Genomic DNA, 288,358 nt, shown 5'->3' with positions numbered 1-288,358 from the left:
GATCTGGAAGAGAATCGGAGCGGGGGGTCCGTGCCTACCCCTAGACCTAAGCTCACGTATCTCAGATTTTATGATGGATTCATTTTATGATGGACTTCTTAGATATTATTCTTGAAAAAAACTATTTCCGTTTTGACAAGCAATATTTCCTACAAATTAAAGGAATTGCCATGGGCAGCCCAGTTGCTCCCAGCACTGCAAATCTTTACATGTCAGCTTTTGAAAATTCCAATATCCTTAATTCTGCAACCAATCCATACCAACAATACATTGAATATTATGGATGATTCATAGAATCAGAGAACAGCAGAGTTGGAAGGGGCCTACAAGGCCATCGAGTCCAACCCCCTGATCAATGCAGGAATCCACCCTAAAGCATCCCTGACAGATGGTTGTCCAGCTGCCTCCTGAAGGCCTCTAGTGTGGGAGAGCCCACAACCTCCCCAGGTAACTGATTCCATTGTCATACTGCTCTAACAGTCAGGAAGTTTTTCCTGATGTCCAGCCGGAATCTGGCTTCCTTTAACTTGAGCCCGTTATACCGTGTCCTGCAGTCTGGGAGGATCGAGAATAGATCCTGGCCCTCCTCTGTTTGACAACCTAAGTCTTTGAAGAGTGCTATCATGTCTCCCCTCAATCTTCTCTTCTTCAGGCTAAACAGGCCCAGTTCTTTCAGTCTCAGACAAAGCCCTATGAAGAGAGACTGAAAGAACTGGGCCTGTTTAGCCTGAAGAAGAGAAGATTGAGGGGAGACATGATAGCACTCTTCAAAGACTTAGGTTGTCAAACAGAGGAGGGCCAGGATCTATTCTCGATCCTCCCAGACTGCAGGACACGGTATAACGGGCTCAAGTTAAAGGAAGCCAGATTTTTGTCTTCATTAACAGCCTTTGTCTTCATTAACAGCCTGAATATTCTGCCTTGTCATAATTGTTAGCGCTCCTGTATTCTTTTTCACTGCATGATCCCAACCAATCAGGGATCATAGCATTTGAATACATTACAGAGATCAAACAAAGCCATTCTGCCATATTGGGAGGGAGGGAGGAATGTGTTTTCATTGCTCAGAGAACTGGGCAAGTATCCTGTGTTAACTGCTCTTTGCAGGTGATTTTATTGACTTCAGACAGGTATCACCCTAATAGTACAAACGTATTCTTGTGCCTCTGCAGAAGGTTGACACCACCAACAAAAATTGTTCAGCATTTTATTGTTGCGCAGGAATGATTGATACATTTTCAGTAGGGCTGTGCAGCCCCCCCCCCCAATCTGCCTCGGAGGCTAATCCAGAGCCCTTGAAGCAGCCCCGATCCGCCTCGTGGGTGCCCAACCCGCCTTGGCGCTTAAGACATGGAACACAACACCTTTATCAATCCAAACTTTTAAACAGAAGTTTGTTGTTTTTATAATCAAGATTTGATTATATCGATCTTTCTCTCTCTCTCTCTTTCTATCTGTCTATCTTGATTTTTTTGAAATCTGCAGCAAATGTTTTTTGTTTAGGTATTAAACTGAGACTACAGAAATTATCGTATGGAAATTCTTACAAAATGTGAGTTGTGAATCCTCCCAGAGGATTATTTTGTTTAAGTATACATACACAGCAATTTCTACTGGCCTATGCTGGCTGCAAACTCTGTATCAAATACATTATTTGTTTCAGTTTATTGCAGTCAATAGACCATTCCAGTAAAAAAAAAAAAAAAAGTTATTACATACAAGAACTGAGCTGACGCTGGAGACAGGCTACTGAGAAACCTGTTCCTCTGTGTTGGATAGTCCCCGGAGCCCTTTTCTCTTCTGAGCATTCTGCTGCAGAACTACATCCAGTCTAAGAGTTCTGGCTTGTGCTAGCAAGTCTGGGTCACGTGCTCTCTGATAAAGTTAATTAATTATATAGGATTTATTAGCTCTAGCAGAGCGTTTTTAAGAGATTCTGCTCATACTTAGCACAGCTGGCACCCAAAAAAGGCACCCTCACCCCCATCAGTCTCCTTCCCTGCTGCCTCTATCACCACCACCATCTTTCTTCTGGCAACTTCTTGTGCCACAGGCGGAAATAACTGGAAGTAGGCCGTGTGATTTTCAGTAGGGGTGTGATCTGCTTCGTTAGGATTGGAGAAGCAACAGCGAATTGGGCTGATCCGCCTTCGCCTGAGGTGGAGGAGAAGCGAGTCGGGGGGCTGGAGGAGCATGGTGAAGAGGCGCGACCATAGGTGGAGTGCTCCTCTTTTCACAGAGCAATCCACCCGCCATTTTGGATTTTTTCACCCATAGGATTGCATTGCGGAAAAGATTAGTGGATAACTTTTTTGTTTTTCAAGCTATCTATTTGAAACTCGGTGTGCTTAGAGAGTCGTGGGTGGGGGTCATTTTGAGCCTATCTTCATCACTCTGCGTGGTGCGGTTTGCTTGCTATAATTTCCTAAAAATTAGGGTAAAAAAAGCGGGAGGGGGTAAGGGTTTCTTTTTTTTAAGCGATGACAGGCAGATTCAACTCCCAATCCTGTTGAGAAGTGATCACCTCATGAAGCATCCTCAAATCCCAGCATTGAAGGGGGGACTAAGGCAGAGCCACCCTGAGACCTTTCTGCTTTCTGTCTCTTTGTGGGTTGGTGTTCATGGAGAGAGGAGTTAGTTAGTTGCTGCTGTGTTTGGAGTTGGAGGAGATAGATTTAGGATTTAGATTGGGGTGTGTGGGTGTGTGGGTGTGTTTGTTTCTGACTGTTTGTTTAGTTTGCTCTGTGTTTTTCCCTTACTTTGATTTTATATAAACTTTATTTTTCATTTTTGGAGTGGTTGGTTGGTTGGTTGGTTTCCCACTACCCCTACCCCCTTCCCCCTCTCAAAGCCTTGTTCTGTGACTGTTCATCTTCCTTCTTTCTTCTATATAAAAAAAATACAAAAAATTACCAAAAAAAATTATCCTCTCTTTCTTCTTCTTCTCTCTCTCTCTTTCTTCTGTCTGTGTGTGTGTGTGTGTGTGTGTGTGTGTGTGTGTGTGTTACTTGGACTGTGTGTGTATGTGTGTGTGTGTGTGTGTGTGTTACTTGGACTGTGTGTGTGTTATTGTGTGAGTGTGCTGTGTGCACTGCTTGTGAAGTGCAAAAATGCAAATAAAGTTTGAGCATTTCAAATCCAGTTTGGGCAAAGCATACACACTTGTCCCATTTCCCCAAATATATATTAGTATTAGTATTATTAGTAGTATTACATTATTATAATCATCATCCTGAGAAGAGGGAGCAGGCGCACGTCTGTGGCTGGGCGTGCTGAAAGCAGTGGTGATCAAGGGAAGGCTCAGGCTGACACCAGTAAGCAGGCTGCCTCTCCTGCTGTGAAAATCAAACGGGCAAGTGCTTGGCTGGCTGCTCCTCAACAGAAGCAGGACAAGCAGCAGGCAGAGGCACTCTCTTCTCCAACTTGTGCACTCTCTTCTCCAACTTGTTCTCTTTTTGATGGGAAAAGTGCCCCTTTGCAAGAGGCAGGCGGCAGCAATGCCATTAGAGGAGGAGGAGGAGGATCCCCAACTCCTTCATTGTTGTTTGAGGCCATGAGCCCGCTGATGGACCTGTCTCCAGACCTCATAGACGAGGTCCTCAGCACAGTGGAGGGGCAGGAGGAGGAGGAGGAGGAGTTGGTCCTCCAGGATGTGGGTGCTGAGGAGGAGCAGCAGCAGGCCGAAGCTCTCTCCCCAGTCTCATCCCACCCCTCTTCCACTGTAACCCCTGTTTCTGTGGCAACATCAGAGAGCTCAGGCGGGCAATTGGTGTCACCACAGAAGCGAAAGACAAGCATAGTGTGGGACCACTATGAGGTGGGAGCGGATCCCCGCTTTGCTGACTGTCGCCACTGTAAAGTTACCCTAAGCAGGGGTTCAGCTACAGGGCATTATGGAACCAGCAGCCTGAAGATGCATCTTCAGAGGCAGCACTACGCGATCTTGCTGGGGAAAGAGGCGGGCAAGGCGACTGGTTCCAGGGGAAAGCTGAAGGCTGCTGCTGCTGCTGGCACTGCCACTCTAAGCTCTCCATCTCCCATCCCCACGAGGGTTAGGCAGGCAACCCTGGAGGACATGGGGTGGGGGAAGTATGGATCCACAAGATGGCGTTTTCCAACGCCCACCCAGATCACCACCTGCATCAGTGAGATGGTGGCGTTGGACGACCAGCCATTCAGCCTCGTCGACAACGCAGGCTTCAAGAGGCAGATGGCGCTTGTGGTGCCATACTATAAGCTGCCGTGTCGCACCACCCTTAGCAGGCGGGTGGTGCCTTCCCTGTACCGTTCCTGCAGGGAGTTAGTGCTGGGTCGTCTGTGCCAGGCAGAGGCACAGATGGTGCACTTCACCTCGGACATTTGGTCCAGCGAGGGCGGAGTGCACGCTTACCTGTCCCTGACGGCTCACTGGTGGGCAGCCGTTGGGCAGGAAGCATCCAGCACTAGAGGGACTGGCAAGGAGGGCTACTTCTGGGCCCTCCTCCATACGCAAGTGATGGACCAGTCCCACACGGCAGGAGAGATTATGGAGGCCATGAACTGCATGGTGGATGGGTGGCTAGCTGGGCACAAGCTCACCCGCGGTTACATGGTCACGGACGGTGGAGCCAACATGGTGAAGGCGGTGCGCGATGGCGGATTTGATGGCGTCCACTGCATCGTGCACGTCTTGAACCTGGTGGTGAGGGATGGCCTTGGAATGGACAACAAGGCCATCCTCAGTCCCCTGGCCGGTATCCGTAACCTCCTGGAGAGCTGCAGAAAGGTGGCAGGGCATTTCCACCACAGCGTCAAGGGCAGTCGATTGCTGCGGGAGAAGCAGGAGGAGTTGAATCTCCCGCAGCACAGGCTAGTGCAAGACGTGGTGACACGCTGGAACTCCACCTACCTGATGCTGGAGCGGATGGTGGAGCAACAGTGTGGCATCCACGACTTGTTCAGGGTCAGGGACATGGGCGTCCACCCAGCCCTGGGCAAGCAGAAGTGGGATGCCATGTCCCATGTGGTGGTGGTCCGCAAGCCATTCCTTGAGGCCACCGAGACCCTGAGCACTAGCTCTGCCCTCCTCAGCCAGGTGATCCCTGTATGCAGGCATCTCCAGAAACAGATGGGCGACTTTCTGGAGTACAAGGATCCTGTCACCGGCAGGCCCTTCGAGCCCGAGCTACGCGAAGCGGTGACTAGGCTGAGGGACGGCCTGACGCGGAGGCTGGAGCCCATCCAAACAGAGAGGGTCTACATGTGGGCAGCCACGTGTGACCCTCGTGTGAAGGATGGGCTTTGTGGGCCAAATAGCAGGCAGCACTGGGTGGAAATGCTGGTGGGCGAAGTGCGGGCGGCACGGGCCAAGATGGTGGGGCAGAGAGAGGCAGAAGAGCAGGCCACCACTCCCCGCAGCGGCACCAGCACCAGCAGCAGCCTCACCTGCATCTCTCCCAGCAGGAGCACAGGCCAGGGGTTTTGGGCACAGGCTCTGCACGCCATGGTTGGGCAGAGACCCTCCCCAGCCACCAGGAACAGGAGGTAAACTCCAGCTGTCCACTAGTTGCCTTTTGGAGGGTGCTGGCTGAGGATTGATTTTTCCAAGTCATCCGACACTTCCAATTTGCACATTACTGCAATGCTATACACTTACAGGTGGATCATCCAGCAACGTTAATGCTCCAAGCCACAGTGTGGTAGATGCCTGCATCATCTTCCACACTCAAAGTAACTGCTTCAATAAGCTGTGCAAGGTACCAGCTCCTTTGTGCCCACTGGCTCATGCCCGCCTCTCTGCCCGCTTGCCCGCCTGCCCGCCTGCCTGGGAGCCATCCTTGTGAGGTAGCTGGATCTGCCGGGACTGACTCCCCCAGAGATCTATGGCATATCTCTGCCTACCTCTCTGCCCGCCTGGTGCCTGGGAGCTGCACTACATGATGGGCTTTGTGGTTTGTGCCCACCAGCTTCCGGCATGCTTGCTCCCAGTCCTCCTCCTCTGTGCCCGCCTTGCAGGGATGGTTTGCAATGCATTACTGCTGGCTTTGAAACAAACAATCCTTGGCTCACTACCTTGTGTCCCCAGAAATGTCTCCTGCCTGCCTGCCTGCCTTCCCGCCTCCCGCGGGGTGCTGCTGATGTTGGGGTGTCTGCCAGGACTGACTCCCCCAGAGATCTATGGCATATCTCTGCCTGCCTCTCTGCCCGCCTGGTGCTTGGGAGATGGGTTTTGTGGTTTGTGCCCACCAGCTTCCGGAAGGCTTGCTCCCAGTCCTCCTCCTCTGTGCCCACCTCGCAGGGATGGTTTGTGTGTTTCTTTTCTTTGACTCAGGGGATAAGTCCTACCTGCGCTGACTTAGACTTTTTGAAGTTCCAAATAAATTTTTCAAGTGTGGAAGAAGATTCATATTTAGGTTTATCTACTCCTCAATTCATGGCATGTTGGGATTTCCTTTGAAATGGCTATTAATAAAGCCCCTTCAGCTGTCTGCAGCTTTAAAAATTCCTGAGATACTGGGGTGTCCGATTTTCAAAAATTCCCCCCAAATCAGGGGAGGCTTGGGTTTCCTTGAGGCTTAGCATGCATGTGTATACATGCATCAGGTGTCATGGTGCCTAATCTGACGTTCCTAACATGAAAATTGACAGAGTTCTAGCATGGGAATTGATTTGGGGTGAGTTAAAAGGTTAAAGCCCCACCAAAAATCAGGGGCTGATGGGATTTGCTTGAAACTTGCCATGAATGTGGATCGAGATGGCATCTTTACGGGTCCCTGCTTCAAAGTTTTTTATCTGTCAAAATGTTGGAGAAAATCCCATTTCTGAAAATGGGGTGTCTGATTTTCAAAAAATCCCCCAAAATCAGTTGAGGCTTGGATTTGCTTGAGGCTTGGCATACATGTGTTCACATGCATCAGTTGTCATGGTGCCTAATTTTACTTTTCTAACATGAAAATTGATGGAGTTCTAGCATGGGACTTGATTTGGGGTGAGTTAAAAGGTTAAAAAATCAGAGGATGATGGGAATTGCTTGGATCTTGCCAAGAATGTGGATCTTGATGGCATCTGTGAGAGTACCTGTTTCCAAGTTTGTATCATTCAAAATGTTGGAGAAAATCCCATTTCTGAAAATGGGGTGTCCGATTTTCAAAAATTCCCTGAAAATCAGGAGATGCTTGGATTTGCTTGAGGCTTGGCATGCATGTGTATACATGGATAAGCTATCATGGTGCTAACTTGAGGTTACTAACATAAACAGAAAAAAAGTTGTTAGGCTTTTTTAGATTTCAATGCAAGCCTATGGTGGGGAAAAGCGGAGCTCCGATCTGGATCCGGAGCTTGGCAGCATAGCGTACTGTAGGCGGATAAGAGCGGAGCGGAGTGGATTCAATCCAGAAGTTGCAAATCTGGAAGAGAAGCGGATTGGGGTGTCCGTGCACACCCCTACTTTTTATATTGTATTTTGTATTTGTGTTTTTAGATTGTTGGTTGTTTTGTTATGTTCTTCATACTTTTAATTTTTGTGAATGGCCCAGAGAGCTTCAGCTATTGGGCAGTATAAAAATGTAATAAATAAATAAATAAGTAAATATTGTTTTATTGATCTGGACCAAGCTGCTCTGCCGTGGGGCTCCAGAGGGCCCCTTGAAATCCTTCCCCTCTGGCCTCATGCTGCAGCTCAGTGTGTATATTCCAAAACCTCCAACTGACTTCCCACAACAGAAACAAGTGGTGTGTGTGTGTGTGTGTGTGTGTGTGTGTGTGTGTAACCTCATATCTCTCCCAATCCTTGCTGGATTTTGACCTCACCCTGCTAGTTATATTATTATTATTATTATTATTATTATTATTATTATTATTAGTAGTAGTAGTAGTAGTAGTAGTAGTAGTAGTAGTATCCCGCCTTTTGCCAAATGCTGGGCCTCAAGGCGGCCTTACAACATTTAAAACTTTTATAGGGGGGGGAGGGAACCAAAACCTTAAACGTTTAAAATACACAACAAAATTATAAGACATTAACATAGATGGAGGGCCAGATTATTCTCCAAAGTCCTGTTGGAACAAAAAAGTTTTAGCCTGCTTCCGAAAGCCCGTCAAGGAGGGAGCCAGCCTAGCTTCCCTAGGAAGAGAGTTCCAGAGCACTGGAGCCGCCACCGAGAAGGCCCTGTCCCATGTTCCCACCAAGTGCGCCTGTGAAGATGGTGGGACTGAAAGAAGGGCTTCTCCAGAAGATCTCAAAGCACGGGCAGGTTCATAAGGGAAGACACATGCCAGGGGACATGTGATGGATTGACAAGGCTCACCGCCTCTTACTGAGCACCTGAGAAGTTGCTCATGGCCTTGCTCTTTTTCATTGCACATCGCAAGGCTCCCATACCAAAATGTCAGCCAAGGTCAGAGTGACCATGGATGATGATGGCTAATACCGATGATGCCGCGTAAGCATGCACAAGGAGCGTGTCAGGTGTGCCCAGGCACGCCCTAATGTCTCACGCAGTAAGCACCAAATTGAAGGGGCCATTGAGTAGGGATCCAGGTGCAGTGGCAATGGTCCTGCAACTACCCTCCGATCGCTCCACTGCCGCCACCCCCGGCAGCACGAGTGAAAAGGAATCACTCGGCTTTGATTGATTAAGAAACTACATTCTGATATGGGAATCCAAGTATGAAGACATGCCAGCAATCGTACTAAGACAGCAGGCTATGGCAACTGCATCATGAGGAACGTTGCCAACCTCATGAAGACGAATCTTGTTGTGACACCCTCTTTCTGGAAACCAGTAAACATGTTGTTGTTATGTGATTAGTTATTATCAGTTGATCTCTGGGTATCACAATGTCCTTGGCACATTTGCCATTCGCTCAATAGCCAGATAATTTGCCAGGTCAACCACGATGTGACCTGACACCATGAACCTCTTCCAGTTTGCAGAGAAGGGAAACATTTGCATATTTATTTATTTATTACATTTTTATACTACCCAGTAGCCAAGGCTGTGTGGGCAGTTCACAATTTAAACCACAAAATACAACGTCAGAATAAATTTAAAACATTAAAAGTAAAAATAAAAAAGCATAAAAAATCAAAATAACATACAGTTCAGCCTGTATATAAAATAATATGTTTTCAGAAGGCATTTGAGGGATATTTATTTATTTATTTATTTTCATTTATTTTCATTTCTATACCGCCCAATAGCTGAAGCTCTCTGGGCAGTCCACAAAAATTAAAACCATGAAGAGCATAATAAAACAACCAAAAATTTAAAAACAGAAATACAAAATACAATATAAAAAGCACGAACAGGATAAAACCATTTATTTAAAACATTTGTATCCCACCCTATATCACTAAGATCTCAGGGCGGCATACAGATAAAAGCATACAGTATAAAACAATAAATCTCGCAACACAAGGGGTTTTATTAACTGTTAGTCTTAAATAATACATCATATAGGAACTGTATATTGTTTTAAATTGAAAATTTTAATTATTGCCTGTATGTTTTTAACGATGACGTGATCTTTTGAAATGGTCGGGAGACTTATTCAATAAAGTTTCACTCATTCAATAAATATCCAAATTAAACCATGAATCAAGTTAAAACAATATATAATTTAAAAGCAGTAAAAACAATTAAAATAGTTAAAGCAATGTGCCATCTTAGTGAATTTAATTTATTACATTTTCTGCCTCCCGAACTAAACGAGGGGGAGTTTTCCAGAAGGTGACTGCTGCTACAGAGAAGGCCCTGCTCTCTGGGTACTTCGTGGCGACATTGCTTTCTTTGTAGAATGACCAGCAAGACCTCTTCTGAAGGTCATAAATGCCATCTGGGTGTATATAAGGGAAGGCGGTCTGCTAGGTATCCTGGTCCCAAGTTGTTTCGGGCTTTATGTGATAATAACACAACCTTGTATGGGACTCAGCAGCTAATAGGCAGTCAGTGCAGCTCTTTTAACACCATTTTTATGTTAGCATAGCTAGGTGTCCCCATGAACTGAGAGTTGTCAGCATACTGATAACATCTTGCCCCAAATCCCCCGGTGGCCACTCCCAACAGCGCTCCGTCGCTCCAAATGACAGCCCAGATAGATGCGACGGCCAGGAGTGCCTACTATCAGCTTTGGCTGATACGTCAGCTGCGTCCCTTCCTAGAGTCGGAAGACGTAAAGACGGTAGTGCACATGCTGGTAACTTCAAGACTTGACTTCTGCATTGTGCTCTACATAAGGCTACCTTTGTGCCAAGTCCGGAAACTTCAACAAGTTCAAAATATGGCAGCCAGGCTGGTCACCGGTACACCAGTCTTAAAATCTCTTCACTGGCTGCCAATTATTTTCCAGGCGAAGTATAAAGTGTTGTTTATCACTTGCGGGATCGCCTTCTCCCGTATAATCCGTCCTGCATACTTTGGTCCTTTGGGAAGAATTTACTCCAGCCAACAAAAACAAAGCTGACAACTATTACCCCGAGGGCCTTTTCTCCTGCCGCACACCGTTTGTGGAATGGCCTTCTGGGAGAGATTCGTCAACTTAACAGTTCCGGAATTTAAGAAAACTATAAAGACTGACCTCTTCTGGCAGGCCTACCCAGTTGAATTTTAAGATGCCTTTTAATAGGGGTGTGCACGGACCCCCGGCTCCGCCCTGCGGGCCGATCCAAAAATTTCGGATCGGCCCGCTCCACTCCTTGCCGCTCCGCCCAATCGGAGCTCCGCAGTGGAGGGGAGTGGTACCAGGTAAGGCCGGGAGAGGAGGGCGGGGGGTTTACCAGGCCCGGCCTCCGTCGCCGCCTGTGCGGCGACGGCGGCAGAGCCCAGTAAGGGACCAAGGGGGAGGGGGGCCTTACCTGCATCCGTCCGCTGTCCGTTGGCTTCTTCAATTGAGCCCGCGGTTCAGCCAGGAAGTCTGGGCCACAAGTGCTGCCTAGACTTCCTGGTTGAACCACGGGCTCAATTGAAGAAGCCGAGGGACCGCAGACGGAGGCAGGTAAGGGAGAGGAGGGGGGGTTTACCGGGCCCTGCCGCTGTCGCTGCATGGGCGACAGCGAAAGCGGCAGGGCCCGGTAAACCCCACTTACCTTTCCGGCGGAGCTCCGGATCGAGGCGAAGGATCCGCCTTCACCTCGATCCCCTTCACCACGCTCCGCCGGCCCCCCAATCCTCTTCGCCTCCGCGTTAAGGGGAGGCAAAGCACCCCGCTCCGCTTCTAATTTGCCGGTCTGATTAGAAGAGGAGCACATCCCTACCTTTTAATAATGTGCTGCTTTTATTAATATATTAGTTTTAAATGTTTTAATTAGTTATATGTATTTTATGGTGTTTGCATTTGTGTTGTAGCCCGCCTTGATCCAGAGGGAGAGGTGGGTAACAAATTATTATTATTATTATTATTATTATTATTATTATTATTATTTAGGTATTAAATAACATTAGGGACAAGATGGTGCCCTGTGGTACCCCAGAGTTCAACTGCCATTAGGCTGAAGTACATTCCCCCGATGCTGTTTTCTGGAACCAACCCTGCAAGTATGAGCTGAACCACTGCAAAACAGGGCCTCCAACCCCCAACACATGGAGGCATTCCAGGAGGATGACGTGGTCAACGGTATCAAAAGCCACTGAGAGGTCAAGAAGTAGTAACCTAGTAACCAGAAGTAGTCCCCCCTGTCCCTCTCTCAAAGAAGGTCATTTATCAGGGCAACCAAGGCTGATTTCATCCCAAAACCAGGCCTGAACCTAGACTGGAATGGATCCAGATAACCAGTTTCATCCAAGAGTACCTGCTCTTGAGACACCACAACTCTGTCAAGCACCTTAATCAAAAATAGGGTGTTTGCGACCAGACAATATTTAGCAAAGATTTCTGGATCAGGGGAGGATTTTTTTTGTCCCGTGTTTTATCACTTGGCAAGTTTGGTTGGACACTGGCTGATCTCACCTTTTACGGATGCATGTTGTTTCATTTATTTATTTATTTATTTATTTATTACATTTTTAAACCGCCCGATAGCTGAAGCTAGTCAATATTGATTACATCAGTTCCTTTGATGCTCAACCGTACAAAAGGAATGAATATCTGTGCAAGATGTCAGGAAGCGTTAGGCAATCCTAAGAAAATAATAAGCCCTTGCTCATCAATAATTAGACAATTATTTAAGATCAATTATTGTAAGATCAATTGATTGTAAGATCAATTATTTCTGAGCAATGAACAACCGGAAACATCGGCATGGCTAGACCTACTGACGGAAGGGGGGAGGATCTCATGATACGATGATCGCAAGATCCTCCCCCTCAGTCTACATGCTGCGCGTGACGTCCCAGGAGGACGGAGGACGTCGCACCCGCCATTTTTTTTGAAGATGAGCGCTTGAGCGCTCCATCGAAAAGGTAAGTTTTTTTAAAAACAACAACAACAACAATGTACAACTCCCCCTACCCCAACCCCAATGGACCCAGTTCCTGGCTCCTCACATTTACTCGTGAAAAGCTGGGACAAAACCAGGATGGTGGCCCACACCTCCCACAGTCTCAGGATCATCCCGAGACCATGGGAAAAGTTGGGATAGAAGTGTAGGGGCATATCATGGGGGAAAGGAAGGGATCATCCCTCCCTGCTCCTGGAATCCCTTGTGCATCATGTGGACGCACAGGGATGATCCCAGGACAATCCCTGGGATATCGCCCCGTCTAGACATGCCCAGATAGTTGAAGATAAATAATGAAGTATGTGTGTGTGTGTGTGTTTGTGTACATAATGAACTGTGCATTTCCCCCCTTTTATTCTGTTTAAAATGATCTATTGATCAGTGCTTTCTGATTTTACCTGCTTTGTATATGTGTGAATAGAGATGGCCAAATCTAATTATTTCACTTTCCCCCACATTTTTTTAAAAAAATTAAATCTCAAGTTCTTTCTCTCCTAAACATGAAAAAGTTTGCATTTTTTATTTTTATTTTTGAAAAGTTCTCATCAAAACCAAACTGAAATGAAATCTTTACACATACTAGGCAAGTTCAATGCATACAGCTATTACCAGCATGCAGAAGACCATATTTGCTGTGTGCAATATATTTGTTAAGGATATGGAGCCTGTCAGAAAAAAGAAAGAAGCAGAAACCCTAATTAAGCACTAACATAGTTAATGCACAGGGATTTAAACCGAGAGTTTTGTGAGCTTAGCACTCAAAGCTGTGGGCCTGGAATGACATATTTATTTATTTATTTATTTATTTATTTCATTTATATCCTGCCTCTTTCCCTCCAAGGAACCCAAAGCAGCGTGCATAATCCACCTCCTCTCCATTTTTATCCTTACAACAACAACCCTGTGAGGTAGGTCAGGCTGAGAGTCTGTGAGGGGCCCAAGGTCACCCAGGGCCTTGCTAGACCTACCTTTCAATCTCGGCGTGTGGAGGGGCCAGCCCGCGTTAGAAGTAGCGTGGGCTGTCGCTCCTGTCTACATGTGACACGCAATGGGGTAAAGGAAAGCCCTGTCATGTCGGCCATTTTTTAACATTTAAAGGGGCCATGTGCACAGGAGTGCATCAACGATAAGGTAGCTTTTTTTTTTTTTTTAAAAAAAAAGGGTTCCCCTCTCCCCGTGCCCCCTGTTTTCCCCCTATGATGTCTGGTGCCCCCCCACCTGCCTGCCATGTCCGATCACCCACCACCCAATCACCCCACTGCCTGCCCGGCCGCCATGTCCGATCACCCGCCTGACCGCCCCCCTCCCCATCCGCCTGCCATGTCCGATCGCCATGTCCAATCACCTGCCCACCAAGTCTGATGCCCCCTTTGCCCCTCTGGCCAAAATCTCCAATCCCTCTGGCTGCGATCCCTCTTCCCCCAATTTCTCCCACCGGATCCACTCTTCCCCCCCAGCCCCCATCTCTCCCCCTTCACGATTCCCCCCCCAGCCCAACGGGCACAGAGCTCCTGTGGAGCGCTTTGCCCAGTGTGCGGCTTCTCCCAGCTACTCGCAAGTAAGCTGCATAGCTAGGAAAAGCCGTGGAACCAGCTAGACCTTCCGCAGCCCCAGGCTCAGCCCAGGGCTGTGGAAATACCAGGTCACAACCGGTGCCGGTTATCCTGGGCTGAGGGAGGATTTAGCCTGGGCTGACCCCGGGATCGTCTATGTACAGAGGTGAGCCCAGGTATCAGCCTGGGCTAAACCCTCATCTAGCAGTGGGCCATGTGAGCTTCCATGATCAGGCAGGGACTAGCGGCTGGATCTGCCAACTCCCAGTCTGAGACTCAAGACACTATTCCACATTCATTGAATTTTCCCAGACAAAGGAATTCTCCCCATGTGACTATGCTAATCTTGATCTTCCTGTGGGTGTTTATATTATAGGATGAGGCAAAGACAGTTCTAACAGTGGATTATTTTCACGCATATATATCTGTGCCACTTTCGGTATGGGAACAGAGTGCCTCTGCTCCAGGAAGCATCAGACAGAGACACGAAGGCAAACGGGCATTCCGCTTGGAACACTGGGCAAAATCCATCCATTTCGTGATTGTGGTTCTGCTCTCGGAAAAGCACAATGGTGCTCTCTTGCAAGATCATAGCAGCAACTCTCTTGACAGTGTCCATGTTCCCGGTCATGTTTCTGGTGTGTGCTGTCATCCAGTATGCCAAAGTCAGGCTTCCTCCTGGAATGGAGCAGCCATTAAAGATGCGCCTCTACCAAACTATAGTAATCTTTATACTATTTTGGGTAAGTTTTCATTATCTTTAGACCTTGGAAGCCCATTGGGGAAATTTTATATACCAAGGTCCACCGTAGTAGTTTTACCACGGTCAATTAGCACTCGCTGGAACCTCCAGGTCCAGTGACGGTCTACCTGCCTGTCTGTTAATGGGGAGCAAAAGAAGAGAAAAACCATCACCTTTCCACCTCATTGTGGGCTGCTTGGATTATTTCTGAACTTCTTGGGTGATGGAGTGCCTCTTCAGGTATGAACCTTCCCATGCACTATGATCAAGATCTGAGGCCTTCCTCTGAGAGGGTGCTTCTATGAAATTGTGTAGGATGGTAACAAGAGAGAGAGCCTTCTCAGTGGTGACCCCACCAACTGTGGAATGCTCTCCTCAGGGAGGTCTGCCTGGCACCAACACTGTCATCTTTGTTCTAGCTATGTTAAGGCTTCCCTCTACTCCCAGGCCTTTAGTGGAATATGACCAGGACTTTTAATGTTAATTTGTGTATTGTGATCCTGGTAGTTTCACTTTTAATTGTTTTTAACTGTTTCAAACTTTGTATGTGTGTGTGTGTGTGTGTTTGTGTGTGTTTAAAGACGTTAAAGTTTGTAGATTATGTTTTGTCTTGTTGTGAACTGCCCAAAGCGCTTTGGCAATCGGCCAATATGGAAACGTAATGAATTAATTTCTTATAAATCATAGCCACTGTTGGAAGGAGAATACTGAAGTAATCTGATCTAGAAGGAACATTTTCATGTTCTTATAAAGGGTTGGATACATTCACTTCAGTTCACCTCACCCGCTGCTATTTCTTCTGATCCATCAGGGCTCTTAAGTTAAATTGTGCTTAATTCTTCAATGGGGTTTTCCTATCAAAAATGTATGCAAAAATCCACATCCTAGGGAAATAACATTAAAATGCATTATATTATGAAAATTACTTTCCAAAAATGTACATATTAGGAAGCAATGCATACAAAAGGCATGGATTTTGAGCATTGGCGTGCAGACAGGAGGTTCAGGGGGTTCAGCTGAACCCCCTAATATGCTGCCACCGCCATGTTTGCCCCGTCCCTGCCAAGCAACTTCAGGGAGAGAGGACAAGCAAGGAGCCGCTGCTCTAGCCTGCTCCACCTCCGGAAGGCTTTTTTCAGGGTGCAGCCACTGCACACACCCACACACCCACACACACACACAGCTCTCTCACTTGCTTGCTCGCACGCTCGCTCTTTCACTCACTCAGCCGCTCCCAGCTGCTCTGCCTGACCTCTGCGACAGTTGCTGAACAAGGTGGGAGCAGCAGCCACGCTGGAGCCAGGAAGCAGCACGTGGAGGAGCCGAGGAGGGGACTGTTTGTAAGATAGATTGCCCAGAGCTGCGGATTGGGGCCCTCCCCCCTTCGAAGCTGCTGCCCTCCTCTCCCCATCAGCCCTGCAGGTACTGTAATGTTTGGGAGAAAGAGGGAAAGAGAGAAGCTGCATGTTTGCATGCCTTCTCTCCTCATCGCTGCCCCACCGCCCACCCCAGTCTGGTCTCCAGCAAGAGAAAAGAAAGGGGGAAGGGGGGAGAACTGCAATGCCCCCCCAGGACCTCCTGGCTAAGGAGGGTTCATTCAGCAGCACCTTTTTCAGAATACATGCTAAAACAATTCCTATCTGCCCTTGCTTATTTTAGGATGTCCATCCCCCTCTTTTCAAGCCATTCTTTTGGTAAACATTGGATGTGTGCATCTTGTGTCACTTTAAAACAGAGCTGCAGCACAATCCTATGTACGTCTACTCAGAAGTAAGCCCCACTGAGATCAAGCAAACTTACTCTGAGGTAAATGTTCACCGGATGCAGCCTGAAAATGAAGAGAGGATGAAGAAAGGACAGGAGAAAAAGAACTGTAGAAATAGAATAGCTAGGTAACTGTGGGATATTTAACCATATTTAAAGACAATAAGTACATCCCACACTGGGATATTTAACCATATTTAAAGACAATAAGTACAGCAAAATTAGTGCCCCTCTACTTCAGTCCCAATCAAATAATTACAACAGTGAACCAGCCAGGTCTTCCATAGGAAAACTCTGTACCAGGTGATAGTTATTTTTAAATTTTAATTAAAAATATATTATCCTTTCCTATAACAAAATGGTACTTACTCCTAAGTAAGTATGTCCCACTGAAGGAAATCCTATTTGATTCCTGTATTTCTGTTAGTGTGACATGATAAGTTAAAGGCACAATTTTATGCATGTTTAGACAGAAAAAAGTCCTTCAACTCCTAGAATCCCCTAGCTGGCATGGCTGGCTGGGGTATGCTGCAGCAGAAGAAAATGGACGGAGCCGAGCAAGGGAAGTAGCGACCCTTGGGCAGGCGAGAAACATGGCATCAGAGGAGCGAAGAGCACGAGCGGGGCAATAGTGTGAGATGAGAGGAGAGATCAGAAGGAGCTAGACAGTGAAAAGCTTTGTAGGTCAACAGGAGAAGTTTATATTGGATTCTGAAGTGAATTGGAAGCCAATGAAGAGATTTCAGAAGTGGAGTTACATGGTCAGAGCGGCGAGCCAAGAAGATGATCTTAGCAGCAGAGTGGTGAACAGAAACCAACGGACTGATATGAGAAGAAGGAAGGCCAGTGAGAAGAAGGTTGCAGTAGTCCAACCGAGAAATAACCAATGCATGAACACGAGTCTTGGCAGAAGAGACAGACAAAAATGATCGAATCCTGGCAATATTATACAGGAAAAAACGACAGGATTTAGCTACTGCCTCAATATGAGGAATAAAGGAGAGCGAGGAATCAAATATAAAGCCAAGACTACGAGCTTCCTTGACTGGAGTAAGTGTAACATCATTGACAGTAAGAGAGAATGAGAGATGAGGAGAAGGTTTAGGAGGAAAAACAAGCAATTCAGTCTTTGCCATATTAAGTTTCAAACGACGATGAAGCAATCAAGCTGAGATATCTAAAAGACATGCCGAGATACGATCGTGAACATCAGGAGAAAGATCCGGAGATGAAAGATATAATTGTGTATCATCAGCATACAGATGATATTGGAGGCCATGAGATTGAATAAGATTACCCAAGGGCAACATGTATAAAGAAAACAACAACGGACCAAGCACCAAGCCTTGCGGAACCCCTACTGAAAGGGGAAAGGAGGAAGACAAGCTGCCATTAGCCAACACGCTGAAAGAGCGACCCGCTAGATAGGAGGCAAACCAGTTATAGACAGAGCCACAAAATCCAAGGTCATGAAGGGAATCTAAAAGAAGATCATGATCAACCGTGTCAAAGGCTGCAGTTAGATCAAAGAGAATAAGAACGGAATAATGGCCTTTAGACTTAGCAGTAAGAAGATAATTGGTAATCTTAGTAAGGGCTGTTTCAGTGGAATGCAAAGGACGGAATCCAGATTGAAAAGGATCCAGAGCAGAGTTACTAGAAAGAAAGTCAAGACAACGAGAGTAGACCACACGCTCCAGGATCTTTGAAACAAACGGCAACAAAGAGACAGGTTGGTAGTTAGACAGAGATAGCCTATCAAGAGTAGGTTTCTTGAGAATAGGAGAGACTGTAGCATGTTTAAAAGCAGAAGGAAATGAACCAGAGGACAGAGAAAAATTAATAATATGAAGCAAGGAAGGGAGGATAGCAGGGATAATATTAATAAAGATGCGAGAAGGAATCGGATCACGAGAACAAGTGGAGGGCTTCGAAGAGCGCAGTATTGTAGACAGTTCATCAGCTGAGACTGAAGGAAACGCAGAGAAATTTGCAGGAGGAACTGGCAGATGAGGAACAGGAACTGGAAGAGGAGCAGAGCTGGCCCGATCGGAGCGAATAGTTTGGATTTTAGCATTGAAAAAAGAGGCAAAGTTATTAGCAGACAGAGAGGCGAGGAGAGATGGTGGATTAGGCTTCAGAAGAGAATTGAAGGACGCAAAGAGCCGCTGAGGATGCATAGCATTTGACTGGATCAACATTGAGAAATACTGCTGTTTGGCCAATGAAATGGCAGAAGAGAAAGAGGAGAGTACAAATTTGTAATGGACAAAGTCCGCCCAGTCCCTGGTCCTACGCCAAAGGCGTTCAGCTGCCCGGGAACAAGAGCGAAGGTAGCGGAGGAAAGAGGTGAGCCACGGTTGGGGTTGAGAAGGGCGAACTATCCGAGTTGTAGATGGAGCAAGATTATCAAGAGTTGAAGATAAGGAGGAATTAAAGAAGGAGACAGCTGAGTCCAAGGAGACAGCCGAAAAGACAGAAGGAAGAGAGGAGGCTAGAGACTGAGAAAAAGCCTCATAATTGATAGATTGCAAGTCACGACAAGAGCGAGAAGCGGGACGTGAAGGAGGAGGATTATGAGTAATATTGAAAGAAACTAGGTGATGATCTGACAACGGAAAGTGAGCAGTAGAAAAGTCCAAAACAGAGCAATTCCGAGTGAGAACAGATCTACACTCCCCCAAGTTCTCCAAATCTTGCCAGCCAGCCCTCTCTTATGCTAGGCTCACAGCCACCCCTCGTCCTCACTATATTCACCCCAGAAGTCTCTCTCCTGGACCTCATTCCAAATTCTTTGCTCAGCAGCACACAGGGCAATCTTTTAAAATCATTATTAGGGCATTTTATGTATGGTGTATTCTATGTATGGTGCTCGAACTTAAGATGACACTCATTGTTGTTAATGTGATAGAATCTGTTTTAAATGTGAATCTGTTTTAGTAAGTTTGGATTAGGTCATTATCTGATTAAATTTAAAGATGGTGAAAATTGACTGTATCTTTATATATGCCTGGTTATCACTACAGCAAAAAAATAGTATTCAGAGTCTCCATTTTAAAATGTGTATTTTTAAAGTACAGATTACTTGTTAATTAAAAAAATACAGTTTACTTCAGTTTTCATTTATTTTGTTTGTTTGATGAATGAAAAAAAGTCCTTTATTACTGTATATTTAATCAATGTTTACCTTAAAAAAAATCCCTGGCTGAACCCCTTAATGAAATGTGCTGCGCACGCCTATGATTTTAATCCACAAAAATGGATTAAGAATTTTCATGCAGACATTTTTTTTTTAAACACAGTCTTTGGGATGGACTAAAGTTAGGAATAGGGAAAATCTCATCATTCAAGACAAACCAAATGTAATACCGGGAAACTGAGAAACTGACAGCAACCAAAATGGACAGAGTTGCATCTGGTTTGTCTCCATGGGAACAGTGCAGGATCTACACTACTGCTTTAAAATGTATTATTATTATTATTATTATTATTATTATTATTATTATTATTATTATTTACATTTATATACTCGGAGGGAAGCTCGGAGGTTGGCGACAAGAGAGAGGGCCTTCTCTGTGGTGGCCCCCCAACTGTGGAACAATCTCCCTGACAAGGCCTGCCTGGCGCCAACATTGTCATATTTTCGGCACCAGGTCAAGACTTTTCTCTTCGGCCACATATTTAGCAATATGTAATGACCTTGAGACCCTGGGTCTGTTTTTTGAGCTCTTCATTTTTAAAGTTGTTGTACTGGTTTTAAATGTATGTGTATTTTGCTTATTTTTGTTGTTTTTCACTCTTTGTATATTGTTTTCAAATGTTTTTATCTGATGTGAACCACCCAGAGGGCTTTGGCTATGGGGCAGCATACAAATGCAATAAAATAAATAAATAAATAAATAAATAAAATATACCGCCCCATAGCTGAAGCTCTCTGGGCAGTTTACAAAAGTTTATAACAGTATTGGCTACTGCTGGGGCCCAAGACACACGCTATATATAGTTTTCAAACCATTTTCAAAATGTCATATCCTGATTGGTGTAGATCTGGCCCTGGATGCTAGAATAGATGGTTCCATGCCCGGAACCATAAATAAATAAATGAAGATTATTTTAATAATGAATTTGAACTATTCCTGAAAAGGCTAAAATTTGACTGAATTACTATAATGTTTCTAAAGTATGAGAAAAACAGAAAGAAAGAAAGAAAGAAAGAAAGAAAGAAAGAAAGAAAGGATAAGGAATTAAAAAATGCCCAGGACCCCATGAACAATTCACATAAAATGTTACAGAGATGAGGAATGAGAGTGGTGAAATTGACCTCTATGAAAGCTCCAGTTTAGATAGTGATTGTTTTGTGCCTATTGTAAATCCTTATGAGTTTGGGAGATTTTGTCCAATTTATCTGAAATCTGATGCTCAGGTGGGACCACATTTTGAAACTGTATGAATTTTTCATTGTGCACATCCCCCCCCCCAAAAATGTACACACATTGCCGAATGATTATTTGGGGTGTTGGGATACATTAGAAGCTAAAAAAAAAAAATGCATGGCTTTTCGATTGCAAATTGCACTGGAGTCTGTGTTCAGGTCCAAGAGTAGGTGTTGAGTAAATTGTTTCAGAAGGAAAATAATGGAGTGAATTTCTCACACAAATCGTAGTTCTGCCTACGGACGTGAATTGAAGTTGCCCATAACCAATAGTGCACCCAAAGAATGTGTGAGAGGAGTATCCTTCCTTCCTGAAGAAAGTTTAGTAATAAGGATTATGTAATTGCTATGTGGTTCCACTGGTGCTTAGCTAATCCTGCATTGACCCAGCAGAAAGATTTGGGTCAACCATGGTAGTCCTGCAGTCAGGAATTGGTGCTCATGTGAGCATTTAATGCTACTGTAGGGAACGTGATTACTTTAAAAAGGTCTTTGATTGGCTGGAGTCCAAAAAGGACTGCAACTGAAAGCAACCCCCCCCCCAAATAAATAAATAAATAAATGAAAATAAACATGTTAGGATAGAGAGTACTTCAAAGGTTGTCACATGGAACAGAGCCAGGATCTCTTCTCGATCTTCCCAGAATGCAGGATATCATAGAATCATAGAATCATAGAATAGCAGAGTTGGAAGGGGCCTACAAGGCCATCGAGTCCAACCCCCTGCTCAATGCAGGAATCCACCCTAAAGCATCCCTGACAGATGCTTGTCCAGCTGCCTCTTGAATGACTCTAGTGAGGGAGAGCCTACAACCTCCCTAGGTAACTGATTCCATTGTCATACTGCTCTAACAGTCAGGAAGTTTTTCATGATATCCAGCTGGAATCTGGCTTCCTTTAACTTGAGCCCATTATTCCGTGTCCTGCACTCTGGGAGGATCGAGAAGAGATCCTGGCCCTCCTCTGTATGACAACCTTTCAAGTATTTGAAGAGTTCTATCATGTCTCCCCTCAATCTTCTCTTCTCCAGGCTAAACATGCCCAGTTCTTTCAGTCTCTCTTCATAGGGCTTTGTTTCCAGACCCCTGATCATCCTGGTTGCCCTCCTCTGAATATGGAGTAATAGGCTCAAGTGACAGGAAGCCAGATTCAGGCTGGACATCAGGAAAAGCTTCCTGACTGTTAGAGCAGTATGGCAATGGAACCAATGACCTAGGGAGGTAGTGGGCTCTCCCACAATACAGGCATTCTAGAAACAGCTAGACAGCCATCTGTCAGATATGCTTTAAGGTAGATTCCAGCATTGAGCAGGGGGTTGGACTCGATGGCCTTAGAGGCCCCTTCCATCTATACTATTCATTGATTCTGTGATTCTAACATTTGGATGACTGGACCTGCTCTACGGTTGCAAAACCTGTGACCCACCAAGCCACATGCAACTATGGACTGTGATTTGCCATGTGTTTGATGACTCCCCTGTTTGTGTCATTCAAGATAGGCTGTAAAACTAGGAAGGTTACTGAGCCAATGGAAGGTCACTATATAAGCCTGGTGGCTTGCCTTCCATATTTGATGATGATGATGACGATGATGATGATTAGCATTTATATATCACCCCGTAGCTGAAGCTCTTTGGGCAGTTTGCAAAAGTTAAAAACAGTATTAAAAATAAATATACAAAGTTTTAAAACATAAAAAGCATAAAAACAACAATATCCTTATAAAAACAGCTATTCTGGGGTCTGTTAAAAACAAACACACTCAGCATATGTTCTTAAATGCTGTTAAATGCCTGTTAAATGCCTGGGAGGAGAGAAAGGTCTTAACCTGGCCTTTAATGACCTGCTCAAACTAATTTCTCATACATCCCCCTCTCTCTTCCTCCTCCCCTTTTCTCTCTCCCTTTTTTGTTGTGAACAGGGGGATGTTTTAGAGAAACTGGGTCTCTACAGTCGTGTAAATTTTTTACGATTTGCAATGCAAGGATACCCAGCCTTCAGGGATTCATCACTTCTCATTCAGAACAAGACATTTGATGAGGTGCCAGTGAGGATTTATCAGTCTAAAACCCAGACTGCAACAAAACAGAAAGCTGTCGTTTTCTTCCACGGAGGGGCTGGTATTTTTGGATCCATTGGTAAGAAAAACTCCATGTATATGTGATGATTGAGCAAACAATTAGGTACAATGTTTTTCCTAATTTAAATAAAAATGGAAAAAATCATAGACTGAAGGCCTTCCCTGTAACCTCCCTGTTATGCCCTGACATAGAATCATAGAGTCATAGAATAGCAGAGTTGGAAGGGGCCTACAAGGCCATCGAGTCCAACCCCCTGCTCAATGCAGGAATCCACCTTAAAGCAGCCCTGACAGATGGTTGACCAGCTGGCTTTTGAAGGCCTCTAGTGTGGGAGAGCCCTCAACCTAGAGTGTACCCCACTCGTTGCCAGCATGTGAGAAGTTTTGAGGTTCCCAGTTTGAGAAGGTTCCATTGATAAGTACTCTTTGAGTCCGATTCTGTAGCCAGCTGTGAATCCACCTAATAGTTGCTCCATCTAGCCCACTTTTAGCTAGTTTGTTAATCAGAATGTCATGGGGCAGTTTGTCAAAAGCTTTGCTGAAGTCAAGATATATGACACCCACAGCATTCCCACAGTCCACAAGGGAGGTTACCCGATCAAAAAATGAGATCAAATTAGTGTGACAGGATTTGTTCCTGACAAATCCATGTTGGCTTCTAGCAATCACTGCATTGATTTCAAGGTGTTCTTTCTGTACTTTTTATATCTATATGCATTTTATTCCATCCTCCTTTTCCATCTGCTCCATTCCATTCCACCTCCCACTTGGTTTTAATTATTATTATTATTACTATTATTATTATTATTTATTTATATAGCACCATCAATGTACATGGTGCTGTACAGAGTAAAACAGTAAATAGCAAGACTCTGCCGCATAGGCTTACAATCTAATAAAATCATAGTAAAACAATAAGGAGGGGAAGAGAATGCCAACAGGCACAGGGTAGGGTAAGCAGGCGCTGGGTAAGGTATAACTAACAGTATAAAGTCTGCACAACATCAAGTTTTAAAAGCTTTAGGAAAAAGAAAAGTTTTTAGTTGAGCTTTAAAAGCTGCGATTGAACTTGTAGTTCTCAAATGTTCTGGAAGAGCGTTCCAGGCGTAAGGGGCAGCAGAAGAAAATGGACGAAGCCGAGCAAGGGAAGTAGAGGCCCTTGGGCAGGCGAGAAACATGGCATCAGAGGAGCGAAGAGCACGAGCGGGGCAATAGTGTGAGATGAGAGAGGAGAGATAGGAAGGAGCTAGACCGTGAAAAGCTTTGAAGGTTAACAGGAGAAGTTTATATTGGATTCTGAAGTGAATTGGAAGCCAATGAAGAGATTTCAGAAGCGGAGTAACATGGTCAGAGCGGTGAGACAAGAAGATGATCTTTGCGGCAGAGTGGTGAACAGAAACCAACGGACTGATGTGAGAAGAAGGAAGGCCAGAGAGAAGAAGGTTGCAGTAGTCCAACCGTGAAATAACCAGCGCATGAACAAGCGTCTTGGCGGAAGAGACAGACAAAAATGATCGAATCCTGGCAATATTATACAGGAAAAATCGACACGATTTAGCTACTGCCTCAATATGAGGAATAAAGGAGAGCGAGGAGTCAAATATAAAGCCAAGGCTACGAGCTTCTTGACCGGAGTAAGCGTAACATCATTGACAGTAAGAGAGAATGAGAGATGAGAAGAAGGTTTAGGAGGAAAAACGAGCAATTCAGTCTTTGCCATATTGAGTTTCAAACGACGATGAAGCAGCCAAGCTGAGATATCTGAAAGACATGCCGAGATACGATCGTGAACATCAGGAGAAAGTTCCGGAGATGACAGATATAATTGTGTATCATCGGCGTACAGATGATATTGGAGGCCATGAGATTGAATAAGCTTGCCCAAGGGCAACATGTATAAGGAAAACAACAACAGGCCAAGCACTGAGCCTTGCGGAACCCCTACTGAAAGGGGAAAGGAGGAAGACGAGCTGCCATTAGCCAACACGCTGAAAGAGCGACCCGCTAGATAGGAGGCAAACCAGTTGTAGACAGAGCCACAAAATCCAAGGTCATGAAGGGAATCTAAAAGAAGATCATGATCAACCGTGTCAAAGGCTGCAGTTAGATCAAGGAGAATAAGAACGGAATAATGGCCTTTAGACTTGGCAGTAAGGAGATCATTGGTGATCTTAGTAAGGGCTGTTTCGGTGGAATGCAGATGGCGGAATCCAGATTGAAGTGGATCCAAAGCAGAGTTACTAGAAAGAAAGTCAAGTCAGCGAGAGTAGACCGCCCGCTCCAGGATCTTTGAAACAAACGGCAACAAAGAGACAGGTCAGTAGTTAGACAGAGATAGCCTGTCAAGAGTAGGTTTCTTGAGAATGGGAGAGACTGTACCATGTTTAAAAGCAGAAGGAAATGAACCAGAGGACAGAGAAAGATTAATAATATGAAGCAAGGAAGGGAGGATAGCAGGAATAAGATTAATAAAGACACGAGAAGGAATCGGATCACGAGAACAAGTGGAGGGCTTCGAAGAGCGCAGTATTGTAGACAGTTCATCGGCTGAGACTGAAGGAAACGCAGAGAAATTTGCAGGAGGAACTGGCAGAAGAGGAACAGGAACTGGAAGAGGAGCAGAGCTGGCCAGATCAGAGCGGATAGTTTGGATTTTAGCATTGAAAAAAGAGGCAAAGTTATTAGCAGACAGAGAGGCTCCTCCTCCCACAACTGTCAGTCTGCATTCCATGGACACTAACCTCTTTATGCTGCTTTGGGGGTCTCTTCCACCCTATTTTCCCTTTTTGTACTTCTGAAAACACAGAGGTGCTGTCTGCCTGTTGTGCATAGCTATTGTTGTTTTGATTGCATAAATGGTGGCACTCAAAGAATTAAGTTGGAATTTGAATTCAGTACAATTTGTTGGAGACTGGGGCCGTAGCTAGACCTAAAGTTTATCCCAGGATCAGCCCAGGTTCATCCCTGCCTGAGTACTGGATGGCCTAAGTGGCACTTAGAGGAACAGGTTTGACCCCAGATCAATCCTGGGATAAACCTTAGGTCTAGCTACAGCCTGAAACAAAGAAAACTATTCTAATGGTTATAAGAGAAGAGAAGTGGACAGACGGTTACAGCAGCTGGCATTGCTTAGCCTGGAAAAAGGAGGCTGAGGGGAGACATGATAGAGGTGTACGCAATTATTTATGGTGTGGAGAATGTGAATAGGGAGACATTTTTCTCGTTCTCCCATAATGCTAGAACTCAGGGTTAACTCATAAAGCTGATTGGTGGGAGACTCAGGACTGAACAAAGGAAGGACTTCTTCACACAGCACATAGTGAAAGTATGGCATCCGCTATCACAACGGCCACTAATTTGGGTGGCTTTAAAAGGGGGTGGAGAAGTCTATCAATGGCTACTAGCCCCGATGACTATGTGCTGCCTCCAAAATCTGGGGCAGGAAGCCTGTATGCACCAGTTGCTGTAGAACATGGGTGGGAGGGTCCTGTTGCACTCCTGTCCTACTTGTGGGTCCTGGTCAACAGCTGATTGAGCCCTGTGTGACCAGAGTGCTGGACTAGGTGGACCCTCGGACTGATCCAGCATCAGGGCACTTCTTACGTTCTTATGGCTTTGGCAAAGTAACGACAGACATTTTTGGAATTGGAGGAAAGCTGGAGACTGCCCTGTGATGGACGAGATGCTAGCCAGAGCAGTTTCTGCAGGGCCCTATCAGTTGCGCTCCACTACTTGGCAGAGGCTGTAAATTGACCAATCCGGCAACCAGGATATGGCTTGTTTTCTTGTTTGATCTTCCATGCATCCTGACTTGAAAAATGCTCACTTTCAGATTTGTTCGAAAGAATTGTGCGGCACATTGCCAAAGAAGGCGACTCGCTGGTTGTATCTGTTGGGTAAGTGCCATCTCTACACTGCTATTGCTTGTGATAAGTGTTGTGCTGAGATCTATCCACCGGATTCCTGCCGGTTCTCTTCCTCTGCAAAAGCGGCTTTTGTGTTTCTGCCTCTTTCTCAGGGCTCTTTAGGATTTCTTTAACTTTCTCATGATAGTCTTTTGAGGTTCTTTTATCATAGCAATGTAGCCAAGAGTGCCGTTTCGCTTCTGCTTTTTATTACGCATCTTTCCAAAGGTCACAGATTCACCAGGTAGCCAGCTGCACATCCTAAGCTGAAACACTCCCATGGCAGGAGCTGCACCATGACATCTTCCCTTCAGTTTTCATTGAAACATGGGAAGCCAGGGGCCCTGCAGACTGCTGAGGGTTTACTGTACTCACTTGTTTACTGTACAAATTACTCACACACAAACTAAATTACACAGAAGAACCCTGCACTGCTTAAGGCTAGACCTAAACCAAGGAGGTTAAGTTGAAAACTGTATATGGAGTGTGTCATGGGCCCCAACAGTTGTCAATACTATTATTTATAAACCATTTTACAGCAGTAGTGTAGATCCTGTCTCACCCTGAGTACTCCGTCCAGTTCTGGGCTCCACAATTAAAAAGGATGCAGACAAGCTGGAAGGGTTCAAAGGAGGGCAATGAGGATGATCAGGGGCCTGGAAAAAAAGCCCTATGAAGACAGACTAGGGGGGAATCCGCACGTCGTTCCGAGATCGCTTCTAAGCGACCCCAGTGCGGCGTGAAAGCGATCGTGTAACTGGCCTTTGGAAGAGCTGACGAAGAGACGTCGTTCCCACTGCCGCCTCCACCGCTGCTACCCACAGACCTCCTCGCCGACCGGCGAGGAGAGCTCGGCTGACTAAGGCGGGGTTGAGAGCGGAAGAAGCTCTCAACCCCGCCTTCTTCCCCCAAGCTCTCTGTCCCAGCCGGTGAGGAGGTCTGCGGGTGGTGGCGGCGGCAGCGGCGGCAGCGGGAAGGACGTCTCTTCGTCGGCTCTTCCAAAGGCCAGTTACACGATCGCTTTCACGCCACACTGGGGTCGCTTAGAAGCGATCTCGGAACGACGTGCGGATTCCCCCTGAAAGAACTGGGCATGTTTAACCTGGAGAAGAGAAGATTGAGGGGAGATCTCTTCTTGATCTCTTCTTGATCATCCCTGAGTCCAGGCATGGAACCATGGGCTCAAGTGACAAGAAGCCAGATTCCAGCTGGACATCAGGAAAAACTTCCTCCCTGTTAGAGCCAATGTAACCGATGACCTAAGGATTAGTGGGCTCTCCCACACTAGAGTCATTCAAGAGGCAGCTGGACAGCCATCTGTCAAGTATGCTTTAGGGTATGAATTGAGAAGGAGATTGAACTTGATGGCCTTGCAGGCCCTTTCCAACTCTACTATTCTATGATCTTTGAGAATTTCACGTCAATTTCCTTTTCCTTTTATTCTTCTCCCCAAAAGCAATTTTTATTCTATCAAATATAATAAGAATGGTTCACATGTGGAAAATGGGAAAGACGTTTTGGAACCGCACTAGTTGAAATATTTCTGATACTGTTGTTTTCTAGATATTCTAGATATAGACGAAGGCTATCAATGGCTACTAGCCCTGATGGGTGACTTTGGGCCAGTCACAAAGTTGTTGTTGTGAGGATAAAATCGAGAGGAGGAGGAAGTTTATGTACATCGGCATGGGTTCCTTGGAGGAAAAAAGGCAGGATATAAATATAATAAATAATAAACTAATAATAATAATTTCTGCTGCCCAACACCGCAGCCCATCCCTGTGTAAATCATCTCCGAATTAATTTGCAAAATATATTCTGTTTGCAGAAGTTGACTTTTCCTTCATGCCGAATTTAGACCCATTAGTCTGATAGCTGGACGCACACCATTGTTCAGTATCAATGATACCAACATGGCACATCCAGTTTTTGATGCGAAAATAGCAAACTTGGTGATCTCCTTTGTGCCTAAGAAAGCGTAAAGCCCCTGGTTAGCTGTTAATAGCCCAATATTTCACGATGTCTTGGGGGTGAGAAGGAGAGAGAATAAAATCAATAAGTGAGGGGTCAGAGATTCAGGGAAACCATTGGAAAGTGTGCATTTCACTTACCGCTAAAATGTTGTTTCAAAGGCAATGGTCACAGGCCAAGAAAAATGGATGGTTCCAATAAGTATTTTCCCTAGAAAGTTGCACTGTGCACCTTGGGGGTCTTTGCAGGTCTCTGGGACTGTCACCTTGGGAACGCTGTGAAGAGTCATTCTGCATCCACACCTATGCCAACTCATGCTGAGACGTGATAGGTCAGGAAGTTAGAAAGTGCAAAGCAGAGGTTATCCCTGCACTTAGTCCATGTGCAGAGTGTTTGGTATGATCTGGGGCTGAGTAAAGGGAACAAGCTGGAACTCAGTGGGAGATATATGGTTTTCATGAAGAAGGTCCCAGGTAGGGATGCAGGAAAATAGGCATGGAAATATGCACAAGGGTGTTACCTATGATGACTACATTGGATGTCCAGAAGTTGCCTCCCTGTTGCATTCATGTTCCGATAGTAGACTTTACAGAGATATTTGGCTGGCCACCGTTGGAAACAGTATACTGGGCTGATGCATCAGGTTGGATGCACAATAATTCCAGAATGCAAAGAAGATGTTATAATGTTACTTTGAATAGGACTCTATGGCCTTAGCTAGACCGGGTGAAATCCCGGGGCAAAACCCGGGATTGTCCCTGTGTGTCCACATGATGCACAGGGGATCCTGGGATCAGGGAGGGATGATCTCTCCCTTACCCTGGGATCTTGCCCTCCACTTTGGGCCTGCTTTTTCTGTGGTCCAAGGCTGAGCACAAGACTGTGGAACATGTGGCCCTTTGCCACGATTACTCGTGTGGAGCCAGGAGCCATGCATGGGGCGCAGCGTTCCTCAGGAGCACTGTGACCGTTGGTGTAGGAGGGGGGGGGAGCAGGTAGATTAAACTTAAATTTTTAAAAAAACCTTACCTTGGCACACGACCATTCGTGCGCTCCATCGTCTTTAAAAAAAACTAAAAAATGGCGGGCGTGACGCCTCTTCTCCTGAGGTCGTCGCGCCTTACGTGTAAACAGAAGAGGGATCTCACATGAATCACAATGCGAGATCTTCCCTCCTCCATCGTGGGATAGAAGGTAGGTCTAGCTAAGGCCCATATTACATTGGCTTTGCCCAGCATTCTCCAGCCTGGTGTCTTCTATGTATTTTGGACTATGAGCCCCATCACCCTTGACTATCAGCCATGTTGCCCGGAGCTGATGGGAGCTGTAGTCTGAAATAAATGCAGCCCCTCTTAGCCCGTGTTTGCTCCCCTGTCTCACTTGTGCATAAAAGGGGGTTGGATAAATTCCTGGAGGCAAAGGCTATCAATGTCTACTAGCCCTGAAGGGTCTCTGCTATTTCCAGTATTCAAGGCAGTAAGCCTGTGTACACCAGTTGCTGGGGAACATGGGTGGAAGGGTGCTGTTGCACCATGTCCTGTTTGTTCATCCCTGGCCGATGGCTGGTCAGCCACTGGGTGAACAGAGTGCTGGACTAGATGGACCCTTGGTCTGATCCAGATTGGCACTTCTTACGTTCTTATGTTTGCTTGGTGAGTTATTGGGGAAATTCCTCCCAGGAACACATGTGTTGTTACTGAAATTGGTATCTTTTTGAGATCTACTAACCTTTGACTGACTTTTCATCTGAACAGAGGTGGTGTTGAAGAAGCGGTTTTGCTAGTAGGCCCTGCACATCAGCACTTGGCATCCAGTGCTCAGCATCTGGGAACTCAGCACCCCTGCAGAATTCATCACTGGGGCTTCCTGTTTTGCAGCTTTATATCTTGATAAGGAGCTAGTGAAAGAACTCTCAGAACCTTTGTCTATTATCTTTGCAAAATCATGGAAGACGGGTGAGGTGACGGACGACTGGAGGAGGGCTAACGTTGTCCCTATCTTCAAAAAGGGCAAAAAGGAGGAACCTGGGAACTACAGACCAGTCAGTCTGACATCCATCCCTGGGAAAATTCTAGAGCAGATTAGAAAGAAGTCGATCTGTAAACACCTTGAAATAAATGTGGTGATCACTAGAAGCCAACATGGATTTGTCAGGAACAAGTCCTGTCAGACTAATTTGATCTCATTTTTTGATCAGGTAACCTCCCTTGTGGACTGTGGGAATGCTGTGGATGTCATATATCTTGACTTCAGCAAAGCTTTTGACAAAGTGCACCATGACATTCTGATTAACAAACTAGCTAAAAGTGGGCTAGATGGAGCAACTATTAGGTGGATTCACAGCTGGCTACAGAATCAGACTCAAAGAGTACTTATCAATGGAACCTTCTCAAATTGGGAAGAGGCAACGAGTGGGGTATTGCAGGGCTCAGTCCTGAGCCCAGTGCTCTTCAACATTTTTATTAATGATTTGGACGAGGAGGTACAGGGAATGCTTATCAAATTTGCAGATGACACAAAATTGGGTGGGATAGAAGACAGAAACAAACTTCAAAGTGATCTTGATAGGCTGGAATGATAGGCTGAAAACAACAGAATGAAATGTATTAGGGATAAATGCCAAGTTTAGAACGTGTTCAGAGGAGGGCAACCAGGATGATCAGGGGTCTGGAAACAAAGCCCTATGAAGAGAGACTGAAAGAACTGGGCATGTTTAGCCTGGAGAAGAGAAGATTGAGGGGAGACGTGATAGCAGTCTTCAAATACTTAAAAGGTTGTCACACAGAGGAGGGCCAGGATCTCTTCTCGATCCTCCCAGAGTGCAGGACACGAAATAACGGGGCTCAAGTTAAAGGAAGCCAGATTCCAGCTGGACATCAGGAAAAACTTCCGGACTGTTAGAGCAGTACGATAATGGAATCAGTTGCCTGGTGAGGTTGTGGGCTCTCCCACAGTAGAGGCCTTCAAGAGGCAGCTGGACAACCCTCTGTCAGGGATGCTTTAGGGTGGATTCCTGCATTGAGCAGGGGGTTGGACTCGATGGCCTTGTAGGCCCCTTCCAACTCTGCTATTCTATGATTCTATGATCTTAGCAATGACACCGTGGGATGAAGAAAATGGGTTCAGTAGCAAGGGAAATCTGTTATACAAGGGAGACAGAGAAAGAGAAAGAGTTTCTGAGGCTGTGCACAGTGTTGCTGTTATTATTATTATTATTATTATTATTTATTTATATAGCACCATCAATGTACATGGTGCTGTACAGAGTAAAACAGTAAATAGCAAGACTCTGCCACATAGGCTTACTGTGACTTGAAACGTTGCTGTGTTATTGGAACATGAGCACCCAGCCCCAAGTACTGTGCCTCCACCAGCTGTGTATCCACCTCTAAATAGGAATGGGCAAACCACCCCACACCCACTGCGTGAGCTGCTCACTGAATCCCAGCAGCTTATCTGTCCCATTTGATGCACTGGCCAAACCACTGGATCAGCGGTTCTCAACCTGTGGGTCGGGACCCCTTTGGGGGTCGAACGATCCTTTCACAGGGGTCGCCTAAGACCATTGGAAAACACATATTTCCGATGGTCTTAGGAAACTGTATTGACTGAACTATGTCATGTATCATCTTTTGTATTATTAAAGCTATTGTTATGTATTATTTTCATTAGCAAACCATCCCATGACAATGGATCGTGTAGAGAAGAACGAAAATAATTTTATGGTTGGGGGTCACCACAACATGAGGAGCTGTATTAAAGGGTCGCGGCATTAGGAAGGTTGAGAACCACTGCACTGGATGATCTCGGGTGGGGGGTTGTCTCTCTCGCCATCCAGTTATAAGTAGCATGATTTAGGCAAAAGTTACACAAAATTAAACTGTTGACACCTCTAGTTTTGCATAAACAGTGCTATTTATAGCCATTTTGTACAAATGGTGATTTACAAAAATAGCTGATCCAGCATTCTATTCTAAAATGTTGGCTTGCAGACAAGCATTGATTGTCATCCTGGGGGCTGAGCTGGTGAGAAATTGCTAGGCCTCGAACCACGTATTGACTACTCGATGGCCTTGTAGGCCCCTTCCAACTCTGCTATTCTATGATTCTACTGTGATACATCCTTTCAAATGTGTTGGACAATAGGAACAACTCTGCAGGCTTCCAAACACTGGTGGGGGGTGGGCTAGAGAATATGTTGTCCTGTACCTTGATTGCTTCCTTTCTCTTGCTCCTTCCCCTTCCTCCTCCTAGTAAACAAAAGTAACCTAGGGTAGATCTGCAATTGGAGGGATGGTGTGAGCTGAATACACACCTTCTCAAATGGTTCTTTGCTTTGAGTGGCTGCTTTAATTGTTTCCTTGAAAAATCACATTTTTAGCAGTGGATAACAGGAAAACCATTGCACAGATGTGTCTGAAATTTGGCACACATGAGCAACTTCAGGGTATCTGTAAGGTCACCAACTTTCATGATTCTATCTTGAAAAATTAGAAAAGTTATAGGCGTTTGTTTTTTCCAATGCAAGTCTATGAGAAAAAGAAAAATCTGAATAATTTGGACGTCTGAATCTCGATTCGGATTCAGATCCGAGGTGAGGTGGACTGGGTCTGAATCAGGATCCGAAGTGAGTCGGGGGGCGGGTCCCACGCACAGCCCTAGTGGGAAACCCTATCTGGCTGCTGATTCTGGCAGGAGGAGGAGGAGAGGGAGCGAGTTTGTGCTCGGACTCATAGGAGTCAATCATCCACAATTTCATAGTGTGAAAGTGCTGCTGGATGGCATCGTGAGCGAGACAGCTTCTTCACCTGAGTCAGGCACAGGCTGGCCCTTTATTTCAGTGGCTGGGCTTCTAGTGCAAGGGAGGGGTGGGTCTGTCCAATAGATCCAGAGGGCAGCAGCTTGGAAATGGCGGGAGTGGGGTTTTTTTTTTTTAAAAAAAAGTCCTAAATATCAAGGCATGAATTGAAGAACTATCCCTGTGCCAGGTTTTATCTCTTTAACTTTAACATGAGGGATATGGAAGCTTTTCTGTTAATTCCAGTTACCCAAATATTGAATGGTTCTTCGACGGGTAATTCGATGAGGTGGAGAGAGGGGAACTGCTCCAATATAGAGGCAGGGAATCACCTCTATGGAGCTCCAGATGGAATCTCAAGGCAGGAAGGTCCACCTTGCACACTCCTAGTTTCTATAAAATGGTATATCCAGTTGTAAATGTAATTGACCCAAATAACTGGAAATACAAAAGGCCATTTAGATTCATATGAACTTTATTGATGACATACATATGTATTACTGAATTCTTTTACACATTTATTGTTTATTTAATTTTGCACTTATATCCCACCTTTTTTCCTCCAAGGAACCCAAGGCAGCGTGCATAATCCTCCTCCTCTTCTCCATGTTATCCTCACAACAACAACCCTGTGAGGTGGGTTGGACTGAGAGTGTGTGACTGGCCCAAAGTCACCCAGTGGGTTTCCATGGCTGAGTGGGGATGAGAACCTGGATTTCCCGACTCCCAGTCCAACACTTTAGCCACTACGCCACACTGACTCTCAGGACAGCATATCTTTGTAAGGCTTTTTGCCATTCCTGATTATTCTGATTTCTTTTCTTGGTGCTTATTTGTAATAATTTATATACTTTGCCTTGCAGCCAGACATTGCCAGACTTAAAATTCACCCATTGAAATCAATGAGATATTAGTCATGTAAGTTGCTAAAATGTAAGTTAGTCTCAATTGACGGGTAATCAATTATTACCCCTCAATTATTACCCCACCATTATTCTGAATTGTGTCCCACATAAGACTTAATGATTATTTATTTAAAGGTGTTATGAAAAATGTCTAATGACATTTTTTTGAAGGAATAAATTCTTTGGTACTTCACATTTGCTCAAGAGTAACAATCTTTGTTCCCCTTAGATATGGTCTTGGACCAGAAAATCCGTATCCAAACCAGTACGCTGAATGTCTAAAGGCCACCGTCCACTTTCTGAAGCACACTGAAGATTATCATGTAGATGCTTCCCGTGTTATCATTGCAGGCGAGAGCATGGGAGCAAATTTGGCAGCAAGGGTTTGCCAATTGCTGGTGGACAGAAAAGATCTCCCAAAAGTTCATGCTCAGGTTTTGATCTGTCCAGTACTGCAGGGAATGGACTTAGATTTGCCTTCATATCAACAGAATGCCAGAGTTCCATTTTTTTGGCGGGACATGATTGCCTATTTCTGCTGCCTTTTCTTCAACAAGAAGACGTCATTGGTAGGTGAGATTGTGGAAGGTTGCCATGTTCCTCCGGAGATGAGGCTGAAATATCGGAAATGGGTGAATGGAGACCTCATTCCTGAAAAATTCAAGGTCAGAGGCTACAAACCACGAGATCCGGCCTCATATAAATTTAAACCAGAGGTGTACGAAGAAATGAAGCAACAGTTGGAAGTAACAGCTTCACCACTTTTGGCTGAAGATGCCATCATCAGTAAGCTCCCACAGGCATGCATTTTGACCTCCGAGTTTGATGTACTCCGAGATGACGGGCTGTTGTACAAGAAACGACTGGAGGACAATGGCGTGCCAGTCAAGTGGACCCACGTTGAGACTGGCGTGCATGGAGCATTGATCTTATTTGGCTATGGGATATTGTCCCTTCCATCATCAAAACCGATGGTGCACAACTTTGCAAAGTTTGTCAAGAACTTGTGAGGCAAATAACAAACTTGGCAGAATTTTCCCCAAATGTTTTCCACTATGTTTGTTTGGGTTGTGGCTTCTCTCTCTCTCTCTCTCTCTCACACACACACAGGTCCTATACAAAGCTAAATGTGGGCTGTTGTGGAGAATGGTGGCCACGTTGCCAACACCATTTCTATTGCTGCTGTCACTTGCAGCAGCACCTCAAAGAAGAAAAATAAGCCTCAAACTTGGATTGTCTTGAGGCTTGGCATGCATGTGTATACGTGCATTAGGAGTTATGGTGCCTAACTTGAGGTTTCTAACGTGGAAATTTATGGAGATATAGAAAGGGGTGTGTGAATTGGGGTTAGGGGTGCTGCGTTAGAGGTTTAAGCCCCCCCCAAATCAGGGGATGATGGAATTTGCTTGAAACTTGTCATGAATGTGGATGTGCCTGCTTCCAAGTTTTTATCTGTCAAAATGTCAGAGAACAGTCCATGTCTGAAAATGGGGTGTCCGATTTTCATAAATTGCCCAAAAATCAGGGTATGATGGGATTGGCTTGAGGTTTGGCATGCCTATGTATCCATGGATAAGCTATCATGGTGCCGAGTTGAGGTTTCTAATGTGAAAATTGACAGAGATATCGAAAGGGGTGTGAATTGGGGTTAAGGGTGGTGCGTTAGAGGTTAAAGCCCCGCCAAAAATCAGGGGATGATGGGATTTGCTTGAAACTTGGCATGAAGGTGGATCTAGATGGCATCTGTGAGGGTGCCTACTTCAAAAAAAATTATCTGTCAAAATGTCGGAAAACAGTCCATGTCTGAAAATGGGGTGTCCGATTTTCATAAATTCCCCAAAAATCAGGGGACGCTTGGATTTTCTTGAAGCTTGGCATGCATGTGTATATGTCCATGAGGTGTCATGGTGCTAAACTTGAGTTTTCTAACTTTAACAGAAAAAAAGTTGTAGACTTTTTTGGATTTCAATGCAAGCCTATGGGGGGGAAAAGCGGAGCTCCGATCTGGATCCGGAGCTCCGCAGCGGAGCGGAGCGGACTATAGGCGGATCTGGAAGAGAAGCGGATCGTGGGGGTCCGTTCACACCCCTACATGTTATGTCTAGCTAGGGGCGACGGCCCGCGCTAGCTGCAGCGTGGCATCGCCCTTACTCCCCACAGGATTACCAGGTAGGTCTAGCAAGGGCCTTGGTGTGGGCGTGGCATGGGCAAAGAACACCCATAACTCATCCACCCCTCCTCCATTCCAAGATCATGCCCATGTTGAAGTCGTAGAATGACACCAAATCAAGGCTTGATATATCTCAAGTCTCTGCACTAGTTGTTTGCCTGAACTTCTTTCCCCAGCAATGGCTGGGGAATGTATCTGATGGGGCTTTTGAGGTGAAGCATGGTGGATGGGGGAATGGGTTACGTTACTGCCAAGTTGTCAGCTCTGGACTTGCTTGTACATAACCTAGCATCAGAAGCCAAACTTGGTAGGGTGAAATATGAAATTCTACCTTGGAGGCCCTGTAAACCTACTGGTCTGTCCTGGCTGAAAAGGATGTGAATAAAGATAGAGAGGTGACATATGATGGATAAATCAGAAGCCATCAATGCTAATTTCTGATACATTGAATGTCTCACTTGTTCTTTATTTCAGTGATTTTGAACATTAACATATTATGTAGAACAGGTTTGTCCTAATTGTGAGGTGTAGAATTAGACATGTGACCAAGGCCACACCCTCTTGGACCTGCCTTAGGGGCTGAGCATGTTGGGGTGGGCACACCTCCTTGTCCTTCTTTTTGGTTTCCAAAATGTGGTCACCTTAATAAAGCTTAAATGAATAAAGATAAATAAAGATAAATGAATGTAAAATTTTAAGATACTTAAAGTGCTTAAGATAAGCTGGAAACACCTCCTGACTATTTCTATTTGTATACCAAAGGTACCTAGAGAGCTTTTCTTTGGGAATGGAGCTCCGATTCGGATCTGGAGCTCTGAAGTGAAGCGGAACATAGGCGGATCGACGCAGAGCAGATAGGACCCGATCTGGAAATTGCGGATTGGGATCCAGAGTGGATCAGGGGGTCCGTGCACAGCCCTAATTTTAAACCTGGTTTTATTGTGCTTTTTATACTGTATTTTGTATTTGTGCTTTTAACCTGTTGGTTGTTTTATTATGGTTTTAATTTTTGTGAACCGCCCAGAGAGCTTCGGCTATGGGGCGGTATGAAAATGTAATAAATAAATAAATAAATAAACCATGAATCGACATGGTTTAACATGTTAAACCAATGAAAACATGCCACACAAGAAGACTTAAGATATGAATGGTTTATAATGAAAAGTAAATGCAAAAGTACATCAGATACAGAAGTGAACTATCAAACATGAAATTATTAGAAAGAAAATACAGGTGCATAGTATACACAATACACTACAGTTCAACTGTTTCTAAGGCCTATGAGAAAACCAGCGTAACTAGGCTGAAAACAATGTTGTAGGCCCAGAAGCACTTTGAAAGGTTTCAGCATTGTACTTAAAACTTACACCAGCCCAAACTAGTTAAATGAAGTATATGAAGCTTTCATCTTTATAGCGGTATGGTCCAAACTAGGGGTGTGCACGGACCCCCCACTCCGCTTCACTTTAAGATCCGCCATTTTCGGATCGGCCCGCTCCGCCCCACCCCCACTCCGCCTGTGCCCACTCCGCTCCGCTCGGAGCTCCGGATCCGGATCGGAGCTCCGGTCCCCCCCCCCCCATAGGGGGGGTTACCGGGCCCTGCCGACATCGCCGCCCATGCCCGGTAAGGAGGAGGGGGGCCTTACCTGCCTCCATCCGTGGTCCGTCGCCGTCTTCAATTTAGCCCGTGGTTCCACCAGGAAGTCTGGGCCGGAACCACGGGCTCAATTGGAGACGCTGACGGACCGCGGACGGAGGCAGGTAAGGGAGAGGAGGGCGGGGGGCGTTACCGGGCCCTGCTGCTGTCGCCGCATGGGCGACAGCGACAGCGGCAGGGCCCGGTAAACCCCACTTACCTTTCCGGCGGAGCTCCGGATCGAGGCGAAGGATCCACCTTCACCTCAATCCTCTTCGCCACGCTCCGCCAGCCCCCCAATCCTCTTCGCCTCCGCCTTAAGGGCAGGCGAAGCCCCCCGCTCCACTACTGCTTCTCCGGTCTGATTAGAAGCGGAGCACATCTCTAGTCCAAACTCAGTGGCCACATCTACACCAAGCAGGATATTGCACTATGAAAGTGGTATATAAAAGGCAGGAGCCACACTAATCCTTTATAGTGGTACTGAAGCACACTGACAACTGTTGGAGCCCATTCACATATCCTGCTTGGTGTGGTTCCTGCCTTTTATATACCACTTTCATAGTGCAATATCCTGCATGGTGTAGATGAGCCCTTAATAAAATGGAAGGGAGCAATGTGTATTTGTGTGTGCGTGTGTGTGTGTGTGTTAAAGGGGATTAAAATAGGGTGACCATATGAAAAGGAGGAAAGGGTTAACAGTAGCATAGAAAAGGGAATTTCAGCAGGTGTCATTTGTATATTTGGGGAACCTGGAGAAATTCCCACTTTATCACACCAGTTAAAGCTGCAGGTGCCCTGCCCTCTTTTAAATCTGGTCACTCTAGTATAGCTCCTGCAGCTTTAACTATGGTGATGAAGAGGGAATTTCTCCAGGTTCCCCAAATATACAAATGACACCTGCTGAAATTCCCTTTCCTATGCCACTGTTAACCCTTTCCTCCTTTTCATATGGTCACCCTAAAGGAAAGTATAGCTACCTATTCCAAGGAGAGATCTGAAGACCAAGTTATCATGGATCCAGAGGAAGGTTGAAAGAGATTTCTCCTAGAATTCAGGTTGTAGAATTCAGCAAAGTCCAAGTGGGCAAAATTAATCCAGGTAGAAAGTGTAAAAAATATTTTAAATGAAAAGTCCTGTGAAGCCCAGCCTTCATCTGGGTCAGAGAAGCTGGCCTTGGGAAAAGATAGCCCAAAATAGTCTCAAAGTCAAAGGAAAACATTTTCCAAAAGAGAAAAGAGGACTCAAAAGGGAGGCAAGAACCAGGCTGAGTCTGCTTCTCAGATTTTAGGCAGCAAAGCTCTCTGCCCTCAAGGCAAGCCAGGGTTGCTTATGAACGAAAGTTTCACTCCCATTCAGTTCCGTAGCTTCTTTGTAATAGGGTTGGGCCACACTGAGGGGATTGCTTGTTCACGTCCACAGAGAGAGAGAGAGAGAGAGAGAGAGAGAGAGAGAGAGAGAGAGAGAGGTCACAGAAATGCATAGCTGCTTGCTGCTTCTGCTTTTAATCCAGATGGCAGCTATTCCCTTCTCCCTCTTCCCACCACCCCCACATCCTGAGTGCCATGTTATGACCTTCCACAGGCTTTCATTAGCAATACAAATATATATTTTTTTAAAGTAAATTTTGAAAGTAAATTTTATGAATGTTAGAATAACCAACCCCCCCCCCCCCCAATTACCCCTTCGTAGTAGAATGCTGTTTTTTTTTCTCTTGGACCTTAACTAAGAACGCACTGCTGTGGGTCCTTAAAGAGAGAGTAAGCGAGAGAATGGATTGATTAAATTAAAAAGTACTGAATATTTAGGAAGAAAGTTATTTCCTCCTTACTATAGTTGCAGAGAATATCCTCTTCTTCCCTATTGGCATATGCGGTTACTTTTGACTCTTGACCTTCCTGTGGGTGGAGGCAAAGACAGTTCTTAATAGTGTATCATTTTCAGACATATTTTTATATATCTATAGCCACTTAAGCTATGGCAACAGTGCACCTCTCTTCTTTAGCCACCTACAGGAAGAATCAGACAGAGGCGGAAAAGGAGGAACGTGCATTCCACTTGGAACATTGAGCAAAATCCATCCATTTTGTTATTGTAGTTTCTGTTTAGGCAAAGAATAATGGTGCTCTCTTGCAAATTCATAGCATCAACTCTTATGACAGTTTTTATATACCCAGCCATGGTTCTGGTGTGTGGTGTCATCCAGTATGCCAAAGGTGTGCTCCCGCCTGGAACTGAGCAGCCATTAAAGGAGGTCCACTTGTACCAAACTGGATTACTTTCAGTCATCATTTGGATAAGTTTACATTATCTTTAGATAATGTAATTTTTGAAAATCAGACACTCAATTTTCAGACATGGATTGATCTCCGACATTTTGACAGATATAAACTTGGAAGCAGGCACCCTCACAGATGCCATCTAGATCCACATTCATGGCAAGTTTCAAGCAAATCCCATCATCCCCTGATTTTTGGCAGGGCTTTAACCTCTAATGCATCAACCGTAACCTGTTAGGCCCTCTGAAGAGTTGTTGGGGATGGACTCAGAGGAGGAGGAAACAGAACCTTTACAGGCAGAGGCTAGTGTCACAGCTGCTGAACTGGTGCCAGCTGGGAGTGGGGCCAACTCAGAGAATGAAGTGGAAACAGAGCCAAGTACCAGCGTGCCGGTGATTAAACCAGCAGGGAGCTTGGCCAATTCAGAAGACACAGAGACAGAAGCAACAAACTTACCTGCGCAATTGTTTAGACAGCATAGGGCGGAAAAGGAGGCCCGGCGCAGGTCTCTGCGTATTTATACTAGACACCAACTCAATAGGGAACACCTGTAGCTGCCAGGGAGGGATATTCAGAGAGCTGGGAAGCAACAGGAACTTCGCCAGAGATTAACTGAGCATCCTGGTGAAAGCTCTTGATTCCTGCTTCGGATCGTGGTGACCTTGTATCCTGATTGAACTTTGGACCGGCTTGGAATTCGTGACCTGCTCCTATCCCTGGACTTCTGGACTGTTTCTTGGACTCTCTCTATCTCTCGTAAGCCTTTGACTTTTGGAACGGAACTGGACTTTGCTTATGTTTAAAACGTCTTGTACTCTGACATTAAAGAGTTAACTGTGTTATTTCCTAGCACAGATAAAGACAAACTCCACCGTTTGTTTGCTGAGTTTGTGGCCGAATTCTTGGAGTTGCCCACGTTTGTATATCTCTCTAATTAGCTGATCTATTGGCAGCTTTCCCGGACATAACCCCAATTCACACACCTTTCGATATCTGTGTCAATTTTAATGTTAGAAACCACAAACTCGTCACCATGATAGCTTATTGATGTATACACATGCATGCCAAGCCTCAATCCAATCCAACCCTCCCCTGATTTTGGGGGAATTTTTGAAAATCAAACACCCCATTTTCAAACATGGGATTTGCTCTGACATTTTGACAGATAAATTTTTTTGAAGTGGGCACCCTCACAGATGCCATCTAGATCCACATTCATGCCAAGTTTCAAGCAAATCCCATCATCCCCTGATTTTTGGTGGGCATTAACCTTTTAACTCACCCCAAATCAAGTCCCAGGCTAGAACTACGTCAATTTTCATGTTAGAAACCTCAAGTTCAGCACCATGACACCTCATGGACATATACACACGCATGCCAAGACTCAAGCCAATCCAAGCCTCCCCTGATTTTTGGGGAATTTTTGAAAATCGGACACTCCAGTATCTCAGGGATTTAAAGCTGCAGACAGCTCAATGGGGGCATTTCAAAGGAAATCCCAACATGCCATGAATTGGGGAGTAGATAAACCTAAATATAAATCTTCTTCCACACTTGAAAAATTGATTTGGAACTTCAAAAAGTCTAAGTGAGCGCAGGAAGGACTTATCCTCTGAGTCAAAGCAAGACACACACAAACCATCCCTGCGAGGTGGGCAGGGGAGGAGGGAGAGAAGGCAGGCAGGCAGCAGACATTTCTGAGGGCACAAGGAAATGCGGGAAGGATGGCTTGTTTCTTTCTAAGCCAGCAGTAACACATTGCAAACCAACCCTGTGAGGCGGGCGCAAGGAATGAGCAAAGGATGGCTTGTTTCTTTCTAAGCCAGCAGTAATGCATTGCAAACCAACCCTGCGAGGCGGGCACAAGGAGTGAGCAAAGGATGGCTTGTTTCTTTCTAAGCCAGCAATAATGCATTGCAAACCATCCCTGCGAGGCGGTCACAAAGGAGGAGGACAGGCGGGCAGAGAGCCATGCAGAGATATGCCATAGGTCTAGTATGGGGGAGTCAGTCCCGGCAGATGCCCCACCACAGCAGCACCCCGGGGGGAAGGCAGGCAGGCAGCAGACATTTCTGGGGGCACAAGGAAGTGAGCCAAGGATAGTTTCAAAGCCAGTAATGCAAACCATCCCTGCGAGGTGGGAGCAGCACAGAGAGATGCCTTTTCTTTTGCATCCCATAACTAGGAGGCTAGGAGGATAAGAGTAAAGCTTTGTGATCCTTGCTTCAGAGTTGATTGACTGCACTGTGATCACAGCCATTATTAAACAACAACAACAACAACAACAACAACAACAATAGTAACGTTAATAATAGCAGTACTAATTAATATTAATAGCAATAATAACAACAACAAGAAATACAACAACAAAGAGTTGAACCACAATGAAAGCCTGCCTGACTTCACTGAAGAGGAAAAGCCAGGAGAGCTTGGGCTATTTGGTATAAATATAAAATGGAATAAATGAATGAATGAATGAATGAATGAATAAATAAATAAATAAAGGAGGGGTGGAATTAAAAGCAGCAGTGTTGCTGAATAAATAACAAGAAGAATTTTTTTAAAAAGGCTATGTCTGTCTTTTACAAGTAAGAGGAAAGTGGACTTGCCCAGGGGGAGGGGGATATGCCAATTTTTGACTGGCCCTAAGTAAGTACCAGTCTTAATTAGCTACCTGCCACGTCAACTCATGACAGGCATTAGCTTCAGTCTCTCCACTGGGTTACTCTTTGGAGGGCTCTGATGACCCTCCAGGTGGGAGAGTGTGTGCACTGGGCAATTCCACATGCCCTGGGGGACCTCATCCCCTTGCACCACATCTATTCAGTTGTTCACCAAGGTTAGGGTGGGTAGCAGTGCTGTGTTTCCTATCTGTTATTTATTTGCTTAGTATATGATTTCAGGTTGTGTTTGTGCATTTGGTGGGGCTACTGTTTTAAAAAACACTGGGAAAAGTCCGTTCAGACTAAGAAAGAGAAGTTTCCCAGTATCCCAAGTTACTAGTATCCCGTTTTGCCTATCCCCTCCTCCAAATTTGGGATCATGTAATCATGAATCTGCCTCTCAGCACTTCAAAAAGGTATCTCTCCTGCTTTTTTTACCCGATTTTTAAAAAATTTATAGCAAGCAAACCGCACCACGCAGAGAGCTGAGAGTAGGCTCAAAATGACCCCCAGCCATGGCTCTCTAAGCACAAGAACTTTCAGAAAGATAGCTTAAAAAACAACACAGTTATCCCCTATTCTTTTCCACAATGCAATCCTATGGGCGAAATGATCCAAAATGGCTGGCAGAGCGCTCCACGAAAAGATAAGTGCTTCTCCTATGGCCGCTTCTTTTCGCCATGCTTCTAAAGGTCTGCGGTCCACTTCTGCTCCACCTCTGGGCAAGGCGGAGCAGGCCAATTCGCTTCTGATTCTCCGATTCTAATCGGAGCGGAGCATATCCCTAATTTTTATGTAGTTTAGGACAGGCAAATATGCCAGAATGAATGATCAAGAGGATATATGTTCTCACCTATTATAACACTCCCAAACCTGTTTAGTGGCCATGGATGTTAATTCGTTATATACCTCTATACCACATGAGGGGGCCAGATTCATAATAAAAGAGGTCCGAAGCTGACGTATCTCAGATTTTATGATGGACTCATTTTATGATGGACTTGTTAGGTATTATTCTTGAAAAAAACTATTTCCGTTTTGACAAGCAATATTTCCTACAAATTAAAGGAGTTGCCATGGGCAGCCCAGTTGCTCCCAGCACTGCAAATCTTTACATGTCAGCTTTTGAAAATTCCAAAATCCTTAATTCTGCAACCAATCCATACCAACAATACATTAAATATTATGGACGATTCATAGAATCATAGAACAGCAGAGTTGGAAGGGGCCTACAAGGCCATCGAGTCCAACCCCCTGCTCAATGCAGGAATCCACCCTAAAGCATCCCTGACAGATGGTTGACCATCTGCCTCTTGAAGGCCTCTAGTGTGGGAGAGCCCACTACCTCCCTAGGGAACTAATTCCATTGTCGTACTGCTCTAACAGTCAGGAAGTTTTTCCTGATGTCCAGCTGGAATCTGGCTTCCTTTAACTTGAGCCTGTTATTCCGTGTCCTGCACTCTGGGAGGATCGAGAAGAGATCCTGGCCCTCCTCTGTGTGACAACCTTTTAAATATTTGAAGAGTGCTCTCATGTCTCCCCTCAATCTTATCTTCTCCATTCTAAACATGCCCAGTTCTTTCAGTCTCTCTTCATAGTGCTTTGTCTGAATAGAGACTGAAAGAACTGGGCATGTTTAGCCTGGAGAAGAGAAGATTGAGGGGAGACATGAGAGCACTCTTCAAATACTTAAAAGGTTGTCACACAGAGGAGGGCCCCATGTATACTATTTGTTGATTATATGATTCTAACATTTGGGTGACTGGACTTGTTCTAGGGTTGCAAAACCTCCGACCCAACAAGCCGCACGCAACTATGGACTGTGATTTGCCATGTGCTTGATGATTTCCCTGCTTGTGTTATTCGAGATGGGCTGCAAAACTAGGAGGGTTTCTGACTCAATGGCAGGTCACCATATGGCCTGCCTTCCATATTTGATGACCTCCTCAAACTAATTTCTCATACATTTCCTCTCTTCCCCTCCCTTTTTCTTTCTCTATTTTTGTTGTAACGAGGGGGTTGTTTTAGAGAAACTGGGTCTCTACAGTCGTGTAACTTTTTTACGATTTGCACTGCAAGGATTCCCAAACTTCAGGGATTCATCACTTCTCATTCAGAACGAGAAATTTCATGAGGTGCCAGTGAGGATTTATCAGCCTAAAAACCCAACTGCAACAAAACAGAAAGCTTTTATTTACTTCCATGGAGGGAATGGACTGTTTGGTTCCATTGGTAAGAAAAAACCTCTGTTTTTGTGATGATTGAACAAAAAAATAGGTAGAGTGTTCTTACTTGAATTAAGTAAAAATGGAAAAGTACAACTTCATCATTATTTCTTTTGTGAATATCAAATTCTCATAGAAAAAAAATGGACTTCACTGAGAATTGGAGAACCTTTAGGCTCCTTCTAGGTTCACAGGCTTTTGTCTTCTTTAACCGCCTGAATATTCTGCCTTGTCATAATTGTTAGCGCTCCTGTATTCTTCACTGCATGATCCCAACCAATCAGGGATCATAGCATTTGAGTACATTACAGGGATCAAACAAAGCCATTCTGCCATATTGGGAGGCAGGGAGGAATGAGTTTTCATTGCTCAGGGAACTGGGCAAGTATCCTGTGTTAACTGCACTTTGCAGGTGATTTTATTGACTTCAGACAGGTATCACCCTAATAGGACAAACGTATTCTTGTGCCCCGGCAGAAGGTTGACACCACCAACAAAAATTGTTCAGCATTTTATTGTTGCGCAGGAATGATTGATACATTTTCAATAGGGCTGTGCAGCCCCCCCCCCCAATCTGCCTCGGAGGCTAATCCAGAGCCCTTGAAGCAGCCCCGATCCGCCTCGTGGGTGCCCAACCCGCCTTGGCGCTTAAGACATGGAACACAACACCTTTATCAATCCAAACTTTTAAACAGAAGTTTGTTGTGTTTATAATCAAGATCTGATTATATCTATCTATCTATCTATCTATCTATCTATCTTTATCTCAACAAGAATTGCTTTTTTGAATTTTTTGAAATCTGCAGCAAATGTTTTTTGTTTAGGTATTAAACTTAGATTACAGAAATTATTGTATGGGAATTTCTCAGGCTACTGAGAAACCTGTTCCTCTGTGTTGGATATTCCCCGGAGCCCTTTTCTCTTCTGAGCGTTCTGCTGCAGAACTACATCCAGTCTAAGAGTTCTGGCTTGTACTAGCAAGTCTGGGTCACGTGCAATCTGATAAAGTTAATTCATTATATAGGATTCATTAGCTCTAGCAGAGCGTTTTTAAGAGATTCTGCTCATACTTAGTGCAGCTGGCACCCAAAAAAGGCACCCTCACCCCCATCAGTCTCCCTACCTGCTGCCTCTATCACCACCACCATCTTTCTTCTGGCAGCTTCTGGTGCCACAGGCGGAAATGACTGGAAGTAGGCTGTGCGATTTTCAGATATCGTGCGGCCTCTGCTGATTAGTACCTCTATGGCCACAAGCTACGGTCACCATAGAGGTACTAATCACAGCAGAGGCTGTGTGATATCTTAGAATCGCACAGCCTACTTCCAGTCATTTCCGGTGGTGGCAACAGAAGCTGCCAGAACCAAGATGGTGGAGGCGACAGAGGCAGCAAGTAAGGAGATGAGTGGGGGCTGGGGGGTGATGCCAGCTCCAAAGCACCGAGGCAGACCGAAGCTTTGGAGCTAATTGGCTTTGGCTTCAGGCCGCCTCGGATCTGGTTTGGAAGGGTCCGAATCACCCCAATCCACTTCGGATTCAGGGTTCAGATCCAAAGCAGCGCACAGCCCTAATTTTCAGCTAATATGTTGAAGCTTTGCCCCTTCTTTCATTTATATTGCCCACGAGCACTAGGGGAGGGCAAAGTCACCCGGGTCCAACTCATCGGAAGTTCACCCCATTGCTGCTTGCCCCTGTTCACACATCACACAGGCTTCTTTGACAGCTCAGCAAGCATCTGATGACCCCCAGTGGCTGTCCACCCGTCTGGAGCTTCCACTGCATGTGACAATGGAGGCTTAAGGAATTACTTAATTCTCCTCATTCACGCCCTTACTCTTGAATAAATGGGGCCTTTACAGCCTCCTTTTACACAAGGAGGGAAATGCTGGTGGTGGCAGGAGTCACCACCGCCATGCACCAAACACTAGACCTTTCTGCAGTGGTGGTGACTCTTGTCCCCACCAGCTGTCAAACCCTCATGGTCTCTCCTTCCTTCCAAGCTGTAGAGCTTTAGAGTTGCCAGGCATTTCCCCTTTGTGTAAATGGTGGCTGTAAAGGCCCCATTTACGCAAGAGTTAAAGGTGTGAATGGAAATGGCTTCTACATCTGCCATTTACACAACCGGAGGGGGTAGATAATTTCCAGAACCACCATTGTGGCACTCAATGGAGGCTCTGGATGAGGGCGGACAGCTTGGAGTGCCAGTCCATGAATGTGCTGCAGCACCTGACAGAGTCCGGGGGGGGGGAGATGCAGGGAAGTCTGTTGGACTCCTGGACCCAGGTAGGCACCCACAATAACCCTAACTGCAATGGATGAAATGCTAGCCAGAGCAGTTTCTGCAGGGCCCTCAGTTGTGCCTCACTACTTGCTAGAGGCTGTGAACTGATCAACATTGGCCCCGTTCAGAAGACACCTTAAACCATGGCTTTAACCATGGTGGTTAAGCCAGAAAGCCAGGCTGTGTTCAGAAGACACCTTAAACCATGGCTTTAACAATGGTGAATGAGGCTTGCTGGCTTAACTACTATGTTTAAAGCCTTGTTTTAAGTAGGGATGTGCTCCGCTTCTAATCGGACCATAGAAGCAGGAGCGGAGCGGGGGGCTTCACCTGCACTTAAGGCGGAGGCGAAGAGGATTGGGGGGCTGGCGGAGCGTGGCGAAGAGGATCGAGGTGAAGGCGGATCCTTCGCCTCGATCCGGAGCTCCGCCGGAAAGGTAAGTGGGGTTTACCGGGCCCTGCCGCCGTCGCCCATGCGGTGACGGCGGCAGGGCCTGGTAATCCCCCCCCCCGCCCTCCTCTCCCTTACCTGCCTCCGTCCGCAGTCCGTCCGCGTCTTCAATTGAGCCCGTGGTTCCAGCATACATGCATACATATATGCATACATGCACAAAATTTATGCATAGATTTGGGAAAATATGCAAAAAGTCCCCCCCCCCCAGCTCATAATCTGATAGGAACTTGAATTGGAATAAGCTTCACGATAGAATTTGGAGAATTTTGGTGAGCTCAGGGGTTGGGGTCCCGTTCCCCCGCTCCCCCGGATTCATACATCCCTACCTCAAATAGGCAATATCAAACTTGTAACCCCTTTATGACAGAGACAGAGTGTACTGATCGAAAGTATTCCTGTAGATACATTCTTGTTTGTGTATATTTATTAAACATTGGCAATAACCTATTTAAATAAATATGGGAGAAGATATTTGGTTTGTTTACTTTATTTTAGTTTATTTTGCCTATGAATTAGCATAATTCATAATTTCTAATAATTCCTCCATTTTCTCTTCCATATACACTACATATTCCAGCTGCCTGATCTGTGACCTAAATTTAACTGCCTTTCCTACTCATTCAAGACATGAGGTGTTAGACAAGGAGGACATTCCACGAATTCCACATACTGGAACCATGAATGATGATAGTGGTGATAATGATGATTCACTTACAAAGCACCTGTCACGTTCTGAGGGCTGTACAGATATCAAAATACAACTCAGCCTTCCTACACACCCAATACCTGAAATGCTACACAATGGCCAAGGTCTACGCCAGTCAATTATTTCAGAATAATATCACAGTCATCCCTACTGGGTCACATGACATTCAACTACTCCCACACTGGTCTCGGGATGACCGCTCAGTTTTCCCGGGATATCACTGACTGGATTTGTAGCGGCTTTTCTGGCTCTCTCGCTACACTCTCAAAGTCTGCGGCTGCTGTGCCCCCCCGCCCTTCACGAAGCTGTTGCTGTTTGGCAAGATCTCCAGACACAGCAAATAGCCAATTTGCTATCAGGGCATGGGCATCGGTGTGTTTCATCACCAGCTGTTTCTTTTTTTTTCTTTTTTACACAAACATACCGATACGCAGGAGTGCATCTTTGACACAGTACCTGCCCCTGGTCCAATCCGTCCAGCTCCGGCCATGAGCTTCAGGTTGTTTCCAGGGTTACCAAGGAGACAAAGGGCCTTGCTAGACGAGGCCTTAGCGCGCTTTGAGACACGGTTTCCCTGCTGTGCGTCCACATGACGCACAGGGGAATCCGGGGTCAAGGCTCACTGAAGCCTGCCTTAACGCGCCATAAGCGAAGTCGCTTATGGCGCGCCTTTTCCGCAGCCCCGGCCTAAGGCCGGGGCTGCGGAACGTCTAGGAAGGTCTGTGGCTTTTTGCGGCTACTCGCTTACTTGCGAGTAGCCGGGAAAAGCCACGGACTGGGCACAGCGCTACGAGCACTGTGCCCATCGGGCCGGGGAGATGGGGTGGGGAAGGCCGGACCGCCAGGAGAGGGGGATGGTGGAGGGCGACACACGGGAGGGCGAGGCAGGGTGGAGGGCAACACACGGGATGGCGACACACGGGATGGCGACACACGGGAGGGTGAGGGATGGCGGAGGGCGACACACGGGAGGGCGGATGGGGGGCTTAAGTAAAAAAAAAAACTTACCTTATCCGGAGTCTTCGGGGCACACGTGGCCCCTTTAACAAAAAAAAATGGCCGATGCTGCAGGGCTTCCATAGTCCCTGCGCGTCGGCCGTCTAGGAGGCGGGGCGGCGCGTGTTAAAGTTAGAGCGCCATTGCCCCGCCTCCCTGCCGGCTTATCCGGCCGGGTCTAGCAAGGCCCAAAGTCGTCAGATTCACAGGTTTGCTTACAAGGAGAATAATTTATTGGAATATTTTCAGCACATTCAGGCATGTCCCAATAAAAGTGGACCAGACTGTGAAAGCTTCCTGCTTAGAAGCCCCTTCAACCAGTTTGGACCCCCAGCCCTGGGCACAAGAACAATTATAGCGTAGCTGAACTTGCCATTGCTGCCAAGTTAAGCAAGGCATAGATAGCATAGGTATTAATAACAAAGCAGCTCTTCCCATCATAAGAATCTATAGCATAAGTCTACATAGTTGTTGATAAACAAGGCATTGTTTGGCATTTCTTTGGCACACATAAACATCTCCTTCACCCACGTGCACTTACTAATTGGATGGCAACACTGGAATGTCAGCTCATTAGAGCCTCCAGATACAGTACCAGGCTACATAGATAAGACACCTCATGTTCTCATGAGATCACTGTAGTTGTGCTTTTGACCCATCTTTCCCATAACACAAAGGAATGTTGTTGACTGGTACAGTTTGCTAAGCTAGCAAACTGAAATAACAGTTTGCTAGCTTAGAAGCAGAAGCAGTCATTCACCCAGAAGCCTTTGCAGGCAGCCATGGTTTCCAAGCCTCTAGGCCATACAACCCCCGCCCCCCTGCGTTGCTGTGTGTCTGCGCTGGTGCAACTCTCAGAGGTGTTATTAAAAACTAATAATCCGTGCCCTATACCCATCTGTCCAGTCCTGCCCACTATTCCTGATACCCATTCAGAACTGTTATCATGGGTCACACCTCCCCTTTTCATGCGGAAAACCTCCCTGGCATGTGCCCCATGAAGGACGACCCTGGAAGCAGGAAACCTCACAATCATCCCTCCTCCATTGCAAAAGGGCTGTAGGTGTAGAATAGAACAATAGAATCATAGACTAGTAGAGTTGGAAGGGGCCTATCGAGTCCAACCTCCTGCTCAATGCAGGAATCCACCTGAAAGCATACCTGAAAGACGGTTGTTCAGCTGCCTCTTGAAGGACTCTAGTGTGGGAGAGCCCACAACCTCCATAGGTAACTAGTTCCATTATCAACCTGCTCTAACTGTCAAGAAGGCTTTCCTGATGTCCAGCCAGAATCTGGCTTCCTGTCACTTGAGCCCGTTATTCCGTGTCCTGCACTCTGGGAGGATCGAGAAGAGATCCTGGCCCTCCTCTGTGTGAGAACCTTTCAAGTATTTGAAGAGTGCTCTCATGTCTCCCCTCGATCTTCTCTTCTCCAGGATAAACATGCCCAGTTCTTTCAGTCTCTCTTCATAGGGCTTTGTTTCCAGACCCCTGATCATCCTGGTTGCACGCCTCTGAACATGCTCCAGCTTGTCTGCATCCTTCTTGAATTGTGGAGCCCAGAACTGGACGCAATACTCTAGATGAGGCCTAACCAGGGCCGAATAGAGAGGAACCAGTACCTCACTCGATTTGGAAGCTATACTTCTATTAATGCAGCCCAAAATAGCATTTGCTTTTTTTCAAGCCACATCACAATGTTGTGATTTACAAAATAGCCCAATGTCTGCCATCTTAGACACCATATACCATCTAGGGATGGGAGATAAATTCATTCCATTTCCATTTCTCTGTTTTATTATTTCTGTGATGTTTCTAATATATTAATTATTTATATTATTTTTATGTTGGCTTTTATATTGTATTTTATGTATTTCTTGTGTAAACTGCTTAGGGGCCTTATTATATCAAGCAGTTCATAAGTAGTTTATGCAAACAAGAAATACATTATTTTGATGCAAATTTACCTATTTTCACACTTCCGATCCACTTCATGAAACAAAACTTAATTATCCTTCAAAATTTGCATGTCTGTGACATTTGTCTTATAGTTCTTGAATCATCCATACAAAAAAACCTTCTACATTACAGAAAATAACGTTAATTATGCATTATATTAGGAACATTGAGCTTTTATGCACGTCATACTTTGAAAAACACTAGCCATTTTATGGGGCCTGGACAATGCATAGCCCATCCCAGAGTTGGAAATAAGCTTTGGAGTCCCCTATAATGCTTGCCTCAAGAAACCCTTGAATTCTTCTCTAAGGTGGATTTAGAATATGAGAAAGCAAACTTAATATGACAGTTTGTACAGTTCTATCCAGGGGTGAAAAAAAATCTTGGTTTTCCCTTATAGGCAGCCAAAATTTGTCCATACCATGTCCTCACCATATCACCCCCATCTCACTTGAGGGAAGGTATAGGGTATTCCAAGATTATGCTGAGCTCCAGTAGAAAAGTGTGTGGGGGGGACACATACCTTGAGAAGAGAAGACTGGGTGGTAACATGATAGAACCCTTCAAAGACTTGAAAGGTTGTCACACAGAAGAGGGCCAGGATCTCTACTCAACTATCCCAGACTGCTGGACATGGAATAATGGGCTCAAGTTACAGGAAGCCAGAATCCGGTTTGACATCAGGAAAAACTTCCTGACTGTTAGAGCAGTATGACAATGAAACCCATGACCTAGGGAGGTTGTGGGCTCTCCCACACTAGAGGCATTCAAGAGGCAGCTGGACAGCCACCTGTCAGGTACGCTTTAGGGTGGCTTCCTGCATTAGGGAGGGGGTTTGGACTTGGTGGCCTTATAGCTTCCTTCCAACTACACTATTCTGTGATTCTATGTCTTTACAAGTAGGTGGGAGAGGAAATAATGAGACAATACATAGAGAAGGGATTTAAAATTGAGCCACATTTATTGAAAGATCTTTGAAGAGGGAAGAACCTAAGTGGGCGTCCCGTGTAGGCCAGCATCCTGCCATGCCATGGATCAGGCGAGGCATTCAATGCCTGTGGTATCATCACAGGCTTGCCCCTTTGCGGGTAGGGAGGCCTTCCCATCATGGCCTCCGGGCCACAAAACTCTGAGTGGATGAGGAGAGTTCGTCTCAAAGGTAAGCCTTATCTCCCAGAAAGCCCTTAGCTGGAGCCTCTGGTATTACCTGTAACTGCAACAGTGACTCTGAATGCTCACCCACCCTGTTCCCACTAAAGATGCCCACACATACCTGCCCGCCACTAAAATGTGGCTGAATTAAGTGAAACATAACGAACCAGATCCACCTAATAGAAACTTCCTACCACCACTTACAGTGGGTGGAGTTCACTGAGATTTCAACAGTTTAGTCACCCAAACTTCAGCTGGCTTCCATGCCAGCTGTCCTCAGTTAATCCCATAGTACAGGACAAGGAATAATGGGCTCAAGTGACAGGAAGCCCACTTCCGGCTGGACATCAGGAAAAAACTTCCTGACTGTTAGAGCAGTATGACAGTGGAACCAATGACCTAGGGAGGTTGTGGGCTCTGCCACACTAGAGGCCTTCAAGAAGCAGCTGGGCAGCCATCTTTCAGGTATACTTTAAGGTGGATTCCTGCATTTAGCAGGGGGCTGGACTCGACGGGCCCCTTCCAACTCTGCTATTCTGTGATTCTGTAAACATCACTGGGTTCAGAACGAGAAAGAAGCTTAAGGGACTCAATCAGCATGTCTTAAAAGCAAGACAAACATTAGAAGCCCCTGTTTTTTTTTTCCTGAAGGGTAGATTAAAAATGGAAGCAGAACTTCCAGCAAAAGTTATGGTGTCAGGAAAAATGGAGCAGGAACATTGAGCTGCCAGGGATGGGGACGGGGTGGGGGGATTCAATTCTCCTAATTCAAGAGTCAGCTTTTGTCCCCCAACCTTTTTTTCTTTCTTTTTTAACAGGAAAGCTCCTCATTGAAGTCTCTAGCAATGCCTTTCTTAAGGGACATTTTTGAATATCTGTCCGAAGAGGGTTGCTTGTCTATGTTATGCAGAAGAAGGAAATAGATAAGCGATTTCTATTGCTTATCATCTGACTGGGTGGGTTGTTTGGTAATAAAAAAAGGAAACTTACAGATTTGACAAAAATGAAATTGAGCCAGGAGACGCACCATCACAATTTGACATTTAGGCTGTGCTAAACTCTCACGAATGTGTAAACTCCAGTGAAGACATTGTGATATATGTCCGGCTGTGTACATAGGATTTCACTTCACAAGGAAGCCACACAACCAACAGTTGTGTAATGTTAATTTCCATAAACTTCCTTAATGAAACATGGATATATACAAGTGTTTACACCTCTACATTATATACAAAAGATAGAGGTAGGAACCATATAGTTATATGGTGGGCATAATTGTGATTAAACAATATAAATATAGTGTATTTGTTACTGGACAACTTGCAGTTGTTGAAGCTGATGGAATAATTATTATTCTTTGTTGATGAGATCTCCAGATTATATCCCAGTTCACTAGTTCAACAAAACCTATTTATAGCAAAACATTCCTCTATTGAAATTTTATTTATTTATTTATTTAAGGATTTTTATGCCGCCATTCAGCCAAAAAAAGCTCTCACGGCGGCTTACAAAAGTATTTCTTGACAGTCCCTGCCCACAGGCTTACAATCTAAAAGACATGACACAAAAGGAAAGGGGATTGGGAGGGAGGAGGAGGAGGGGGGAAAGGAAAGCAAATTCAGGCACTACAATCTTAGTTGCAAAGTTCAGCAGTTACAGTTGGTAGCAGGAGGGAGGGGGCTCTGAGCTGGAGCTGGACCCAGGCACGGTGGAGAGGTGCCTGGCTGCTGCTTCCTCCCTCACTGGTGGCCTCTGCAGAGACAGTTGGCAGCAGGAGGGAGGGGGCTCTCAGCTGGAGCTGGACCCAGGCACGGTGGAGAGGTGCCTGGCTGCTGCTTCCTCCCTCACTGGTGGCCTCTGCAGAGACAGTTGGTAGCAGGAGGGAGGGGCTCTCAGCTGGAGCTGGACCCAGGCCCGATGGAGAGGTGCCTGGCTGCTGCTTCCTCCCTCACTGGTGGCCTCTGCAGAGACAGTTGGTAGACAGTTGAAACAACATTTCTCACTCATAGAGGGCAGCTGAATTATTTCTTCAACCTATGAAATGTTTCTTACAAACTACCCATGAGTTTTCGGAAGAATCTCTAACCACAGAATTGATTCTGTTTTTCTACTTCCTCATAGAAGTGTGGTGGGGAAAAAACCATTAACGCAATCTATATATTCAAATATTAACCTTCAATGTCTGAGACCAAACAAATCTCACAGGCACCTGGGGGAAGCTCACAGCTTCCTATTCACCCATGAGCTGCCATTTTAGGAGATAGGCTCATTGCCTGTTCTGGGTGGGGTTGCATTACCTCTGAAAGTTCAGGTTCATAGTTTTTTTTGTGTGGGGGCGGGGGACTTCTAGATCCATCATTGTCACTGGAGGCCCAAGTGGCTGCAGAGGCTCAGAGTGCCTTTTACCAACTTCACCTGGCTCGCCAGCTATGGCCTTTCCAGCACAGGGCCAGCTTGGCCATGATGGTACAGACATTAGTGTCCTCTAGGGTGGCTTTCTTGCAATGTGCTCCATGTGGGACTGCCCTTAAGCCTGATCTGGAAGCTGGAGCTAGTCTAGAATGTAGCAGCTCAGCTATTGTCGGGAACTGCCCCTTTTCAGCATGCAACTCCTTTGCTGAGGGAACTGCACTGGCTGCCTATTGGCTCCCCGACCAGGTTTAAGGTTTTGGTAGTAGTGTACAAAGCCCTAAACAACTTGGGATGTGGATACCTGAGAGCGCGCCTTCTCCCTCACCAACTTGCCTGACCACTGAGGTCATCAGAGGGCATGGTCCTGGTGCTTCTGTGTGGATCTGTGGCCTGACCAGAGTCCACCCTGAGAAGAGCCTTCAGTGTGGTGGCCCCTTTTCTTTGGAACTCCCTGCCCCTGGAGGTCAGGCAGGTGTACACTGAATTGCTTCTGGCACCTTCTGCAAACAACTCTATTCCAGGAAGCATTCCTTAATTGACCAGCCAATTTTTATTGGCATTCTGTTCTTAAAAGAACAATTTTAATATGGTGTTTTAAACTTTTACCCATTTTACTATTTTACCCTTATGTTCACCACTCTGGAATCTCTTGTACATGTGAAGCAGTATACAAATGTTTTAAAAGCATAAATACATATATAAATACATATTTATTTATTGCAATTCTACACTGCCCAAGAGCCAAAAAAAGTATTTAATAGGGTTTATAAAGTAGATTAATGACATAGCAGTTGATAATTGCTTCCAAGTGTCAGGTATAGGCACAAGACCAGCCTTGTACCTAGTGGTTAGATTTATTAGGAAATGGTTTGCGCATATCAGATGTTCTCTGCAGAACATGACAGTATGAAACCTAGCAAAGCTTTTTTAGCTTTGCACCCACATTTAAGGCCTACTCAAAGCCACTTGACAGACAGGTCCTCTGACCTGTACACCATGCCCACATGTCAAGAGGGCAGGATGTTCCAACCCACTTTGAAGAGCCGTCCCCCACCTTTTCCAAAACACTCTGAAGTTCCCAAAGAACCAGTCGTTTCAAGGCCGAGACAAAGGAGTGAACCAGCTACTCCCACAGGAACTTCTTACAGAGATAAGCTTGCAGAGAACATCTGACAGTGTCAAACCATTTCCTAATAAATCTAACCACTATGTACAAGGCCGGCCACCCAGGTTTTACAACCTAGGCCATCACATATTCTAATGACAATGCTATGATCATATCACATAAAGCATTCAGCATTGCGAGAATATGGAGTGTGGGAAATAATGAGGTGGACACAAGATTCGGATCTAAACAAGGCCACATTTATTAACAGAACTGTAGAAACAGAAATCTTAAGAGGGCATCTTCTCTAATCCAGCCTCATGCCATTGTTTTAATCAGGTGAGACATTCACAGCCTGAGAGTGGTGCCTTGATGTTTGCTATCTCCCAGGCTTCCCCTTTTGGGGTGGGGAGGCCTTCCGTGTCACTCACCTCATGCCACAAGGCTCTGAGTGGGTGAGAAAGTTTGGCCTCAAAGGTAACCCTTGTCTCTGCCAGCTAGGCCCCAAGACTCGCAGCTGGGGAGCCTCAGGCAATACCCATTATCACAACAGTGCCTCTGAATGCTCACCAACCCTAACCCACTCAAGATGCCCATGCATACCTTCCACAGGGAGTGACAAGCCTCTGGGCATGTTTAGCCTGGAGAAGAGAAGACGGAGGGGAGACATGATAGCCCTCTTCATGGACTTGAAAGGTCGTCACACAAAGGAGGGCCAGGATCTCTTCTCAATCATCCCCAATTGCAGGACACAGAATAATGGAAGCCAGATTCTGGCTGAATGTCATTAAAAACCTGCTTACTATTAGAGCTGTATGACAATGGAACCTAAAACCTAGGGAGGTAGTGGGCTCTCCCACATTAGAGGCATTCAAAATACAGCTTGACAGCCATTCCTTCATGGAGAAGGGGGTTAGATTCAATGCCCTTGTAGGCCCCTTCCAACTCTACTATTCCATGATTCTCTGATAAGATACCTTAATTGTGGCTGCAATTGGCATACAGTGGGGGCCAAAATTATTAGCATAAACTGCCCAGAGAGCTTCAGCTATGGGGTGGTATATAAATGTAATAAAATAAATAAATAAAAATGGTGGACACTTCTTGAAATTTTCATGTTTTGCAACTTTGCATGCTTATAGAAAATGTTCTGTTCCATGAAATTCAAATGTTTATATATCAATTGAAAGACCTGATTCATGTAAAACAACAATCCTGCTTCTTTTCCTGGGTGTCCAAACAACTCTTTTCTTTGGTGCCATGGCTCTGTTTATGATGTACGTATGTACACTTTTAATTTGAGAAATACTTCAAATATTCACACAATCTCCAATTGCGCTTCAGTTACAGAACCAAGAGCAAAACTGACTTTCCCCAACTTGTAACATGATGTCTCGCAGCTACTGCCATGTGATTGGTCCCCAGAACAAGGACTGTGATTGGCCAGTAGTGTTTGCAATTCCAATCCGCTTCTTCGCTCAATCACACCTGTGTTTTTTTTTAGTTTTATGCATCTGTGGAAGTCAGGAGGTGGAGGACACGACACATTACATACTACACTGTAAACTCTATAGAAGCCCTAGAGATAAATATCTAAAGAGACACCTAGTACAAGCAGCCAGTCTTAACGATATGGATACAATTATTTACCTACTTACAAATTCATTCATTCTATTAAGCATAGCTAGGGTCACAGTTAAAGTAGCTCAGCTTAGAACTGCAATAGAGGACAATGACCTGGTCTAGGATATGGGCTGCTATAATTTATATCCTGATTAATTAATGGAACTGTAATTAATATATTACAGGGAACACAGCAGTGTTCCCTGTAGTTATAGATAGTGAGTAGATTTAGCATTCCACCATTATAAAGCCGTAATTGGGGGTGTGTGTGTCATTCTAGCATTCATAAAATGGAAAATGTTTCACCAATCTTTCTGAAAATCAGACCTGCCAGAAAGAAATGCTGGTTTTACATACCCTGGGAGTTTCAAGAAGATTGGTGAAATATTGAGGGCAGGATGGCAGTTGAAAGGACAAAAGGGGGAAAAAACCGTCTCTGACTCAAAGTGACACTGTAAAACATGACTGGCGACTTTTTTTGTGCGTGAAAATCTCCGAATTGAGACCCTTACCCTTCAATCCAGTGGTGGGATCTTGTCCCCCTGTCCTTCTAGTTGGTGGAATGGCTTTTCTTTTTTTCAAAATTCGCTTCTATTGATTTTTAATGAATATTTATTTGCCCCATTAAAGTCTCAGATAGATTGGAATGTTGGAAATAAGATGGCCACCTGGCTCACCTAGCAGCTATTTGTTTATGCAGTTGAGCCAAGGCCCTCTCTGGGCCCTCTCCTTCCCCACAGTGCTGTGGAGGCCAGGGAGGGAGAGAGAAATTAAAATGATCTGCCTTGCTTGGAGCGAGGGCCTTCCCTGGCTTCCAAGGAAAAAGAAAAGAAGGGGTTTGATAGAGGGATTGACTTTGTTGTGTGTCTGTGAGTGTGAAGAGAGGTGTGTGTGTTTGACGTGCTAGGGCATCCTTCTTAATTCAAAGTAAAGAATATATGGCAAACTTTCCTTTGGGGTGGCAGCTCCTCACCCAAGCCTCTTAAAGTTTAAACTATTATTGTCTAATGTATTTTTAAACCAACAGAAACTGATTATAAATTATATAATAAGTGGTAACATGCAATGGCTAATGCTTAAATCCTTCCTGCAGTTGCTTGTTTTCAAATCTTACAAGTGATATCAAGATTGTAAGCCTATGCGGCAGGGTCTTGCTATTTACTGTTTTACTCTGTACAGCACCATGTACATTGATGGTGCTATATAAATAAATAATAATAATAATAATAATAAGGTTTGAAAACAAGCAACTGCATGAAGGATTTAAACATTAGCCGTTGCATGTTTTAAAAGAGCAACTATGTTCAAAAAATATATCACATCTCCGAGAATCATTATTTGATATTCAAGGTTGCCAAACAATACTACAGCTTGGATTGTTGGGGCAGGGGTGGGAACTTGTTCCTGTATTCCAAAGCCTGCTTTTTGGTGTGGCTTTCAGAATTTCACATCTTATTTTAATTATCGTTATCATTATTATGGCTGTGTGGATTCCTTGCTCTCACTCATCATCTTAAAGTCACTTTATTCTCTGTGGAATGGGAGAATGTGGGTCCATAGGAGTAGTTTTATGTGGTTTTTTATTCCTGTGCATCCTCTGTTGCATACTGACCCTGTTCAGATGACACACTAAGCCACAGTGGTTAAGCATTTTGAGCTAAACATTATGGCTTAGTGTGTCATGTGAACCATGAAAATTGATGGAATGAGCCTCTTACTCATTAATCCAGTGATGGCGTCTTCTTCCTCCTTCATTGTAGTTGGTGGAATGATTTTTTAAAAAAATACCTTCTGTTGATTTTTTTTTTAAAAAAATTGTCCTAGAGCCTCAACGTTGTTTTGTAAACAGTAGGTTTTTATTTATTGAATATAATATATAGTGTGGCCACCTTGATTTGTAAGCCTGCTCAGTAGTGATGCCTCCTGCCTCAGCTATATTGGAACATTGAGAGAAAATGGGTGCCACCTCTAGCAAAGACTTACTGTCAGTGTCTTCTCAGAAGTACGTTCCATTGAATGTAATGGTCTTACTCCCTGGTAAGTGTGTAGGGGATTGTAGCTTTTTCCATACTCCATACACAGAAATGGTTTTTCACCTCTGTGAATTCTTTGATGTAAAGTAAGGGTGAATGTACGACTGAAGCTTTTCCCACACTCCACACATTTGTATGGTTTCTCCCCTGTGTGGGTTCTTTGATGTCTACTCAAGGTCCCACTGTGGCTGAAGCTTTCCCCACATTCCATACATTTATGTGTCTTCTTTCCTGTGTGGTCATCCATTAGACAAAGCCATGAAATTCAATAAACAAAAAACCTATGGTTTACAAAACAACGTTAAGGCTCTACAGTTTTCAACCAAGTTCCAAAAAGCAAGGAAATTGGGAGGTAAGGCTCAAAAGCCTTAACGCCACATCCTCTCTATGGAGGCAGAAAGTGCCAGTGAAATTCTCATTCTCCCAAAGCAAATATAAACCATGAGGACAGGATGGAAAATAGGATATGCAGAGGTGACTGTGGGGTTGTGGAAAACTGATGACAAACAACTTAGGACCACCTACTTCTCTTTTTTTGTTTAGAGCAGCCCTTCCCCAACCTGGTGCCCTCCAAAGATGTTGGACTACAACTCCCATCATTGTAAGTCAGTATGTCCTATGGTCAGGAATGCTGTGACTTGTGATCTCAAACATCTGGAGGGCAGCAGGTTATCATATGCAGAGGTGACTGTGGGGTTGTTGAAAACTGATCAGGGAATGCTGTTCTAGAGCAAGGGCAGGCAGAATGTAGATCTCCAGATGTTTTGGAGTTCAACTCATAAAAGTCCCTGTCAGCATGGACAGTGATCAGGAATGCTGAAAATTGATGTCCAAAACATAAGGATAGATCTATTTTCTGCCCACATGGTGAATATCAGATATATGGTGTCGGGGGACTAACACAGAGGATTTTACTTACATGTTCAGCAGTATGAGATCAAAGGCAGAGCTGGCACCTAATAGGTTCGTATGTAAGGATTATTTTAAAACTATTGATGAAGATGATTCTTGTCATCCCCATAACATGGGAGTTATGTGCAACACATCTGGAGAGCACCAGGCTGGAGAAGGTTGGTTTACACTTGGATCCTATATACGTCTTCTCAGAAGTCAGTGCCACTGAGTTTACTAGGGTTTCCTCCCAAGTGGTATAGGATTGCAAACTAATCTCATCTGAAAGGAGTTCAAGTCAGCCAAATTAATCCCTTTCTGTTCCTCTGTCACTCTGATGAGATGATGTATTGTGGGGAGAGAACAGTATATTTTGTATGAACACATTTTAAGAATAAAAAATTGGTTCTTTGAAAGGAATGGTATTGACCAAAAGCTGAAAGTGCCAGCCCTTGCTCTGGTTCTACATCTGCAACAAATAGTGCCCCTTTTCTTATCAATCATGCTGCTATATGCGAGATGTGTGTGAGAGAAAACTATTGGCCAGCCCCTGTATTTGGTAAGGATATAGAACAGTGTTCCCCATCCTGCTGTCCCAGCATTCCTGACCATGGGACATACTGATTTGCAATGATGGGAGTTGTAATCCAACACCTTTGGAGGGCACCAGGTTGGGTAAGGGCTGCTCTAAACAAAAAAAGAGAAGTAGGCGGCCCTAAGTTGTTTGTCATCAGTTTTCCACAACCCCACAGTCACCTCTGCATATCCTATTCTCCATTCTGTCCTCATGGTTTATATCTGCTTTGGGAGAATGAGAATTTCACTGGCACTTTCTGCCTCCTTAGGGAGGATGTGGCGTTATAGGCCTGTGAGCCTTAACTCCCAATTTCCCTGCTTTTTGGAGTTTGGTTGAAAACTGTAGAGCCTTTAACGTTGTTTTGTAAACCGCAGGTTTTTTGTTTATTGAATATTATTGTGACTGAACTACTATGATACTCTGTTTTATATTGTACCTTGTAGTGTCTATTGTTGATGTTGATGATGTTGGCTAAAACCTATTTTGGTTGCATAATAAAGATTTGGATTTGGACTGAAGTAAGCGTAACTTTTTTTGCACTGCAGATATTTGCATTCTGGTTTTTGTATTGAATTCAGCATTACATTCTCTTTCAATTGATATATAAACATTTGAATTTCGTGAAACAGAACATTTTCTGTTTCGTGAAATGGAACATTTTCTGTTTCGTGAAACAGAACATTTCGTGAAACAGAACATTTTCTATAAGCATGCAAAGTTGCAAAACATGAAAATTTCAAAAAGTGTCCACAATTTTGGCCACCACTATATCTTGCTTTGTTTAAAGAGAAAAATCTGGAGGATACTCCAGCAGGGAATGCTGTGGCGTTAGTAGGTCATATTCCCAGAGATCCAGACACTTTCAGGTCTATTGTGGACTTCTCCAGCTTCTCCAGCTACGGAAGGAAGAGATTGTTTGCTCTTTGCTGGACTTCATAGTTTTGAATGGCTGGGGAGGCAGATAGATTCGTCAAGAGCCTTTCTAGCCACACGGTGTCACTAGAGTGCTATGGATAGTTAAACATGCTGATTAATTCTTCTTAAAAACAACCGAAAAATATGGAGCGGGCGATGCTGATGAAATCCTCCTGCACTAACAGTACATGCTTACACTTTGAGCTCCATCCAATCTATTCTTTTTCCCCCTGGTATGCATCCACAATTTCCACCTCTGTTTCATTAGTGCATCAAGCACTGGTCACTTTCATGTGTGTGCGTTCTTGCGTTATTTCACCTTGTTTACCTTTTCACCATGCGGGCTTGCGCTTCCTGGTATCGCTGCCCCACCCCACCCCTTTGCCTTCCCCCTCCAGTTCATTGGTTCTTGTGGTTGATGGACATTCTGATGGATGTGGCTGCCTTTCCCACATCACTCTGGTTTTATTGTCTAAAGTATAGCGATTTAGCATTTCATTAGCTGGGCACCTTATATAGCAAAAAAAAGAAGAAGAGGGAAGTTGAAATGAGTGGATGATAGAGCAATGAGAGTGAGGTTGGAGCAGCGGAAGTCCATTCAATGGATTCAGTGTGCTGGAGGAGAACTACCCCTGCCCTCCTTTTTCATCAGCAAGACCACCCTTCAATGCACACACACCCAAGAAGGGATATTCTGCAACCTAGTGCAAGGACGGCAATACACGGGGACAGAAGGGTGGTTTTATCCCATGTGGAAAGAAAAAATACCGCACTTTTCCCACCCTAGAAAAACACAGAAAATGCAGGGGAAGAGGCGAGAGGACTATTGGACAGGAAAAATATTGTGTAAGGGTAAATACGGCAGGATGAAAGTATAATAAAATGCTGGTGTGATGGAGCCCTTAGAGGTAAGTCCCATTCAGTTCCAAGGGTAAGTGGGTATAGGGTTACAGCATAAATTGCTCCCCAGTTTGGTTTTTTTTTTTTAAGTCTTTAGAAATGTACAAATATAAGAAGAGCCGTGCTGGATCAGCCCGAACCTCCATAGCACCATACGTGCTGCTCCCAATAATAGAGAGAGGTCTACACCAGCTGTTTATTGCAGGAATGTATCGCGGTCCTCACACCCGGGGAACATGACGTTCACCTGCTCCCGTGGTGATCTGCACTCCACCTCTCAGTTTTCCCGGAATATCGCTATCTGCTTGTGTCACAGCTTTTCTGGCTCTCTCACTTCCATTGCAAAGAACTTGGCGGTGTGCCCCCTCCCTTTGCGAGGTCGTTGCTGTTCGCCATGAGTTCTGAGCTCAGTAAACAGGCAATCATCTGCGAGGGGCATGCACATGGGTATCGGAGTTGTGCAGGAGTGGACCTGTCTGCCATTGCCACATGTTTTGGATGGGTATCAGTGTGTTCCCCACCACCACCGAGTGTGTGTTTTAATACAAACATATCTCTGCCAAGGAGCACATATTCAATGGAATTCCTACCCCCCCATGTGTTGCTGCATGACTGCGCACATGCGCACAACTCAGAAATCCGTAAAAAACATCCTCGTTGCCCTCCTCTCCGTCCCATAGTCATGTCAACTGCCCAGCACCACCCACTTCTGCTGATCCACATACGCAAGTGGCATAACGGGGCACATGTGCTCCTGCAACGGCACTCCTGAAATTGAAGCACCAATCAGTGCCCTGTGCCCTGTGAGTGCCAATCACAGAAGCAGGAGGCATTCAGAAGCGTCCTTCTTCTGTGCCAAAATGCCTGCAGGTGTCAATTAGCCCTAACTCCTCATGGCTTACAAGGTCATGACATCATCATAAAGGAATAAGCTATTTTCTCTCACAATACATATTTTAAAATGCATCTTGATTTCTTTCTTTAAATATATATATATATATATATATATATATATATATATGAGCCAAGAGCAGTATTGCAATATTTGGAGGTATGTCAAATCCTATCCACAGATTAGTCTGGGGGACACAGCTCAGAAGATTTCGTACTAACATTCACAAAGATCAAATTCCCTAGGCATTTCTAGATTACAGTTGTACCTGGCAGAGAGTCTTAGCAAGAATAACTTGATTACATTAATTAACCACTAAAGTCACTGATCATTTATTTATTCCATTTGTATCCCACCTTTTTTCCTCCAAGGAACCCAAGGAGACATACATAATCCTCCTCCTCCTCCTCTCCATTTTATCCTCACAACAACAACCTTGTGAGGTAGGGTGGGCTGAGAGTCTAGGACTTGCCCAAAGTCATCCAGTGGGTTTCCATGGGTGAGTGGGGACGAGAACCCGGATCTCCCAACTCCCAGTCTGACACTTCAGCCACTACGCCACACTGGACAGGCAGTAATAATATGCTATGTATTTAACATTTTAAAAAACATGCTTGTCAATAGTTCAGTAACTATCACCACCGCTAGCGATGTTGGAGAAATCTGCACTGGAATCAAATGAGTTTGGACTTCTATAAATACAACTCATGGATTCCGCTGCTTTTCCCCAAGTTGCACGGATATTGCGGACTTGCGGACCATTTTGTTTAACTTTCCAGAATTTTACAAAAATTTAGCTGTAGAAATGAACTTTTTAAAAAATAGCTAAAAATGTGCATTTTCCCCAATGCCAAAACATGAACATGCACGTTTTGGGGAGGTTTCCACATTTGGGAGGGAGAACAGTGCACTTTCACAAGTGTGGATTTGCACAAGTTTTGGGAACTGGGGAAAAAAAATCCTATTCCACCAATGAGCAGGATGATGGAAGAGGAGGCACCTGACTATCTGTGAAATGCAGATAGAAAGGATTTTACAACATCCATACATCCTTAACTACAACATCTAAAGCTGAAAGTTCGGATGCTAGAAAATTGCTCACAAATTTAGGGTATCATCTTTTCATGTGGTGTTTGCCTTCATTTGGCAGCAGCGTCCTTGTGCATTTTGTGTGATCTTTGCCAGATTGAGCAACTTGTACATTAACAGTACAATTCTATGCATGTCTACCCAGAAGTAAGCCCTATTGTGTATTTATTTATTTATTACATTTTTATAGCGCCCAATAGCCGAAGCTCTCTGGGCGGTTCACAAAAATTAAAACCACAATAAAACAACCAACAGGTTAAAAGCACAAATACAAAATACAGTATCAAAAGCACAACCAGGATAAAACCACGCGGCAAAATTGATATAAGATTAAAATACAGAGTTAAAACAGTAAAATTTAAATTGAAGTTAAAATTAAGTGTTAAAATACTGACAGAATAAAAAGGTCTCCAGCTGGCAACGAAAGGAGTACAGTGTAGGCGCCAGGCGGACCTCTCTGGGGAGCTCATTCCACAACCGGGGTGCCACAGCGGAGAAAGCCCTCCTCCTAGTAGCCACCTGCCTCACTTCCTTTGGCAGGGGCTCACGGAGAAGGGCCCCTGTAGATGATCTTAAGGTCCGGGCAGGTACATATGGGAGGAGGCGTTCCTTCAAATAACCTGGCCCCAAACCATTTAGGGCTTTAAATGTCAACACCAGCACTTTGAATCGAGCCCAGACCTGGACTGGCAGCCAATGAAATTGTAAAAGGACTGGCATAATGTGATCTCGTCGGCCAGTCCCTGTTAGTAAATGGGCTGCCCTGTTTTGTACCAGCTGAAGCTTCCGGACCGTTTTCAAAGGCAGCCCCATGTATAACGCATTGCAGTAATCCAAACGAGAGGTTATCAGAGCACGGATAACTGTAGCTAGACTATCTCTGTCCAGATAAGGGCGGAGTTGGTATATCAACCTAAGCTGATAAAAGGTGCTCTTTGCCACTGAGTTCACCTGTGCCTCAAGTGACAGTTCTGGATCTAAGAGCACCCCCAAACTATGGACCCGATCCTTTAGGGAGAGTGCAACCCCGTCCAGGACAGGGCAAACATCACCTTGCCAGACAGATGAACTACCCGCTAACAGTGCCTCCGTCTTGTTTGGATTGAGTCTCAGTTTGTTAGCCCTCATCCAGTCCATTACCGTGCCCAGGCACTGGTTCAGAACAGTCATTGCCTCACCTGGGTTTGAGGAAAAGGAAAGGTAGAGCTGGGTATCATCCGCATATTGATGACACCTCAGTCCACATCTCCGGATAACCTCCCCCAGCGGCTTCATGTATATGTTAAACAGCATAGGGGATAAGATAGAGCCCTGTGGAACCCCATGGCTTAGGTGCCACGGCACAGAGCAATAATCCCCCAGCACCACCTTCTGGAATCGGCCATCCAAGTAGGAGCGGAACCACTGCAATGCAGTATCTCCAACTCCCAGCTCAGACAACCTATCCAGAAGGATACCATGGTCGATGGTATCGAAGGCCGCTGAGAGGTCCAGGAGAACCAACAGGGTCGCACTCCCCCTGTCTCTCTCCCGACAGAGGTCATCCCACAGGGCGACCAAGGCAGTTCCCGTTCCAAAACCAGGCCTGAAACCCAATTGAAATGGATCTAGATAATCCGTTTCATTCAAGAGTGCCTGGAGTTGTCCTGCAACCACCCGCTCAAGCACCTTGCCCAGGAAAGGGATATTAGCCACCGGCCTGCAGTTGTTAACATCCTCCGGGTCCAGATTAGGCTTCTGGACTGCAGCCTAAAAATAATAATACTCAGACATTGGTGTAGGAAAATTGCCATCTCCCTGGACATGCAGTCTCAAACTTCAAGGAGAGGACAGAGTTACAAAGGGAGCTTCCAGTTGCATGAAGCTACAAAACTGGAGTGAATTTGCAAATTTGATACTATCAGAGTTGGGTTGAACAAGGATTATGAGTGGCTCACTCATTGCAAAAAGTATTTGTCTCTCCTTGACTGTTCATGCTCAATATTCATAGAATCATGGAATAGCAGAGTTGGAAGGGGCCTACAAGGCCATCGAGTCCAACCCCCTGCTCAATGCAGGAATCCACCCTAAAGCATCCCTGACAGAGGGTTGTCCAGCTGCCTCTTGAAGGCCTCTAGTGTGGGAGAGCCCACCACCTCCCTAGGTAACTGGTTCCATTGTCGTACTGCTCTAACAGTCAGGAAGTTTTTCTTGATGTCCAGCTGAAATCTGACCTCCTGTAACTTGAAGTGCGAAAAGAAGGAAAACCCCATAGGGGAGTAAAAAAATAAGCCAAAGGCAAGGGCAGAACGTTCCGCCCTTGCCTTTGGCTTATTTTTTACTTTCCTATAACTTGAGCCCATTATTCCGTGTCCTGCACTCTGGGAGGATCGAGAAGAGATCCTGGCCCTCCTCTGTGTGACAACCTTTTAAGTATTTGAAGAGTGCTATCATGTCTCCCCTCCATCTTCTCTTCTCCAGGCTAAACATGCCCAGTTCTTTCAGTCTCTCTTCATAGGGCTTTGTTTCCAGACCCTTGATCATCCTGGTTGCCCTCCTCTGAACACGCTCCAGCTTGTCTGCGTCCTTCTTGAATTTTGGAGCCCAGATCTGGATGCATTACTCTAGATGAGGCCTAACCAGGGCTGAATAGAGAGGAACCAGGACCTCACGTGATTTGGAAGCTATACTTCTATTAATGCAGCCCAAAAAAGCATTTGCCTTTCTTGCAGCCATATCGCACTGTTGGCTCATATTCAGCTTGCAATCTACAACAATTCCAAGATCCTTCTCGTTTGTAGTATTGCTGAGCCAAGTATCCCCCATCTTGTAACTGTGCCTTTGGTTTCTATTTCCTAGATGCAGAACTTGGCATTTATCCCTATTAAATTTCATTCTGTTGTTTTCAGCCCAGCACTCCAGCCTATCAAGATCACTTTGAAGTTTGTTTCTGTCTTCCAGGGTATTAGCTATCCCACCCAATTTTGTGTCATCTGCAAATTTGATAAGCATTCCCTGCGCCTCCTCATCCAAATCATTAATAAAAATGTTGAAGAGCACCAGGCCCAGGACTGAGCCCTGCGGTACCCCACTTGTTGCCTCTCCCCAGTTTGAGAAGGTTCCATTGATAAGCACTCTTTGAGTCCGATTCTGTAGCCAACTGTGAATTCACCTAAAAGTTGTTCCATCTAGCCCACTTTTAGCTAGTATGTTAGTCAGAATGTCATGGGGCACTTTGTCAAAAGCTTTACTGAAGTCAAGATATATGACGTCCACAGCATTCCCACAGTCCACAAGGGAAGTTACCTGATCAAAAGATGAGATCAAATTAGTCTGACAGGACTTGTTCCTGACAAATCCATGTTGGCTTCTAGTAATCACTGCATTGTTTTCAAGGTGCTTACAGATTGACTTCTTTATAATCTGCTCCAGAATTTTCCCAGGGATGGATGTCAGACTAAGGCCATAGCTAGACCTAAGGTTTTTCCCTGGATCGTCCAGGGGTCAAACCTGTTCATCTAGGTGACACACAGGGAACCCAGTGCTCAGGCAGGGGCGAACCCTGGATGATCCCAGGATAAACCTTAGGTCTAGCTGTGGCCTGACTGGTCTGTAGTTCCCAGGTTCCTCCTTTTTGAAGATAGCGACAACGTTAGTCCTCCTCCAGTCATCCGGCACCTCTCATGTCTTCCATGATTTTGCAAATATAATAGATAGCGGTTCTGAGAGTTCTTCCGCTAGCTCTTTCATTACTGTAGGATGCAGTTCATCGGGCCCTGGAGATTTGAACTCATTCAAGGAAATTAGGTGTTCTTTGACCATTTGTTTATCAATCTCAAACTGCAATCCTGCCCCCTCAACTTGTGCTTCACTTTTTCCAGGGGGGTCATAGACCCACTTTTGGGAGAAGACTGAGCCAAAGTAGGAATTGAGCACTTCAGCCTTTTCTTAGAATCATAGAATAGTAGAGTTGGAAGGGGCCTGCAAGGCCATCGAGTCCTTTGTCATCTGTTATCTATTTGCCATCCTCATTAAGGAGTTGAAGTCATCTCGCTTGGCCTATTCATTAGCAGTTGAAATGTAATCACACCCACCATTATTGGCTCATTTATCCTCTCAGCCATTTGTCATTCACAGTTGCCTTCTGCGTTGTAATGAGACACACCTCTGTCACACAAATTACAAAGGCCTTCTGCCGTCATTTGGTAATACTATCAGCTCCTTCTTCTTTCCCTCTGTATCCAGGGGCTTGTCTATATGGCTTCTTTACCCCGACCGAAATATGCAGATTCGCATTTCAGGACACATGACACAGCCGCCCATTCGCCGTAGTGCCGGGTTTTAAATGCGATCGTGCATATTTTTGTAGTTGCGATTCACTGCGACTTTTAGATCAACATCCGAGTTTGCACCGCGTTATGGTTATGTGTCATGGGGGAGTTAAATTGCATTTTGACATGGGGGCGTAGCTTTGAGAGAAGGACAAAGTGATTTGCCATTTCCCCACCTTCCCACCTATGGCGTTCTCCTCTGGCTCCTTCATTCCTTCCCACCATTTTCATTTTAAATTCTATGATTCTGTGGAGCTTCTCTCTTCTCTGTAGCATTGTATCGTTCTATGTGCACATGTGCGCATGTGCGCATTAATAACTGCACTATAAAAAATTCAGGCAATAAATAGCTTCTGCTGCTGCAGTGTGACACTCTTTGCCTTGATTTGAATCAACAAAAAAGTTGGTTTATATTCTAATATCAACTGGTGGGCCCCAATCCTGGCTATTCTCTTTTCAAACATCAACCAAACAAGAAATATCCCTGCCAGTTGGCAGTCAAGTATTATAGTCCCTTTATATAAAAAAGGTGAAAAAAAGACCCCCAAAGCTACAGGCCCATAAGTTTATTGGATATTGTTTCGAAAGTATATGGCAGATTCTTACTGGATAAACTTCAAGTGTGGGCGAATGAAAATGACATCCTGGTGGACAAACAGGCCGGTTTCTGCCAAGGGAGGAGCACTATTGACCAATGCTTTGTGCTCAATCACTTGACCCACAAATATCGGAGTCAACCTGGAGGAAGCCTGTACGTGGCCTTTGTGGACTTCACTTCTGCCTTTGACCTTGTTGATAGAGATCGCCTCTGGGGCAAACTTTCATGGTCAAGCATAGACAGACGACTCCTGTTTTTGCTGCAAAAACTGCACTCCCAAACGGACTCAAGAGTGAGGATTGGCCCATCTGGGACCCTCTCTGACAAAATTATCATCAGAAGAGGAGTCAGGCAGGGCTGTCTACTCGCCCCTTTTTTGTTCAACTATTATGTGAACAATCTGGTGTCTGAGCTAACAGCTCTGGACTGTTTTCCTCCCTCCATTGGCCCCAAGAAGGTCTAGGTGCTCCTTTATGCAGATGACATGGCCCTTTTATCTATTACTCGGGTCGGTCTGAGGAGACTGTTGAATAGATTAGGCATGATCTGTAAAACAGAAAAATTAGTAATCAACTATTCCAAAACCAAGGTGGTAGTCTCCTCTAGGAGAAATCGCGTGCACAGATGGCTTTTGGATGTCCGGCAGATAGAACAATGCATGAGTTTTAAATATCTGGGAATATACTTCTCCTATAATGGGGGTTGGAAAACCCAAGTGGAGGTAGCTAAATACTCAGCTATAAGATCAGCTAAAGCAATATTATCATACGGAAGACACAAAGGTGGTTACCCTGAAGTTTTTGTAGCCAAAATTCTCCCGCAACTATTGTATGGGGCGGAATTATGGGGTCAAGACTCTGTTTCATCAGTATTATTATTATTATTATTATTATTATTATTATTATTTATTTATTTATTTATATAGCACCATCAATGTACATGGTGCTGTACAGAGTAAAACAGTAAATAGCAAGACCCTGCCGCATAGGCTTACAATCTAATAAAATCATAGTAAAACAACAAGAAGGGGAAGAGAATGCAAACAGGTACAGGGTAGGGTAAGCAGGCACAGGGTAGGGAAAAACTAACAGTAGAAAGTAACAGTAGAAGTCTGCACAACATCAAGTTTTAAAAGCTTTAGGAAAAAGAAAAGTTTTTAGTTGAGCTTTAAAAGCTGTGGTTGAACTTGTAGTTCTCAAATGTTCTGGAAGAGTGTTCCAGGCGTAAGGGGCAGCAGACGAAAATGGACGAAGCCGAGCAAGGGAAGTAGAGGCCCTTGGGCAGGCAAGAAACATGGCATCAGAGGAGCGAAGAGCTCGAGCGGGGCAATAGTGTGAGATGAGAGAGGAGAGATAGGAAGGAGCTAGACCGTGAAAAGCTTTGAAGGTTAACAGGAGAAGTTTATATTGGATTCTGAAGTGAATTGGAAGCCAGTGAAGAGATTTCAGAAGCGGAGTAACATGGTCAGAGCGGCGAGCTAAGAAGATGATCTTTGCGGCAGAGTGGTGAACAGAAACCAACGGACTGATGTGAGAAGAAGGAAGGAGAGACCTTCCTTCTTCTCACAGTAGAGAAGGTCACAGTAGGTCACAGTAGAGACCGTTCAGAACATGGTGTTGAAGGAATTGTTAGCTCTTCCAATAGGGGTTCCTGCCGCCTTATTAAGAATGGAGGTGGATTTGCCCTCCTTCAGGTCAAGAATCCACAAGAGTATTATACTTTATGGGAAAAAGTTAATGACTCTAGATGAAAATAACTTAGCTAAACAATGTTTCAATGAACAGTTGAAAAAGGGTGGATGGGCACATAACTGGTTAACTTTGTCCCAGCTCTATGCCAAGGAGGTGCAGGAACTGCTAGCTAATAACAAAAGGAGTATTGGAGATAGAATCTATGAGGCTGATGCCCAAGGAAACGCAATAGCTAGTCAATTACAGGCATTCTCTCCATGGTTTAGTCTTATTAAGAAAGAACAGTACTTTTCACAATATTTGCTTGACCTATCGTTTCCTGCCCTAAGAAAGGCCTTTACTGCCCTTCGTTTTCAGACAATGCCCTCTGCTTTCTTGGAGGGGAAGTATAAAAAAGTCCCCCATGCCCAGCGGATCTGTTTTTGTGGCTCTGGGGAGATCGAAGACCTAGCACATTATCTTCTGCATTGCCCTCTGTACAAAGAAATCAGGGAGCGTTTTCTAAAGGAACTATTGTTAGCAAGAGCGGGTTGGCACACTAGAGACATTATCTGCGATCTGCTGGCGGACCATAGTAAAGCAATCACAATTAAGGTAGCAAAGTTTGCGGCTGCAGCCCAAAAAATCAGAAATAACTTTCTAAACAAAGTCTGCGTAGATTGTAAGGGGGACCATTTGATTTAATAGTTTTGTATAAACTATCATCAGAGATCCCACCTATCTGATAGTGCCAGATATTGACTGCTAGTATTTTAGGTTATAATGTAATCACTGAAATTATCCTTGTGACTTTGGCATCTATGTCACCATCGTGATAGCAAAGGGTGGGTGCTGCAGATAAATGGAGCACCCCTAGAGTGACCCACTGACTGACTCCTTGGTTGAGAAAGGATTGTACCTTGAATATTTTGAATATTTTAAATAATGTGTGTTGCTATATGTGAGCAATTCTGTATTTTGTAATGGTCTTTGTGCTACAAACAAATAAACTAGTCATTCATTCATTGGTTTATATTCAATGAGGAGCAATCCCATTGTTGTATAGATGGGGGCCAGGTAAATATTTGTCTTTCTTCCTCCTAGAACACCTCAAAAAAGCATGCTTCCTTATGTTGCATCAATATGCATATCAGTGATATTGAGGATGGGAGAAGACGAAGAAGAAGAAGAAGAAGAAGAAGAAGAAGAAGAAGAAGAAGAAGAAGAAGAAGAAGAAGAAGAAGAAGACGAGGAGGAGGAGGAGGAGGAGGAGGAGGAGGAGGAGGAGGAGGAGGGGAGGAGGAGGAGACAGAAATGAACTGAATGGTGCCGCAGAGGTGCATGAATTTGATTCAGCAATTAGTTCCAGAAATTCTTCTACTTCAACCATGCAGAATGGACTGCATTCTTGTGTCACCTGCACTACTCCTGTGATTAAAATGTCATTAGGAGTCTCCTTATATCATTGCATAATTAAAAACTAAACCAGCCGTGCTTGCTTGGAGGTGAAAGAGAATGTTAGTGCCTTCCTTCACATCACCTCAAATACTCCAAATCCACTGAAATGAGCATTGCTAAGGCACACTTAAAAAAAAACACAAACCGCTATGTTCTATGATTGACGCAGGATAGGAGGGATGTGCCTAGGACCCAGGAGGAAGCCAGATAAACAAAGGAGCATTAAAAAAAAGCACCCACAACTCTATGCATCAAAATGCCTAAGGTTCACATGCTATGACTAAGGCATCCCCATTGACTGACACTTGGAAATTGATGATGACGCATCATGGTTCAGTGTCATCCCTTCTCTCCAGCCCAGCCCAGCCCTCCACCACCTCTGTAGAAGCTTCGTTTATTTCTTAATTTCAGTTAGATGAAAGGACAGCCTCACATTTAATTTGGCCCTAAATATTGAAAAAAAAAATGAGTGTGTGTTCTACCAGATACAGAAAAACACAACAACATCAACAACGGGATCTAGATGAATCTTGCTTAGATACCGGTTCCATGAATCTCATTTCAGCTGCATGAATTCAGTTTTTTAGTTATGAAATCATGACACGGTTATGCATAGTTTCATAATTTGCCCCACTCATTGGCATCGTTTGCAATTGCTGGTTGTTCCAGCATGCCTTTGCAGCGAGTAACGTGAGATCGCTGCTCTTAAGGCAGGTTCACCTGAACTACTTCCTTTGCAAGTTCTCAGGAGTAAACAAACAACTACACATGGAATCCAGAGCACGTGGCCAACGGTCCAATGGGCACATTTTGCTAATCTCCTTCACTTCCTGTTCTCTTAACAGGCATTAGCAATTGGCTTCACTTGCACACTCTTCTGGAGCACTTTGCTTGGTTAACATCCCTTTTCAGACACGTCTCAGGCTTCCAGCGTATCTGTCGCAACTCAACCTACAACAAGCCTCAGAGACGATGCAATTTCCAGTGGTGACTTGGTTGCATCACTAGGAAACTATAAGCACGGGAGATACCCAACATCTGGTCTCTCCAGCCAACTCAAATCACATCGCTTTAAAGAGAAAATGGAACTAAGCTATACTTTTCTGGTGATCATTTTGGAAATTCTAGTCATTCCTGTTGTCCTGTTGTTAGCTTGGGCTGTTTATTATGACCTCTCCACTTCAGAGATTCCTCCTGGAATTGATAAGCCATTGAAGCTTCGCATTCTCCACTGCCTCATGATTGTTTCTTCTTGTGTGGTAAGTTTACAGAGCTTTTTTCCCCCCTTTTCATTCTCTCACCCACCCTTTGATTAGAGTTTGATGCCCACCCATGCAATCACCCACCCACATACGCAACCATCTTACCTTGTGAGTCCATTTTATTTATTTATTTATTTATTTATTTATTTATTTATTTATTTATTTATTGCACTTATATACCGCTCCCATAGCCAAGGCTCTTTGGGCGGTTTACAGAAATACTAAAATTAAGATAAAAACGAGTATAAAAAATTTAAAATTCTAAAACACAGGACATACACACATAAAGCATTAAAAACGGTTAAAAAAAACTAAACATGTGGGTGATTAAGCTGTGCCGCCATATGCCTAGGCAAAGAGGAAAGTCTTAACCTGGCGCCGGAAAGATAGCAGCGTTGGCCCCAGGCGAGCCTCGTCAGGGAGATCGTTCCATAGTCTGCGGGCCACCACCGAAAAGGCCCTGACCCTCGTTGCCACACTCCGTGCCTCTCTTGGAGTAGGCACCCGGAGGAGGACCTTAGATGTTGAACGTAGTGACCGGGTATATTCACGTCAGGAGAGGCGTTCCATCAGGTATTGTGGTCCCAAGCCATGTAAGACTTTATAGGTCAAAACCAGCACCTTGAATTGGGCTCGGAAACATACAGGCAGCCAGTGCAAGCGGACCAGAGCAGGTGTTATATGGTCAAACCTTCTGGTTCCCGAAATCAATCTGGCCGCTGCGTTTTGCACGAGCTGCAGCTTCCGAACCGTCTTCAAAGGCAGCCCTACATAGAGTGCATTGCAGTAATCTAACTTGGAGGTTACCATTTGAAAGAAGAACATTGTAAGCACACCTGTTTTATCTGTGTGAAAAAGTTCTCCTTCATTGGGTGTGAGTGAGGACAGAGATCTCTTTGTTGGGTGCAGGTCAGAAAGTACTGGTGTAACGCGATGAATCAGCCTGCCCCTTTTAACAATCACAATGCCGTGGTTTGGAGCAGCTGGACTTTCCGGACCCTTTTCAATGGCAACCCCACATGTCGCACGTTGCAGCAATGCAAACAGGAGGTCACCAGAGTGTGGATAACTGTCACAAAGTGATCTCTGTCAAGATTGAGTTGCAATGGGCATATCAGCCTAAGCTGATAAAAAGTGCTCTGAGCCACTTAGGTTGGGGGTATGCAGCTCTGTATCCAAGGGCACCCCCAAGCTATGAACCTGATAATTGGGGTGGGGGCAGTATAACCACTCTCCAGAACAGATTGGTTTGGGCAAGTCTTCCTTTACCACTTTGGCCACAGCTAGACCTAAGGTTTATCCTAGGATCATCCAGGGTTCGCCCCTGCCTGAGCACTGGATCCCCTGTGTGTCACCTGGGGGGAATCCGCACGTCGTTCTCAGGGCACTTCCATCCGCCTCCAGTGCACCCCAAAAACGATCATGTAACTTGCCTGTAAAAAAGCCGAGGAAGAAGCATCCTTGCCGGCGCTGCCATCCAACTCCCTCCTCGCCGGCTGGCTCGGAGAACTCGGCAGAAGAAGGCGGAGTGGAGAGCAGAAGAAGCTCTCCACCCCGCCTTCTCCCCCGAGCTCTCCGTCCCAGCCAGCGAGGAGGGAGTTGGGTGGCGGCGCCAGCAAGAACGCGTCTTTCTCGGCTCTTTTACACGATCGTTTTCGGGGTGCACTGGGGGCGGATGGAAGCGCCCTGAGAACAACGTGCGGATTCCCCCCTAGATGAACAAGTTTGACCCCTGGACGATCCAGGGATAAACCTTAGGTCTAGCTATAGCCTTCAGTGCTTCAGATGGCACTACTGGGAGAACCAAAGCTCACTGGTAGAACGCATTCTTTGAAAACTGAAGATCCCAGGTTCAGAGTTGGGAAAGACCCTTGTCTGAAACTCAGAGAGCTGCTGAGGATCACTGTAGAAATTGCATTACACTGAGCTTTTTTGGACCAAGGATCTGACTCAGAATCATGCAATTTGATATGCTCACTGGGAGCCTATGCGGTAAATTATGTTGTATGCCAAAGGTTGCAGGTTCAGTCACTCAGAAGTTGCTGCCATCCAGTGTCGACAATACCAAGCTTTTCCATGGAAAAGTATGTGCTCGTTCACTGGCTACATGGGGGGCTTTGCTAGACCTACCTTTTTTGTGAACCGGCCAGAGAGCTTCGGCTATTGGGCGGTATAAAAATGTAATAAATAAATAAATAAATAAATCCGTATGGGAGGAGGGGCGACGGCACGCTACAGCTAGTGCATGCCGTCACCTTTTTCCAGACGTAAACACGCGACAGGGCAAGAGAAAGCCCCGTCGCGTGCTCCGGGTTTTCGCCCCTTAAAGAGCCATGTGTGCAGGAGCGCACCACCGGAAAAGGTAGTTTTTTAAAATAAATAAATAAAGGGTCCCCGCTCCCCCTGCCCCTGATTTCCCCCCCCACAATGTCTGATGCCCCCCCGCCCACTCGCTCACCCATCCTCCCCCCGTCCGCCAGGCCTGTCTCCATCCTTCTTCCCCCCTGCCCGCCATGCCCGCTCGTCATGCCCATCCCCCGTCCACCATACCTGCTCGTCATGCCCATCCCCCGTCCGCCATGCCCGCTCATCATGCCCGTCCCCCGTCCGCCATGCCTGCTTGTCATGTCCGATGCCCCCTCCGCGCCCCCCGTCTGTGATCCCCCCCCGGCCCTATGGGCACAGCGCTCCTATGGAGTGCTGTGCCCAGTCTGTGGCTTCTCCCGGCTACTCGTGAGTAAGCGAGCAGCCGGGAAAAGCCATGGACCCTGCTAGACCTTCCACAGCCCCGGCCTAAGGCCAGAGCTGTGGAAAAGCCGGGCCATAAGCGAATCTGCTTATCCCGGTTCAAGCAAGGTCTTAGCCCAGCCTGACCCCGGAATCCCCTGTGCATCATATGGATGCACAGGAGGGAGACCAGGCCTCACACCGCACTAACGCCTCATCTAGCAATGGCCGGGGTCTCACTATTTATGATTGCATTTATATCCCACCTTTTTTCCTCCAAGGAACCCAAGGCAGCATACATAATCCTCCTCCTCTCCATTTTATCCTTGCAACACCAACCCTGTGAGGTGGGTTGGAATGAGAGTCTGTGACTGGCCCAAAGTCACCCAGTGGGTTTCCATGGCCAAGTGGGGACTAGAACCCGGATCTCCCGACTCCCAGTCTAACGCTCTAGCCCCTACACCACACTGGCACTAGTGTTCATCTATAGTATTGCCACAAACTCCAGCTACTGTGAAGATTGCAGCTAAGCACAGGGGAACTGGGAAGTCTGAGATGGGTGGCAGATGATGACACGGTCCCTGCTAATCAAAAAATGCAGACTTTACATCCCTGCAAATTAGGGATGTGCTCCACTCTGATTAGAAGCGTAGAAGCAGAAGCGAATTGGCCTGCTTCGTCTTGCCCAGAGGTGGAGTAGAAGCAGACCGGGGACCCCTAGAAGCAAGGCGAAGAGAAGAGGCCATTTTCGGAGCGCTCCGGTTTTCGCGGTCCGATCCGATCGCCATCTTGAAACGTTTCGCCCATAGGATTGCATTGCGGAAAAGAAAGGGGGATAACTGTGTTGTTTTTGATGCTATCTTTCTGAAAAATCTTGTGCTTAGAGAGTCTTGGATGGGGGTCATTTTGAGCCTACTCTCAGCTCTCTGCGTGGTGCGGTTCGCTTGCTAGAATTTTTTTAAAAGTAGGGTAAAGGCGAGAAAAAGATTACCTTTTCGATTGCTGAGGGGCAGAGTCAACTCCGGGTCATGATCACATGATCCCAAAGTTGGAGGAGGGGATAGGCAAAACGGGTAACTTGGGATTCTGGGAACTTCTCTTTCTTAGTTTGAACGGACTTTTCCCAGTGTTTTTTAAAACAGTAGCCCCACCAAATGCACAAACACAACCTGAAATCATATACTAAGCCTATAATAAGAGATAGAAACACAGCACTGCTACCCACCCTAACTTTGGGGAACAACTGAAAAGATGTGGTGCAAGGGGATGAGCTCCCCTAGGGCATCCCATGTGGACGTGCCCTCACTCTCTCCTGTACTTGGAGGGCCATCAGAGCCCTCCAAAGAGAGTAACCCAGTGGAGCAACGCCTATCATGAGTTGAAGTGAGCTTCTTAAAAGACTGGTTCTTAGACAGGACCAGTTAAATTGGCCAATGATTCCCCATCTGGGCACGTCCACCACCACCCCTTATTACTGGTAAAAGACAAATATAGCCTTTTTTAAAAAGTTCTTCTTGTTGTTTATTCAGCAATAACAAATAAATAATAAATTTATTTATTTATTCCATTTTATATGCATTACTGGCTTATCCTTGGCTCACTTCCTTATGCCCCCAGAAATGTGTGCTGCCTGCCTGCCTTCCCTCCCTCCTCCCCTGCCCGCCTCGCAGGGATGGTTTGTGTCTGGCTTTGACTCAGGGGAGAAGTCCTTCCTGCGCTCACTTGGAGTTTTGGAAGTTCCAAATCCATTTTTCAAGTGTGGAAGAAGATTCATATTTAGGTTGATCTCTACTCCCCAATTCATGGCATGCTGGGATTTCCTCTGAAATGGCCCCATTGAGCCGTCTGCAGGTTTAAGCCCCACCAAAAATCAGGGGATGATGGGATTGCCTTGTACCTTGGCATGATTGTGGGTCTAGATGGCATCTGTGAGTGTGCCCACTTCCCTTTTTTTATCTGTCCAAATGTCAGAGAACAGTCCACGTCTGCAAATGGGGTGCCCGATTTTCATAAATTCCCCAAAAATCAGGGGATGATGGGACTGCCTTGAGTCTGGGTGTACATGTGCATCCCTGGATAAGCTATCATGGTGGCAAGTTTGAGGTTTTTAACATGCACATTGATGGAGCTATTGAAAGGGGTGTGAATGGGGTGCCCGATTTTCATAAATTCCCCCAAAATCAGGGGATGATGGGACTGCCTTGAGTCTGAGCATGCATGTGTATCCTGGATAAGCTATCATTGTGGCAAGTTTGAGGTTTTTAATGTGCACATTGACGAAGCTATCGAAAGGGGTGTGAATGGGGTGTTGGATTTTCATAAATTCCCAAAAAATCAGGAGATGATGGGACTGCCTTGAGTCTTGGCATGCATATGTATCCCTGGATAAGCTGTCATGGTGACGAGTTTGAGGTTTCTAACGTGCAAATTGACGGAGCTATGGAAAGGGGTGTGAATGGGGTGCCCAATTTTCATAAATTCCCCAAAAATCAGGGGATGATGGGATTGCCTTGAGTCTTGGCATGTGTGTGTATACCTCCATGAGGTGTCATGGTGCCAAACTTGAGGTTTCTAACTTTAACAGAAAAAAAGTTGTATACTTTTTTAGCTTAATGCAAGCCTATAGGGGGGGAAAACGGAGCTCTGATCCGGATCCAGAGCTCCTCAGTGGAGCGGAGCAGACATAGGTGGAGTGGGGGCAGAGCGAAGCGGCCCAATCCGCAAATCGCGGATCTGGAAGAGAAGTGGAGCGGGGGGTCCGTGCACACCCCTACTGCAAATCCTAGCTCTGCTACTTCACTGCTAATACCAGCTCTGGTCCAGCAGTCTTTCTGGAAAGTAGGAAAGGCTTCCCTGGGCTCACATGAAGGGCACAGTCTGAAGGATGTTTCAACATGAAACCAACTAAATTCTCCCCAAGCCCTAGTATAGTTGAAAGACAAATATAGGTTTGGGCAATCATCAAGAGGAGGTTGCAATGGAAATATCCATCACATGAAGCAAAATCGTCTCATGGAGTCCTTGCTACTTCTCCCAATTTTTCTTTCTTTTCATCCAAACAGGGCAAGATCCTGGAGAACCTATCCCTCTGCTCTAAGATTCATTTCATCCGCTACATCCAAGAGGGGAAAAAACTGGGGGAGGACCCTAAACTGAACATAAAGGACCTAACCTTTGAGGACATCCCCGTGAGGGTTTACCAGCCAAGAGCGTCCACACTGGAGCACAGAAGGAGAGGGGTCGTCTATTTCCACGGAGGATCATGGATGTTTGGGAGCATCAGTAAGGCAACCCCAAAAGTCAATAGGGCTGGGGAGCTGAGGCCTTCCAGATATCATAGAATCATAGAATCATAGAATAGCAGAGTTGGAAGGGGCCTACAAGGCCATCGAGTCCAACCCCCTGCTCAATGCAGGAATCCACCCTAAAGCATCCCTGACAGATGGTTGTCCAGCTGCCTCTTGAATGCCTCTAGTGTGGGAGAGCCCACAACCTCCCTAGGAAGCTGATTCCACCGTCGCACTGCTCTAACAGTCAGGAAGTTTTTCCTGATGTCCAGCTGGAATCTGGCTTCCTTTAACTTGAGCCCGTTATTCCGTGTCCTGCACTCTGGGAGGATTGAGAAGAGATCCTGGCCCTCCTCTGTGTGACAACCTTTTAAGTATTTGAAGAGTGCTCTCATGTCTCCCCTCAATCTTCTCTTCTCCAGGCTAAACATGCCCAGTTCTTTCAGTCTCTCTTCATAGGGCTTTGTTTCTAGACCTCTGATCATCCTGGTTGGACTCCTTCTCACACCAGTCCCAGAGACTACATAGCCAAAGGACAAGATGATGAGACTGTAGTCCAACAATAGCTAGAGGCCTCCGGGTCATAGAATCATAGAATAGTAGAGCTGGAAGTGGCCTCTAAGGCCATCAAGTCCAACCCCCTGCTCAATGCAGGAATCCATCGTAAAGCATCCCTGACCGATGGCTGTCCAGCTGCCTTTTGTGGGAGAGCCCACAACAACACTTCCATACCTGCATTACAACTTCTCCTCAATACAATGCATCAATACAATTTTAGGTTTCAGCCGTATTAGCATGCTCTTTAATCCCTCAAGTCACCTCCCTTAGTCGTTTCCTAATTATAGTCATAATTCTTCCCTTTCATTTCTATTATCATTTATTGTTACAGATAAGGAAACGTATTACCAACTTTTCGGTTCACAAACTCAGCCTACTAATTCAATCATTCATTTCCATGCAATTCAGATTGTGCAAAGAGAGAGGGTGGGGCTCTCCCTCTCTCCTGCCTCCATGTCCCATATCAGCCCCCTGTTCTCATGTGGTCCATGTGCTGGGAGACCTTCTGAAGAGGGGAGGTCTGTTGAACCCACTTAGGCTACCCCCATTATATAGACGTCCGTGTGCTTAGAGTTCTAGGTTATGGTGAGAGCCTATGCATGTGGTATAAAAAATGGTCCACAAGTTCAAGGAATTTGTATGACTCTGCATAACCTAATCTGCTGCGGAATGCATGGGTTAGATTCATAGAAATCCAAATTCTTTTGATTCTGTTATGGATTTCTCCAATGTTCCTAGATAAGAAACAAATATGGGCCCTTTTTACACCTAAGGATTATCCCAGGAAAATGTAGGGATCGTCCCTGCCTGCTCCCGGGATCCTGTGTGTGTCATTTGAATGCACAGGGATGATCCCAGGACAATCACTGGAAAAAAGGCAGGTGTAGAAACAGCCATGGACATTAGGCCTTTGTGGTAATATGGGTCCCAAAACATGGTCTGAAGGTAGGGTGACCATATGAAAGGGACAGGGTTCCTGTATTTTTAACAGTTGTATTGAAAAGGAAATTTCAGCAGGTGTCATTTTTATATTTGGGGAACCTGGAGAAATTTCCTCTTCATCACACCAGTTAAAGCTGCAGGTGCCCTGCCCTCTTTTAAATCTGGTTACTCTAGTATAGCTCCTGCAGCTTTAAATGTTGTGATGAAGAGGGAATTTCACCAGGTTCTCCATGTATACAAATGACACCTGCTGAAATTCCTTTTTCTATGCAACTGTTAAAGATACAGGAGCCCTGTCCTACTTTTCATATGGTCACCCTACTGAAGGCACATGAGAAAGCCACGTCTGGGTCAGGTCAATGCTTGGAGGGGAGACCACTAGGGAACCGCATGGAGCCACCCTGAACTCCACAATAGAAGAAAGGTGGGTTATAAATAGGTTGACCATATGAAAAGGAGGACAGGGCTCCTGTATTTTTAACAGTTGCATAGAAAAGGGAATTTCAGCAGGTGTCCTTTGTGTATATGGAGAACCTGGTGAAATTCCCTCTTCATCATTTCAGTTAAAGCTGCAGGAGCTATACTAGAGTGACCAGATTTAAAAGAGGGCAGGGCACCTGCAGCTTTAACTGTTGTGATGAAGAGGGAATTTCACCAGGTTCCCCATATATACAAATGACAGCTGCCGAACTTCCCTTTACAATACAACTGTTAAAGATACAGGAGCCCTGTCGTCCTTTTCATAGGGTCACCCTATTATAAATGTAATAAATAAACAAATAATAAATACCCACATATATCTTTTCAGATTCCTATGATCATGTATGTCGGTACCTTGCCAAAGAAAGTGATTCAGTTCTTGTGTCTGTTGGGTAAGTAAACATATCCTACCCAAATTACATTGCTAAATTTGTCAAAGCTACAGCAAAGAGACGATGGTGCGCTGAATGGGATATTAAGTGCCTACTCATGGACTCGATTCAACAACAGAAGCCGTGTCATATGTCCAAACCCCAGTATGGAAAGAACCTGGTTTTTGTTTTTCTGGAAGGCTTTGAGAGCTAATATTCTTGTTCTCCATTACTGGGGGTTTTCTGGTGTTGTGGCTTTTTTTTTTTTTTGAAGGCTTCAATCTACAGCCAATTACCTGAGAGTAAGCACCATTGAATTGAATGGGCCGTAACTCTGAGTAGACATGTACAGGGGTGTGCAGAGCGGGTCTTCTCTGCCTCAAAATTCGATCTGGAGCTCAGTAGAAGTGTTTCCCTGTCTCGATATCCGGGGCGGGGCCCTCTCTCCGCCTCGTCGTATTCAGGTAACTAGTATTAACAGAAAAAATTGGCACCATGACAGCTTTGAAAGAGGCCTTCAGGCTTGCCAGAGCAGATCCCTGCATTCAGTGATTTATCAGGAATTTTCAAAGTCTGAACTCAATGTCGTCTCTCAGGCACCTCTCGTGGGGGAGAGGGAAAGCAGTGGGAAAGCGCTTATCTCAATAATAAATAAGTAAATATATTCATAAATGCCACAACAACAGGACACAGCTTGCCCAACCTTAGAGCGGACAGGAGGCTGGCAGGAGGAGGAAGAGGAGGATTGTCCTCTTGTTCATCTTGCCCCATAGAACATAGTAGAAGATATTAAGAACTGTGGTTGCCTCCATTTGCATAGCTCCCCCTTCCTCTCCATATCTGCTGGGGTTCATTTCATGGTGATACTAGAGTGCAATGAAGAAGACATTAGGGAACACCTATCAATATCCACATCCACAGCCCGTGTGGTGTAGTGGCTAAGGTGTTGGACTGAGAGTTGGGAGATCCGAGTTCTAGTCCCCACTCGGCAATGGAAACCCACTGGGTGACTTTGGGCCAGTCACAGACTCTCAGCCCAACCAGTAGAGTTGTTGTTGTGAGGGTAAAATGGAGAAGAGGAGGATTATGTTTGCCGCCTTGGGTTCCTTGGAGGAAGAAAAGGTGGGATATAAATGTAATAAATACTTGTTACTTACATCAGCCTTCTCCAACCTGCTGGCCTCAAGAGGTGTTGGACTGCAACAGCCTCCATCTTTTCAAGTTAGAGACTGAGAATGTGTGGCTTGCCTGAATTCATGGCACAGGCAAGCTTCAGACTTGGGGCTTCCAGTTCTGGCTACTCACTACTGGTCATACAGGGGCAGAGAACCAAGAAAGAAAATAAGCTCTTGTTTCTGAAACAAGTTATTGTTTCAGATGCCTTGCAGTTTGATGTTTGCCAGTGATGCAGGATATGATGGCATCACATTCCAAATTGCAAGTTTGCCAGAAGTAGGGTATTAGAAGCAACAGCAGAGGGCCCTTTGCCAATGTACACGTGGAGCTGTTGCCAACAAATGACTTCTAGTGAGACAACATTGCACTCCTGATGGTTTCTCAGGTTCTCGGAGTTCCATAAAAGCTCAGTGTTTTGTTTCTTTTCGCTGTCTACCCAAGTTGTCGAGCAGACGGCAAATCACCCAATGTGTGGCTGCTGAGCTGAAGTTCAGCTTGATGGGTCATGCAACCCATGTAGACCCATTCCAACTAGATTCTTGAGTGGGTATTTTCCACCAGTCCATCAGCTTCTGGTAGTTGTCACTTGCTTTGCTTTGCGGCTTAGCTCACTGGGCATCATTTATTACTATCAGGCCATAGCTAGACCTAAGGTTTATCCCTGGATCGTCCAGGGGTCAAACCTGTTCATCTAGGTGACACACAGGGGATCCAGTGCTCAGGCAGGGGCGAACCCTGGATGATCCCAGGATAAACCTTAGGTCTAGCTGTGGCCTCAGTTCTGTGTGCACTTTGACATAGTGTCTCTTGTTCCTTCCTCTAATGCACTACCTCTGGCAACACTGTGGCTTAAAACGTGGTGGTCATATCCTGCTCTATGGCAGCCAGCCAGCTGAGCGATTTCTCAAACTAATTCTACAGTAGAGCATGCCAACCAGAAACCCCTGTGGAAGGGGGATAATTGATTCTTCTTGGCTCTCTACCCTTCTACGACCAGATGCTCTTTTGCAAGGGCTACTACAGTGAGTGCTTAAGGGTCAGAGCTGGGCAGCTCTCAGTTCAAATCTTGCCTGTGCCATGAAATCAGACGAGCCACACAGTCTCAGCTTTGACACGTCATTGAAGAAACAGGATTGTGAGTAGAGGGGTGGAACTAGACAAGGATCAAATAGTGAAAAGAAATAGAGATCATCCTGTTGTCAACCGAATCAGCTCCCTGTGAGTAGCCACACGTACAGACAATAGAAAAACTCCACTGGTAGTTTGAAAGAAGACTTAGCAACATTTAACTTATATTCTACAATGGGATGGCTTGGTTCCCCCATCGTGGTCAGCACACCATGCAGGTGGGTAAAACAGCAAATAGAAGAAAAAATAGTAAGAAGGAGGGAGGAGACAGGAAGTAGCAAGACAAGCATTGTAACAATCCCCTCCCACCCTGTTAATGTTAACCCTTTAGCCTCAGGTTCAGTGACCTGTAGCCTGAGTTCTACTAACACCCCTTCTCGAAGGCCACAGGGCAATGCACCAGTCCAAATAGGTCATTGCATCAGTCCTATGCCCATCAGGTGCCGTTGGTGCAGTTCCCCCGGTAGGAGCTTTGTTAGCACATCTGCCACCATCTCTTTGGTTGGACAGTACTTTAGCTCAATCACTCTTTGCTCTTCTAGGTCTCTTATCAGGTGATGCTTCACATCGATGTGCTTCGTCTGTGGTCTCAGCTTCTCACTCGATGCTAGCTTTATGCACCCCTGATTGTCCTCATGTAGCACTGTGGCTTGAGTGATCACCAGCCCCATGTCAGTGAGTCATCGCCTGAGCCAAATCGCCTCCTGACATGCACTGGCCGCTGCCACGTATTCCGCTTCTGTGGAAGACATGGCTACAACCGCCTGCCTTTTACTGGCCCAACTGATGGCCCTGCCATTGTATATGAACAGGCTTCCCGACGTAGACTTATGGTCTGACTCGTCGCCTGCCCAGTCTGCATCCACAAACCCGACCAGTCCCATGGATGCGCGTCTGGGCAGTTTTAGCCTTGCATCCGCAGTGCCTTTCAGATAGCGCATCACACACTTCACTCAGTTCCAGTCACACTGAGATGGGTTGGCTACCTTCCTACTCAGGATGCCCGCAGCTGCAGCGATGTCTGGCCTGGTAACTGTTGCAATGAATAACAGCTTACCGATCGCCCTTCGATACTGCTGGTTGTCCGGTAGTGGAGTGTCGTCACCTCGACCCTTCAGATGATAAATGGAAGTACTGTGAACTGTGGCCAACTGTGCATTCTTCAATTTGAGAATTAAGTATGGTGACCATATGGAAAGGAGGACAGGGCTCCTTTGTTTTTAACAGTTGTATTGAAAAGGGAATTTCGGCAGGTGTCATTTGTATATATGGGGAACCTGGTGAAATTCCCTCTTCATCACAACAGTTAAAGCTGCAGGTGCCCTGCCCTCTTTTAAAGCTGGTCACTCTAGTACAGCTCCTGCACCTTTAACTGAAATGATGAAGAGGGAATTTCACCAGGTTCTCCATATACACAAAGGACACCCGCTGAAATTCCCTTTTCTATGCAACTGTTAAAAATACAGGAGCCCTGTCCTCCTTTTCATATGGTCACCCTATTTATAACCCACCTTTCTTCTATTGTGGAGTTCAGGGTGGCTCCATGCTGTTCCCTAGTGGTCTCCCCTCCAAGCATTGACCTGACCCAGACGTGGCTTTCTCATGTGCCTTCAGTAGGGTGACCATATGAAAAGTAGGACAGGGCTCCTGTATCTTTAACAGTTGCATAGAAAAAGGAATTTCAGTAGGTGTCATTTGTATATATGGAGAACCTGGTAAAATTCCCGCTTCATCACAACAGTTAAAGGTGCAGGAGCTATACTAGAGTGACCAGATTTAAAAGAGGGCAGGGCACCTGCAGCTTTAACTGGTGTGATGAAGAGGAAATTTCTCCAGGTTCCCCAAATATACAAATGACACCTGCTGAAATTTCCTTTTCAATACAACTGTTAAAGAAACAGGAACCCTGTCCTTTTCATATGGTCACCCTACCTTCAGACCATGTTTTGGGACCCATATTACCACAAAGGCCTAATGTCCATGGCTGTTTCTACACCTGCCTTTTTTCCAGTGATTGTTCTCTGCTGCCGGTGACCTCATACATGGAGTTCCTTGCCATGGCATTGCCCCACAGGCTTCCGTCTCTGCTGATTTGGCATCTGGCCTCTTGGAAAAGCAGGACAAATCCATCCGCTGCAAGCTTTCTCACTGAGAGCAAGTTTCCTTCTAGGTCTGGCATAATCAAGACTTCTGTCATCTTTGTCTTCCCGCCATGTGGTGGGGCTATGCAGTCTATGGTGCCTTCTCCCACCCCATCTGTTCTTATCTGTTCGCCATTTGCCAGGCAAACATAACTTTGCCTTCGACGATCCAGTTTGATGAAGAACTCTCTCTGGCTAGTCATGTGGCAGCTGGCTCCTGAATCCAATATCCAAATCAGATTGTCCCCTTGAGTTCTGGATGGTTCAAGAGAGGCCAATTTGCAAAGGTTTGTCCGGGCATGTTTTTCATTGCCCTTCGTCTCCCTCTTGTGGCCGTTTTCGGGACAGTCCCTTTTAAGATGTGTTTTTGCCCCGCATGTATAACATTGCTTTGGTCTTTGAGGGCCTTCTCGGATTCCTTTGCAGCCTTCGTTTTCTCCCCAGCCTTTGTCCTGTTACATGAGGCATTGGCCATGTTTTCCATCCTGCGAGTCCACTCACTAATCAGCCTGGCCTTCACATAGTCCAATTTTAGCTCTGCTTTGGGGCGCACTTCTAATGAGGGGTTCGTAGGAGTCATCTAGGCTGCACAAAATGATGGACATGGATAGGGTGACCATATGAAAAGGACGACAGGGCTCTTGTAACTTTAACAGTTGCATAGAAAAGGGAATTTCAGCAGGTGTCATTTGTATGCATGCAGCACCTGGTGAAATTCCCTCTTCATCACAACAGTTAAAGTTGCAGGAGCTATACTAGAGTGACCAGATTTTAAAGAGGGCAGGGCACCTGCAGCTTTAACTGTTGTGATGAAGAGGGAATTTCCCCAGATTCCCCATAAATACAAATGACACCTGCTGAAATTTCCTTTTCAATACAACTGTTAAAGATACAGGAGCCCTGTCCTCCTTTTCATATGGTCACCATAGACATGGAGGTCTCTGAGCCAATTGCTCTTAGTTCTTCAACCACTTGCAGGACTGCATTTACATGGTCTGGCAAACTAGCGTCTCTTTCCAGCCTCATTCTAAACAGCTTTCTTTTCAGAAAGAGCTTTGTGTTTATGCTGCTAGGCTGATGTATTTTCTGCGATGCTTCCCACATTCCCTTTGCTGTTTTCTCATTTCGAATGTAGAACAACTGGTCATCTTGGACTGACAAAGCAATCGTTGCCCTTGCTTTTCTGTCCTTTTTATCCCAGTCCTGGGGTTTTTCTGCAGGTCAAGCTGATTCTAAAACCTCCCACAAGTCATCTTTCACTAGCACCATTTCCATCTTGAACTTCCATGTCTGGTAGTTCCTGGTGTCTAGCTTTGCCATGGTTGCGTATGTGTTGCTTTCAGCCATCGTCCCACACTCCGAGAGTTTTCTTTTCTTTTCTTGTCTAACCAATTAGCAGTACTCACAGGTTCCCAAGTGACTCCTTTCACGGGTTATTCTTTATTTGCGTCCTGGGCCCATAACCTGTTGTCGACCGAATCAGCTCCGTGTGAGTAGCCACGCGTACAGACAATAGAAACACTCCAGGTGGTTTGAAAGAAAACTTTACTTAGCAACATTTAACTTATATCCTACGATGGGATGGCTTGGTTCCCCCATCGTGGTCAGCACACCATGCAGGTGGGTAAAACAGCAGAAAGAAGAAGGAAGAAGGAGGGAGGAGACAGGGAGTAGCAAGACAAGCATTGTAACAATCCCCTCCCACCCTGTAGGTGTATGTTAACCCTTTAGCCTCAGGTTCAGTGACCTGTAGCCTGAGTTCTGCTAACACATCCTGAGCTCCTTGGCTTTATTTTACCAAAATTGTTAATTACTAGGTTTGGGGGAGAAATTTGTTCAGTTCTCATTCTAATTCGTACTTACAGTTCAGCTCTTCAGTCAATCTCTCTCTCTCTCTCTCTCTCTCTCTCTCTCTCTCTCTCTCTGTGTGTGTGTGTGTGTGTGTGTAGTAAGATGTATGTTAGGGTAAATAGCATTTAAAAATCCATTACATTAGGAAAATTGTTTGCAAATTGTATGTGAGGCAAGCATGCATGCAAAAATGCATGTACTAGGAGAAATATGCCCCCAAATGCTTATGAATTCTCAAGCAAATATAAAGAGAAAAAACAAATCTCAATGTTTAGGATGAACCAAACTTAAAATGGGAAAATGGAGAGATTGACAGATTACTCCTCCCCTATTTATTACATGAAACAAAATGTCCTACAAAATTCTGATAAAATGAAGAGACTAACTCAATTAGACAAATGTTATTCCTTAATTTTATTACAGTATTTTATGCCCAGCACTTCAGGCAAATAAGACTTTCATCACATGGTTGATGTAGCAATAGCAACACAATCCAGGCAAAGTTATTGAACAGTAACCCCTCCCCCCCAACAACTCCAGAGTAAAAACGAAGTAACAGATTCTAGTTCTAAAATGTCTAAAGTAGCAGGAAGGCATGGGGAAATAAAAATGTCTTCTCCTGGTTTTCTCCAATCTTTTCCCCAAAGAGACATCTGTCTCAAAGAGTATTTGAAAACTAGGATGTCATACACCACAAGATGTAGTGATGGCCACCAATTTGGATGGCTTTAAAAGGGGGTTGGATAAATTCCTGGAGGAGAAGGCTATCAATAGCTACTAGCCCTGATGGTTGTGTGCTGTCAACTGTGTGCACCAGTTGCTGGGGAACATGGGTGGGAGGGTGCTGTTGCACCATGTCCTGCTTGTTGGTCCCTAGTTGATGGCTGGTTGGTCACTGTGTGAACAGAGTGCTGGCCTAGATGTGTGCTATCTCCGGTATTTGAGGCAGTAAGCCTGTGTGTACCAGTTGCTGGAGAACATGGGTGGGAGGGTGCTGTTGCACCATGTCCTGCTTGTTTATCCCTGGCCGATGGCTGGTTGGCCACTGTGTGAACACAGTGCTGGCCTAGATGTGTGCTATCTCCGGTATTTGAGGCAGTAAGCCTGTGTGTACCAGTTGCTGGAGAACATGGGTGGGAGGGTGCTGTTCCACCATGTCCTGCTTGTTTATCCCTGGCCGATGGCTGGTTGGCCACTGTGTGAACACAGTGCTGGCCTAGATGTGTGCTATCTCCGGTATTTGAGGCAGTAAGCCTGTGTGTACCAGTTGCTGGAGAACATGGGTGGGAGGGTGCTGTTGCACCATGTCCTGCTTGTTCATCCCTAGCCGATGGCTGGTTGGTCACTGTGTGAACAGAGTGCTGGACTAGATGGACCCTTGGTCTGATCCAGCAGAGCTCTTCTTATTTTATTTCAGAAGAGGCCCTGTCCCCAGTCACTTCCAGGAACCTGAAGGCTGCCTAATGTGCTCTTTGTCTGCAGTGGCTGTGAATTGTCGCTGCATCGGCTATATGATGTAGCCGCCAGTTTGCAGCCACTGAGGGACTTTACCCCGAAGCTGTGCTGTAAAAAAGTCAGGGACTTACCCTGACTTTTTTCTTCAGAGCAAGGTTACTAGGGCCCTTCCGCCATGTGATGTTGGGGGAGGTCCGGAGCAGATGACGACCCCCTGATTGGTCACCAGAAGCCTGGGAAGAGGGTGAGAGGTGGTATCCAATACCCAGATTGCTGGAAAACTCCACGCTCCCTGCTGGAGTTTTCCAGCAGGGTTTCAGGGGGAAGGAGGAGTGAAGCAGCCCTGTGAAGACAGGATCTGGAGAAAAGTCATCCAGGGGTTATCTTAATGGTCAAAGCAGTTCTTGTGCAAGGGTAGATTGTTGATGCTTCTCTAGCAATCTGTCTTCTGATATTCTAGATATCATTTGGCACCTGAGGAGAAATACCCATCCCAGTTTAAGGATTGCCTGACTGCCAGCAGACATTTTATGAAGACCGCCGAAGACTATGGAGTCGATCCTGCTCGCATTATCATCGGCGGGGACAGTGTTGGGGGAAACTTCGCTGCCTCTGTTTGCCAAGCATTATCAAGTGGGTCTGAACTCACAAAACCACTGGCTCAGATTCTGATCTATCCCGGCCTCCAGGCAATAGATTTTAATTTGCCTTCGTACCAACAAAACCGGGCTGTCCCAATCTTGTACCGGGAGGACGTCATCTCTTCTGCCTTGCAGTATCTCAATAAGGACTTGTCAGTGTTGGACAGTGTGATGCAAGGGTGCCATGTTCCCAGTGACATAAAAATGAGATTTGGGAAATGGATCAATTCAGAGAACATCCCCGAGGAATTCAAGGTCAGGGGTTACAAGCCACAGACGACCACATCCTTCTTGGATGATGTCTATGAAGTGGTGAAGCAAGCTTTAGAGACAACCTTCTCTCCACTCATGGCAGAAGATGCGATTATTGGCCAACTTCCCAAGGCATGCATTATCACCTGTGAGTATGACGTTTTAAGGGATGACGGCATCCTCTACAAGAAACGGCTGGAGGACAATGGAGTACCAGTCACTTGGTACCACATTGAAGATGGATTCCACGGGGTGATTAACCTCTTTGATGGATTTTTGTCATTTCCCTCTGGCAAAAAGGGAGTGGACAGCATTGTAACATTTCTCAAAAGCTTATGACAGCTTTCTGGTTTTCGTTTTTTGTACCACAATCACAACATTCTCCCTTTACACACACTTCTCTCCCCATATTCCCCTTTAACCAGGAGTTCTGTATGTTTCATTCATCAGCCACAAGATGGCACTGGTCTGCCCATTTTTTATGTTTCTTCTCGTGACGGATTTCCTCTTTACATGCTGAAACAGAAAGGGGATTTGTTTGTTACCACATTTTTTCTGTTATCAATTATCACCCAGAAATCTTGAGACAGGCGCGGGAGGATTGCTGCGTCATGAAACGGACCAGGAAACGTAATGAGTGGCCAGTCATGAACCTGCTATAAAGTTTAAACAGCTCATTTAGAGGAACTCAGTCTTCGGTTTGTTTCTTTGTAATTACATTCTAAATTTGTATCTCTAGCTATTTATGTTTAACAACAACAACAACAGTTTATCTTGAGGGTGGGATAGGAATGGGTAAATTAATTTTCATATTTTTATTAGTGCTGGAAATTTCTAACACATTTTTTTTCAACCCTGCTCAGTCAATTTCATACAAGAGAATTTCCTTTCGAAAAGGAGAAGAAAAATTCAGAGAGATTCTCTTGGGTTGGGTTCAGGGTTCTTGTGCTCACCTTATGAGGTGGCCGAGGAGTGTGTGTGAGTGTGCTGTCTTTCACTAAATTAGGGTGAGCATATGAAAAGGAGGACAGGGCTCCTGTATCTTTAACATTTGTATTGAAAAGGGAAGCAACTCTGGAGCAAGGATAGATGATGAAGTAAGGTTTTGCTGATTTGCAGGTATATTACTGAGCAGGTGACTAATTCCCTTTTAATTGTTATGTGCATTTCTAAACCTATTTTTTTTTCACAAAACACACATTCTTACGCATGCCTTGGTGTGTTTTCTGAATTGGGAACCTTGTGTGAGAACATCTGAAAAGTTCAGATGCCAGTGGATCACCTGCGGGGAAAATCATAAGTCACATGGGCTGGAAGGATGATGGTGATGATAATGATGATTTATTATACGTAAATGCTGCCCCATAGCCAAAGCTCTGTGGGTGGCTTACAAAGATTAAAACACGGAACATTAAAAACAAATATACAAAATTGAAAACCATAAAAAGCATAAAAACAGATTACAAAGCTCAACATATGCTGTTAACACTGGTTGCTGAAGCATCCTTTCTTCTCCTTAAAAACAAAGCAATAAAACTCTGGGGCTGGTTGGCTGCACAGGTACAGGTAGGAGAGGGCGAACTCACCTGCATTCATCTTGGTGGGCGCTTGCCCTGATGCCTCTGCTTATTATTTATTTATTTATTTATTTATTTATTTATTTATTTATTTATTACATTTTTATACCGCCCAATAGCCGAAGCTCTCTGGGGCGGTTCACAAAAATTAAAACCATAATAAAACTACCGACAGGTTAAAAACACAAATACAAAATACAGTATAAAAAGCACCACCAGGCGAAAACCACGCAACGAAATTGATATAACATTAAAATACAGAGTTAGAACAATAAAATTTAAATTTAAGTTAAAATTACGTGTTAAAATACTGAGAGAATCAAAAGGTCTTCAGCTGGCGAGGAAAAGAATACAGTGTAGGTGCCAGGTGGACCTCTCTGGGGAGCTCATTCCACAGCCGGGGTCCCACAGTGGATCACAGCTGCTGCCTATCCCTGCTTCTGGGCCATGCAAGCCCCTTCAAAAGCTTAGGCCTTAGTTAGACTTAAGGTTTATCCCGGGATTGTCCCGGGGTCATCCCTGTTCATGTAAATGACACACAGGATATCCCGGGAGCAAGCAGGGACGACCCGGGATAAACCTTAGGTCTAGCTAAGGCCTTTGTGTCATGTTCAGAGCCTATTCCCTGTGGCATTCACACGTGCTGGCAAGCTGCCAGGAGACACTCACATCAGTGAGACTTCTTTTATGGAGGACATCACACGGTAGACAAGCTTAATGGTTACAGCGTCTCCAAAACACACTTAAAGCTGAACGATGGTTAGAAAGCTTTAGGCTCTTTTTTCTGAAACTATCCTTAAGGCAAACACTCGGAGAGGGGTGTGTGAATAGGGTAGGCCAGTAACCGCTTTGAGCTTCTCCAGACGCTGCATTCGCTGGCTCTTCAAAGGGACACGGCCAAGCTCCTAAAACGAAGTCCCAGGAAAGGTTGCTCTGAGCCACCAGAGCCGGGCAGAGAGATCCGTCATGCACTTGTCAGTCTCAGCCTACCACTACTGAGCTGACCGTATTACCACGACTTCAGGAAAGGTTAAGCCTCAGGCCCGGGAGTCCCATCCTTCTGCTAAGGACTGGGAACTCCCTGCCACCTGAGTCCGGGCACGAACACAGAATCCACAGCATATGCAAGTCCAAGTCTATGAAAAGCCTCACTACTTTTCATGGCACAGTTCTTTGATATCCAAAGTCCAAATAGCAAAGCGTCCATGTGCAGAGTGCTTTCAAAGTCCCAAGCGGAGATGGAACCCAAAGCAGGAGGGAGGTCAGGCGTTGTGCTGAGAGATGAAACCTAGCCAAGCTTTTTCAGCTTTGCACCAGCCTTTGAGGCCTATTCAAAGACACTTGACAGACAGGTCCTCTGACCTGTAAACCCACGTGCCAAGAGGGCGGGATGTTCCAACCCACTTTGAAGAGTGGACCCCACCTTTTCCAAAACACTCTGAAGTTCCCAGGGAACCAGCCGCTTCAAGGCTGAGACAGGGAGTGAACCAGCTACTCCCCCAGGAACTTCTTACAGGGATAAGCTTGCAGAGAACATCTGACATTCTCAAACCATTTCCTAATAAATCTACCCACTAGCTACAAGGCCGGTGTCACATACCAGATGAGGGGGAGTCCACCGGACTCCTGGACTGAGTCAGGCACCCATGACATCTGCAATTGTACCCTGTTGTGATGCAAATTGTGTTTCAGTGGCTTGGTCTTGAATGGGTAAATTAAGACCCATTCACTTTACAAAAGACCTGCTCCAGGAGAAATGATAGCTTCTGGAGTGGTTTTGTCGTTATGGATCAAGGCCACTGCCTGCATTTTTGGACATTAATTGGGGGCATAGCTATGGCGACTGCCAATATGCATTATACATGGGGCTGCCTTTGAAAATGGTCCGGAAACTTCAGCTGGTACAAAACAGGGCAGCCCGCCTACTCACAGAGACCGGCCAAAGCCCTAAACGGTTTGGGGCCAGGCTATCTGAAGGAACGCCTCCCCCCATATGTGCCTGCCTGGACCCCAAGGTCATCCTCAGGGGTCCTTCTCCGTGAGCCCCTGACGAAGGAAGTGGGGCACGGGGCTACTAGGAGGGTTTTCTCTGCTGCGGCACCCCGGTTGTGGAACGAGCTCCCCAGAGAGGTTTGCTTGGTGCCTACATTGTTTTCCTTTCTTCGCCGGCTGAAGACTTTTTTATTTTCTCAGTATTTTAACACCTAATTTAACTAAAATTTAAACTCTGCTGTTTCAATCTCATATTTTGACCTATATCAATTTTTGCTGTGTGGTCTTATCCTGGTCGTGCTTTTTATATTGTATTTTGTATTTGTGTTTTTAAATTGTTGGTTGTTTTATTATGCTCTTCATGGTTTTAATTTTTGTTAACCGCCCAGAGAGCTCTGGCTATTGGGCGGTATAGAAATGAAATAAATAAAATAAAATAAAATAAAATAAATATGGGTACCTTCACTTCAGAATTGACCACTATACCAGGATGGATATGGACTTGGTCAGTGACTACAACCCTGTGTCCCCTCATGTAAACCCTGTGTAAACCATCATTTCACATCTGGATTGTCCTTGTGTCAAACATGATCAGGGGTCTGGAAACGAAGCCCTATGAGGAGAGACTGAAAGAACTGGGCATGTTCAGCCTGGAGAAGAGGAGATCGAGGGGAGACATGAGAGGACTCTCCAAATCCTTGAAAGGTTGTCACACAGAGGAGGGCCAGGATCTCTTCTTGATCCTCCCAGAGTGCAGGACAATGGGCTCAGGTTTCAGAAAGCCAGATTCCATCTGGCCATCAGGAAAAACATCCTGACTGTTAGAGTGGTACAACAATGGAACCAATGACCTAGGGAGGTGGTGGCATCTCCCATCCTAGAGGCGTTCAAGAGGCAGCTGGACAGCCATCTGTCAGGGATGCTTTAAGGTGGATTCCTGCACTGAGCAGGGGGTTGGACTCGATGGCCTTGTAGGCCCCTTCCAGCTCTACTATTCTATGATTCTATGGAAGTACAAATACGTAGCACTTAACACAATGGGCAAAGCTTTGGGCCCAGTGGACAAATCCAGCCCTCCTCTGGTCCCAATGTGGTTCCCTGAGATTCCTCAGACCGTCACGTCCCTTCACTTGGTCCTACCCCCTTCTGTCACTGATCCTTCGGTGGTTTTAAGAACATAAGAACATTAGAAGACAGCCCTGATGCTGGATCAGACCAAGGGTTCATCTCGTCCAGCACTCTGTTCACACAGTGACCAACCAGCTGCCCATGGCAAGCCTGCAAGCAGGTGCAACAGCATCCTCCAGCCCATGTTCCCCAGCAACAGGTGTACATAGACATACTGCCTCTGATACTGGAGGTAGAAGCACGTAGCCATCAGGACTCAGCCACTGCCTGAGCTGGAAGAGAGAGAGAGAACGAGAGAAAATGGGCATGTCAGTCTGTGAGCCTATTAAGTAATATATCGATTGCAAGGTTTAATCTTTCTGATCTCTCCGAACTATGCGAGAATGTAACGTTGGCTGGCTTTGAAGACACGGGGATGGTTTGGGTGGGTGTGTTTGTATTGGCACACACAACTTCTCTTTCTCCAGTGGATAATACGCTCTGTTGTTGTGCAAGGAAAGGAGAAGCACGCTGCTTCGAAACCCTTGATATCGATCTCAGTTGCCCTTAAGTGAACACTGCTCCCTTTTGCCCAAGAATGAGGGAGGAGACCGGGCCTCTTTCTGGTAGGCGTTGTCGATCCGGATTGCGTGGCTGTAGAAGAAAACAGGAAGCAAAATCAAAGCAAGCGCTGCGAAAAGCCAAGGGCAAAGCCAGGTTTTCCTCGGAGCAGCTATGGGTTTCTTCTACGTCCTCTTCGTGTTAGTGGTGGCTGCATTCCTTGCAGCCGTGATCTTGCTGGTTGTGGGGAGCATTTATTTTGACGCCTCCAACTCTGAGATCCCTCCTGGCGTTGAACATCCAGCAAAGCTCCGAATCATTCATGCTGTTTTGATTGGCTCTGCTGTTCTGGTGAGTGAATGCTGGACTTTGAATGAAACGGGGTGAGTGGGACGTCTGTCTGTCTGTCTGTCTTTCTGTCTGTCTGTCTGTCTGTCTTTCTTTCTTTCTTTCTTTTAAAATAAATGCAATAGTTAAGGTGGGCAAAAGAGCACACACACCCTTTTGCTCCCCTGTAAAGGGAGAACTGGTTAGGGTGACCATATTTGGGAGACCAAAAAAGAGGACACCTAGTGTGTGTGTGTGGGGGGGAAGCAGCTTTCTAAGTCCTGCAGAAAGTACGTTCTTCCCCCGCCACCTTAAAGAACCCGATTGGAGTGGAGGAGGGGAAAGGATTTCATTCTGCACCACCACCATCCACTCCAATGGGGGCCTTTTCTATAATGTCCACGAATGACCCACTTTCCCCTTTAAGACCTCAATTGGAGCTCAGGGTGGGGGAATGATGTGCCTCAAGAAAGCATGTCATTCCCTCCTGCTATGCTAATGGCAGCCTTAAAGAGGAAGGTGTGTCATTCCAGGACATTATTGAAAATTATAGAAAATCCCCCCTGACACCATGGAAAGAACAAAAACCAGGACAAATCCGGGGAAATCCTGACAGTTGGTCACCCTAGAACTGGTGGATTAGATTCAAAGTGGGAGGATCTAACAAGACAGCAGTGGGGGAAATGTCCAGAGGGAGGGGCAAGAGAGATGGGGGGGAGGGGAATGATCTTGTTCTATTAAAGCCAAAACAATACTGATAGAATAGGTAAGGAAAAGTGTTTTCTGGTTAGAATTAATTCCCAGGGTTTGGTAGATGATTGTCTCCTGGATTCAACTGGAGTTGTTGTTGTTGTTGTTGTTTATTGTATTTGTATACCACCCCATAGCTGAAGTTCTCTGACTGATTTAGACAATATACAAAAATTACAAACCACAAAAACATACAATATACACATACATTTAAAACCTCTATAACAACTTAAAAATAAATTACAAGCCTAAAAAAAACAGACCCAGGCTCATCACATATTGCTAAGAGAAAAGTCTTGACCTGGTGCCGAAAAGATAGCAACGTTGGCGCCAGGCGGGCCTCGTCAGGGAGATCGTTCCACAGTTGGGGGGCCACCACTGAAAAGGCCCTCTCCCTTGTTGTCGTCCTCCAAGCTTCCCTCGGAGTAGGCACCTGGAGGAGGACCTTAGGTGTTGAACGTAGGGTTCGGGTAGGTTCGTGTCAGGAAAGGCGTTCCGTCAGGAGTTGTGGTCCCGAACTGTGTAAGACTTTACAGGTTAAAACGTTCCCAAAATGACCTGAGACAATCTTGTTATTAATTTTTTAATTATAAATGTTACTTGCCCCTTTTGACAGAGCAATGGGTACAACAACTCACTCACTCCCCACCCCACCCCACACACAACAAAAGAATAATTACCATTTGCTGTGGGAGCAAATCTTTACAGCAGGGTCAAATTGCAGGGGAAGAAAGAAACGTTGGGAGAAGGGAATTTAGGGCAGAGACGTGATTGGTAGAAAGGTGCTGTCTAACCCCTTTTATGTCCCCTCTTTCTGCATTTTCTTCTCCCTCCCTCCCCTGAGTTCCAACTGCATGTTTGCTAGCAGGGAAATGCAAACAAGCGTTTACACTGTAAAAAAAGTTTACACTGTAAAAAGTGGCTCTGGGGTCATTTGGAAGTCACTATTCTGGTTCCTCCATCCCGCTCTTCCTGAATTCTGGTTTAACTAAAGTCCCCAGCCTTTTCATGTGTTGCTAATGTGAAGGGGGCATCACATCTATACTTGTATACAAAGCAAGAGGCAAGCGTTCGTAATTGTATGTGTATCCATCCGCAAATGAACCGAAGGCTGTGGCAAGGGTGCTCTGCTGAAAATGGAGAAACCAAAAAAATAAAGTAACATTAACAATGCCAACTTCCTCACGCATCGCTATCGCTTCGCCAAGGGAATGCCATGCAATGCCAGAACTCCACAATACGGAGAGAAATTTGGATAAAGAGAATCTCGGAATTATTCCTAATTGGAGTGACGAGATGGCCGGGTTTTCAACATCAGTACTTTCGCTCCAGCTCAACAGATTGGAACAGCATCTATTAGACGCTGGTGGGCTATCTCCTCTGCTCCTCCACCTGATTTTTATTTATTTTGTAATTATTGCATTTATAACCTGCTTTTCTCGCATCTTTTGAGGAATCCAAGGGGGGTTACATAATCCTCCTCCTCCTCTTCCTTTTAGCCCCATGACAAACTTATAAGGTAGGTTGGGCTGAGAGTCAGTGACTCACCCAAAGTCCCCTAATGAGCTTCGTGGCCAAGTGGGGACTAGAACCCAGGTCTCCTGAGTCCCAGTCCAACACTCTAACTACTACACCGCACTGCCTCTTTTCCTCCTCCCCCCTCTTCCTCAAATTTGTCTAATCTCCATATAAGGGCTATCTCAGCCAGTGACCTTCACCACCCTTTTAGGCACCAAAGTTAATTTGTCCTGGAACTAGTTGGGTGACCGACTTCTAATATAATGAGAATGGGTGAAAATGATCCTTTTATTCACTTCTGCTTCACCAGCCTTCCCCAACCTGGTATACTCCATATATTTTGGACTACAGTTCCCATCATTCCTAATCATTGTAAATGCTAGCTGGGGCTGATTGTAGGGTGCATTCATTGTGTTATAAGTCTCTGTCACTTCTTCGTGATCATCTTTTGCCCCCCAAAACTAAAAAAAGTCCCCAAATGCTTCCTTTACAGAGGAGGTATGTCAGCCCCTTGATCATTTTGGTTGGCCAAGCTATTGCAGTAAGTAGGTCTGTGTACAGACTCCCCAAACCGCTTCATGGCCCCGATCAGCAACTTTCAGATCGAGTCAATCTGCCCCTCCCCCACTCCGCTCCACAGAGTGAGATCCAGAGGGCCGGATCAACATTTTGCCCCCTTCCCTACTTTCTTGCCTCCGCGGCAGGCAGCGGAGGCAGGTAAGTGGGGAATGGGGGGCAAAATGGGGGCTGAAGAAGCCCCCCTCTCCCCTGCCTCCTTACTTACCTCCTCCGTTGCATGGGTGGTGGCAGAGCCAGGTAAGCCCTCCCCCCCCACTTACCTGCCTCTGTCGTGGTCCGGCGCCGGCTTCAACTGAGGGCCAGGCCTCAAACCAGAAGAGCAGGCCACGGCCTGCTCTTCTAGCTTGAGGCCTGGCCCTCAGTTGAAGCCAGCACCGGACCACAATGGAAGCAGGTAAGCCCTCCCCCCTGCCCCCTTAACCGGCTCCGCTGCCATTGCCACACGGACTGTGGCAGTGGAGCCAGGTAAGCCCCCCTCCCCCCACTTACCTGCCTCTGGCTCTATCCGGCACAGGCTTCAACTGAGGCCTGGGCCTCAGTTGATGCCTGTGTTGGACCACAATGGACACAGGTAAGCCCCCCTGCCCCCTTACCTGGCTCCATCGCTGCACAGACTGTGCCGCCGCCGCCAGGTGAGCCCCCCTCCCCCCTTACCTGCCTTCGGAGCTCCAAGCGGAAGTGAACCACTTCGGCTCAATTGCAGCTCCCCCGACCCGATCTGGATCTGCCATTGGCGGAGGCGTATTGAGTCGCTCCGCTCCTGAGTTGCGATCCGAATCAGAGCGGAGCATAGCCGTAGCAGTAAGGGTTTGCCCATCCCTAGACGTTTAATGGCTTGATAGTTGCTTAAATACATCCTGAGCTACTGCCTAATACAATTGCCCCCAAACCTGATGTCCTGCAGATGTTTTGGACTACAAGTCCCATCACGCATTATTTATTTATTTATTTATTTATTTATTGCATTTGTATACTGCCCCATAGCCGAAGCTTTCTGGGAGGTTCACATTGCCATTGGCCATGCTGGCTGGAGCAGATCAGATCTGGAGTTCAAAATATCTTGAGGGCACCCACTGGGTAAGACTACTGTAATAGATATGTGGACATGACTCCCGCCCCCTTCTTCCACCCCCACCCTCTTTCAAAAGGGAAAGATTTTGGAGAATCTACATATCTGCACACAAATCCAGTTTGTACGGTTCATTCGGGATGGAAGGAAACTAGGAAAAGATCCCACGCTCTTCATCAAGGATGTGAAGTTCAAGCACGTTCCTGTCCGGATTTACCAGCCGAAAGTGCCCTCTGCTGGCCGAAGGAAGGGCATCATTTACTTTCATGGCGGAGGCTGGATGTTCGGAAGTATCCGTGAGTTACATCAGAACTTAATTTGCATCATAAACTGAATGAACAACGAAGTCCCACCTAGAGCTGTGCTCAAGCAGCCTCTCAAAATTCTCCACCCTATTGGCAGGCAATTGGGGGGCACAATTTCCCTGAATTTCTCCGGTGGGGGGGGAGAGAAATTCTTCAACAATTTCTCACAGGTAGGCATCACCTTTGACAAGGTTAGTAGAACAGCTCCCTTCTTTTTCCTCCTGAAGGTTTTTAGAGCTGTTGTTTTTGTGCTGCAAGTGGCAATGGGGTCAACTGTTCTGGAAGCCTGGGCCCCATTTTGCATCCCCCCCCCAATGCCCCATATACCTAGCATTACTCCAGGGCATTAAGGGGGTCAGGGAAGGGAATGCAGGCACCACCACCCAAAAAATGGTGAAGAAAATATGGAGAACATTATGAAAAGTATCCTTTTATTTCTAGGCGGTAAGAAAAGAAAAGAAAAACTCAGGACTTTTCTGAGAAAGATATATTGGGAGAAACCTTGGCTCAGCTCTAGTTGTCACCCTTCAGGGTTCAGCACTGTCCCTAAGGCCTTCAAAATGTTACGTTTCTGAGGGGAGATGGTGGAACCATCTTGGCTCTAATGCTGGTGGAGGCAATACTGCTCCTTCCCTGAAAGCCCTGTAGCGGGTGAGTGGGGCAGCGTTGCATTGAGCCCCAGGGAGAGCATGGAGCTAACACTGTGCCAAAATCTATCCTCCCATTTCCTGAAAAGTTTTCTTCCTTGTGAAAGTGGCTTCCATTTTTCTGCCTCATTCTCAGGGCATTTTATAATTTATTTTCAATGTGTTTTGGTGGTGGTTTTGACCTTAACTAATCACTGTGCGGTGGTTGAGGGGACTGTCTGTATATATATATTTGTGCATTTTTATCCCGCCGTTCAGCCAAAAAAGGCTCTCACGGCGGCTTACAAAAGTATTTCTTGACAGTCCCTGCCCACAGGCTTACAATCTAAAAGACGCGACACAAAAGGAAAGGGGATTGGGAGGGAGGAGGAGGGGGGAAAGGAAAGCAAATTCAGGCACTACATTCTTAGTTGCAAAGTTCAGCAGTGACAGTTGACAGTTGGCAGCAGGAGGGAGGGGGCTCTCAGCTGGAGCTGGACCCAGGCCTGATGGAGAGGTGCCCGGCTGCTGCTTCCTCCCTCACTGGTGGCCTCTGCAGAGACAGTGGGTAGCAGGAGGGAGGGGGCTCTCAGCTGGAGCTGGACCCAGGCACGATGGAGAGGTGCCTGGCTGTTGCTTCCTCCCTCACTGGTGGCCTCTGCAGAGATAGTGGGTAGCAGGAGGGAGGGGGCTCTCAGCTGGAGCTGGACCCAGGCACGATGGAGAGGTGCCTGGCTGCTGCTTCCTCCCTCACTAGAAATTTCTTTCTATTACACATCTCTCCATTGCTCTACAATCTCTCAGGCTGCCTGCACTTCCTGACTTGAAAAGGCACTATGGCAGGAATGAATTATTTGGAAGGGAAATGTGGTAAGCTAGGGTGACCCTATGAAAAGGAGGACAGGGCTCCTGTATCTTTAACAGTTGCATTGAAAAGGGAATTTCAGCAGGTGTCATTTGGTGAAATTGCCTCTTCACCAGAACAGTTAAAGCTCCATGAGCCCTGCCCTCTTTTGTATCTGCACGCTCTACAAAAGTGGGCATGGCTCCTACAGATTTAACAGTTGGGATGAAGATGGACTTTCACCAGGTGCTGCATGTATAAAAATGACACCTGCTGAAATTCCCTTTTCTATACAACTGTTAAAGATACAGCCCTGTCATCTCAACTCTTGCTTTCAGTTATTGGCAAATAATTCTCATTCCTTTGCAAAAGCTTGGTTTTAGAGCAAATGATTACTATGAGAGCATGTTTATTTTGACTTCCCTTATCAAAGGAATAGATTGCTTTCACATCCCTAGGTGTGAAGTTTCTTTCTAACTAGTTCTCAGGTTATTTTCATGACATATCGTATGGTTGATTTTTCCATTGATTGTTGCATTTGGGAGGTATGTGATCAGATATGTGATCAGATTTTTAAAACTAGGTGTCATTTGTATACATGCAGCACCTGGTGAAAGTCCCTCTTCATCCCAACTGTTAAATCTGCAGGAGCCCTGCCCTCTTTTGTAGAGTGTGCAGATACAAAAGAGGGCAGGGCTCATGGAGCTTTAACTGTTCTGGTGAAGAGGGAATTTCACCAAATGACACCTCTCTCACCATTCATCCCTGAAAACATTTGTCTTTCAGGATCTCATGAAAATATCTGCCGCTATTTTGCCAGAGAAAGCGAATCGGTGGTTGTGTCTGTGGAGTAAGTCATGCCAAATGTGTTAATTTGAACAAATTTATCATTCGGTCTCTTACATTTCAATAACTATTTGCCTTTTAAAATAACTGTTTAGGGTGACCATATGAAAAGGAGGACAGGGCTCCTGTATCTTCAACAGTTTCATAGAAAAGGGAATTTCAACAGGTGTCATTCGTATATATGGAGAACCTGGTGAAATCCCCTCTTCATCATTTCAGTTAAAGCTGCAGGAGCTATACTAGAGTGACCAGATTTAAAAGAGGGCAGAGCACCTGCAGCTTTAACTGTTGTGATGAAGAGGGAATTTCACCAGGTTCTCCATACATACAAATCATACCGGCTGAAATTCTCTTTTCAATATAACTGTTAAAGATACAGGAGCCCTCTCCTCCTTTTCATATGGTCACCCTATAACTGTTTCTAAGACAGGGGATCCAGAACACCTTAACCAACCATCCTGCCCATGCTGGTGATACAAGGTGACTCTGCAGAAAGGGATACTCAAATATTTTGTTCGGTTTACATTTTTAAACAAACAGCCTGATTTGCACATCCGAAACTATTATACAGATTGGCACACATAGCTTCTCTACACGCAGGAAAAATCCTGCACCTTACCAAGTCTTTCATCTATGCAATATTCCCATCCTTTTGACATGCTCCTTCTCATGTGACCACATGATTTGTTCCCTTCTCGGAAAGGACACATTTTGTTTTAATTATGGCAAAGAAATCTCGCGATATCTGGATAATGCCACTTTATCTGTGGGGGTTTTAAATGTGCAATTTCCAGGGGATAGCGCGGGAGACATCCTGGCTGTTGACGATGTCGTGTAATGGGCCTACGTTTATCAATCACATTTAGAGAAACTCGCAGTCATTCTTTGAATCGTGCATTTCTCCAAGTTTCTGCAATCCGGTTCTCAGCTAAAAACATGTTACAAAATGCATAGGAAAATGTGCATTCCAGGATAAAATGTGTTTATTTTAAGAAAAATAGATGTAATTTAAATGTTTAGGGGCATGTGCTTGTGTGTGATGGAAGAGATGTATGATTCAACTCAAGTGATTCAGACATGGACAGGGAATAGACTGGCTACCGTGTGTTCCTTTGTTCTGTTCCATTGTTCAGCCATGCATTCCACCCCTCTTGACTTCCTGATTAACTAGGAGAATTTCCATAATTAATTCCAAAACTGGAGCAAGGAGGCGAGAACGAGTGTTTGGTGTGTGACGACTCCAGCACCCATCGTTGCCAGCTTGGCCTCTTCCAGGAAGGGAATGTTGTGTAAAGAGCTCCTTTTTGCAACATTCCCTTCCTGGAAGTGTCCACCCCACCATTTTGCACAACATGGTGGTGCTTGCGAAGAGTGTGGACGGCCCAGTGTGCCCTGATCGGCCACTTGCCTTGCACAATGCCACGATGGGGTTGGGAGGGGGTCGGGGGGAGCAGTAGCAATGGCTCAATGAGGGACCAATAAGCCAGGCACAGGGGAATTCACTTGTCCCTAGTGGCCAAGCAGGGAAGACCATAAGGAGGGCATCAAGGCAAATAGCTCTCTCCCACTGTAGGTTCCAAACAGCAGGCAGTTTGCCACCATTTTCAGTTCCTTTGCACCATCTATCCATTTTACTGAGCTCCAGGTATACAGCGATGCTAACATGTGTGCACTTTCATCCCTATTAATGAGGCGCATGTGCAGTAATATATTAACATGCTCATATTAATGGGGCAAAGTGAACACTGAGAAAATGATGCCAGGAATTCTCACAAAAATGCTCTTCTGTCCATGTACGTTCCAATGATTTATTTAGGGGAAAGTATGACTCCGAAATGAGTACACTATAAGACAACAAATGCAGATAGTTTTCAGGGGTGGGAAAATAATCCAAACACAGGAGCATCCAACTTAGGGTGACCCTACGAAAAGGAGGACAGGGCTCCTGTATCTTCAACAGTTGTATTGAAATGAAAAGGGAATTTCAACAGGTGTCATTTGTATATATGGAGAACCTGGTGAAATTCCCTTTTCATCACAACAGTTAAAGCTGCAGGTGCCCTGCCCTCTTTTAAATCTGGTCACTCTAGTATAGCTCTTACACCTTTAACTGCTGTGATGAAGAGGGAATTTCACCAGGTTTTCCATATATACAAATGACACCTGCTGAAATTCTCTTTTCTATACAACTGTTAAAGATACAGGAGCCCTGTCCTCTTTTTCATATGGTCACCCTAATCCAACTGAACTATCAAATTTGCAGATGACACCAAATTGGGTGGGATAGCTAATACCCTGGAAGACAGAAACAAACTTCAAAGTGATTTTGATAGGCTGGAGTGCTGGGCTGAAAACAACAGAATGAAGTTGAATAGCAATAAATGCCAAGTTCTATATCTAGGAAATAGAAACCAAATGCACAGTTACAAGATGGGGGATACTTGGCTCAGCAACACTACAAACAAGAAGGATCTTGGAATTGTTGAAGATCACAAGCTGAATATGAGCCAACAGTGTGATATGGCCGCAAGAAAAGGCAAATGCTATTTTGGGCTGCATTAATAGAAGTATAGCTTCCAAATCGTGTGAGGTACTGGTTTCTCCCTATTCGGCCCTGGTTATTCGGCATCATCTTGAATATTGCATCCAGTTCTGGGCTCCACAATTCAAGAAGGACGCAGACAAGCTGGAGCGTGTTCAGAGGAGGGCAACCAGGATGATCAGGGGTCTGGAAACAAAGCCCTATGAAGAGAGACTGAAAGAACTGGGCATGTTTAGCCTGGAGAAGAGAAGATTGAGGGGAGACATGATAGCACTCTTCAAATACTTAAAAGGTTGTCACACAGAGGAGGGCCAGGATCTCTTCTTAATCTTCCCAGAGTGCAGGACATGGAATAACGGGCTGAAGTTACAGGAATCCAGATTCCGGCTGGACATCAGGAAAAACTTCCTGACTGTTAGAGCAGTACGACAATGGAACCAGTGACCTAGGGAGGTTGTGGGCTCTCCCACACTAGAGGCCTTCAAGAGGCAGCTGGACAGCCCTCTGTCAGGGATTCTTTAAGGTGGATTCCTGCATTGAGCAGGGGGTTGGGCTCAATGGCCTTATAGTAGGGGTGTTCACGGACCCCCCGATCTGCTTCTCTTCCAGATCCGCAATTTGCGGATCAGGCCACTTCACTCCGCCCCACTCTGCCTATAGTCCGCTCCGCTCCGCTGCGGAGCTCCGGATCCGGATCAGAGCTCCACTTCCCCCCCATAGGCTTGCATTGAAATCCAAAAAAGTCTACAACTTTTTTTCTGTTAAAGTTAGAAACCTCAAGTTTAGCACCATGACACCTCATGGACATATACACATGCGTGCCAAGCCTCAAGCCAATCCAAGCGTCCCCTGATTTTTGGGGAATTTATGAAAATCAGACACCCCATTTTCAGACATGGACTGTTCTCCGACATTTTGACAGATAACATTTTTTGAAGTGGGCACCTTCACAGATACCATCTAGATCCACATTCATGCTAAGTTTCAAGCAAGGCCCATCATCCCCTGATTTTTGGCAGGGCTTTAACCTTTTAACTCACCCCAAATCAAGTCCCATGCTAGAACTACGTCAATTTTCACGTTAGAAACCTCAAACTCGCCACCATGATAGATTATCCACGGATACACAGGCATGCCAAGCCTCAAGCAAATCCCATCATCCCCTGATTTTTTGGGAATTTATGAAAATCGGACACCTCATTTTCAGACATGGACTGTTCTCCGACATTTTGACAGATACATTTTTTTGAAGTGGGCACCCTCACAGATGCCATCTCTTACTGGTAAAAGACAGATATAGCCTTTTAAAAAAATTCTTGTTGTTGTTTATTCAGCAACACTGCTGCTTTTAATTCCACCCCTCCTTTGTTTGTTTGTTTATTTATTTATTTATTCCATTTTATATTATTTACACCCCATAGCCCAAGCTCTCCTGGCTTTTCCTCTTCAGTGAAGTCAGGCAGGCTTTCATTGTGATTCAACACCTTGTTGTTGTTGTTGTTGTTGTTGTTGCTATTAATATTAATTAGTACTGCTATTAACATTATTATTTTGTTGTTTAGTAATGGCTGTGATCACAGTGCAGGGGGAGTGGGAACTGTGCCAATTTGACTGGCCCTGTCTAGGGACCATTCTTTAAGAAGCAAACTAACACTTCAACTCATGATAGGCAATGTTTCTCCACTGGTTAACCGTTGGAGGGCTCTGATGACCCTCCAAGGGCAAGACACAGTGTACTGGGCACGTCCACATGCCCTAGGGGACCTCATCCCCTTGCACCACATCTATTCAGTTGTTCACCAAAGTTACGGTGGGTAGCAGTGCTGTGTTTCCTATCTGTTATTTATTTGCTTAATATATGATTTCAGGTTGTGTTTGTGCATTTGGTGGGGCTACTGTTTTAAAAAACACTGGGAAAAGTCCGTTCAGACTAAGAAAGAGAAGTTTCCCAGTATCCCAAGTTACTAGTATCCCATTTTGCGTATCCCCTCCTCCAACTTTGGGATCATGTGATCATGACTCTGCCTCTCAGCACTTAAAAAAAGGTACCTCTCCCGCTTTTTTTACCCGATTTTTTTTAAAAATATAGCAAGCGAACCGTACCACGCAGAGAGCTGAGAGTAGGCTCAAAATTACCCCCAGCCACGACTCTCGAAGCACCCGAACTTTCAGACAGATAGCTTGAAAAACAACACAGTTATCCCCTATTCTTTTCCGCAATGCAATCCTTTGGGCGAAATTTTCCAAAATGGTGGTCGGAGCGCTCCGCGAAAAGAGAAGCGCTTCTCCTATGGCCGCTTCTCTTCGCCGTGCTTCTAAAGGTCCACGGTCCGCTTCTACTCCGCCTCTGGGCAAGGCAGAGCAGGCCAATTTGCTTCTGATTCTCCGGTTCTAATCGGAGCGGAGTACACCTCTACCTTATAGGCCCCTTCCAACTCTACAATTCTATGATTCTATGAAAGTAGTGAGCAAGACGTTGACTCCTCCATTAATAAAAGAAGATTTCAGGGGATCTCAAAATCTTGCTCACTACTTCGGGGTCTTTTAGTTGGTCCTAATAAAACAGATCCCACTTCTAGTTTTCTTGGTTTTGTTTTAAAGAAGAGAACAGTGCAGTGTACAGAAAGGGACAGCAGGTGGCCATGCGGTCTAACCAAGGCAACCCAGTGCGATAGTTTATGAGCGATGTGGAGACCGAAGAGCAATTGAAAAAGAAGGCAATGAGGGTCCGTATCAAACAGACAAGAGGACTAACGAAACAATGAGGGGGTGGTGGGGGAATGATAAGCCTCTCTCTCATCCATGCCCCTTCCAACTGAGTTCATCCACAAACCCGTTCAATCCCATTTCCACCTCAATCGGCCTTGTTTTTTAAAAAGGGAATCCTCACAAGGAGACACATTTCAGTATCAAGTTTGATGCACTAGACTATTTTACAGCTGTCCTGAAAGACCTGCACTGGTTGCCAGTTATTTTCCAGGTTCCATTCAAGGTGTTGGACAAGATCTACACTACTGCTTTATAACAGTTTATAATGGTTTTGACAACTGTTTGGGCCCAAGACATATTATATATACTGTTTTCAAAGGGTTACATCCTGCTTGGTGTACATCTGGCCTTGGTCGTAGCCTTTGAAGCCCTTGACAGCTTAGGACCTGGCTATCTAAGGGACAACCCATCACACTATGAACCTGGCCAAGTATTAAAACCTGGCCAAGTGTTTGAAGGAACACCTCCTCCCATATGTACCTGCCCGGACCTTAAGATCATCTACAGGGGTCCTTCTCCATGAGCCCCTGCCAAAGGAAGTGAGGCAGGTGGCTACTAGGAGGAGGGCTTTCTCCACTATGGCACTCCGGTTGTGGAATGAGCTCCCCAGAGAGGTCCGCCTCGCGCCTACACTGTACTCTTTTCGTCGCCAGCTGAAGACCTTTTGATTCTCTCAGTATTTTAACACTTAATTTTAACTTAAATTTAAATTTTACTGTTCTAACTCCGTATTTTAATCTTATGTCAATTTTGCTGCGTGGTTTTATCCTGGTGGTGCTTTTGATACTGTATTTTGTATTTGTGCTTTTAACCAGTTGGTTGTTTTATTATGGTTTTCATTTTTGTGAACCGCCCAGAGAGCTTCGGCTATTGGGCGGTATAAAAATGTAATAAATAAATAAATAAATAAATAAATAAATAAACCTGCCGGAGAGGCGATTTTGAGGGTACCATGAAATGCAGAATCATGTGTGTTGAGCACATGTGAAATGGCTTTCTCCTGCGTTTCCCTCAAATTGTGGAATGTGCTCCCTTAATTCTGCTCCTATGAATGAGGCACATGTGGAGTGATGCATATGGAGACATACCTGTTCATACTAATGTAGCAAAGTGCACACTGATAAAACGATGCCGGGATCTCTCACATAATCCTCTTCAGCAAACCACAGTTCAAGGATTCTTTGGGGGGGGGGGAATATGATCATTAAATTAGTATAAGATTTTAGAATTGGTGCAAAAACAGATGTTTTTAATTGCACCTTTTCAAATGTGTAGTTTTAATATTTTACTGTTTTTAATATTCTTGTTTTTATTGTTGCAGGGTTTTGTTGTTTTAAATTGTTGTATTCTGCCTTGGTTTTTTTTGCATATAGATGATGACAATCAATTAAATAATTTTAATAATAATAAACATATTGGGTTGGATCCAGGTTTGGTCAGTAGGCTTCGAGTAGACCCCTTGAAATAACTGGAATTATTTATTTATTTATTTATTTATTTGTATCCCACCCTATATCACTAGGATCTCAGGGCAGCGTACAGATAAAATCATACAAACAATATAAAACAATAAATATACACAGCTAATCAAGCTAAAACCGGTATAGAATTGAAAAGCAGTAAAACCAATTAAAACAGTTAAAACAGTATGCAAGTTTGGTGAATTTAGCCATCAAAGGCTTTGTTAAAAAACCCATGCCTTTACCCATGCCGGAATAAAGTCAGTGTTGGCAACAGTCAGGCCTCCAAAGGGAGGGCATTCCACAGCCGGGGTGCCACAATGGAGAAAGCCCTCTCCCACATCCCACCATAGCATATGTCTAGCGTTGGTGGGACGTGGAGGAGGGCTCCTCCAACATATATGTTAGTCACAGATTTCATCCAACCCATTTTCTCACAAAATATGCATTTCTATACATATTTCTTCCCAAAATACACATGTTCACATGCATTTGCTGGGGAAGCTCTAGCTAAAGATTTGACAGCCCCGTTCAGAAGACACCTTACACCATGTCTTTAGTGGTTAAGCCAGAAAGACGGGCTGTGTTAAGCCTTATTCAACATGGTTAAAGCCATGGTTTAAGGTGTCTTCTGAACATGGCCCAGTTTTCTGGCTTAACCACCATGGTTAAAGCCATGGTTAAAGGTGACTTCTGAATGGGCCCACTGCCTAGAGTAGGGGATTGGCATAGATATTAGGGATGTGCTCCGCTTCTAATCGGACCGGAGAAGCAGTAGCGGAGCGGGGGGCTTTGCCTGCCCTTAAGGCGGAGGCGAAGAGGATTGGGGAGCCGGCGGAGCGTGGCGAAGAGGATCGAGGTGAAGGCGGATCCTTCGCCTCGATCCGGAGCTCCGCCGGAAAGGTAAGTGGGGTTTACTGGGCCCTGCCGCTGTCGCTGTCACCCAGGCGGCGATGACGGCAGGGCCCGGTAACCCCCCCCCCCCGCCCTCCTCTCCCTTACCTGCCTCCGTCCGCTGTCCGTCAGCATCTCCAATTGAGCCCGTGGTTCCACCAGGAAGTCTGGGCCGCCCAGACTTCCTGGTGGAACCACGGGCTCAATTGAAGACGGCGACGGACCACGGACGGAGGCAGGTAAGGCCCCCCTCCTCCTTACCGGGCTCTGCCGCCGTCGCCGCATGGGCGGCGATTGCGGCAGGGCCCGGTAACCCCCCCTATGGGGGGGGGGGACCGGAGCTCCGATCCGGATCCGGAGCTCCGAGCGGAGCGGAGTGGGCACAGGCGGAGTGGGGGCGGGCCGATCCGAAAATGGCGGATCTTAAAATGAAGCGGAGTGGGGGGTCCGTGCACACCCCTAATAGATATGTTTTAGGCAACAATCCTATGTCCCCTAGACATGGCAGTATACAATTCTGGAAGAGAGCAACACCCTTTCCCTCCTTCCTTCATTTTATACAGTGCTATGTATACTCTGACTTCTAATGAATACACTGTTTCCAATTTGCGTCAATTGCCTTTACTTCAGGTACCGCCTGGCTCCTGAGCATTTATATCCAGCCCAGCTCAACGATTGCCTTGCTGCCACCACCCACTTTCTGGAGGCCGCAGAAGACTATGGCGTGGACAGTGCCCGTGTTATCGTAGCTGGTGACAGTTCCGGAGGCACCCTTGCTGCCACCATTTGCCAAACATTAGTGAGCAAGCCAGGTCTTGCAAAGGTTCATGCTCAGATCCTTATCTACCCTGGCCTCCAGGCCATAGATTTCAATTTGCCTTCCTATCAGCAGAACCGAGCTGTGCCCATTTTGTACCGGGAGCGGGCTGCTTTTTACCTGTTGCATTACGTGAACGGAAATGCTTCACTCCTTGAAGAGGTCCTGGAAGGTTCTCATGTTCCTGTGAACCTGAAGTTGAACTACAGGAAATGGCTAAGTGCAGACAACATTCCTAAAGAATTTAAGATCAGAGGCTACAAGCCCCATGTGACTGTTAGCGGTGAGGACGAGGTATGTGAGGTACTTAAGAACATGAGTTCACTTGAAACTTCTCCTCTTCTGGCTGAAGATGCTGTAGTTTGCCAGCTCCCTGAGACTTTCCTTCTGACCTGCGAATATGACGTCCTGAGGGATGATGGACTGCTGTATAAGAAAAGGCTGGAGGACAATGGTGTGGCAGTGACCTGGTACCACGTTACAAATGGGTTCCATGGGATCATAAGCTTCTTTGATAAGGGCTGGCTCAGTTTTCCTTCTGCGGAAAAAGGGTTGAATAAGATGGTCAACTTCATAAAAAGCTTATAAAACACACACACACACAGAGAGAGAGAGAGAGAGAGAGAGAGAGAGAGAGAGAGAGAGAGAGAGAGAGAGAAAGAGAAGCTTCTCATTCCATCTTGACGTTTGTGATATCTAGACAGGAAATGGAGTAAATAAATATTTGTGCGATGCTGTTCAGGGATAAAGTATGGCTAAGTAGTCCCATGTTTTGTAGCTTCTCGTGGCAACATTGTTTCTGCAGATGGTCTTGTAGGGTGGAAGACATCCTTGACAAATCAAGCCTGAGTACTTGAAAAGCTTGGACACTTTTAAAGATAAGCAAGAAGTGGTTTGTTTGTTATTTAGCATGAGTATACTGAATGCCATGTGTCATGGTTCCTTCTTTATCCTGGACCCCTTTAGCAACACTTTAAGGATCTCTTGCCTCCTTACGAGTCTCACTTTCCTTCATTCCCCTTCCTCTTCTCAGTAACATGGGGTTTAGGCTGTAGACATTGTGTGATTGGCACACCAGACCCTTGAGGTTTATCACTATGGTTTACTAATATATTAAAATAAGCAAATTACAATTAAAATATTTAGTCAACAGAGCTGTGTGATAGAAAAGGCATTAAAAGGAAATAAAACTTGCAAAAATGCAAGTTCTTTTACCCTAAGCTGCTCCTAGACCTCTTCAGGTTGTTTCTTTTGGCTCCTTCCTCATGCCCTGGTCTTTTCTGGCTCCCTTCTCTTCTGGCTCTCTCACTGTTTTACACCCTCTTCTCCCAAAACAGAAAGTACTGTTTTAGTCTTGAAGAAATAAAACTAAACTGGAGAAATGAACTTAACTGGAAAAATGAAACTACTCCTCTAAGGGATGCCCCCTTCCAACAGAAGAACTCAAGGCCTTCAAGGCCTGACCCTTTTACTTTGTCTCTATAGGCCTCAAACCTTTGCACCTTGCTACACCTATATGGTTGGAGCCATACTTAGCCATGCTTAGCATAGAGCCATTGAAATCAATGGGACTCAAGGTAACCATGACTCACTTGTTCCATTGATGTCACTGCTTCTTCTAAGTATGGACCCAATCTATACAATCCAAAGGTGTCATCAGCCATTTCCCTACTTAGCAGGTGAGGGGAGGGGGTAGAAGACCAGAGGAGATGGATAGGAGGGATGTGACGGTCCTTTTTCCTGATTCAACTAGGAATGGTATCCAGATTAGTGATTCAGGCCATAGCTAGACCTAAGGTTTATCCCAGGATTGTCCTGGGGTCAAATCTGTTCATCTAAGTGCCACACAGGGCATCCAGCGCTCAGGCAGGGGTGAACCTGGGATGATCCTGGGATAAACCTTAGGTCTAGCTATGGCCTTAGTTATAACACCATTTCTCAACCCCAGGTCTCCAGAGGTTGGGAATCTCCCATCATCTCTAGCCAACATGACCAACTACAACTCCCATCATCTCCAGCCAGCATGACCAACAGTCAGGGATGATGGGGGTTATAACCCAACATCTTGAGACCTGAGGATGACAAAGATAAACGGAACAGAATTTCCCAGGTTCCATTTCTTTGTCCCATTTATTTATTTATTTATTTATTGCATTTCTGTACCGCCCAATAGTCGAAACTCTGCTTACTCTGCCTTGAGTTTTCCTCCTCTTGGATTCTGGTTTAAGCAGTAGAGTGTTTTCAGGTTACTTAATTTAGGGTGACCATATGAAAAGGAGGACCGGGCTCCTGTATCTTTAACAGTTGCATAGAAAAGGGAATTTCAGCAGGTGTCATTTGTATATATGGAGAACCTGGTGAAGTTCCCTCTTCATCACAACAGTTAAAGTGCAGGAGCTATACTAGAGTGACCAGATTTAAAAGAGGGCAGGGCACCTGCAGCTTTAACTGTTGTGATGCAGAGGAAATTTCACCAGGTTCTCCATATATACAAATGACAGCTGCCGAAATTCCCTTTTCAATACAACTGTTAAAAACACAGGAGCCCTGTCCTCCTTTCCATATGGTCACCATACTTAATTCTCAAATTGAAGAATGCACAGTTGGCCACAGTTCACAGTACTTCCATTTATTTGCCTCCCCCACATCCCCCCATATATAGCTGTAAAGTACATTAAATAAAGTTTAATGCATTTGGGGGGGGGAGGAAAGGAACCTCTCGTGCAAGCACTGAGTCATTGCTGACACAATTGCACCAAGATGCTTTCTGTGTGGTGTTTTACTGATGCTCACATTTCCTTCTTCACATCAGTAAAACACCACACAACATACATCCTTACGCAATCATTTGTATGATCCCATTAAGACTGGTTTTTTTTGAGGGGGGGCAGTGTTCTATCAATATACACATTGGCAGTGTAGAGGAGTGTACAATAACATCGTTCACTTTCGTTGTGGTGTTTTATGAACGTACATTACTACACGTGTCCATTGCTATCCATTTCTCCACTTCAGGTAGGCTTTGTACTGGACAATGGAACCCCCAGGGAGCTGTTGCTTCAGCAAGGACTGATTTGTATGGAAGTTGAAGGCTCCGTATATTCCTAGTTCTCAACCAGGCCTAAATTCAACTAACTTTCTCTGGGTCTAACTAACTAACTATCAACCTATTTTTTTTATGGTTCTGTATGGTTTGTGAGCTGTTTTTCAGTTTGTTTGAACAAGACAAGTGTGTCTTTCGAATGGGAAATTCAAATGTTTTTTTTTTCAAAAGTGCTAATTTCACCCCTATTGACTAATGCATGAACATGCAAAATTTTAAGAGTGTGCATTTTTTAAAAAAGCAAATGCAAGTCGAAGTTTACCTAAGACCTTCCTCGTTAACAAAGCAAGTTCAGAGACTGAGAAGGTAGAATGCTGGGGTTGGAGCTTATATGCAAGCCCTTACTCCCACCATAGAATCTCAGAATAGTGGCGTTGGAAGGGGTCTACAAGGCCATCAAGTCCAACCCCCTCCTCAATTCAGGAATCCACCCTAAAGCATCCCTGACCGATGGCTGTCCAGCTCTCTCTCGAAGGCCTCTCATGAGGGAGAGCCCACGACCTCTCTAGGACATTGATTCCATTGTCATACTGCTCTAACAGCCAGGAAGTTTTTCCTAATGTCCAGCCAGAATCTGTCTTCCTGCAACTTAAGTCCATTATTCCATGTCCTGCACTCTGGGATGATCGACAAGAGATCCTGGCCCTCCTCTGTGTGACAACAGAGAGCTTCAGCTATTGGGCGGTACAAAAATGTAATAAATTAAATAAATAAATAAATAAATAAATAAATAAAGCATTTGAAGAGTGCTGTCATGTCTCCCCTCAGTCTTCTCTTCTCCAGACTAAACATGCCCAGTTGTTTCAGTCTCTCCTCATAGGGCTTTGTTTCCAGATCCCTGATCATCCTTGTTGCCATCCTCTGAACACGCTCCAGGTTGTCTGCGTCCTTCTTGAAGTGTAGTGCTCAGAACTGGATGCAGTACTCAAGATGAGGCCTAACCAGTGCTGAATAGAGGGGAACCAGTACCTCGTGCGATTCGGAAGCTATATTTCTATTAATGCAGCCCCAAATAGCATTTGCTTTTTTTGCAGCCACAACACACTGTTGGCTCGTTTTTAGCATTCACATGAGCAAGCTAAACACCTGCACATAGCTTAGGCAGCAGTGTTAAGCAGGCATTTTGTCCCCTTTAATCCTTTTCTGTTCCTAGGGTAGGGTAATAAATTTGTTGGATTTACACTGAAATACAAATTTACCAAATTTGCATTTCTCATGTTGTCTACACAAGCTGGAATGCAGTGATGTGGTGACATTCACAGTCTCCCAAAATCGTGATACATCATGCATTCTTTTTTTTCCTTTTTTCTTTTTTAAAGTGTGCACCAAAAGAGCACACAAATGCATGCAATAAGGGAAAGTGTGCACAAAGCCACATTATTTTGGGGGAAATCGCAAATATAATGTTTGGGAAAGGATTTGGAATATTTACAAATATTTAGAAAAAATATATTTGGAAAACATCATTTGGAAAAGTGTGCACAAACAATGCATACTTTTAGTTAAATGGAATAAAACATACAGATTTTCAATTTAACTTATAATAAACTGACATGGAAAAAGGATGAAATGAATGTAGGAAAAATGAGAAACTGAGTGCAATTGAACTTGGCAAATTTCCTTGTTCCATCGAAACGCAGAACTCCATCACATCAATCAGACACATATTTCACTAAACCCAACTTCACAAGAAGCTGCAGACATCCGCTTGTGCTGCCTGCCTGCATTCACATGTTTCATTGACTCCAGTGGGATAATAGCATAGATTTCACTAGGTTAGAACCTTGTGTTGCCTAGTGGGTTACCATGGGGATAGTCAACAATAGAGAACCTGAAACCCAGGCATGTCATAGGTTAAATGTCTTGCTCGGCACACACAGAGATGGACGCCTAGGACCTTTGGAGTTTGCTCTTTGCCAGAGCATGTGAAAGAGCCATGTTTACTTCGTGGAGGGATGTGCAGGATTGGTACGTCCCCAGCTGGAGGATTGAGCCAAAATACTCTACTAAAGTACTTATCGGGAACTGGCTGGAAGAAAGAAAAGAGGTATGTTTGGGAAAGGAAATAATTAACAAGCAAAGAGAAAAGAAACTCTGGGGCGTGGGGAAGGAGGAGGTATTTGAGAAGCATCAACACCAAATGTATAGTTCAAGGGGATCATAGAATCACAGAATAGTAGAGTCGGAAGGGCCAATAAGACCATCGAGTCCAACCCCCTGCTCAATGCAGGAATCCACCTTAAAGTAGGGTGACCAACTGTCAGGATTTCCCCGGATTTGTCCTGGTTTTTGTTCTTTCCATGGTGTCAGGGGGGATTTTCTATCATTTTCAATAATGTCCTGGAATGACACACCTTCCCCTTTAAGGCTGCCATTAGCATGGCAGGAGGGAATGACATGCTTTCTTGAGGCACAGCATTCCCCCACCCTGAGCTCCAATTGAGGTCTTAAAGGGGAAAGTGGGTCATTCGTGGACATTATAGAAAAGGCCCCAATTGGAGTGGATGGTGGTGGTACAGAATGAAATCCTTTCCCCTCCTCCACTCCAATCGGGTTCTTTAAGGTGGCGGGGGAATAACATACTTTCTGCAGGACTCAGAAAGCTGCTTCCCCACACACACACTAGGTGTCCTTTTTTTTAGTTTCCCAAATATGGTCACCCTACCTTAAAGCATCCCTGACAGACGGCTGTCCAGCTGCCTCTTGAAAGCCTCCAGTTGGGAGAGCCCACAGCCTCCCTAGGTAACTGGTTCCATTGTCATCCTGCTGTAACAGTCAGGAAGTTTTTCCTGATGTCCAGCCAGAATCTGGCTTCCTGTAACTTGAGCCCATTATTCCGTGTCCTGCACTCTGGGAGGATCAAGAAGAGATCCTGGCCCTCCTCTATGTGACAACCTTTCAAGTATTTGAAGAGTGCCGTCATTATGTTGCATTGTGTTATGTTGTATTGTGTTATGTTGTGTTGTGTGTATGCATGTGGGAATTCTATGTGGTCCCTAAATGTCTCCCAGTTTCCACAAAACGAAGAATGGCAGCCATCATTGTAGCGTGATGGAGCTGGGCATTTTTTTAGCTCCTGGCCTCCAAGGTGAATGAATGATCCATGTATGGTTCAGAGTGAGTGATGTGCCATTTGTCTGAATTGCCTTAGTTTATAAGAGATCATGAGGGAACTGGCAAAAGCATCTACGGACGAGACTTCGTTCGCTTTCCACCTGAGGTACCAGACAAGGCGGAAGCAAGGAGAATTATGAAAAAACTGGATGTAAGTAAGGGCAGGGGGATGGGAAATGCAAGCACAAAAGCATCAGAATTCATATTGGATGGACACCTGGGAGAAAGAGGAGAGGTGTATTAGGTGTACTAGGGTTACAACTTTACTGAATTTGTTACAAGTAAGAGCTGCAGTGAGTAGCAGAGCCAACAAACGCCACAGGAATCAGTGGAGTCAGGGATAGGGATATCACCGATGCCCAGCTGAGTTTGGGAGTCCGATGGACTCCCCTGTGTCTGCCCCCCTTGACCGAGTCTGGCGCCCACAGCATGTTTGTGGGCCCACACTTTGAGCACCTGCGTGGTGTGACGAGCACCCAAAAGCCACCCACCTTCATCTGGACAATCGAAGCTCCAGACATTGGCCACAGCATAACTCAGGCCTTTCTGGCCACCATATACACATCGGGGGAAATACAGGCTCGCAATGTCATTGGATGCTCGCCAAGCTTCAGAAGAAGCTTGCGCGGCGGTGCTGGCAGAGGGGGAAGCATCTGACAAATAGGACGCAGGTGAGTCCATCCATCCCTAGGTAGAGGGCACTTTGCTGCCTCCCCCTCACCTGTGTATTTTGGGTGAGATATTCCCTGCCCTGGGCACAAGCAACACAGGCCCTCCCAGTACAAGCCCTCGAACTTTGAGCGTATACTTTGGGGAGGCCTTACATAGGGGGTTCCTTTCCCCATCCCTGGGTCACATCACCCTTAAATTTATTTATTTATTTATTTATTTATTTATTTATTTATTTATTTATTACATTTCTATACCGCCCAATAGCCGAAGCTCTCTGGGCAGTTCACAAAAATTAAAAACATTCAAAGTATAAAACAACAATATAAAACCATATTATAAAATACAATATAAAAGCTCAACCAGATAAAAACAGCAGCAATGCAAAATTACACATTTAAAACACCAAGTTAAAATTTATTTATAGACTGTTAAAATGCTGGGAGAATAAAAAGGTCTTCACCTGGCATCTAAAAGCATACAATGTAGTTGCCAAAAGAACCTCCTTAGGGAGCTCATTCCACAGCCAGGGTGCCACAGCAGAGAAGGCCCTCCTCCTCGTAGCCACCTGCCTCACTTCCTTTGGCAGGGGCTTGCGGAGAAGGACCCCTGAGGATGACCTTAGGGTCCGGGCAGGTACATATGGGAGGAGGTGTTCCTTCAGAAAGCCTGGCCCCAAGCTGTTTAGGGCTTTAAATGTTAATATCAGCACTTTGAATCGGGCCCAGACAGCACGGATAACTGTAGCTAGGCTATCTCTGTCCAGATAAGGGCACAGTTGGTATATCAGCCTAAGCTGATAGGTGCTCTTTGCTACTGAGTTCAGCTGTGCCTCAAGTGACAGTTCTGGATCCAAGAGCACCCCCAAACTACGGACCCAATCCTTTAGGGGGAGTGCAACCCCGTCCAGGACAGAGCAAACATCACCTTGCCAGACAGATGAACTACCCGCTAACAATACCTCCGTCTTGTCTGGATTGAGTTTCAGTTTATTAGCCCTCATCCAGTCCATTACCGTGCCCAGGCACTGGTTCAGAACAGCCACTGCCTCACCTGGGTTTGATGAAAAGGAAAGGTAGAGCTGGGTATCATCTGCATATTGATGACACCTCAGTCCTCATCTCCGGATAACCTCCCCCAGCGGCTTCATGTATATGTTAAATGGCATAGGGGATAAGATAAAGCCCTGCGGAACCCCATGTCTAATGGAGCCACGGCACAGAGCAATAATCCCCCAGCACCACCTTCTGGAATCGGCCATCCAAGTAGGAGCGGAACCACTGCAACGCAGTACCTCCAACTCCCAGCTCAGACAACCTATCCAGAAGGATACCATGGTCGATGGTATCGAAGGCCGCTGAGAGGTCCAGGAGAACCAACAAGGTCGCACTCCCCCTGTCTCTCTCCCGGCAGAGGTCATCCCACAGGGCGACCAAGGCAGTTTCCGTTCCAAAACCAGGCCTGAAACCCGATTGAAATGGATCTAGATAATCCGTTTCATTCAAGAGTGCCTGGAGTTGTCCTGCAACCACCCGCTCAAGCACCTTGCCCAGGAAGGGGATATTAGCCACCGGCCTGTAGTTGTTAACATCCTCCGGGTCCAGGTTAGGCTTCTTCAGGAGTGGTCTAATTACCGCCTCTTTTAAAGAGGCCGGCACCACTCCCTCTCTCAAGGAGGCATTTACAACCTCCTGGACCCAGCCGGCGATCCCCTCCTTATTTGATGTAATGAGCCATGAGGGGCAAGGGGCAAGCACACAGGTGGTCGACCGGATATGGATAGGGAACTCCCTCCTCCATCATGGTGCCTCCAAGTGTTGAGCCGTGCTTTATCTCCTTCTCACGCTGGCCTGCTGTTGCGATCAACTTATTAAACATCAGTGCCACCTATGCCAACCTCCCCTAACCTGGTGCCTTCCAGTTGTGATGGACTACATCTCCCAGCATGCCCCAGCCAGTCTTATGCTCAGCCCAAATGTTGGTGAGCATGTCAACACATCATGCATACGTCCATCTGCCCTTTCTCCCTCAAGAGAGTGGCACCATGCTGTACCCCTCTCCCCTGCTCAGAGAGAAGCAATATCCAGTATCATAGGCAGTTGCTGGGGAACATGGGCAGGAGGCGGCTGTTGCACCTGGTCCTGCTTGTGAGTCCCTGTTCATCACATGGTTGGCCACTGTGTGAGCAGAGCATCAGACTAGATGGACCTTTGGTCTGATCCAGCAGGGCGTTTCTTACGTTCTTGTCTTCAATATCAAAGTTAAAGTTCAGCATGTTGCATTTTAGGGCCTGCCGAAGAAGTACCTCTTGACGCATCACGAAGAAGCAAACCACCAGAACCTAATAACGCAGTACGACGATCAATACAATAGACACGGCTATAACTGTTTGCTGCCTCCACTTCGCAAATGGAACAGACACAAACTGGCGTGGACTCCAGAGAAATCAGACTACCCCCTTGTTGGTACGTGCTTCTATGTCAGGGGCAAAAAGATGGGCAGGGAAAATGGCAGCTCAGCCCCGGATCTGGGACAGGAGCTGACTGGGAAGCAGGTATTTCTTGTGATGAACGTCTACCTTGCTGATGAGTCTGTGATCCCTTCCAACTGTGATTCCATCATTGACGTCTCCTCCCCCGGCACAGGCCTCGCCAATCTTAAGTGGCAGCTGATGTCATCAGCATCATGCCTGGACAACATGCTCCTGTTGCATTTTCCAGCTTATCTGGTGTGATGGCATGGGATGCTGCAACCTTGATGAAGCTAAGCAGGTTCAGTTTCTGGAAGGGTGACTACCTGGGAACTCTATGTACATTGATTCCTGCATTGAGCAGGGGGTTGGACTCGATGGCCTTGTAGGCCCCTTCCAACTATTCTATGATTCTATGTTTCCCGTTATTCATCAGCATGCTTTTGAAACTGACCTCATTCAGATCCGCCCCAGTTTCGAGAGTTTTGAATTGCTTGTTCTTGTTTCTGAATTTGAACAGATGCAATAGGATTGTTTGTTTGTTTATTTATTTATTTATTTAAGGATTTTTATGCCGCCATTCAGCCAAAAAAGGCTCTCACGGCGGCTTACAAAAGTATTTCTTGACAGTCCCTGCCCACAGGCTTACAATCTAAAAGACATGACACAAAAGGAAAGGGGATTGGGAGGGAGGAGGAGGAGGGGGGAAAGGAAAGCAAATTCAGGCACTACAGTTGCAAAGTTCAGCAGTTACAGGAGACAGCAGGAGGGAGGGGGCTCTCAGCTGGAGCTGGACCCAGGCACGGTGGAGAGGTGCCTGGCTGCTGCTTCCTCCCTCACTGGTGGCCTCTGCAGAGACAGTTGGTAGCAGGAGGGAGGGGGCTCTCAGCTGGAGCTGGACCCAGGCCCGATGGAGAGGTGCCTGGCTGCTGCTTCCTCCCTCATTGGTGGCCTCTGCAGAGACCAATTGTTCCATTGTTCTTCTTTTGTTTGCTTTGTTTTGTTTTGAATTGTGGCTGGTGAGCGCTCACGAGGGGCTCGCGGGCCCTGGCTCGTGGTGGGCGGCCAAGGTGGCAGGCGGGGTGAGCTCTCCCGGGCTGGGGGGAGCGCTCCCTGGCTTCTCAACCTCTACCCCACCCCTGAGAAACTTGGAGAATTTCTTCTCCCCCTGGAGGTATTCCATGAAATGGTCCCGACCATTTCTCTGCCCACAAATAGGGTGGAGGATTTGGAGAGGCCGCCTGCACCCTGCCCACTGTAGCAATGGGCAGGCTCTCCTTCAGCCCAATTTGAACTGTTTTTTTTTTGGGGGGGGGGGAAGCTGAGTTTATTTATTTATTTATTTATTTAATTTATATATATACCAACCCATAGCTGAAGCTCTCTGGGCAGTTTACAAAAGTTAAGGACAGTGAACATTAAAAAGTATACAAAATTTAAAACTATCAAAAATATAAAAACAACACCATCATACAACAGTATCCATTTAAACAACAACAGTTCTGGAGTCCATTAAAAAACAAACAAACTTAGCATATGTTGTTAAATGCTGTTAAATGCCTGGGAGAAGAGAAGAGTTATTTTCCCCAAAGTGGAAAAGAGCTGAGCTAATTTTCCAGCCCGTATCCTCTCCCCTTGTCTTAAAATTACACTTACTGGGTTGGACTGGATGACCCTTGTGGTTCCTTCCAACTCCACAATTCTATGATTCATCACATGCCTCTATTTGGTGATAGAGCTGGTGCAGGGCCCCTCTGGTGAGTGCAGGGCCCCTCTGGTGAGTGCAGGGCCCCTCTGGTGAGTGCCCCCTAGACATTATTATTATTATTATTATTATTATTATTATTATTATTATTAATTTATTTATATAGCACCATCAATGTACATGGTGCTGTACAGAGTAAAACAGTAAATAGCAAGACTCTGCCGCATAGGCTTACAATCTAATAAAATCCTAGTAAAACAATAAGGAGGGGAAGAGAATGCAAACAGGCACAGGGTAGGGTAAGCAGGCACAGGGTAGGGTAAAACTAACAGTATAAAGTCCGCACAACATCAAGTTTTAAAAGCTTTAGGAAAAAGAAAAGTTTTTAGTTGAGCTTTAAAAGCTGCGATTGAACTTGTAGTTCTCAAATGTTCTGGAAGAGCGTTCCAGGCGTAAGGGGCAGCAGAAGAAAATGGACGGAGCCGAGCAAGGGAAGTAGAGGCCCTTGGGCAGGCGAGAAACATGGCGTCAGAGGAGCGAAGAGCACGAGCGGGGCAATAGTGTGACATGCGCTTCCTCTTCACCATAAGGGCTGTGCAAACTTCGGGCCTCAGATTTGAAAATTTGAATCACAACTGCCATCACGACCGCAATACCTGATGGAACGCCTCTCCCGACATGAACCTACCCATACCCTGCACTCTACATCTGAGGTCTTCCTCCTCTGAGTGCCTACTCCGTGGGAAGCTCGGAGGATGGCAACAAGGGAGAGGGCCTTTTCAGTGGTGGCCCCCCAATTATGGAACGATCTCCCTGACAAAGCTCACCTGGTGCCAACATTGTTATCTTTTCGGTGCCAAGTCAAGACATTTCTCTCCTCCCAGGCATTTAACATCATTTAACAACATATGCTAAGTTTGTTTGTCTTTTAATGGACTCCAGAACTGTTGTTGTTTAAATGGATACTGTTGTTTTATACCGTTGTTTTTATATTTTGATGGTTTAAAATTTTGTAAACTTTTTAACGTTCACTGTTTTTAACTTTTGTAAACCGCCCAGAGAGCTTCGGCTATGGGGCGGTATATAAATTTAATAAATAAATAAATAAATACATTTCATGATGGATCTCCCATTTTATGATGGATCCGCCATTGTAATGCAGAAACAGACTACAACTCCCAGTACACACTGCCTGGGAGGGCTGAACCTACTGGAGCCCAGGGGCAGTGGGCACTCGTGACTTTCCTGCTGCAGCTGCCACAATTACCCACTCATTAGCGTGATCACTCGCTCACCGCCATGATCAGCCACCTGCTGCCGTGATCGCCCACTCCCTGACGCGATCCAGGATACTCCAGTCCCTGGAGGGGTCCTTGCGTTTTCCACAGGTGCCGCGTAGCAATGATGAGAAAGAGGAGGAGGAGGAGTGATAGCAGTTAGTCACAAGGCCAGTGGGAAGGTAGGTTCACTGAAGGAGGGGGTGGGTTGAAGGCATTTCCCAAAGGCCCTCCAAAGCCTGGAGTTGGCACTGGATGGCGGGGAGGCTTCCTCGCATTCCAGTGCTGAAATGATGCCTCCCTTAAAGATCTGCAGGTTCCCCTGATTATCAACAGAAGTTAAGAGCAATAGATTTTTTTTATGGATCAAACCAAAAATCTGGTTAGCCCACTTTGTTGTCTGCGAGAGTGATCTTGGAATTGTTGTAGATCGCAAGCTGAATATGAGCCAACAGTGCGATATGGCTGCAAGAAAGGCAAATGCTATTTTGGGCTGCATTAATAGAAGGATAGCTTCCAAATCACGTGAGGTCCTGGTTCCTCTCTATTCAGCCCTGGTTAGGCCTCATCTAGAGTATTGCGTCCAGTTCTGGGCTCCACAATTCAAGAAGGACGCAGACAAGCTGGAGTGTGTTCAGAAGAGGGCAACCAGGATGATCAGGGGTCTGGAAACAAATCCCTATGAAGAGAGACTGAAAGAACTGGGCCTGTTTATCCTGAAGAAGAGAAGACTGAGGGGAGACATGATAGCACTCCTGAAATACTTAAAAGGTTGTCCCACAGAGGAGGGCCAGGATCTCTTCTTGATCCTCCCAGAGTGCAGGACACGGAATAACGGGCTCAAGTTAAAGGAAGCCAGATTCCAGCTGGAAATCAGGAAAAACTTCCTGACTGTTAGAGCAGTATGACAATGGAACCAGTGACCTAGGGAGGTTGTGGGCTTTCCCACCCTAGAGGCCTTCAAGAGACAGCTGGACAACCATCTGTCAGGGATGCTTTAGGGTGGATTCCTGCATTGAGCAGGGGATTGGACTCGATGGCCTTGTAGGCCCCTTCCAACTCTGCTATTCTATGATAGCAGAGGTGATGTTCATCCCTGGTGGGTGTTTGGTGTTGGATTGGAGTGCTGTTTGTTATACCATAATAAACTTATTCATTCATTCATCCTTGGTGGATTCTTGACATGATCTAGGGCACAGATCTACTGCCTCCAAATATAATCCACTCAGCTACCACGGGCAACACCCATTGATCAAACTGTCCTGCATGGCTCAATATCAGCTGCAATCTTATCTGGCCCTTTCTTCTTTTAAACTCATGACTTCCAAAATCGTATTCCATTTCAGAGCCTCCAACGAACTATGGACTTTTTGAGCACCTTGTGAAAAAATGGACTCACAAAGAGCCTGGAGTGAAGAACAGTGTCTACAGCATATCCTACACCAAGCCTCCAATCTCATCTTACACCATCTGTCACCGGCCTATCATGCAGCCAATCATAGACCCCAACCGTGAGCAGCAGTGGCTATCAAGAAGACTCGATGCGTGTGTGTGAAGGGGGTGCAGAATGTCCACGTTTCTGCACAACACTGGATTAAATACAGCACATTTCTCCAAGTGACACCAAGATGTTTCGTACTATTTGTCTGATTGCCAGAATTTGGTGGGAGGTCAGTTGCGACCACACCCAGACATGAGACATTGGGCAAGTGAGTCCCACAACTTGGGTAGGTCATATGGGTGAGCTTCACCCAGCCCTGGAAACAGTGTGGTGGCTACACTTTGAAGGGTGCCCTCCTGAGTCGCAGCTGATTAGCTTAATGTCTGTTCTGGGTAAATTGGTTGAAAGCATGCCCTCATGTCTGATAACTCTAAATGTGTGACCCACTCAGACCCCAAAGGCTTTCCTTTCCCAGCCCCCATGTCCCATAGCTTTGGTCACAAGTCACAGGAACCAACTTCCACCTTCTTCTTGGCATGTCCTGGAGCACACTGATCGCTTGAGCCTTTGTGCCCCCAACCACATTATCCTGCCCATGTTGTGACTAAACTAATGTATTTAGAAACACCACAACACCTATTGGCTAATTATCCCCATTACACCACCATACGACAAAAATAAATAAATAGATCCTACTTAGGCCCAGTTGTGACCAGCAGTCACCCAAACTGACTCCTAACCTGGGCAGGAGAGCAAATGCCGGCCAAATGTAAGTGTGGTAATGGGAAGGTGGGGCCAGGCTTCAATAGCCCATGTTGTCATCCTGTCCCCCCCAATGCTCATAGAATCATAGAATAGTAGAGCTGGAAGGGGCCTATAATGCCATCAAAACCAAACCCCTGCTCATCGCAGGAATCCACCCTAAAGGATACCCAACAGACGGCTGTCTAGCTGCCTCTTGAAGGCCTCTAGTGTGGGAGAGCCCCTGACTTCCCCAGGTAACTGGTTCCATTGTTGTACTGCTCTAACAGTCAGGAAGTTTTTCCTGATGTCGAGCCAGAATCTGGCTTCCTGTAACTTGAGCCCATTATTCCGTGTCCTGCACTCTGGGAGGATCGAGAAGAGATCCTGGCCCTTCTCTGTGTGACAACCTTTCAAGTCCTTGAAGAGTGCTATCATGTCTCTTCTCAGCCTTCTCTTCTCCAGGCTAAACATGCTCAGTCCTTTCAGTCTGTCCTCATAGGGCTTTGTTTCCAGATCATCCTGGGACTGCATGTAAAACTGGGATAACTGAGATCTCAGTTATCCCAGGGAAATGGAGGGATCATCCCTCACTACTTCCAGATCCCCTGTGCATCATTTGGACACACAGGGATGATCCTGGGATGATCCCTCCAAAAAACGATGGTGTAGAAAGGGCCCTATGGTCTTTCAGTTAATCCTCTTTGGCTTCACAAAGTGGGGGACGAAATAAAGAGAATTAAGGAGCCAGGTTCCAGAAACGCCACCACCCCAACCCTTAGAACAGAGTCAGCTCCTGGGTGCAGAACTTGGGAAAACTGAGGAAGGACTGGTGATGGACAGATGTGGGTTGCTGCCTTGGATGCCCCCCTCCCCAGACCTCTGGGCCCTGCTAAAGTATACCCTCCTTCACCCCACACCATGCATGGGCCCTGCCTACAATAAGCTTTGGATCACTCTGTATAATACACCCAGAAGAGTGTCCGGTATGAGATGACAAACAATGTGGTCCAGACTGGTTGGGCAATTTGTGTATGCACAAGACGCTGTCAAGTGTGCCACATGGCACCATATACATAGCCTACAATTCGAGGATAATATTCCATAGAGGTGGCTGCCAAGTATTGTTTCACCAACCCATTATTTTGATTTCCTTTTTATATATTATTATTATTTATTTATTTATCATACTTATACCCCGCTCCTCAGCCAAAAAAGGCTCTCGGAGCGGCTTACACTTAGCAAAAAAGACAGTCCCTGCCCTCAGGCTTACAGTCTAATAAAGACATGACACACAAGGAAAAGGAGTCAAGGAGGGAGGGAGGGAGGAGAGAGAAAGAGAGAGAGAGAGAGAGAGAGAGAGAGACAGAGAGAGACAGAGAGAGAGAGAGAGTCCAAGAGGAGCAGGCCGCGATGTTACTTCTGCCTGCTCCTGTCCCCTCGGTCCTTCTTCTTCCCCACAGGGCCAAGATGGCAGTTTGCCCTGTGGGGGGAGGAAGAGTCCAGCAGGAGCAGGCCCTGATGTTACTTCTGCCTGCTCCTGTCCCCTCGGTCCTTCTTCTTCCCCACAGGGCCAAGATGGCAGTTTGCCCTGTGGGGGGGGGGAAGAGTCCAGCAGGAGCAGGCCCCGATGTTACTTCTGCCTGCTCCTGTCCCCTTGGTCCTTCTTCTTCCCCACAGGGCCAAGATGGCAGTTTGCCCTGTGTGGGGGGGAAGAGTCCAAGAGAAGCAGGCCCCGATGTTACTTCTGCCTGCTCCTGTCCCCTCGGTCCTTCTTCTTCCCCACAGGGCCAAGATGGCAGTTTGCCCTGTGGGGGTGGGGGAAGAGTCCAACAGGAGCAGGCCCCGATGTTTCCTCGGCCTGCTCCTGTCCCCTCGGTCCTTCTTCTTCCCCACAGGGCCAAGATGGCAGTTTGCCCTGTGGGGTGGGGGAAGAGTCCAGCAGGAGCAGGTCCCGATGTTACTTCTGCCTGCTCCTGTCCCCTCGGTCCTTCTTCTTCCCCACAGGGCCAAGATGGCAGTTTGCCCTGTGGGGGGGGGAAGAGTCCAGCAGGAGCAGGCCCCGATGTTACTTCTGCCTGCTCCTGTCCCCTCGGTCCTTCTTCTTCCCCACAGGGCCAAGATGGCAGTTTGCCCTGTGGGGGTGGGGGAAGAGTCCAACAGGAGCAGGCCCCGATGTTTCCTCGGCCTGCTCCTGTCCCCTCGGTCCTTCTTCTTCCCCACAGGGCCAAGATGGCAGTTTGCCCTGTGGGGTGGGGGAAGAGTCCAGCAGGAGCAGGTCCCGATGTTACTTCTGCCTGCTCCTGTCCCCTCGGTCCTTCTTCTTCCCCACAGGGCCAAGATGGCAGTTTGCCCTGTGGGGGGGGGGAAGAGTCCAGCAGGAGCAGGCCCCGATGTTACTTCTGCCTGCTCCTGTCCCCTCGGTCCTTCTTCTTCCCCACAGGGCCAAGATGGCAGTTTGCCCTGTGGGAGGGGGGGAAGAGTCCAGCAGGAGCAGGCCCCGATGTTACTTCTGCCTGCTCCTGTCCCCTCGGTCCTTCTTCTTCCCCACAGGGCCAAGATGTCAGTTTGCCCTGTGGGGGTGGGGGAAGAGTCCAAGAGGAGCAGGCCCCGATGTTACTTCTGCCTGCTCCTGTCCCCTCGGTCCTTCTTCTTCCCCACAGGGCCAAGATGTCAGTTTGCCCTGTGGGGGGAGGAAGAGTCCAGCAGGAGCAGGCCCCGATGTTACTTCTGCCTGCTCCTGTCCCCTCGGTCCTTCTTCTTCCCCACAGGGCCAAGATGGCAGTTTGCCCTGTGGGAGGGGGGGAAGAGTCCAGCAGGAGCAGGCCCCGATGTTACTTCTGCCTGCCAGCATATTTTAGTTTAAGGTTCTTCATATATAGAAATGGCAGTAACTGGTGTACGTGTGTGACATGTATTTGGGGGGTAACCTAAAGCTTATTGTGGGATGCACAAAACCCAGTTCCTTATTTATGTCTAGATTTGTTGGTCATTACTGGCATGTGGGAGCCATGCTTGAGAGTATCTTTCACTCTACACTATCTTTCTACAGTAGTACTAGTATGCAAAATCCCTAAACAACTTGGGACCAGGATACCTTCTCCTTGACCAACCTGCCTGGTCACTGAGGTCATCGGAGGGCATGTTTATGGTGGTTCCATGGACCTATGGTCCGATTGGAATCCACAAGAAGAGCCTTCAGTGTGGTGGCCCCCTTCCTGTAGAATTCCCTGCCTTTGGAGGCCAGGCAAGCACCAACATTGTGTTGCTTCCGACACCCCCTGAAAATGTTGTTGTTACAGGATGCTTATCTTGAGTGACTGGCTGCGGTTTTACCGGAACTCTGGTTTTATCAGAACTGCTGCTCCAAAATCTTTTGGATGTGGAGTGGTATATAAATGGTGTAAATAAATAAATAAATGAAAAACCTTGGGCTGGTTCATAGAAAACTCCCCCAATGATCAAGCACTTTGGTGATTATTAAAAACTTACTAGTTTGTCTAAATTGTGAACCGCCCAGAGAGCTCCGGCTATTGGGCAGTATAGAAATGTAATAAATAAATAAATAAATATAAATGTTGTTGTGCTAATTTAATAATAGATTGCTTTCAAATGTGATGTAAACCACTTCAGGATCTTTAAAGCAAAGAGCGTTAAATATTCTAAAATAACAGATGCCAATTTCACTTTCCATGCACTGTTGCAGAGTTGCAGGTTACCCGTAGCTCTGTGTTGTTTTTTCTTCTCCTGCTTTTCGTGACTTGCATTTGCTCCGCTTCTGAACGAGTGAACTTGGATCTTCCATTTCCCAGGGCAGGCCCTAAAGGCTTCTCAAACCTAACGGCCATTTTCATTGCACCACTCTTGCTTTACTAATCATTTATTTTAAAAGAGGATTCCAAACAACCCAACCCACCTTCTCTGATCCTCCTGCCACGCGGAAGCTGCCCATTCACTGGACAACCCGGGCCTCCACAATCTTAGCTGTTATAACCTTCTCCCAGTCCAAGCTGGTGTGAGTGATGGGTAGCTGCCTCCGAAAGGACTTCACGTAGGTGCCATTCATGTGTTGATACTCTTCCATTAGTCCACACTGGATCCCGTTTTCCACTCTTGCTACCAGCTTTGCAAAGTCTCGTGCTGTCTGGGTCTCATCGGCGGTGACCAGCAGGGTCTCCTCTACATTCTTGATGACCCTCAGATGCGTGTTTCCATCCTCGCAGTAGTGCGCTTGAACTGTGATGGTCCCGGTCACCTGGGTGGAAGTGGAGGCAGAAGCCAAGGCAAAAGTCCATTCTGACTTCCACAGGCCATTCCAGAAGGCTGACGGCTTGTGCTGGTGGCTTTCAATGCAGGCCACAAAGATCTTCCGGACAGCCGTGTCCTTGATGAAGACGCTGCAGAGACCCTCAGGGTAGTGGTTGCTCACATAGGCCTTCAGGGCCTCTTGAAGTGCTCTCCTCCACACCTCCCCTTTCTTGTCCTCTTCAGGGTGGGCCTGGAAATCACTTGGCATTCTCCTCAGATGATCATACTTGAAGGAGACTTGGTTCTGAGGGTCCAGGAAGCGATTCTCCTCTAGCTCATTGTGACGGGTCAGCAACACCTCACACTCTTCTGCTTTGACTGGGGTAAAATGGTCCTTGTTGTGTACAGCACAAAGACTGGCCGCTTCCTCACACATCATGGCATCATCGTCCACCAGCATGCGCAAGTCACTGAAGGCCTCATTGAACTCTCCAGGTGGGGCTTGCTTTAAGAGCTGGCTCACCACCTGGACTTTCTCTGGCTTGGCAAGGATGTGGTCTCCAGACAATGGCTCTTCAGACATCTTGGCCTTGCTGGCAAAGGTGCATCTGGCAATTCTGGACACAACTGGCCTTAAGGTGAAAAAGACCCAAAGGATGGACTTAACATACATTAAAGCAGTGTGTTTAAACTTGGCCACTGAGGACCTCTTAGAGTCCGGAAAAACAGTAACTCAACCTCCCATATGATGCACAGACATGGACTCACATCCTGAAAGGCTCAAGAGAGAACTAACAGAATAACGGGCTCAAGTTAAAGGAAGCCAGATTCCGGCTGGACATCAGGAAAAACTTCCTGACTGTTAGAGCAGTGCGACGGTGGAATCAGCTACCTAGGGAGGTTGTGGGCTCTCCCACACTAGAGGCCTTCAAGAGGCAGCTGGACAACCATCTGTCAGGGATGCTTTAGGGTGGATTCCTGCATTGAGCAGGGGGTTGGACTCGATGGCCTTGTAGGCCCCTTCCAACTCTGCTATTCTATGATTTTATGATTCTATGAACTGATCAAGGTGTCAGTGCAGAGCGAGAAATGTCTCCAGCTCAGTCCAAACTACAACCACAAATGTAGGTGTCAGTGAGTGACTAAGGCTAGATCTGCATTACTGCATTATAGCAGTATTGAAGTGCACTGATAACTGTTGGGGTCTCCACAACCCATATTCCTTATATAGATTTCATAGTGTTACATCCTGCTTTTATTCCACATTCCACATTCATTTGTGAACGGCCCAGAGAGCTTTGGCTATTGGCGGTATAAAAATGTAATAAATAAATAAATAAATAAATAGACTTAAACTACAGCATCAACATTTCCCCCATAGATATGGCTGATACCCCCTTTCTTCCCTTAAGAGTCACAGCAGCCAAGAGAGAAGGAACCTCCCAAGGTTTTGAGAGCATCAATGTACAAGTGAATTGTTAACAGGCAGTCTGAATCCACACTCCGCCTCTTCTCCCTTGTTGCCCTGTAGGCTTGGAACTGCGTCCCAGGACCAGGGAACCTGTGTGATGCTGTCTCTCTGAATTCCTTCACGACCCTCCTCAAAACCCTGAGCGTCTTGTCCACATGCCTTCACCCAACTTGGTGGCCCCCAGCTGTGTTGGGACTCCAACTCTCATCTTTCCCAGCCATCATTGGCCATGTTGACTGGGAATTATGGGAGTTGCAGTCCAACACGTCTTGGGGGTGATTTATTTTGTCTGATCTGGATCTACTGCCATCAACGGCGCCACTCCTAAACTTGAGCACTTGTTAGAAGGAGAAAAAGAAGAAGAAAAAGAAGAAGAAGAAGAAGAAGAAGAAGAAGAAGAAGAAGAAGAAGAAGAAGAAGAAGAAGAAGAAGGTGTTTCTCTATCTGTTGTCTTTGCACTGTTCATACTTTTTTAAACCTCCATCATTCTCCCCACCCACCATCGTCTCAACATCTTAGTTACCTTTGTCTCAATTTCTTCTTCTCTGGACCACACAACTCTCTTAATCTGAGAAGTAGCACAGAAGAACCTACACGACCGAGAGAAGACCCTCAGAGAATGTACCTGGCCTGTTTCTGTGGTCTTCCTGAACTCAGGTTTTCCATAGTGGGTTACTATGGGGACACATTCTATGTCCCCATAGTAACCCACAATAACAGCACAGAAACCCTTTTAATAGTGAAACCTGCCATGCATCGTCTGAGAGGCAGAAATGGTGTTGAGCTTGCATCACCTCTTGAAGACCTGTTTGTTTATGTCAGTTTTCCTTTGGGTCTTTTTCTCTTCCATCTGCGTCCAGAATTCCCAGTTTTGCCTTTGCAAGCAAGGCTAACTTGTCTAAAGAGAAATTATCCAGAGATCTTATAACAAAAATGTGTAACAACATGTCCCTAAGATCAGCCTCCCTTTTGGAGGACTGGAGAATGGCCAATGTAATGCCAATTTCTAAAAAGTGATCCAGGGGAGATACAGGATATTTCAGACTGATTAGCTTAATGTCTGTTCTGGGTAAATTGGTTGAAAGCATTATTAGAGATAAATTTCACAGGCATATAGAAGGACAAGAGCCCTGTTGAAAAATAAATAAAAATAAACACAGCTTCTGCAAAGCTAAGTCCTGGCTCAGAGTTCTTTGAGGCCATAAGCGAACTTGTGGTTGATCCAGTAGACCTTGGAAAGAAGGATGGGGGAGGATTGTGGACATACCTGTTTCCGCAATCCTCCCCCAACATCTAGACAGCAACACAACATCCCAGAAGGAAAGAGGAATGTCACGGCCAGTTTTTAAATTTTATTTTTACAGAAGAAGAGCTGTGCACAGCCCGAATACACACACACACACACACACACACACACACACTTTTTAAAAGAATGCACCCCAACCCATCCACCCCACCATCCTGGAGAAGGTTAATTGCTGCCCCCTAACCCCCATGGGCATGGAGCCACCCCATTTTGCTCCATGGCTATGTGTGAAGAAGGACTTCCTTTGATCTGTTCCAATCATCTCCATGGGATGACCCCATTGGGTTCTAGTATTATGGGAGAGGAAGAGAAATGTGTCCCTATCCACATTCTCCACACCATGCAGGTCTCCCCTTAGCCGCCTTTTTTCCAAGCTGAACAATCCCAGCTTCTGTGACCTTCCCTCGTGGGGGAGATGCTCCTGTCCCTTGATCATTTTCGTTGCCCTTTTCTGCACTTTTTCCAGCTCTATAATACCTTTTTTTTAAGGTGTGGTGACCAGTATTCTTTGCACACTGGGTTGACATTGTCATTGAGCTGTGGGAAACTCTGTATTCTCCAATGCTGGAATTAATTTTAGAATTTCTCTTTGTTAGAATTCAGAAGAAGTGGAATACAGGGGAAAGCAAACTAGAGGAAATGAAATGAATGCAAGGTGAAGTAAGGTTAGAACATTCTTCCCTCTCGCTCTCTATACAGCATGCAAACAAACCTTTAGATGCTCTTGGCTGCAACAGACCTTTAAACACCCTTGACTGTAACTTTGTGTAAATCACATGGAGCTTGAGAAAGCCTGCTATCTGCAAAGCTGTTGGAGAAGTGGAGAGCCAACTTTACTTGCCTTCATTTTCTTAGAAAATGAGGACACGACTGTTGGACTAGGGTCACCAAAAGCTGCTGACCATCTCTTAAGAACGGATTGATTTCTGAAAATCATAAGAAGAGCTGTTCTGGATCAGGCTGGGGGTCATAGAATCATAGAATAGTAGAGTTGGAAGGTGCTTCTAAGGCCATCAAGTCCAACCTCCTGCTCAGTGCAGGAATCCACCCTAAAGCATCCCTGACAGAGGGTTGTCCAGCTGCCTCTTGAAGGCCTCTAGTGTGGGAGAGCCCATGACCTCTCTAGGACATTGATTCCATTGTCATACTGCTCTAACAGTCAGGAAGTTTTTCCTGATGTCCAGCTGGAATCTGGCTTCCTGTCACTTGAGCCCGTTATTCCGTGTCCTGCACTCTGGGAGGATCGAGAAGAGATCCTGGCCCTCTGTGTGACAACCTTTCAAGTATTTGAAGAGTGCTATCATGTCTCCCCTCAGCCTTCTCTTCTCCAGGCTAAATAGGTCCAGTTCTTTCAGTCTCTCCTCGTAGGGCTTTGTTTCCAGACCTCGATCCTCCTCGTTGCCCTCCTCTGAACACACTCCAGCTTGTCTGCATCCTTCTTGAAATGTGGTGCCCAGAACTGGTCACAATACTCAAGATGAGGCCTAACCAGGGCCGAATAAAGGGGAACTAGTACCTCGCATGATTTGGAAGCTATACTCCTATTAATGCAGCCCAAAATAGTATCTGCCTTTTTTGCAGCCACATCACACTGTTGGCTCATATTCAGCTAGTCCATCTAGTCCAGTGTCCTGTTTCTCACACTGACCAATCAGAAGCCTCTGGGCATGCTGCCTCTGATCCTAGAGGTACTCTAGCCATCGTCACAGATAGACATTGACAGCCTTATCCTCAACATCTTGGTACGCATTATTACCACTTGCAAATATCTGCAAAGCAAGCTTGTTGACCTTGAGGCAGAGGGACATGGCAGAAGTAGTGGAGGTGGAGGTGCTCCCAGGCCCTGATAGAGTCCTTTCCCAATGGAGACTGGAATAATGACTCACAGTCTGCTAGCAGAGAAGTGGTGCTACATTCAGGGCCGGCCTTAGGGGTGGGCGAGCCTGGGTGGTCGCCCGGGGTGCTGTGCTGAAGGGGGTGTCAAGTTGAGCTGAGGGAGGCACCAACATCACACTTGCACCAGGCCCCATGAACCCTCTGCGTGGCCCTGCAGAAATAACCATGGGTGGGCACACCTTGCGCGGGGTGCTATTTATCCAAAGGCCAGCCCTGGCTACATATATAATTTCTGCTGGGGGTTCTGGAAGCCCCATTCACTGTCAGGGAGAAATATGCTGCAGTGGAAGCCCCTACTGCCATCACCTCTGCCTGCCCTAAATTTCATTTTTAGGTCCATCCTCTGAAATAACTTGTTTTGGTATTGTCATGCCTCCTCCTCCTCCTCCTCCTCCTCCTCCTCCTCGAAGCTCGAACTCCCAGGGTAGTATGACACCATGCAACCACCCATATTGGAAGTCCTGGAGGGACCTCTGCTTCGGAGGCAGAACTCCCCCTTTTCCTGTGGGGACAGACCTGCGGTCCTCTCCCCTAAGGGCCCAGGCTCCCCTAAGTCTCCTGATGTGGGTGGTTCTGTAGTGTCCTCCATTTCTGGGAGTTCTAGCAATGTGGAGGAGGAGGATTCTTCCAGTGGGGTCATGGCAGGCATGACCACATTTTACCACATTTTACTTCCAAATTGACTGAGATTCGCAGCCATCCAGCCTTGTTATTAGAGGGAAGACTCCATTGAAGGCTTTTAGATATTGTTTTTCCTGTGCTTGAAATGCATCTTCCTATAACCTTGCAAATTGAGCTCCTGCCTCGTTTACCGTTTTGTCCTGTGACCCTCACAAAATATTGTCCCTATCCTGCCGTCATCTTGCTTCTTCCCCTCCATTTCCGTGTTTTTCTAGGGTGGGGAAAGTGTGGTACTTTTTCTCCACTCTGGATAAATCCACCCTTCCATCCCCGTGTATTGCCATCCTTGAGCTATGTCGCAGAACATCCCTTCTTGGGGGCATGCGCGTTGAAGGACGGTCTTGCTGACAAAAGAGGAGGGTGGGGCGGTTCTCTTCCAGCGCAACGAATTGGTCAAACAGACTTTTGCTGCTCCAACCCCACTCTCATTGCTCTATCATCCACCATTTCAACTTCCCTCTTTTTTTTCTTTTTCATTTTGCCCAGTGTACAAACGGCCCAGCTGATGAAACACTAAATTGCTAAACTTTAGACAACAAAAACAGAGTGAACAGGAAAGGCGCCCACATCCATCAGAATGTCCATCAACCACAAGAACCAATGAACTGGAGGGGGAAGAAGGGGGCAGGGTGGGGCAGTGATACCAGGAAGCATGAGCCGCGTGGTGAAAAGGTAAACAAGACGAAAGAGTGCAATAACGCACACATGTGAAAATGACCAGTGCTTGACGCGCTAATGAAACGGTGGTGGAAATCGCGGATGCTTACCAGGAGGAAAAAGTAGGTGTGTTGGAGCTCTTTATGTTAAAAAAAATCTGCCCCTGTTGGACTTTAGCTTAGGATCAGCTATTAAAGGAGCACAGCCAGCAGAGAGGAAACGTTCCAAAGGTGCCCTTAAAACAGTGTGTGTCCTTAAAATTAGTGCAGCTTTTAAACTAATTAATAGGCTTCTTCCCCCCCCCCCTTTTTTTTTTTTTTGGTTTTGTTTTGAGGCTGTGGATACTTCACACCAGCTGGGTCATCAATTTTTATTTATAGGAGACGTGTCACAAAGCCACCTCTCACAGTAGTGTGTGTACATCTCGAATCAGCAATGTGCTGGAGGCAACATGATGTTCCAGTTAGTAGCGAAGAGAATGTGCATCGATGCTGTTCTTGTAGTCTTCTTTCCCCCTGCTGCTCTCGCCACCCCCACCAGCTGCTAATGAGAAATGAAAATAGCATTTCCCACCAAGCTAACGCCACCTTTAAGGTGTTCAAAAGATGACACTTCAAACGACCCAGAAATAGCCACCCAGATAAAACTGGGATAATAACATCATCTCAGAAAACATCCTCAAATACTGATATTACCTTTTAATAAAATGAGAGCTGAACCCAACTTTCTCAGAAGACCATTTTACTTCTTCTCTCCTCTGGCCACATCCTGCCCTGCCCCACAACCTAGAAAAAGAATTCATCTTTACAGAGTTTTCTTTGGATACTGGTATAAAGTACGGGTGTGCATGGACCCCCCGATCCTCTTCGCAGCTGATCCGCAAATTGCGGATCAGGCCCGCTCCGCCCTGCCTCAATCCACCTGGGGGCCACTCTGCTCCGCTGCGGAGTGGCATCAGGTAAGGCCTCCCCTCCCTCCTCCCGCTTACCTGTGTCCGTCGCGGCCCATCCCAGCTTCACTAGAGCCCGCGGCTCAACCAGGAACTGTAGGCCCCGATTGCGGCCTACACTTCCTGGTTGAGCCGCGGGCTCTAGTGAAGCTGGGATGGGCCACAACGGACTCAGGTAAGACCCCCCTCGCCCTTGGTCCCTTACCTGGCTCTGCCGCCATCACCGCATGGGCGGCGGTGGCGGCAGGGCCAGGTAAAAAACCCTCCCTCTTCTCCCTTACCTGCGTCCGTCCGTGGTCCTGTGGCTGCTTCAACTGAGCCCGAGGACTCAAACAGCCTGGTTGAGTCCTCCGGCTCAATTGAAGCAGCCACAGGACCGCGGACGGACTCAGGTAAGACCCCCCTCCCCTTGGTCGCTTACCTGGCTCTGCCGCCATCACCGCACGGGCGGCGGCGGCAGGGCCAGGTAAACCCCCTCCCTCCTCTCCATTACCTGCGTCCGTCTGTGGTCCCACGGCTGCTTCAACTGAGCCCAAGGCATCAAACAGGAAGACTAGGCCGGCCTAGTCTTCCTGTTTGAGTCCTCGGGCTCAGTTGAAGCAGCCACAGGACCGTAGACGGACTCAGGTAAGACTCCCCTCCCCCTTGGTCCCTTACCTGGCTCTGCCGCCGTCACCACACAGGCAGCGGCGGCAGGGCCAGGAAAAACCCCTCCCTCCTCTTCCTTACCTGCTTCCGTCCGCGGTCCTGCGGATGCTTCTACTGAGCCCGAGGACTCAAACGGGAAGACTAGGCCTAGTCTTCCTGTTTGAGTCCTCGGGCTCAGTCGAAGCAGCCACGGGACCGTGGACGGACTCAGGTAAGACCCCCTCCCCCTTGGTCCCTTACCTGGCTCTGCCGCCATCGCCGCACAGGCGGTGGCAGTGGCAGGGCCAGGTAAACCCCCCTCCCTCCTCTCCCTTACCTGCGTTCATCCGCGGTCCCGCGGCTGCTTCAACTGAGCCCAAGGACTCGGGCTCAATTGAAGCAGCCACGGTACCGCGGATGGACTCTGGTAAGACCCCCCTCCCCTTGGTCCCTTACCTGGCTCTGCCACCATCACCACACTGGCGGCGGCGGCAGGGCCAGGTAAACCCCCTCCCTCCTCTCTCTTACCGTCCGCGGGACCGCGTCCGTCCGCGGTCCCGCGGCTGCTTCAACTGAGCCCAAGGCCTCAACCAGGAAGACTAGGCCGCAACTTTAAAAAGACTAGGCCCTATGAGGAGAGACTGAAAGACCTGGGCATGTTTAGCCTGGAGAAGAGAAGATTGAGGGGAGACATGATAGCACTCTTCAAATACTTAAAAGGTTGTCCCACAGAGGAGGGCCAGGATCTCTTCTCGATCCTCCCAGAGTGCAGGACACGGAATAACGGGCTCAAGTTACAGGAAAAGCCAGATTCCAGCTCGACATCAGGAAAAACTTCCTCACTGTTAGAGCAGTATGACAATGGAACCAATGACCTAAGGAGGCTGTGGGCTCTCCCACACTAGAGGCCTTCAAGAGGCAGCTGGACAACCATCTGTCAGGGATGCTTTGAGGTGGATTCCTGCATTGAGCAGGGGGTTGGACTTGATGGCCTTGTAGGCCCCTTCCAACTCTACTATTCAATGATTCTATGATTCTAAGATATTTGTTACATTCAGCCAACCCATACATGATACAGAGGGCTGCACTATTTCCAGTGAAAGCTACTAGATGTAGAACAAAGTTTTGGGATACTATTGGTGTGAAGTCTTTTAAAGATTCAGAGTTATGAATACGATTTGACGGACAGGTTATTAAAGGTTTTGGTATGTTTGCCGTTCACCCACCTTACCTTCATTTCAGCTAAGAATTGTTATGTATTTCATAGTTCTGTTGTTTAACCTTATGTGTCACTTATGATATTGTATAACAGTATTGTAAATTTCTAAGTTTGTGTGTGTTATTTATTTATTTAAAACATTTGTATCCCGCCCTATACTGCTGGGATCTCAGGGCGGCGTACAGATTACCTCCAGGGGTCTATACACCAGGAATGAGCAGCTGGTAGAACATATTTTACTGGGGTATCTCTGAATCATTTGCAGGAGGCTGCCATGGATGTCTGACTCCCAACTGTTTAACTGGAAATATATGAGCACTTCATTTCAGTTTGCAAATCTTCTGAACATACCCTGCTCAGAACCATGAACATTAGCAGGAGTGCATTTAGAATAAATAAATGAATTGCACATTCCAGAATTTGCGAATGTGTACCAGAAAATGTGTACTTCTTTTTTTAAAAAAAGAAAAAGAAAAAGAATGCACTTCACAGTGCATACACACACACACACACACACACGGAATTCCAGCCCGATGGAGGTCAGGCAGGTGCCAACTTTGTATTCCTTTCAACGCCTCCTGAAAATGTCATCACTCCAGAAAGCCTTCCCTTAAAGAACAGCACATTTTATTTCACACTTTTGTTTCTTTTAAAAATCTACACTTAATGTGTTTTTATTCTGGTTTTATTTTATTTTCTCTTGTACGCCACTCTGAAATTTTGAATGGGGAGCGGTATATAAATATTGTAAATATATAAATTGTATAGATAGATAGATGCATTTTCACACTTTATTCAATGGGGGAAAGTGCCCAGACGTGTGCACTTTTCCCATTTCTGTTGAACCAAAACCCAGATTGAAAACTGGATTGAGCTGAACCAAGTTTTGATATGAATTTTGGAGAATTTCAGAGAGCTCAAACATCCCTGGTTCTTCCATCACTATAAGGACAGCTACAGACTGATTCCTTCCTACCACATGACATACTGCTAAAATAAACAAAATGTGGGGTACCTGGGAATGGATTTTCTTTTAAGGCCATGGCTAGACCAGGCCCCAGTGATCACCCCGGGATCATCCCTGTGCGTCCACATGACGCACACGGCATCCCAGAAGCAGGGAGAGATGATCCCTTCCTTGGCCTGGGATATCACCCTACCCTTTCACCCACTTTTTCCGCAGTCTCGGGATGATCCCGAGACCATGGAACATGTGGCTGGGCATCGCGGGTTGTCCCGTCTCCCTGCGAGTAATGAGTTCTAAAAAAAACTTATGATTTCCGTTTGAACACTCGTGTGCTCCTTCTCCTTTTAAAAAAACAAAATGGTGGCCGCAATGTTGTGCACTACGTGTAGACGAGGGCAACAATCTTGCCACCATAAAATCACGAGATTGTCGCCCTCCAACCCCCTCATCTAGCCATGGCCTAAGTGTTTAGTTCTGGTACTCAAAACAAATTCCTGGGCTTCAGGATTTCTAACCTTCTGATTCTAGGTCTTTTGTACCAGGCTCCAGTTGGTGGATCTTCAGATTTTGGCACAAACAAAGAAACCACACAAAAGCAAAGTAGATCCCACAAGCATGGTGTCTGCCCATGCCTATTACATATGTGTCCCTTTTGACTTCTCAAGAGAACTGGATCAAAATCACAACCTCTGCAACCCTGTTCACACTGAAAGACAACACAAGTCACAACACACCTTTTGATATAATTAGAAATATATTTTTATTCTTTGTATCCATGGCACTCCATTCTGGGGAGGGAATCTTTTTGCTCAAGAGAGAGAGAGAGAGGAAGAAAGGAAGGAAGGAAGGAAGGAAGGAAGGAAGGAAGGAAGGAAAGAAAGAAAGAAAGAAAGAAAGAAAGAAAGAAAGAAAGAAAGAAAGAAAGAAAGAGTCAGTAGGTCCTGCAAAGCATTTCCTTCTGCATCACCTATCACCCACTTGCCTTCCTTCCAGCAACAGGAAACGTTAGGAGGAAACTAGTCACAGTACATTTGGTTAAGTAAACTGGAGACAGACAATGGCATTGAACATGGGAGAAAGGAGTTGCTCAGCGTCTTTCCATGGGTCCAATCAGAAAGAAATCCACGTGGAGATTCAAATGTGATTTTGGAAGGAGGGGGTTGTCTACACGTGGGGAAAGCCCCATGGTGGCCGTGGATCTGCACTGCATCAGTTAAACAATCCCTGGGCGACCACTGTGGGGCTTCCCTGTGATGCTGCATTTTGAAAAAGTCAGGGATTCACCCCAACTTTTTCAAAGGGAGTGACGTCAACACGCGGCTTCCGCCTTGTAATATCGCTCTGGGGCCAACCCAGTGGCAGAGCTTGGTGGAAGGCGACCAGAGTGTGGTCGCCTTCCACCAAGAAGAGGGCAGGGCTGGCTCCAGGACCCAGATCCCCCCCCCGAAACCCCCACACTCCCTCCTTGGTGTCAGGATTACCTGATGGCACCTCGGGAGAGGGAGAGCGCAGGGTTGAGGAGGGAGGCAGCACCAACCTGGTGCCACGAAGAGAGCCCTCAGGTCTGTTTTATGGCTGGAATGAAAGCCAGGGCCAGCGCTACCATTAGGCCAACTAGGCAGCCACCTAGAGCGCAGACCTCAGAGGGGCGCAGTGCTGACCTTTAAGAGTCACCGTTTTATACAAATTAGCTGTTTTAAGAAAAAAAAACATAATAAAAGGAAAATATAACAGATCAGAAGCTCTTCTTGAACAGCTGAATCGAAGTTGGCAATTTGGGGGGAGGTGCAAGTAGCTCGCCTTGCCTAGGGGGCAAAATAGTCTGGCATCGGCCCTGATGAAAGCATGCATAGTTTGTCACGGCTTGCATGCCCTTACCAGCAGATAATGTCAGAAAATGCCCAAGGAAATGAACCTTGAGATGACGTTGCCTACAATCGCATCCAGGTTTATTTTATACGTATGTTTTACAGTGTTTTATCCATGCCTGTGTATGCGTTGGCAATTTAGACAGAAGACAGGAGGCCAAGGTGGAAACTGAACATGCACAGTGTTCTGTAAAACAAGAAAATGAAATAAAAATCATATCGATGGAGGATTGCTAAGATATGTATCCTTCTTTAGAAGCCGGATTGGTTAATGTGGAAAGAAAAATCTAGGAAGGAATTCAGATCAGGAGTATTTTTGTGAACTGCCCAGACAGCTTCGGCTATTGGACGGTATAAAAATGCAATAAATAAATAAATAAATAAATTTTGAAGCACCTCTAATTGTAGAGAGTTTCCAGGGTGCACCTCTTAGACCATGCAGTTGCTACCAGGAGCAAAATGTCTTGTGACAGCCTTGAGGGAGAGACGCCCTTCCAAATGAACAAAGCCCTTTTATTAAGTACTGAGATTCCCACAAGGCACCGAGAGAGGACATCCCTTCGCCAAGGTCATCTGGTTCAAGAAATCCAAGAATATACTTCCAGTATCTAGCTGATCAGCTCAGTCACACTGGTCTGGTGATACTTCACTTGCTTACACACACACACACACACACTGCCTGGAGAATTAGAACATTCTAAAACATTATGATGCTTCCTTGATGCACATTGAGAGTTTAAGAGGTTCATCAGATGAGCGTTTTGTTGCACACTTGCTACTGCCCACTTATGGATGTGCGTGCATCCTTTAGACAAAGATGTCCGCCTCTTGTGGGCCTCCCGCTTGTTTCTCCATCACAAAATAGGCCCCTTTTAAAAAAATGGAACATGCTGCGATCGCCTGCTGTGTGCAGGAAAAGCGACAAGATACAAATGGCCCCTGAATGGGCCACATGGTCTTTGTTTACTTCCTCTTTCCCTTCCGGACCGAAAGAGGAAGTAACTGAGGGACAAAAGCGGGGGGCGGAGAAACAACGGTATTTCCCTCTGGGTGGCGACACTCTGGGTAATCTCATGGTGGTTGAGAAGAAGACTCCTTGGTGGAGAAACTACTCACACCTGCCAGGTTGGAGTGGAGAGAATCTTGCTCCATTTGTCCTGCCACAGGCAGATCTTTCCTAATTTCCCTCCCATTGACCGCAGTGGGGAGAAATTAAGTGTCAGCTCTAGGGGTGGTGTAGTTTTCCAGCCCATTTGGGGCAGTGGCAGGGAACCAGGAGGGCACTGGTTCTTGTCCAAGACCTCCCTCTATCTGTCCTGGCGCCCCCCTTTTCAGCTCCTACTGTGGTTGGGGCACTGATGGTAGAGAAATGAAGGTATGCGCTACCTCCATCAGCAAATCTCTTCCTCTGCTTGCAAAGCTCTCTTTCCAACCACAGAAATGGCGGTCCCACCACAAGGTCCAATTTCCCCCCGGGATTCCCTCCCAGGGCCCATACAACTGTGCCCTAATTTGGTTAACCAAGTGTTCTGTTTTCAATGCCAAGTTCTATATGCGCAGATCAAACAGAAGAGAGTATCCCTGAGCGTGTACAGAGAGTGCTCATCAGTGTCCGAACGGTGAGGCTTCTGGTGCACAGAACACCATTTCCAAAGAGTGCCCCAGCATGTCTCTTTTTACAAATGGAAATATAAGGGTAAGAGAAGCTGTGCCTTTCTACATTACTATATGTCACGTTGAGAATGTATGATCAGTTTTATCATAATCACAATATGTTAGGAAGCCCCAAGGGAGAGAGAGAGAGAGAGAGAGAGAGAGAGAGAGAGAGAGAGAGAGAGGATTGGGTTTTTACAATATATTGCTGCTAATTTGACCTTTGCTCTGTTTCCTCTAAAATTAGAAGCTTCCCTTTTTTCTTTTCCTGCTAGGTATACTTTTGAGCTACAGATATTTTGCATTTCTAAATTACATTTCTCTTACTAAAATTCATTTTTGTTTGGTTTGGTGTTTTTTTGGTGTTTTTTTTAAAAAAATGCACTGCCCTTAAATAACAATAATGAAATACTGGTAATAAAAACCCCTTTTCACTCCTTATTCTGAACAGCGGAGGTTCCCTTCTGCATGAGTGAAGTGAGATCATGGAGGACGTAGACATTCCAGGATGGGTTAAATTGCATCAGTTCTCCTGCCTGGTCATTCTCCCTTACAAATGTCACCTGCTGCACGGACGTCACTTGGAAATACAGATTGGGGATTATGCATTTGTCAAGCAAGCCGATTGCTCTGCCCGATGTTTGTGGGGAGATGTCTGCATTGATGGCATTTTGGCTTCTAATTGGAACCCTAAGGCCGGATCTACACTAAGCAGGATATGACCCTTTAAAAACAGTTTGGAAACTTGCATTTGGAGTGTGTTCTGGCCCCCAACAGTTGTCACTACTCTTTCACCTTTTCTACACCTGCCTTTTCCCCAAGGATCATCCCTGTGCATCCAAATGATGCACAGGCGATCCCAGGAGCAGGGAGGGACGACCCCTTCATTTCCCCCAGGTTTCTGGGACTGCTAATATCCCAGTTTTTCCCACAATCCCAGGACGATCCCGAGGACTAAAGGTGGTGTGGACACCCATCCTGGCTTCTTCCCCCCCTCCCTGCGAGAAGCAGGAGTCAGCAGAGGGAAGGACCCGGGCTGGGGGCAGTCCAGGGACAACGGGGGTGGAGTGCAGGGTTGGGACTTTTTTTAAAAAAACAACCTTAATTTTCACTGGAGCATAAGTACACTCTGGCTCGTGTCTGCCATTTTTTAAAAAATGGTGGACACAATCGTCTCCCCTGCATCCGTCTACACCAGCCTTCCTCAACCTGGGGCGCTCCAGATGGGTTGGACTACAACTCTCAGAATGCCCCATCTGGAGCGCCCCAGGTTGAGGAAGGCTGGTCTACACCCTTAGATGTAGAAGGGCCTTATAAAGCATTTTAAAGCAGTGGTGTAGATTCCGCCTAAATCTAGGAAGCATTAAAAAGTTCTTCTTCCCTTGGTTCTGTTCTACTCTTCTATTGTTTCTCTGGTTCCTTTTGCCCTGATTCCCATCCTTCCTTGATTCCACTTGAACTAAGGAGTTTCCAATCATTCTGAAATTGAACCGTGCACAATTGACTCTCAGCTTTAAGCTCCTTCATTTCTTTTGCACCCTTCACCCTTGCAGTATATCGATGCCTACATGTGCACTGATAAAGCACTGCCCCAAAACATGCACATGCACAATGTTGATGCAATCGTGACACTCCTTGTGTAGCGTTTTACTGAAGCACATGTGCGTTTCCGAGCATTTGTAAAACACTGCACAAAAAGAATCTTGATGAACAGTGGTACCGTTACTACCAGACTGCAGGCCAGATATCCATGGCCTTGCAGCTCAGATGCTGCCACCCACCCACCCCAATCCAGAGAGGTGTTAGAAAGTCTTCAGCTATGGCATCCAGAGTGGAAGTGGCGGTGAGCTGAGCCAATCACAAGCCACCTTTTGGAATGCACAGCGAATGAGGGTACTAGAACAACTGTAATATTGCTTTCCTGCTTTGTTTTATCAAAGTGCATGTTGGTAATAAAGACGTGGGAGATAAGAAATGATGGAACTGAAGGAACTGAAAACTGCAGCACGTGGATCCTGGACAATGCTATGAACAACACAGGGATTTTGTTGTTGTTATTGCAGCAATGCAGAATTCTCAGAGCATTATTTCTAAGACTAGGCAATTTCCAGCTTCGAACTCCAGGGACAAATTTAGATGTGGGGAATTTTGGAAGCATATCTACCTGGGGCTCCATTCTGAATTCCTGTTTTGAAAGCCGTTGGGAAATATGCTTTATTTGCATTGGCCCCAAAACCTCAATATTGGCAGCAAAATTTGAATTGTGATTCCTTAAAATGAGTTCTCAAACTGTCCTCAAATGTTGACAGATGTCTGGTTTTGTTTTCAACTAGCAGAAGCTTCTGAACAAAGCCTGTAAGGTTGTGTCACTCCACCAGGCCAGTACCTCTCCCTTCTTATAACAGTTTAGCAATGTGAAAGAGGCTTCCCCAAAGTTACTTCCTGTTCCACTGTGGTAGACATAGAATGGGCACAGGTCACATAGGAAGAGCCTGCTTCCTATTCCATCCTCTCTGACATGAGCTTCCTCACTTTAAACTTGGCAGGTGATGGTAGCACATGGGTGGAGAATGGGTGGAACCACTTGGGTAAAAGTAGAACTTGTCCAGAAAAGCTTTCTGTAGTCTGCACGATTGCTTTCCAAAACAGGAAAACGTGTGTGTTCATGTCACGAACAGACGTCGGTTTCCCCAAAACTACATCAACTCACATGGTTTTGTTCTTGTGATTCTGCAAGGCCAACAGGGCCATGCTGCAGACACCCAAGTGATGGAGTATTTATAAGCATCTGGAGAGTCTAAAGCAATGATGGATGAATTAAACGCCATGAGCTATGGTGGCCATGGTACAAGATCCCAGAAGAAGATTGCTTGCAGTGCATGATCAACAACACACTCCATTTGCGGCAGGGCTGATTATTCTGATTTCTTACCTTGATGTTTACTTGTTAATTTATATGCTGTTATGCTGAATTACACCCTGCATAGGAGGAATTGTTACGTAATGGGGGAAACTCTAAAATAAAAAGCATTCAAAATTAAAAATAAACCATTGTCTGGAAGTCCAGGTCTGAATTCTATCCCCCTTATTGGCTGTCTCTGGTCTTCTCTTTGACGCTTTCCTTTCTTCTGTCCTATGATCAATTTTAACCAGGGGATTGGATCAAGGGACCTAGCCTGAAGATGCTGCAGTTTTCTACAAAACCTTGTTGCATTTTCCATGGATATTGGTAAGGAAATCCCACTGAGCTCGCAGGATGGGCGTTCAGCCCTTAGATGTCCGTTGTGTTGTGATGTAGCGTGGGACACCGGCGGACACCGATCCAGCCATGTGGACATCGAACGGGGTTCAGTCGTCCTCGTCCTCCTCTTCATCATCTTTACTGGGCGCACATCTTTGGAAGCAGTTCACAATCAGCGCCAGAACGAAGCTGGAGGCAATAGCAGCAATGGAGACAGCGACACCGGAGAAGATGATAATGATAAGGTCCGTGAGGGACAAATTAAATTTGCAGTCCCTAAAACTGGCTTCTGTTAATTCACTGAGAAATATGGTTATTTCCTCCACAGGAACAGTGCACTGGATTTCATTGAGACCTGCATGGAAAGGAAGAGAGAAGGGTGCATTACTTATTTCTTTTTAGCAATATTGTTATTAATTTCTATTTTGTTTGTTTCTATGCTGGTCCCCAGGGTGAGGTGGCATTCGTGTTTTGATATCTCCGAGTGCAAACGGTGCTGTTCACAGGTCTCTATGTCATGCTTGCGTGTTTCCAGTCCAAACCTGTCAGGTGTTGTCCTGCAGCACCACCTGGTGGCCGCAGTGCACCTTGCCAGCCGCAGGGTAGTTGCAGGATCCAGGCTCAGACCAGCAAGCAATCCCAGGTGGGCTGATTCAGACCAGCTGGGAGCAGCCAGGGAAGGGCTATATAAGAACTGCAAGTCCACTCCAGTTTTGCCACAGCAACATGGTCTCCTGTGCCTGCTGCAGCCTGTTCCTGACTACCTGCAATCCCTTGCCTTGCCTTGCCTTGCCTTGCCTTGCCTTGCCTTGCCTTGCCTTGCCTTGCCTTGCCTTGCCTTGCCTTGCCTTGCCTTGCCTTGCCTTGCCTTGCCTTGCCTTGCCTTGCCTTGCCTTGCCTTGCCTTGCCTTGCCTTGCCTCGCCTCGCCTCGCCTCGCCTCGCCTCGCCTCGCCTCGCCTCGCCTCGCCTCGCCTCGCCTCGCCTCGCCTCGCCTCGCCTCGCCTCGCCTCGCCTCGCCTCGCCTCGCCTCGCCTCGCCCCGCCCCGCCCCGCCCCGCCCCGCCCCGCCCCGCCCCGCCCCGCCCCGCCTTCTGCTTCTCCTGACCATGCCTTTTGCCTCTGGCCCTGCTTGAACTCTGTTTGCCTTTGGACTCCAAACCCTGCTTGCCTCTGGACCTTGCCTTTTGCCTCTGGCCCTGCCTGGACTCTACTGCTTGGCACACATGCCTTACCTCCGGCTGGTATCACCCGACACCCCACCCACCAAGCTGGTTCCACCACCACCCATCCCAGCCCTGACATTCCAGTGCTGAGGCCTTGCTGCCCACGCCCCGGACCCTGACAAACCTAATGGAAGCTTGTTGGGTTTAAATGTGAACCGCCCAGAGAGCTTCGGCTATTGGGCGGTATAAAAATGTAATAAATAAATAAATAAATAAATAACCCCTCCCCTACTCAGGACAGTGGCTTCAATCAAATTCAGATTCTCTCGACTCCCAAGTAGCTGTTTTCAAATAAAAATAAAATTTGTGAGATCCAGTCACTAATCTCCCACATGAAGGATGCTCTAGCTTCAACTGTGATGCAGGTTGCAAACGCCTAAGACAGATGCATTTTAATTCTCGTCTTTTTATCAAGGACAACCGTTTTCTTCTAAACTTCTAAGTATCTAGCCATGCCCCAGCTAGCCATGCCCCATGATACAACCAGCAGCAACACATAAAACCATTCCGGCACATAAAAGTAAATTAAAACCAGCAGCAGAATAAAGTATTAAAAGCACTAAAAAAATAATTTGTAACATGCCTTGGAGAATGAAAAAAGGTGGAAAGCCCATAACGTGGATGCGCCAGACTGGGGAGCGCATTTGACCACTGGGATGCCAGCACAGAAAACGTCTTCTTTCTCACAGACACCCACCTTGCCTCTTTTGGTGGAGGCACCCAGAGAAGGGCTTCAGATAGTGACTCCGGCCCTTTCTACACTGTGGATTTTTCCCTGGGTCGTTCCTTGGTCACCCCTGTGCATCCAAATAACAAGCGCGAAAGCAAGTAAAACCCCATAGGGGAGTAAAAAATATTCTTTGTTTTCTTTGGTTTTTAGATAAAGCCCTGAGGAAGAACGCAACCGCGTTCGAAACACGTAGGCACCTGGCACTTTAATAAAACTTTTACTAATAATATTATTGTAGAAGATTACTTGGTTCCACCCTTGCCTTCGGCTTTTTTTCATCCAAATAACACACAGGAAATCCCAGGATCAGGCAGGGACGACCCCTCCATTTTCCCGAGATAACCAAGACCTTGGTTACCCCGATTTTACCCACAGCCCTGGGATGATCCCAAGGACCGAGGATGGTGTGGGCGCTCATCCCAGCTTCTTCCCTCCTCCCTGCAAGTAGCAGGGGTCAGCAGAAGGAAGGAGCCGGGCCAGGGGGAGTCCAGGGATATCGAGGGGGGGTGGAAGCAGGGTCAAGGCTTTTCATTTGTTTGTTTTACTCATGTTTCGCTGGAGTGCAATTGCACTCCTAGCTCTGGACCCTTAAAATAAGAAATGGCCTTTTCCCTTCCGGGATGTCGTGCTTCCATTTGGATGCCCAGGGAGGATCACGGAAATAGGTAAGTCCGCAATCCTCCCCCTCCCTCCCTCTATCCCAAATATACAGAGGATCACCCCTTCCCTGGGGTATCCTACGGTTACTCACACTGATATGTGGAAGACACCCTATCCTCCTACCATCCACTTCTGCTGCTGCCATAAAACCACAACTGTGTATCCAATATATCTTTCTTTACCTAAGGCAGCTGTGAGAGACAAACAGATCAGCGGTATGGGTATAGAAAAAAAGTGGGGGGAAGATATAGAGTATTTTATTAAAAAGGAATCATTTTTTAAAAAAAATAGAAGCTTAGAATTTATTGTTGCTGCTACTTTAATAACGAGAGTTTTATGTTACTGTGACCTCCTACCAGGCTATAGAAGTTACAGTTCTTCTTAACCTTAAATAACTGGCATCATGTTTGTTTACTTGTTGTTTCAACCAACATGTTCATATCAACTTTACACATGCATAGGTAAACATTATTATTATTATTATTATTATTATTATTTATTTATTTATTTATATAGCACCATCAATGTACATGGTGCTGTACAGAGTAAAACAGTAAATAGCAAGGCCCTGCCGCATAGGCTTACAATCTAATAAAGTCATAGTAAAATAATAAGGAGGGGAAGAGAATGCCAACAGGCACAGGGTAGGGTAAGCAGGCACAGGGTAGGGTAAAACTAACAGTATAAAGTCCGCACAACATCAAGTTTTAAAATAGGGTGACCATATTTGGGAAACCAAAAAAGAGGACACCTAGTGTGTGTGGGGGGAAGCAGCTTTCTGACTCCTGCAGAAAGTACGTTATTCCCCCGCCACCTTAAAGAACCCGATTGGAGTGGAGGAGGGGAAAGGATTTCATTCTGCACCACCACCATCCGCTCCAATGGGGGCCTTTTCTATAATGTCCATGAATGACCCACTTTCCCCTTTAAGACCTCAATTGGAGCTCGGGGTGGGGGAATGATGTGCCTCAAGAAAGCATGTCACTCCCTCCTGCCATGCTAATGGCAGCCTTAAAGAGGAAGGTGTGTCATTCCAGGACATTATTGAAAATTATAGAAAATCCCCCCTGACACCATGGAAAGAGCAAAAACCAGGACAAATCCGGGGAAATCCTGACAGTTGGTCACCCTATTTAAAAGCTTTAGGAAAAAGAAAAGTTTTTAGTTGAGCTTTAAAAGCTGCGGTTGAACTTGTAGTTCTCAAATGTTCTGGAAGAGCGTTCCAGGCGTAAGGGGCAGCAGAAGAGAATGGACGAAGCCGAGCAAGGGAAGTAGAGGCCCTTGGGCAGGCGAGAAACATGGCATCAGAGGAGCGAAGAGCACGAGCGGGGCAATAGTGTGAGATGAGAGAGGAGAGATAGGAAGGAGCTAGACCGTGAAAAGCTTTGAAGGTTAACAGGAGAAGTTTATATTGGATTCTGAAGTGAATTGGAAGCCAATGAACACACACAAACTTTACAGCACAAAGGAGTAAAATACAAAAAGACACTAAAAGGTTTTCATTAAAAGGTGCCCACAAATATGTAAAAGTTAGTTTTAATACAAAGAATTAAAATAAGACATTTACAGTAAAAGGGCCATAGATGTATAAAAGTTAATACTATTTCACCATATTGACCTCTATGAATCTTCTTCTCAACTTTTGGGCAGGCCACTGCGAATCCCGCAACTCTGTCTGTCACAAATTTGCCAGCACCAGAGAGAAAATATATAACTTTAACTTGGTCATCACTGTTAGATATATCCCGTAACAGATTCAAAATAATTTTTTGTCCTGGGTTCCGAATACAGAGAGCAATATAACAAATAGTGGCTGAGGGCCTCTGCTACTTGAACACCACATATGCAGTACCTCTGTTCTACAGGTATTTTACAGTAACAGCCCTCTAAGTATTGTGAAGGCATGGTTTGAAAATGCATTGCCAAAAACGTCTTCCTAAAGGATGCTACTGGTAACTCATGTAGATAGCGCTCAAAGCCGTGAGTTAATTTTAAAAGACGCAGCTGTGGAGAAAATGGTGATTTTTCAATTGCTTCTAGATCACGTTGGGAGTAAAACTCACCCAGTTTATTTTTTATGTGTCTCTGAATCTGATCCCGGGGCCATCCTTTGAGAACCTGGGGTATTAAGTCAAAAGCTAACATTTGCTGTTCACAGTTCGCTACCCAGGTGGTCAGTCGGTGAGATTTTAACTGTTCAAAAAAAACATTTTTTAGGTATCCTAAAATCATCTGTATTAAGGAGTTTAAAATAGAACATAAACAAAGCTACACAAATATAAAACTGAACTGGCATAGTACCGATGAAGCTACCAAATTTTGTTATTAATCAGTTTGCTCATTGAACTATTCACCCATTCATAATGCTCACCTTCTTAATGAGCATGGACCAGCTTTTTAAGAATTCTCTATCAGTTTAGAATTGATTGTGAGCTTCTGAGCATGTGCAGGCTGCATTTAAAAAACACAGTGACCCTGTTCAGACGACACGCTACGCCACAGTGGTTAAACATTTTAAACTAAATATAATGGCTTAGCATGTCATGTGAACCATTCCTAACCATGGTGGCTACATAACCATGGTTTAACCATGCTCACTAACCGTTTGCTGCAAAAGGGTTAGTGGCCTAACCATGGCTTAGCTTGTCGTCTGAACAGGCCCTATTTCTGTGTGCATGCTGAGTTGGTTTATTTATTTATTACGTTTTTATACCGCCCACTAGACGAAGCTCTCTGGGCGGTTCGCAAAAATTAAAACCAGAATAAACAGGTTAAAAACACAAATACAAAACACAGTATCAAAAGCACAACCAGGAAAAAACCACGCAGCAAAATTGATATAAGATTAAAATACAGAGTTAGAACAGTAAAATTTAAATTTAAGTTAAAATTAAGTGTTAAAATACTGAGAGAATAAAAAGGTCTTCAGATGTCACCATGTCACTTTACCCCACAACCAATCACAGACGAAGAAACAGCCAGGTAGGTGTATGCGCACACCTTTTCTTCATTTTATTCTCACACATGGCTTGGTTTTCTACGCAGGTAGTCAGACTCAGCACACATGCTCTCTCTAACTTTTGTCAGATTAGATTTGGGTCATTGTTCCTTGTACAGTACTTCCATTGATTTTGTTTGCTAACCGTGGTGGGTGCTGTGTTTCTGTGAGAGGCCACGCAAAAGCAACCAATCATGAAGGGGGTACATGATATGATGATGCATGACATCACAAGAGTTTGTTTTACGGGAGAACTCTCATCCAAGCTTACATGGGTGAGTTGAGTTCATGATTATCCAAAGAAATGAATTCACCTGCAGTGTGTTCACCCATCACTAACCCTAACCGAACATAAACCAATTCAACTATCAAGCACCACCCCAGTTAACACATAGGCTTTGTACTGAGGCCTTGATATATAGTCCTCCTTCTGGTAAGGTTTGATGACCAACTGGGACCTTAGTAGGTAAATATGGGAGGAGACGTTCCTTTGGGCTACCTGGATCCAATGCATCTGGAAGTCACCAAGTTGGGGAAGGTTGTCCTAGGGAAATGCAACATCAGCACCTACATCCCTTTGTATTTAGATATATTCAATACCATGCATACAATGGCAAGAAGGAAGTGACCATTGCCTTTCTCCCCCCATCCCCAAACAATGCAGTCCTATTATTATTATTATTATTATTATTATTATTATTATTATTATTATTATTTATTTATATAGCACCATCAATGTACATGGTTAGGGTGACCATATTTGGGAAACCAAAAAAGAGGACACCTAGTGTGTGTGTGTGTGTGTGGGAAGCAGCTTTCTGAGTCCTGCAGAAAGTACGTTATTCCCCTGCCACCTTAAAGAACCCGATTGGAGTGGAGGAGGGGAAAGGATTTCCTTCTGCACCACCACCATCCACTCCAATTGGGGCCTTTTCTATAATGTCCACGAACGACCCACTTTCCCCTTTAAGGCCTCAACTGGAGCTCTGGGTGGGGGAATGATGTGCCTCAAGAAAGCATGTCACTCCCTCCTGCCATGCTAATGGCAGCCTTAAAGGGGAAGGTGTGTCATTCCAGGACATTATTGAAAATTATAGAAAATCCCCCCTGACACCATGGAAAGAACAAAAACCAGAACAAATCCGGGGAAATCCTGACAGTTGGTCACCCTATACATGGTGCTCCACTATGAAGAGGAGGGCTGAAATTTCTCAGAAAACTTTTTTTGGGAGACTATTTCTAAGGGTTTCCCTCTTCTCAGTCCTTAAAAATGAAGAAGATAACTCTGCAGAATGTTCTCCAAATATTCTTCAGTTTTGGGGGAGGGGGAAGCAACACCCCACTCCACCCCCCACAATGTGCATAATGACAATGCTGAGTCTGGCACCTTGCAGAGTATCGAAAATGGTGCCCAGGGTACCAACGCAGTTGATGCATAATTGCAGCAATGGAGCAGTGAGGGGGGGAAATGTTTCTGCTACTGCATGTTCAGTCCCACCACCCAAGACATTGTTGGAGAATTTCCTCCCCTGGAGAAATTTGGTGAAATGATCCACCATTTTCATAGAATCATAGAATCATAGAATCCACAAACAGGGTGAAGAATGTTGGGATGCTGTTTGTTCCCAGTTCTGTGCTTACTTGGAAGTATGTTCCATTAAGTTCAATGGGACTTATTCCCAAGTAGATGTGCACAAGATTACAGCCTGCAGCAAGCCTTGTGTTTAAAAATCTGGGTGGGGGGAGGGGGAGGGAGATGAACATATAATTAGAGATAAACCAGAAGTGAATCATTGCAACATATTGCAGATTAAAATGAACAGGAAGACCAGAGTTACAACAGGGAGGAGACGGATCAGTCTGAGATTAATCGTAGAACAGTGAGCTCTGAGAGGCAGACTGGAGGCCTGGAAAGATTCCAGTTTGATACAGCTGAGCAAGCTGGGAAGAGACAGGAGACAGAAGATGAGAGAGAGAGAGGCCATGGCTAGACCAGGCCTATCTCCCAGGATTGTCCCGGTATCATTCCTGTGCATCCAAATGACACACAGGATATCCCAGGAGCAGGCAGGGACAACCCCGGGACGATCCCTGGATGAACCTTAGGTCTAGCTAAGGCCATAGAGAGCAAGATGGCAATAATTCACTGAGTTCTGAAGACAGCCATTCCCCTCCACCAGGGTGATCATGACAGACTCCCCTGATTTGGGCAGGAGCCAGTTCACTATATGAATTTGCCCATGGTTGGCCACAGCCCAAATGGAGCAGTTTCCTTCTCCTGCTTTGAGTTATCCCCTGGCACGGATCATAACTGAAGCTGAAGCTGAATTCCTGGGACTCGGCCTGCCCACCTACCTGGGCCCTGTCTTGACAATGACATATCAGTGCCGCAAACCCCTGAAACCCTGCGGTTTTGCTCTTGCGGGGTTGTCCCCATGCTGAGGAGCAAACATGGGGTTTACATCTGTTGGAGGAGGGGATGCCGCCACCGCCTGTCCCTTCCTGGCTTTCCCCCTCTAACCTCGTGGGCTTTACCTGCCAAAGAAACAAAGAACTTTACTTCTCCCCACACTGGGGGAAGCACGGGGGCATTCTGGTGGCCATTTGGTGGCCCACTCCCTCCTGCCCAGGTGGATAGCAACCAATCAGGGGTTGCCATCCACCTGGCCCCACCTCTGCCATGACTCTGGAGTGGTGATAGATGGCAGATGTGCCGTCCTCACCTTGTTGCAGAGAAAAAAGTCAGAGGTAAGTCCCTGACATTTTTATTTCAGAGTTTTGGGGAAAAGCCCTGGGATGGCTCTGCCATGGCTGCTGCGTCGTTTAAGTGACACGGCACTACCGCAGAGCTACCCTGGGACTTTCCCCGTGTACAGACATTTTTTAAAAAAACAACTGGTGGATGGCTTGTTACAAAATGAAATGTTGGTCTCCAGCTCCATCTTTATTTGGGAACAGAGGAGTGGTTTTGTGACGTAGAGGTCGGCCTGCACCTCTGTCTTGCCCTTCAGTTCTTAAGGAAGTTACTTTTCATTTATTTATTTATTTATTTTTATTACATCTTTATACTGGGCAGTTCACCATGAAAACCATAAAATACAGCAGATCAAAATGTACAAAATTTAAAAATGCCGCGTAAAACCAAAATAAACCCAGCAGCAGTTAACAGCACAGGGAAAGCCTGTGTGAAAACATGTGCTTTCAGGTTACGTTAGAGGTTACGTTTTCTGCCTCCCAAACTGTACGAGGGAGGGTTTTCCAGAGGGTGGGTGCCACTACAGGGAAGGCCCAGCACTGAGGTTCTTCATGTCGACATTCCGTTTGTTTTGAAATGACCAGCAAGGCCTCCTCTGAAGATCTTAAAGGCTGTCTTGAGTGTGTATAAGGGAAGGCGGTCTGCCAAGTATCCTGGTCCCAAGTTGTTTAGGGCTTTATAGGATAACATGGCACGCAGACCCACACTTTTTTCAAAAAGGTTGGGGACCCCTGTTCTAGCCAATGGGTACATCATGGGCCAAAATGCCTGGGACTGAGAAGTCCTTCTTCAAAGTCAGAAATGGGACAGGTGTCTCAGGAGTGCACCTGTTCAGGTGATCTCCTGGGAGACCTCTCACAAAAGCCAGGGAAAGCTTGCACCAGGGTGCGGGTACAACTCCCAGCATTCCTGATGACTGCCCATGCTGTCTGGGGCTGATGGTAGTTGAACGCCGCTATATCTGGAAGGAACCAGCTTGGGAAAGACTGCTCTAACTATGACGCCATGTGGTTACTCTGTTTAATAACCTTAAATGTTACGTAACTTGTGAAGTTGTGAAGTCATTGCTATGCACCAAATCCCCCCCCCCCTGCATCTTTTAATAATATTGTCCCTGCAAAACAGCAATAGGAAATCACACACACACACACACACACACACACACACACACACACACACACACACACTTTACTGGTGGATAAATGGACAATCACCCCCACCAAGGGGCGATTTACAGCCCACCTTTACTTTTCAATCTAGACAAGTGACATCTGTCTTCCTCTCCACCTTGAATCGAAACATAAGCAGAGTGAACTTGCATTGAAGCCTAGGTACGGGGGCGGGGGGGCGGAGGGGGTGATCAGCGCTACTTGGGGGAGTGCCATGCGCCTCCTTGGCAAGGGGTTGGAGTGCTTGGGAGGCATGGAACGGGGGAGGGCCTCCTTGCTTTCCCCATAGCCCTCAGTCCCGAAAACTAGGTCAGCCACAGAGACAGACTCAACGAGAATGAGATTGGATTTGTCCGTCCCCCCGCTTGCTGTGTTTCATCCGCAGACGCTCTGGCACGCTAGCTTAGCCTGCAGTTTTCCCAAGGAGTTCTTAATCAGTGGGATCCCAACAGGCAGAACCAAGCCCCCCCTCCCCCCTACAAAACAAGAGCTGACCACAGAGGATGGGTTCGCTCATGCAGCCACAGTTTCCGGATGTTCCCCATCTGGGGTGATCCGGGGCAGTGGAAGAAAATGCCAGCCGCGGCCGCACAAAGGCAGTGAGAAAACAGGAGAAACCTGCCAACGGCAGCATTGGGCCAGAACGGCGAAGTGGAACCTCCGTCTGAAGGGCCGGCAGGAGCGTTGCGAGGCCAGTTGCTATAGGGCCTGAGCCCCGAATCTATTCCGCATAGCCCTGAGTGTCTATTGGTGCCAACGGAACGTGTCGTTGCTGGCATGAATGGACGCTCAAGGCGCTGCGGAATAGACCTTAATTGCCACAAAGGAGGCGATTTTCAAGGAGAACTTCAGGCAGAGAGAGAGAAAGGTTAAGAACATGAGAACAGACCACAGAAGTTCCCGCCCCAAACTATTTCATGTTGCCCTGGATCCATTCCACACAGTCCTGAGTTTCCATTAGGGCCAGAGGGAGGGCTTTCCCCCATCAACCTAATTGCCATGCAGGGGTGGAATTTAAAAGGGGGAAGGAAGGATTGATTCTGTCCTTCTCCCAAGCCGCAACACGCCTGTGCAAAAATAGTCTTCTCCCGCTTGGCGATTCAGCATAGAAAACAAACTTTTCCCATTGGTTTGGGATGATCTGGGTAAGGGTGCAAACCAATCTGAGATGATTTGCCAATTCGTCAGCTGCTTTGCCTCCTGTGAAATGTAAATAAACCCTAGTAATCATTTCTGAATTTGCATGTATCGATATGTGAGCAGGCAGAGATTTGTTTCCGATCCTATGGGGGTGGGGTGGGGGTCTGATTCTTTTAAGTGCCTAGCAGCGCCCCAGGACCTCTCCCCTCCATGGGCTTAAGAACATAAAAAGAGCCCTGCTGGATCAGACCAAGGGTCCATCTAGTCCAGCATTCTGTTCACACCATGGCCAACCAACTGTTGACCAGGGACCCATAAGCTGGATGCAAGAGCAACAGCACCCTCCCACCCATGTTCCCCAGCAACTCCCCCTTCCCACATGCCTGCAACACACATGCCCTTCAACATCTTTGCCTACATGGTAATTCAGGCTAGAAAAAACTTTGGTTTGGGATGATCTGGGGTAGGGTGCAAATTAACTGACGAGCGGTTTTCATTTGGGCTGCTTTGAATTGGCTGCCTTTGCCTCCTGGGAAGTACATCCTAGTAATTATTTCTACATTTGCATACACAGATATGCATTAGCGCATGCAGATTTTATGAAGATTTGGCCTCGGCTCTGAACCTTCTAAATGCCTAGCAATGCCCCTGAGGGGCAGGATAACAGAGGACACTGGGAAATGCCTGGCCATCGACTTTATGCTCCCAGCACTCACAGTTTCTAACAGTGGTCAGCCTAAGGAAAGGTTTAAATAAATAAAAGGCCTTCACCTCTTGTTTGTCCTGAGCATCTTGGACTGCCTCTGCGCTGGGAGGCAGCGTTTATCTAACAGAGCCGAAAGCCATAGAATCATAGAATCATAGAATAGCAGAGTTGGAAGGGGCCTACAAGGCCATCGAGTCCAACCCCCTGCTCAATGCAGGAATCCACCCTAAAGCATCCCTGACAGATGGTTGTCCAGCTGCCTCTTGAATGCCTCTAGTGTGGGAGAGCCCACAACCTCCCTAGGTAGCTGATTCCACTGTCGCACTGCTCTAACAGCCAGGAAGTTTTTCCTGATGTCCAGCCGGAATCTGGCTTCCTTTAACTTGAGCCCGTTATTCCGTGTCCTGCACTCTGGGAGAATCGAGAAGAGATCCTGGCCCTCCTCTGTGTGACAACCTTTTAAGTATTTGAAGAGTGCTCTCATGTCTCCCCTCAATCTTCTCTTCTCCAGGCTAAACATGCCCAGTTCTTTCAGTCTCTCCTCATATTGCTTTGTTTCTAGACCTCTGATCATCCTCGTTGCCCTCTTCTGAACACGCTCCAGCTTGTCTGCGTCCTTCTTGAATTGTGGAGCCCATGGCTGGGCTGCCCCTCCCCGGACGTGTCTACTCATGCATCTCTTAGAAGCAATCACTTCTTTGCTTGTTCTCATTGGTCTGCCTGGCTTTTAGTTGTTCGCACCAGTAATTCTTGTATGCACTGATCAACTAGCCTGGAAAATAAACAGACTGCTATTACATATGCTCCAACTCTCCTGATTCTCTGGCAGCTGCCACGTGTGAAACATTGTCCCTGCCTTTCTCCCTCTTTATATCCTCTTGGGATAGATATCGGGGGGGTGTCTATTAAAGATTTTGTTGGTGTGAGATGATACAGTGGTCATTCCTCCAATTTTAAGCCCCTTCCTACGGGGAGACGGGTTGCCTCTGATCTTCCAGTCTCCCTTACTGGCTGTCTCTGATCTTCTCTCTGTAGCCTTCCCTCCTTTTGTCTTATGATTGGGTCAAGAGATCTAACCAGGAAAGGCAGCTGTTGGGAAACTTCATCGGGTACAAAATACTGCAGCCACATCATTGACTGGGACCAGACATTGACTGGGTTCAGGCAACAGTGGGTTAAACAGTCAATGGTGGGTTATTGTCCCATCTGTCAGGACTTTTTCACACCATGGTTGGTTATTTGGCTGAAATAGCCAACGCAAATAACCAACACTGTGCAGAGTTGATTATTTCAACAACTGTTGGTTATCGTGTTGTGTGTCAGGGACCATTGACTATTTCGTCTCACACAGTTGGTTATTTTCAGTGACTACCGAGTCCCCTGGCAAGAGTGTTGCTCTAGTCCAGCCAGCAGAACTCGCAATGGCTGATGGGATACCAGTGGGAGGAGAGAGGGTGGAGAGAGGATGGGGGATGTGTCAATCAAACACACCGCTGACTAATAGTCAACTCGAACCTGGCCTTAACCCACACCATGGTTGATTATAATCATATTGTGTGGAGAGTATTTATTATTTATTTATTGTTTATCATACTTATACCCCGCTCCTCAGCCAAAAAAGGCTCTCGGAGTGGCTTACACTTAGCAAAAAAGACAGTCCCTGCCCTCAGGCTTACAATCTAATAAAGACTTGACACACAAGGAAAAGGAGTCAAGGAGGGAGGGAGGGAGGAGAGAGAAAGAAAGAGAGAGAGAGAGAGAGTCCAGCAGGAGCAGGCCCTGATGTTACTTCTGCCTGCTCCTGTCCCCTCGGTCCTTCTTCTTCCCCACAGGGCCAAGATGGCAGTTTGCCCTGTGGGGGGGGGGAAGAGTCCAGCAGGACCAGGCCCCGATGTTACTTCTGCCTGCTCCTGTCCCCTTGGTCCTTCTTCTTCCCCACAGGGCCAAGATGGCAGTTTGCCCTGTGGGGGGGGGGGGAAGAGTCCAGCAGGAGCAGGCCCCGATGTTACTACCCACACAATCAGCCGTTGGAGTTGACTATTAACCCACCATTGACTATTGTTACAAAATTTAGTGCTGTGGCTTCCAAACTAATTCCGGGCAAAGAGCTTTTAGGATTTCGTTCTTTGTGAATCCTCCTGTGGTCCAACCTGAGCCAGTGGCTTTGGTACTTTGCAAAAATCTGGCACCGTCATCAGCTCAAAAAAATTAAGAAAATGCTTAGAAATGTCTCTTTTGAGCAAAAATGTATTTTGAAATGCCAGTTCTGAGAGAAATTGTGGTTAAAGCGGCATATATAAAAACAAGTTTTTATGCAGATCGCAGATTTATGTAGAAACAGGACAGAATGGAATTATAGATGAACATGTTGAGGGGTTGGACTCGATGGCCTTGTAGGCCCCTTCCAACTCTGCTATTCTATGATTCTATGATTCTATGTACACAAGTGAGGGTGAAAGTATACCGATGCACCCATCTCTACTTCCAGGCACAATTCAAAGTGCTGACTTGTGGCTTCTGGCCAGTGTTCTTTAAAGTTTGCTTTCTCTTACATGAACCTTTGATGTTCTTCAGAGGCCCTTCCTCAGTACTCGAGGTTTCTGAGATCAGTTGGGTTGTAGCCTGAGACAGGGCTTTCTTTCGTGATGGCACCCCATTTTTAGAAAACCTTCCCCAGAGTGGCTCTCCTGGTGCTGATTTTGTTATCATTTGGGGTCAATGTGAAGACTTCAAACAAACACACACACACACACACACACACACACAGCCTTTTACTTGTCCTTTATGGGCCATTTCCAGGGTTAAAGAGTGACTATGCAAAGTGCCAATTGGTCCTCTGGACCCTTCCAAAATAGTGGGCTGAGTTGTGGATTTCTGCTTAGTGGGTATTTATTTATTTATTTATTAAAACATCTGTATCCCGCCCTATATCACAAGGATTTCAGGCCGATGAACAGGTAAAATCATGCAAACAATATAAAATAATAAATATACACAGCTAAAAACAAATTAAACAATGAGTTAAGACCAGTATAGAATTTAAAAACAGAAAAACCAATTAAAACCATTTAAACTATGTACAGGCTTGGTGAATTCAGCCATCAAAGGCTTTGTTTAAAAGCCATGTCTTAACTTGGTGCCGAAATGAAGCCAGTGCTGGTGCCAGTCAGGCCTCCAAGGAGAGGGCATTCCACAGCCAGGGTGCCACAACAGAGAAAGCCCTCTCCCATGTCCCACGATAGCATAGGTCTTGCTATGTGGGGGAGGACTCCTCCAACAGATCTCAAGTCTCAGGCAGGCAGATATAGGGAGAGGCGCTCCTTCATGTATTGAGGTCCCAAGCCATTTAGGAGTTGAGTTGACTTACAGAGCATTGTGTGGGGTGGGGGTGGGGGTGGGGAACAGGGCTGATGCCACAAAAAGCATGGCCTCCTGTGGTAGAAAGAAAACCACGCACTACCAGGACACCAGAGCCCCCAAAAGTGTCCTTGGATGCCTTGTGGTGTTGCCTGGCCTGTCTCTCCTCACTGGTGGCAGTTCTCCATGGCTTCCTGTCCCTGCTATTGGCAATTGCTGGGAGCCCAGCTCCTCAGCAATGGCCCATCACTAACAACCTACACCAGTCTCTCAATTAAACTCTTCATGCTGCTCTGTTCAGTACTGACTGGCTAAGTTTAGCTGCCATTTTTATTTCCCACAATGCTCTTCAGTGACACTAGATTGGGTGCCCTATAGGAACGTAAAACTGGTGGGTAGATCCAGAAATGCATTATTGCTTGGTGGGGCGCTGCTGCCACCACCATTGGAGGTGGGATACACTGGGGGGGGGGTGCGTGTGCTTTGCCAAGGCCCCATTGAAAACTGGATCTGGCCCCTGCCTAATAATAATAATAATAATAATAATAATAATAATAATAATAATAATAATAATAATTTATTTCTTACCCGCCTCTCCGATTGGATCAAGGTGGGGAATAACAATATACATAAAATACTGATTAAAAACATGGTATACACTGTTTTAAAACATCCTAAAAGCATCCTAAAAACATACTAAAATATCCTAAAATTCTACTGGATAGGTCTGCCGGAGGAGATCAGTCTTGACAGCCTTCTTGAATGTGAAAAGACTGTTAAGTTGACGAGTCTCCTCCGGCAGGCCGTTCCACAGTCTGGGAGCAGCAGAAGAGACGGTCCTCTGGGTAACAGTTGTCAATCTAGTTTTTGCTAGCTGAAGTCGATTCTTCCCAGAGGACCTGCGTGTGCGGGGTGGATTGTATGGGAGAAGGCAATCCCACAGGTAGCCTGGAACCAAACCATGCAGGGCTTTAAAGGTGATAACCAGCAATTTATACTTCGCCCAGAAACTAATTGGCAGCCAGTGAAGAGATTTTAGGACTGGGATGGAACCCCCTGGGAGCTCCTGCCTGAAAACTCCATGCTGTACCACTCAGCTATGAATCTGTCCCTGGAACAGAATACCAAGTGGTATACCATTGGTCCATCTAGCCCAGTATTGTCTCTTCTAATTGGATCTCCAAAGACCCTGGCAAAGGACTTCCCTGATTCCTGCTACTAAGGATTTTTATAACTGGGGATGCCAGGGATTGAACCGGGGACCGTCTGCGTGTAATGCAGGTGCTCTGCCCCTGAGCTACGCACCACTTCTCAATTGCTTCGAGCATCCTTTGGAAGCAACAGCAGACCCATCTCTCTTGTTCGTCCCTTCTCCCAAGGACAACCACAGGGATCAAAGGAACATAAGGCAGCTGCTGTCTCAGCTTAGTTGCCTGCTCGCTGGCAGATGTTGCTGGAATTTATTGGGGTTTCAGCTTCGCTCTTCCCAACCACAGCAGTAAGCAGATTGGCACGTTGCCTTTACAGGCTCCCAGAACCTGTAATAAATGCTAGCGGGAAAATGCGAAAATGTTGTTGGGCTGAAAGCAGCAGGCAAAGTAACCTAACCTAGCTTGAAGAAAGTCACAGAGAGGTTATTTTAAGATTTTTCTGAGATCTGCATTTTTTCTTCATTAAGAAGCAGTTATTGTCTGGGTTATTTATTTTCTCAAGCCATTAGGTATATATTTCCCTAAGGATATCATTCCAAGCTGCTACAAAAGCAAGCCCTCTTAGAACAACTGTAGCAACATCCGTCTGATTTGTGTTACGCGTATCAGTAGACTTGTCTAAGAGAGGCCTTTGAAGTATGGCTCCCTCTTCAATGTTTGATGGGATTACCACTCCAACACAGCCAGAGGCCAGACCACAATAGCCTCAAGTCATTGAAAAGACAGAATGATGTTTCTTCTTCCAGCTAAAAATATACCGGGCTGTTGGGGTGGGGAGAGACCATAATTGTCTCTACAATCTGATATCAGAAACTCAAATTATACTTCCGCAGTTGTAGGGTGTGCAATAGCAGGCCTGATCAGTCTATTCCTGATACATGACAGATTTGCATGTGTTAAATCATGACTCCATTGGGCCTGTTTTCTGCCGTTTCTAAAATATGAAAATGTACTCATTTCCCCCTAAAACAGGATGGGTATGACCTCTTCTCCTGGGCATAGTTACACTAATGCTTTTTTGTTGTTGTTGGAATGCACTGATAACTCTTGGGGAACATTACATATACCCCTTTTCTATCATTATTTCTCACTGTCATGCTTCCTTCTATGTCCTGGATCCCTTGAGCTACTCTTGACTCCTTAAGAGTCCCTTCTTCCTTCTTTTACCCACCCCCTTCCCAATCTGTAGATGTGGGGTGATTGGCACACCAGACACTTTAGGTTTAACACAACAGTTTACTAATATATTAAAATGAACAAATTATAATTAAAGGTATTTAATCAATAGAGCTGAGTGATACAAAGGCATTAAAATTAATTACAATGGCAAAATGCAAGTTCTTTTACCCTAGCTGCATTTAGGTTTTTCCAACTGCAGCTTCCTCAAGCTCTAGTTTTTTCCTGCGCTCTCTCTCTCGCTCTCTCTCAGGCTGGCTTTCTCCTCTCTTTTTATACCCTCTCCTCCAAAACAGAAAGTATAATTTGAACCTTGAAGAAATGAAACTTAACCGGAGAAATGAAACTTAACTGGAGAAATGTAACTGGAGAAATGAAACTTAACTGGAGAAATGAAACTTAACTGGAGAAATGAAACTACTCCTCTCAGGGATACCGCCTCCCAACAGAATAACCCCACGCCTCTAAGGCCTGACCTTTTGACTTTGCCTCTCTAGGCCTCAAACGTTCACCCCACTTTTTATTCTATACTATCCAAAATACTGCAACAGATATATTTGTGTGCACTACATGGTATAAATGTGCAAGAGGGATGTAGCACCCCCATGATGGGATTGTATCATTATGACTGGAGGTGTAGATCTGAACCTGGTCCCACCCTTTAGAAATGGTTGAAATCTTTCTCTTAACACTTAGTTACTGGCAGTAAGAAGCTCAAGCCAAAATATGCTGCTAATTTTTTTTAGTAATGCAGACTTTCGTATGTACTTCCCCTAAAATTTGCATTCATGCATTCCCCAAAAAACACATTTTTGTTCACATTTCCTCATATGTGTGTGTGTGTGTGTGTGTGTGTGTGTGTGTGTATATATATATATATATATATATATATATATATATATATATATATATATATGATTAAGGGGATGGAGCATCCCCTCTACAAGGGAAGGTTACACCAACTGGGATTGTTTAGCTTGGAGAAGAGGAGGCTGAGGGGAGACATGATAGAGGTGTACAAAATTATGCAAGGTATGGAGAATTTTTTCCCCTCTCTCAAAATACTAGAACCCGGGGTCATCCCATGAAACTGATTGGTGAGAGATCCAGGAGAAATAAAAGGAAGGACTTCTACACACAGCGCATAGTTAAATGATGGAACTCACTACCACAAGATATGGTGATGGCCACCAATCTGGATGGCTTTAAATAGGGGTTGGATAAGTTCCTGGAGGCAAAGGCTATCAATGGCTACTAGCCCTGATGGTTGGGTGCTATCTCCAGTATTTGAGGCAATAAGCCTGTGTGCACCAGTTGCTGGGGAACATGGGTGGGAGGGTGCTGTTGAACCATGTCCTGCTTGTTCATCCCTGGCCGATGGCTGGCTGCCCACGGTGTGAACAGAGTGCTGGACTAGATGGACCCTTGGTCTGATCCAGCATCAGGGCTCTTCTGATGTTCTTATGTTCTTATACCTGTGTTCCAATCTATATTCACTCTAATGGGGCAAAGAAATATTCATTAAAAATCAAATGAAGGGAATTTAATAAAAAAGAAAAGCCATTCCACCAACTAGTACATTTGGAGTCAAATCTACTTGGTATTTCAGTAGGGGGAACAATATCACATTTCTATAGCACACTGAGGTAATAGTCCCTTCCCAAAGGAAAAGTACTCCATACATGCCCAGGCTCCTCTTCCTCTTCCTCCTCCTTTTCTTCTGAAGAAATTCCATCCCTCGAGGGTGAGGTATCTGTGCTTCAAATCTCAGCCACAGCTAATTAAAGCTAAAGCTTGAGTCGGTGCCCTCCAGGTTTCAGAGGCATTAGCAGGTTGGTGCTGAAACCCAGACCATAAATGAAATAACAAGTGTGAGAGCCTCACGGATATGTCCTTTCTGTTATTTATGGTCAGGGTCACACATGATCTAATGACTCCAGCTATCCAGGGGATTGAGTCACATGTGGTGCCTCATCTGGTCACTGTCACCTCTGAAGAGGCTGATGAATTAAAAGGATGTTGGCCGATGCATCCTTGAGTCATATTTTATCAGCAGAGCTGTTTGTAACTCTGGAGACTGCTGCTCAAGAAGCTGTCTTTATTTATTTATTTATTTATTTATTTAAATAATTATTCATTTATTCATTTCATTTCTGTACTGTCCATTAGACAAAGCTCCCTGGGAGATCCACAAAATTTAAAAACCTCAGGCACAGTATAAAATAGAAAATATGGAAGCTTCAAACCACAATTGAAACCCATAACCAGGAAAAAGCAGAGGCACAAGGCAGACATTTCAAATACAGGTTTAAAACAGAGATTTAAACCAGCAAAGTTAAATACTAGGATGGTAAGGTGCTAAAATACTGGGGGAATAAAAAGGTCTTCAGCTGGCGCTGGAAAGAGTACAATGTAGGTGCCAAACGAACCTCCTTAGGGAGCTCATTCCACAGCCGGGGTGCCACAGCAGAGAAGGCCCACCTCTTGGTAGCCACCTGCCTCACTTCTTTTGGCAAGGTCTCCTGGAGAAGGACCCCTGAAGGTGATCTTTGGGCTTGGTTGGGTATGTATGGGAAAAGGCATTCTTTCATTTAGGGTTTTGAATGTTGATACCAGCACTTTGAATTGGGCCCATAATCTGGTCTCATTGGCTAGTCCCCGTTAACAATCTTGCTGCCCTGTTTTGGACCAGGTGAAGTTTCCAGACCATTTTCAAAGGCAACCCCAGAGATACAGTAACACATTGCAGTAACCCAGACGAGAAGTTATTAGAGCATGTATAACTGTAGCTAGGTTATCTCTATCCAGATAAGTGCGTAGATGATATATCAGCCTAAGCTGGATTCTCTAGCTCCCAAAAAGGGAGACACAGGACAAGGTGTTCAGAGGTGATGCCCTATCCCGCAATTTTAAACAATTGGGTATTGTTTCTGCAGCTAGAAAGGGAGGAAGCACTCAGAAAGCATTGACATTGTAATGCCCTACTACTACCATTTGTACCATATCTGGCTTTGGAGATGCCATTAAGTATTTTGACAGCAATCATGATGACTAGAAACCTTTTTTAAATATATATATATATATAAAATATTATTATTTTACATAGTATCACAACAAAAACACAGTAATGGCTTTGGAGAGGTTTCATAGGCTATCACTTGGATGCCTCCTCCCATATGTACCTGCCTGGAACCTAAGGTCATCCTCAGGGGTCCTTCTCCATGAGCCCCTGCCAAAGGAAGTGAGGCACATGGCTTCCAAGAGTAGGGCCTTCTCTGCTGTGGCACCCCGGCTGTGGAATAAGCTCCCTAAGGAGGTTTGCCTGGCACCTACACTATATTCTTTCAGACGTCAGGTGAAGACCTGTTTATTCTCTCTTTAATTTTAACTTTGCTGTTTAAAATTTGTATTTTAAATTTGTATTTTAAATTGGTATTTCTGCACTGCTGCTGAGTCTATCCTGGTTGTGCTTTTATATTGTATTTTATACCATGTTTTTATACTGATTGTTTTATACTTTTGAATGGTTTTAATTTTTGTGAACCGCCCAGGGAGCTTCAGCCATGGGGCGGTATAAAAATGCAATAAACAAATAAATAAATAAAGATGGTCTCATCCCAAAATATACATATGCAGTTCATCTAAATGGCATTTCTTTTAACACCTCATTCTTAAGTTAATTTTACTGTACCAGATGGTTATCCCAAGCCTCCTTCTGACCTCATAAACATTTCCTCCAAATATACCTCAGATGATGAGATTTGCTTCATAGGTTTATATTACATAGAATCATAGAAACATAGAATAGTAGAGTTGGAAGGGGCCTATAAGGCCATCCAGTCCAACCCCCCTGCTCAATGCAGGAATCCACCTTAAAGCATCCCTGACAGATGGTTGTCCAGCTGCCTCTTGAATGCCTCTAGTGTGGGAGAGCCCACAACCTCCCTAGGTAGCTGATTCCATTGTCGCACTGCTCTAACAGTCAGGAAGTTTTTCCTGATGTCCAGCCGGAATCTGGCTTCCTTTAACTTGAGCCCGTTATTCCGTGTCCTGCACTCTGGGAGGATCGAGAAGAGATCCTGGCCCTCCTCTGTGTGACAGCCTTTTAAGTATTTGAAGAGTGCTATCAAGTCTCCCCTCCATCTTCTCTTCTCCAGGCTAAACATGCCCAGTTGTTTCAATCTCTCTTCATGGGGCTTTGTTTCCATCTCAGGTATGGTAGCCAGGGAGCATAGGTGTGCGCAGCACATTTCATTAGGCTATGCACACAGGTATTTTTTTAAAAAAATGATAATTATTGAATACTCAGTCATAAAGGACCTTATTTTTATTCATTTATTTATTAAACAAGGCAGACAGTGGTGCCCTACTCTGCCATTGGCTTGCCTGGCTGTGGGAAGGCCGTTGCGGGTGATGGAAGGAATGAGGAGATTCTCCTCAAGCCCCAGCATTGGTGGGAGATTGTGTGACACTGGCTGGAGGCGGGGCTTAAGAGGTAATACTAGCCTTCTTCCTTTTCGTGCCTGCTTCCAGGAGCAACGGCATGCTGTTGCAGGAGGGGACAACTGAGCAGCCTGAGGGCACCTAGAGAACCATTTCCACTATATCTGGATTTGGCGTTTATTACTTGAGACCTTAGGGTGTGCCTGGGCACACCCTGCACACCTCTTGTGCATGCCTATGCCAGGGAGAGCCAGGTTCAAATTTCTGCATAGCCAAAAACTTACTGGGCCAGTCATTGTCTCACAGCCTAACCTACCTCATGGGCTTGTTGTACAGTGTGATGAAGATGGCTTCATTTTTGTTTGCAGTGTTTTATTACAAATTCATTGGTAGGATGGAAAGGAGGGGGCTCACAGATGAGTGGAAAGAACTGCAAGCTGAGGCAAACGGCGCATACACAGTGCTGCGTACAAAATCGGGAACTGAAAAAGAAAACCACGGCTGCGTCAGCTCCACTTCAAAAACAATGCAAGTGAATTTGGAAGCCATGAAGTTGGGAGGAGGAGCATTTGGGAAATTTGTCCTACAGACAAAAAAGAGCCTTTCTTCCTGCACTCAAGTGCAGTGGAGCCATCCGGACAGGACTTGGGGGTCAGAAGTACATAGCCCAATTTAGCAGGAGGACCCCAAATAAGGGCTTTAAGTAAAACTGGGATGATACTGAAAGGGTTGTTTCAAAGGGCCCCCAGTAAAATTGTACCAGTTCCACACATTACTATGTGTGGGGGGTTGGACTCGATGGCCTTATAGACCCCTTCCAACTCTACTATTCTATGATTCTAAAGGAGGCAGGGGCTGTAAGGCCAATGGGATAAATCCTTCTTAGAGTAGACCCATTGAAGTGAATGCCATTTAAGTTAGTCATGAGTAACTGAAGTCCAATTCATTTCAATGAGGCCTGAGCTAGACCTATGAGTTTAGTGCGACGGAGGGGTGAGGATCTCGCAATATTGTTATCGCTAAATCTCCCCCTCTGTTTACATGCAGCGCTCGACAACCTCTGAGAGAGAGGATGTCGTGCCCGCCATTTTGTTTTTTGTTTTTAAAGGAGATGAGCGCATTTGAATCTTTTATTTAGAACCATTCTTCTCGCTCCCCCCCCCAATGGGCAACCCATGCGCAGTTCCCAGCTCCTCATGAGTAACTGCGAGGAGCTGGGGCAAACTATGACGCCTGCCCACGTGTTCCACGGTCTCGGGATCATCCCGAGACTGTGGAAAAAGCGGGATGAAAGGGTAAGGCGATATCCCGATCATCCCTCCTTGCTCCCGGGATCCCCTGTGCATCACGTGGACACACAAGGACAATCTCGGGGATCACCCCAGGATATGGCCCCGTCTAGCTATGGCCCGAGTCTACTCTAAATAGGACTTATACTGGATTTTATCTATGACATCCAGAGTCTAAAAGCATCATCAGATGAACGTTTTATAGCATGCTTGTTATTGGGCACTTATGGAAGTTTGCAGGTTCTTTTGACAACGCCATCTGCCTCCCGGACATCTCCAGCTCCTTCTGCTCTATTTTCCATGACAAAATAAGACCTCGGTAAATCTGATTTCTTTGTTGAAGCAAAACTTGCCGCCATTTCCTGCTGTGTGCAGGAAAAGCAGCGCGATAAAAACGCCCCCTGAATGGGCCACGTGGTCATTGCTGCGGCTTCTTTCTTCCCCGTGTGAAGGAAGAGGAAGCTGCTCAACCCTATTGTGGGACAGAAAGCGATTCCCACCCCCACCTCCACCCCCCATCTGATGATATTCTCAGATCACCCACTGTTTGATTGGCCAACCTAGTTCAGCTCCTGTTCACCACTAATAGATTTGGGGCAAAGTAGCTTCCTGGGTGTATTATTATTATTATTATTATTATTATTATTATTATTATTATTATTATTATTATTATTCTGTGCCCTAGGAATAATCTCCCCCAATGTGTTTAGGAAGCAAGTGACATACTGTGTCATATGATGTTTCTTGACTTTGTCCAGCCAGGAAATGGCATTATTGGCTCCAGGATAACTTGGCTTCACATGAAAGGGCCTCCCAAATCCCAGTGTCTCTACACCGCCTTATCCATTATATCTCAGATGCTTTACTTAGCACCAGAATTCCTGGTAATTAGATTTCCTAAACCTTGCTAGAGTTGCAGTACAACTGCATAGCAATTAAAATCAGAGGCCAGGGCTGGGGTTCATGCCAAACATCAGAGGTCAAGGCCATGCAAACCATGAGTTTAATTGGATAATTAGTAGATAGATAGATAGATAGATAGATAGATAGATAGATAGATATGACAAGTGCCCGTTCCAATCAGTTGTTTTTGTGTAGGGATGCTTCTGAAATCCCCTTCATCTGAATCCTTCATTGGCATTTGGAGTTCAAAATTCCCTGGGCTTGTATTCAAAGTGGAATGGATGCACTGGAAATTCTCCATTGCTCTGTTTCCCCACCCACCCCAGATTTTGTACAGTGCACTGTGCGAGTGCAGTTTGCTACATCTTTCAGTTCCTCCACTTCCTTCGTGCCTTTTCCTTCCACCAAGTGTCTGTGTTCATTCATAATAAAACACTGCAAGAAAGCAATCTTGATCTGATCATATCCCTAATGCACCGACGTTCTTTTTGTCTGTGTTTCACCAATGCTCGCGAGCTCAGATGTGCATTGATAAAACACCACAGAAACATGCACGTGATGTGATTATCCAAATTGTTCAAAAATTTTGCCAATTGGCAGGAATACATACGGGCATCCGTGAAAGAACATACAGAAAAAGAATGTGATGCAATCATAAACATGATCATACCAAGAGCCCCCTTTTTCCTAGCGTTTTATCAACATGTACACGAGGTTCTGTAATGTCAATGGGTTTGCCAACTGCATCATTATCTGGACAGTGAGAAGCTGGTTTCACTTTCCATGCACAGTACCCTTGAGGCTATATTACTGCACTCTACAAGCAACATCGCACCAGCATTTTATCACACTGTCGTCCTGCCTTGTGTACCATTTTGCCCCATGACCTTCACACGACATTGTCCCTGTCCTGCAGTCATCTTGCCTCTTCCCTTCCATTTTCCGAGTTTTTCTAGTGTGGGGAAAGTGCAGCATTTTTTCTCCACATGGGATAGATCCACCCTTCCGTCCCCATGTATTGCCATCCTTGCGCTATGTCGCAGAACCTCCCCTCTTGGGGGCCTCTTCTTGGGAAAGAGGAGGGCGTGCTGAGTTGCTTGAACGACTGGGCTTATGCTGAGTCACTCAAATGGAGCTGCTGCTCCAACACAATCTCATTGCGCTCTCATTGCTATTTCTCCCCTTCGAAAGGCAGAAACAGTGCCTAATTGATCAAACACTAAATTGCTAAAACCAGAGTGAGGAGGGGGTGGAAGGCACTCACGTCCATCACAATGTCCATCAATCACAAGAACCAATGAACTGGAGGGGGAAGGAAAAGGGGCAGGGTGGGGGAGGACAGTGGTGATACCAGGAAGTGCAAACCAGTGCAGGTGAAAAGGTAAGCAAGACAAAATAGCGCAACAATACACACACGTGAAAGTGACCACCACTTGACGTGCTAATGAGAAGATTGAGGGGAGACATGAGAGCACTCTTCAAATACTTAAGAGGTTGTCACACAGAGGAGGGCCAGGATCTCTTCATGATCCGCCCAGAGTGCAGGACACGGAATAACGGGCTCAAGTTACAGGAAGCCAGATTCCGGCTGGACATCAGGAAAAACATCCTCACTGTTAGAGCAGTATGACAATGGAATCAGTTACCTAGGGAGGTGGTGGGCTCTCCCACACTAGAGGCCTTCAAGAGGCAGCTGGACAACCATCTGTCAGGGATGCTTTAGGGTGGATTCCTGCATTGAGCAGGGGGTTGGACTTGATGGCCTTGGAGGCCCCTTCCAACTCTGCAATTCTATGATTCTATGATATGGGGGTGGAAATCACGGATGCATACAAGGAAAAACAAAAGCAGGTGTGATGGAGCTCTTTGTCTGGCTATCTTTGGAGATAGCACATACTACTAAATCCATTCAGAGAGAAAAGCTTTCAGCAGCCTGCCCTCCCCCTCCAACTCCGCCTCACTTATAAATAAACTGGCCTGATTCACTCTGCATTATCAGCATGGGGCGAGGGGTTAATCTCCATTTATGCAAATTTTGGGCACAATTTGCTAAATTGAGGTCAATGCTGGCTGTAATTTGCACGAATTGCAACCATAATATGCTTAATTTCTGCAAATTGTCTTCACTTGTAAGAAATCAAATAATAAAAAAGTCTATAATGTAGAAGGAGGAATGAAATGCAAATATAACTAAATGTGGTTGCCCCTCAGTTCATAGAATAGTAGAGTTGGAAGGGGCCTATAAGGCCATCTAGTCCAACCCCCTGACAGGAGGTTATGGAATGATTTCCCTGACGAGACCCACAGGGCACCAACATTGCTGTGTTTTTGGTGCCAGGAAAAGACTTTTCTCTTTTCTCAGGAATTTAGCAATATGTGATGAGCTTAACTGATCCTGGATCTGTTTTTAGGTTCAGCTAACAGCTTATAGTTGTTTTTAGATATATGTTCTTGTGTATACTGTCTGTGGTATGGTTTTATGGTTTTAAATTTTGTATACCTTCATAATGTTTTAATCTTATGTAGAATAAACTGCCCAGTGAGCTTTGGGTATAGGGCAGTATAGAAATAAACATCTGGCCATTTCTAGCCTAAGAATTCTAGATCGCTGTATCTAGAATTGGCCAGATCACTGGGAAGCAATTCCTTCTCAGGTATTGTGGGTGAGTGATCTCTTCAGAACCATTTAAGAATTTTAAGATGCCTTTTTTTTAATGGTGTGCTGCTTTTAATGATGCACTGAACGTTTGAGTTAGTTTTATGTATTTTGTGGTATTTTTATTTGTGTTGTACCCCACCTTGATCCAGAGGGAGAGGCGAGTAACAAATAAAATTATTATTATTATTATTATTATTATTATTATTATTATTATTATTATTCCAAAGAGATGATCCTTTAGCTCCAGGCCTTCTTTTTACTTTGAGATATCTCAGACCCGGAGCTAGGAAGCATAAAAGAGCTTAGTTGCCTCACTGCTGCCGCATATCCACAGTGCTTTAGAGTTCTGTGTGGTTCCTGGCTGAAAGCTGGAACAGATTCACTACCCCACTGACCTCAGAGCCACCAGCCCTCATGGTTCAAGGTTCTACCTCCAAATACGAGGGATTTGGGAGGGATCAGAGAGATCAGGTGAGCTCTGGAGCTCAAGCGCTTCTCTGGCTATTTTGAACACATGCTGGCATTTTTGCGTAGCGTTTACAAAAGAAATGTGCCGGGCCGATGGCTTGCGTGGCTGCCTTTGCCTCCAGCGACAGCTCCTTTCTTCCACTGCTACTATCTGGGATGTCTTAGATGCAGTAATGCATCGTGAGGGGGACTTGAACTCTGAGCGAGAGACGAAGAAGCGGCTCTCAAACCCTGCCCGCAGCTACCCACACAAGGAAGGGAGAAAGAACATCTCAACCCCGAGTGCTGGCAAAAAGAGAACCCGGAATCCGGACCTCCACAGCTAAATGGAGCGGATGTAGATCTCGGGGTGATGCTTCGTCAGTGGTCCACCCTAGCTTTATCCTTTTCAGTGGGTGCTGAAGTAGTTGCAATTTCAGAACGGAGTCATTTTTTTTTAATGTGTGAAAGGATGGATAGAATCATAGAATTCTATGCGGTGACTTACCGCAGAGACGGGGAATCATTTTCCTGTCAAGGGTCATGTTACTTCAGTAGTAATCTGTCAGGGTTCACATACACATAGTGGGCCTGGCCACTCCTTCCCCCTCTCTTTCTGCCACCCTCTCTCTCTCTCTCTCTGCAACACCCTTCTCTCTCTCTCTTTCTGCCACACCCTTCTCTCTCTCTCTCTCTTTGCCATCCCTTCTCTCTCTTCCCCTCTCCCTTTCTGAGATCCCCTATTATTATTATTATTATTATTATTATTATTATTATTTATTTATTTATATAGCACCATCAATGTACATGGTGCTGTACTGGCCCTCTTCTCTCTTGTCCAACACACCTTCTCTCTCTCTCTCTCTCTCTCTTTCTGCCACCCTTCTCCGTCTCTCTCTGTCTCTTCCTGGCACCCCTCCCCCTCTCTTTCTCTTTTTGACACTCCTTTTCTCTCCCCCCACCCCATCTCTCACCCTCTTCCTCCCTGCCCTGATGGCTCTTTGCAGAGGACTTTTGAAAGTAGCCCAGTGGTCACACGTGGCACTAGGGCCCAGCTCTGACTTGCATACTCTGCTGGTGGCCCACTGGCACATACTATGCCCAAGGTGGTGTTAGAGGGGAGAGGGAGGCAAGCTCCTCACCAAACAAGCTCCCCACACACACACACTCCTCCTCCCATTTCATGACTCCTGTCCATACTGGAAGGAGAGGGACTTTTCGCATATACAAGTGTGTGCTCCTATGTTATAATCTCTGTCGCTGTTCTACAGTCCAGGTGCAGCTCTTGAGCCAACCAAGAGTGCCCGTTTGCTCTTCAAGACGCCAACAGACCAATGGCCATCCCCACGCAGGGGAAACGGGAAACATCTGACATGCAGGAAAAAGAATTCACTGAATTTAGCATTTCTATACAGGGTGCCTAATAGCAGCATCAGCATCAGAAGAAGAAGAAATAGAAGAAGAAATAGAAGAAGACAGGGGGATGGATCTTATAAGAGATAGGCTCATAATACCTCACTTCATCTCCAGCCCATCATCAGAACAAGAAACTCACTCTGAATTTTCCATGGTGCGTCCTTGTGCGGACCTGTTACAGTCAGATCAAATGCTGAGCCAGCTTAAATGGAAGATGCCATAAAAGATAAAGCGGTGTTCTATTGCAAAGCAAAGGCATACACACACACACACACACACACACACACACCATGGTTTCCTATCAATTCTAGCATACTAGAATCGGGAGCAGTTCCAACCCAAGTTCCATTTAAGACTTGCTCTGTCTCTCTGGTCCCAAAGCAGACCTGGTCAGGCAGCCACGAAAGATGCTGGTAGGCCTCCGTTTAAATGCTCGCTTAATCCCACAGTTACTGTAATAATAAAGTCACACTCTGCTTAGATCACTTCTCTGAATTTCCTGGGGCCCCGAAGACTCTTACAAGACACACTTGGTTCCTTCTCTGTTCATACACAAGAAAACAATTCAGTGTGACATAGATGTGTAACCAAGGGCAATTCTAGACCTTGAGACAGGACATATTTATTTAAGTGTTTTCTAAGTGTCACCATTTTAGCCCTTGTATGGACATGGCTTGGGTAGCAGCAACAGTGACCTTGTTTACTAAAGGCTAATGCATTTTTAACATTGCTTTTAATTAGAGTTTTAAGTAGTCCTTGAAATGTGACTGTGGTGTCTCCTTTCCCTCATCCTTGACCTCCTTTTACTTACCCCCTCCGCCTTTCAGTGTCTTGAGAGATTTTATTCCCCCCCCCCCCCCAGTAAGACAGACAGGTCTCTTTTTCTGCACAGCCGCCAAATCCATCAAACAGAAGCACTCCCCATCCAGCCCATCCAAGGAAGGGCTTATGTGGTTACAATGCAAACGCTTATTCCAAGCAAACCCCCAAATCACCCAAACAGAATGTCCCGAACCAATGTTGAGATCAAGCGGATTTCAGAAACTACGATGAATTATGCACATCAAGAAAGAAGAAGCATTGACAGAAGTTCAGACTGCGATCAAGATCAACAAGCAAGTGGGTGTGCAGTCACACGGGTGTTTCGTGGCTGGGAAAAGGTACACTCATTTGACTCCTGGTGAGTAAGGTGCCTTTCCTTGCTACTCTTCATTACTTACAGTGTGGCTGAAAAGGTAACCTTTCCAGTCAACCTGGGAAGGTCCCATCCTAGTTGGGAGGTCCTCATGATGCAGAAAGGCCTCCAAAATCTTGTGTCTTATTTAATTATTTGCAATCATTTGTAATATTTATATATAGGGTAATCACTTCCACATCACCCAAAACCCAGGAAATGCATTGCCAGAGAAGAGGACAAAGGAGGACATAGGTTAATATATAGGATGCAAATTAAGAAACACTATCATTTAAATAGAAATACGTGCATCTCATCACATTGGGGAAGACTGCAGCCCATGTACCTGCTCAGTCTGCTATAAGAACCTAAGAAGAGATGGACCCTTGGATCAGACCAAGGGTCCATCTCATCCAGCATTCCCTTGAACTAGCTGCCCACGGGAAACCCACAAGCAGGACATGAATGCAAGAACAACCTTCTGCCCATGTTCCCCAGCAACTGATGTATGTAAGTAGCCATACTGCCTCTGATACTGGAGATAGCATAGAGCCATCAGGACTAATCCAGAAGAACCTACCACCCAGGTTCCTGCTCAACCTTCTTAATATGGTTCTTTATCTTTAAACTGGACTTGGATTGGGCAACCCTACAAACGGAAGATACCTAGAAACAGAGAGCTGTCATCTAGAATCAGAGAATCATAGAATAGCAGAATTGGAAGTGGCCTACAAGGCCATCAAGTCCAACCCCCTGTTTAATGCAGGAATCCACCCTAAAGCATCCCTGACAGATGCTTGTCCAGCTGCCTCTTGAATGCCTCTAGTGTGGGAGAGCCCACCACCTCCCTAGGTCACTGATTCCATTGTCGTACTGCTCTAACAGTCAGGAAGTTTTTCCTGATGTCCAGCTGGAATCTGGCTTCCTTTAACTTGAGCCCATTATTCCGTGTCCTGCACTCTAATAGAGAACTATCCTCTGTTAAGTGGCCACCCTACACCGGCTAGTAACCAGTTGGGGCATTTTACAGAGAAGCAGGGCATCTAGAAAACCATGGGGACATTGATTTCCCTGATCCCCAGGTGCCTAAAATACAACTCACACACATACGTCACACACCCAGCACTTTTCTGCTGGCTGGACCCATTGTAGCCTGGATAATATTCCTTCTGTCACCCCCAAAAAGAAGACCCAGATGGAACTTTGAACATGGATAAGGTTAACTTGGCCTCCCTCTCTCATTCTCCATATGCGTCCGGGCTCATTTGAAGGTGCTGGTTCTGACCATTAAAACTGGGCGTGGTCCGTGTCCCCAGGAAGTCTGTGTGGCGTTACACCCCACAAATCAATTCCAAAGGTATGCCTGCAGTTTGTAAGTCTGTGGTTTGTAGAATGTTGGCCTGAGTGGGCGGAGTTAGAATGTCTTGGGAGGGGGGAGGAGTGGTATATAAGGGAAGGACGGAGGGGATTGTGAGTTCTTTCCAGGGAGACTTGTTAGGGACTCTTAGAGGCTGTAGTGCTCTCTGTATTTATGGTACTTAAGTTCTGGGAAATTTGAGGGTCAGTGTAGTCAGTGGTGTCTTTAGGGTGTGGTGTGCACGTAGTTGATGTATATCAGTCAATACTGAAAATAAAGAAAGTTCAAGAGTGATTGTGTGAGAGAAAGGAAAGCGCGAATGTGAATGAGTGACCGGATTGTATGAAAGGTTTCAAAAAGGTTTTTAAATGTTGTTATTTGAAACAAAGCTTATGAACGTTTAAAAATAAATTTTGATTGTTTTGTTTTAAAACTACCACAAAAATCCCACGTGTCTGTTTGGCGTTTATCATCTTAAGTTTACACATTCAGCACCCACTCTGACAATCATTCACCTCAGCAGATATAACTCACAGCGCATTATTATATATATTAAAAATCCTTCTCCATTTTAACCCCTTTCTCCACGTAGTTTGGAGGAAGGTGGGCTTTATCCCTTGCCTCAGGCGTATCAAGCGGTGGTGCTTAGCTTGAGCAGGGAGTAGCCTCGGCCGGGTCTGGTGTTCAGAGCCTGTGTCGCCCCATAAGAAGTGGTGGCAGACGGGAGGTCTGGTGTTCAGAGCCTGTGTTGTGGCCGTCTGCTCCTACTGTTTATTTATTTACAATATTTATATACCATCACCCATCCACAAGGTTTCAGAGCAGTGAACGACAACTAAAATAAAAACACCATATTACAGATTACAATTTTATGGGCAGGTGGACAACTCATTTCAGTTTGGTCTTGATGAGAATTTCACAAAATTCATCAAGTCCTCCACAACTGGGACAAAAATAACAGGATATTTTTTAAAAAAACAACAACAAACCACCTGAATGTGTGAGGAACCAAAATGGACAGAATTGTCTAACCAGGTCTAGCTCAGCTCTTAAAAGTCTGGCTTTGAATTCCTGTCTATTCAGCCATGTTAGTGCTTAGCTAGAGTTGCCATCCTTTCCCCCACAACAGGCTCTTCCCCTTTCACAGCGGCAGGACAGGCAGGCCCAACATGGACCTCCCTGGGAACGGTGGTACCTATTGCATTCGGCTCGTACAAATTGGGGTGGGTGGGGTGGAATTGATTCAGTTTATTTTTGCTAAAATTTACCCACTTTTCCAAAGTTCTTCCTATGAAGAAGAGGAAGAACTTGAGAATTATTATTTTTTTAAAATCCAGATGCAAGAGAAATGGACAGTTGGGTCTATTCGTATATATGCCCCCCCCCCCGACTATCGAATCCTGCATGTAAGGAATGAATTTTATTTGTGGGTGGATATGGATCAAGTTCTTCTCCATTGTGGCACTGCAACCTTGGAGTATGGATTGAAGAGAGGCTCTTTGACCTGGCACTCCGGACGGCTTCGAAGGCTTTAATAAGATCTCCTTGTTCCATCAAAACTTCATAGGAATAAACCAGGGCATAGTATATTTTGGGGTTGTGTCCAGAAGTTTTAGTATACCTGTACCAACCACTCATCTCAGTTTTGGGTTCAAAAATGAAGCATTCAGGGACACTTAAATATTTCCTTCCCAAACTCCTTAATATTTAGCTTCTCCAACCCTGTTTACTACTACTGTTTCTCCCCTCTGCTGTGTTTTCAGCACCATTCCATCCCTGTTAAGGCTGGTTTCTCTTTTCTACCATGATCCCAGCCAATCAAAGATCACAAAGTATCTTTGGAAATGATATTTTAAAAGGAAAATTAAATCAATTCCAACCACGAGAAGGATCTTGGAATTGTTGTAGATCACAAGCTGAATATGAGCCAACAGTGCGATATGGCTGCAAGAAAGGCAAATGCTATTTTGGGCTGCATTAATAGAAGTATAGCTTCCAGATCACGTGAGGTGCTGGTTCCTCTCTATTCGGCCCGGGTTAGGCCTCATCTAGAGTATTGTGTCCAGTTCTGGGCTCCAGGCTTCAAGAAGGACGCAGACAAGCTGGAGCGTGTTCAGAGGAGGGCAACCAGGATGATCAGGGGTCAGGAAACAAAGCCCTATGAAGAGAGACTGAAAGAACTGGGCATGTTTAGCCTGGAGAAGAGGAGATTGAGGGGAGACATGATAGCACTCTTCAAATACTTAAAAGGTTGTCACACAGAGGAGGGCCAGGATCTCTTCTCGATCCTCCCAGAGTGCAGGACATGGAATAATGGGCTCAAGTTAAAGGAAGACAGATTCCAGCTGGAGATCAGGAAAAACTTCCTTATTGTTAGAGCAGTACAACAATGGAACCAGTTACCTAGGGAGGTTGTGGGCTCTCCCACACTAGAAGCCTTCAAGAGGCAGCTGGGCAACCATCTGTTAGGGTGGATTCCTGCATTGAGCAGGGGGTTGGACTCGATGGCCTTGTAGGCCCCTTCCAACTCTGCTATTCTATGATTTTAAATAATATGAAATAGGGATGCCCCGAACTAGATAACAAATGTTATGGCTCTGAACCAGAAACTGGCAAGAAAAATTTCACTCACAGCCATATCCTCATTGGGAGAAGCAGAAAATAATTCCCCAGATTTGAGATGGGAGAAACCCAATCCTATGTATTTTTAAAATAAATAAATAAATGAATTGAATATTGTGAGGCAAAGATGCAGGAGTTTCCCCCTACAGGGTTTTACCTCCTGGCAACCACACAGTCTTGACTCTCTGATTCTGTACCAAGAGTGTCATAAGGTGCTTTTGATGCCAAGGGCATGAAATCCCACATGAAAATAACCAGGCGGAACCAGATTGCTGGCATTTTCAGTTCTGCCAGACATCCGGGTTTCAGCTGTTGCTCTTCTGTAGAGAACTGTGCAGAGGAACAAATGGCTTCACATCGGAATGGTTCCGGATGAAGCAAAAAAAAAATTCAAGGTTTGTTTAAAAAAACTGGATAATGGGGGTTATCCATTAGCAACCCCCTTATCCAGAGAAGCTTAATAATCGTATTGCAAAATGTAACTGAATTTGCTGTGCCCTTGAAACCACAGGTTGGAAACCTATGACCCTTTTGCAGCCTTTCAAGACCCGTCAAGCCTAAAGCCCTCTAATCTCCGCCCCCTAAAAAGCTACGGAAGTATGGAAATTTCATTTCCGTATGGAAAACATGAGAGCATGATTTGCAATCCTGAAGGTAAAAACAAGCAGGTGAACTTTTTTTTTTTTTTTAGGTGGAAGGAGAAATGTTAGCAAATTCTCATGTAAGAACATAAGAAATGCCCTGCTGGATCAGACCGAGGGTCCATCTAGTCCAGAACTCTATTCACACAGTGGCCAACCAGCTATCGACCAGGGACCCACAAAGCAAGACATGGTTCAACAGCACCCTCTCACCCATGCTCTCCAGCAACTCCAGTATCAGAGGCTTACTGCCTCTGATACTGGAGGGAGCACACAACCATCAGGGCTAGTAGCCATGGATAGCCTTCTCCTCCAAGAATTTATCCAACCCCCTTTGAAAGCTGTCCAAATTGGTGGCCATCATTACACCTTGTAGTAGTGAGTTCCATAATTTAACTATGCGCTGGGTGAAGAAGTCCTTCCTTTTATCCGTCCTGAATCTCCCGAATATCAACTTCATGGGATGACCCCCTTTGGGTTCTAGTATTTTGAGAGAGGGAGAAAAGTGTTTCCCTATCCACATTCTCCACACCAGGCATAATTTTGTCCACCTCTATCACATCTCCCCTCAGCCTCCTCTCCTCCAAGCTACACAATCCCAGCTGATGTAACCTTCCCTCTTAGGGGAGATGCTCCAGCCCCTGGATCATTTGAGTTGCCCTTTTCTGCACTTTTCCCAGCTCTATAATATCCTTTTTTAGGTGTGGTGACCAGAACTGTACACAGTATTCCAAATGTGGTCGCACCATAGATTTGTATCAAAGCAGTACGATACTGGCAGTTTTATTCTCAGTTCCTTTTCTTGTAATGCCTAACATGGAGTTTGCCTTCTTTACAGCAGCCACACACTGGGTTGAGATTTGTGATTATGTACAAAATGTGCATTATTGGGTTTTTTTTCAAAAAATGAGAATTTTGAAATATGCGTTTTTCCAATTTAAAAAACAACACCCCTTTTTCACACTTTAGTCAAAGTGCACAAATAGGCGCAGAAATGCACACTTCTACCACTCGCACACACTGGAAAACAGATCGAAAGGGAACATGGGAGTAAGCTGAAATGAGCTCTGAAATGTTTGGTGTTGGGGAGGGGATTTTGGCAAGGTTGGAAATCGACAGCGCTCCCCATGCTTAATGCAAGTTTGCCACGGAGCTGTTTGCCACGAAGGAGGCGTGGGAGAATGACGCTTCCAACATCCTCCCACACCAGCTAAACTGCGCTCTGGCTGATTGGCTGGAGCATCATCATCATCATTATTATTATTATTATTATTATTATTATTATTATTATTATTATTATTATTTTCTTCATTTCTATACCGCCCCATAGCCATAACTCTCTGGCCAGTTTACCCAAGGTTAAAGCAATTAAAAACGATATACAAAATTTTAAACCACAAAACCATGGAAACGTACATCTAAAAACAACTATAAAAATAGAAACAGGATCGATTAAGTTCATCACATATTGCTAAATGCCAGGGGAAAGAGAAAAGTTTTAACCTGGCACCAACAAGCTAGCAATGTTGGCGCCAGGAGGGCTTCATTGGGGAGATCCTTCCATAATTTGGGGGGCCACCCGAGAGAAGGCCCTGATCCCTTGTTGCTATCTTCTGGGCCTCCCTCGGAGTAGGCATTCGGAGGAGGACCTTAGATGTTGAACATAGTGTATGGGTAGATCTGTGTTGGGAAAGGCGTTGCTCCTCCTAGCACCAACCAACTCCATGTTTCCTTCCTCTCTCAACATGGAGAATGCTGAAATGGGATGGGTGGGAGACACATGATTTCAGTGGGTGTGGCCACACTCCGTGATGCCACCCAGCCCAAGGAGGACCTCATAGGGGGCAATTCATCCACCCCACCATAAAAGTGTTCAGCACCCCTGGACAAGTCTAAGGCCTAATCTACACCAAGCAGGATATTACTACTGCTTTCTAGTGGTATTGAAGTGCACTGGCAACTCTTGGGGCCCATTGACATATACCATATACCGCTGTCATACCACTATATCCTGCTTGGTGTGGCTCCTGCCTTTTATATACCACTTTCATACCACTTTCCTAGTGCAATATCCTGCTTGGTGTAGATTAGGCCTAATACATCAAACCAGTTTCTCCAGCTGAGATTAAAATCCCAGCAGGAGGAGAACTTTGGGGACCAGAATGCTTTCCCCATATTTGTGGTAAACATATCAAGCTGCTGACATTAGTATTCCAAGGCCATAAAATATCAATTCCAAAGACATCACTAAATTAGATGCTATGGGGAGGGGAGCGAGGGGGAGGAAAAGGGAAAAGAAATCCAGAGTTCCTGGTCTTGGTGGCAGCCGCACATCTTTCCAAAAGGTAATTCTAGCATAAACTCAGCCCAAAACTTTTACAAACTCAGAAAACCTGGGGCTGGGAAGGGCTTAGGCCTTAGCTAGACCTAAGGTTTATCCTGGGATCGTCCCGGGATCATCCCTGTTCATGTAAATGACACACAGGGGATCCCGGGAGCAGGCAGGGACGACCCTGGGACGATCCCGGGATAAACCTTAAGTCTATCTAAGGCTTTAGTTACACTTTCAAATGCATTAAAAAAAAATCTGGAAGAAAAGGGAATGGAGCATCATTATGGTGCACATGGCTTTGTTGTTTTCTTGATTTGTCAAGGGTGGGGTGAGATGTGGCAGGCTGGTATCGAAGGAGGGGAAATGCAGAAGTCAGAGATCAAGAGAATTTTTCCAATGGGTAATATCAGTTGGGCAAAGGAACTCATTACCAACGAAGACAGCATTGCTGGAATAAATTCACCTAGGTTAGATAAACATCGTAAGCTTAGATAGATGGTTTCAGTATCGCTGGGCCTACTGAGAGGGAATAAAAGACCAAGAACCGCAGAGTCTGCCTGTTTCCTCTGTGGATCAGTAATGCACATATGTGCAGATAAGGTATGTACAGAACTGGGAACTGATTCTGAGCTCACCACCACTGTAATAAAAATGCCCAGGCACTCTGACAACAAGAAGCTGATGGCGGATTAACAGAGTCATATTCTTCATTCAGTGAACACATTTCTCATGTTTGTGTAGCTCCCTGAAGCTTTCCTGGTGAATGGTGGGTAGAACTCATCCACATGGAAGGAATTCTAGTCCAGTTTGGACATAATGCGAATCCATAATTTAGCACTATGAGAATGAAGCCCTTGAGCTTTCTCTTCTCCTCCGTTAGTAAGGCTGAAAGCAGGAGACTGATGCCATAGCTAGACAGGGCTTTATCCCAGGGTGATCCCCAAAATCGGCCCTGTGCGTTCACATGACGCACAGGGGATACCGGGATCAGGGAGGGATACCCTGGGATATGGCCCTACACTTTAGGCTTGCTTTTTCCGCGGTCTCGGGGTGAGGGGTGGGGGGAGCGGGAAAATGTTTTTTAAAAATGAAAAAAAACTTATCTTTTGCGCATGAGCGCTCATGCGCTCCTTCCTCTTTAAAAAATAAAACAAAGCGGCGGCCACAGTGTCCTCTCTAGGGGTATGCACGGACCCCTCAATCCGCTTCATGGCCTGATCCGGAAAATCCGGATCGGGCCCAATCCTCTTCACGCCGCTCTGCCCGTCTCCCGCTCCGTGGAGCGAGATCCAGCTTCGCCGCCGTCGCTACATGGACAGCGGCAGCGGCGTAAGATAAGCCGCCACACACCCCGCCCCCTTACCTGCATCCGTCACGGGCTTCAATTGAGGCCTCGGTTGAAGCTGGACTTCCGCCGTCACCCGGGGCCTCAATTGAAGCCCGTGACGGATGCAGGTAAGTGTCCCTCCTCCCTGCATGGATGGCGGCACCGGCAGCCCCAGATGAGTCCCCCTCCCCCCAACTTACCCGCAGGTGAAGCTCCGGATTGAGGCGATCCTCTTCGCCTCAATCTGCAGAACCCCTGACTCTCTTCGCCTCCGCCTTTTCTGGAGGTGAATTAGGCCGCCCCGCTCCTGCTTCTCTGAACCGAAGAGAAGCGGAGCACATCCCTAGTTCTCTCCCTCCGAGGTCGTTGCGCGCCACATGTAAACAGAGGGGGAAATCTCACGATAAAAATATTGTGAGATCTTCGCCTCTTCATCGCACTAGACTGGTAGGTCTACCTGAGGCCTGAAAGTATCCAATTCCATTTTTAAACAAACCACAGTTTGTTGTTACAGGAGTTAAGGTCCAAGGAGCTAACCATGGTTTATGATCCTGGTTTATTCCAACAAACCAACATTTAAACTCCTGAGAATTCCTAGTTCAGGCATGGCAAGAAATGTGTGTCTCAACCGGGCCAATGTTTATACCTATCTGAAGAGCTCTGAAGCTTGTGGGTGGGGAAAGCAATTTCCATCTCTTACCTGCACATATTTTCATGCAAAACCAAAACCAAACCAAAGCTTGCAACCTGAAACGGAAATGAGTTGGGTCGAGCTTCAAGTTGGAATTGGGAGACCCTCCATGAGGTCACATTTTGCACATTCCTGAGCACAAGGTGCAGTGATGGCTACCAATTTGGATGGCTTTAAAAGTGAATTGGACAAATTCAGGGAGTATATGGCTATCAATGCTTAGTAGTCATTGTGGCTATATATTACCCCCAAAATCAGGTAGTGTGCCTCTCAGTGGCATTTGCTAGAGAACATGGGAGGGGGGGCGGGGCTGTTATTTCATTCATATTCTGCTTATGGGCTTCCCACAGGCATCTGGTTGTCCAGAAAAGGACTATATAGGTCCTTTTGTCTGCTCCAGCATGGCTCTTCTTAAGTTGCATGAACAATTTTCCATTCAAAAGCTGATTATATAATACTAGCCGTACCCGGCGTAATATACGCCATTGTAGCATATTTTAAAGTTTATTAATTAAATATCATTGCATTTTATTTATTTATTCATTCGCAGCAGGCGAGCGGCCACCCACCCGGCCACCAGGGCCCCCGGCCGTGCCTCGCTCATGCTCCGGACCGTGGCGCTGCCCCCTTTGTGGGGGGGGGGGGAGTGAAGAGGCAGAAAGGGGGGTAGGATTACCTTGGAAAGCCCGGAGGAGTTAGGCGAGGGGCTTGGGCAACCTGTATCAGCTGACGTTACACGTTGTTACTGTTGCTTAGCAACCTGTATCAGCTGAAGCCATTCTAGAATTCCTGAAGGCAAAGTGGGCGTGGCAAAACAGTAACAAACCGAAGCATTTTATATAGATAGATTGGATGGAAGCTGAACATAACATTTTTAGAAACAAATTCACTTGGTGAGGTAGAACTGAATACTTAAAGCGAATGAAAACTGCCACACATTTTAGACCTAGCACCCCAAGTTTGCCTTGTGTTTTACCACTATGGGGGAGTGCATTTGCCCGTCAGTAAAACACCACGCCAAAACAATCTTGATGCTGTCATATGTGCAATCTTATCCAGACTTTGGTGGGGCGTATGTAGACAGGGTTTAATCAATACACATGTGCATATTGGTGTGGGGTATGTGTGTGGGGGGTGTCGGGGGAAGCTACAAAGGAACTGAAAGCTGTGGCAAACTTCGCATGCTGTAATTCTGTAATCAATATTAGAAATTCTCTTAATTACGCAGGAATTCTGGAAATATGGAATTTGGGACAGAGTGAACCAGAGATGCACTAAGAGAATGAAATAGCTGCTTTCGTGTGTGTGTGTGTGTGTGTGTGTGTGTGTGTGTGTGTTTGAGAGAGAGAGAGAAAGAGTATTTGAGAAGAGAGAATCTCTCCAAACCACTTGTAATTTTAGCATTCCACCCCAACTAAGCTAAACAATGACAGGCAGGCAAAGAGCAATGGTGATGCCCTAGTTCCAGATAAGGGCTCCTTTAAACTAGCTATTTATTGCACACTAGCTTTTGGGTCCATTACACAATGCCGTCAACAACCAGGACATCTCCCGCGCTATCCCCTGGAAAACCCACTATTAAAAGAACCACAGATAATGTGATAATATCCAGAAAAAAGCAGAACTTTCCGCCACTAGATGGCTCTGTCTCAATTGAAGTGAATGGTGCATGCTTAGAGGGGAAGTAGTATTCAATTCAAATCATGTGGTCTCCCCTCTCGGCCCATGTAATGCAGCCCATAATAATAGTGCAAAAGAAGCAGGAAGCACAAAGCCCCAGGAACGCAACACAATTACCCCCAAATGTAGAGACACTCTAAGTAAAGGAATGTGTTAATAAAAGGAAAGAAGTGAACCAAGCTAGAACGTACCACCTGTTTGGGGCCAGGTTATTTGAAGGACCGCCTCCTCCCATATGTACCTGCCCGGACCTTAAGATCATCTACAGGAGCCCTTTTCCGTGAGCCCCTGCCAAAGGAAGTGAGGCAGGTGGCTACTAGAAGGAGGGCTTTCTCCACTGTGGCACCCCGGCTGTGGAATGAGCTCCCCAGAGAAGTCCGCCTGGCGCCTACACTGTACTCCTTTCGTCACCAGCTGAAGACCTTTTTATTCTCTCAGTATTTTAACACTTAATTTTAACTTCAATTTAAATTTTACTGTTTTAACTCTGTATTTTAATCTTATATCAATTTTGCTGCGTGGTTTTATCCTGGTTGTGCTTTTTATACTGTATTTTGTAATTGTGCTTTTAACCTGTTGGTTGTTTTATTGTGGTTTTAATTTTTGTGAACCGCCCAGAGAGCTTCGGCTATTGGGCGGTATAAAAATGTAATAAATAAATAAAATAAATAAATAAATAAAATACCAGGGATGCCAAAGACAGTCTCCAACTATGGCAAATAGCTTATACATTGGGCATGAAGCCAAAGCTACCTGCAGGATTTCCCAAGAAAAGTCCCCTGCATCTACAAAAGCCTAGCCCATATTTGGAGCACTTCATTGTTGTTTTTGGTTTGGTTTGGTTTGGTTTGGTTTGGTTTGGTTTTTAGTCTGCCATTCACTGTTACTTCCCTAGAATTGTAAATATTTTGGATTGACTCTTTTCTCCTCTATGTATGGTAGCATTTCATTGGGCCAAACTTCACTTTAGGTTAAGTTTAGGTGAATGGAAATCATGTGCTTTACTTCTCTCTCTCTCTCTCTCTCTGTGTGTGTGTGTGTGTGTGTGTGTGTGTGTGTAGGGCCAGATCTACACCTTGTGTCAAATCATTACAATCCTATCATGATAACACTATATCCCTCTTGCACATTTATATCTCATAGGACACACAATAGCATTTGTTGCAGTATTGGGGATAATGTGGAATAAAAAGCAGGAAATAACACCATGAAAGTGATATATGGAATGTGTAATTTACCCCAACAGTTATCAGTACACTTCAATATCACTACAGAGCAGTAGTGTAGATCTAGTCTCTTTCCCTATGTGTGTGAATATTCATCAAGAACGTGGCAGGAGAGAGGACTATACCATCTTCCTTGTGAGCCATAGTCTTGATTCCGGTGCACCCAACCCCAGTAACAGAAATTTAAATTTTTAAAAAACGAAAGGTATTAATTGCAATTAACCAACTGCGTAGTGTGGCACAGACACTCTTGGGTGTAATTTTCACTGTTACCAAGAAGCGCTCCCTTAGCCAATCCCTCCAGACGTGGGCATCTGCCCCATGGCAATTCACTTCATCAGCCTTGTCAGTTTCAGGAAAAGGGGAAACTGACCAGATCCTGTGGTTAACCTGGTCAGTTTCACTGGAATGTTTCCCCCCTTTAAAAGGTCGTTTAAGGACACTAACATCAGTGCACATGGCAATATTTTAATGTGCAAATACGGGAGAGAGCTGGGAGAATTAGAAAAGGTTTTTCATGACCTTCTCAGATTCACCGGAGTCCGGAGAGAGAGAAGGTTGAAGAAATTGGCAGTGTGACAAGTAGGCAGGTAATCCAGAAAGTGTGTGTGTGTGTGAACAAGGATACCCTGATGGGAGTCACTGGGCATTATGAACATATGGGTCAGCAAGTAAAAGAAGTGGCCGTGTTCCCCCCCCCAACCATCACCACTTGTGTGGTATTTGGGGGGGGGGGGTTGTGCAGTTGTTTTCTCCATTCTGAAAAGTTGAAATTCCTCTGCTAAAGCTTAGTGACAGGCAGTAAGATCTTTTAAGCTACAATGTGCTGGTATTTGGGGGATTTGTTATTTTTGGCCTTGTCCTATGCCGTGCACAGCAGGGCCTCAATACCAGCTCTTCACATACTGAAGAAAGAGTCTAAATAGGAGCGCACGAGCTCAGAGAAGGAGCAAACACAATACTAACACAAAAGCCCTGTGAAAAGCTTCCCAAGGGCCTTGGAAGGAGGCAACACGCTGTCAAAAGGCACGGCCCTCCATCAGCTGATGCAAAGTGGCAGAAGGTTCTGGTGTAGTACTAAGAGATGTACGGATTGCTGGCCTACGCACACACATGTGCGCACTTGAGAAATGTAACTTAAGTCAACGTTATTTTGAGTCAGCTTAGAATTCTTGCAGATCTTTCATTGGAGCAGCAACCCTGCCATCATCATCATCAACAACAATATCACTGCAGGCGACATTGAAATGACAAGTCTAGTCAATTTCTTGCCTTCTGCTCCACTCCACATGGAGCCTCGTGTGGTCAAGAGATGGAGGATCTTTACTCAGCAAGTCAAAAATCACCCACAAACTATGCACCCCTGTCCCAAACCCCTACACACACACACACACACACACACACACACACACAATTTCCCTTTCTCTTCTCTATGAGAATCAATCTGCTGTGCACATAGTTCCAAGTGCCACAGAATTAAAGAAAAAACCCAAACAAACAAGCATTTGAATAAATACAAGCCCAAAAGGCACCTACATCACACAACAGCCCATGTATTTTATTGACCCTGTTCAGACGACACGCTACGCCTTAGTGGTTAAGCATTTTGAGCAAAACATTATGGCTTAGCATGTTGTGTGAACCATTCCTAACCATAGTGGCTACATAACCCTGGTTTAAACAGGCTCACTAACTATTTACTGTCAAAGGGTTTGTTTGTTTATTTATTTATTTATTACATTTCTATACCGCCCAATAGCTGGAGTTCTCTGGGCGGTTCACAAAAATTAAAAACATTCAAAGTGTAAAACAACAGTATAAAACCATAATATAAAATACAATATAAAAGCTCAACCAGATAAAAACAGCAGCAATGCAAAATTACACATTTAAAACACCAACTTAAAATTTATTTATAGACTGTTAAAATGCTGGGAGAATAAAAGGTCTTCACCTGGCATCTAAAAGCATATAATGTAGGCGCCAAGTGAACCTCCTTAGGGAGCTCATTCCACAGCCGGGGTGCCACAGCAGAGAAGGCCCTCCTCCTGCTATCCACCTGCCGCACTTCCTTTGGCAGGGGCTCACGGAGAAGGACCCCTGAGGATGACCTTAGGGTCCAGGCAGGTACATATGGAAGGAGGCGTTCTAACCAAGGGTTAGCAGCCTAACCATGGCTTAGTGTATTGTCTGAATGGACCCTTTGCAAAATCCATGTAGGCAGTAGAGCCTGGACTTTGTGATAACAGGAAATTTGTAATGAACACTCCCCCACAGACAAACCACACACACAAACACACAAATCTCCCCGGCCCACCCTGTGTGAAATGAAGTAGCTCCACAATCGGGCACTGCTTGTCACAAACCATTCGGCACACAGAGGGATGATTACAGGCAAAAAATCCTCTCTGTTTATGTACACAGCCTGCAAGAGACTCCATACTGGGTTATCCTTTTTGACAAGGTTCCCTGCCTGCCTGAGTAATAGCCACAAAGCTCTCACGATTAGGGATTCTAATTGCATTGGAGCTTGTCCCCAGGTGCGTGAACCTGCCTTTGGCTCCAAAACACAACTCCGATGCAACTGAACACCGATAATTGGACACCATATATTTGCTCTGTGGAATCAACAGACCTAAGCTGAGACCATCTGTCCGTGAGGAACAGCGTGCACACAGACAGGAAGACACACACGGAGAGAAGGCAAGCTGTCGCGTGTCCTTGCAAGGTTTACAGCTTTACCTTTCTGAAGCTTGGAAGCGTTCTCCTCCAGCCAGCTGAAAAGGCTCGCAAAATCGCAGTCGCACAGCCACGGGTTGCCCTCCAAGCGGACGGACCGGAGGTTGGGCAGCGTTTCCAGGGCAGCCACGCTCAGCGTCTGCAAGTTGTTGTCGTTCAGTTCCAGCACTTGGAGCTGCTCCAAGCTCTCAAAGGCCCCCTCGGCCACCTCGGCCAAGTTGTTGTTCCCCAGGCTCAGCTTGATCAACTTCTCCGCCGACTTGAAGATGCCAGCTTCCAGCTGCGTCAAGTTGTTGTAGCTCAGGTCCAAATAGACCAGCTTGCTGGAGCTGCTGAAGGTGCCGTCCTCCAGGGTGGCGATGGAGTTGTTGCTGAAGTCCAAGTAGACCAGGTCACTGTAAAAGATGAAGAAATCAGCGGGGATCTCCTGGATATTGTTGTCAGCGATGAGAAGCTTCCGTACATCCAATGGGAATGGGCTGGGGACGCGGGGAAGCCCTTGGTCTCGGCAGTCAATGGTGTGGTAGTCCATGCAGCTGCAGACGGCAGGGCAGAGGTGCCCTAAGGGTAAGAAGACCAAGCAGAGAAAGAGCAAAGGAGGTCGACGGCAGAGCGGGAGACATGGCAACATCGTCAGCCTTCAGCAAACCAAGAGAATTGCTGCTGTAGCTAGGAGAAAGGCATTTTGTTCAGCAGCGGTACCTGGTACTGGTTTGCGATCAAGCGTGTGCGTGCTTGGAAGTGTGTTGTTTTATCCAAGAGATCACATATCATAGATCAGATAGCAGCAGACTAAAGAGGAGGCGGGGAAAAGACAGTGACTAGCAAGGCAAAAAGAGAGACAGGAGGGAGGGAGGGAGGGAGATAAATGAGAGGATTTATGCAGGGGGTGGAGGAGAGTGGCGCGGAATGGAGCAGAGCGAAAGGGGTGGCTGGCCAAATAGATGAGCCTCTTAAAGGTTCAGCTCTAAAGGAAATGAGAGTTTGCTGCTAGAAAGGGCCCTGCCAGCAACAGGGTTTCACCCCACCATATGGGAGTGGATAATGGAATGGAGGCTGATTACATGGTCATTTAATTTATCTTGCACAATGCTTCAAGTGCACGGGCAAAGTAAGGCAGAGAACAGCACTGGGGCGGCGTTGTACTCTCTCTCTCTCTCTCTCTCTCTCTCTCTCTCTCATTTCTGGTTCATATATAGTGGGCTATGGGAGGAGTTTACTTAGGGGGCATCATTCACATTGCTGCAAATGCTGAGCTAGACTACTGCAACTGTCATAGTATGAGGTTGTCCTTGAAGACCGTTTACTCCCAGGAAAGGTGAATCACAGGGAACCCGTTCGGCATTGTCAGTACACGGGGTTTAAGTTGCCTCTCGTGTGAATCTTGCCTTTGTGTGAATGTTGTTAGTGTAGGGTGACCCTATGAAAAGGAGGACAGGGCTCCTGTATCTTTAACAATTGTATTGAAAAAGGAATTTCTGCAGGTGTCATTTGTATATATGGGGAACCTGGTGAAATTCCCTCTTCATCACAACAGTTAAAGCTGCAGGTGCTCTGCCCTCTTTTAAATCTGGTCACTCCTGCAGCTTTAACTGTTGTGATGAAGAGGGAACTTCACCAGGTTCTCCATATATGCAAATGACACCTGCTGAAATTCCCTTTTCTGTGCAACTGTTAAAGATACAGGAGCCCTGTCCTCCTTTTCATGTGGTCACCCTATGTTAGTGGTGTCTCTTAAAGTCTCCTCTTCTGAATGGCTCCCTTTTCTGGTTTCTGAAGTGGATCCATTGCATTGGGAATTCTGTCTGGTTCAATTTATTTTATTTCCATGTTTGATGTGGCACACGCAGTTTGCAGCAGCTTTCTGCTTCTTCATTTCTTATGCAGCTTCTCTGCCCACGAAGTCACCGCTATGAACGTGAACATGGATAAAACACCACCCAAAAGTACATTTTAAACATTGATGTGATTGTACGTATGGTCATAAGAACATCAGAAGAGCCCTGCTGGTTCAGACCAGGGGTCCATCTAGTCCAGCACTCTGTTCACACGGTGGCCAACCAGGGACCCATCAAGCAGGACATGGTGCCACAGCACCCTCCCACCCATGTTCCTCAGCAAATGGTGCACACAGGCTCACTGCCTCGAATGCTGGAGACAGCACACAACCATCAGGGCTGGTAGCCAGTGATAGCCTTCTCCTCCTCCAGGAATTTATCCAACCCCCTTCAAAGGCATCCAAATTGGTGGCCATCACGACATCTTGTGGTGGTGAGTTCCATAATTTAGATTCGTGGCATGTGGTGTTTTATCAACGAGCAAGAGAACAGGTGTGGCTCTGCAGAACACCATGCAAGAGATATCCCCACTGATAACACAGGGGGACGGGGAATGATGTGAAGAAATGAACTAAAGATCCAGTTCTACGCATGTTCAGACAGAAAAAACCTCCCAGCATTCCCTACAACTCCCATCATTCCCCAGCCCGCATGCCCAAAAGCCCCCCATTCCTTCTCCTGGATGTCCTTACCTGCCTTCACTTGCCTTCTCTGAGTTTGCAAGCAGGAACTCCATGGAGAAGGCAGATCAACTGCCTTCACTTCTCCCTCTGTTGTACAGATTAGCTCCAGAAGTAGAGGGCAGGTGTGCATTTTGCCCATGGGACCCTGAGAAACCCCGACCCAGCACTGAGCACTACGAAGACAAAATGAACACCATGTTCAGTCATCCATGGGCCAAAAGGTACCTGCAAGTCCAATTCTAGTTTCCCACCTTGCAAAGGTGCTGGATACAAAAAGACAGCATGTAATTAGTTTCCTGTTTGCTATGACATGCGGTGGCACGTAACTTCAGATGTTGGCTAAGTGCAGAGCTAAAGTTTCAAAGGGAATTAAGGTAATGGATAGTCACCGGGGACATGGCCTGGTAGTCTAATTGTGGAGCAGAACCCAAGAAAAGCCCTATCAGAGCCATTTATTATAGTACTTTTGCTAGGATTGTGGGCAGCTCATTTAAAGCAGGGGTTGGGGAATCTTTTTTTCTTTTCATTTGAGGGTGCTGCATTCCCTCAAGAGTAAGGGAGCCACAAGTCAATAATGCCAGGGGCTGCATTCCCTCAAGAGTAAGGGAGCCACATGCCAATAATAATAATAATAATAATAATAATAATAATAATAATAATAATAATAATAATAATTCTTACCCGCCTCTCCATTTTGATCGAGGCGGGGAACAACAGTCAATATAAAATACATAAAACTAAATTAAGAACATAATATAAAACATCCTAAAAACATTCTAAAAATATCCTAAAATTCCACTGGATAAGCCTGCCAGAAGAGATCAGTTTTGATAGCTTTCTTGAATGCTGACAGACTGTCAAGTTGACAAATCTCCTCCAGCAGGCCATTCCACAATCTGGGAGTGGCCACATTCCCTCAAGAGTAAGGGAGCCACATGTCAGTAATGTCAGGAGCTGCATTCTCTCAAGAGTAAGGAAGCCACATGTCAGTAATGCCAGGGGCTGCATTCCCTCAAGAGTAAGGGAGCCACATGTCAGTAATGCCAGGGGCTGCATTCCCTCAAGACTAAGGGAGCCACATGTCAGTACTGTCAGGGGCTGCATTCCCTCAGGAGTAAGAGAACCGCATGCCGGTACTGTCAGGGGCCACATTTCCTCAGGAGCAAGGGGACCATGTACCAATACTGTCAACGGCCACATGCCAGCAGTAGGTGAAGCCAAGGCCAACAGTGGGTGTGTCCAGTGCCAAAACTGTGCAGCAGCACTTCCTCCTCCTCTCCCTTTCTGCCTGCCTCTCCCCCTCTCTCCTCCTCCCTCTTCCTCCCCTTCCAAAGGGCTGCCAGCAAACGGTCAGGTTGATTTTTCCAGACATCTGAATGGATCACTTTAAGAGGGCTTTCGGAAGTGCCTAACTGAACAGGCAGTAACTGTAATCCTCGGAAGTATGCATTAGCAGAGGAAGAGAGCAGCCCGCTCCATCCATTCAGCTCAGACAACAGCTGCAATTTGGCTCCTCCCCTCCCTGAAGTGCCCCCCCCCCGAGTTCATCACGAGAAGAACAATTATGGGACTTTTAAGAATTGGTGCCCACATTCAATTGTTTCCCCCTCCCCCACTCCATCCTTCCCCCCTTCATGCTGTACCCATTAGTCCTCATTTTTGACTTCCACTTCTATCAGTCCCAGTCAGCACGGTCGATTGCAAGGCATGCTGAGAGATGCAGTCCCAAACATCTGGAGGGCACCCGCCTGGCGAGGGCTGCATTAGATTGTAAGCCTTTTTAATCCCTGTAAAGCACTTAGCAAATTTTTAGGGGCCTTATAAATAACAGCAATTATCCTGCTCATGAGCTCAGTGCAGCTTACAGCAGGGCCTCCACCCCCACAACGTTAATAGTTTTGTCCACAAGGGGCTCATAATCTAAGGAAATCAAACAGTTTGGGGGATCAGAGAGGCCAAATAAAATATTTTAAAGTGACTATACCAGTTTTTGAGAATCTAGCATTTAATGAAAGAAAGCCATCTCCCTTATCAACTTGCCTGGTCACTGCAGTCACCCGAAGGCATGCTAGACTTACCCTCTGACTGGAGTCCATCGGGGGAAGAGCCTTCAGCATGGTGGCCCCCCTCCTATGGAATTCCCTGCCTCTGGAGGTCAGGCAGGTGCCAACTTTGTACTCCTTTTGGCTTCTCCTGAAAAGTTCTTCCAGGAAGCCTTCCCTTGATGACCAGCTAGTTTACTTTGCATTTTACTTTTTTAAAAAAACTATTTTAATGTGTTTTTATTCTGCTTTTATTTCATTTTAACTTGTACACTGCTCCGAAATTTTGAATGGGGAGTGGTATATAAATATGGTAAATAAATAAAAATAAACGTTAAGGATGAACGACTTAATGGAGGCATAATAGACGTGTTGGTAAAGAACTTGGGAGTTCTGAATTAATTGGTCTTGTTTCTGAAGTAAAAGCCTGCAGTATCCCCCCCCCTTTCAGCTTTTGAGGAATTTAAGCTTTGCGCATTCCGGTGTGAACTGACCTGACCTGTATTTTGGGCACAAATGTGGAGATTAGACTTCATTCCCTACGGCCCTTCTAACTTGCCAAATAGAATCATAGAATAGTAGAGTAGGAAGGGGCCTCTAAGACCATTGAGTCCAACCCCCCTGCTCAATGCAGGAATATGCTGAAACAGTTCTCGAAAATCCAAATGCATCTTTAAAAATATGGACCCTACAGCCCTAGACCCATAGGATGGTGTGTATCCCCTGCCCTGATGCTAAAGACATGGGTGCAGTCTCAAAAGAGATCCGATTGTAGCTCTCTCTCCCCTTCCTCCCCAAGCTCTGACCTTAGAAGGAAGACAGGGAGGGAAGTGGTGGGAATTTCCATATTTCTTCGATTGTAAGATGCCATCAATTGCAAGAATCACACTAATTTCAGTACCACCAACAGAAAAAAAAGCTTTGATTCTAAGAATAATAATCGCACCCGCGATTCTAAGATGCACCCCGTTTTTAGAGATGTTTATATGGTGGGGAAGTGCATCTTAGAATCGAAGAAATACGGTATTTGGTATTGCTGCCACCTGTTAAAAAGGGAGTTAGCAGAGAAAAGCAAAACAAAAAGAAAAGGCAGAGCAGAATGCGCGTTCATCAGTCCCACGTGCACCCAAGGCTAAAAAAGAAATCGCACCAAGGGATGTACAGATTCTACAAAATCTGTGGTGTTGCACGGATGGCCAGGCACCTTTCTGTCATCTGCCCATCGATGGAATTAGATTTTTTTTCAGTTTCTGAATTTGTGCAGATGTGAATTTGTGCCAATTCGCGTGTGTGCAAATGTGCAAATTCCTCCAAAATGCGCTTTTTTTGTGCTTTAGCCTATGGGAGAAATGCACATAGGCTAAAAGGCCAGATTCTTTATTTTTGCATATTTTTCTATGACAAAACGTATGCAAATTTCCCAAAGTTTATGAAAACAGACTGCAGATCCATGGACTCCTCCTGTCAGGGGAAAAGCTGGTCCACTGCGGAATCCGCAGGTCAGATTTATAAAAATCAGAACTCATTTGGTTCCATTGTGGATTTTCCGGACATCCTTAACCACACCCTCCTTTGGTGAAGAAAAGGTAAGATGGTTTACTCACAATATGCTTGCATAAAAATGCAGGCACAGCGTACAGTTTCAGGCAAAGTGTGTTCAGTCCATTTCTTCTGTTCTATAACACTGGCAGGAGAAAGAGCAAATACATCTGCTCCCAGCAATGGAGAATACCAGAGCTGGAGGTGGGGGGAGGAAGGGGAGGAGCAGGAAACCACACTGTAGACTATAGAGATCTTAAAGCTAGCTATGCCCAATTTCCCCTTGAATTAACTAACTACAACACTGTAACTTGAAGACAGGTCTGCAATATTCCCAACAGAAAGGAGAGGGCATGGGGGTGAGCAGGATGGGGAGAGAAGAGGCCAAGAACTCACCAGATCCAAAGGTGTCTTCTTCTTATTCTTATTCTTAATAATAATAATAATAATAATAATAATAATAATAATAATAATAATAATAAATTACATTTATATACCATCCCCATTAGCCGAAGCTCTCTGGGCAGTTTACAAAAGTTAAAAACAGTGAACATTAAAAAGAAATATTCAAAATTTAAAACCTTAAACAGCATGAATTACAAACAAAAACAGACAGTATCCATTTAAAAACAACTATTCTGGGGTCAGTTAAAAAAATCAGCATATGCTGTTAAATGTTGTTCAATGCCTGGGAGAACAGAAAAGTCTTGACCTGGCCCTGAAAAAGATAACAATGTTGGCGCCAGGCGAGCCTCATCAGGGAGATCATTCCATAATTGAAGGGCCACCACTGAAAAGGCCCTCTCCCTTGTTGCCATTCTCCGAGCTTCCCTCAGGGTAGGCACCCAGAGGAGGAACTTAGATGATGAGCGTAGTGTACGGGTAGGTTCATGTCGAGAGAGGCGTTCCGTCAGGTATTGTGGTCCCAAGCCGTGTAAGGCTTTATAGGTTAAAACCAGCACCTTGAATTGGGCTCGGAAACACACAGGCAGTCTTAGGCCCTGAACCTGCCCCTAGGCAGTCCAATCTGGCTGGATAGGAACAGAGGCCTTTCTAGTGAAGAAAGGCTGGTCCGAGGTTGGAGAGGCAAAAGTTGCTGCTGTTGCACCTCCTGACTTGCTGGCCAGAACCTGCCAGGCCATAGGATTCTCAGAAGAAACCGATCTCAGAAGCTTCTGTCATCCGGATGCCCAGGATCATGCCCTTAGGAATGTGTATTCTGAGAGAGAGAGAGAGAGAGAGAGAGACAGAGAGAGAGAGAGACAGAGAGAAGACTTTAAAATATGTACTGAAATGCAAATATTCATGCAGATTTTTTAAAAAGTATTTTAATGAGGAACAGGGGTGAATGGACATAGGAACAAAATGCAAAAGCACGCGAAAATAGCACAGGTATCCCAAAGCCAAGCTACTCTTTCAGAAACAGTCATTGCAAAGTTCTGTTGCCCAAGCAATTTTATTTATTAGGCAGCAGGCAAGGTTATCAGAGCTGTCCCTTAGTGAAATTGCCGCCTGAGGAAAGGGCAAGGTGGTGCCTCCCCCACCCACCCACCCTGAATTTGTGTGTGAAACCAGTCTAGCAGTTGAATCTTATTTCCTCACTGGTGATAGGACAGCATCCTCCACCCAACCTGAGTGAGCGCAGCTGGCTAACTTAGGGGGAGCAGACCAGGTGACATGGCACATGTAGCTTCATCGATTCCATGTCCACCTCATCTACTGCCTGAGGTGGCTGCCCCAGTCTGCCTAATGATAGGTCCGGGATTAGGCCTTTGAAATTGTTTCAAGTATGCCTTTGTGATCTCCACTTGCTTTGGTTCCTAGACTTCCAAGGAAGGAACAGCAGTGCTAACCAGGTCAGATGCAATTCAAAATGTGGACCAGTTTCCTGCCATATAAATCCAGCTCCTTGAAAAAGGAAAGCGGACTTTGCAGTGGAATTCCTCCCATGGGGCTGAGAACATCCCAGATTTTAATCCTTCGAGAAAGCCATGCTGGGCTTCGATTTCATTTCTTCTGGCTTTGGATCCTGGTAGGCAACCATTTCCCCACGCTCTGCTTTTCTTGCATTTCGCCATTGCTCTTTGAAGGAGCTCCTGCCACTTTGAGAATCAAGGTCAAGAAAAGGAGCCTACTGTGGAAATATCTTTGAAAGAAGTTGCTCACTGTTAAAGCTCAGTTTTGAAGCAACTTTTACCGCACTGCAGCTAGACAATTCAAGCTTCCTTTTCGCTAAGATCTGAGCACACTGGGTATATTTTTGTTAACAGAAATGGCGGGGGACCTAGATACTTTAAGCCATAGTTCTGTCTGGTCTTTTTCAGGAATGGTTTGATTTTGTTCTTCAAATCCAGTCGTTACATGCTGCCCATTAGGCTAGAGAGGCAAAAGATAGGAAGGTACATTGGGCCTGTTCAGACAACATATTAAACCACTAACCCTTTTGCAGCAAATGCTTAATGAGCATGTTTAAACCATGGATGTGTAGCCACCCTGCTGAGGAATGGTTCACATGACACGCTGACCCTGTTCAGGATAATTTCAGAAGTGTCCCTGCATTAATTGTGTGGCAAAATGGTTTCAAATCTAATGTCCACAGAGGATCCAAAGTGGTTATGGTAAAGTACCAAATACCCTTTATACACACACACATACATACACACACCCCACACGCATATGCACACCTATTCTTGCTCCATCACTAGTGCTATAATTTCTCCCGAAACCAAGATCCTGATGTGAGTATGAAGAACCATCATCCCCTACCCTGCCAATGAACTCAGCCCTATATTTCCATTTTACTTCTAATGCTGCAGGTTAATGGAATGAATGCCCTTCAGGGATGGGGGTGGGAGAGAGCAGAGAAAATGGTTGAAAGTAACATGCAAAGAAAAGTTTTGTTTTCTTAATCCGTCTGAGACGGCTTTTGCTTATTTCTGGTTGCAACGAAGTAATGCCATTTTAGAAAGGGCAAAGGAGTCACATGTGATTATTGCTCATGGATATAAAAAGCATCCACAACAAAGGCTCCTAAGATAGACTGCTCCTTCTTCTGGCAATGTTTCTGCAATGTTTTGCAATGCAATCCAACAGCAGACTTTGGAACTTCTCTTGGAATCTTGTTGTCCCATTAGGGATGCTCGAGGATTCCCCCCCTCCCAGTTTGCATTTTTAAGCAAACCAACCTGATTTTCCCTGACTCAAATGTAGCAATTCTTCTAAGCCTCAACAATTTCCTTCCAGTATGTTTTCACTTAGGACTGGGCCCAAATTCCTCATTTCTAAAAAAGGTTGGAAATGTTTTCTGTTTCAATTCTCCTCCTGATGAGGAATTTCAGCCCTCCTCTAGACAACATTCAGCAAAATGGCCTTCCCAATTTCACCGCCTGTGAGTCGAGCGGGAAATCGAAATCATCATCGTCATCACCTCAGCTGCTTGAAAAAGACCCAAAACACACCACCACAGAAGCGGTTCAGAAAACTTGCCAGGGATCATCTCAGAAAACTATTAAGATGTTTTGGGACAGAGGAATATTTTAAGATTGGGCTTATCATTTTTTCTCCCATGGCACATGTACATTAGTAGTGTGAATGAAATCACACTCATAATCATTGTGGGTTTCTGAAGAAGCAACGGCAAAACAGGAGTAAATCCGGATTCCTGTAACTGTGGCCTTTGCTAGACCAGGGGTTATCCCAGTCTGATACCCGGGATTGCCCCTGTGCGTCCAGATCCCAGGCTCAGGGAGGGATCGTCCCTCCCTGGCCCCGGGATAAAGCCCTACACTTTGGGCCCATTTTTTCTAGCATTGTGTCCATCAGGGCTAGGGTGGGGGACGGGAAAATCAAGGTTTTTTTAAAAAAAAATCCCAACCACTTACCTTGCCGCTAGTCCTCTCGTGCAGCCGGCCCTTTAAAAGTTTTTTTAAAAAATGGTTGGCACGCGACTTGCATGTAAATGAGGGCGAGATCTCATGTTATTCATAACACAAGGTCTCCCCTCCTCTGCCCTGGATTTTCACTTAGGTCTAGGAAAGGCCTGTATCTCACTGTTTTCCAGTTTCAATCCAGCATTTCATTGCTTAACTCTGTTTGTAAGTATTACTGCAACTAGTCCCTTGTACTTACCTTGCTGTTTTCCAGATTCAATTCAGCATTTCATTGTTACAAATATAAGCAACTGGTATTAAATGTCCCAATTCTGTTGCAACTAGTAATTTTCACCCTTGTTTTGTGTATTTTGTTTTTACATGATATTATGTTGTGTTAGTCTGTTTATCCTATTGTCCTCGGTGGTCATTTATAGAATCATAGAATCCTAGAATAGCAGAGTTGGAAGGGGCCTACAAGGCCATCGAGTCCAACCCCCTGCTCAATGCAGGAATCCACCCTAAAGCATCCCTGACAGATGGTTGTCCAGCTGCCCTTTAAATACCTCCAGTGTGGGAGAGCCCACCACCTCCCTAGGTAACTGGTTCCATTGTCGTACTGCTCTAACAGCCAAGAAGTTTTTCCTGATGTCAAGCCGGAATCTGGCTTCCTGTAACTGGAGCCCATTATTCCGTGTCTTGCACTCTGGGATGATCGACTTTGCGCAGTTGTGTGTTTTTTAGCATCTAGTGTTGCTTCCCCGTTTCATCATCTGTGAGTAGAGTGGAAAATTTCTGGTGCTACTGTACATCCAGTTGTAATATTCATAGTGTTTCATTACTGTTGATGGAAGCAATGGGCTCAGCCTAGTGATGGAAGAGAATTCCGTTTGGTTTGAGTTTTTAAGCAAACTGACCTAATTCATACTTACCAGACTGATATGCAGATCAAAAGACAGATATCCTACAAATTGCTCCCTTTTGGTTGCAGTTCTTGGCTCAAAATTTGCATACAAAACTGTGCATATTAGGGATCATTGCATGTAAAAAAAATGTGCAGATTAGGGAAAGTTTCAAATAAAACGCATATAAGAGTGGAAATTGCATACAGAGGTAACAGCAAATTTGAGTGTGAGCATGTGCTTAAAAATTGCAGTCTTATGGAACAGACTTAAAATTGGATGGAGAACACTTATGATGAAATATATGCTATTTAAGCTTTTTTTTTCTGTTAAAGTTTTTATATGAACCGCCCAGAAAGTTTTGGCTATTGGGCGGTATAAAAATGTAATAAATAAATAAATAAATAAATAAATAAATAAAATATATTATGCTTGATCATGCATTTTAGAGTCTTGATTTTTATGAAGCCAGGGAGCTTTAGTTATTGAGTAGTATGAATAAATGAATCATAGAATGAATGAATGAAGAAATGAATGAATGAATGAATGAATGCCTCATCTACATCACGCTCACTGCAAAAAAATAGTCCATTCTCAAGCAGCAGAAAGAGTCCGTGGTCTCACCAGGTTCCCACGTCCTGAGTCGAGAAAGGGCACACTCGTCTCCTGGCTGCCTCTTGGCAGAAGAACAGCAAAAGAGGTAAGATGGAAAAAATTATCTTCCTGGGCAGAACCCACCAAGTTGTCTTAGAGACAGCACAAACACACATCCCAAAATTAGCAGCTGGGTGTGGGCCAAGACAGGTGGGAATGGTCAAGTCCCAGTCGCAAACATACGCAGTCTATCTCTAGCTAAAAGAGATACACCATTCAAACCAGTTGGCTATTGTGAAAAAGAGATTAAACTGGTAAAGAGCATTAGATCTAATAATAATAATAATAATAATAATAATAATAATAATAATAATAATTTCATGTCTTTACTGTGCAATTGCCGAAGCTCTCTGGGTGGTTTATATTATTCCATTCAGGCTTGGAGTCCCAAACACTCTAGGCGCATCATCAGACAAGTGTTTTATTGCACATTTGTAACTGGGCACTCACGTTTTTTCACGGGTCCTTTTGATGACACCATCTGCCTCACTTGTGTCTCTCGTGCCTTCTGCTTGTTTTCCCATCTAAAAAAAAAAAAAAGACCCGGAAAATCCAACTTTTCTGGCGAAACGTCTCGCCATTTCTTTCTGTGTGCAGGAGAAGCAGCAGGAGAAAAACGTGCACTGAATGGGCCACATGGTCATTGTTTACCTCCTCTTTCTTCCCCATGTAAAGTAAGAGGAAGCATCCTGGGACAGAAGCAAGGGGGAAAGCGACGGGAAGGAAACACGATTTCCCCTCTGTGTGATGAGCCTCTTGATGTTAGTATTGGTGTACATCAGAATATATCAGAAGGTGGGAAGTACATAGACTCAGGGCCTTACTAGACCTACCTTTGAATCCGGTTGGGAGGAGGGGCCAGCCCGCGCTAAAAGTTGTGCGGGCTGTCGCCCCTGTCTACACATAAGACGCGATGGGCTGCAGGAAGGACCCGTCGAGTCCACCATTTTTTTACTTTAAAAGGGCCATGTGCACAGGAGAGCACCAACAATAAAGGTAGGCTTTTTAAAAAAGGGGGGGTTCCCCACTCCCACTGGGCCCAATTTCCCCACCCTGGCCGCAATCCCCCCACCCACGATCTCTGATCTCCCCCACCTGCGATCTCCAATCCCCCCTGCCTGCCCGCCCGCGATCTCCGATCCCCCGCCCACAATCTCAGATCCCCCCCGCCCGCCTGCCCGCGATCTCCGATTCCCCCCAGCAGCCCGCCCATGATCTCCAATCCCCCCCATCCCCCCTGGCTCCGTTTCCCCCCCATCTCCCCACCCTGTCCTAATGGCCGCAGTGCTCCTGCAGAGTGTTGTGCGCCATCTGCCGCTTTTCCCGGCTACTCCCAAGTAAATGTGGTAGCCAGGGAAAGCAGGGCTCTCTGTGGGTTCACTGTGAGAAATACCGGGCCACAAACGGTGCCAGTTATCCTGGGCCAAGGGAGGGTTACCCCTGCCTGAGCCCAGGATCCCCTGAGCATCATCTGGACGTACAGGGGCCAGCCCAGGGCTCACACCGGGCTACCCCATCATCTAGCAAGGGCCAAAGTTAGAATGTACCTGTTTAGCAAGCAAAGAGCCAGGCTGACCTGGGAATAGGTATGGCCTGGCCTGGCCATGGGGGAGGGTGGGGAGAGACCCGCGGCTGCCTGGAGTGACATCGGAATCAGGAATATAACACAGCTCTTTTCTCTGAAGCCTTGAATTCTCTGCCACTTAAGGGCAGCCAAACGCAATGCTCCGGTCCATGCAGTAGCTTTCACTTCTGCCTAGAGGGCTGGGGAAATGAACACTGCCAGCTGTGGGGGTGAAGTTCAACCCCAGGAAGCCCAAACGACATCACTGACGCTCCTTGACAAGCTGCTAACTTTGCAGGAAAATTGCTGCCAAGACGCGTTTGTCAATATGCCCTCAACTGCGGGGCGTCTCAAAGGCCACCCAAGGGCACCAGAGGCTCCGGGTCGGGGCGTGGCTCTAACAGGTAGCGCTGGCCGGAGATCCCTCCTTCTGCCTGGCCCTGTCAGATACGTTGCGTTTCCCTGTGTGCCAACCCGTAGCACCACAGCATGACGTGGGATGCCGCCACTGCAAACTACCCAGGAAGGCTTGGAGGGTGCCCTGTCTTCTGGGATGGGCTAAATCATCAGTACAAGGAGCACTGGACATTGTGTGGCGGAAAGGACGTGAGGCAGAAAACCCTCGCCCGCTCCAGCGTAGCACACACAACCCTTCCAGCTCTATTTTTAAATACAGGAGCCGGAAACAGAGAGACAAGTGCAGTGCCAGGCGATGCGTCAAGAAGAGAATTGGGTTATATAAGGAGGTGAACAATGAACTGGTGCTTTGGGGTTACAAATTGCTATTTCGGGGGGAGGGGTGCACAAAGTTCCTTGTACACAAAATGAATGAATGAATGCAGAGGAAAACAGTGCAAAGAAAAGAAAAAGGCAAGGAGACCAGCATTGGACATATCTATCGGTCCACTTCAAGCTGCAGGAGCCCTGCCCTCTTTTGTAACTGGTCACTCTAATATAGCTCCTGCAGCTTGAACTGTTGTGATGAAAAGGGAATTTCACCAGGTGCTGCAGGCATACAAAGGACATCTCCTGAAATTCCCTCTTCTATGCAACTCTTAAAGATACAGGGGCCCAGTCCTCCTTTCCATATGGTCACCCTACAAACAGAAGATTGTGTCTTTAATGACTTCAACATTGTCATCCTTTCTCCCTCTCCTCTTCCTACCCAAATAGACCCTGCACCTGCTCTATACTAGGGGTGTGCACGGACCCCCCGCTCCGCTTCACTTGCAGATCCGCCATTTTCCGGATCGGGCCGCTCCGCCCCGCCCCCGCTCCGCCCACTTCCGCTCCGCTCCGCCCGGAGCTCCGTTTCCCCCCCCCATAGGCTTGCATTGAAAGCTAAAAAATTATACAACTTTTTTTCTGTTCAAGTTAGAAACCTCATGTTTGGCACCATTACACCTCATGGGGATATACACACGCACGCCAAGTTTCAAAGCAATCCCATCATCCCCTGATTTTTGGTGAATTTTTGAAAATCGGGCACCCCACACACAACATCCCTGCGAGGTGGGCAGGGGAGGAGGGAGGGAAGGCAGGCAGGCATGCAGCTGGCATTTCTGGGGGCATAAGGAAGTGAGCCAAGGATAAGCCAGTAATGCATATAAAATGGAATAAATCAATCAATAAACAAAGGAGGGGTGGAATTAAAAGCAGCAGTGTTGCTCAATAAACAGCAAGAAGAATTTTTTTTAAAAGGCTATATCTGTCTTTTACCAGCAATAGGGGGACGTGCCCGGGGGAGGGGGAAGTAGCTGCCAGTTCAAGACACTGACAGCCACCAACAGCTCTGAGAAGAAGTAAAACGCTCACTTCGACTCATAACAGGCATTGCTCCACCACTGAAAAGTGACCATTCACTTCAACTCATGATAGGCATTGCTCCACCGTTTTACTCTCTTTGGAAGGCTCTAATGGCCTTCCAGTGCAGGAGAGAGTGGGGGCACGTCCACGATGAGATGCCCTAGGGGAGCTCATCCCCTTGCACCACATCGATTCAGTTGTTCACCAAGGTTAGGGTGGGGAGCAGTGCTGTGTTTCTATCTCTTATTCTTGGCTTAGTATATGATTTCAGGTTGTGTTTGTGCATTTGGTGGGGCTACTGTGTTAAAAAACACGGGGAAAAGCCCGTTCAGATGAAGAAAGAGAAGTTTCCCAGAATCCCAAGTTACCTGTTTTGCCTATGCCCTCCTCCAACTTTGGGATCATCATGACCGGGAGCTGACTCTGCCCCTCAGCCCTTTGAAAAAGGTATTTTTCCCGCCGATTTTTTAAAAACTTCTAGCCCGCGACCCGTACGATGCAGAAAGTTGAGAGTGGTCTCAAAATGACCCCCATCCACGACTCTCTGTGCACAAGAATTTTCAGAACGATAGCTTAAACCCCCCCCCAGTTATCCCCGATTCTTTCCCTCAATGCAATCCTATGGGCGAAAAGCCGAAACGCAGTTTGAGCCGCGCGGTTGACCCGATTTTTAAAAAAATATTGCACGTGAACCACAGCACGCAGAAAGTTGAGAGTGGTCTCAAAATGACCCCCATCCACGACTCTCTGTGCACAAGAATTTTCAGAACGATAGCTTAAACCCCCCCCCCAGTTATCCCCGATTCTTTCCCTCAATGCAATCCTATGGGCGAAAAGCCGAAACGCAGTTTGAGCCGCGCGGTTGACCCGATTTTTAAAAAAATATTGCACGTGAACCACAGCACGCAGAGAGGTGAGAGTGGTCTCAAAATGACCCCCATCCACGACTCTCTGTGCACAAGAATTTCCAGAATGATAGCTTCAAAAACAACGTAGTTATGCGCGATTATTTGCCGCAATGCAATCCTATGGCGAAATGTTTTCAAGATGGCGACCGGAGCGCTCCGCCTGAACTAGGAGCTCCGAAAAATGGGCGCTTCTCTTCGCCTTGCTTCTAGGGGGTCCGCGGTCCGCTCCTACTCCGCCTCTGGGTAAGGCGGAGCAGGCCAATCCGCTACTGCTTCTACGCTCCTAATCGGAGCGGAGCACATCCCTACTCTATACGATCTTAGTTGTAGAAAAATGTGCAAAATAAGAATTTAGTTGTAGAACATTATACAACATTTTAAAAAGGAAACAACTGAAAATGTACATTCCCCCCCCCCACAAAGGCTAAAGCACGAAAATGTGCATTTTGGGGTGGGATTTGCACATTTGGGGGTTGTGCATTTTCATCAGTGCAAATTCGCTCAAATGCAATTTGCACAAATTCGCACTTGTGCAAAATGCACAAAAAAAACCAACCCCCCAATGCAATTTGCGCAAGTTAAAATTTCTGCAAATTTGTGAAAATGATTAAAATCCAATTCTCCCAATGTGCTGGCAATAGGATAAAGGAACCCAACAATCCACAAATTGCAGACAGAACAGATTTTCCCAAATCCATACATCTCTAGTTCTGATACAGTTGCTTTCGGAGTGTGAATTTCAGAACATGCTTGTAAAAGTTTCTTTTCTGTTTTTATGAGTTCATTTAATTTTAGTTATGTTTGTATTTAATTACATTTCTGAATCTGTAGATGGAGGTATGTAGAGGGGAAAGTAAATGGAGAACACATGGGAAAAATAGGGAAAGGAGGAATTGTGGATAGTTTACGTATAAAAATACAAAAGAAAGAAACATATTCTAATAGAAAACATAAGTCATTTAGGGTGCAATCCTAGACATATTTAGACAGAAAAAAAGTCCTACATCTCCCAGTATTTTCCTGCCAGCCACACCAGCTGGGAATGCTGGAAGCTGCAGGGTTTTTCTCTGTTTAAACATGCATAGGATTGTGCCCTTAGACTGTAATCCTATGCATGTTTAGATAGAAATAAAATAAAATAAAATGGGTCCTACAACTCCCAGAATTCTCCAGGGTTTCATGGCTGGCTGGAGAATGGTGGGAGTTATAGGACTTTTTCCATCTAAGCATGCATAAGATTGCACCCTTATTGAATCTCACCTCCACAATACGTAGCAGTGTTGGCTACTAGGGATGTGCTCCGCTTCTCCTCAGACCGGAGAAGCAGGAGCGGATCGGGGGGCTTCGCCTCCCCTTAAGGTGGAGGCGAAGAGGATCGGGGGAGCCATGGAGCATTGCGGAGCGGATCGAGGTGAAGGCGGATCCTTTGCCTCGATCCGGAGCTCCGCAAAAAATGTAAGGGGGGTTTACTTGGCCCTGCGGGTGTCGCTGCCACCCATGCAGCGATGGTGGCAGAGCCAGGTAAGGGAGAGGGGGGTCTTACCTGCATCCGTCCACGGTCCCACAGCTGCTTCAACTGAGCCCGAGGACTCAAACAGGAAGACTAGGCCTCAAGCCTAGTCTTCCTGATTGAGTCCTCGGGCTCAGTTGAAGCAGCCGTGGGACCACGGACGGATGCAGGTAAGGGAGAGGAGGGAGGGGGGTTACCTGGCCCTGCCACCGACGGCGGCAGAGCCAGGTAAGAGGGCAAGGGGGAGGGGGTCTTACCTGCATCCGTCCATGGTCCCACGGCTGCTTCCACTGAGCCCAAAGAAGATTGGGGGGTCCGTGCACACCCCTAGTGGCTACATTACTGTGCAGTTAGCCGTGATGCTGGAAAGCCAAGATTTAGAGTTCTTGTGGGTTTTATTTTAACAATTCACTGCTTGGAAGATCAAGGAAGTGCCAGTCTCGGAGAGGGTGTGTTTAACACACACACACACACACACACACACACACACACACACACACACCGAACCCAGTCTAAGGCCTTAGCTAGACCTAAGGTTTATCCCGGGATCGTCCCGGGGTCATCCCTGCCTGCTCCCGGGATATCCTGTATGTCATTTACATGAACAGGGATGACCCCAGGACAATCCCGGGATAAACCTTAGGTCTAGCTAAGGCCTGAATCACAACCCAAAGCTGTTGCTGGTTGCACATAGAGAAAAAGAAATTCAGGGCTCATTTACACCAAGCAGGATATTCCACTATGAAAGCAGTATATAAAAGGCAGGAGCCACCCCAAGCAGCATATAGCAGTATGAAAGCAGTATACAGTATGTCTCAACGGGCCCCAACAGTTGTCAGTGCACTTCACTACCACTATAAAGCAATGGTGTGGCTCCTGCCTTTTATATACCGCTTTCAGAGTGGAATATCCTGCTTGGTGTAGATGAGCCCATAGGGGCTAGTCAAATTCATGGAGTCAATCAGAGGCTATTGACCATAATGTCCAAACGGAAACTTCAGCTCAGTAAAATTGTACCTTGGGGAGCCATTTGCTGGGAACAAAAAGCTGGGAAGGCTTCTTGCTTTCTTAATAAGCTTGCAGGCTTCCCAGGGGAATCTAGTTGTGTCCTGGAGGAAAACAAGATCCTGGACCTGCCTGGTTCCTCTCTATTCGGCCCTGGTTAGGCCTCATCTAGAGTATTGCATCCAGTTCTGGGCTCCACAATTCAAGAAGGATGCAGACAAGCTGGAGCGTGTTCAGAGGAGGCCAACCAGGATGATCAGGGGTCTGGAAACAAAGCCCTATGAAGAGAGACTGAAAGAACTGGGCATGTTTAGCCTGGAGAAGAGAAGATTGAGGGGAGACATGATAGCACTCTTCAACTACTTAAAAGGTTGTCACACAGAGGAGGGCCAGGATCTCTTCTCGATCCTCCCAGAGTGCAGGACACGGAATAACGGGCTCAAGTTAAAGGAAGCCAGATTCCAGCTGGACATCAGGAAAAACTTCCTGACTGTTAGAGCAGTGCGACGGTGGAATCAGCTACCTAGGGAGGTTGTGGGCTCTCCCACCCTAGAGGCCTTCAAGAGGCAGCTGGACAACCCTCTGTCAGGGATGCTGTAGGGTGGATTCCTGCATTGAGCAGGGGGTTGGACTCGATGGCCTTGTAGGCCCCTTCCAACTCTGCTATTCTATGATTCTATGATTCTATGATTCTATGTTCTTACGCAGTCACTGATATGTGCCGAATCGAGGCAGCTGGCTTTTTCTTTGTGGAAATCCAGTGCCGGGTTTTGTTCCTCCTCTCCCCATTCCCCACCCCTGAAGGAAACATTTGTGTCTTGTCAGCGAGAGCCATCTGAGCCAATTCATTAATTCACTTACAGCTCTCCAGGTCCACTTGAAATTGATACACTGCTCCAGACCTGACATGCTAGGCTCATCGATTGGGCAGGTTCACACCACAAAGGCAATTGCGCAGCTGCCCTCTCAGAACGGGTTTCCCAGGCTAACGAAAACGTCGGATCGTTCCCCGCATGTTCCCCCAGGACAACAAAGCAGCATGTTTCTGACTTGATGTTTTTTGACGTTTCACTTGCCTTGTTAATAAGATGGGTGAAGTGTCAGGACGGATTAAATCAGTGTATACAGCAATCGCCCCACGGCCGCTCCTGGGAGGGTTGCACAGCGCTTGATTTAAAACAAACACACACAAACACCATAGAATTTGAACCCGATTCCAACAGCGGACAATTTGAATATTCCAAAGGGGTTAAATAAATTTTAATTAAATAAACTGCAATAAGTACTGCTTTTTTAAAAGGAAAACAAAAACAAATTCTGTGTGGACACAGAAGTATTCTGTAGGGATGTTGCTCTGTGTTTGGCTCAAAATCCACTCAAATGTTTTGCTTAGGAGAGAGAAAAGTAATTAAGGTGTAGGGATGTACAGATTCCGCATTTCATGGATAGCAAGATGCCTTTTGGTCCATCATCCACTCATTGGCAGAATCAGATTAGCCCACCACCACCCCAATATCCTGAATTCGGCCCAATTCACATTTGCACAAATTCACACTTGCAAAAATGTACGAATCCCATCCCACGAAATGCATAAACACCAAAATTGCACATTTCCATGCTTCAGCCTGGCTGGGCTATTGGTGATGCTAGAGATGTCAGCTCCCCTTGTTTGGACACCGCCTCTCCCCCATTGAAGCAGGAAAAGAGCAAATCAACAGCTCCCCAGAAAGTGCGTTTAGCATTTCAGCCCAAGTTTGTTTGTTTTTTACCTTGTATTCCCCCCCCCCCCCCCGTGCCTTACAGTAACCTCAAGGGTGGAAGAAGAGGGATTTAGGCTGAAGTTCTAGGCACACATTTCAGAAGGAAACACTGGGAGGTGTTTTTTTTAAAAAAAAAAAATAAACATGCATAGGATTGTGCTGCAAGGGTGGGTCCAGCCCTATGCCCATGCACCTTGGTGGGCAACCCAAACGGACATGAACATAGTTTAAGGCAATGATGTGTGTTTTCCTACTATAAAATTACCGATTTTATTTAATTACTGACAGTCTATTAGCATTTAAGAAAGCTGTCAAGACTGATCTCTTCCAGCTGTCCTATCCAGTGGAATTTTAGGATGTTTTTTAGAATGTTTTTAGGACGTTTTAACAATGTATATTATGTTCTTAATTCAGTTTTATGTATTTTGTATTTACTGTTGTTCCCCGCCTTGATCAAAATGAAGAAGCTGTTAAGAAATACTACTACTACTACTACTAATAATAATAATTTTCTTTGATTGATTGATTGATTGCATTTATATCCTGCCTTTCCCCCCCCCCCCCCAAGGAACCCAAGATGGTGTGCATACTACTACTCCTCTCCATTTTTCCCCCTCACAACAACAACCCTGTGAGGTAGGTTGGGCTGAGAGTCTGTGACTGGCCCAAAGTCACCCAGTGGGTTTCCATGGCCAAGTGGGGACTAGAACCCGGATCTCCTGACTCTCAGTCCAACACTCTGTCCACTAAGCCTATGCGGCAGGGTCTTGCTATTTACTGTTTTACTCTGTACAGCACCATGTACATTGATGGTGCTATATAAATAAATAATAATAATAATAATAATAATAATAATAATAATAATAATAATAATAATACACCACACTGGTTCTTTCATGTTTGGTCTTTCCTCCAGGAGCTAAATATCTCCCCATTTTTATCCTCACAGCAACCCTTTGAGGTAGGTTAGGCTGAGAAGAGGTGACCAGCCCCAGGTGAGAAATGGGAATCATTTACTGGTCAGTTGGAGTCAGGGTTGGGCGTTAGTGAGGGTAGGAGTGAGTGAGGTTTAGTAGAGGCTTGTTTCAGGATAATATTAGGAAAGTGAGGTTATGGAGCCACTGTGGTGTAGTGGCTAAGGTGTTGGACTGGGAGTGGGGAGATCCAGGTTCTAGTACCCTCTGGGCCATGGAAACCCACTGGGTGACTTTGGGCCAGTCACAGACTCTCAGCCCAACCCACCTCACAGGGTTGTTGTTGTGAGGATAACATGGAGAAGAGGAGGAGGATTATGTGCACCACCTTGGGTTCCTTGGAGGAAAAAGGGGGGATATAAATGAAATAAATAAATAAATAAATAAATAAATAAATAAATAGGATTTGGAAGTGGTTAGTATTCCCTGGCAGGTGGAGGTAGAGTTATTTGTACAACTTAAAAACAAGCTTAAAGTGTCTTTTAAAACCTTTTACTTATGAATAAACTTCATTATTTTGTTATATCAACCACATCTGCTCAGTCTTATGTGTTACTTCAGTTGGCTAGCACACACGCACACTCACACACAAATCATTATTTAAAGTTATTGAGAACCAGTGTGGTGTAGTGGCTAAGGTGGTGGACTGGGAGTCAGGAGATCCGGGTTCGAGTCTCCACTCATCCATGGAAACCCACTGGGCGACTTTGGGCCAGTCACAGCCTCTCAGCCCAACCCACCTCACAGGGTTGTCCTTGTGAGGATAACATGGAGAAGAGGAGGAGGATTATGTACACCGCCTTGGGTTCCTTGGCGGCAAAAAGGTGAGATATAAATTAGGACTGTGCACACTCCCTGCAGCCTAGTAAACCGTGGCCTAGTTAGGGCCTTAGGCGTCATCAGCAGTCAAAACCACCACATGGACCATGGTGGACGGCAGAGCCAGGTAAGCCCCCATCCCACTTACCTGGCTCTGAACCTTCGGAACTGTCCAAATCGATTTGGACCGTTCCGAACCGCTTCAGGTCAATCCGGACCTCCCTCAACCCGCTCCAGAACCGGCTTTAGGAGTTCCAGATTGGCCCGCTCCGCTTCGGATTCGGGGATCCGAAATGGACCGGAGCACACCCCTAATATAAATGCAATCAATCAATCAATCAGGTTTATTGTTCCCTCATTCTTTTAGAAGATAAAGAATAGGGTGGTGGCAGCAAAGAACATTTAAGCAGACATCACAGAAGCTGGTGATGCCACAGGGTACTTCAGGTTCTGTTTACCTTTTGTGTCTGTGTCCAGTATGCTGCAAAGGGGACACATGTATTTGAGTTCTCTTCCATAGAAGAGATGCCAGTCTTTTGTTTCCTGATGATTTCCAATAAAATAAAATAAAATGTTTTTGCATTATTGTTGCACATTGTGGACTCTGCGTGTGGGTGTGCGCATGCATGCACAAATGGTGTGTAAGTTCAGTAATGAGGGCAGAGATGGGGCTTACTCCAGATGGCTAGCTCAGGGGCCCATCATGGCCTTCTTCTGACCCTGCTGACACAGTCTGAGGACGCCTTCAAATGGCGAACTGTCCTCTGACAGGCCTTCACACACAGCATTGCTGTAATGTAGGGCATATGGCCATTCAATGCCAAGTGGGCCCAGAAGGAGAAGAAAGTGAATAGGCCATGGCAAAAAGGAGGAGATGGACCAATTTAGGAGACACTCAAAGAATCTTGTCAAAGTCTTTACCCCAGAAGCCTGGAATACCACTGGGAACCATAACATTATTTTACCACTTTTTTTCTGATAGATGTGATGCATATGAAAGCCTAGGGCGTGTCTACAGTGGTGGCCAAAATTGTGGACACTTTTTTTTGAAAATTTCATGTTTTGCAACTTTGCACGCTTATAGAAAATGTTCCGTTTCACGAAATCCAGATGTTTATATATCAATTGAAAGACCTGATTCACGTAATACAGCAATCCTGCTTCTTTTCCTGGGTGTCCAATCAACTCTTTTCTTTGGTGCCATTGCGCTGTTTATGATGTACGTACATACACTTTTAATTTGAGAAATACTACAAATATTCACTCAATTTCCAATTGCGCTTCAGTTACAGAACAAACAGCGAAACTGACTTTTCCCAACTAGAAACATGATGTCTCGCAGCTACTGCCATGTGATTGGTCCCCAGAACAAGGACTGTGATTGGCCAGTAGGGTTTGCAATTCCAATCCGCTTCTTCACTCAATCCCACCTGCGTTTGGTTTTAGACTAAAGTACTGTTAGCATAACTTTTTTTGTGCTGCAGATATTTGCATTCTGTTTTTTGTATTGAATTCAGCATTAAATTCTCTTTCAATTGATATATAAGCACTTGAATGTCAGGAAACAGAACATTTTCTATAAGCACGCAAAGTTGCAAAACCTGAAAATTTCAAAAAGTGTCCACACACAGTGTTGGCCACCACTGTATACGCTGTACGCTGTCATGGCTGCATCCTTGCGCTCAGTTGTTTATGAGGTGCAGCTGCCAATTCTCAGCCACATTATTCCTCACAAAGCTGTGTGTTTTTGATGTCTGATTTTCCCGCGAGTTCTTACTTCACTCCAATGTCACCACAGTTGTGATGGCTTCAGCTCAGATTAAGGGAGTGGATGTAGTTAGGGAGTAGGTGTATGAATGGTGCACGGGGTAGGCTCCAGGTGAGTGTTTAGTAATGGCTGCCAGGGCCAAAGGCATGTCTAGACAGGGCGATATCCTGGGGATTGTCCTGGGATCATCCCTTTGTGTCCACATGATGCACAGGGGATCCCAGGAGCAGGGAGGGATGATCCCTGCATTTCCCTGGGATATGGGCCTACACATTTTTGTGTTTTTTTCCCATGGTCCCGGGATGATCCTGAGTGGTCCGTGCCCATCAGGGGTGGGAGGGAATAGGGTCATGGCTTCTTTTTTCTTTTTTTAAAAAAGACTAACCTTTGTGCTGGAGCGCTAATGTGCTCCAGCTCCTGTTTCTTTAAAAAAAAAAAAAAAGGCGGGCGTGACATCCTCTTCGTCTGGGATGCCGCACGCCGTGTGTGGATCGACAGGGATGATCTCACAATCATAAAATTGCGAGATCATCCCCCTCAACCCCCATCATCTAGCCATTCCCCAAGTCTCATCCTGGAATGAAAGTAAGGACAGGAATTATGCATAATGCATAAATCAATGAACTGTAGCTATGCAGATGCACAGATGCAGGCTTTCAACGCTACAATACTGTGAAGAGTTGCCAGAAAAGAACAGAAAAAAGGTTCTTTTGGAGGTTTTTTCAGCCACTCGATATTTGCTGCACATTACCGCTGTGTGACAACAGTACTGCAGATTTTCTGGGCTGGATAGCCCGTGATCCCTCCTGCCATGTAACCCTATTATGGCTGTTTCGCAGCAGTGAAGCTGAGATTTGGAGGGGGGAAATCAGTAGCAAAAGTAGTGCTGTAAAGACACCCCGCTAACGACAGCTGCAGACAGAGAGGCATAAAAGAGGGTTATTGATGTTTTAACAACAGGGCATTTCGGGGATACCACAGTGCTGATGAGGAACCTGTAGTTCTTTGAACACTGTACAAAATTAAAGAGGACCAACCATTTAAACAAAGAGGAACTGTTTTCAACACAAGCAGCGACATTGTGAAAGGGGGCCATTCATAGAGGTGGGTGGGTGGACAACAGGTTTTAATTTCAAAAAACCTGACCATCACAAACATTTGTCACAGCTATAGAGGCATAAAAAGCCATAACAAATGGTTGCAATCCCAACTTCATTGTGAAAAATAAAAAGCATCCATTTTTTCATCATTTTCAGAGCAATCTTAACCTTGATCACAGAGAGCTCTGGTGTCCAAGTTTCCGAGATCTCCAAACCCCTGCTGGGTTCAAGCTGGCTGGGTAGAAGTTAGGGAAGAGGAACATTTCTTCTACCTTCCCCCTTCCCAGCTGTGTAGCATCATAGAATCATAGAATCATAGAATAGCAGAGTTGGAACGGGCCTACAAGGCCATGGAGTCCAACCCCCTGCTCAATGTTGTACTGCTCTAACAGTCAGGAAGTTTTTCCTGATGTCCAGCTGGAATCTGGCTTCATTTAACTTGGGCCCGTTCTTCCATGTCCTGCACTCTGGGAGGATCGAGAAGAGATCCTTGCCCTCCTCTGTGTGAAAACCTTTGAAGTATTTGAAGAGTGCTACCATGTCTCCCCTCAATCTTCTCTTCTCCAGGCTAAACATGCCCAGTTCTTTCAGTCTCTCTTCATAGGGCTTTGTTTCCAGACCCCTGATCATCCTGGTTGCCCTCCTCTGAACACGCTCCAGCTTCTCCAGGCCTGGTGAAAACTACCAGCTGATTTGTAAGGGGGATCTAAGGGCCAGATCCACAGCCTTTGTTGCACACACACACACACACCACACACACAAAACACACTCAGTATGCCTCCTAGGCCTTAGCTAGAACTACCGGTCTAGCGGGACAGAGGGGTGAAGATCTCGTGATATTTTTATCGCAAGATCTCCCCCTCTGTTCACACGCGGTGCACGATGAACTCGGAGGAAGAGGCATCATGCCCAGCATTTTGTTTTTTGTTTTCTTAAAGAAGAAGATGCACACGAGCACTCGTGCGCAAAAGGTATGGTTGTTGTTGTTTTTAAAATAATTCCCTGTTCTCCCCACCCCAGCCCTGATGGGCACAGAGCTCGGGTCCCAGCTCCTCACAAGTAACCGCGAGTAACCAGGATAAACCGCGACGCCCGCACACACGTTCTGCGGTCTCGGGATCAACCCAAGGCCTCAGAAAAAGCAGGCCTAAAGTGGAGGGCGAGATCCCGGAGCAAGGGATTTTGCCCCATCGAGCTAAGGCTCTAGTCTCTTCTCCAACACTGGAGAGGCACAGGCTACAGAAAATTCCATAGAGGCTGGGGAAGAGATAGAGAGAGTTGGGTCCCCTCTTTTGAGGGTGGACTGCTCGCGCTCTCTCTCTCTCTGCTCTCAGAAGGGGAGATCCAATCTGTCCTATGGTGCCTGGAATGCCCCCTCTGAGGCCATAGAATTTCATCTCTGCTACCTATAAAGCTGAAAGTATGTGTCTGGGTTCGTATGTCCAGAAATGTTTACCCACTTCCAGATGAGTTAGAAACTTGAGATTTGACATGCTGATCGGTCTGGCTGTGCAATGTACCAGAAAAATCTAAAAACATGAGTAAATTTTAAAGAATACTAAAACCTGGCATGCCTTGGGCGGGAGGCCAGACTTATCAGCCTTTGGTGGCCATTGGGAGAAAACATTTTGAATAATGATATAAGAATCTATTTCTCAAGGATTGAGTGTTCAGACTTTGAAGCTACACAGAGCTGCTTCCCTACGCTCCTGGCTGAAATAAAAATCTCCTACAATCTTAAAGATGAATAAGTTGCAGAGATATTTGTTATTTATCGAATACACATTATTCAGGGACCCAGCTTGTCTCCAATATGTCCCAGAGTGCCCAAGTATTAGGATTGACACCTAAGGCCCTGCTGGTCCAATAGCTGTCAGGATGGTGAGTACCAGTGATGGACCATTCTGAAGAGGCCCTGCACCACTATGACACCCTCCAAAAGGAGATAAACAGGGCAACCTTCTTTGTTAGTGTTAATGCACATTTGCAAAGCGGAATGAAAGACGTGTGACAATCCATGAAGCCCAGATAAAACATGCATCCCCAGTCAGAATTAATTTTGCTTCCAAGGACAAAAAAGAGCAATTCATTCTCAGTTGAACATGTTGATCTTAATGGTTAACTTCCAAGAACTGGACTATAAGAAGGGATTTACAGGTTTCATACTTATGTATCATCATCATCATCATCATCATTATCATCATCATCATCATCATCATCTCTGTGTGCATTATGATGGATGAACAACATACAATGTTCTAGCTTGAGCTCATTGAGGTACTCCAAATTCTTCCTCAATGCTCATTTCACCTCATTTCCATTACCAGACATGAGGTTCTGATGATGATGATGACGATGATTTGGGGAAAATGTGCATTTTTGATGGGGAAAACGTTAATTTAAAAAAGTGCACATGTGTGCAAGTTCACACTTTCGAGCTCAGACACAAGTTCAAAACATTGCCCCCCCCCAAAAAAAAATATGCCAGGAATAGCTGTTTTTATAAGAATACTGTGTTTTTATGCTTTTTATGTTTTTAATTTTTGTATATCCGTTTTAATGTTTGCTGTTTTAAACTTTTGTAAACCGCCCAGAGAGCTTCGACTATGGGGCAAGAATATAAATGCAATAAATGCAATAAATAAATAAATAAATAAGAAGAATTGTGTTTTCACCTCATATTTGCATTCAAAGTTGTTAATGGGACATGTTTGCATGATTTGCGAACAGGAATGACATTCTTGATCATCCCTAGGATATGGATAAAGGTGTGTATCTATGAAATTGGGGCTCCCTCTAGTGTCAGCTTCAGAATCTTAATGCCATACCCATGACAAACACTAATTGGTTATAGAGATAACCAGACGGGTTTATTAAGACTTGCTTTTTGAAATACATTTGCCTTGAATCTGCATTGTACTTAAGTCAACACTTCAGTTATATACAGCAGTCAATGGAAAGATGTGTTTCCTTCCATTAGGGCTATATTAATTATTTTTACGTGAATATTTTGGCAAGAAGTGGGTGAACAGTGTACACCCAACCTTCCCTTGTTGCTGCCAGCTGAGTCATAGATGCTTCAGGGGCAGTTGACTACTAAATGTCCATTTTAAGGAGGCAAAGAGCAAAGGCGGGCTATATCCTTCCTGTCAACCAGAGACATCTGGTTGGCTATGAAACTAAACAGGATACTAGACTAAGGATACTAGACAAAGGATGTAATCCTATGCATGTTTAGATAGAAAAATCTCCAGCGTTCCGCATCTAGGAATTATTTTTGTCTAAACATGCCTAGTATTGTACCCCAAATGACCTTTCGGGCCGTTGCTAGACGAGGCGTTAGCCCAGTGTGAGGCCCGGTCTCCCTCCTGTGCATCCAGATGACGCACAGGGGATACTGGGGTCAGGCCGGGCTAACGCCTCCCTTAACCCGGGATAACTGGATGTGGTTATGGCCCAGCTTTTCCGCAGCCCCGGCCTTAGGCCGGGGCTGCGGAAAGTCTAGCAGGGTCCGTGGCTTTTCCCGGCTGCTCGCTTACTCACGAGTAGCCGGGAGAAGCCACGGACTGGGCACAGTGCTCAGAACGGGGACAGGGCATCGAGGACGGGGGAAAAGAAGGACGGGGGACAAGGCATGACGAGCGGGGACGGGGACGGCCTGGCGAGCGGGGACAAGGCATGGTGGACGGGGGGAGAAGAACGGGGACGGGGGGACAAGGCATGGCAGACAGGGGGAGGACGGGCGAGCGAGCGGGCAGGGGGGGCATAAGGCATTGTGGGGAGGAATCAGGGGCAGGGGGAGCGGGGGACCCTATATTTATTTATTTTTAAACCTACCTTTTCCAGCGGTGCGCTCCTGCGCACATGGCCCTTTAAGATTTTTTTAAAATGCTGGACGCGAAGGGGCTTTCCCTTGCCCCATCGCATGTTACATCTGGAAAAGGGTGACGGCGCGCTTACTGCAGCGCGCCGTCGCCCCGACTCCCGGCCGGATTATCCAGTAGGTCTAGCAAGGCCCTTGGTCTGATCCCGTGGGAGATCTTCTGATCTTCTCAGAACATCAGAGAGCCAGGTTCTCGTGACTGCCTATTGCAAATGTTACAGATCTGGGCGACTTAATGTGGAGAAAGTGGAGGGAGGCAAGTTTCTCCCTCTCTCATAATACTAGAGCCCAACGGGTAGTTCTTATGGAGCTGAGCGGTGGGGGAATCAAGATAAATTCCTAGGGAACAAGAAATAGTTAAATAATGGGATTCATTAATACAAGATGTCAAGATTGCTGCCAATTTGGACAACCTTAAAAGGGGATTAGATGAATTCATGGATGATGATGAATAAATAAATAAATAAATAAATAGGATATCAATGGCTACTAGTCCTGACGACTGCATATTACCTCCAGTATCAGATATAGTATCCCACTCAATATCAGCTGCTGCTGGGGATGAGCGGGAGGGTGCTATTGCAGTCATGTTCTACTTTGGGGCTTCCACTGGGTAGGGTGGCCATATGGAAAGGAGGACCGGGCTCCTGTATCTCTAGCAGTTGTATTGAAAAGGGGAATTTCAGCAGGTGTCATTTGTATGCACGCAGCACCTTGTGAAATTCCCTCTTCATCACAACAGTTAAAGCTGCAGGAGCCCTGCCCTCTTTTGTATATGGTGACCCTATGGGGCATCTGGTTGGCCATGGTCCCCATCTCCCCCCCCCCCCGTGATTCTTCTCCCCCGGCCCGATGGGCACAGTGCTCCTATGGAGCGCTGTGCCCAGTCCGTGGCTTCTCCCGGCTACTCGCAAGTAAGCAAGCAGCCGGGAAAAGCCACAAAGTCGCTAGACTTTCCGCAGCCCCGGCCTCAGGCCAGGGCTGCGGAAAAGCCAGCTCATAAGCGAATCCGCTTATCCCGGGTTAAGGGAGGTCTTAGCCCAGCCTGACCCCGGAATCCCCTGTGCATCATCTGGATGCACAGGAGGGAGACCGGGCCTCACACCGCGCTAACGCCTCGTCTAGCAACGGCCTGAGTCTCCCCATGCTCTGACATTCTCGCCACTACAGCGTTGGCTGGTAATTACGATACCTGATCAACGCAGCACATACAACTGGCATTTGAGCTATTCCTATTGTCGTTTTGTTCTATGTTATTTCTTAGCCTGGCTTTCCTTATTTAACTAACATAATGATATGTTGTGATCCTGGGCTCAGAAAGATGCATCCCAACATTATAATCTGGGAGCGTGCGGGCCTTCCATAGCTTTAAATTTAGCAGTCACAATTCTAAGCAAGGTATTCATATTTCTGATTCTGATTCATGCAGTCTTATATTGTGTTAAGGAGCTGGCTTAAAGCCAAACTAAACATTAATTTAAGCATACGTAGAGGAGCTATGTGTGCTACGTTTATTTACTCTCCTGCAAGCAGGAACACCTCTGATTCAGAAGAGAAGGGCTTAAACTCCACCCATCCAACCACATGGAAAGGTGAACCACCCAGAGAGGTTCGGCTTTTGGGCAGTATAAAAATGTAATAAATAAAATAAAATAAATAAATAAAAAGAAGAAAATCATCTGTTGATTCCAATGGGGCTGTTTTGTTTTACCCCACCCACCCACCTTTGCAATGAAAACAGATGGGGGAAACTTAAATTCTTAGGGTGACCATATGGAAAGGAGGACCGGGCTCCTGTATCTTTAACAGTTGTATTGAAAAGGAAATTTCAGCAGGTGTCATTTTTATGCATGCAGCACCTGGTGAAATTCCCTCTTCATCGCAACAGTTCAAGCTGCCGGAGCTATACTAGAGTGACCAGATACAAAAGAGGGCAGCTTTAAAGCTTGTGATGAAGAGGGAATTCCACCAGGTGCTGCATGATAACAATGACACCTGCTCAAATTCCCCTTTTCAATACAATTGTTAAAAATACAGGAGCCCGGTCCTCCTTTCCATATGGTCACCCTCCTTAATGCTCCCCTCCTGAAGTGCCGCAGTCCTGATCCATATCAAGCCTGCATTCTCTTGCAGGAGAGTAAATAAAAATAATCGACATAGCTCCTCTATGCATGCTTAAAGGGACATTTAATTTAGTCTTAAATTTGAAAAGTTTGTGTGAATGTCTTAGTGGTGTTATGAATGTGTGTTGGAAGGGAAATGATGTACCGGGGTGGGGAATTGGTCGTCAACTTTCTATAACAGTGCTTTTGTTGTTTCTGATTGTTGGAGATCCGCGGAACCCTTAGCCAGGCAAAATAGAAAGACAGGCTGGTCCCTGCTCAGTACTGGCCAGAGGCACAAAGCCAGCCTTTCAGCCTGCGACAGATGTGATTTTGGTTAGGCTGAGTTTCCATGTGCACGTTGACCCCCACGGTGATGTGCATGTGGAGCGCCACGTAGTGTGCTTTGTGCTCCCTGGCTTTTGGCACTAGACTGCCAGCCGCGGCTGATCTGAGGTGGGGGGAGGAAAGCATTCTCTGCTAAGCTGCTTATCAGAAAACCTCAAAGACAATATTAATGAGGGACACAAACTTTAATCGGTTTGATGGGCAACATTGTAGCCGATCAGGGAAAAGGCAATTACGGTGACTAAGGGACATTTCAATCAATAGCACTGTGACTTAAGGGTGTGTGCTGTTCATTTTGGAAGCCATTGTGGTTCTGGGACCCGAAGTCTGATCTCTGGTATCCCCAGTTTAAAAAGGTAGCAGATAAAAATGCTAGCAGCAATTGCTAGTGAGAGTATACAGGGCTAGACAGAGAAAGGGTCACATCTGAAGTAAGGCAATACCCGATATGTTTCTTCTGCTGAGGATTCATCCCTATTGGGTTGACACACCTGGTAGACTTCTGAGCATCCTATGCCCTATCAGGCTGTTGTTAACAGGGCAGAGGAGTGACAAAGGGCATTTTCACTGCTCCATCCATATATATGGATAGACGAGGCTTTAAGCCCACCTGCACCAGGCATGCTGGTAGGGATGAGGCTGAAGAGGCCGTAGGACTTTTCATATCATGTCCTCTCCTCTCCCCGCCCAGGGAGCAGATCTCAAAGTCCCCCTCCCAAAATCATAGCACTGTCTACAGCTTTGGGAAGGGGGATCCCCAAAAGCCCTATAATCCCTATGACACTCTCCAGGGATTGCACCTTTAGGATTGCACCCTATCAGGGGTGGCCACAAACCTCCGAATTCGGAGGCCATCCAATGCAGAGGAGGAGTGGGAGTGATCTCTGCCTCCATGCGTCTCTTACTCTGTATTTTGGCAAGACATCTAGCTGGAGCGCATCAGAATGGAAGGAAGGAGGCCCAAGGATACATCATTTTTGCGAGCTCAGAGAGGCAAGGAGGGGACCAACCTGGCGCGTCCATCGGCCACTGAAGGAGCAATTGCACGGCGTTTGTGTCCTCCTCCCTACGAGAAAGAACAGACAGCTTGAACTGAGAGTTACCCTGCTGGGACTGCAGAAAGAAGGGGATTTAATTTGAATCTGATATTACATTTCCTGAATTCCCCCCTCCCTTTAAAAACTCTTCCCGGACCCCGGACCCCGGACCGAAGAGACTCCTTTTTTCTTCTGCCAGATTTCCAGTTTCTGTGGTTGGGTGTAGCAGTAGGCAGGACAACATTGGACCTGAAGTATGAAAGGAGAAGAACCTCATTAGTGCAAGAACACTCGCCCAAAGTGCATGGAGATGTCCGTTTACAGCTCACCATCTTGTCCAGGCCTTCGAAAACGGATTTCTTCTCCTTTCCTTTTTCCCTCCACTCCCCTTTCTTTGTGTCTCTCGTCATTTTTGTTTGTAAGCCTAATGGCAGTGCATGGTTGCATTCGGACAACACATTAGTCAATGGTGGGTTAATAGTCAAGTCTGTGGTTGATTATCGAGGGGGTACTCCCCACACGACGTGATTATAATCAACTATGGTGCGGGTTAAGGCCAGCATCAAATTGACTGTTCGTCAACGGTGTGATTGATTGCCACATCCCCCCTCTCCCCCCTCCTCAGTCCTCCTGCTGGTATCCCATCAGCCATTGAGAGTTCTGTCAGTTGTACTAGAGCGGCAGCTGCCAATTTGGTCGCTCTTGCCAGGGGACCAGAAATAACCAACTGTGGGCGACAAAACAGTCAACGGTGCCTTACACATAATGCGATAACCAATGGTTGTTCATATAATCAACTCTGCACAGCGTTGGTTATTTGTGTGAGTTGTTTTGGCTGAATACGAGCCAACAGTGTGATGTGGCTGCAAAAAAAGCAAATGCAATTTTGGGATGCATTAATAGAAGTATAGCTTCCAAATCACACAAGGTACTGGTTCCCCTCTATTCAGCCCTGGTTAGGCCTCATCTAGAGTATTGCATCCAGTTCTGGGCTCCACAATTCAAGAAGGACGCAGACAAGCTGGAGCGTGTTCAGAGGAGGGCAACCAGGATGATCAGGGGTCTGGAAACAAAGCCCTGTGAAGAGAGACTGAAAGAACTGGACATGTTTAGCCTGGAGAAGAGAAGATTGAGGGGACACAAGATTGCACTCTTCAAATACTTGAAAGGTTGTCCCACTAAGGAGGGCCAGGATCTCTTCTCGATCATCTCAGAGTGCAGGACATGGACTAATGGGCTCAAGTGACAGGAAGCCAGATTTGAACTGGACATCAGGAAAAACTTCCTAACTGTTAGACCAGTACAACAATGGAACCAATGACCTAGGGAGGTTGTGGGCTCTCCTACACTAGAGGCCTTCAAGAGGCAGCTGGACAGCCATCTGTCAGGAATGCTTTAAGGTAGATTCCAGCATTGAGCAGGCTTTAAAAGGGGGTTGATAGCCTTCTCCTGGAGGAGAAGGCTATCAATGGCTACTAGCCCTGATGTTTGTGTCCTATCTCCACTATTCCAGGCAGTAAGCCTATGTGCACCAGTTGCTGGGGAATATGGGTGAGAGGGTGCTGTTGCACCATGACCTGCTTTGTTGGTTCCTGGTCAACAGACTCAATGGCCTTATAGGCCCCTTCCAACTCTACTATTCTATGATTCTATGAAATAACCAACCATGGTGTGAAAAAGTCCTGACAGATGACGCAGTAACCAACCATTGACTATTTAACCCACCACTGATAATCACATCATCTGAACCCAGTCCACGTCTCTTTTTTTATTATTATTGATGTGAACAGCTTTGAGGGACAATAATTATCTGAAAAGTGGGGTAAAAACACAGGCAATAAAGAAAGAAGAAAAGAAAAATAAATCTCAATGTTTACATATGAAAGCTTATACTTTGGTTCTGTGTGTGTGTGTGTGTGTGTGTGTGTGTGTGTGTTTAATAAATGCATAAGAGTGCATCAGTTCAACACTATCCAAAAAACTAAAGTAACCTTGATGCGTTTGTGCATGTGATCTCTTCAAGATTACTTTTCTCCCCACCTACCCCCCGGCAACATTTTATCAAGGCACAAAGGAGCATCATTCACATATTCGGGACAGGGTGGAGATGTAACAGAAACGTATGGCGCAGAAATGATGGAGAGAGGCGGACACACCATTTCCTTAATCAATTTGAGAAATTCTTCTAGTGGCATCAGGATTTGGCAGAGGCAGCGTGAAGCGGAGGGACGGTAGAGGAACAGAAAGAGGAGGACACCCTCCAGGCACAAGACGAAACAGGCCGTTGCCAAGGGTGAAGGCAAAGGTCTGTGGGGGCCGTTTTTTTTGGCACTGCTCCTTTTCACGGGGTTTGAATTTAATTTAGTTGAAGCAGGGAGGAGGAGGGAAGATCATTGAATATAAATCACTCTTTTGTTTTCCTTTCATAATCTGTTCTCTTTTCTGAACTGGATCATTCAGTCCTTCAGCCTCCTAAGGAGCCTGGCAGTTTGTCTGTTTGGCTAAGTAAGAGCAAAGAGGCAAAGGGAGGGAGGGAAGGAGGGAGGGGGTACACACACACACACACACACACACACACACAGAGAGAGAGAGAGAGAGAGAGAGAGAGAGAGAGAAGACCAACTGACCAAATTATGGAACTTACTACCACAAGATGTAGTGATGGCCACCTACTTGGATGGCTTTATAAGGGGGTTAATAGCTTTCTCCTGGAGGAGAAGGCTATCAATGGCTACTAGCCCTGATGGTGGTGTGCTACCTCCAGTATTTGAGGCAGTAAGCCTGTGTGCACCAGTTGCTGGGGAATATGGGTGGGAGGGTGCTGTTGCACCATGTCCTGCTTTGTTGGTCCCTGGCCAATGGCTGGTTGGCCACTGTGTGAAAAGAGTGCCAGACTAGATGGACTCTCAGTGTGATCCAACTTCTTATGACTGACTGACCCCAGGGTAGAGACAGAACACATGACCAAGTTTTCACATCCCTGCAACCCAAAATAATCTCTCTCTCTCTTTCTCTCTCTCTCTGTGACCCTAATGAATGCCACAAGACCAAGAACAGCAATGAGCGCATGGGATCAAGGTCCGTGAGAAAATTCCCTCCCCCAAACACTGTGATTGGAGGAGAACAGTACATGGACATGGACAGCGCTGTGGCAATTCCTTATTGGTTAGCCAATAATATCAGTTATCAAAACGGCCCCACCCCATCACTCCATGGTCCTTGTTGGGAGGTTTTCAATTAGACACAACACACACACACACACACACACACACACAAATGGTCAAATAATTTCAGAGATGTTAGAAGCACCGATTGGGCTCTGATATTATTTGATGGGTTTAGAAGTGGCCAAACTCCGCTTGGAAGATTGAGTGCTGAATATATATATATATATATATATATATATATATATATATATATATATATATATTTCATGGTTTAACCTTTTCTTAGGAACAACCCAGAGTTTGTTGAAATAATCAATCCAGCAACCAAGCAATACTATATGAAGTGACTGAATGCTTTAGGGTGAATGCTTCAGGGATGCTTTAGGGTGGATTCCTGCACTGAGCAGGGGGTTGGACTCAATGGCCTTGTAGGCCCCTTCCAACTTTGCTATTCTATGATTCTATGATTCTATGAACTATCTTGTGCCCAAATGTAGACCAAGGCCACAGCTAGACCTAAGGTTTATCCTGGGATCATCCAGGGTTTGCCCCTGCCTGAGCACTGGATCCCCTGTGTGTCACCTAGATGAACAGGTTTGACCCCTGGACGATTCAGGGATAAACCTTAGGTCTAGCTATGGCCCAAGAGTAGTTGATGAGAGATATAGAAGGCATTTTCACTTTAAAGGTGTTTTCATTCTCCACTATAATGCTTTGATAATTTCTTTTCTCCCACAAAGAACAACGACAACAAAAGAGTGTCTCTTTTCCAAAATCCGAGAAGAAATGCCCAGGAGCAAACCAACTCAGAAATGATCATAAAGAGCTTTAATGGATGAGCCGAGATTCTGTATGCATGGATATAACCTAGGAAACAGTTTTTGCTTTGTTTGTTTGTTTTTAAAAAAAGTGTAGAAAAGATTACGTAGGGTGGCTTACTGTGTGTGTGAAGGTGGTTCCAAAATTCTCCCCCAGCCAATTTCCCCCTGAATTTTGAAGTTCCAAATTTCCTCTTCTTTCCAAAATTGGAATTCTGCATTACAAGTCCTAGGTAATTTCTTTCTTTTCATTAAAAGAAAGAAATCCAACGTTTGCATCCAACTTTTGTACAAGTTCAGTGTGCTACTAGACCCATTTCAAGTTTGGGGACTCCACCCTCATGGCCTCGTTGCTCTACCGTCCTGTCTGTTAAAGAACACCTAAAAAAAGAGTCAAAAGAAATCAACAGTCACTTTTCTCTGCTGGATGGAACTGAAAATACGATGTGTCCTGCTGTGCTCCTCAAGGAGACGACTTCTCTTGCCATTCCCTTTGCTTAATCCCTCGTTCACACTTCACTATATATAACCGTCTCTGGCATCTTCTAAAACATCCTGTAACTTTAAACCTGAGATCATTTTTTTTATGGGCGACCAAGCAGAGTGCAGAGGGCGGGCCTTCCTTTCAGGACCACTTTGAACGCCCCCCCCCCCCAGCCCACAGTTAAAGGGGGGAAATGCTGAGTCCATTCTCAGTATCTTTCGTTCGTGCTGTCAATGCTTCTGAGAAACTAGAGAGCAGCTTTTTCGACCAGGGAAGGAGGAAGCAGACCCAAACTTTTGCGAAACGAATCGACATTTGGCATAACTGGATTGCTCAAGGCTGGAATTAGTTATTTGTTGCCTGCTTTTTCTTTTGAAAAGAGCAACGATCAAAGATGTTTCTTAAAATGGAACTCATCGTCTTCCTGATCGGGAGCGTGTCTTTCTGTGTCTTTGCTGAGGAAGGTAAGAGTAATATTCCAAGATTTGTCGATGTCCAGAAGCAACTATATTGAACTATATAGGTTTGTAAAGTAGCATGGCTGTAACCATGCTTCTTGCCTGCCCAAGGGTCTCTACTTCCCTTGCTCGGCTTCGTCCTTTTTCTTCTGCTGCCCCTTACGCCTGGAACGCTCTTCCAGAACACCTGAGAACTACCAACTCAATCACAGCTTTTAAAACACAGCTAAAAACTTTTCTTTTCCCTATAGCTTTTAAACTTTGAGTTTGTTCTGACTCTATACTGTTAGCTTCACCCTTCCCGGTGCCTGTTTACACTTCCCTGTGCCTGTTTGCATTCTCCTTCCCTTCTTATTGTTTACTACAACTTTATTAGATTGTAAGCCTATGCGGCAGGGTCTTGCTATTTACTGTGTTATCTGTACAGCACCATGTACATCGATGGTGCTATATAAATAAATAAATAAATAAATAATAATAATAATAATAATAATAATAATAATAATAACCATCTTCTTTATGTAATGTCGTTTCGAACCACCCGTCCACTCAGTGGGTGCTCAAAGAAAGTTACAAGTAAATCATGAAAAGGATAAAACGCAACAATAAAAAAGAAACTCAGAAGGAAGTCGACATCAAAAACCAAGGAGTGACATTGATCGCTAAAACACTATAGGCAGAACAGCATGCTTTTTTACCTGCTGTATTGTATGAGCAATGAAAGTTTTGCTTAATACTTACTAGACTTGGTAGTGCTGTATGTAGTGCTGGCAAAGAAAACCTGTTGACATTTAGTGGTTTTAGAAGGAAAAAATAAGAATAAAAAGGGCCACCTACTAAGCGTACCAAGAGCCAAGAGAAGTTAGCATGCAAGTAAGAAAATAAAGGAAGAAATGAGACCTTTTTTTTTAGGAAACAAAAATGAAGTTTAGTTTATTAAAAGATAACATGTTACTCTTTGATCATCTTTTTCCCTCTCCCCCCCACCCCCATTTCTAGAGTTCAGGGGTTAAGTGCTGTTGCTTAGGTAGCCAAAACTGAACCACCCAGGCCCAAGAAGCAGGGCTGGGGGTGAGGTTGGAGGTGGGGATCTCTAGGAAATAAAATCTTTAAGGGGGAGAAGGCCACTTCAAACAGCCTAACATGATCAGTGGACATGGAATGCTGACTGACAGCATTGGGGGGGGGGAATGGAAAAATATTGATGTGGGGGGAGGAGGGGGAATGGAACGAGGTGGCGTAGCTGGTGCTGCCTGCTGGTGCTCCCACGCGGCAACATTTTGTTGCAGGTCACTCCCATATTTCATCACAGCAAATTTGTAAATCAGGCTACATGGGTTGGATCCAGATTTACCCTGGAGCAACTATGCTGGTGGAAATGGACTCCCCTGCCCTCCTCCTTCCCACGGCCCTTGAAAATGCTACACGGAGACTCAGGAGACCCAACTGAACAGGGTGAACTGTGGGGGGGAGGGGATCCCCCCCAAATTGGGCAGAGGACCCTTCCGCAAGCGGAGCCCTCCCTCCCACTGAAGGCCCCTCCCTCTTGGATTCTACCCAATAGCTTTTTTCAGAGAGTGGAGGTCAGTGTGAAAAGGGTCCCCTTTGCTTGTGGTGTGTGTATGCTCATCCCGTTTTTTATTTATTTCATTTTCATTGTATTGATCATCTTATTAATACACAGCCGTTCAAGGTGGCATACAAGATGTTAGGAAAATGCAACAACTATAATAGTACTAGTAACAGTAATAATAATAACAACAGCAACAACTTCCAATACACCCCTCTTAAAATTGAGAAGTAACCGTGAATTGATAAAAGAGCAATAAATAAATCCATTAATTTACTACTAATAAAAAGCAGCCCCAAATCAAAATGTTCTGATTTTTTTCTTCTTTACATTTTCCAAAGACAGAGCTACTCTTATTTCAGGGGGTGGAGGGAAGAGAGAGTTCCATATGTGTGGGGCCAGCACCAAAAAGGTCACGTACGTCAATGTGATCTCTCTTAGTGATGGGATTTGGCGACTGATCGTAAGGCCCCGACAGGCTGATACATGTGCAGGCAGCCCACTTCTTTTAAGTCCCAGATCTAGTGCTTACAGTCATCTTTCAAATGAACTCAGGTAGCAAGGCTGGGGAAGATCCCAGAGAGCTGCTGGAACTGGGATCCCTGGATTTATGTATTTATGTATTTATTTATTTATTTATTGCATTTCTATACCGCCCAATAGCCGAAGCTCTGTCTCAGTAGAAGACAGTTTATTTGTATACTACCAGGTCTGATTGAATCATAGAATCATAGAATAGCAGAGTTGGAAGGGGCCTATAAGGCCATCTAGTCCAACCCCCTGCTCAATGCAGGAATCCATGATTGCTAGCATCTTTCGTGAATAAGATCTCAAGGACCAGGGCTGTCAAAGACCCCTCTCTACCCAAGGCCCTGGAGATCTGCCTTAATACAGTGGGATCATAAGAAGAGCTGTACCAGAATTCTGTTCCCAACGAGGCCAACCAGATTGACTGATTGAACAGAAGGCCTCTAGGAAGCCCACAAGCAAGAGATGGGCATAATGGCGCCTTCCTGCTCAGGCTCCCCAGCAGCTGGTATTCAGAGGCATCCTGCCTCTTCTACTGGAGGTAATACATAGCCATGATGACTAGTCTAGAACCCCACCAGAGCTGGTGTCAAAGGTAGGTCTGATCGTGTACCTGTCAAGGGTCCACACCCCAGTAGAGGACACCGATGACAACCTGCTGGAGTGGCTCCTGCTCTTCACCACTGTGGCCTTCACCCGCTTCTCACTCTGGCAACAGCAGTGGTGAGAAGGAGGAGGAGATGCCACCAGCTCATGGCTCACTGCCTCATTGGCTTGTCAAGCAAGCAAGTGGTAGCAATGCTGCAAAAGAAGAGGAAGAGCAATGGTGATTATTATTATTATTATTATTATTATTATTATTATTATTATTTATATAGCACCATCAATGTACATGGTGCTGTACATAGTAAAACAGTAAATAGCAAGGCCCTGCCGCATAGGCTTACAATCTAATAAAATCATAGTAAAACAATAAGGAGGGGAAGAGAATGCCAACAGGCACAGGGTAGGGTAAGCAGGCACAGGGTAGGGTAAAACTAACAGTATAAAGTCTGCACAACATGATGGCGGTGAGAAGGTAGAATCATGGAATAGTGGAGTTGGGAGGGGCCTATAAGGCCATGAAGTCCAACCCCCTGCTCAATGTAGGAATCCACCCTATAGCATCCCTGACAGACGGCTGTCCAGCTGCCTCTTGAATGCCTCTAGGGTGGGAGAGCCCACCACCTACCTAGGTCATTGGTTCCATTGTCTATACCGCCCAATAGCCGCTCTAACTGCTCTAACAGCCAGCAAGTTTTTCCTGATGTCCAGCTGGAATCTGGCTTCCTATAAGTTGAGCCCCTTATTTCATGTCCTGCACTCTGGGTTGATTGAGAAGAGATCCTGGCCCTCCTCTGTGTGACAACCTTTCAAGTCCTCAAAGAGTGCTATCATGTCTCCCCTCAATCTTCTCTTCTTAAGGCTAAAGGTAGACTCACTCCAAAATCTGGGGCCAGCCCTGTCACTGATGATAGCCTTATTCTTCCATAAGGGACAGGGCTTCCTATTAAAAAGCCATGCTGCTTAATCCTGAGCAGGGGAGTTCTTCTTCTACATGCTGAATAATACTTACGCCCTTCCCTGGATATGTCTGGCCCATAGCTGCAGTATTTCATGCCTGGATTCAATTCCTGTATGTGGGGTCCTGCCTTGACATGGGTCATAGTTCTTGGAAACTACAGCTGATGCAGAATCCATCCAACAGAGCATTAATGGGGTGGGTGGACCGGAATGAGCACAAAGATGCCAAATTTGAAACAATGACATAGACATAGTTGCATTCTGTGTCTAGTCTGAAGTGCTGATGATCTCATATAATCCAGTAAATGTCTGGGAGAAGGCTCAGGGCTTCTGTACTTGCTGTCCCTGATTCACCAGATGCAGCTGGGTCTGCATCTTCCTTAGCTACAGCTGTCTTCCTACTTATGAGCAGACCCTTCCTCCTGAGTAAACCCTGGGTGAAAGGGTCTCCTGGCAGCCAGGTAGATACTCCAACAATGGCTCTGATCCAGTGGAGAATTGCCTGTGGTAGGGCTTCCTCAACAATGACACTGAAGTTATGGGACATCATCTCATCACTAGGCAAAGGAAACCTTTTGATCTTCTGCTGAGCTTTATTGCAGGTGTCACAATCTAGTTTTAGAACTCTGGGTGGTCTGCAGCAGATCAGAAAGAGTTTCTATATCCCGTTGTTTAATATCACAATTAAAACTGCTGGGCAGAGGGTGGGTAATTTGATGTGCCATGGCTCAGTGATGAACCTTGTTTATGAAATAAATTCCATGTGGATTGGTCTGCAGTGACTCAGACGTAAGTCTTCTCTGGAACAGGGAGGTTAATCCCATTGTATGATTCATGGAATGCAGGAAATGGCTTCAGCCTTCACACCACCATTTTGCACCTGGTTCCAACTGATGTATCTTGGGATTCTGGTCAAAAAGAAAGTAGATATGAGATCAAATTTACAAGGTCTACCCAACTTTGGATTTATGGATTTCCTTTACCCTGGTCCCCCACTCCAAGATTGCTTTGGTTATTTTTCTACCTCTTTCATTGTAACCATATCCAGAGGGATAGATTACAGCAAGTAGACTGTAATCCATAAATGTTTATGCCAGAATAAGTTCATTAGTCTTTAAAAAGCCACAAGATTCATTCCATGGTGAATTCACCACTAGACAGGACCAGTTTGGCTTTTATGCATTACTCCTCCAGACCAGAGACTACTTTCTTGCTAAACAAAGACTCTCTGGTCATGAACTTGGGGTGTGTGTGTGTTTTCCATTGCTGTGTGTTTTCCATTGCTGTGTGTTTTCCATTGATCATTTGCTTGTTCAATGAATTATTATTATGTATGATTGTTGCTGTTAGTTTACATACTTACTTAATTTACCTGGGAGAGCACGTTATCCCCTATTAACCTACCCAGTCACTGAGGTCATCTGAGGACATGTTCCTGGTGGTTCCACATGGTTCCACATGGACCTTTGGTTTGATTGGAGTCCATCAGGAGAAGACCCTTCAGCGTGGGCCCCCTTCCCATGGGATTCCCTGCCTTTGGCAGGAGCCAGTGCTCTGGTGCCTCCTGAAAACATTATTGTTTCAGGAAACTTTCCGTGAATGACCAGCCGTGGTCTTTTTCAGTAACACAGTTACTGAACTTTGTTCTTTTAAAAATCATATTTTTAATATTGCATTTTTATTCTTTTAGTCTATTTGTTGTTCACCGCTCTGGGGTTTTGGAATGGGGAGTGGTATAGAAATATTGACTGTAAGCTGCCTTGCCAGTTCTGGGGATGGCGAAAATGCTGCCCCCCCCACCCCAAATGGCATGGAGCCCTCCCCACACATAGCTCCATGCCAATTTGAAGAGCCCCACTATTCGTTGGGAGGAGGGGGGGCCCGAGGATGGCCTCTCATTTGCCCCAGGTAACTGGGGCCACGCCACACCGCCCGCAGTCCTTGGGGTTGTCCCTGGACTGCGGGGGAAATTGGGTAAACCATGGTCCTGGTTATCCTGGGACAACTGAGAAGTCATCCCCAGTTGACCCTGGGATCCCTTGTGCATTGTTTGGACACACAGAGATGACCTCGAGATGACCCTGGGATAACTGGCAAGTGTAGATGAGGCCACAGAGGTCCTTTTAAGACAATGCACTAAGCCACAGCAGTTAAGAATTTTGAACTAAACATGACGGCTTAGTGTGGCATGTGAGCCATGGCTTAATGTGGCACGTGAACCATTCCTAACTACAGAACCACGGTTTAAATGCGCTCGCTAACCATGTGCTGCAAAAGCGTTAGCAGCCTAACCATGGCTTAGCGTGTTGTCCAAACAGTCCCAATAGGTGGAAGGACATTCACGAGCCCCTAAGAGGGAAGCCAGTCTAAGACAGGTGGTGGTCGTGGGGCAAATCCACCCCTGCACACTTCAAGAAGCAAAGTGGCACAACCGAACTATGGACGCAGCTGGCGTTTTGCCCTTGTCGTCTTGCATGGTCCATAGCAGCTGTTTGCTGGCAAAGGGCGGGCCAAGAGGCTGCCAGTCCACAGAGTGGCCAGGCAGCGTGTCGCAGGCTCTGTCTGCATTTGGCGGGCAGCCTCTGCCCTCTGACTGAATTGGTGTTGCTTCAAAGGCAGGCGTTCTCTGCTGGCAGCCTCGCTGCGTTCTCCTCTTCCACTTCTTGGCAAGATGAAAGGGTCAGAAGGAAGAGGAGGAGGAGGAGGAGGGCTGGAAGCCAACCGTGTGTGTGTACAAATCAATAGCGAGGATGTAGCATTTAATTCCAGTATGGTTCCTCAGATGTCTGGCCAACGGCTCTTGTAAGCAACTCACAGTGATGTCTCCATTCTACTGAGCGTTCCCTTTCTCAACTATTGTGAAACACACACACACACACACAGAGAGAGAGAGAGAGAGAGAGAGAGAGAGAGAGATTGAGAGAGAGAATGCATCACCTTTTGCTCCCACTGACTCAAAAGGAATGTATACTAACGTGGTTGAGTTCTTCTCCACATTTTTCTGTGTTTAGGAAAGCTGAAATCGCAGGCCCTGGCTCTATACACTTGAGATGAAAGAGGGAAATCGTGTATGATCCATCTGTTCCTGTTTACTAGGGATAAACCTTGGTCAGGTGCTGTCTTTCTGGGGATCCCTTCTTTTAAAAAAACACATCAATCCATTTGTTTGATAGTCCACCTTTCCACCAAGCAGAAGGCTGGTGATAATAAACGCAGGTGACAAAAAACAAATATTAAAACATAACTTAAAAACAGAATTTTAATTGAAACTTAAAATGGATGCATAAAAAAACAGTAAAAAACCCACAATGATCAGAGAAATAGCCAGGCCAATTAAAAATGACTTCAGGAGCACACCTGCCTGAATAAAAATATTTTGGCTTGCCAGTGGAAGGACAAACTAGCCTGTCTCAGCAGGGATTTCCAGAGCCTGGGGGCGGCCACGGAAAAGCCCTCTTTCAGATCCCCATCAGACATGCCTCCGATGACGGTGGGACCAAGAGAAATGCCTCCCCCAAAGATCCTAAAACCTGAGCAGGCTCATATGGGAGAATGCGGTCTTTTCCGTAGCCTGGTCCTAAGCTGTATAGGGCTGTATAGGCCATAACCAGCACTTTGAATCGTGCCCAGAATCAAAACAGTAGTCAGGGTTGTAACAAGGGAGACATGTGGTCCTTAGATCTAGGCCAGTCAATATTCTAGCTGCAGCGTGAAGTCCCATTATGAGTTTCCTCCCAATACAAGCAAAAATAATACCAAAACGACAACAACACATTTTGACTTCTAAGTTGATATTATTCAGTGAAAGTTTAATCTTCTTTCCAATGCACATTGCTGAACTGAGATTCTCTACCACCCCCCACCCCCCACACACAGACACACAGTTTCACCATTCTCTTCTCAGGGTGCAAAGTTTGGGGAATTTCAACCAATGAGAGTGCATACAGTGGCAAGAATTTGAGCAAATGAGGGACGCTTCTAGGTGCCATCTGACTGAAGGCAGGAAGCAATGCCTTCACTCTGAATTGGCTTCTGGATGACGCCACTAGGTGACACCTGAAGCCAAATCAGAGTGGGGCAAATGCATCATTGTCCCATTCACATTGTCACTGATGATTTGGTTTTGTTTTTTACACACTGGTGGAAGGGATCGCATGTCTGGCCCACCATCAGGCGATGTCATCCTGAAGCCAAAACAGAGTGAGGGCAATGCCGCCCTCAAGCTGGATGATTTTGTTGATACGTTGTTGTTTTAACACCTTGCATCAGCTGAGAAAAATGATTGCTACCACCGACAGGGCCATAAAAGAGGCAGCTTAAAAATAAGTTGAGAGAACAATGATACGAAATCTCAAGGTATTTGTTGCAGCCCAGTTCCCAGTAAATTGCACCATGGTGGGCAATTTAGAAGCGGAATGCACTCAGTCAGATTTTGGCATTTCAGAATGCCGTGAATAATCCACATCTGTATTTTTCAGCCTGTAACTTGGGTGTGTCTGTGCGGAAACAAGAGGAAAGGGTGAAGCAATCTGGGGAGTGAAATCATCGCAAACTTTCTAGGGAAGAACTCTGACTATGTCATAACAAGTTGTACAGACACTCAGGAAGTACCAAGGTCTGACACTTAAAGTCATCATCTGGAGCAGCCTTCACTAACGTGGTGCTTTCTAGATATGTTGGATTACAGGTCCCATAATGGGGTGACCATAAGGAAAGGAGGACTGGGCTCTTGTATCTTTAACAGTTGTATAGAAAAGGGAATTTCAGCAGGTGTCATTTGTATATATGGGGAACCTGGTGAAATTTCCTCTTCACCACAACAGTTAAAGCTGCAGGTGACCTGCCCTCTTTTAAATCTGGTCACTCTAGTATAGCTCCTGCAGCTTTAACTGTTGTGATGAAGAGGAATGTCACCAGGTGCTACATGCATACAAATGACACCTGCTGAAATTCCTTTTTCTATGCAACTGTTAGACATACAGAAGCCCTGTCCTCCTTTTCACATGGTCAACCTACCCAGAAGCCTCAGCCAACGTGGCTGATGACGAGGGATTTTGGGAGTTGTAATTCAGAACATCTGGAGGGCACCACCAGGATGGACTAAAGATTTCCTGTAGAAAGTGAGTTTTGAGGAGGGGCTTAAAGGAAATAAGGGAAGTGGTCACATAGAAGCAATCTAGAAGGCAGTTCCAGGCATACCTGAGAGAGCTCCTTCTATATTACCAACCTGCCCGGTCACTGAAGTCATTAGAAGGCATGCTTCTGGTGGTTCTGCATGGACCTGTGGCCCAATTGGAGTCCACCAGGAGAAGAGCCTTCAGCAGGATGGCCCCCTTTCTGTGAAATTCCTTGCCCCTTGATATCAGTGCTGTGTTGTTTCTGGTGCTTCCTGAAAACAGTCTTATTCCAGGAAGCATTTCTTGACTGACAGCCAAGTTTTTTATTCTCTCTCTGTCTCTGTCTCTCTCTCTGTCTCTGTCTCTCTCTCTCTCTGTGTGTGTGTGTGTGTGTGTGTGTGTGTGTGTGTGTGTGTTAGTCTAATCATGGTGTTTTAATTTTTGTATCTTTTTCTGTTTTAATTCTTATGTTTACCACTCTGGAATCTGTTTCAGATATGGATCAGTGTACAAATTTTGTAAATAAATGAATAAAATGGACGGAGTTGTTTCAGATGACAAGAGATCACTGGGTGGCTGAGGGAGGTGGGGCTGGATGAGAAGAGGTCACAGGACGGGATGTGTTGAGACATAAGTGTGTAGATGTGAAGAGTGGCAAAGGACTTCTTTACATTAAAGGGAAATCACATTCGCTTACCGGCCCTTTGCTTCTTGCTTCTCTTGTGTAATTGTAATGAGCTGAATTACACGGGAGGAGAGGGGTGACCACGTGGTCTGTAACGGAATACTTCCCCTCCTCTCAGTGTTTGTAGTGTTGAATGGGACAGCACCCTCTAGTGGGTGTTTTGTAGCACAACTTTGGCTACACAGAGTAGGAATTACAGTAGAATCAGGATATCCAAGATTTTTTTTAAAAAAAAAAATCAGAATAACCAGGAGAAAGAGTAGGAGATGTGCAGGAGGTTCACAACATCATCAAAATGTCCTGCAAACTTCTGTGAGTGACCACTCACGAGCGTGCTATAAATCGCTCATTTAGAGAAGTCCAAAGTCAGGGAGGGCTTTGAAGGACGGTGCAGGTAGGTTGTGCAGGATGAAAAAGCAGACAAAAAGCCAATGTGTGGGATTTAAAGGAGGTGAGTCCCACCGTCAGAGCGACAAGGGGGATGAATAATTTTGAACTCAAATATCATTGATTAGGCAACATTTACAGAAGGTTGCAAAATTATAACATTATACAAGGTGTCAAAAAGCTCCCTCTTAACATGTTCTATGACAATATCTGACCAATGTCACCAAAGAAGAATCTTCATTCTGAGTGTGGTCACATCGGGTTTGCTTTCTGCCATGTTGTATCAGTGTGCATCAGCGAACCAGGCTGCAATCGGGTATGTCCACTTCAACTCAGCGGAGCTTAGTTCTGAGAGGGGCACGCGTAGCCACGCACTCTGGGTAAGATTGAGGGGAAATTGATGCCAGCATCTCTTCACACAATGCGCCAAATTAGACCAGAAGTCAAGAGGGGTGAAATGAAGAAGACAAATAAAGCCAGGAGAGCAATCAAGAAACAACACGAGGAGGGAAGTCTGATTATCTCAGGGTTTTACTGCACCTTATGGAAAGGGAGAGAAGACGAGGGAGCTGGCTGGTTTGGGCAGCAATCCAACATACGTCTTCATGTGTAATTCTGCCTCCAGCCATTCTGTCAGCCTATTTGAATGAAGGTCATTATTTATTCTTCCTTTAAGCCAACCCTGAATTTATTGGTTGAATTTACCGGCTTTCAAAAACACACACCACCAAGTGTCCGGTCCATGGCAGTTTTATATGTGTTCATTCACAAGTCCATTCCATCCTATTTCTGCGTCAACGTGCAATTTCCCTTTTTCAAAAAAAGCCACACAAAAATGTATAGCGGTCTCTAGTCCATGGCAGTTTTCTATGTGTTCATTCACAAGTCTGCATTTCTGCATTAATGTGCAATTTTCCTTTAAAAATGCACACATAAAATGTGTTTCAGTCTCTATTCCATGGCAGTTTTATGTGTGTTCATTTAAAAGTCAATTCCGTCCAATTTTTGGAACAATGCACAATTTTTCTTTAAAACACACACACACACACACACGTGTGTATCTAAACATATAGTTAAATGCATACCTTTTCTCACAAAACATTTCATTTCATTTGTTATATGGTCACAGCTCTCTGGGCAACTCAACAAAAAAATAAAATAAAATAAATAAAACCCTAGAATATAAAACATGAAGACACTGTTCAGACACTACGCTAAGCCTTGGTTAAGCCGATAACCCCCTTTGCGGGTTTGATCACATTCACTAATGGTTAGTGAATGTGATCAAACCATGGTTATGTAGCCACCATGGGTAGGAATGGGTCACAAGACATGCTAAGTCATGGTTCACACAACACACTAAGCCATAATGTTGAGCTCAAAATGCTTAACCACCAAAGCTTAGTGTGTCATCTGAACAGTATAAATTTTTAAATAGCTTGAAACAGCTAAAAATAATGACAATAGAATACCAGGAGCCAATAGTCTGTCAGTCAAGTTTCTTGCTTTTGGCCAATGGCATTTGCATAAAACAACCAAACAACAGTACAATCACCAACAAATATGGAAAAACAAAATAGTGATAGTGATCAATAGGTGATATGATGTCAATCAGATGTGGTCAAATGCAATCATCCCTTTTACAATTGATGGCTCTCTCTGCTATGTATTTCTTTCTGATCTTTTTGGCAGCTGTGGCAAACAGAGCTACACGCCACATCACATATTTATCCATATCCACTAGGAGATTAAAAAAAAATCACTTCCAGTGGGCTCTTGCAAGAACAGTTTTCAATTAAGGGTGTCACAAACTGTTCCCTTGGATCATTGTATGGGGAGCCAATGTATTAATTACCTTAAAAAGCATTATCATGTGCCTGGGAGCAGAGGAAAACTTTAACTGGTGCCAAAAGGATGGCAATGTGAGCACCAGGCAGGTCTCACTGGGGAAGATAATTCTGCAATTGGGGGGCCACCACTGAGATGGCCCTCTCCCTTACAGCCTTCCTCCAAGCCTTCCTTGGAGGAGGGCCTTAGGTGTTGAATGTAGTGTATGAGTAGGTTCAGGAGAGGCACTCCATCAGGCGCTGCATATAATGCAACATGTATTTATAACATATTTTATCCCAAAATACATAGGGTGACCATATGAAAAGGAGGACAGGGCTCCTGTATCTTTAACAGTTGCATAGAAAAGGGAATTTCAGCAGGTGTCATTTGTATATATGGAGAACCTGGTGAAATTCCCTCTTCATCACAACAGTTAAAGCTGCAGGAGCTATACTAGAGTGACCAGATTTAAAAGAGGGCAGGGCACCTGCAGCTTTAACTGTGGTGATGAAGAGGGAATTCCACCAGGTTCTCCATATATACAAATGACACCTGCTGAAATTCCCTTTTCTATACAACTGTTAAAGATACAGGAGCCCGGTCCTCCTTTTCATAGGGTCACCCTAAAAATACGGATTTTAATGTGTATGTTTTTAAATGGGAAACTGCATCTCAAATTTTGGAGAAGTGTAAAATCCGAAGGATGACGGCATCCTGGTGATCGGTACATTACCCCAGGAGACGCAGAACAGGTCCGTTTGCATCAGAATCCACAAAGATCACATTCCTCAAATTCTTTCTACCAAGGAAGGTTCGTGGTCATGGTGTTGAGCCTTTCAGTACATTTCTTCCCCCTTAGTATCTAAGCTTCATGTTCTGTGGGTGGATTTTCTCCCTCCTTAAATATTTGATGCTCAAAACTGGAGGAAAGACTTTGATTAAATATTTGATGATGTGGACTACTCCAGGGGAAACTTGGCTGTGCGTCATTAGATTATACCTCCCCACCCCACTAACTTTTGCAAGAGAGGGAGGGGGGAAGAGAGGAATAAGAGCAACATAACATTCAAACCTTTAATATTTAAACCCCCTTTGGATGTAGGAATGACTTTACAGTGCAGTATTTCTGGTGCAGAGAGGGCCAAGATAATTTAACAAAAGCTGTCTGGATCTCATATTATTATTTTTTCATTTCTTTTTTATATTATTATACACTAAGGATGCCTGAGAAATTGGACTGTCTGGATTCTGATCCAAACTGAGCTAATAATCACCTCCTGGACTAATATGGAGGTTTCAATTAGGGCAGCCATCCTAAACACACTTAAACAGCAATTCTACATTTGCTGGGATGCTTTCCCAGGGACCATAGGATTGCTTGGAAAAGCCTTTCTTAGGCCAGAGGCAGTGCTGGCTGGGGAATGCTGAGAATTGAATGACGTTTTTTCTGTCTAAAGATACATAGGATTGCTCCCTTAGACTGCATGCATTCCTATAAACATTTACCTGGGAGTAAGTCCCACTGTTTATGGTATAACTCAAATTTGAGTAGTCACGCATAGGAATGCACTCTAATAGGACTTTCAGAAGGGGGAGGGATCATGTTTCCTTACTGTTGCTCTCTTCCGGGTTCTCTTCCATGTTTGAAAGGAGCACAATTACACAGAGTAGAAAGCAGTGACCATGTGGCCTGTACATTTCAATGGGACAGCGCCCTCTAGTGGGCATTTATAGCGCAACCTCAGGTTTATTTTGTGACACTAAAACTGAAAAAAGGAGCCAGAAGTGCGCAGGAGGTTGATGGCTTTGTCAAAAAGACCTGTGAACATCTGTGAGTATCCAGTAATGGCTATAAATCACTCATTTAAAGAAGCTCTAAGGCTGCTTGCAATCTATATACGCTTACCTGGGAGTAAACCCCATTCAACTCAATGTGGGTTACATCTGAGCAGAGATATAGCCATTTACATTGTTACTACGGAGTAAGTCCCATTGAAAGCAGTGTGATCTACTTCTGAATAAAGATGCATTTGAATATTATTCACAATTTAGCTACTCACAATTTCTCCACTGTGCAAATGGAAGGGACCTGCTCAAAAATGTATCAAAATGCACTGAAAAAGGCATATTTTGAGAGAAAATAAATTTAGAAATGTGCATTTTAATATCTGAACATGTATTTAAATATGGATGTGACTTTAAATATGTATTTTTTATCTTTTATTTGTAAAGATTTTAAAGAATACTTTCACATACTCACATGCTTTTCACATCCCACAATACAAAGATAACATAAATGTAAATGTGAATGATAACAAAACAAACATTTTTTTCAGGCAGATCTAAAAAATACAAAAACACAAATTAATGTGGAAAGAATACAGAGATAGGGCTGAACCAAAAATGATCCTCCATTTTTGCAGGTCTATTTATCCCCTGCAAAAAAAAAAAGGAAGACAATAAAAGGTGTGTGGATAAATTTCTGCTTCTTTCAGAGGGGGAGACAGAAATTTCCCCCAAACCTTCAGAGGGTGGTGAGTTTAACTTTCCTTCCTTTATAGACAGAAATCATGTTCATATCAACAGGGATTTGGTTGGCTCAGCAGGGCCGGCCCTACCATTAGACAGAGTGAGGTGGTTGCTTCAGGCGGCAGATGTGGGGAGGTGGCAGCAAGGTGGTGGTGGAAAGAGCTGTATGTTCCATTACCTGCCTTTCATCCCCTAAGCTAGTGTGTAGCCACCATGTGTGATGAGGGATGTCTTATTTCCTGTGGTGAAGGAAGATTCAACTGCAAAACCAGTTGGCCATTGTCTGTGGAATGGGAGAAGGCGCCATCTTGTCCTATGCCTCAGATAGGGGAAAAATGTGGCACAGGAAGGGAAAATATGGACAAGTCTCAGGAGGCTCAGAGTGAGTTGTTGTCGCTGTTGTTGTTGAAGTGTAGAAATTAGAAAATAATGCCCCCTCAGCTGCCTCATTTATAATGGAAGCCTCTACCACCACCTGAAAATTTGGAGGAAATTTCTACCACTCCACTCTCTCTTTGAGGGGGGGTCATTTTGCCCCCATCCTCCCCATCTTTCCCCCAAGAATGTTCCTCAAAATACTAGACCAAAACTTTCAGCCCAGCATTAGATGAAAAGAATTATGAGGGGAAACATCCAACCATGACATGGATCAGAAATAAACAGTCTCCTTCGTCCCTATTATATAAATTTTTGGATGCTCTATAGGAAAAGGATTGCATAAATGTTGGATATAGATTAGGGCCATAGCTAGACCTAAGGTTTATCCCTGGATTGTCCAAGGGTCAAACGTGTTCACCTAGGTGACACACAGGGGATCCAGTGCTCAGACAGGGGCGAACCCTGGTTGATCCCAGGATAAACCTTAGGTCTAGCTGTGGCCTAGAAGAAAGGGAGAGGAAACATGGTCACTGGATATGTAGATGTCCTCTAAGCACAGCGATGTGCTTAGAGGACTCCTTCTGTTGCATCTTCTGTTGTTTCCACAGGAATGTACCTTTGAAAGACATGTTTGCTTATTGCGTTAAAAACAAAAAGTAAGAACTGTACATGGAGCAAGAAGATAGCAAATGTTATTGTGACACATGCCAAAGACGCACATGCCAAGGAATATGGCTGCAACTCATAACGTGTTCCTTTTAAGTTTTCATTGTGATTTATTACTACTACTATTATTATTATTATTATTATTATTATTATTATTATTATTATTATTATTAAATCTGTTTTGTTGGTTGTTTGGTTGTTTTTGGTGCTATACTTTGGGGAATGACTTGGGCTTTTTATCTGCTTTAAATATGGGCTATAAATACAGCAAGATAAAGAAGAAGCCCTCTGAAGAAGTAAAGGATGTGTCGCACCGTGCTCATGTGGTTCACCACGACAGCCTCACGAATGTGGTGTCCCCGTGAGTTAAATGAGCAAGGGAGTGCCAAATAGCTTAAAAAAGATTTATCTTAAGATTAAAGATTTGCTATTTAATATTAAACCCTCTTCCTCCACCAGCATCCCTTTCCTTTAAATAATGCATTGAAATTCCCCCATCGGTCCATGCTCGCTAAAGCACAGATGGTGACTGATGGATGGTTTCCTGGCTTAAAGGGTCCACTCTGCAGCACCGCTGATGCATCACTTGTCACTTTGCTCATCACATCAGGATAGGAAAGATGTCCAGAGTAACAGTTCTGTTCAGTAACCTTTGGTGCAGAAAACAGAGGAGGGCGAAACCCTGAGGGAAACAATGAATGTTCTCTTACATGGTAAAAACAAGTGACCATAAATGGAATTTCTAGACTAAAGGAAAAGGTAGACCACAAAAAAAAAAAAAAAAAAAAATCTCTGTGCATTGCGCTCAGCGTGGGGAATTCCCAAGCCAAGGTGTAGCATCACTTGCCCTGTATCTTCACAGAATTATAGGATTGGAGAGTTGAAATAGGGTGACCATATTTGGGAAACCAAAAAAGAGGACACCTAGTGTGTGTGGGGGGGAAGCAGCTTTCTGAGTCCTGCAGAAAGTACGTTATTCCCCCGCCACCTTAAAGAACCCGATTGGAGTGGAGGAGGGGAAAGGATTTCATTCTGCACCACCACCATCCACTCCAATGGGGGCCTTTTCTATAATGTCCACGAATGACCCACTTTCCCCTTTAAGACCTCAATTGGAGCTCAGGGTGGGGGAATGACGTGCCTCAAGAAAGCATGTCATTCCCTCCTGCCATGCTAATGGCAGCCTTAAAGAGGAAGGTGTGTATTCCAGGACATTATTGAAAATTACAGAAAATCCCCCCTGACACCATGGAAAGAACAAAAACCAGGACAAATCCAGGGAAATCCTGACAGTTGGTCACCCTAGTTGAAAGGGATCTTGGAGTTCATTTAGTCCTCCCCCCTGCTCAGTGTAGGGATTTTGTAGGCTGGGGGATGTAAGTTGCAACATTCTGGTCTGGACTTCCTTTGTGCTGTGGATCAAGCGCAGCTGCTCCCAGGTCACAACCAGGACTTGCTGTGCATTTGCGCCTGTTGATGTTAGTGGCTTGTGAAATATAGATGCATCCGATTGTCACTGTCTCCCTGGCTAGACCTGTGCTACTGTTTTATAGAGGTATTGAAGTGCACTGATAACTGTTGGGGCACGTTACACATCCCAATTACCATTTTCATTAGGGATATACACACAACCCCCGATTCACTTCAGAGGCTGATTTAGGGGTTCCACATCAGCCCCAATTTGACTTGGGGTGCTTCAGGCTTGGGCCAACCTGCTTCAGAACTAGATCCGAGGTGAGATCCAGAAACATGAAGTGGATTGGCTGTTACTGGTTCCCAGGCAAGGAACCAGGTGTAAGGCCATCCATTGGACTCCCCCCTCCCAGCTCACCCCCCAAATCCAGAGTTGCTGCCTCCACCCACCCACAGCACTTACCTAAGCTATCCAGCAGCTGCCCGTCCTCAGTTTTCAACAAAGATGGGGTCTCTGTGGTGTCCTAGGTCTAACACCTCAAACTGTAGTGGCTGTAGAGGGCCATTTCTGGAATTTTTTCATCTGTGAATGCAATGTTAGATCATCTAACTCTGCTAGGTTTCTTCTTTCTTCTCTCTCTCTCTCATTTCCTAATGCAATCATTTAAGACAGTTATGCTACTTCAGCTTAATCCATATATGGTATATCAATGTTTGCTAGATTGCCCGGCCAGAGCCCATTACAATAATTGATCAATGGTATCCAACTTTTTGGGAAAGTCTGGATGGAGTTCATTCTTCCCTCCAATAGCAACTTCTAACTTATTGGTTTATTTTCACCATGGCAGTCCAACCATCCTTTTCCCATTGTACCAGAGATGGTTTGCATGTTGATTGCCAAGCTATTTGCAAAGAGGAGTGTGATGTTCCTGCTCCTGTGCTAGTGAGAATCCCTTTTCTCTAAGGCCTTTCACATCCACAAGAAGGAACCGCCTGCTCTCTCACACACTGTGTTTTACTGTCACCAGGACTTTTAAGGTTCAGGTGCAGCTCGTACGCAGTCCTCTCTCTGTGAGGACTCACAGCTTTTATGCTTTAACCTTATATTCTCCCTTTATGACCTCCCCCTTATGTATCCAAGAGCAGGAGGTGTAGGATTTTATAAACAAACAAAGCTTTATTAATTACAATAATAAGTTGTTGAATAATAAACAAGTTACTCTTAAATGGCTCTATCAATATAGGTTCCCTCAAATGTAATTCTTGCATTCATTTATTGTATTTCATATATTTCTTAGCCACCTTTCAAATCTTCCCAAGTCAGTTTACAATATAAAGCAATTAAATTCAGCATCAATAAATCATAAGCATATCTTACATTTAAACTATTTTAAAATGACACAGTATATATATATATATATATATAATTTAATACAGCAAGTACAATTAAACTTTTTCGATTATGAACCAAAGAGAACAGATGTAGTAAACAAAAAATGAAAAACTTTGAAAGCAGCCATGGAGGAAGCCAGATTATCTCTCAAGAGGGAATTCCATAGGATAGGGGCCAACACAGAGAAGGTTCTGTCTCTAGTGGAGGTGTGTTGATCCAAGGGCCAAATTCAATTTCAGAAAAGCTCTTGGAGCTTACCTCATCTTGTCTTCCCAATTATCGAACCAATTACCTGGGGAGGTTGTGGGCTCTCCCACACTAGAGGCCTTCAAGAGGCAGCTGGACAACCATCTGTCAGGGATGCTTTAAGGTGGATTCCTGCATTGAGCAGGGGGTTGGACTCAATGGCCTTTGAGGCCCCTTCCAACTCTATTATTCTAGGATTCCCTGAGCTTTAATTGAAGTGGGGGAAATCAAGCAGACCGCAGACTTCCAGCAAGACGATTGTACAATGAAAGATAGGATACTCGCACACACTCCTTGGCCACCTCATAAGTAAGGTAAACACAAGAACCCTGAATCCAAACCATGACAATTTCCCCAAAATTTTCTTCTCTGTTTGATTTCTTTTTGAAAGCAATGTCCTTTCTGTCAGAGTGAAGGAGAATGGTTAGAGGGGAAATGGAAAGGAAATTTCTGGCACAGCACTATATTTTAGCCTACAACATCTTAACTGAAGTTGCGTTGCGACACGTGGCCACCGATCACACGTATCACTGGTTCTCTTGTGTTTTGTTCAGCAAGTACACCTTTATTCGAAGAAGAAGCGGTAACTGCTGATATCAAGGATGGTACCGAAGGACCCACTGTGGTGAGTATCGTTCTTGGCTCGACGTGTTCTGGGCCTGTTCAGTCAATGAATGCTATGGGTCTCCCTCTATTGCAGTTGACCAGTTAGCATGGCGCAACCCACACACATACCCTCACTCACACTCACACCAGGCTTAATTTAATACGGAGGCTGCTCCAGGGCTCTGGCTTCCCAGGGTGGCTAGTCTGACTCCCTCTGTGCTACAGTTTCAGAGACAGGCAAAAACGTTTTTTGTTTCAGCAGGCTTTTAGAGTTACTTTGGACCTGTGTTAATGTATTGGGTCCTCCCTTTTAATCTGTTATTGTTTTTAATTTTTTTAACATGTTTTAAATTTTACTGTAGGTTTGATTCTATTTTAACTTTTGTAATTTGTATTTATATGTTTTAATTGTACATGTTTTAATCTTGTAAACCGCCTTGAGTCCCAGTACTGGGGAAAAGGCTGAATGAAAATAATAATAATAATAATAATAATAATAATAATAATAATAATAATAATCTGTTACCAGTCAGTTTCAGTTATATATTAGCTGCAAACTGCATCACAAAATTCAGATAAATGTGCAGTCTGAGTTCAATGAGACTTACTTCCAAGTCCATGTGTATAGGATTGCATCTTTGATAGGGTGACCATGTGAAAAGGAGGACAGGGCTCCTGTATCTTTAACAGTTGCATAGAAAAGGGAATTTCAGCAGGTGTTATTTTGTATATATGGAGAACCTGGTGGAATTCCCTCTTCATCACAACAGTTAAAGCTGCAGGAGCTATACTAGAGTGAGCAGATTTAAAAGAGGGCAGGGCACCTGCAGCTTTAAATAGTGTGATGAAAGGGACATTTCACCAGGTTCTCCATATATACAAATGACACTTGCTGAAATTCCCTTTTCAATACAACTGTTAAAGATACAGAAGCCCTATCCTCCTTTTCATATGGTCACCCTACAAATACAGATTTTAATGTGTATGTTTTTAAATGGGAAACTGCATCTCAAATTTTGGAGAAGTGTAAAATCCGAAGGATGACTGCATCCTGGCGATCGGTACATTAGCCCAGGAGACGCAGAACAGGTCCGTTTGCATGGGAATCCACAAAGATCAAATTCCTCAAATTCTTTCTACCAACGAAGGTTCATGGTCATGGTGTTGAGCCTTTCAGTACATTTCTTCCCCCTTAGTATCTAAGCTTCATGTTCTGTGGGTGGATTTTCTCCCTCCTGCAGGAGCTATACTAGAGTGACCAGATTTAAAAGAGGGCAGGGCACCTGCAGCTTTAACTGTTGTTTAGCTATTGTCTTTTTAATAGCTAACTGTATGCTAAGTGTTTCTGTATGTAACTTTTGTTGGAATGGTCAATTGACTGCCATAAGTTGTTGTTATTGTTGTTGTTATATATGGTCACCCTACCTTTGATCCATTAATCCATTCTGTGCCATCCAATAATAACTATAAAGGCCCTGGGTTGGAGAAAAGTTTTCTTTAGGCATCCTATCAGCTTTTATATTGTAATATACACTTCTCGGGAGTAAATCCCACTGAATTCAGTAGGGTTCCCTATTTGTTCCCTACCTATTTGTTTTAAATTGTACATTTATATTCGAGTCGGGTTGATGAGATTGTGCGAGGTGAATGAGTAAATTAACAATTGAGTTGGTGTATTTTAGTAGAGACTAGCTGATATACCCACCAGCATTGCTCAGGTTCCTGAATGCCTACACCTTGAGTATGCCTTTAGTTGCTTGGAGCTGTAGGCATCAGCGTAAGTTTAGTTTTTAATTAATTACAAATAGTTAAAACCAAGAAATCCTGGGTGTTAGGTCTTCATGTACCCTAACCATAAAACTATCTGCGTGCCCAATTTTAAAGTTGTACCTCAACTCCAAGTGGGCAAATATTTCCGGACATACAAACCCGCACACTTACTTTCGGATTTCTAGGTAGAGCTACTCAAAAATAAATCAGGCTTGCTGCTTTCGTTTATAACATGTACAACCCAAATACCAACAACATCAACAGCTGCATACAATGACAGATCATTTCCCCTTCTAGGCGCTGATGACTTCAGACGGCATCCTTTCAACCAGTGATGGTGGTGAGAATTCAACAGAACCAAATGCTACAGAAACCTCTGACGGTACGGCCTCTGTGTGTGCGTTGGTGTGTGTGAGTACACACATTATGCAAAATAATGCCAGTAATTTTTAATTTAAAAAAAGATATGAAAATATAAGAAAAATAAATACATAACCTGCCACCAGTTCTTGCAAGACAGAACCTGCCAAAGTACCCCACATTTGGAGGGATGCTCTAGAAATGGACATTTCATTTACAAACCAGCCACAAATTAACAGTTACATAACTAATACGGTGTATCGGTTAACATCCCAAATTAGCTAGCCAGCCTCAAGAAGCACTCTGTCATCTCTTTAGTGCAGCCCTGGTTCCCATCCAGCCCTGGCAATTGAGGCCAAAGGCATCCGTGTTGTTCAAATAGGCGGCATGTCTGAATTTAATTTAGAGGTGGCACTGAGTGATTAAGTTGCTTTCTTAGGTTACCTTAATCCTTATTTGAACCTGTAGGCACGCTAATGAGCCTCAGCCCTCTCATGTAACGAGAGCTGGGTGGCATCACATCCTATTTCCCGATAAAGCAGAAGCCCTTTTTATGTTTGTTGGGATGCGGCCAAATTGCGGTTCCTCTTGAGAAGTCATTGTGGATTATTTCACGCCATGACACAGCATGAAAATATAACATCTGTCTGTTTGTAATAGGGATGTCCATTGCTCACAATTCTGGTCATCTCCTCCTCCTCCTCCACCTGAATCCTCCCCTTCCCCCAGCATTGCGCCCTGATCCAAATCACCCCTCCCATCTGTCTGTTTGTAATAGGCGTCCCCATTGCTCAGAATTCTGGTTCTTCTTCTTCTTCTTCTTCTTCTTCTTCTTCTTCTTCTTCTTCTTCTTCTTCTTCTTCTTCCACAATTCAAAAAGGACAGACAAGCTGGAGCGTGTTCAGAGGAGGGCAACAAGGATGATCAGGGGTCTGGAAACAAAGCCCTTTGAGGAGAGACAGAAAGAACTGGGCATGTTTAGCCTGGAGAAGTGAAGATTGAGGGGAGACATGATAGCACTCTTCAAATACTTGAAAGGTTGTCACACAGAAGAGGGCCAGGATCTCTTCTTGATCCTCCCAGAGTGCAGGACACGGAATAATGGGCTGAAGTTACAGGAAGCCAGATTCCGGCTCGACATCAGGAAAAACTTTCTGACTGTTAGAGTAGTACAACAATGGAACCAGTTACCTGGGGAGGTTGTGGGCTCTCCCACACTAGAGGCATTCAAGAGGCAGCTGGACAGCCACCTGTCAGGTAGGCTTTAAGGTGGATTCCTGCATTGAGTGGGGGGGGTTGGACTCGATAGGCCCCTTCCAACTCTACTATTCTATGATTCTATGATTCTTCTTCTTCTGGCTTGATGGAGTCCTATGGCATGTATGACTCACCTTGCATTTGCAAGCTGAATTCCAAGAACCTTTCATGCATTTTTGAAGGGGGAAAGGTTTTTGTGATTTGCGCACATTTGTGAGCAATTTACGCACATCTTGGTCAACTTTTCACAAATTCGGCCATATTTTGCAGGAGTTCCTCACAAATTTGTGCAAATTGCAGAACCTTCCCCCAAAATGTGCGAAATTCCCAGAAAATCCACAAACTGGCCTGACTCACAGGAACTGCAGCAGGAACCAAAACAAAGTCTGGGGGGTGGAGCATAGGCAAACCTATTGAACTCCACCATCTAAATGGATTTCTCTAACATCCCTACTTTGTAAGACTAAAAGAAGACTGCAGGAGATCTGGTGGGAATCTACACTGATGTTATTCTAACATTTTGAATGGGTTACTGTGACACACAGCATCACGTGACCCTGGGTCTCCAACGTTGCAAATGAGTTGTACTTACAGGTTCTATTTCTTAGTTCCAGTGTGGCTACAGATTCATGTGCCTCGTCCTACCGGTAATTCTCCTCTCCCTTTTTCAGAGCTGCTGGGTTTGCTCCGCCCACTTCCTAATCTCCTTCTTTCGCCCCGTTTGCTATCTTATCTGCTACAGCAGGTCAATCACACCAGCGTTATACTGTGCAATCACTGACAATTGCATGCAAAGGACTCAGAAGTTTTCCACCTTAGAATCTGCTTTGATTGTGAAGTACTCCCATGCATCCAGCGTTAATTTTTATTTATTTATTTATTTATTTATTTATTTATTATATTTTTATACCGCCCAATAGCCGAAGCTCTCTGGGCGGTTAATTGTGCTCCTTTTGCAAAAGATTCTCCCCAGTCGCCGCTGGGGAACAGGAGCAGGATTTTAAACAAATGCTTACATCTGCATAAGCTTTATAGATAAAGACACCAAAATTGGCACAGTAATTCAAATACCAAATTTGAATCGAATTGGGTCATCGGTTGATTTTTTATGATTTTTTTTAACATTCCCCCCCCCCTCTTTGCAAAGGAGCTGAGGAGCGGTCAAAGGATCCCTGTAGCTCCCTGCAGGAAAATTAACAAGGGTCCAAAGTCCAAAACTCATGACCAGCGGGGCTTAAATGGGGCTGCTGCTAGAACTTTTCAATTTGGTCTCCCCTCCAAACTCTGACCAGACCTGGCCCTGCTTAGCTTCAGCAAAGTGGCTGACTCCTATACATTCAGGCAATTCCCTGGGACTTGCGTTAAGATGTTTTGGAAGGGGGTTTGTGTGTGCTTATGACTATTGCCCTGCACTGCTGGCTAGGAATGAGGCAGGCAGTGGGCGGAGCAAACCCAGCAGCTCTCACAGAAGAGGGAGAACAACGGAAGGATGGAACAACGTGCCCTGAAGTTCCGTTGCAGCGAAACGTAAGTCACGCTAGTGTGTCCCGTGATACAGAGAAATGATACAGAGAACCACGTTAGAAAGGGACACTAGCAACACTATAAGACTAGTGTAGATCCGGCCCTGACCACAGATCTCCCCCATGCAGTTTAGCTCTGAATGTTTCAGTCCCAACATGCCCGCATTTACTGCAAGCTCTAGAAATGAATACGGTGTGAAAAGGTAGCCTCAAATTTCCAAATTACGTAGAGCGCCCTGGCTTCACATTCCATCACAACCGCTCCACAGCTGATGGCACCTTGATTGAAACTCAGCTAAAGAGAAACTCACTGATGGTTTTGTACTGAAACATGGAAATTGGCCTTGTGTATAACATGAGGAAAACCACAGACTACTTCTGGGTTTTCTTTGAGGCCTGGGGTTTCTTGTAAAGTTGCTATAGGACGGCATGTTCCTAGCTCTTCCATTGATAAGTACAAAGAGTACTTATCAATGGAACCTTCTCAAGCTGGGGAGAGGCAACGAGTGGAGTATCGCAGGGCTCAGTCCTGGGCCCAGCGCTCTTCAACATTTTTATTAATGATTTGGACGAGGAGGTGCAAGGAACGCTGATCAAATTTGCAGATGACACAAAATTGGGTGGGATAGCTAATACCCTGGAAGACAGAAACAAACTTCAAAGTGATCTTGATAGGATGGAGTGCTGGGCTGAAAACAACAGGATGAAATTTAATAGGGATAAATGCCAAGTTCTACATTAGGAAATAGAAACCAAAGGCACAGTTACAAGATGGGGGATACTTGGCTCAGCAATACTACAAACAAGAAGGATCTGGGAATTGTTGTAGATCGCAAGCTGAATATGAGCCAATAGTGTGATATGGCTGCAAGAAAGGCAAATGCTATTTTGGGCTGCATTAATAGAAGTATAGCTTCCAAATCACGTGAGGTACTGGTGCCTCTCTATTTGGCCCTGGTTAGGCCTCATCTAGAGTATTGCATCCAGTTCTGGGCTCCACAATTCAAGAAGGATGCAGACAAGCTAGAGCGTGTTCAGAGGAGGGCAACCAGGAAGATCAGGGGTCTGGAAACAAAGCCCTACGAGGAGAGACGAAAAGGATTGGGCATGTTTAGCCTGGAGAAGAGAAGATGGAGGGGAGACATGAGAGCACTCTTCAAATACTTAAAAGGTTGTCACACAGAGGAGGGCCAGGATCTCTTCTCGATCCTCCCAGAGTGCAGGACACGGAATAACGGGCTCAAGTTAAAGGAAGCCAGATTCCAGCTGGACATCAGGAAAAACTTCCTGACTGTTAGAGCAGTACGACAATGGAATCAGTTACCTAGGGAGGTTGTGGGCTCTCCCACACTAGAGGCCTTCAAGAGGCAGCTGGACAACCATCTGTTAGGGATGCTTTAGGGTGGATTCCTGCATTGAGCAGGGGGTTGGACTCCATGGCCTTGTAGGCCCCTTCTAACTCTGCTATTCTATGATTCTATGATTCTCTCTGTGTAGCACGGGAGGTTATTTCACATATTTCTGCCAGACACATTCCTTCCTTCCACATTCTTTAGGAATGAAGTGGCTATGATAAGGTGCTCCATCCATCATGAAAGACCTGACCATCTCCTGCTCACCTTCCCAAACTGATAATTTATTTTTTATATATGGACTTGACTGTTTTTTGTTACTGTGGATTACTCAAGTGCCTTTTTGACAACGTAATTCAGGGAACTGCTAAAACCATAAAAGTGCAGTTTTGCTTTGTTTAAAACTACTATCAAAATTGGCGATCAGTGAACCCTCAAAGTTCTGAATTGGGTCAGAAGAAGCCAAGCTATTCCCTAAATATAAATCAATCAATCTCTCTCTCTCTCTCTCTCTCTTTCTCTTTCTTTCTCTCTCTCTCTCTCTCTCTCTCTCTCTCTCTCTCTCTCTCTCTCTCTCTCTCTCTCTCTCTCTCACACACACACACACACACACACACACACACACACACACACGGGACAGGCAAAGAGACAGAGGAGAATGTTTAGATTACAATACAAGCTGGAAAAGAATGAGGAGGTCATAAGTGAAGAGGTGAACCTTTTCAAGACTCACATTTCCAAGGCAGGAAATAGAGATTTCAGCAATGTCTGTGACCATACTGTAGCTTTCTTATCCCCCACCCCCACCCCCACCCCCACCCCATGTTCTTTTTCTGCATCTGCATTCTGTGTTGGATAAAAGAGCAAGCCCATTGGTATGCACATGCCTGTGCTTCTATTCCCCTTTTTGAAGTCTTTGCCTCGACTGGCCAGTCCCAAGTAACTTTCTCATCCGTTTATTGAGTAATAGGTGCAGCTGGGCCACCAGCTGGGATTGGTTTTTGGTTTTGTAAGGAAATGGTTCTATTTGTTTGTGAGTGCTTTGCTGTTGTTGATGTATATTCAGAAGGGATCATTTGCTTCTGGGGGGAGGCATCGAATCTCATTCTGTTCCCTCCCCCTGGGATGCAGCCCCTCTTCCATGAGCTTGACACATGGTAGGGAGGTAGAGGCGGCAAAATTGATACACGTGGGCCCTCTTTCCCCTTTCTCTTAAGGTCGGGCTTTGAGTGAAGAAGTGGGGTCGTGGCTACCACCACCCCCTCCCTTTTTCATCAGCTGCTCTCTCCCTTTCCCTCCAGACCTCCCCTGAGATGCTATGCTGGGGGCCAGGGGGACCCAGAGGCATTTAAGGGAAAGCAGAGGTCCGTCACAGCTTTGCCTGGCTCTGTGCTAAGGATGTATGAGAAATCTGTTTCTGATCAGGAATTACCCAGTTCACAGCTTCCACCCCAAATACAGAATCAGACGCAATCGCTGACACCACCACCACACCCAAAACAAAAATGCATTCGACAAGCATGAGTACATTTGAGAAATGCACGTGAAAAAAGGCACACTTTTTTTTTAAAAAAAAAAAAAGGCAGACAAGCATGATTTCAACGACAGGAGAAGAATGTGTGCATTTCAGAGATGCAAAGAATGGCTGCATATATTTTTGGGCAGGGGGAATACACACAAAAGGCACACAGGGATTTTCATGCAAAAAGGAGGGAGAGGAAAGCAAAGCTCGCAATCTGATTCGGACTTGCGTCAGACCAGGCTTTGGAGATGGAATTCAGACAGCTTCGGTGAGCTTGAGTACAGCTGATTCACACATTCCTACTCTGTGCTTCTCCACTCGGCCTCCCAAATAATTCCAGAGATAGCCTGCCCCACCGTGCTGCATGCCGTTGCTGGGCTGGACCTTGGTCATTAGGGACCATAACTGGGGCAGGACTTGTATGTTGAACTGTCTTGACACAGGGGGTGACAAAAAGCAGATAATCCTTGGATTAAAGCCCAGCTGAACTAGATGTGGCAGTAACAGGGCCATTTGTTTTAACCTGGCATTGGCCCAATTCAGGCCCGAAGCCCAAATGCTTGTATTGAGCAGGCTTTGGGTGGAGGATAATCATTCATATCATAACATGCCAAGCCTTTGGATCGCCCTCTTTGGAGAAGCTTTATGGTGTCACTTTAAAGTTCTCTTCATCTGGGCATTTGTAAACATACATATGTGGGATTCTCTAAAAGGTCCGAACAACCAACAAGAACACTCAAGAAGCCCAGATTGATAAACCAACACCCTTCCTTCTCAGTTCCGTGAATGCCTGGCAGGAAAACCTATATATTAATAGTGAACACAGTTATATGAATGGGGGTCGACCACATCTAGGCAAACCATCCATGCAGAAGAGGGAAATATCAGTAGTAGGTAGGGTGACCCTATGAAAAGGAGGACAGGGCTCCTGTACCTTTAACAGTTGCATAGAAAAGGGAATTTCAGCAGGTGTCATTGGTATATATGGAGAACCTGGTGAAATTCCCTCTTCATCACCACAGTTAAAGCTGCAGGAGCTATACTAGAGTGACCAGATTTAAAAAAGGGGCAGGGCACCTGCAGCTTTAACTGGTGTGATGAAGAGGAAATTTCACCAGGTTCTCCATATATACAAATGACACCTGCTGAAATTTCCTTTTCAATCCAACTGTTAAAGATACAGGAGCCCTGTTCTCCTTTTCATATGGTCACCCTAGTAGTAGGATGAGCAAAGTTTGCAGAGGAGCAAAAAGGTGTGTGTGTGTGAAACATAGTACACACCACACATAGGATAATAATAATAATAATAATAATAATAATAATAATAATAATAATAATAATAATAATATATTTATTTATTACCCGCCTCTCCCTTTGGATCGAGGCATGGAACAACATTAGAACAGGATAAACCATAGGTCACTGCAAAAAGTTAAAACAGAGATAGGTCATCACCTTTACAATTGATGAAAATAAAATGTAAGAACTTTACTCTAATTTTCTTAGCTGCAATTGGAAGCAAGGCCACTTGGTGAGTAACATCGGGATAATTATCAGATAACTGTACTAGTATTTTCTTAGATAACATTCTACCAGACATTGTTTTTACCAGTGGAGTGATAAATGTCTTCCTTGGAGATGAATGCAACTCACAAACAAAATATAACGGACAAATGTTCACTATTTGTAAGGCTTCACAAATACATAATCACCTATAACCAGCAACTTCGCATTCCTTCCATCTAAACAGGCAGTGGCCACTGTCTGAAAGCATATCTCAAAGGATAAAATGTCAGAATCTGAAAGTTTCAGATTCTGAAGGTTTTGGAATCATACAGCCCAGAGTCAAACTATGGAATTCGCTACCCCAGGATGTAGTGATGGCCACCAATTTCGATGGCTTTAAAACGGGTTAGAGAAATTCAAGGAGGAGGAGAAGGTTTGTCCTGATGGCTATGTTCTACCTTGTAGAGTAGAGGCAGTGTGCCTAAGTACACCAGTTGCTGGGGAACATGGATGGGAGGGTGCTGCTGCACTCAAGTCCTGTTTGTGGGTTTTCCATAGGCAGCTGGCTGGCCACGGCGTGAACAGAATGCTGGACTAGATGGACCCTTGGTCTGATCCAGCAGGGCCCTTCTTATGTTTTTACTTCTGAGTGGACATGGATGGGATTGTGTAGAATATGCGCTATACGAACATGCAACCTTTTGTGTTATTAGGAAACTTGTGATGTTTGTTGGATTTGTTAGTAAATTTGTTTAGATTCTCTATTGTTAAACTGTTGACAATATGTTGGTCCAATTATCTGTTTGCCTACTTCTGTAAGCATTGCAAATAATAAAATGAGAGATTGAGAGAGAGAGAGAGAGAGAGAAGAAGAAGAAGAAGAAGAAGAAGAAGAAGAAGAAGAAGAAGAAGAAGAAGAAGAAGAAGAAGAAGAAGAAGAAGAAGATGGGGAAATGTGCTATATGAGAAACCAAGTAACTTTGCTTCCATTCTTTCCCCCTTCAGATGGCCTGGAAACAGCTGCGTTGGTTGGTATTATCATAGGCATCATCATTGCAATAGGAGTTGCTACTGCGATCATCCTGACGGTTGTGAAGAAGATGTCAGGAAGGTATTCGTAAGTACTGTCCTACGCAGGTGTTACAATGGTTCAGGAGACAGGCATGCCATCTCAGTTCTTTCAATTCTTCTCCTATGCAGGGACTGTACAGCTTCTCCTATGCAGGGACTGAACTGGGACTGTACAGCTTCTCTCAGAGATAAGCTCCCCCCCCCTCCGATTTCAGGAAGAATTTAAGGACTAAGGGTGTATGGATTGTATAAAATCCATTCTGTCTACGTTCCATGGATTGTCAGGCACTTTTCATTCCATTGTCCACCCATTGGATTGTTTTCCCGTTTCCGAATTTGCGCACATTCATATGTGTGCAAAAGAGAATTTGTGCACATTCATTTGTGTGCAAAAGATAATTTGTGCAAATTCACAAGTGCAAAATGTGCAAATTCACACCAAATGTGCATTTTCATGCTTTATGGAGGGAAATACACATTTAAAGCGTTTTAAAATTTTATTTTAGCATATTTTTGTTTGATGACATTTGCACAAAATTTCCAAAGGTTAGAAAAATGGTTTGCAAGCCCATAGAATACACCTGATGGGGAAAACCGGTCTGTTGTGGAATCCGCCAGTCACATTCATAAAAATCTGAACTAATTTGGTTCCATTGAGGATTTCTCTGTCATCCCTAGTCATGACCTACAAAGAATGGATCTGTCAGTTTCACATGTGTTCATTCATTCGTGTGCTCCATCCTACTTCTCCATCAATTTATTGCAAAAAAACCCACATTTTTGTATACATTTTACTGCCCAAATGCACATTATTTTTGTATGCATTTTACCTCCCAAAATATGCATTATTGTACATCTTTCGGTACTGTTTTTGAGTAAGAACTATATCACAAAATTCAGAGAAGTGTCAAAATCAGAGGTTACTACATTTGGTTCCATATATTATCCTGGGAAGTGAAAATCTGGGGAACAGAGTTAAGATTGGAAACTGACATGGCTATGGTTGCAATCCTATGCAAACATACCTTGGAGTGAGTCCCATTGATCTCAGTGGGCCTTACTTCTGAGTAGAGGTGTAAATCATTCCTATTTTCATAGTAAAAAAAGAAAGAAGGTCAGATTCACAATGTCAATTCCAAATCTGACTTTAAAGTTTGAAGGATGAAAATGAGAAACATCCTCAATTTCAAGTTTTTAATGAATATCTGTTTCCCTGTAGAAAGAATAAGATAATCAAATTTTGGATATATCTGGCTGCGCTATTATTAGTAGTAGTAGTAGTAGTAGTAGTAGTAGTAGTAGTAGTAGTATCCCACCTTTTGCCCAATACTGGGCCTCAAGGTGGCCTTACAAAGTTTAAAACATACATTGGGGGGGAAAAACATTTAAAATACACAACAAAATTATAAGTCATTAACATAAATGGAGGGCCAGATTATTCTCCAAAGGCCTGCTGGAACAAACAAGTTTTAGCCTGCTTTCAAAAGCCCATCAAGGAGGGAGCCAGTTTAGCTTCCCCGGGAAGAGAGTTCCAGAGCACCGGAGCAGCCACCGAGAAGGCCCTCTCCCATGTTCCCACCAAGCGCGCCTGTGAAGATGGTGGGACTGAAAGAAGGCCTTCTCCAGAAGATCTCAAAGCACGGGCAGGCTCATAAGGGAGAATACGGTCTTTCAAATAAACTGGACCCAAGCCATATAGGGCTTTATAGGTCATAACCAGCACTTTGAATTGTGCCCGGAAACAGACTGGAAGTCAGTGGAGCTGTTTTAACAGGGGAGTTGTCTGCTCCCTGTAACCAGCCCCGGTCAACAATCGATAGCAGACAGGCAAAATAAACCACCCTCTCCACCTTTTTATTTTGACAGGCCCTGAGAGTCTTTGAAGAGAAGAACAGGGGATTCTCATCAGAAAATGCCGTCCTCCATTCTGAGCAACTCTCCTCCTGTGCTAACAGTGGAAGATGATCCATGGAACCACTGACTGAGGACTTGACAGCCTGTGGAGATCCCACACAATTCCCTGGAGTGAGGTTTTATAAGTTTACCCAGGGGAAGAAAAGGAAAAAAAAGGAACTTGCTCACCTACAATAGATATAAGTGGAATGGGGAAAATTGCACAGTGGGAACGATTTTAAAAAGAAGAACAAGTAAAGCTCTTTACCTCTACAGTGCTGTTTACAGGTATTATTATTATTATTGTATACACTTGCGAGTGACAATTTATGGAAGGCCCCGAAGCAAGCTGGTTTCTGCACGTGGTATCATGTAGCGGTTTTGGGGAGTTATTTTGGTTTCAATTCAGTGGTGCACTGAGGGTCGAACTCTGGAGCAAGTGTCCCACTTAGCAGGATAGGGAGGAGGACCCCCAAACACAGCAGGGCTGGCTTACTACAACTTTATACATATTACCATCTAAAGAGGACCCTCCCTGTATTAGCATTATATATAGATGAGGGCCACATAAAACATTAAATGTGCAATCCTATCCATGTTGAGACAGAAAAAAAGGTCCTACAACTCCCAGCATTCCCATGGCTGGGGAATTCTGGGAATTATAGGACTTTTTTCTATCTGAACATGCATAGGTATTACACCTTAATTTATAGGGTGACCATATGAGAAGGAAAACAGGGCTCCTGTATCTTTAACAGGTGTATTGAAAAGGGAATTTCAGCAGGTCTCATTTGCATGCAGGCTGAACCCTCTTCATCACAACACTTAAAGGTGCAGGAGCCCTGCTGTATTTTGTATCTGGTCAAGCGGGCAAGGCTCCTGAAGCTTTCAATGTTGCAATGAAGAGGGGATTTCACCAGGTGCTGCGTGCTTACAAATGACACTTGCTGGAATTCCCTTTTCAATGCAACTGTTAAAGACACAGGAGCTCTGTCCTCCTTTCCATATGGCCACCCTACCTTAAGTCTATAGTCTAAAGTTAACTAAGTGCAGCACTGTTTTAAAGTCACAGATACCTTGCAAAGTCTGAATGATATTCTGCTAGGGGGTGGCTTGGGGGAGAGAGGTGGTCTCAAATAGGGCTGTGTTATATTCTTCGCTGGAAAATTCTGAATTGAGGAAGATTTAGATTTTATGATCAGAATAAATAATGACCAAAACAGGCCTCACTTGTCACTTTCATGATTCAGTTTTGTTCATATTCATTGGAGGGACTGAGATGGATTCCTTTCACCGTCCCTTTTCCAGACCAGCTGAGAAGGTCACCGTTGCAACAGGAGACGTGCATTAAGAGCCCCAGTGGCAAAACCAAGTTTCCCTTCAGTTTCTACAGAAGGGAAACTGTAATCCTGTGTGGATGAACACTGAAGTTTGCTGGCTTTGGGACATAGGCGTGCACACAGGGTGTGCCTGGTGTGCCCAGGCACACCCCTTATTTCCCAGGGCCGCCTCCACTTTTCCTGCCCCACCCCCGGCTCCAATTGGAGCAAAGGAGGGGGAAGCACACTTTCTGGGGCCTCTGAAAAGTGTGTAATTCCCCCCACACACACATGCTAATGGCAGCCACTTATGCACTCCAGAATTATACACGTTCTGGAGGCCCTGGAAAGTGCGCTTTCTCACCCCCCACTGCTCCAATCGGGGCCTTTAAGGTGCACACCCTAACAACGTGAGCTGCACACACCTATGGTTTGGGAGACACTGGCCCTTTCTACACCTAAGTATTATCCCAGGCAAATGGAGGGATCGTCCCTGCCTTCTCCCGGGATCCCCTCTGTGATTTGCATCCACAGGGATGATCCCTGGAAAAAAGGCAGGTGTAGAATGGCCACTGTCATTATAGTCCCCAGCGTTTCAGAGGGAAACAAGGACATATTTTTGGAACTCCTTTTCTCATACCAACTACCCTTCTTGAGTCTCCTCCCACGGGTGTCTTTATGACGCCACTTTGGCTGCTCATTCCCTCAAACCCCTGCAGCATTACAGCTGTGGGGTGAGAATAGTAAATCCCAATGGCAAGAGAGAGCCCTGGCTATTTGGCCAAAAATGCCACAGTGCTGGTGACCATTTGGCTGGTTGAGCCCACCCCCTGCCCTCTGCCTTGCCTTCCTGTGCTTCCCACAACCTACCCTTGGCCTCGATCCAACCCCAGGAATGCCCCCAGACTCAACCGGAAGCAAGGCGACCACTGATAGATGGAGGAAAGACGGTGGTGACCTCAGAAGAAAGGGAAAATTCACGATATGTCAACACTTTTAAAATGCACAGTTCCAGGGGGAAAGCCCGTGGTGGCTCGGAGTTGGCAGCTATGTCATATAAATGACGCAACGCCACTGCACAGCCAGAACAGGCTAAACAGGGCATACAGACAAGCCCCATTCTTTAACACTTTCTTAAAGGCCCTTCACCACCTGGCTATATGTATTGATTCTATCACTTCCACTTCCTTGATGGGTGAGGGTTGTAGCTCAGTGGTAGAGCACAGACTTAGCATGAAGCAAGTTCCAGGTTGAATCACCAACATGAACAGCAGCGCCGGCCAACACATGGTTATGGCTTGTGTTGATGGCTATAATTGGGTTCACCCGGGAGGGCAGGGGTGAGGAGGCGGATAGAAGGAAAATCTGCTGTTAGAGCAGTGCAACAATGGAACCAATGACCTAGAGAGGTGGTGGGCTCTCCCACACTGGAGGCATTCAAGATACAGTTGGATAGCTATCTGTGAGGAATGCTTTAAGGTGGATTCTTGCATCGAGCAGGGGGTTGAACTCGATGGCCTTATAAGCCCCTTCCAACTCTACTGTTCTATGATTCTATGAGTTAACTACCCAAGGCTGGAGGAGTCGGTGTTTTCTGAGAAAGGGTACCAGGGAGAAATACCAGAGAAAGATTTAGCAGCCAAATGCCTTATTTCCCTTTGTGCATTTGGCAGAGACAAACTGTAGGTGGATTATTGACCGACCTGGCATTGATTCATGTCGTATGTGAAGGTGGAGAGAATTTTCCTAAGGAATGAGCTATTCCCCAATTGTTCTATGTTCTGTTTGGAGACAACCAGTGTTGTAACCAGAGCACTCTTCCTTATTAAAGATTTGAGTTAAAGTTTATTCCTAGCTGTTGTGTCTCTGATGAAATAGATGGATCGGGGAGGTTTTGTGTCCATGTTCAATCTGGAAGGCGCAATCTGGAAAAATCCAAAACAAACTGAATCAAAATTCTCACCATGGGCTCACTATGAAAAAATTGATTCAGTTTGTTTTGGATTTAATTAGTTCACACCTTCCAGATTGAACATGGACTCAGATGCAATCCGCTGTCAAAGTCCATACATTTCCCAGCTTATAATGTGAATCATGTGATTTCCCACACACACACACATACACAAAAATGTGTTCAATGGCATGTGTACATTTGAAAAATATGCCTGAAAAAATGCATATTTTTCAAAAAGCGAGCTTCAGTCAATGGGAGAATGCATACATTCAATGGGAGATGGGAGATGCACACAACTGTTGCATATAGTTGGAGAAATATGGATAGAAATGCACACAGGTAGTCATGGGGGGACCCCCCCCCCAATGCTCACTGTCTGAGATGAACTTGAATTGGAATGAGCATTGAAATGGAATTCAGAGAACTTCAATAAACTCTAGTTTCATGGATTCACACTTTCATAGAATCATAGAATAGCAGAGTTGGAAGGGGCCTATAAGGTCATCGAATCCAACCCCCCGCTCAATTCAGGAATCCACTCTAAAGCATACCTGACAGATGGCTGTCCAGCTGCCTCTTGAAGGCCTCTAGTGTGGGAGAGCCCACAATTTCCCTAGGTATTTATTTATTTATTTATTTACATTTATATACTGCCCCACAGCCGAAGCTCTCTGGGCGGTTTACAACAATTAAAAATAGTAAACATTAAAAGTATGCAAAAAATTTAAAAAACATAAAAACAGTATATGACAGGTAACGGGTTCCATTTCCGTACTGCTCTAACAGTCAGGAAGCTTTTCCTGATGTCCAGCTGGAATCTGGCTTCCTGTCACTTGAGCCCGTTATTCCGTGTCCTGCACTCTGGGAGGATCGAGAAGAGATCCCAGCCCTCCTCTGTGTGACAACCTTTCAAGTGTTTGAAGAGTGCTCTCATATCTCCCCTCAATCTTCTCTTCTCCAGGCTAAACATGCCCACTTCTTCCAGTCTCTCTTCATAATAGGGCTTTGTTTCCAGACCCCTGATCATCCTGGTTGCCCTCCTCTGAACACACTTCAGCTTGTCTGCATCCTTTTAAATAAATAAATACGTCCATTCGTATTTATTTATTTAAAATATTTCTCAGTGATCTTCCACGGCAGAAGCCACCTTTAGCTTGACTGTCCCTGAGCCATCCATGGAATCCTCCAAAGAAAAGATGGTCCCAGTGCAGAATTTGAGTGTCAAAGTAAAATGGGTCAACAAACCCCAGAGGAATAGCTATGTTCATCTGTTGCAGCAAACATGTCAATGGGTTTGAAAGGGTTGCAAATATCCTGCAGCATAAATATTCATGGAGCAGAACTTAGGCTGACCAAATGTGAGCCTTCATTCCATTCTGTGCCAAAGTCGTCCCCGAAAACCCAAACTTTCCCTTGAAAATGCCAAGGGAAGCATTATCAGCCCTTGTTAGGGACAGGAGCCTGCTTGATAAGAAACTTTACAAAGAGCATAACACACTGAAGGCCACCTAGAGAGAATAATTACTGCTAACAATGTCCATGGAATGCAAAGCAAGAAGATTTAGGCTAAATGTTAGCAAGAAATGTTAGCAACAGACCATGCTGGAGTCCTACTCTGCATAATTAACAGGACAGACCATATATTTTGGTAATTGGCCTCTGGTAGATTACAGCCCTATTTTGCCTTTCAGGGGTGTCTTTAAAAGATAATAATAATAAATTAGGATGCACTTAGTTTTCCTATCACTCATCACAAACTGACCACATCAAGAAAAGTGTTAGGGGCAATTCATGAACATATTCCATGGGAGATTATTGCAGAAGGGTAATTGACTTTTCCTAAAAATGGAGGCCTGCCATTGCTTCATCCTGGAATCCAAGGTGTAGCCTGCTACCCACAACACCTAGCGGAGATTAATTCATTCAGTCTGCAATCTCCGTTTTGAGACTGACTCTAAATGCAGACCTCGTGGCTACAAAAGCTGGACTAATTTTCATACATTTTGCTTTTATTTGCCCACCCCCACAAACGCTGTGTTTTTTGTAGGTAACATTTGAAAGACTGCACACTAGCTTGTGACGTTCTGTTTGCTCAACTGTGGTTTTTGTAGGGCCTTTTTCCCCTTAAAGGTGAAGACTTTTTCTTAAGGCTACAAGAAGAAGAAGAAGAAGAAGAAGAAGAAGAAGAAGAAGAAGAAGAAGAAGAAGAGTAAGCCTATGTAGATTGTAAGCCTATGCGGCAGGGTCTTGCTATTTACTGTGTAATCTGTACAGCACCATGTACATTGATGGTGCTATATAAATAAATAATAATAATAATAATAATAATAATAATAATAATAATAAGAAGAAGAAGAAGAAGAAGAAGAAGAAGAAGAAGAAGAAGAAGACGAAGACACCCCCCCTCAATTCAGCATTTATTGCTTGAGACATTAGAGCACACCTGGCACACCCCTTGTGCACAGCTAGCGTCTTGTTACCGCCCAATCCCATAACTCAGAAGTAAGTCCCATTACATTAAATGGGGTGGTTGGCCTCCAAGATGTGTTCTTCTATTGATTAAAACGTTTCTGTCTTGAAGGGGAGGCATATTGGTTACTAGCAACACGGAGGCTAGACTTGATCTTTATGATGCTGATCAATCATCATTCAACCTGTGGCTGCATGACAGCTGGTGAAATGCACTGCCTTAAGGCACAGTTAATTCAACCTGGCTTCCAAACAATAAGTACCCACACTTGTTGGAACAAGCCATCACTTTTCTGGGACCTGTCCAGGGTTCTGAAGGACCTGCCTCTGACCACCCTTGCTACACATTTGAAATAGTCTTTATTTTAGCCCTCGGTCTACAGCCCTAACCTCATGTTACTGTGAAGGGGAAGGTAAAAAGAAGGAAGGCGGGACTCTTAAGGAAACAGAGATCCTTAAAGAGTTGCTCAGGGAACTCTTTAAGGCTGAAAGAGTTTCAACATTCCTGCTATATTTATATCCCCCACCCCACTGACCACTGCTTTTTTGCTTCTCTAATTGCCATTTCAGTCACTGGATGAAGCCATTGATTGCCTGGTCCAGCACTGGCAGTGGTCAACCACAAGCTGGGGGTGAGAACCATAGTAATCACCTCTTGTTCGTGCCATCGAGCAGCAGACCTCAGTTGGAAGCCCACCTACATCAGTGGCTCCCCAGAATGGCAGAGGCAGGAAGGGGCCCTCCTAACAGTGCCGAGTGTATGTGTCTGGGGGACAACATTTCAAGTTCTGACAAGGCCCACATATAGCATTGTTGTGAGGCATTGTGGGAAATTAAGATGGCACCGATTGGAGTGCCACAGCATTTAAATGAAGATTCAGGAGAGGTATTGGTGGTCAGCCCTGCCAGCATGCTGGGCCACAAACAGCAGCCTGAAGATGGACGACCATACCTGGTCTCCAATATTCTACTCCTACACCTGGATCCTGAACTTCAATTGACCCCATACTGGGTCAGACCAAAGGCTTAACTAGTAGAGGTGTCACCAGCCATAAGATGTGATTCAGACCCCAATTCGGTACTTTGGAAAACAGACGGGTTCTGCTTGGACCAATTCAGAGGCCACCTACGTCATCTTGGGTGCCCTGCGGTGGCTGATGGCCACATGACTGGTGGGGCATCAGAGGCGGAGCCAAGGGGTCATCAAAAGTGGAACTTTCATCCAAGAGGAAATAATATATAAACCTTACAACTCAGACATCACATTTCAAAGTACACAGGCTGTATCACTTTATTCCTTACTGTCACCCTATACGATGGCTTCATAGCAGCTGAGGAGTTCTTAAAACCAGCCAGATGCTTTGTGGGGATGGACGTTTAAAGGGCTGAAAAAATCAAGTTTCTAGGCCTCTTCAGTTGTTTACCACACTCTGAAATCCGTTTCAGCCAAAAAAAATATTCCACTCTCACCCGTGCATTTTAAAATCATTTCACACTCATGTCTGTTGCTATTGTTTCTTCTTTGCAATATCTCAGGTGTAATGTTGGCTCCTGGGTTTGGAGAGGCCCTTGAGCAAGGTGGCCTCATGGTGGAGGGACCTCCATGAGTAGCCCCACTTCCTGGTTCACTGACCTTGTCCCTCCAAGCCAAATCCGCATCATTGCGCACAGGGAGATGGCGAGGTGAGTGGAGCCTGCTGTTCCTTCGCTTGCTCCATGCTTGGAGAAGAACAGAAGAGAGGAAATTCTCCAGTCCCTCCTTCTTCCATTCGAAGTGCCCCTGTGGCTCACTTGTGACACTGGAGAGACCCTACCACTCCCTTAGGAATCTGCCTTAAGCAAGCCCGATTGTTGGACCTTCTACATCGGTATTGTTTACACTGACTGGCAATAACTTTTCAGAATTCCAGACAGGAGACTTTCCCAGCCAGACTTAAGAGAAGATGGGGCCAATTCTCCTTTAAAAGGGCCTTCTCTGCTGTGGCACCCTAGCTGCGGAATGAGCACCCTAGGGAGGTTCACCAAAGAGTACACCTTGTACTCTTTCCAGCGCCAGGTGAAGACCCGTTTTATTTTCCCAGTATTTTGGCATATAACCGTCTAGTCTTTCAACTCTGCTGTTTTACATCTGTATTTTAATCTGTATTTTGAATCTCTGCATTGCCGCTCAGTCTGATACTGGTTGTACCTTATATTAGGGTTATATACTGTGGCTTAGCTTTCCGTATTTTATACTTTAAGCTGTACTTTATGGTTTTAACTTTTGTGAAAAAAGAGCTTAAGCTATTGGGTGGTATAGAAATGGAATAAAATAAATAAATAAGGACACACTCGAAGCAAACCGCTGGTATTGACATTCAAAGCCCTAAACGGTTTGGGGCCAGGTTATTTGAAGGAACGCCTCCTCCCATATGTACCTGCCCAGACCTTAAGATCATCTACAGGAGCCCTTCTCCATGAGCCCCTGCCAAAGGAAGTGAGGCAGGTGGCTACTAGGAGGAGGGCCTTCTCTGCTGTGGCACCCCGGCTGTGGAATGAGCTCCCCAGAGAGGTCCGCCTGGCGCCTACACTGTACTGCTTTCGTCGCCAGCTGAAGACCTTTTTATTCTGTCAGTATTTTAACACTAAATTTTAACTTAAATTTAAATTTTACTGTTCTAACTCTGTATTTTATATCAATTTTTGCTGTGTGGTTTTATCCTGGTTGTGCTTTTTATACTTTATTTTGTATTTGTGTTTTTAGACTGTTGGTTGTTTTATTATGGTTTTAATTTTTGTGAACCCCCCAGACAGCTTTGGCTATTGGGCGATATAAAAATGTAAAGAATAAATAAATAATAATTTCTGTTCCTCAGAACAAGGAAAAATCAGACCTTTTAGGGTGCTGATTATATTATTATTATTATTATTATTATTATTATTATTATTATTATTTCCCACCTTTTTTCCTCCAAGGAACCCAAGGCAGTGTACATAATCCTCCTCCTCATTTTATCCTCACAACAACAACCCTGTGAGGTAGGTTGGGCGGAGAGTGTGTGACTGGCCCAAAGTCACCCAGTGGTTTTCCATGGCCGAGTGGGGACAAGAACCCGGATCTCCCAACTCCCAATCCAACATTTTAGCTACTACACCACACTGCAAATTTGACAGCAAATTCGGTATGGCGAGGGCTGCAAAAAATTGGGGGGTGGGGTTGCATGCAGCCTGCAACTCACACGTTTCCCTCCCTTGCTCTATAGCAGCCTTCCTCAACCTGGGGCACTCCAGATGTGTTGGACTACAACTCCCAGGTTGAGGAAGGCTGCTCTATAGGAACATAGGAAGCAGTGTTATATGGTCTCTGACACTTAGCTCATCTGGCCCACAACTGTTTACACTGACTAACAGGGGTTGGGGCAGGGGTCTTTCCCTGCTCTAACTGGAGATGCCCCCTTCCCCAGAGTCCTATGTCCACTAGCATGCTCAAACAAATAGATCCCTATTCTCTGCTCCCTAACCTTAAAAAAAAACAACCTTTATGATTCACACCTAATCTGCAGAATGTTCTGGCACAGACCGAAGTTAAAAGTGACATCAAAATACTGTATATTTAAGAACCTGCATCTAGGGGAGGGGGTGGGGGAATGCATTTCAAATCATATTTAAAAGTAAATTTTGTAAGGATTTTGTTTTAATGCTACTTAATGTGGAAACAGGACAGAGGAGAGTTATGAAGACTTGCAAACACGACATGAACCAGAAATAGACTTGAATCATGCATCCCTGCTGTTCACAGCAGAGCCAAAGTGGGGTTAAAATGAACGGGTTGCCACCACGGCCAGTCAAAATGTGTAGATTTCTTTGTAGGCACAACTCACTGGGACGTGGGCTACACAGGTCCCATGGCAAGGAACTGGAGCTGCACAACGCCAGTTTGTGCTCATATATTTTGGCTGACGGCATGGATCAACTGAGGGCAGTTTTGTAGCAAGAGAAGCAGCGCCATTCAACTCCCACTTCTAAGAGGTAATTTTAGGACAAAACTAAGTCTCTGACTTATAGGAACATCATGGTGAACTAGAGCAAATATTTGATTTGACCCAATGAGCCCAAAATAGCAGTAGCCTGGCCAGCAACTTGAAAGGTTATTGGTGATGTTAATAAAGTAAACAGATTTGGTTGAATATGCAAGAACTCTTTGCCCAGATCTCTTTGCCCTGGAAAAATCTTGTCCAAGGAGGAAAGGTAGAAAAAACAAAGAAACAGGTATTTAATAATGCCAAAATGCAAACGACCTGGATAATTAGCAGCAGCCAGCTCCTAGGAACAGTAAATATGGTTATAGAATCATAGAATATGATTAATGTACTCAACAACTGTAAAGGATGATGCTATTGAATTTTGTAAAGAGGCTAAGCCTAGGCTGCTCATCCAGTCCTTGGGGCAAAGGAATATCATAGAATCATAGAATAGTAGAGTTGGAAGGGGCCTCTAAGGCCATTCCTTAGAGCTCAATGCAGGAATCCACCCTAAAGCATCCCTGACAGATGGTTGTCCAGCTGCCTTTTGAATGACTCTGGTGTGGGAGAGCCCACAACCTCCTTAGGTAACTGGTTCCATTGTCGTACTGCTCTAACAGTCAGGAAGTTTTTCCTGATGTCCAGCCGGAATCTGACTTACTGTAACTTGAGCCCGTTATTCCGTGTCCTGCACTCTGGGAGGATGGAGAAGAAATCCTGGCCCTCCTCTGTGTGACAACCTTTTAAGTATTTGAAGAGTGCAATCATGTCTCCCCTCAACCTTCTCTTCTCCAGGCTAAACATGCCCAGTTCTTTCAGTCTCTCTTCATAGGGCTTTGTTTCCAGGCCCCTGATCATCCTGGTTGACAGCCTTCTCCAACCTGGTGTCCTCCAGATGTTTTGGTCTACAGCCCAGGCCTGGTTTGTTATATAATATTCAGGAATAAAAGAGAAATGATTGAGAATTCCTAACTCATCTGTCCCGCTTGGGAAACAAGCCCTGCTGTTTTGGAACCTCCAAAGTGCAGGGGGAATTTCAGACATATCCCTTGCCTTTCTTTCTTCAAACGTCATCTCTGCCTTTTTCCACCAAGCCTTCTGCTTGATCTGTGCACACATGCAGCCCTTGATACCCTTGCTGTAGTCTTCTTTCCTGCCATGCTTTGCTATGGCCTAGGCCTTGAACAGGTCAAGTTTCTGTGTCTGGGAGAGGCCAGCTGTCCATCAGATGAGACCAGAATCAAGTAACCCAGTCCAAGGCAGGCAAGGGTCAAGTTCCAGCAGCAGTGAGCAAAGATCCGAAGAGGCAGAGGCTGGCAACGTGGCCCAAGCAGGAGGTCAAGTTCCCAAAGTAGCAGCTGACAAAGTAGCAGGGCAGGTAGAGTAATCCAGCAGGGCAAGCGGGAGGTCAAATTCCCAAGGCAGCAAGGAGCACACAAGGTCCCCTCCGGTGAGATAGGTGGCTCAGACTGCAGAACATCATGCTTGGAGGCTGGACTTTTATATGGGTTGGTGGAGCCAGATTGGCCCTTGTGAGGGAGGGGGGTCTCCCGAGAAGTCCAGCTGACTTGAGAGCTAAATCAGCTTATAATTGCTGCCTGGGTAGCATCTGTGTGGGCCACAGCTTAGTCTGCATGGCTGAAGCTGGAGAGAGAGGCCATATCGCTCAGGGGCAGAACTCCTGCTTGGGTGTGGATCCCGGGCTCAGACCCTAGTGGAAAGGGATCAGGTATAGGATACTGGAAAAGATCTCTGCCTGAGAAGGATCTTGGAATTGTTGTACATCACAAGCTGAATATGAGCCAATAGTGTGACGTGGCTGAAAAAAAAGCAAATGCTATTTGGGGCTGCATTAATAGAAGTACAGCTTCCAAATTGCACAAGGTACCAGTTCCCCTCTATTTGGCACTGTTTAGGCTTCATCTTGAGTACTGCATCCAGTTCTGGGCACCACACTTCAAGGAGGATGCAGACAAGATGAAGGGGGTTCAGAGGAGGGCGACGGGGATTATCAGGGGTCTGGAAACAAAGCCCTACAAGGAGAGACTGAAACAACTGGGCATGTTTAGCCTGGAGAAGAGAAGGCTAAGGGGACACATGAGAGCACTCTTCAAATATTTGAAAGGTTGTCGCACAGAGGAGGGCCAGATCTCTTCTTGATCCTCTGAGTACAGGACACAGACTAATGGGCTCACATTACAGGAAGAGCCAGATTTCATCTAGACTAGGGTGACCAACTGTCAGGATTTTCCCGGATTTGTCCTGGTTTTTGTTCTTTCCATGGTGTCAGGGGGGATTTTCTATAATTTTCAATAATGTCCTGGAATGACACACCTTCCCCTTTAAGGCTGCCATTAGCATGGCAGGAGGGAATGACATGCTTTCTTGAGGCACATCATTCCCCCACCCCGAGCTCCAATTGAGGTCTTAAAGGGGAAAGTGGGTCATTCGTGGACATTATAGAAAAGGCCCCAATTGGAGTGGATGGTGGTGGTGCAAAATGAAATCCTTTCCCCTCCTCCACTCCAATCGGGTTCTTTAAGGTGGCGGGGGAATAACGTACTTTCTGCAGGACTCAGAAAGCTGCTTCCCCACACACACACTAGGTGTCCTCTTTTTTGGTTTCCCAAATATGGTCACCCTAATCTAGACATCAGAAAAATACTTCCTGTTAGAGCAGTACAACAATGGAACCATGACCTGGGGTGGTTGTAGGCTCTCCCACAGCAGAGGGCTTCAAGAGGCAGCTGGACAACCACCTGTCAGGGATGCTTTAGGGTGGATTCCTGTAATGAGCAGGGTGTTGGACTCAGTGGCCTTTTAGACCCTTTCCAACTCTACTGTTCTATGGTTCTATGATCTTGGAGAGCCACTGCCAATCAGGGTGGGCAGCACTGGGCAAGATGGGCCAAGTATACTGTATGGCGGAGTCCTAAGCATGTGGGCACAGGAAGTAGGCCAACAAAACTCTACAAGGCCCAGCTGAAGACATCTGGAACTTTATGGTTCTGATCCCAACACCAGCCTCCCTCCAGATGTGTTGGACTGCAATTCCCATCACTCCTAGTCAGCTGGATGGGGATAATGGGAGTCATAATCTGACATGGGTAAATGAGCAACATTCGAGATTGTTAGGATTCTGCGAACAGGAATCTTATGCCCGATTCCTGTTCACGTTTGCAATTGGTGCTTGCTTTGTGCAAATTGGAAACCGGGGCAAGATCGCGCAGTGATCGAATGGGGGCGATCTACGCAATTCTCCCCACACCTGCGCAATTTCCCTCCATCAACGAAAGTGGGGCTGATTCATTCTGCTGTGGAAATTTGCACAAATTAAGAAACGTGTGCAAGTAAAACTGGGAATTGGAAACAATTGGGCACCTAGTCAACAATCTGCAGACAGTTATTTGTTGGTTAACATTGTAATTATAACCTGGATGGTTGTTATCCTAGTTACTCTTTTTTGTAGCACTTTTGCTGGCTAGTGGCCAGCTCGCGGCGGGTATGTTATTGTCTCATCTGTTTGTGAATGGCCCATGCGGCTAATATGCAATAAAGTTATTTTCAAACAATCTGCAGAACTTTTCAGAAGGCACGGGAGGTTGAACAGGACATGCTCGCAAATTTTGAGAGGGAAAATGAAATTCTCACACATTCCTAACAACACTGCAACGTTTCCCCCTCCGCTATGTTGGTAGGAAGATTGAATGGCCTCCCATATGTCAGTTGTGTAGGTCTGAGTGGCAGCGAAAAGTTGAAAGGTCTACTAGCTGCGTAGTTGTTGCTGTGTAATTTGTAGAGCACATAAAGGGAAACTATGGCCTAGGCTGCCCACATGTGCTGCAGCTGGGCTTCCATTAGATTTATTAGTCTGCTATTGTTATTTTCTGGTTTCTCATCATCCGGTTCTTGCCATGGCTTTGATGACTCAATTGTCCAATTTACGAGGCATAACCCTTTTTTTAGATAAATGTAATTTGGAGTTGCAAATAGTTCATGTTGTTGTTCACCTGGCTATATACACCAGTTACTGGGGGACATGGGTGGGAGGGTGCTGTTGCACCGTGTCCTGCTTGTGGGTCCCTGGTCAACAGCTGGTTGGCAACTGTATGAACAGAATGCTGGACTAGATGGACCCTTGGTCTGATCCAGCAGGGCTGTTCTTATGTCTTACCTGTGTATCTTTCTCACCACCTCCAACTTGATTGTGCCTTGACAAATAACCAGCATTTTTGGAGGAACATTTAGCAGTCCTTTGATGAGTTCTGATTTCACTCACTCGGTTCTGACATAGATGTGATTCTGACGTTTTGCCATGTCTTTTTCCTAATGATTTGTAGATATAATATTACCCTAAACTCATGTAATATTTTAACGTTTTATTTACTGTATGCTTATCCTCCAATACTGTATGCTAGAGTGGCTCACATCGACAAAGAGAGAGGCAGGTTCTACACTACTGCTTTAAAATGGTTTATAAGAGTAGTGACAACTCCTCTTAGGACACACTTCACATAAAGTTTTCACACTGTTTTCAAAGTGTCATATACTGCTTGGTGTAGATCTGGCCACAGAGAGAGAGAGAGAGAGAGAGAGAGAGAGAGAGAGAGAGAGAGAGAGAGAGACCCTGCTGTTAGGCTTTCAAACTAGAAAGACAAGACAGACAAGAGAAGATTAGAAAGAAAAAGGAGAGGAGGGAAACATGTTCTTCAAGACCAGAACAAAATGGTGAGCTATAAACTATGATTCCTGTTCCTTTAGCCCCATGGCAGGCAACTTGACACCCTCCAGAAGTTTGGGACTATGACACCCATAAACACCAGTCAACATTTATTTATTTAATTAATGCATTTATATCCCTGGCCAATGGTCAGGGATTGCTGGGATTGTAGTCCAAACATCTGGAGGTCCATGTGAAACCACCAGGAGCATGTCTTCTAATGACGTCACTGACTGTTGGCAGTTTGGTAAGGTAGAAGGTGCTCTCTCAGGTATCCTGGCCCCACATTGTTCACGGCTTTGTACCCTGGTACTAAACCCTTAAACCTTGCCTGGTAGCGAATAGGCAGCCAGACAACTCCCTCAGCAAGAGAGTTCCACGCAGCAAAGGAGATGACACCCTACCACTGCTGTGTTGTCTGGATTGGGTTTCAGTTTGTTTGCCCACAATTCAGCCCGTCACTGATTCCAGTTCAGTACATTCAGATAAGGAGATACAGAGCTGAGCGTCATCCACATATTCGTGACAGCCATCTCCAAAGCCTTGCATGATCTCTCTCTCTCTCTCTCTCTCTCTCTCTCTCTCTCTCTCTCTCTCTCGTTTCATTTAGAAGTTGGACCCCTGTGGGACACCATACACCCAAGCCAAGGTGTTTTCACATGATCTCTATATTTGATTACAGGAATTTTTTTCCCTTCCAAGGTGAGAGTTGTCAGTTACTTTGTGTGTTGTATTCCTTGGTGGTGGTGGGGAGATGAGTTAGGAGGGGGGCTTAGGTCACATGTGTGAGCCATCTCAGGCAAACTGCTCTGTAAGCACCCTTATGGAAGGCACCTGTTCTCAGCACCTGTGGTCTGGGTTGCGTAGCTTGATCGTGGGGCAGGATGGGGGTGCAGAGATAAGACATGCCGCATGATGGCATGTGACACCCAAAAATAAGCACAGCCTCCTTAGCAGGATTAGGCAGCTGACAACAGAGATGTTTCAACAGGAGTGGCAAAACCACACCAGAGCTCAAACGGGCCCGTCCTGTCCTGGATTAGGATTCTGAAGGGCAAAAAAGCCTTCTTGCTTCTCCTGAAATGCATCGAGTGATAGCATCATGACGTTGGAGGAGGTCCAAACAACATCACTCCCATGATGAATAAGGGAGCGGAAGAGAATCAAGTGTTTCAAGACGGGGGGACAATTTTAGCGTTCAAGACATTAAGATATTCTACAGCGGCCCTTCTCCGCCCTACACCCCAATGCCATTGTGTGTACGGTTGCATTGGGATTCTTTTTGTGCAGGATTTTAACAATGCACAGAAAGTCAGATGAACACCAGTTAAGGAACGCGGGAAGATAATCTTCATACAGACTTAAGTACAATTACAAGAATGTTTTTTGGGGTGAGGAAGCAATGTTTAACCCATTCTTAATGTTATGTTTGCTTAGATTCAGTTCTGGAATCCTTATGGTTAGAACCTCTGCCCAAATGGATGGCACTCAGTTCTCGACATATCAGAATAATAACAACAGCAGCAACAACAACAACCTCCTCTTACAATCTTGGCTGCTAGAGGTGTGGTGTATAGTATCATGTCAATTACACTTCAATCCATTCTCTTACGCAAAATTGACTTTATGGGGAAATCCAGATTTAAGAATTGGAAAGTGTTCTTGTGGAGGACATGGAAAGATAAAATGATTTTCACTTTGCATCAATTAATAGGCCCAACTGATGAGGTGTTTCTCTCTCTTCATTTTCTGATTTACATGATTGATATAATTTGCCTACTATGGCTGAATGGCAATACTTGCAATTGTAACACTTGCTGGAATCTAGGTTTGGTCCGGCTGCTTTCACAGCTTCAGAGCCTCCATTGTTAGAAACACTTATAGCAGCTAAACAGACGCATCGACCCACGGCCCATATATACAAGCATTTAGTAGTAGTAAATATGATACCCACGGTTTAAGGCAGGGCTGGAATAGAAAATTGGAGGGTCCTATTTTGCCTAATCAATGGATTGTTGCCTTAGCTTCTGTGTCTGAATCTTCTATCCATCTTAGAGTATGTCTTATTCAGCAAAAAATCTTATTTTGGGTTTATCAGACTCCACTATGCCTTTTCAGTAAGTGCCTGTCTAACTCAGCATTTCTCAACCGGGGGCCGTATGGGTATTCCAAGGGGGCCACAGGTGAAAATTGTGTAAATGGGGGGGGGGCACAGCATGAGACTAGGCGGCCCACAGAGGTTTCAAAACTTGGTTTAAAAAAAACTAGCAGGAAGCTTGCATGAGTCTCTACAGATTGTAATAAAAGCAGTAAATTACATTAAATCAAATGCACTTCAAGACCGCCTGTTTTGACAGCTTTGCGAGGACAATAACGAAGACTTCACACGCTTGTTATTGCATACAGAAGTCCGTTGGTTGTCCAAAGGTAACTGCCTTTGTCATTTTGTTGCTTTGTGGGACTCAGTTGTGACATTTTTCAGAGGCAAGGAAATGGAAGAAAAGATAACCTCCGCTAAATGTGATATATTTTACCTGTGTGATGTCTTCGAAAAGCTCAGTTTGTTAAACAAGCAACTACAGGGTAGGAATTGTGTCCTTTTTTCAAGCAAGATTATTACAGGGTTTCTTGGAAAAGTCAAGCTGTATGCCACCAATATTGGACGTCGAGAATTTGCCCAGTTTTTCTCTTTGGCAGCCGTTAGTGATGAATTGAAAGATGATGAAATAATTGTGCATGCGGATCATTTGAAGCAGCTTTATAATGACATGGTAGTTCATTTCCGTGATCTGCTGGACATGGATATTCCGGCCTGGGTAGTTGATCCATTTGCTGCGAATGCTGCTGACATTGATGTTTCTTTGCAAGAAGCGCTCATAGAGCTACAGAGCGACAGAGCAGCCAAAGTAACTTTCAGTCAAGAAAAACACAATTTTTGGATAAAGGGTACATCTAAAAAGTTTCCACAGCTTTGGGATAAAGCAAAATTGGTTTTCCTGGCATTTCCTACTTCGTATTTGGTAGAATCAGGTTTCAGTCGTGTGAATTATTTACTCAGCCTAATGCGAAATTGCCTTAACATAATGTACAGAGGTGATCTTCAGTTATCCCTCACAGCAATAGAACCGGATATAAAAAAGCTTGTTTCTGGTCATCAAGCACAAGGGTCACATTATATACTTAAAGTATAATTTTTTATGTAATTGTATTTTGTATAAATTATAAAAATTATAAATAAAGCATGTTCTATTTACAAACAAAACATTTAAATCGTTACCTTTCTACCGGTAGGACAGGGGGGCCACAGGAAGGAAACAAGGTCGGAAGGGGACCACGGTTGGAAAAAGGTTGAGAAACACTGGTCTAACTTACATAGAATCATAGAATAGCAGAGTTGGAAAGGGCCTACAAGGCCATCGAGTCCAACCCCCTGCTCAATGCAGGAATCCACCCTAAAGCATCCCTGACAGATGGTTGTCCAGCTGCCTCTTGAATGCCTCTAGTGTGGGAGAGCCCACAACCTCCCTAAGTAGCTGATTCCACCGTCGCACTGCTCTAACAGTCAGGAAGTTTTTCCTGATAACTGTTGGTAGATGCAATGCCCCATATGCTACTTTAATTCATATGTTTTGGCAATGCCCAGTAATTGCCCCTTTTTGGAGGAAGTTATAATAAGGATAAACTTTGTACTGAAACAATCTTTAATATGGAACAATATGCATGTCCTCCTAAACTACCTACCGGCTTTTGGAAGTTAACACATGGTCTCAGCAAATGGATTTTCAGAGCCCTTAGGACAGCTAAAAGACTTATACTATCACATTGGAAGGACAAATGCTCACCTTCCAAAACGCAATGGATTGGGGACTTAATGCTATCAGTATTTGAATGGATGTTATATAGGCGTGACTTGTGAGTGGATAAATACATGGATATTTGGGCAGCTTTTCTTGAAACCTATGCATAACACTCTCCCATTAAAAAATAATAATGAATGGTATACCTGATGGAAAAAATGATATTCCTATATATGTAATGTTTCTTTTTGTTTTTCACAATCTTTCTGTTGTTGTTTTGTTAATATTCATACACACACACAAAAAGGAGGGGGGAAGAAAGAAAAATATGTGAAGACAAAATGTGCAAATGGTACACAGATCAGCACTTTGCACAAACTTCAGAAAACAAATATATATATATATATATATATATATATATACCAGAACAATGGGATTATTCCGAATGCATCAGTTTCACTTCAGATGCAAGGTTAATTAATGTGGAAGTGAATAATCTAGGGAGAAATTCAGCAGAGGAGAATCCCAGAGCCATTATTTATTGCCAAAATGGTTCTCTTGGGCTGTTGTCAAATACCTACAGCCTTCAACATTTCAGCAATGGGGATTAGGGCATGTGTCTGACATGCTGATTCTTACATTAAGTGTTAGCATTGTCATGTGCCAGATACCGCAAGCTACTCAACTTAGAGGAAGGATCAGGGGACATTTCTCTTCCCCCACCCCCAACAAAAGGAGCTCTAGAGCCTGTTACTCCACAGGAGTGAAGACTGAATAAAGACCACCTAAGTCTAGCCACTGTGATTCATGCACCAATAACCTTGCAATTAGCCTCTTCATGGGCATCCCTTGTGCCTGGTTTAGAAGCTGAAACTAATGCAGAATGCAGCAGCTAGGAAGTCTGGTGGAACACCTAGCTATACATATATTACACCTCTTAAAAGAACTGCACACACTGCCTATTAGCTACCAAGCTATATTCAAGGTTTTGTTGTTGACACTAAAAGCCCTAAACAACTCAGGATCAGGGCACCTAGCAGACTGCCTTCCTCTATATACACCAAATTGATCCCTAAAATCTTCTGAGGAAGACTTATTGGTCGTCCCACAGCCAACAATGTGTCATCAGGTAATGGCATGTGGGATCTGTTTCACTTCTTACTAAACCCCCAAGCCTGGTGCAAAAGATATACGCTTGGAACATACACTGAGCCCAGGAATTTGATTGGGGTACAGAACTGAACAGAGCTCACAGTCCTTCCACACACACAAAAACATTCCTAGTTATCCTGTTTCTCCTGCAAGCTTTTTTTCATTTCAGCCCACAATGCATCAGTGTGTGTGTGTGTGTGTGTGTGTAGGGGGAAAGTAATTTTGCTGGTACTGTTGATAAACCATTGGAAGTCAGGAATCCTTACTGATCTACTGCAGGGGTGGGCATGTTTAGAATAGGAAATCTATTCTGTTTTTAGCTAGAACCCCACTGATGGCTATGTGCTTCTTCCAGTATCAGAAGCAATGTACATTGGTTGCTGGAGAACATGGGTGGGAGGGTGCTGTTGCACCCAGGTCCTGCTTGTGGGTTCCTGATTGACAGCTGGCTGGCCACTGTGTAAACAAAGTGCTGGACTAGATGGACCCTCGGTCTGATCCAGCAGGGCTCTTCTTATGCACACCATCCAGAGCCCAGTGCAAATTACTGGATCAATAAAGTGGACATAGAATTGCAGAATGTGGGGGACCCTGAGCACATGTTCAGCTCAGGAATTTCTTTTCAGTACCAAATCTGATGTTTGCCCCCACAGCCTTGAACACACAATTACTGCTATCTTGATTAATATAGGAAGGAAACAAAAGCCTAGTTTAGGAAGGGGAAAAAAGACTTTTTGTTATCTTGATTAATATAGGAAGGAAACAAAAGCCTAGTTTAGGAAGGGAAAAAAGACTTTTTGTTGCTGCTATTGTTAAACTACTGGAAGTCAGAAATACTTCCTGATCTACTGCAAATCACCCAGAGATCTACATAGAGATCCATACCTACCTTCTGCCTGGGTTCAGTGCGCACACGCGCGCACACACAAACACCACAATGTTACAGAATGCTCCTTGGACATTTCCCCAAAAGGCAAAACAATGTTTGACCAGAAACAGGTGCCGGTAAAATATAGAGTTGCAGCAATTGCAGATATGAAAACAACAACCCTAGAATCTCTGATCTCTAAAGCTGTTCTCCATATTCTATTCCCTTAGGGCTTCATTTTTCAGACTATAAAACTGAACCATTTCCTGTTATCTTCCAGTGTGCTCTTTGAGCAACGAAGTGTGTTTGAAATGTTCGGCATATTCTTCACATTCCAGCCCTCAGAGCGTATTTTGTCGGAGAGAAGGACATGGTTCCACCCATGGGATGGAGGGAACTATCAACATTGGGGATGAGAGATTTTTTACGGTTCCGTTCCTTTCCTGCGTCTTTTGTCCATGGTGTTCCGTCTTCCCCTCCTCCCAAGTTCCAATTTAACCAAGACTATTTCTAAAACTAACTCTAGAACTGGGACAACTGTCGTCAGTATTCTTTCAACCTCTTCTGTATGATCGAAGCGCAAGTTGACAAAACACTGGTGTGATTATAGTATGACTGCATCAAGATGGTTTCCATGCGGCTTTAATAATGCACAAAGATGCTCCTGGACATTGCTAAGACACACAAGTAGAACCTTGGTACAGCATTGCACAGCCATACCAAACGTTATTTGTTTATTTGTGATGTTATTATAAAAACAAAACAAAAATGAGAAAAAAGAGAGAGAAAGGAGTGATGGAGCCTCAAAGGTGCACAGAATAAACTTTAACCATGAAATCCTATGCATGTCTATTCAATAGGACTTACTCTTAGGATTTCAGCCTTTGAATGAATATTCATGCAATATAATTGTTACTACAGCGTAGGTGCAAAAATTATATACCATGTTTTGAATACGTATTTTACTAACAATTATGCCACATCACTTTTTGCTTATCTCAGGTGTCTTGAAAGAGATGTTGGGACGATGACATACCGAGACAGACCCATAGTTGTCATAGCAGCTATGACGTCCCGAGCAACTCTTTCCAAAGCGGTCCTTGTGTGAATGTGGAATGGATCAGCTTGAATGTGCCCACTCCAGAAGATTCTTTGGGTATTTCAGATTGTTGTTGTTATTATTATTATTTATTACATTTCTATACAGCCCCATAGCTGAAGATCTCTGAGCGGTTTATTAGTGCATTGCTGTGAAAAGTATTACGCTTTTCAGGGTGGTGGGACAGAGAGCAGCTCGTAACAACAGATGTGGTATTTAGACAAATGTCTGTTTCATTAGACACCAAAGAATGAGTGACCGGCAATATTTATAAGCAGGACATTAATCATTGCTGTTGCTTCCCCTGCCCACTTTATCAAGGAAGCATACAGGTTTTCCTTATATAACTGGAGGCTTGATAAATAGCATTCTAGCACCAGCTAGTGGCAAGATTTATTTAGTGGAGACCTCTAAAAATAAAAGAACATACAGTTTATACAAAGCTTCTGTTTCTCTATCACTGGGGAAGGGGGGGAGAGATAATTTTAATAAGCATATTTATTGTTTTATACTGTATGCTTTTATCTGTTAGCAGCTCTGAGATCTTAATGATATAGGGCGGGATATAAATGTTTTAAATAAATAAATATTTATGACTTACTCCCTAGCTCAGGTAGCCTCATTGGCACAGAGTGCCTTCTACCAAGTCCAGTTGGTGGCCCAGCTATGCCCCTATCCGAACAGGTATAACCTGGCTTCAGATGTCTATGCTCTGGTAAGCTCCAAGATAGATTACTGCAATGCACCTTACATGGGGCTGCCTTTGAAGATGGTTTAGAAGTGTCAGCTTGCGAAAAATGCAGGGGCTAGACAGATAAGAGGGCCAAGCATAAAATACCAATTCTGGCCTGTTTGCATTGACTGCCCAACTCAAGGTACTGGTTTTGACTTATAAAGCCCTACCTGATGGAGTGCCTCTCCCAGCATGAACCTACCCACTCATCATCATAGTATGCTCATCATCTAAAGCTCTCCTCCACGTGCCTCCTCTGAGGGAGATTCGGAAGGTGGCAACAAGGGAGAGGGCCTTCTCTGTGGTGGCCCCCCGATTATAGAGGGGGCCTTCTCAGTAGTGCCCGCTGATTATGGAACAATCTCCTCAGCCAGGTCTGCTTGGCATCAACATTGTTGTCTTATTGGTGCAAGGTTAAAATCGTTTTCTACTGCCAGGTGTTTGACAGCACCTGATAAGTGGTGGGTTTTTTTAATAGCTCTTGGATTTCTTATTGTTGTTAAAATCATTAGGTATGTATCGTTACTTATGTATTTGTGTATATGCTATCTGTTTATATTCTGGTAAGTAAACAGTTTTTATATTATGTCCAATATTGCATTAAGTTTTTAATCTCTGTAAACTGCCCAGAGAACTTTGGCTATTGGGCAGTACAGAAATGTAATGAGTGAGTCCTGGTATTATGGGAGAAGGAGAAAAATGTCTGCCTATATTGATTCTCTCCACATCATGCTATAAAACCTATGCCTATAGCCTACACACACATCTAGTTACAGCATAAATATCTCCACCATATCCTGCCTCCCTTGGTCATCCCTCCCACCCCACTAAACTAAAACATCCTGAACGATTCGGCTTTGCTCCTTACAGAGGCGCTCCAACCAGCTGATCCAATTCACCAAGTAACGTTTCCCCCATAAAGGTGACACCGTGGTGAGGGGGTGCCTGACTTCTTGCATTGCTAACAAAACCTCAATACAGAGAAGCTCTGAACGAAGTAACGGTTTTTGTGCTAAATGACCACTGGGTGTCACCTATTTCAATTCACCATAAAGAAAGGTATCCCTGTTACTTTGCTGATAGTGTCTATTGGGTTTTAGAAAGGCACATGCATGGTGCCAGCTCCAAATTTTGGGAGGCTCTTATTTATTTATTTATTTATTTTATTACATTTATATACCGCCCCAATTGAGATTGAAGACATAGCGCATTATCTTCTGCGTTGCCCTCTGTACAAAGAAATCAGGGAGCGTTTTCTAAAGGAACTATTGTTAGCAAGAGCGGGTTGGCACACCAGAGACATTATCTGCGATCTGCTGGCGGACCATAGTAAAGCAATCACAATCAAGGTAGCAAAGTTTGCTGCTGCAGCCCAAAAAATCAGAAATAACTTTCTTAACACAGTCTGCATAGATTGTAAGGGGGACCATTTGACCTAATAACCTTGTATAAACTATCATCAGAGATCACATCTATCTGATAGTGCCAGTTATTGACTGTTAGCACTTCAGGTTAAAATGTAATCACTGAAATTATTCTTGTGACTTTGACATGCATGTCACCAGTGTGATAGCAAAGGGCGCGCGCTGCAGACAAATGGAACACCCCTAAAAAGATCTACAGATTGTCTCCGTGGATAATAAAGGATTGTACCCTAAAGATTATGAATATTGTAAATAATGTGTGTTGCGATGTTAGCAACTTTGTATTTTGTAATGGTCTTTGTGCCACAAACAAATAAACTATTCATTCAATTCAATACCGCCCCATAGCCGAAGCTCTCTGGGCGATTTACAGAAGTTTTAAACAGTGGACATTAAAAACAAGTATACAAAATTTAAAACCATCACAACAATATCCCTTTAAAACAACTATTCTGGGGGCAATTAAAAAACAAACAAACTCCGCATATGTGGTTAACTGCCTGGGAAAAGAAAAAAGGGTATGATGCCCTCAATCGACCTCTTTGAGCTGGGCCCACCTTCTCCTCACTGCTGTCTTTGCTGGCTCCCTCCTTTTGGGACCAATTTGGCTAGAGGGAAAGGGCAGGCTGTGTGGGTGTTTAATTGTAGAAAATGAGGGTGCTCTGGAATATCCCTGTTCAATATTATTATTATTATTATTTATTACATTTATATCCCACCTTTTTTCCTCCAAGGAACCCAAGGTGACGTACATAATCCACCTCCTCTTCTCCATGTTATCCTCACAACAACAACCCTGTGGGGTAGGTTGGGCTGAGAGTCTGTGACTGGCCCAGAGTCACCCAGGGAGTTTCCACGGCCGAGTGGGGATGAGAACCCAGATCTCCTGACTCCCAGTCCAACACCTTAGCCACTATACCACATTGGTATAGTGTGTATAACCCCAACGTCCCTCTTGTTGTCAGTGGGGGTAAATTGCCTGGATGATTACTGAGGTCTAGGGGCATGAGCTTTGCAAACTGAAGAAGGAGGACTGTGGGATACCCTCTCCTCAAATATAGCTTCCACACAAAGGCGAGTGGGTGATGCAGAGCCTTCTCCCCACCCTCAATGCAGCCTCTCAGCCCCCTAGTCCTCAACGAGGGCCGGTCCCTGAGGACTAGGGGCTTGAGGAGGGATGAATCCGGAGAAGCAGGAGAAATCTCCCCACGCTCAATGCAGCCTCTCAGCCCCCTAGTCCTCAATGAGGGCCAGTCACTGAGGACTAGGGGCTTGAGGAGGGATGAATCTGGAGAAGCAGGAGAAATCTCAATGCAGCCCCTCAGCCCCCTAGTCCTCAACGAGGGCCGGTCACTGAGGACTAGGGGCTTGAGGAGGGATGAATCTGGAGAAGCAGGAGAAATCTCCCCACCCTCAACGCAGCCCCTCAGCCCCCTAGTCCTCAACGAGGGCCGGTCACTGAGGACTAGGGGCTTGAGGAGGGATGAATCCGGAGAAGCAGGAGAAATCTCCCCACCCTCAACGCAGCCCCTCAGCCCCCTAGTCCTCAATGAGGGCCAGTCACTGAGGACTAGGGGCTTGAGGAGGGATGAATCCGGAGAAGCAGGAGAAATCTCAACGCAGCCCCTCAGCCCCCTAGTCCTCAACGAGGGCCGGTCCCTGAGGACTAGGGGCTTGAGGAGGGAGGGGCGCAAGTTCTGTGGGGTGTTCCCCCCTCCTCAGCCGACTGCCCATCCTCCGTGGGGTGGTCTTTCGCCCCCCAGCCCCCCTCCCGGCGGCCGCCATCGCGCGCATCCAGCTCCCCTCAGAAGGCGGCCTGCCTTTACCTCAGGCGTCGCCGCCGCCGCCGCGGGGCCTGGGCCTGGGCTGGGCCTGGGCCTGGGCCGCCCCCTCCTCTCCTCTCCTCTCCTCTCCTCTCCTCTCGCCCCCTCCCTCCCTCCTTTCTTCTGCCCTTCCTCGCCCCCCTCCTGCTTCGGCGGCGTCACTTCCGAGGCCGGAGACAAAATGGCGTCCGGAGGGGGCCGCCGGGGCCTTTCGGACTGAGCCGGGCCGGCTCTGGGCGAGGGCAGCAGCGGGCAGGCAGGCAGGCAAGCAGGCGAAGGCCGCGGACGGACGGACGGACGGGCAGGTAAAGGCCGGAGCGTGGCCGCCGCCGCCGCGCCTCCTTCCCCTCCTCTCCCTCCGCCTCCACCCAGCCCCACAGGCTGCCCTCAGTCCCCGGGCGAGGGTGGTTGGGTGGTCCGTCGGGGTGAGCGAGACCCATAGGAGGGACCCCTCCTCTCAAAGCGAGTGGGTGGGCGAGCATGGCATGGGGGTTGGGGAGGGGGCTTCATCCCAATAAGGGGGGGTAGCTGTGGGGTGCATGAATGGATGGGCGGGGGAGCTTTATCTCAGGGGGGCGCTGGGATGGGTTCAGATCCTCCCCAGGCTGAATGGAGGGCTGCGTCCTACATGGGTGGGTGCCTTGCTCCAAGGTGGGGGGGGTGCGGAGTATGGGTGGGGGGGTGTTTACTCCCAGGTGAGGCTCTGGAAGGGGTCCTCTCCCCATGCCCAAAGGTTAGGTTGAAGGGGGTGCGTGGATAGATTGGGGTGATGCTTTAAACTGAGTGGGTGGGGTGTCTGGAAGGGATTCTTCCTATGCCCAAAACTTGGATGGAGGGATGCATAAATGGATAAGGAAGGGAGATATTCCCTCCCCCCTCAAGGAAAGGAGTCTCTCTAGAAGGGGTTCTTCCTCCCCCCCCCCTCCTAAAGCAAGGGGGATGGTTGTGGGTCAGGCCCCACAAAGAGCCTCTTCTTTTACTCCTGGTTTTGAGCCACTCCTTGTAGCATCAGTAGGAAGAGAAGCACTAAATCGTTGCAGTCACATCAGAGTAGTAATGGTGATGAACTTAATCAAAGGATTAAGGGGGGTGCGAAGAAATTTGGGGCAGATCCTCCTTGCCCGTTTTTATTTCTAAAAGTTGCTCCTTAGACCCGCAACATGCCAGCTTGGGAGATCCAGAGGGAAATGCCTCTGAATAGCCCGGGCTGTTCTAAACTGGAGCCAAGGGAAATTGTTGGGTGGGGAAGTTGTTGAGAAATGAGCAAACGTGCATGCAATGAGCACATTGTGGTTGCAGATTAAGGCTGAGTTCGGACAACCATTGATTAGCGTGTTGTCCGAACTCAGCCTAAGAGAGGAGGGTCTGTTGTGAGTGATGGGTGTTAAATCAGTGTTTGTGTGTTAATCAAATGTACATTGTAGCCAATGTGAGTACTGCAATGGAAGTGTGATTATTATTATTATTATTATTATTATTATTATTCACTCTTGGAGAGAGTGAACAAGAGAGAGAGAGAATCAAAAATGGACTGTAAACTGATCCTCGGAATCTCCTTTACAGCCTAAGTGGACACCCTTGTAATTCAAGACACCTTCCAAAGTTTAAGAGCATCCCTTAAATTAGAAATTACGATTGATAAATCCTACGTGGAGTAGAGCTCTGTGGTGTTTACTCTCATTTCTGTTTAGTAAAGTGGGAAGAGAGTAGCACTGGTATGGGGCGGGGAAGAAACTTTTTTGAGTTGAGAAAAAAGGAAACTTAAAATGGGATCATGGTAAGAGGTCTACAGAATTATGACTGGAGAAATTGCATAGAGAAAAGCTTTTCTAGCCTTTCATTACTAAAAACTCACAGACATCCAACTAAATTGATTAGAAGTAGATTTAGGAGAAGAAAAATAAAGTCTTTCTTTGCACAATTTGTTTATGGGATTCTTTGCCATAAGATGGGGTTAATGGCTAAGATGACTTTAACAGGGAATTAGACCTTTGGTCCATGAACAGGTATTAGTCTGGGGGGCTATATGGAAACCTCTCTGTTCAGAGCCAGTATGCCACTGAATACCAGCTGGTGGAGAATAACAGTACAGTACCTGTTATTCTATTTAAACACAGTACCTGTGTTTTCCAGAGCTATGTAGTTGACCACTGCTGGAGGCAGAATGCCAGACTAGGTGGACCTTTGTTCTGATCCAGCAGGGCTTTTCCTAAATGGCTTTATAAAATGGGGTTTCTTAAACTGGACCTAGGTCTTTTGGTTCAAGAAGGAGGAGTTCTTTTTAAGGGGGTTCTTTATGCTGTCCCATTTCTGACTAGTAGGACTCCACTGAAATGGTTAGTTGTAAATGGTTAAATAATGTTTACTAATGTCTGCAGAGCAGAGGTATAGTCTGTTAATTTCCGATTTCTGTAGGACAGCTCCTTTTGTTTGTGACTCAAGTATCTGAATGAGTTTCAGTGATTAAAACGTGCATTTACATAATCTAGCTTGCAGAGAAGGGCAAAGTATCAGCCACTGTCTTTAATATTGGGAATGACATCCGCTTAGCAACTCTGTTGGATTTCAGCCTTAGCTTTCATGGGGATAATTTTGCTCTATATCCCCATATGTGTGCATGTAAGTTTAAATGTAGCTTTCTTGGTAACATAAAGCCCCATTTGGTTTTAAGTCATTGACCCTGTTCAGAAAACACCTTAAACCATGGCTTTAACCATAAGGAAAAGGCCTTATTCACCGTGGTTAAAGCCATGGTTTAGGGTGTCTCCTGAACAGGGCCATTATGCTTTAAAAGTAATTTCAAACCAATTTGTATATGTTTTTATTTAGGAAACATCTAAAGTACAAATTAGAAAGCAGTGATTGGTTGTAGAAATTGAGGTTTTTTTGTTTTGTTTTGTTTATATACTTAGTGATTTTGCAGCCTGATCCTGTGCATGTTTGCTCAAATCTCATTAAAAAGTAGGATTTAACAAGTAGGCGTGCATAGCATTGAAACCTTAAATGCAAATA

At 45.4% G+C, this 288,358-nt stretch overlaps 7 protein-coding genes across 8 annotated transcripts; 5 read left to right on the top strand and 2 right to left on the bottom strand.

Annotated features, from left to right (window-relative positions):
* The first annotated feature begins 22,880 nt into the window (after window positions 1-22,880).
* Window positions 22,881-35,593, top strand: LOC134411465 (arylacetamide deacetylase-like 3). Its single transcript, XM_063145287.1, has 3 exons — window positions 22,881-23,040; window positions 26,815-26,878; window positions 34,791-35,593. The coding sequence occupies exons 1-3, from the start codon at window positions 22,881-22,883 to the stop codon at window positions 35,569-35,571; spliced, it is 1,005 nt and encodes a 334-aa protein (XP_063001357.1). The 3' UTR covers window positions 35,572-35,593.
* Window positions 35,594-74,638: 39,045 nt separating this feature from the next.
* On the top strand, window positions 74,639-92,365 carry LOC134411414 (arylacetamide deacetylase-like 4). Its single transcript, XM_063145196.1, has 4 exons — window positions 74,639-74,815; window positions 80,608-80,827; window positions 83,141-83,204; window positions 91,395-92,365. Exons 1-4 carry the CDS (start codon window positions 74,639-74,641, stop codon window positions 92,164-92,166), a joined length of 1,233 nt encoding a protein of 410 aa, XP_063001266.1. The 3' UTR covers window positions 92,167-92,365.
* Window positions 92,366-97,185: 4,820 nt separating this feature from the next.
* On the top strand, window positions 97,186-113,022 carry LOC134411369 (arylacetamide deacetylase-like 4). Its single transcript, XM_063145119.1, has 4 exons — window positions 97,186-97,415; window positions 101,387-101,603; window positions 103,869-103,932; window positions 112,224-113,022. Exons 1-4 carry the CDS (start codon window positions 97,239-97,241, stop codon window positions 112,996-112,998), a joined length of 1,233 nt encoding a protein of 410 aa, XP_063001189.1. The 5' UTR covers window positions 97,186-97,238; the 3' UTR covers window positions 112,999-113,022.
* Window positions 113,023-117,449: 4,427 nt separating this feature from the next.
* Window positions 117,450-126,317, top strand: CFAP107 (cilia and flagella associated protein 107). Its single transcript, XM_063145365.1, has 4 exons — window positions 117,450-117,560; window positions 118,665-118,778; window positions 121,584-121,761; window positions 126,095-126,317. The coding sequence occupies exons 1-4, from the start codon at window positions 117,450-117,452 to the stop codon at window positions 126,301-126,303; spliced, it is 612 nt and encodes a 203-aa protein (XP_063001435.1). The 3' UTR covers window positions 126,304-126,317.
* Window positions 126,318-130,882: 4,565 nt separating this feature from the next.
* LOC134411497 (F-actin-capping protein subunit alpha-1-like) lies at window positions 130,883-131,761 on the bottom strand. The gene has a single exon (XM_063145331.1). The coding sequence runs from the start codon at window positions 131,759-131,761 to the stop codon at window positions 130,883-130,885; it is 879 nt and encodes a 292-aa protein (XP_063001401.1).
* Window positions 131,762-147,767: 16,006 nt separating this feature from the next.
* Window positions 147,768-192,576, bottom strand: LRRC38 (leucine rich repeat containing 38). Its single transcript, XM_063145226.1, has 2 exons — window positions 191,788-192,576; window positions 147,768-148,068 (listed from the first exon to the last, which is right to left on the bottom strand). Exons 1-2 carry the CDS (start codon window positions 192,413-192,415, stop codon window positions 147,821-147,823), a joined length of 876 nt encoding a protein of 291 aa, XP_063001296.1. The 5' UTR covers window positions 192,416-192,576; the 3' UTR covers window positions 147,768-147,820.
* A 35,819-nt stretch (window positions 192,577-228,395) lies between these two features.
* PDPN (podoplanin) lies at window positions 228,396-260,622 on the top strand. Of its 2 annotated transcripts, none has more exons than XM_063145144.1 (5): window positions 228,396-228,828; window positions 247,682-247,752; window positions 249,801-249,885; window positions 258,029-258,134; window positions 259,961-260,622. In XM_063145144.1, exons 1-5 carry the CDS (start codon window positions 228,759-228,761, stop codon window positions 259,965-259,967), a joined length of 339 nt encoding a protein of 112 aa, XP_063001214.1. In that variant the 5' UTR covers window positions 228,396-228,758; the 3' UTR covers window positions 259,968-260,622. The 2 variants fall into 2 exon arrangements, with proteins under 2 accessions (XP_063001214.1, XP_063001213.1); XM_063145143.1 differs by having other exon boundaries at window positions 228,575-228,828; window positions 258,029-258,140.
* The last annotated feature ends 27,736 nt before the right edge of the window (window positions 260,623-288,358 follow it).

Source organism: Elgaria multicarinata, chromosome 20, assembly GCF_023053635.1.
Source record: "Elgaria multicarinata webbii isolate HBS135686 ecotype San Diego chromosome 20, rElgMul1.1.pri, whole genome shotgun sequence".
Taxonomy (NCBI): Eukaryota; Metazoa; Chordata; class Lepidosauria; order Squamata; family Anguidae; genus Elgaria; species Elgaria multicarinata.
The sequence above is the reverse complement of the archived record's forward strand: the minus strand, read 5'-3'. Positions and strand labels throughout refer to the sequence as shown.

Coding starts and splice junctions, on each gene's coding strand:
- LOC134411465 (XM_063145287.1), top strand. CDS start 22,881: ATGCAAGGATACCCAGCCTTCAGGGATTCATCACTTCTCATTCAGAAC. Junction 23,041..26,814: donor TGGTATTTTTGGATCCATTG/GTAAGAAAAACT, acceptor GCTCACTTTCAG/ATTTGTTCGAAAGAATTGTG. Junction 26,879..34,790: donor TCGCTGGTTGTATCTGTTGG/GTAAGTGCCATC, acceptor TGTTCCCCTTAG/ATATGGTCTTGGACCAGAAA.
- LOC134411414 (XM_063145196.1), top strand. CDS start 74,639: ATGGAACTAAGCTATACTTTTCTGGTGATCATTTTGGAAATTCTAGTC. Junction 74,816..80,607: donor TGATTGTTTCTTCTTGTGTG/GTAAGTTTACAG, acceptor TCATCCAAACAG/GGCAAGATCCTGGAGAACCT. Junction 83,205..91,394: donor TCAGTTCTTGTGTCTGTTGG/GTAAGTAAACAT, acceptor CTGATATTCTAG/ATATCATTTGGCACCTGAGG.
- LOC134411369 (XM_063145119.1), top strand. CDS start 97,239: ATGGGTTTCTTCTACGTCCTCTTCGTGTTAGTGGTGGCTGCATTCCTT. Junction 97,416..101,386: donor TGATTGGCTCTGCTGTTCTG/GTGAGTGAATGC, acceptor CTCTTTCAAAAG/GGAAAGATTTTGGAGAATCT. Junction 103,933..112,223: donor TCGGTGGTTGTGTCTGTGGA/GTAAGTCATGCC, acceptor CCTTTACTTCAG/GTACCGCCTGGCTCCTGAGC.
- CFAP107 (XM_063145365.1), top strand. CDS start 117,450: ATGTTTACTTCGTGGAGGGATGTGCAGGATTGGTACGTCCCCAGCTGG. Junction 117,561..118,664: donor GGCTGGAAGAAAGAAAAGAG/GTATGTTTGGGA, acceptor GAATTGCCTTAG/TTTATAAGAGATCATGAGGG. Junction 121,762..126,094: donor ATCAGACTACCCCCTTGTTG/GTACGTGCTTCT, acceptor ATTCCATTTCAG/AGCCTCCAACGAACTATGGA.
- LOC134411497 (XM_063145331.1), bottom strand. CDS start 131,761: ATGTCTGAAGAGCCATTGTCTGGAGACCACATCCTTGCCAAGCCAGAG.
- LRRC38 (XM_063145226.1), bottom strand. CDS start 192,415: ATGTTGCCATGTCTCCCGCTCTGCCGTCGACCTCCTTTGCTCTTTCTC. Junction 148,069..191,787: donor CGCTTCCAAGCTTCAGAAAG/GTAAAGCTGTAA, acceptor CTTTCCATGCAG/GTCTCAATGAAATCCAGTGC.
- PDPN (XM_063145143.1), top strand. CDS start 228,759: ATGTTTCTTAAAATGGAACTCATCGTCTTCCTGATCGGGAGCGTGTCT. Junction 247,753..249,800: donor GTACCGAAGGACCCACTGTG/GTGAGTATCGTT, acceptor TTCCCCTTCTAG/GCGCTGATGACTTCAGACGG. Junction 249,886..258,028: donor TGCTACAGAAACCTCTGACG/GTACGGCCTCTG, acceptor TTCCCCCTTCAG/ATGGCCTGGAAACAGCTGCG.